The 288,358-nt window shown below is 37.1% G+C and overlaps 1 long non-coding RNA gene across 5 annotated transcripts; it reads left to right on the top strand.

Annotated features, from left to right (window-relative positions):
* Nucleotides 1-82,870: 82,870 nt before the first annotated feature.
* On the top strand, nucleotides 82,871-202,264 carry LOC147355132 (uncharacterized). 5 transcript variants are annotated; one of them, XR_015144260.1, is made up of 13 exons: nucleotides 82,871-82,976; nucleotides 136,892-136,982; nucleotides 153,513-153,669; nucleotides 168,761-168,846; nucleotides 173,789-173,937; nucleotides 174,357-174,460; nucleotides 178,389-178,640; nucleotides 183,487-183,543; nucleotides 190,014-190,119; nucleotides 193,972-194,079; nucleotides 195,178-198,039; nucleotides 198,151-198,262; nucleotides 202,203-202,264. It is a non-coding gene; the product is annotated as an uncharacterized LOC147355132 (long non-coding RNA). The 5 variants fall into 5 exon arrangements; XR_015144259.1 differs by having other exon boundaries at nucleotides 195,178-198,262; XR_015144263.1 differs by lacking the exon at nucleotides 153,513-153,669 and having other exon boundaries at nucleotides 195,178-198,262.
* The last annotated feature ends 86,094 nt before the right edge of the window (nucleotides 202,265-288,358 follow it).

The following is a 288,358-nucleotide window of genomic DNA, read 5'->3' as shown; positions in this document are numbered from 1 at the left end:
GCTATTGCTAAGTCACTTCAGTCGTGTCCGACTCTGTGTGACCCCATAGACGGCAGCCCACCAGGCTTCCCCGTCCCTGGGATTCTCCAGGCAAGAACACTGGAGTGGTTGCCATTTTCTTCTCCAATGCATGAAAGTGAAAAGTGAACGTGAAGTCGCTCAGTCGTGTCCGACCCTCAGCGACCCCATGGACTGCAGCCTACCAGGCTCCTCCATCCATGGGATTATCCAGGCAAGAGTACTGGAGTGGGGTGCCATTGCCTTCTCCTCTTGACAAGTTACAAACTTGGAAAAAGTCTACTACCCATTTCTTATTACTTATGAATCACTGGGTACCGTAGAGTGTGACCTTGAATTTTAGCTCAACTACAAGTTATTGTTAAAATGTTATATAATATTATGTATTTTTACATAGAGTAATTATGCTTCATTTGGCAATAAAGAGTTCATGGTCTGAGCCACCTTCAGCTCCTGGTCTTGTTTTTGCTGACTGTATAGAGCTTCTCCATCTTTGGCTGCAAAGAATATAATCAATCTGATTTCAGTGTTGACCATCTGGTGATGTCCATGTATAGAGTCTTCTCTTGTGTTGTTGGAAGAGGGTGTTTGTTATGACCAGTGCATTTTCTTGGCAAAACTCTATTAGTCTTTGCCTTGCTTCATTCCATATTCCAAGGCCAAATTTGCCTGTTACTCCAGGTGTTTCTTGACTTCCTACTTTTGCATGACTGTGCTGACTGTGGCTCAGACCATGAACTCTTATTGCCAAATTCAGACTTAAATTGAAGAAAGTAGGGAAAAAGTAGGGAAAACCACTAAACCATTCAGGTATGACCTAAATCAAATCCCTTATGATTATACAGTGGAAGTGAGAAATAGATTTAAGGGCCTAGATCTGATAGATAGAGTGCCTGATGAACTATGGAATGAGGTTCGTGATATTGTACAGGAGACAGGGATCAAGACCATCCCCATGGAAAAGAAATGCAAAAAAGCAAAATGGCTGTCTGGGGAGGCCTTACAAATAGCTGTGAAAAGAAGAGAAGCGAAAAGCAAAGGAGAAAAGGAAAGATATAAACATCTGAATGCAGAGTTCCAAAGACTAGCAAGAAGAGATAAGAAAACCTTCCTCAGCGATCAATGCAAAGAAATAGAGGAAAACAACAGAATGGGAAAGACTAGGGATCTCTTCAAGAAAATTAGAGATACCAAAGGAACATTTCATGCAAAGATGGGCTCGATAAAGGACAAAAATGGTATGAACCTAACAGAAGCAGAAGATATTAAGAAGAGATGGCAAGAATACACAACTGTACAAAAAAGATCTTCACGACCCAGATAATCACGATGGTGTGATCACTGACCTAGAGCCAGACATCCTGGGATGTGAAGTCAAGTGGGCCTTAGAAAGCATCACTACGAACAAAGCTAGTGGAGGTGTTAGAATTCCAGTTGAGCTATTCAAATCCTGAAAGATGATGCTGTGAAAGTGCTGCACTCAATATGCCAGCAAATTTGGAAAACTCAGCAGTGGCCACAGGACTGGAAAATGTCAGTTTTCATTCTAATACCAAAGAAAGGCAATGCAAAGAATGCTCAGACTACTGCACAACTGCACTCATCTCACACGCTAGTAAAGTTATGCTCAAAATTCTCCATGCCAGGCTTCAGCAGTATGTGAACCACGAACTTCCTGATGTTCAAGCTGGTTTTAGAAAAGGCAGAGGAACCAGAGATCAAATTGCCAACATCCGCTGGACCATAGAAAAAGCAAGAGAGTTCCAGAAAAACATCTAGTTCTGCTTTATTGACTATGCCAAAGCCTTTGACTATGTGGACCACAATAAACTGTGGAAAATTCTGAAAGAGATGGAAATACCAGACCACCTGATCTGCCTCTTGAGAAATTTGTATGCAGATCAGAAAGCAACAGTTAGAACTGGACATGGAACAACCGACAGGTTCCAAATAGGAAAAGGAGTTCATCAAGGCTGTATATTGTCACCTTGTTGGTGTATATTGTCACCCATGGTGTATATTGTCACCATGCAGAGTACATCATGAGAAACACTGGACTGGAAGAAACACAAGCTGGAATCAAGATTGCTGGGAGAAATATCAATAACCTCAGATATGCAGATGACACCACCCTTATGGCAGGAAGTGAAGAGGAACTCAAAAGCCTCTTGATGAAAGTGAAAGTGGAGAGTGAAAAAGTTGGCTTAAAGCTCAACATTCAGAAAACGAAGATCATGGCATCTGGTCCCACCACTTCATGGGAAATAGATGGGGTAACAGTGGAAACAGTGTCAGACTTTATTTTCTGGGCTCCAAAATCACTGCAGATGGTGACTGCAGCCATGAAATTAAAAGAAGCTTACTCCTTGGAAGGAAAGTTATGACCAACCTAGAGAGCATATTCAAAAGCAGAGACATTACTTTGCCAGCAAAGGTCCGTCTAGTCAAGGCTATGGTTTTTCCTGTGGTCATGTATGGATGTGAGAGTTGGACTGTGAAGAAGGCTGAGCGCCAAATAATTGATGCTTTTGAACTGTGGTGTTGGAGAAGACTGTTGAGAGTCCCTTGGACTGCAAGGAGATCCAACCAGTCCATTCTGAAGGAGATCAGCCCTGGGATTTCTTTGGAAGGAATGATGCTAAAGCTGAAACTCCAGTACTTTGGCCACCTCATGTGAAGAGTTGACTCATTAGAAAAGACTCTGATGCTGGGAGGGATTGGGGGCAGGAGGAGAAGGGGACAACAGAGGATGAGATGGCTGGATGGCATCACTGACTCAATGGACATGAGTCTGAGTGAACTCCGGGAGTTGGTGATGGACAGGGTGGCCTGGCGTGCTGCGATTCATGGGGTCGCAAAGAGTCGGATACGACTGAGCGACTGATCTGATCTGATCTGAATTATGGTTCATAATGTTTATCATCCAAAACTGGGACTAGGGCAGAAAAGAAGGTACAATAAGCATGACACTGGTTCTGTCTTGGACACAGTGCTATCCTATTGTTACTTGAGCAAAACTGGATGAAAAATACTCTCCATAGTTTGTTTTTTGTAACTTCTATTAGCTAATATTGTATGCTCTGCTCAGTAGCTCTGTCGTGTCCAACTCTTTGTGACCCCATGGTCTGTAGCCCGCCAGGTTCCTCATCCACAGAATTTTCCAGGGAAGAATACTGGAGTGGCTTGCCATTTCCTACTGCAGGGGATCACCCCAACCCGTGGGTCAAATCCATGTGTCCTGTGTCTCCTAATTAAACTAGGTACTATGGCCCCAAAATATAAGAGCCTCTGACAGGTTATTGAGGTTTATATGCAATCCTGGGCTAAGAAGAAGAGAGTAGGACTTTGGGACATTGTAAGGAAGGAAGACAGTTCACAGGGAGATGGGGACAGCAAAATGTTTGGTAAATAAATAATTATCATGTCATGCAGAGACCATGGGACACCAAGAGAAAGGTGGACAAACAGGCCTTGCCAGGTTCACTCCAGTTCACTACTACACTTCGCTCATATTTTTCACAGTTATCTCTGATAATAGCTCTTTTCCTGCCTCAGGCCCTCTATATAAATCTTTTAGGCACTTAAGAGAGAGATAAAAAAAAAAAACTTCCTGGGTTTGCTCTTTCTTCAGTCCAAAATAATCCTTATGTCAAAAGAGACATATTTTGGGGTGGTAAATTGCTCCGCTACACTGTCTTTTCCTTCCTTTTATTTATTTATTTATTTTTTATTTATTTATTTTTTTAATTTTATTTTTAAACTTTACAACATTGTATTAAGTGGATGCTGGTGATAGGGCTGTTCAGGCTGAACAAACAGGTAGTTGCAGTGCAAGTGAAACAGTTCACAATGATCATGTAAGTGGTCAAGTCGCCAAGGAGAGTTTGTTAGTGTGATCTTACCACACTGCCCTGTGGAATGTTCTTTTCTAACATCACCTTCACAGAGCTCTAGTTTATAATATGTGCTGTGTACCTATCCACTTTACCTCCATGATGTTTGGGTTATAAAGACCATCACTGGTTTCAGAATGTGGGCTGTCATTCTACAAACACCATATTCATAACCATTTTGTCTGACCACTTAGTAGCATCTGATTTATATCTTTAAACTTCCCACTTCTCTGGCCATTTTTCCTTGACTTGCAAACATGCTCAAGATTTCTCTATCTTGAAAAGATATTCAAATTGCTCTTCTTTATTTTTCTATATTCTAGTGTCGTACTTTGGGAGAGTACCGCTTGTTCATTGTCTCCACTACTTCACTTTTCTCTCACTCTTCAACAATTTACTAACTGGGTGCAGATCTCACTATCTTAGTCCAGTTCAGAATCCCCAGTTTTCATCCTACTCAGCATTTACTGAACAGTTATGGTGGTTGTTTGGCTCATTACCTGCCTGAGAAAGAAAGACTCTTCTCATCTCATCCTTGGATTATGTAAATTTGAATTTGCCTTTCTCCTCTAATCTACACTCTCCTACCTCATTTTACTGACTCTGTATTATAGCAGGCAAGTAGCTAGATATGAGCAGAGAAGGGGGTCATGGACCAAGTGGCAAGAAACCACACATCTTGTAAATAGCAGGGGTCCTTGGGCAGACAGACAAAAGCAGGAACCTCCAGACTGACAAGAACTCACACATTTTGGGGTGGTGAATATCCTAGAGGCAGACAAAGAAAGGTGGGAAAAGATGGGGCTCTCTGGCATCTGACTGTCAACTTTTGCTCATTATACTCTTATTACAATAAAATTAGCCTTGCAGAAAAGAAGTTCCCATCATGTACTGACTCCTTGACACTTCCAAATAAGACTAAATATGGATAAAGAAGATTAAAAATGAGGCAAGAAAGCCTTCTTCAATGAACAATGCTTAGTAATACAAGAAAACAACAAAAGGAGAGAGACTAGAGATCTCTTCAGGAAAACTGAAAACAGCAAGGGATCATTCCGTCCAAAGATGGGCACAATAAAGGGTAAAAGTGGTAGAGACCTAGTAGACACTGAAGAGATCAATAAGAGATGGAAAGAATACACAGAAGAACTGTATAAAAAAAGATCTTAATGAGCTGATTTACTGCATTGGTGTGGTAAGTCACCCAGAGTCAGACATTCTGGAATATGAAGTCAAGTGGGCCTTAAGCACTGCAGTTAATAAAGCTAGTGGATGTGATGAAATTCCAGCAGAACTATTCAAATCCCTAAAGGATAATGACATCAAGGTTTTGCACTTAGTACGTCAGCAAATCTGGAAGATCCAGCAGTGGCCACAGTGGATGAGGAAAAGGTCAATCCTCATCCCAGTTCCCAAGAAGAGTAGTCCTAAAGAACGTGCTAACCATCAGACATTTGCATTCATCTCCCATGCTAGTAAGGTCATGCTTAAAATCTTGAATTCTAGGCTTCATCATTATGCCAAACAAGAACTTCCAAATGTTCAAGTCAGATTTAGAAAAGGAAGAGGAACTAAAGATCAAATTGTCAATATTTGCTGGATTATAGAGAAAGCAAGGGGATTTTAGAAAAACATTTATCTGTATCATTGACTATACTAAAGCCTTTGACTGTGGATCATGACAAACTGTGGAAAGCTCTTAGAGAGATGGGAATACCAGATAATTTTACCTGTGTCTTGAGAAACCTGTATGCGGGTCAAGAAGTAACAGTTAGAACCCTGTATGAAACAACTGATTGTTTCATGATCGAGAAAGGAGTGCAACAGGGCTGTCTGCTGTCACCCTGTTTGTTTAACCTATATGCTGAGCACACCATGAGAAATGCCGGTTGGATGAGTTACAAGCTGGAATCAAGATAGGCTGAAGTAACATCAACAACCTCAGACAGAAGGATGATACCACTCTAATGGCAGAAAGCAAGAAGGAACTCAAGACCTCTTGATGAGGGTGAAGGAAGAGAGTGAAAGAGCTGGCTTAAAACTGAATATTAAAAAAATTAAAATCATGGCATCTGGCCTCATTACTTCATGGCAAATAGAAGGGAAATAGGTGGAAGTGGTGACAGATTTCCTCTTCTTGGTCTCCAAAATCAAAGTGGACTGTGACTGCAGCCATGAAATCAGAAGATGATTGCTTCTTGGCAGGAAAGTGATGACAAACCTAGACAGTGTGTTGAAAAGCAGAGACATTACTCTGTCAACAAAGGTCCATATAGTCCAGGATATCATCTTCCCGGTGGTCACATATGATTGTGAGAACTGGACCATAAAGAAGGAAGAACACCAAAGAATTGATGCCTTCAAACTGTGGTGCTGGAGAAGACTCCTGAAAGTCCCTTGGACAGTAAAGAGATCAAGTCAGTAAATCTTAAGGGAGATCAACTCTGAATATTCACTGGAAGGCTTAAACTGAAGCTCAAGTATTTTGGTCATCTGATGTGAACAGATGACTCATTGGAAAAGTCTCTGATGCTGGGAAAGATTAAGGGCAGAAGGAGAAGAGAGTGTCAGAGGATGAGATGGCTGGATGGCATCATTGATGTAATGAACATGAACTTGGGCAAACTCTGAGAGATGGTGAAAGACAGGGAGACCTGGCGTGCTGCAGTCCATGGGGTTGCAAAGAGTTGGACAAGACTGAGTGACTTCACTTTCTTTTCACTTTCATGCGTTGGAGAAGGAAATGGCAACCCACTCCAGTGTTCTTGCCTGGAGAATCCCAGGGATGGCAGAGCCTGGTGGGCTGCCATCTATGGGGTCGCACAGAGTCGGACACGACTGAAGTGACTTAGCGGAGTGATTGAACAGCAACAACAATAATGGGCAAATCCCTTCTCTTCTGGGGGAGGTAGAGATAGGATGAAAATCAGGGAATACGACCTGCAACCTCTTCTTCTCCAGTGAATATTCTGCCCATTCATTTTAACCCCATTTAACCAGCTTGTAAAAGAAACTTAGGGCAACAACTCACCCGAGATTGGCTGCTGTCCAGCCATGGGATTTTCCAGGCAAGAGTATTAGAGTGGGTTGCCATTGCCTTCTCCACTTGAGAGTATATTATCATTTAAATAAATCCTTCCTTTGCTTTCTTGACCTCCCTGTCTCATCTCTGAAGTCTCTGAATTCTTTCTGCTACCAGAGAAGAATGTACTCTCCAGTATCATTAACATCTACCATTATTAGACATTCAGATCTTGCCATTCTCCTCTATCGTTTTTCTTAGTGAGGTCAGCCACATCAGTGATAACTACCATATTTATTTAAATCAATCTGGCTGTGTATTTTTGGTCCCATTCTCTCCAATGAGATACAAACTACTGAAAGTCACTACCTTGATATTTGGTACCTCCTATTTGGCTCTTTTAAACTTTGTACTCTGAGTTTTATATTCACATAGGGCATCATTGTTTACTTAACCATTTAGTCTCTCAAATTCAGTCCTTGTTAATTCTTCCTGTTATTCACTGTATCTCATATTGTTTTGACTACCAAATTACTCATTCATTAATTTACCATCCATTCATGCAACTGTTTATTGAGTATTTTTTTTAAATGAGTGATACAATGGCAAATAAGAAAAAGTTTCTGGATTCATGGAGCTTTCATTCTAGTGGGGAGAAGGCAGACAATAAACTAATAAATGAGTATATAAAAGCTTATTTTGGATAATGAAATCTACTGCAAAGAAACTGAGACAAGTAAATATGTTAGGGAGTGGCTGAAATGATGACTTAGATGATTAGGGAACATTTCATTAATTAGATGACTTTGAAGCTAAGATTCAAATGATTCGAAGGAGGCTGACATGAGGATCAAAATTGAAGAGTATTCCAGGGACAGCATACAAAGTACAAAGTCCTTCATTTGGGACCAGATGCCACATTGTAGAAGTAGGAGAGAGAGCATGTGACTAAAGCCTAGGGGTAGAGTGTCAAAGAGGTGTGGGACGTGAACAGGGTTGAAGTCTCATAACATCTTTTTGTTCTTAATTAGAAGGACTGTAGACAAAGAAGTGTCATGAGCTCATTTACACTTGGAAAAGATGACTTTGGGTTCTTCCATAGGGACTGGACTCAGTTCAGTTCAGTTCCATCACTCAGTCATGTCCCACTCCTGCAACCCCATGGACTGCAGCACGCCAGTCTTGCCTGTCCATCACCAACTCCCAGGGCTTACTCAAACTCATGTCCATCGAATTGGTGATGCATAAGAGCCAGGAGGCATTGAAACAGCCCAATTGAAAGCTGCGGGTGACTTGGCTTAAAGTGCTTACCAGTAGAGATGATTTGGTGGATATATTTTTGGAGTTAGTGTTCATAGGCTTTAATGATAGATAAGGAAGAACACACAATGGGCTCAGCAATAGTGGCTTCACTGAGATGAGGGAGACTAGGGAAGCAAAGGATGTGGGTATTAATTGAGTTCAAATTTTAGATGATTATTAGGTATGAAAATGTTGATGCCAAGTAGGCAATTGATGAAATCTGAGGCTTAATAGAATGTTCAGGCATAAGAAAGAGGAAAGTATGGTATCATGGAAGCCAAGAGAAGAGTGTTGTATGAGTCCAATGCTGTCAAGTAAACTAGGTGGGAACAGATCACTCATTATTGTATCAGCTTCTTTCCTGTTTCAACTGACTGATGGCTATAGATGCCTACTTGGAGTGGGTAAATGTAGTGTAAGTATTTGACATTAAGCTTTTGAATCCTGAGACATCCATTTCAAAGATATCTTTCTCAAAGATATTGTCAACTGCATGACACTACTACTAATAAAATAACTAGATAAGAAACCAGGCTGTCCCACCCACGAACTCCCCTTTTATAAAGCCCTGCATTACCTAGATAACTGACTGTTTGAATGACCCCACTTTTTCCTTTCTTTGCCCTAACCCTAATTCCTGTTCTTATGTTTTAAACTCACCAATAAAGAGTGAGTGAGGTCTTCCCTGGTAGCTCAGCAGTGAAGAATCCACCTGCAATGCAGGAGATGTGGGTTCAATCCCTGGTTTGGGAAGATCTCCTGGAGGGGAAATGGCAACCCACTTCAGTATTCTTGCCTGAGAAATCCCGTGAACAGAGAAGCTGGCAGGCTACAGTCCGTGGGATGTTCTCAAAGAGTCGGACACGACTCAGCTACTAAAACAGCAACACAACAATAAAGAATGAACTAATGAGACCCTAGTCATCCCACTCTCAGACTTCATTAAAGAGAGAAGCCACATCCCCACTCTCTTTCTCTACCCATGACCCCACTGTGTGGCTCCACTGTGTCATATACCCTTCAAGGCTTGTGAATAATATACCTGCTTCCCCCCAACCAAAGTTCTCTGATGGTTGTGCTTAGATGTGTTTTGTAATCATAAGAACCACAAGGGCTTAGCTCTAGATGGGGAAATGTCTGTGGAGGCTGGTCACAGTAATAGAGGCTTAGGTGAATACTTGCCAGCATTTCCAGCCTATAACATCTTCATCATCAATAAACTGGGACTGAGACAAAATAGTAAAGAAAAACAATAGGTAGAAGATGGAAACTACAGATTTTATACCAAAATGGCCTTGAATATTATTTCCTCTTTCTGCTCATCATTACCATTTCCTTTGTCTTTCTTCATGTGCTGCTGTTTATCAATTGAATCTTTGCAATAATCTCTGGCCTACTTTTTCCCTATTAAGTTTATGTCTCCCCTTTATAGAATGGCCAGAATCATCTTAAAGTGTGGCAACTATCAGTTGTCCAGTGGAGATTTGATAATTTTCTATGACTATAAAAAGATAAAACTTTCTGTTTGCCTACATTTCATATATTTGAAATTGGAGGTTAACTATTTTTTACAGAAATTCTGTTACTCTCAAGTATTATGCTGGACAGTTGGTCTAGACTAATATTCATTTAACAGGCAGTAATTTGTCTTGACTAAGATATTTTCATATAAACTGCTTTTTATCAATTAAATTTGTTCAATTTGCATTTTTATTGTAGCTGGGATATTGCTTTATTGTATCCCCAATTCACAGAAAAGGATCAATAGCTTAAAGTCACTTAAAAGTCACTCACTAAAGCTTGGAGGTAGTAATAAAATAGAATCATAAATACTATGACACAGTAAAGTCATGATAGAATCATTGACTAGGACTTGCATTAAAATATTGAATGTGAATTTGTTTTTTCTTAGAACAAAACTTCTGAGCATGTAATGATTTCATAAATGAAGCTGCAGAAGAAAATTGCAAATAGGAATTTCAAAGACAATCATCTTAAATTAGATTTGTTAAACTGTGGTAACCATCTATACTGAGTGGCAATGCCTAAATTGTTTTGAAATTCTGGCAAATGGTTGCATGGAGGCTTTGTAGTCCATATGCCAATTAGAAACAAAGCATAGTGACCTCTATGGAAAGCAACTGAATTTAATGCATATGGGGTGAAAATAATTATTTTCTGTGTGAAATTAATTATTTCAAATAGGAGAAAAGAAAGCAAAACCCAACTCTCAAAGTTTAGCATTTCAAATTTTAGTATATATGTATATATAGTGGTGTTGGAGAAGACTCTTGAGAGTCCCTTGGACTGCAAGGAGATCCAACCAGTCCATTCTGAAGGAGAACAGCCCTGGGATTTCTTTGGAAGGAATGATGCTAAAGCTGAAACTCCAGTACTTTGGCCACCTCATGCGAAGAGTTGACTCATTGGAAAAGACTCATGCTGGGAGGGATTGGGGGCAGGAGGAGAAGGGGACGACAGATGAGATGGCTGGATGGCATCACTGACTCGATGGACGTGAGTCTCAGTGAACTCTGGGAGTTAGTGATGGACAGGGAGGCCTGGTGTGCTGCGATTCATGGGGTCGCAAAGAGTCAGACACGACTGAGCGACTGATCTGATCTGATCTGTGTGTGTGTGTGTGTGTATGCATGCATGCTAAATCACTTCAGTCGTGCCCAACTCTGCAACCTTATGGACTGGAGCCCACCAAGCTTCTCTGTCCATGAGATTCTCCAGACAAGAATACTGGAGTGGGAGAATGCCCTCCTCCAGGGGATCTTTCTGACTGAGGGATCCGATCTGCATCTCCTGTAACTCCTACATTGTAGGCAGATTCTCTACCAGCTGGTAGAGATTCCTGGGTTGGGAAGATCCTCTGGAAGAGGGCATGGCAACCCACTCCAGTATTCTTGCCTGGGAGAATCACCATGGACAGAGGAGCTTGGTGGACTATAGCCTATGGGGTCACAAAGAGTCGGACATGACTGAGACACTAAGCACAGCACAGCACATAAATGAATTATGGAGAAGGAAATGGCAACCCACTCCAGTATTCTTGCTTGGAAAAATCCCATGGACAGAGGAGCCTGGCGGGCTATAGTCCATGGGATTGCAAAGAGTCAGACACAACTGAACACTTGTCAGCAGCATATATAAATCATGCCATTTTTAAAGAATTTCACAAATCAGTAAATAATAGATATGATTTTGTGAGGAAAAGCAGAACAGATTACAGAAAAAAATATACTTATCAATTGACATGGTGTGTATTTGCATAATATCTCATGTATACATGTGGAGGAATTGTCACCATCCAACATACATCCCACCGTCATGCTTTTTACCTGTGGAAAGAATGCTGATGTGTAAAGTGCATTTGATTGCTACATAAGAGAAGGACGTGTTCAACATGTTTTCTTTTTGTATCATGTTGAAAAATCATGATATAGGAGAAGAGGCTTCTCATTTAATTAAAGGCTATTTGGTGAACTGAATGGAGGTAGCTATATTGCAGTGCCAATATGCAGTGCCAATCTGTATTCTCTAGATATTAATGACTCTAAAGAAATCCCTGCTGATCTTAATCCACTGTTGAATAAAACATAGAAAACTGAAGGTATGATCAAATTATAGTCGTGGTGTCTGTATGTTTTTAGTGTGCTCTCTGTGAACCAGTGAAGTTGCTCAGTCGTGTCCGACTCTTTGCCATCCCATGGACTGTAGCCTACCAGGCTTCTTCATCCATGGAATTTTCCAGACAAGAGTACTGGAGTGGGTTTCCATTTCCTTCTCCAGGGGATGTTCCCAACACAGGGATAGAACCCAGGTCTCCTGCAATGCAGGCAGACGCTTTACTGTCTGAGCCACCAGGGAAGCCCTCTGAAAAAATAGCTCTCTGAAAAAATAGCTAACAAGTCATGACCTTGCTTTTCTATCCTGCTAAACCCAGACTATAGAAAGATATAATGATTTTAAAATGACATCAGAAAACAAAAAACACTTATTCATGACACTAAAAATGCTGTTAAAGACCATTCTTGAGATTTAAAGTATCTTTCTCAGTGATTTATTTTAATGATAAATTTAGTATGTCTGGAGAAGCCAGAATCCATCACTTTATGACCAACATGTCTATTTTAAAAATTAAGGATACAAATGTAAAAATTTCTTAGGAAAAATATGATGCATATGGCTAGTTTACCAACTGTTTATTTCTTCAGAGCACTATTTTCTTCACTTACGGATAAACTGCATTAATGATTTCTATTTTAACATATATATATATTATGCACCCAAAGAATAATTTTGGTACTTATTGCCCCAATCTAAGTTGCATCACTCAAACTTTAAGATTTGACTGTGATATTTTTTAACTTAAAAATGGGCTGCTGAAGTAGTCTTAGTTTGGAAATAGTCCATATATTCTATCCAGATATCTGGTAGTCAGTTGACAGAATCACCAAAAGCTAACTGCTATTCCCAGTGAAGGACCTTTATTTAACAGAAGGAAACATTAGAGGGGAATTCATTTCCACTAATAAAGGTAACTATTAGCCTGAACCAAATGAAATTAATGATAATGAAATGTTTTAGAATGACCAAAAAAATGGAAATTTTATATGGCTCAAACTAATAGATAATATGAAAACCCTTCAGCTTCAAAACATTTAGAAATACAATAAAATACTTTAAAATATATACTTTTATTAACAAGGGAATAAGAAACATTCTCAAGAAACTTTAAAGTAAAAGAAAGCAGGTGATAGTCATGAAAAGTAGGAGCTGATGCTATGATTTTTATGGGAGTATTTGTTCATGCAGATCACCAATGTGTGTGGTTTTCCATGGCTTTGATTAAGAGAATTAGCTGACACTGTGCTATCAGAGAGGCCAAGGACATCTAAAGCCAATAAATTAATTCTCTCGTGCTGAAAGAGGCAAATGTGAATGCTTTCTGGAGCAAAGCACTCACAGTCCAAGTTGCACAGGGTTCTCAGAGAAAAAAGACTCTTGTGAAAAGGAAGTCACAGACCCTAATAACATAAAATAGCCATGAGATATAAGAATCAGACAACCAAGAGCAAAATTAGGCATAGAATTATCAGTTAATGAAAGTATAGGATTTAAATATAATTACGTTTAAATGTCTTGAAATATGGAGTTGAAAACAAAGCAAGAAACAGGCTTCTGTAAAAATAATCACAGCAATATATAAAATAGATCAAAAGAACATATAGAAATGAAACATAATCATGGGAAAAAAAGCATTTGAATAGTTAAATGGAAGATTAGCTATAGCTGATGGAAAAGGGGCTAACTGCAAATGAGACGATAAATTACTCTGAAGAAAACAGGGGTAGTTAAAGAAATAAAATGAAAGTAATCTTAGGAAGCATGGAAGATCAAAAGAGACAGACCAACATGTTTCTAATTAACAAGAAAGAGGGAATACAAAAAGTAGAAAAAAGATAAATGAAGACATAACACCTGCAAATTTTCTGGAGTTGAAGAAAATCTTGGTATCTCATGTTTATGAATCATGGTGAATCCTAACCAGGATGAACTTTCAAAAATCCACTTATAGATGCACCTTAAAGAAATATGAGTAGACAAAAAAAGTATATAATCACACTTTTTAAAAAAAGCAATCACATTAAATATTACTTACAAAGATTAATTTAATGCATTCACCAACACAATAGAAATAGATGACAGTGAAATGAATTAAACTCCTAAGAGAATATAATTATAAACTTAAAATTTTATATCTAAACATTAGCTGAATTTTATATTCAGCTAAACCTATTAAGGAAATGGTAGTTAAATAAAAATCATCCATTATGAATGCAAATAAATGCTTACCAAAATATATACTAAATATTGTACTATGAAAAGAATGAAACCAAGACCAGAAATAAGGAATAAGATATAAATAGAAATGGTGAGCAAAGTAACAGGAAATAGTGGGCTAAATAATCAAATATTGTTTGGGTAAAATAATAATAATGATGATGATGAAAAATTTGGTCTAGATTCAGAAGGGTCTTAGATCTTATCTCTCCATGGCACTTTAACCTGTCATAAGGGGTATGATGCCTAAGATAATAATCAACATTATAGATGTCTTGGTTTAGGATGCCAAAAAAGCAAAGAGACAGCAAGGATTTGAGCTTGGCTAGTTGGCTAGGAGGTAATTCCAGAAAACAAAAGTAGAGAAGTAGCAGATTTAGATAGGAGACAACAAAAGGCGCATTAACATCTAAGAGACCACTATGGGCAACTGAAGTTAATTTTCCTGAGGAACTACAAAAAGTGGTGTATCTGAGATTCTTTCCACCTAAAGAATAAGGAAAAGGAGGTGTTAATACACCAACTCCTGTCAAGTCACTGGTGGAGAACTGATGGACATGGGGACATTAATTCCCCAGAACTACTTTCATGAGCACGAGCAGAACAAATTCCACCAGACAGAGAAAGCCCTCAACAAAGAAAGGCAGGTATTGGAATTTGGAAGTGTTCTAGGCAGGCACCAAAACAGTAAGGGCTGGTGGATATGAGTGAAGTCGTTAAGAAAAGTGCAACGTGAAGGAATAGTTTTTTGGTTTAAAGTTTATACCAGAGTCCTTTCTTTTTTCTATTTTCTGCCATACAACTAACAGATTACATGGTCTTAGAATCTAAGCTCTTTTTTTAAGGAGATCAGTCCTGGGTGTTCATTCAAAGTACTGATGTTGAAGCTGAAACTCCAATACTTTGGCCACCTGATGCGAAGAGCTGACTCATTTGAAAAGACCCTGATGATCGGAGCCATTGGGGGCAGGAGGAGAAGGGGACAGCAGAAGATGAGATGGTTGGATGGCATCAGCAACTTGATGGACATGGGTTTGTGTGGACTCGGGAGTTGGTGATAGACAGGGAGGCCTGGAGTGCTGCAGTTTATGGGGTCGCAAAGAGTCAGACACAACTGAGCGACTGAACCGAACAGTGAGGGTTACATTTTCATTTTGGATTTTCTGAAAGCAAAAAATAACAAATCATCTTTTACTTAAATAAGAGAAGACTAATACATTTTTCTAAAGGATACTTTTACCACATCTGCTAAAGGTCAGGTTGAGATGAAGCCCCTCTCTCCCTCCTGCCATTTCCTACAGTCAGCCTGAATCTAATACCTAACTGCCAGGATGTGGTTGAAGTAGGCAATGGCACCCAACTCCAGTACTTTTGCCTAGAAAATCCCATGGATGGAGGAGCCTGGTAGGCTGCAGTCCATGGGGTCGCTAGAGTCAGACACGATTGAGCGACTTCACTTTCACTTTTCACTTTCAGGCATTGGTGAAGGAAATGGCAACCCACTCCAGTGTTCTTGCCTGGAGAATCCCAGGGATGGGAAGCCTGGTGGGCTGCCGCCTACAGGGTCGCACAGAGTTGGACACGACTGAAGCAATGCAGCAGCAGCCAGGATGTGGTCAACAAAGAGAACTCAGAAATTAGTGCTCTTTTAGTGAGGTGACGTACAGAGATATTCACAACTCTGGGAATGACAAACAACTAATTTCATATCAGCTTCAGAATTGGGAAGAAGCTATTGGGTTGGCCAAAAACTTCATTCAAGTTTTCCATAAAATGTTATGAGAAACCCAAATAAACCTTTTGGCCAACCCAATACACACAATGAATCTTTGCCATTCATTTGCCATTTAGTGATAAGAAGCAAGGTAGTCTGGTGAAGTCAGCTACAGAGGACTTCAGTCAACAAGGAAAATCTGGGGTTAGACACCAGTTTGGATCCTTCTTGAGCATCACAATCAGGGATTGGGGAATAACTGAAAAGGATATTTTTATTCCAGGAAACACCATGTTAGATTATCAATGAATCATGTTACTTTTTTTCTCCCAAGATATCCCTTCATTGTATGAGGCTAAGATTCAAGAACATTTCCCTCTTTTTCAAAGTTCACTTCTAACACTTCAAAGATATGCCATTCTGTAGGTTCAACATGTCAGTTGCTAAGTGTGTGTGTGTGTGTTGCAGTCTTTCAATTGCAAGTGATAAAGACACACTCAAGAAACCAGAAAAATCTATAATCTCATGTAATTGTGGGTAGTGGGTAGACTGTCCAGGGAATAAATCTTACTTAGGCGCCACTGAGTTCTGGGCTTCAAACAATGTTATGAGGATGCTTCTTTCACTTTCCTGAGTTGGATTCATTCTCAAGCAGTCTCCTCCCATGTTATGTCAAAGATACCAGGTTGATAGTAGCTCTAGGCTTCCGTAATCCTCACACCGCCACTTCTATTGAAAAGAATCTCTTACTCAGTTGTTCAAGCAGAAGTCCAGGGCTCTGATGTCTTAGCATGCCTGCGACTCTTAACATCAATGTGCCTAGGGAGACAGGACTGTTTGATAATGTAAGACTACCTCATCTGCTTAAATTTGTATTGGTGATGAAAGGGTTTCCCACAAGAAAGAATTGTTCAGTTAGCTGAAAGGTGAAAGGAAAGCATAATGGGAGGCCAATAATTCTATGTTGCTTAGAAGATTAAGGGTATGCATGTGAAGGTAAATATTTGAGAGTGGAATTTTGGACTAATATAGGAAGACATGTCTTCATCAGAGTTTAATATGAGCAAACAAAAAGCATACCCAATGTTTTTAGCAGAGTATCCTTTTGTATACTTAGTTGAGAAGTTCTCCTTCCAGTAAATTTTGCTTATAATCAAACCACTTTTATTTCTCCTGAAATTAATTGAAACAGAAATGTACTTTATTGTTATGACACCAATAGGTAATTTCTATAATGCATGTTATTGATTGAGTTTTCTAAATCTGTTTTTTACAACTTGAAGCTGATTACAAAGGTGAGTCTGACAACAATGGGAATAAAATTCTTTAAAAGCAATCTCATGTGGTCACACACATTATTTTGTTGTAATGGGATTCTGTTAATATCAATATATTTCTGTAAATCGCCTTCTGAATTCGCATGATCAAAAGAAAATAGAAGGTAAATATAATCCCCCAGTAGTTAATTAGCACATAAAAAACTATATTTGAAAACAGAAGGAGAGAAAGAGACGTGCTATTTTCTTACCATTTCAATTCCTTTGGGTTCTATAAACTTGTTGGGTATTATACACATAACAAGATTACCTTCAATTCATATACCTCTGATTTATTTTTCTATACAATAGATGAATGAAAACATTGTTTTAGACACATAGGCATACATATATAATGGTATACAGTTAACTTATATTTGTATATACACACATGCACACTTGCCCATGCATGTGCTGAACGCTGTCACACATTCACAGCCCAGGAGAGCTGGGAGGTTAAAGGTCTGGCCAGTGAGCGTTGGAACACAGTGCTGTGAATGCTTTCAGCCAAATAGCACTTTTCTAGACACTGGGCAGAGAGTGTTCTCTGATGCATCGTTTTCCCACAGCAGCTCTCTGCCATTTATTTTGTTCTCTGAAAAACATTTCTGACCCAAAATGAAAAGACATTAGGAAATAAAATAAGATGTAAATTTGATAGTGCAAATCTGTCCAAAGATACACAGAAAATGTTTGGGGTGTAAGGTAACTTGAAAGAGACAGTGTAGTCTACTGAGGATGAAGTGCACTGGTCAGTTAGTGTTTGATGGCCGTCAGTTGGCATTAGAAAGCCAAGTATCTATAATCATCATTATAGACTAGTGACTAAACACTTATTTACATAAGAGATGAAGAAATATCAGAGATATGTTGTAATTTAAAGGTATCTGAAGAAAATAAGAGATTTTTAGTACCTAGAAGATAGCTACCACAAGAAAACCAGTAATTATATATATATATATATATATATAGCAAGGAGTTGGACACGACTGAGTGTCTTAGTCTTAGTCACTCAGTCGTGTCCAACTCCTTGTGACCCTATAGACTGTAGCCTAACAGGCTCCTCTGTCCATAGAATTCTCCAGGCAAAAATGCTGGAGAAGGTAGCCATTTCCTTCTCCAGGGGATCTTCCAACCCAGGGATTGAACCTGTACTTTCTGCATTGCAGGCAGATTCTTTACTGTTTGAGCCACTGGGGAGGTTATGTGTGTGTGTATGTGTATGTATATATATATATATATATATATATATATATAATTGAATCAAGTATTTCCAGGAATGCATTGTCTTACTCTGTCACTTGAAACCACATTGTTCTTATTTAGAGGGAATTCAGAGATTCATAAGTAAAGGATAAGGAAAATTAAGGAAAAATGATTTCCAAATGTCAGTATATAATCACAAATCAGAGTACTTTTATGACTAGTAAGTAGATATAAAATATTATTGGTAATGACTTACATTATCAGCATATGTTTTATAATTTATGAAATGTCTTTTGCCATTACTAAGTATATAAATGTTTCTGTGAGCCATTTGATATTTTCAAAACATAAAAGCAGACTTCTTTTCACTGAAAAGCTACTTGTGAATACCTTGTTAAAGTGACCATTTGCCTTATTTTTCTTTAATACATTCTTTATATAAGCTTTGCTGAAAGCAAAATGACCTTTTTTTATAATAGTATTAATTACAGTCACATTCTGTCTTGGTTTAATGCGGCTACAGAAATTCCTTTTATTTGCAACAAAAGAGTAAAGAAATGAAACCAGGGACTCTGTAGTCTGCATTTCTTTTACCTCCTTCCAATTTTTATGAAAATAAAGTAGCACTTTAATCACAACTTTATTATTTATCCTTAATCAAATGCAACTGTAATTTCTAATTATTCATCTTAATAATGAAATTATATTGGGAGAGTTTCTGTCATATATATAGACTGCTCTCAAACTATCTAATATAATTATTAATGAAAAAAGAGCCATAATGAAATGTAACTTCACAAATATTTTGAGTTCACGTTTATATGAGGGGGATGCTGTGGATCATTGGCATTAATTGATGATGACCTGAGATCAAAGGCAGAGCCCTATGGAACTCCAGCTTTCAAGGTAGCATAATAAGTCTGAAATGTCAAATGAAATCTTCCAAAAATGAAATTTAAGCTACAATAATGGCCCATCAAAACTGTCAAGCTGGCTATCCAAGTGATATGTATATGATTGATGATTTCTAAAGCTCTAGGAAAGTGAAATAATTCTTAGACAAAAGGCCAAAAGCAAATCCTTAAGTCCAATTACAAAAAAGTAAATTTACCAAAGCTGTCAGCAATACACAGTCGCTGACCTTACCAGGAGACAAAAAGATGAAAACAAAAGAAAGATCAGTGAATAAAACCACTAAATAACCATTTTAATCAAGAAACTATAATTCACCTGTTATCTTACATACACCTGTGTATAAAGCTCTAAATCTCAGAATCTAGTGTAGAACATACCACTGTTGAAAGCATAAAAGCTCAAAGGTACAGATTTGGCATCCAGCAGAGAATGACAAGTTGTAAGAGCACAGAAAGCTGCGGTGATGGCAAATCCCTGATTATATAAAAGTAATTAGTGTATTTCTGGTCAGAACAATCCTGTCTCTATAGCAGTTTGTTGGAATTAATAATAATAAGACTTAAAAAAAATCCTTAACGTATGTCTCCAACTCTACTGCAAGCATTAAAAATAGAGCTGTGAAATCTTCATGAAGCCTGTGAGTTGAGCATTCACTGCTTCACTGCTGAGAGAGGAGGCAAAAGACAAGCTTGTGGAGGATATTTAATTAAAGTCAGAAAGACTTTTAATATAGAAAAATTAGTTCAGTGAAAAATCTCTTTTCTTTTCCACTAAATCAGAAGTAGTTTAAACACTGAAATGAAAACTGGAAAAAGAGGGGAAAAATAATTCCTTAATTGGTCTAGCCTTTTCCATTGCGCTTCTGGAATTCTGACCCTTTAATATTTTCTGTGTGTTGGATACCAGGCTGTATACATTGACTATGCCAAAGTGTATATGGCCTGGGGTCTGTCACCAAAATACTTAAAGGGATAGACAGGTGTGTTAATCAGCACATATGATAAAATGGGATACAACTTAATATGTTAAAAAGGACAACAGAAGCTTTAAAACCTGCCTTTCCTTGTATTGTAGATATAGTCAAGGGAACTTTCAAAGAGGAAATGTTATCTGAGCGTTTTCATGATAGTTTGAAACTTATCAGAGAATCTATAAAATGTACTTAAACAGGAAGAAAATTTGAAGGGCATTGACATGCATAGATAATTAGAAATGACAAATTTGAAGCTTATTTTCTATTATGTTTCCACAAATTGCATATTTCACACAATTGGTAGTCAGCTGTACGTAATGAACAAGTATAACAAGCAAATGGATTAATAACTCTTGAAGAAACAGTGATTATATTTAAAATTAAGTCAGTCTTGACCACAAGGCCAACAATATGCATGAGGTAGGTTACTAAGAGGGCACCAGACTTCCTTCCATAGTTATTTAATAATTACTAAGCAGGATGTGTTAAATGAGAAGGTCATAGACTCTGGCTTATTAATACAACTGGGGTAGTTGATTTCTTCTAAGTATTCTCCACATACTCATACGGGGCCAAAACCTTGAGTGGAAATCCTAAGAAGAAGGTTTTCTGCCAGAGGAGATTCTGGAAGTTAATGATGACCTATGAGATGTCACTACATGGTTTTAATGGGATGGCATGAAATTGAATTCATAGGAGGAGTGCTTCTGTAAGAACAGAAAAAATATGCAAAAATTCTAAGGCACTGGGAAATGTTAAATTAGATTCTTGACCATTATTCTTCAGTCCTGTTGTGGAAAAGGATCTTAAAAGCTTAAAATGTTTTATTTTTCTGGTTCATTGAGTACCTTTACTTTTTGTTTTGTTAAAATATTTTTCTGGTACCCTGTAGAAGCTTAATTTAATCAATGATTCTATTTTATAGTTGAACTACTATATTGTCCATATGTTGTTTGGTCTTTATTTAAAACTTAAAAGCAAAAATATATATGAGAGGCTTTCTCTGTTAAAGATACATTTCACATTTGCATCTCTTGCTCTTCTAATATAACAGATATAAACTTTCCGTGGCACTTTTTAGTTTTCACTAAGAGGAAATAAATTGGATTTGAATTCATATGAAAAAAAAAATACTTGATTTTCAGGCAGAAAATTTGGTTGAATACTCTTTTAGCTTGGGGTCCCCCCAAAGCAGACATTGAAGCAAAGAGTTGTTTTTATTTGCAAACATCAACCAGGAAATGGAAGTGAGGCTTAGAGAAGAGGTAAAACCAGGATAGAAGAAAGGCCGAACAAAGATGGGATGGGTTACTAAGATTCTAATAGATTCCCTTGGCACCATGTGAGAAGTCTTATGAAACGTGTCTAGGAAGTTTTCACTCAGGTCCCAGAATGTGGAAATGTTTATTGATTGGTCCTTATCGCTCACAGTTCAATGGTAGTGCCATAAATTTCTGGATGGGGCACATTGCGAGAGCAAAGTAGATTCCTATGGATTCCCCACACCATGGCTCAGAGAAGCCCAGGAGGGACAAGTAATGTAGATGGTTTAGGCCTGAGTCAAGGCTGGTAGCTGGAATAGGGGAAGGGCCAAGAACTGGGAACAAGAAGTGCCTAAAGTAGAGGTGGTGTGCTCTTGAACATAGAAAGAAAATGGTCTAGAAAAATTAAATGGGCAAATTTACAAGTATTGCAAAATATACTTTGTAGAGAAATATAGAAGATAAGTATGGAAAAGTTCTAAACTGTTCTCGTTTTCAATTAATTCCAATGACCACATTTTCATCACCCTGTCCTTAGGGAGGAAGCCCAGATTCTTTCATCTTTCTTTATACTTTTAAAACTCATTGAATTTATTCAAGCATGATTGTGTTAATATAGGTTGTATTCATATTAGGTCTTCCCAGGTGGGGCTAGTGGTAAAAAAAAAAAAAAAACAGCCTGCCAATGCAGGAAACATAAGAGATGCAGGTTCAATCCCCGGGTCAGTAAGATCCCTTGGAGGAGAAAATGGCAACTCACTCCAGTATTCTTGCTTGGAGAATCCCATGGACAGAGGGGTCTGGCAGACTACAGTCCTTGGGGTGGCAAAAGAGTCAGACATGACTGAAGTGATTTATCACGCACTCACACACGTACTCATATTAACTTCATTTGGAAATTAAAACAGAAATTGTAAAGTGGATTGAGTACATTTAAAACTGAAAACAATAAACATGTTTCAAGATAATCATGATAATAATTTTATGAAAAATTTTTGGGAAATGTTTGTATTTCCCAAAACAAGACATAGTGAAAAGACTCTCACTGTTACATGGTCTCTTCAATGTCTGGATTTATAGAAGACAATTGGTTTCTCATATCTCCTTTACATTCAGTCAGATGAAGTATCATATGCTATGGATCCTCTAGAAAATACCATTTTCACTCCTGGGAGTGAAAATGAAAAAAGGTGAATGACATCTTAATATTATTGCGAAAATTGTCCTTGTAGATTACATGGTTTAATTTTAGAGACTCCCAGAGGATATGGATGCTACTTTGAGAACCACTGACCTATGCATATATGTACAGCCCAATCTACCTCATTTCTTAGTTAGTCTTATGGCACCATCACACTGAATATTACCATTGCCCCCAAACTGCCTCTAGACTCCTAACTTTCCACTCACCATTCCCTCCCCACCCTCATCTTTCTTTACCATATTGGTGCTTGTCTAAATCCTTTCAGTTTGCCTCAGGAAACATTCCATAAAACTTCTCTTTGGCAAGCATCATTTTCTTCTGGCTCGTGACTTATTTTTGTTTTGCCTCCCTCACTACTTTACTTTAAAGGCTCCATGCCCTCTAACTGACGCTGTGTGTACGTGTGTGCTCAGTCACTCAGACACGTCCGGCTCTTTGCAACCCTATGGACTGTCAGCCAGATTCTTCTGTCCATGGGATTCTCCAGCCAAGAATACTGGTGTGGGTTGCCATTTCCTCCTGAAGGGCATCTTCCTGAACCAAGGATCAAACCTGCATCTACTGCATTGGCGGTCAGATTCTTTACCTCTGCACCACCTGGGGAGCCCCTAACTTCCCAGATTGGTCAATAAATAATACCTGTTGAAAATAATGATATTTATTTTTACTGTGTCATTTGCCTGTCTTAGAGCATGTGAAGCAACAAATCTCTCATCTATGCATTTCATTACTGATGGCTTTACTATTATAGACTGAGGCTTCAAACCTGAAAGAGAAGACTTACATGTGTGAGCAACTTTATCAGATCAGTCAAATGATGTAGCTGGCTAGCAGAGCTCTTTTTTTCCTTTAGTTCAGTTCAGTCGCTCAGTCGTGTCCGACTCTTTGCGACCCCATGAATCGCAGCACACCAGGCCTCCCTGTCCATCACCAACTCCCAGAGTTCACCCAGACTCACATCCATCGAGTCGGTGATGCCATCCAGCCATCTCATTCTCTGTTGTCCCCTTCTCCTCCTGCCCCCAATCCCTGCCAGCATCAAAGTCTTTTCCCATGAGTCAACTCTTCACATGAGGTGGCCAAAGTACTGGAGTTTCAGCTTTAGCATCATTCCTTCCAAAGAAATCCCAGGGCTGATCTCCTTCAGAATGGACTGGTTGGATCTCCTTGCAGTCCAAGGGACTCTCAACAGTCTTCTCCAACACCACAGTTCACAAGCATCAATTCTTCGGCTCTCAGCCTTCTTCACAGTCCAACTCTCACATCCATACATGACCACAGGAAAAACCATAGCCTTGACTAGACAGACCTTTGTTGGCAAAGTAATGTCTCTGCTTTTCAATATGCTATCTAGGTTGGTCATAACTTTCCTTCCAAGGAGTAAGCGTCTTTTAGTTTCATGGCTGCAGTCACCATCTGCAGTGATTTTGGAGCCCAGAAAAATAAAGTCTGACACTGTTTCCACTGTTTCCCCATCTATTTCCCATGAAGTGATGTGACCAGATGCCATGATCTTCATTTTCTGAATGTTGAGCCCTTCCAATTATTGTTTATACTACTTAGAATAGACAGTTTTGTTTGACAGGGGTTAAGTGAAGACTGGAGAAGACAGTTTATTCAATGCAAAGACAATACTTGTAGTTTGTAATTAGTAACTAAGTATCTCTCACCAGCTTTCAGGGATGGCTGATCTTGGGTTTTTGCAGGATACTGAAATATTATTGAACTTGCGAGTAAAAAGATTAATTTCACACTATTGTCCTGCTGACACACAGCATGGCTCAGACTCTGATGAACTCTGTCAGGTAGCTGGTCCCTGGTTGGCATAGACCAGAAACTACCAGGAAGCAGAGATACTCAGTTTTTCCTTATTCTGTGAATATCTGAACGTAGCTGAAGTTAAAAGGAAGATAACCAAAATCACTGCAGATGGTGACTGCAGCCATGAAATTAAAAGACACTTCCTCCTTTGAAGGGAAGTTATGACCAACCTAGATAGCATATTCAAAAGCAGAGACATTACTCTGCCAACAAAGGTCCATCTAGTCAAGGCTATGGTTTTTCCAGTGGTCATGTATGGATGTGAGAGCTGGATTGTGAAGAAGGCTGAGCACCGAAGAATTGATGCCTTTGAACTGTGGTGTTGGAGAAGACTCTTGAGAGTCCCTTGGACTGCAAGGAGATCCAACCAGTCCACCCTAAAGTAGATCAGTCCTGGTTGTTCATTGGGAGGACTGATGCTGAAATTCCAATACTTTGGCCACCTCATGCAAAGAGTTGACTCATTGGAAAAGACCCTGATGCTGGAAAAGATTGAGGGCAGGAGGAGAAGGGGACGACAGAGGATGAGATGGCTGGATGGCATCACTGACTCTATGAAAATGAGTTTGAGTGAACTCCGGGAGTTGGTGATGGACAGGGAGGCCTGGCGTGCTGTGATTCATGGGGTCACAAAGAGTCAGACACGACTGAGCGACTGAACTGAAGTGAACTCTCCTGCTGCTAAGTCGCTCAGTCATGTCTCTGTGACACCCCAGAGACAGCCCACCAGGCTCCACTGTCCCTGGGATTCTCCAGGCAAGAACACTGGAGTGGGTTGCCATTGCCTTCTCCAATGCATGAAAGTGAAAAGTGAAAGGGAAGTCACTCAGCCATGTCCTACTCTTAGCGACCCCATGGACTGCAGCTCACCAGACTTCTCCATCCATGGGATTTTCCAGGCAAGAGTAACTGAACTCTATTGCCCCATAATTCAAAGATTGCCTAATCATGGCCATCTTAATGCTTATACCTATACTATTTTCTTCTCATACACAGGTCCTACAACCACACACACACACACACGCGACCCTGGTAGCTCAGCTGGTAAAGAATCTGCCTGCATTACAGGAAACCTGGGTTTGATTCTTGTGTTACAAAGATCCTCTGGAGGAGGGCATGGCAACCCACTCCAGTATTCTTGCCTAGAGAATCTCCATGGACAAAGGAGCCTGGGAGGCTACAGTCCATGGGATCAAAGAGTCAGACATGACTGAATGATTAAGCACAAACCAGCTTATATATATATATATATATATATCAGTCAGATCAGTTCAGTTGCTCAGTTGTGTCTGACTCCTTGCAACCCCATGGACTGCAGCATGCCAGGCTTCCCTTTCCATCACCACTCCCAGAGCTCGCTCAAACTCATGTCCATTGAGTTTGTGATGCCATCCAAACATCTCTGTTGTCCCCTTCTCCTCCTGTCTTCAGTCTTTCCCAGCAAAGTGGGCAAGGTATTGGAGCTTCAGCATTGGTCCTTCCAATGAATATTCAGGACTGATTTCCTTTAGGGTTGACTGGCTTGATCTCCTTGCAGTCGAAGGAACTCTCTAGAGTCTTCTCCAACACCACAGCCTATAAACATCAATTCTTCATTGCTCAGCTTTCTTTATGGTCCAACTCTTACTGCATGAGTACTGGAAAAACCATGACTTTGACTATATATATATATATATATATATATATATTCATAATAACATAGAAGAAGAAGTACATATGTATATATTCTCCCTATCTGACTGTGAAAGGACAGTTTTAAAACAGAAATGTTCTTTAACCAAGAACTAGCCAAACTGAAAAGTTTAGCATAGTTGAATGCAATGAGCTTGTAAGTGCCCACGTTTTTCACAAGTGATCCTCACTGCCTGTACATTAATCCTTCTTACAGTCACTTTACAGAGAAGGTGCACTTCAGTGAATCTGGATACTAATTAATTTCAAAGCTGTAATGCACAGCAAAAGGATATATCATTAAAATAACAGGATTAGTTAGATTAAATGACAGTTCAATAGGAAAGGAAGTTTTAAATTCCATTTGTAGATTAATCTGTAGAGTAAAGCCTTACTGACTTCAGGTACATGCAGAGTGACAGATAAGATATCTCAGTGTTTTGGTTAATATGTTTTTGTGTAGTTCTAAGCATATGCTGCTATACCTTGGACGTTTGGATCCTCTCAAGTTATTTAATGAAATTCATTCACTTAAAATATTAATAGATTCACCAAGAAGGATTGTTTTATTCATTATAAAATACTTCTGATGCAAATATTATGGGAAAGTAGGACTTTGGGGGAAGTAGACAGAAATAAAATCTGAGAGAAATAAAAGTGCTGTTTTATTATTGTCTCTTATTTTCAATGAATTAACAAATATTTACTGACCCCACTCTGTGACCACCCCTTTTTTCTTTGCTTTTGTTTTAAACTTACTGTCTCTAGTATGTCATCTCCCACAATTCAAGTATCTTAATAAAACTATTGTTCCATTTATTCACTATTTTTTGCTATCTCTCACTTTCTTCAATCCTTTCAATCCTTTTTTTAAACTACAATTTAAATTGATAGTAGATAACGTCAAGAGACCCTTAAAGCTTTGCAGTAATCACTTTGCATTTCCCAAGTCACTTCCCATCCCAACTCTCTTAAATAAGTAGTTCAGTCTTCTTTCTCCTCAGTTCTTTCAATACTTTCTCCCTTATCTTTAACCTCAAATTTTACTTTGTAATCACTGAGAAAAAGGAAGCTGCCAGAATAGAACTTTTATATCTTTTACCAAGATAGTTACACACCTGCCATACCTATGCTCATATTCTCTCCCTTTCTTTAGATACCCCAGATGAACAATCTGTGCCCCTGCTGCTGCTGCTGCTACTAAGTCGCCTCAGTCGTGTCCGACTCTGTGCAACCCCATAGACGGCAGCCCACCGGGCTCCCCCGTCCCTGGGATTCTCCAGGCAAGAACACTGGAGTGGGTTGCCATTTCTGCACTAGATATCAGCTTCCTTGTCTTCTGAGTTACAATTAATCTCTTCCCTCTTTGCAGCCTCAGATTTCTTTCTCTATTGAACGATTATTATTAGCATACAAACATGCTGCTATTCCTTCTACCTGAAAAGAACCCTTGCTTGGTTAGACTTTTATCTCTAGCTAATACCCTGTTTATTTTCTCCAATTAACAGTAAAGCTCCTCAACAGAATTTCCTAATCTTTCCTCACTCAGTGATAACTCTTGCTCTATGTATGTATTCTTGTGAACCCATTTAAACCCAATTCTCAACATGCAGAACTGCTGAGCACAATGGAACTTTAAAAGGCATATTTGTGGGCATTAAATCTCATTGTAAATTTTATAAAAAATGTTAACAAATTGCTTTGTTTATAGTTGAGGCTGACTTTCAAAATTCCAGAAATTGCTTGACTGCTCAAGCTTGGTTAGTTTCTAATGGCTGTTAAGCCAATCAGTAGACAATACATAGAGATATCTATGTATCTATGAAATAGATATCTATTTCATTTTCCTACAGTAGGATATACATATGTCTGTCATGTTAAGTCAGGTAAAGAATGCATGGAGACTAAATGGAAAACTATTTAATGAAGTTTTTGTTTCCATTGAAAACTAAGTTAAGAGATTCTGCCAATGTTTTATTTAAAAATGAAAATGGTGAGTGTACCTAAACTGTTACAGATTACTCACTTGAGTCTCCTATGTTCATCTGGTAACAAATCTAAACTATTCTCTGTCATAAGAAAGGATGAACAACATCTGAAAAGTTGCATTCATTCATGAGTATATATTTATTACTTATTAGGTGCTGACTGTACAGAGATGGCATGATATGATCCCAAATATATATTGTTTATGTTGGTTCAGCTTGCAATGTGTCATGTTATTTGAGGGTTAAACTCTAAAACTTTGTGAAGTTACAGAACTAATCAAATGTAAAAATAAAGTAGTATGTTTAGCCAGGGCTTTGTAATAAAGAGACTAGATTAGAAGAGTTGTTTCAGTAGATATGTATTCTTCTGAATTCTCTCATTACTTGCACTGAATAGATTATTTTTTTTCTCTTTTGCTGAGCTTCATCTAACAGCTGCACACGTTTCCTCCGGCTTCTCTCTTTTAATCAAAAAATTTTATTTTATTCATTTTAGTTTACTCAAACCCTGTCTGAATAAAGAATTAAGGGATCGCTGTATCCCACTCCCCCTCCTCCCCTTTTTGGACAAAAGAGACATTACACATGAGCAGAGAGACTTCATGTGGGTCAAAAGTCAAGGGATAATGCCAGGCCATAACGAGTCTTGCTCCTCCCAGGAGCCTTCACTTCAAATCCGTCTGGGTGAGACATGTGTGCACATCCAGTTTCCCAGAGTAGATCAGGTATAAAAAAAACAAACCAGGTAATCGGCTAAGGGTAGACAAAGACCTGGAGGAAGTGACCTATATAAATGACTTAACTGCCTCTTTATTGTGCTTCTCCCCCTAGGGGAACGCCCACACCCTTTCTCTCCAGGTGTGCAGCCCTCTGCCGGGCATGCATCTTAACTAAACAAATCATTTCTCTGCAAGCTCTCCTACTTGCTGTTGTGCTATGTTTCTAAAAATAAACTTTGTACCTGCATTTACAGTTTTTTGCCTCCAGGATAAATGCATTTTTACTGGGGGCAAAGATCCAGGGGAAAAAATAGTTTTTAGCCTCTAGCCCTTGCTTGTCTGGTGGTTAGGAGTCCTGATTTTCATCCAGGCAACCAAGGTTCAGTTCCTAGGGAGGGACTTAAGATCTTGTTTTGCGCCACTGCGTACTGCTGCCTCACTGAGGTCAGAAGAAGCAAAAGAGAGAAATTAAAGGAGACTCTTGGTCAATTTTAGAAAGTGAATAATTGCACTCTTAAAAAGAGGAGGGATGTTTGACATTTGTTCTGACCAGTGATTTCATATAGTCACAGCAACCAGGAAGAAACATCCACAGAAGATTTTAAAAGGATATAAAAGGTAGAAAGTTATGTAATTTCAACATTACTAAACATATTCCTGTATACGAGTTAGTCAAACAATGATGGAACAGAAATCATTTGATTACAATAGTATGTTCATATCTTTAGCTTACTTACATATTACATAGTAATAAAAATCTATAATGTCTTATTTTCTTATTGAGAAAAGACATCCGTTCATTTTCTCACATTTTCCAAGCTGATTTTGTGCCCTATGGGCAGTTCTATCACAATTCTGGTAGTTTTAATTCGTTTTTGAGGAAGACGGAATTATTTTACGACAGTGGGTGGGCTCATCTATAGGCTACTCCCTTTCCCTATTTTGCTCTGCTTATGGTGACATTGAACTACTCTGGCCTTTTTTCCTATTATGTTATAATAGACAGCCATTCATACAACCAGTAAGCCTAGCTGCTTCTGGTGGTTTGCCTGACATAGTGACTAGCTCAGATAGTTCATCAACACTACTGTACCAGAACCAACGCTAATTCCAACACCGTATCCTTCTATCCAAATTGGGAAAGGAGTACTTCAAGTTTGTATATTGTCACCTTACATATTTAACTTATATGCAGAGTACATCATGCAAAATACTGGGCTGGATGAAGCACAGGCTGGAATCAAGATTGCTGGGGGAAATATCAATAACCTCAGATATGCAGATGACACCACCCTTATGTCAGAAAGTGAAGAGGAACTGATTAGCCTCTTGATGAAAGTGAAAGAAGAGAGTGAAAAAGCTGGCTTAAAACTCAACATTCAAAAAACAAAGATCATGGCATCCAGTCCCATCATTTCATGGCAAATAGATGGGGAAACAATGGAAAGAGTGACAGACTATTTTTTTGGGCTCCCAAATCACTGCAGATGGTGACTGCAGCCATGAAATCAAAAGATGCTTGCTCCTTGGAAAAAAAGCTATGACAGACCTAGACAGCATATTAAAATGTAGAGACATTACTTTACCAACAAAGGTACATCTAGTCAAAGCTATGGTTTTTCCAGTAGTTATGTATGCATGTGAGAGTTGGGCCATAAATAAAGCTGAGTGCCGAAGAATCAATGATTTTGAGCTGTGGTGTTGGAGAAGACTCTTGAGAGTCCCTTGGACTGCAAGGAGATAAAGCCAGTCAATTCTAAAGGAAATCAGTAATGAATATACATTGAAAGGACTGATGCTGAAGCTGAAGCTCCAATACTTTGTCCACCTGATGTGAAGAACTGACTGATTAGAAAAGATCCTGATGCTGGGAAAGATTGAAGGCAGGAGGAGAAGGGGACGACAGAGGATGAGATGGTTGGATGGTGTCACCAACTCATTGGACATGAGTTTGAGCAAGCTCTGGGAGTTGGTGATAGACAGGGAAGCCTGGCATGCTGCAGTCCATGGGGTCAAAAAGACTAGGACACGACTGAGTGACTGAACTGAACTGACCCTTCTGTCAAGTCTAGTGCTGTGTTTGTTAAGTTGCTGCTTGTGCTGTGTCAAGGGATTCTTCCAGCTGTCCACCACATTCCAGTGACCTGAGAAACAGGGTCTCCATAGCATAGCTTTTCTATTCTCCTTACTATTGCTCTTCTGTGAGTGAGAAAGGGCTGACATTGAAAATAATTATTTGCCCAAAACAAGTTCTTAGTTGCTGCTCTTAGTCAAAACTATTCTTTAGTCACTCTTTACTAGAAGTTTTATGGTAACTCATCTCACTACTAAAATGAAGTTTTTCCTTGAATTATCTTTTCTTCTATAATTGTCCTGGGTTTATAATCCCAGTTTGTGGCATGTATCCACTACCTGTATTTATCCCTTTCAGTCTTCCAATGTCCAGGGCATATCTGGAAATTGTATATTTAAAGCAAGAAGTAAAATGCCATCACAGGCTAGATAGAGAAAAGATAGTATGTTGAATTTGGATACAAAGAAATCTGTATTACAGCTCTGTAGTTTACTAGCTGCATATAACTGAGCAATTTTAAACCCTCTTGATGTTCAGTCGCTCAATCGTGTCCAAATCTATGTGACCCCATGGACTGCAGCACACCAGGCTTTCCTAAATTTCACTGTCTCCTGGCGTTTGCTCAAACTCATGTACATTGAGTTGATGATGCCATACAAATATCTTATCATCTGACACCCCCTTCTCCTCTTGCCCTCAATCTTTTCCAGAATCAGAGTCTTTTCTAGTAAGTTGGCTCTTTGTGTTAGGTGGCCAGAGTATTGGAGCCTTGGCTACTCCATCAGTCCTTTTCAATGAATATTCAGGGTTAATTTCTTTTAGGATTGACAGGTTTGATCTCCTTGCAGTCCAAGGGATTCTCTCTCTTCTCCAGCACCACAGTTTAAAAACATCAGTTATTTGATGCTCAGATTTCTTTATGGTCCAACTCTCACATCCATACATGACTACTGTGGAAACCATATCTTTGACTATATGGACTTTTGTCAGTAAAGTGATGTCTCTGACTTTTAATATGCTGTCTAGGTTTAGTATAGCTTTTCTTCCAAGGAGCAAATATTTTTTAATTTCATGACAATAGTCACCATTCACAGTCATTTTGGAGCCCAAGAAAATAAAGGCTGTCACTTTCTCCTAATTTTCCCTATTCATTTGCCATGAAGTGATGGAGCCGTATTCCATGATCTTACTTTTTTGAATGTTGTGTTTAAAGCGAGATTTTCACTCTCTGCTTTCACCTTTATCAAGAAACTCTTTACTTCCTCTTTGCTTTCTGCCATTAGGGTAATGTCATCTGCCTATCTGAGGTTATTGGTATTTCTGCCGGCAATCTTGATTCCAGATTGAGTTTCATTGCACAGTTTTCATATGATGTCCTCTGCATGTAAGTTAAATAAGCAGGGTGACAATATACAGCCTTGACATACTCCTTTCCAAATTTGGAACCAGTCCATTGTTCCATGTCTGGTTCTAACTGATGCTTCTTGACCTGCATACAGTTTTCTCAGGAGGCAGGAGAGGTGGTCTGTTATTCCCATCACTTAAAGAATTTTCCTCAGTTTGTTGTGATCCACACCGTCAAAGGATTTGGCATAGTCAATGAAAAAGATGTAGATGTTTTTCTGGAATTCTCTTGCTTTTTCGATGATCCAACAGATGTTGGCAATTTGATCTCTGGTTCCTCTGCTTTTTCTAAATCCACCTTGAACATCTGGAAGTTCTAGGTTCACATACCAGTGAAGCCTAGCTTTGAGGATTTTGAGCATGTCCTTGCTAGCATGTGAAATGAATGCAATTGAGTGGTAGTTTGCACATTCCTTGTCATTGCCTTTCTTTGGGATTGTAATGAAAATTGACCTTTCTCAGTCCTGTGACCACTGCTGAATTTTCCAAATTTGCTAGCATGTTGAGTACAGCACTTTAACTGCATCATCTTTTAGGATTTGAAATAGCTCAGCTGGAATTATACAATCTCCACCAACTTTGTTCATAGAAATGCTTCCTAAGGCCCACTTGACTTCACACTCCAGGGTGTCTGGCTCTAGGTGAGTGATCACACCGTTGCGGTTATCTGGATCTTTAAGATTCTTTTTGTACACTTCTTTTGTGTATTCTTACCACATTTTCTTAATATCTTCTGCTTCTATTAGGTCCATACCATTTCTGTCCTTTATTGTGCCCATCTTTGCATGAAATGTTCCCTTGGTATCTCTAATTTTCTTGACGATATCTCTAGTCTTTCCCATTCTACTGTTTTTCTCTATTTCTTTGCACTGATCACTGAGGAATACTTTCTTATCTCTCCTTGGTATTCTTTGGAACTCTTTATTTAATGGGTATATCTTTCCTTTTCTCATTTACCTTTTGTTTCTCTTCTTTTCTCAGCTATTTTAAGGCCTCCTCAGACAACCATTTTGCCTTTTTGCATTTCTTTTTCTTGGCAGTGGTTTTGGTCACTGCCTCCTGTACAGTGTCATGAACCTCCGCCCACAGTTCTTCAGGCATTCTGTCTGTCACATCTAATCCCTTGAATCTATTTGTCACTTCTGCTGTATAATCATAAGGGATTTGATTTAGGTCATACCTGATGGCCTACTGATTTTCCCTACTCTCTTCTATTTAAGTCTGAATTTTGAAACAAGGAGTTCATGATCTGAGCCACAGTCAGCTCCTGGTCTTATTTTTGCTGACTGTATACAGCTTCTCCATCTTTGGCTGCAACGAATATAATGAATCTGATGTCAGTATTGACCATCTGGAGATAGCCATGTGTAGAGTTGTCTCTTGTTGTGTTGGACAAGGGTGTTTGCTATGACCCATGGATCTTCTCAGCAAAATTCTGTTGGCCTTTGCCCTGCTTCATTTTGTACTCCAAGCCCAAACTTCCTTGACTCCAGGTTTCTCTTGACTTTGCTGCATTTCAGTCCCCTATGATGACAAGGTTATCTTTTCAGTGTTAGTTGTAGAAGATCTTGTAGGTTTTTATAGAACCATTCAATACTTCATCTTTGGCATTAGTGGTTGGGGCATAGACTTGTATTAATGTGATATTGAATGGTTTGCCTTGGAAATGAACCAAAATCATTCTGTCATTTTTAAGATCACACCCAAATTGAATTGCAGAATCTTTTGTTGACTGTGAGAGCTACTCCATTTCTTCCAAGAGATTCTTGCCCACAGAAGTAGATATAATGGTCATGTGAATTAAATTTGCCCATTCTGGTCCATTTTAGTTCACTGATTCCTAAATTGTTGATGTTCATTCTTGCCATCTCCTGTTTGAACACTTCCAATTTACATTGATTCATGTACCTAACATTCCAGGTTCCTATTTAATATTTTTCTTTACAGAATCAGACTTTATTTTCACCACTTACACATCCACAACTGGGCATCATTTCTGATTTGGCTCAGCCTCTTCATTCTTTCTGGAGCTATTTCTCTGCTGCCCTCCAGTAGCATATTGGACACCTACTGACCTGAGGAGTTTCTTCTCTAAGTGTCATATCTTTTTGCATTTTCTTAGTGTTCATGGGGTCTCAAGGCAAGATTACTGAAGTGGTTTGCTATTCCCTTCTCCAGTGGACCACATTTTGTCAGAACTCTCCACCATGACCCAAATCCTGTATGGTGTCCCAATTCAGTATCTGTAGTGTATTCCCAAAAGTGTATATTGAGATTGAGTGGATATACAATATCCAATATCAAAGTGGATATTGATATTGGGATTTTATAGGACTACTATAAGGATTACATAAAGATAATAGAGCCAACATTTGGCAAATGCTGTAATTGTTAAAATTTTTCATTGTCCAATAATAAAAGTAAAATTAATTAATGTTTATTAAATCATTATTACATATTTTAAAAGTATTTCATTCATACTTGGTTCCTTAATCTTCCTCCGTTCAACCTGACTTCATTCAACTCTGTCTTAACAGATGTTTGATTTGCTTTCTTCTTCCTTTGATTCAGATAAGTAAATTACCCATTCTGGTGTTAGTAATATGAACCTGAACCAGCAGCACAATATTTGCAAACTTTATGCTAAAGCTTGTTAGCCTTTTCTGTTTTCATGCAAGAAAGTTTCCCAAGATTATAAATATGATGTTAATTGTTTTTATAGCACATTTTCTGTGACTAAAAGTAATGCACACTATTGCAGAAATTTAAAAAATCATGTAAATACACAAACATAAACCCATTCACAAACCAACTAGACAGAGGCAATCAGTTAAGAGTTTGGCATATACACATCTATTTTTTTTTAAGTATATGTTTAATTAAAATGTGAGCCTACTATAGTTACTGTTTTGTACCAACCTAAAAAAAAATTGCTAATAAAGGGTGATATATCACTTTAGGAGAAAACTCCCACAGCATCATTTTAATGAATACATGATTTTCATAAAATGGATTTAGTGTAATTTATTTAACAACACATATTTCAAGATTGTCTATTATCCAGTTTTGTTATAATAAACAATACTACAGTGAACATCATATACATAAATCTTTATGCCCATCCTTAATCATTTCTTTAGGATAAATTGCTGGAGACAAAATTGCTGTGTCAAAGTATATGCATGTTTCACTTATTTCTTGTGACTTAGTTTTAAATTACAAAGTAATAAATGCACTTTGGAAAAAAATCAATCACTAGTGAAACACGAAAAAAATGATTAGTAGACATGTTCTAAATAAGTATCCCACTTTAGAGATAAATACTATTATTACACAGTTAATTTTTAAAATTTTTTCCCACAATTTGTTCTCAATATTTAAGCATATTTACGTACACACATTTATATTTGCTAATATAAGGGGCTCATTTTACAGATGTTCTTTTTTATCCTTACTTTTTTACTTAATGTACTTGAGAAATACTGGCAGAAAAAATAATTTTCCTCTTTTATCTTAAACTGTTGCCTAGTATTTCATAACATAGTATTCAACAGTATATCCTAAACGGGTATATACTTTATTTAACCAATCCTCTCTTAATAAACCTGGAGTTTATTATGTTTGCCCTTGTATTCAGTGATATAATGGACATACCTCTAAAATTGTCTCTGTAAAATTTGGAAGTATATTTATAGGATGGATTTCTAAAATTTGAAAGTATATTTATAGGATGGTTTTCTAAAAATAAGTGAAACATAAAATAATGTGTATAATTCAAAATTTGGTAGTGTAGTTAAGTATTTTGAGCATGTAACTATTACAATCAGTATTCTTATTTTCTTGAAATATTTCTGAGATATAATGTAAATAAAAACTGCATTTGAAGTAAAAACTATCTTTTCAGAATATTAGATAGTTTTAGTGTTCTTTTTATGTAACTAACACACTATATTTGAAGACTTAGATAAATAATTATAAAATTTAATGGTAAACAGATATAGTCACTTCCAGTTTAAAATAATTGAAAAAATAGCAATTTTTTAAAGGATATGTTCAAATTTACAAATGAAGCTGTGTTATTTAATGATTTAATGCTACAGCATCACACCTTTTTACCCACTACCACTTTCTTTTACATTTATTTTACATAAACTACCATGGACATCAGTCAACTATCTTGTTAATTTTATTCATCCATTTAACAAATATTTAATAAGTATTTGCTTTATGCAAAATCCCAATCTAGTTGTTGGGGCTGTAACAACAGACCAAAACCCCAATACCTGATTATTCATGGTGTTTACATTCTAACAGGGAGAAAACAAATTGAACAAATACAGTATAGATTGTGAAAGGTAGAAGACAAATTGAACAAATACAGTATAGATTGTGAAAGGTAGTCACATATTAAATGAAAAACTGTGTAAAGTCTTTGTAAAGTCTGTGTAGTCTGTGTAAAGTATCCTCTAAATTGAACATTTAAAAATCAAACAACCTAGTTAGAAAATGGACAGATATAAACATTTCATTGAAGAGGACAAATATTTCAAATTGACACAAGAAAAGACCTTAAAACATCAGTAGCTATTAGGGAAATGCAGTTTAAAACCACAGTGAGATATGCTTATATATATGGGATTGCCCAGGCAAGAATACTGGGGTGGGTTGCTGTTTCCTTCTTCAGGAAATCTTCCAGACTCAGGGATCAAACCCACCTCTCCTGCATTGGCAGGTGGTTTACCACTGAGCCACCTGGGAAGCCCACATACATATTAGACTGGCTTAAAAAATGATGATAGCATCAAATAGTGGTGAGGATGTGGAGAAACTGAACGATCATTCAACATTACTGGTGAGACTATATGATGGAAGAGTCCCTCTGAAAGCCAGCCAGGAAGCTTCTTTAAAAACTAACTATGTATCTTCCATGTTACCCAGCAGTTTTCCTCCTGGGCGTTTATCCCAGATAAATTTAAACTTACGGTCCTACAAAAACTTCTGCAGAAATGCTTATAGTCCTTTTATTCATAATAGCCAAAACTGGAAACAATGCAAATGTCTTCCAATACTTGAATAGACTGTGATACATCCATACTTGGAATATTTCTCAGCAAGAAACATATGAGAACATTGATTAAATATAATAATTTCAATGAGTCTTGAAATTTTGCTGAGTGAAATAAAACCAGTCCCCAAAGGTTGCATTCAGGATGATTACCTAACACTTGGGAATGAAAAAATCATAAAAATGGAGAACAGATTAGTGGATGCCAGGAAATAAGAAGACAGGAAGGGGAGATGATTGGTGACAGGAATGTGGGTGTGACTATAAAAGGGAACCATCAGAGAGCCTTGTGGTGACACAAATGCTCTGTATCTTGACTGTTTCAATGTCAATATCCCAATTATAATATTATACTATAGTTTTGCAAGATGTTACCTTTGGGAGGAAATACATAAAGGTAAAAAGGAACTCTTAGCGTTCTTCCTTACAAGTGGATGGGAATTCATAATTATCTAAAAATTTTATTATAAGTTTGACTTTTATAAAAACAAAACTCATAGCATTAATGTCCTATATAATATCACTTTCAGTTCAGTTCAGTCGCTCAGTCGTGTCCGACTCTTTGCGACCCCATGAATCACAGCACACCAGGCCTCCCTGTCCATCACCAACTCTCGGAGTTCACTCAAACTCATGTCCACTGAGTCGGTGATGCCATCCAGCCATCTCACCCTCTGTCGTCCCCTTCTCCTCCTGCCCCCAATCCCTCCCAGCATCAGAGTCTTTTTCAATGAGTCAACTGTTCACATGAGGTGGCCAAAGTACTGGAGTTTCAGCTTTAGCCTCAGTTCTTCCAATGAACACCCAGGACTGATTTCCTTTAGAATGGACTGGTTGGATCTCCTTGCAGTCTAAGGGACTCTCAAGAGTCTTCTCCACCACCACAGTTCAAAAGCATCAATTCTTTAAACAATATCACTTTAAAATGCACTCAATTTTCATGAGTGTAAAAATATCAGTGTTTGCAAATTTTATAGATTTAGTCTCTTTTTCAGCATATCCTTTATTAATGAATATTCAAATCTGGCACCACTATTTCTGTTTATTTGAACTCACTCATTCAATTACTATATATTACTTCACATTCTCATCCCTTCCAATAACATAGACTCATTTTATCATGCAGGATTTTTATTCCTCATTTTCATTTTTAAAAATGAAATTATATTAAAATACGCTTCTGGAATATATTTTCTTAAATGTCTTATCCAGTATAAACTACAAAATAATAACAGTGACAATCAATGGGTTAGTTACTAACATTATTTTGTCCATGAATTGTAGAATAAGGAATGTAGAACATATTAAATGTACCTGAAGCATTATTTCAATATAGAAAGAAAATTTAAAAACTTTGAACCAATGACCTTTTTGAATGTTTAATGGGATACTCATGAACACTTCAAGTGACTTTTGATAGCCTGTCAAACAGCTAAAGTAATTAATTTCCTTATGAGACAATCATATTGGTCATAAAAATCTGAAATATGTATTTAAGAAATCATAGACATATACTAATTCAAGCCTATTATGTAAGAACAACAAAAATAATGGTTATACTAGTATCAGTTATATTTCACCATGAAACATATAATTTTGTCTAAAAAGAAGTTTGCCTATGATTTTCAAAGGAAGAGCCACATGAACTTTGGCAAACATTATTTTGCAAATGCCACTCTTAAGAACAGTACCACTAGCAGTAACCTGACATTTATAACTATTCTAAATAATGCAACAAAAGCATTTTCAAGGTTCATGTGTATCTTTTCATATGCAGACTTTGCAGTTCTCTTCAATAATTTAGCTTGTTTGGACACATCTTACTGAATCATGTTTTTTGAACTGAAAATATACATTATCTTGTGAGACAAGCATTTGCAAAAAGTTATACTCTTGATTCTCTTCTTTACCTGACCCATTTTTTTTTTTTTTTGGTTTTCTTTGACCTCTTCTACTATTGATCAGGTGTTAGATCCTTGAGAGTTAAACATTTGTGGACCACATTCATCTGCTTTGGTTTATTTACTTTGATTTATTTATTTTGGTTAAATTGAGATATATGCTATTTATAGATACCTGTAAACTTTATCTGGTAAATTGGCTGAGAATCTGAGGTCCTAAAATGTGAATACTTTTATTTCAGACTATTTCCCTAACTAGTCTCTTTCTTAGCACTTTGATTCTGACTCCTGTATTCCTGACTCACTTGACTGTGAATCACAATATCTCATCCTCTTCCCTTTACTTTTCTACTTGGCATATAATTCCTACAGTGGCCTGACAATATTGAGTGCTTGTTCTGAATATTATTATTATAACTGTTGGTACAACCACTACCATTAGAACCAGTAATCCATATGCTCCTTCTTGTATGAGAGGAAGAAAAAAAAAAAAAAAACTACCTGGAGAAGGGAGTGGCTACCCACTCCAATATTCTTGCCTGGAGAATTCCATGGACAGAGGAGCCTGGTGGGCTGCAGTCCATGGGATCACAAAAGAGCTGGACATGACCGAACGACTTACACTTTTACTTTCAAAGAAATGAAGAATATGATTGAACATATTGTTTTATGATAGGAAGAGTTTAGTCATTCCAAAAGTTGTTATGTTGATATTTTATGACCCAAAAGATTGAAATGTTCCTTTATCAGATATTGTTAGTCATTTGTCTCAATTTTGGGGGCATTTTTATTGTCCCAACTCAATACTCCTGGTAGGTGTTTTTCTTAGGCTGTGGCAGTTCAAATAATTAGAAGTTAATGTTGGTCATCATCAAAGGAAATTCCTTTGATTTGGAAAGGCATTAGTTTAGTAGATAGTATCTCTCATACAATGTGAAAAATGCGAAAAAAAAATAATTTTACCTAAAGTCAGATGAATGGAAGAATTTCATCTGTCATCTGCTGCTTACAAAAATAGTTTTTGGAAAGAACAGTAGCATTCAGATTCACAGTTAGAAAAGGATAGTGGCTATTTGTAATAAATAACATGTTAATGCTCATACAAAAATCACAAATATTCTAAATATTCAAATATACACTAAAATGTATATTTTAGTGTAATTCAAATGAACTTTGATTACTGGATATACATGTTTTTTCTACTGTGAACTTTCTTCCTTTGTTTCTTATTGAAAGTGGTTCCAATTAAAAACGAAATTGCAAATTCAACTTCCAAAATATTACCATAAGCAGATTCTGTTGCAGCATATTCATACCTACATAGAATTTTATTCTATTTACAGAGCTTACTGAATAAACATTTGTTGAATAACTATTGAATTTGAATTGCCATACAAAATGCAGCTCTGTGTACAATGCCATAAGGTAAAGATAATTGTTATGCAATCTGCTTTCCTTTTCTGCCACCATACGAAGCAGCATTCATGCTCTACAGTTTTATTGACATATATTTTTGTCCCCATGTTCTCAAAGTTAGAATTTAAGCAAACTATTCAAAAAATAAAATTTTGGAAAACATATTTTGCTTGAGATGGAACAAGATGACTGCAATTCTATAAAGCTATTTCAGTGGTTTTAATTATTCACCAAATGGAACGTTTGACTACCAAAGTTACTGAAGGCTACAGCATCTTCATAGTATTTGCCTCCAAGCTGCACATTAATGTACAAAAAGAAGTCATGGATAACTAGCAACATGACTACCAGGGTGTGAAATGTCAAATTTAATTTCACAATTGACTCAACAATCTTTGCATTTCTAGGGAATGAGAGTGAAAGAGCTAAGCAATAGAGAAATATGTCTGGAGGTAAACTGTTTCATGTTTGCAAAACATGTATACTTCCCTATGCAATTCAAACATAGAAGGAAAATTTTAAATACTGAGAAAGCATGTTTGTGCAGTTTTATACCAAATTTTAGAGTATTGTGCATCTGAATTTAAGAATTATTTTCATGTTCTCTCCAGGTAAGGTAATTCATTAAAATATGACATCACTAATTATAATATGTAAATCTTCTAAAACTGAAGTCAGTGTTGAAACAATATAACATACATATTTGAGTAGCTTAGAATAGATGTCAGAAGCAACTGAGCAACTCAAGCAACAGTAACAGATAAAAAAAACTATGTAGCAAGAAGGAAGAGGTCATTATTATAATTTCTAAAATGACTATGTCATTGAGCAATATAATAGAAATTACACCTTAAGGAGTTTTCGAAATAAACTATGGACTGTTTTTATATCTCTTCATTGAATCACTCAATTCAAGATGCCAACTAATTTAATAAACTTATATCACTGCAAAGCTAAAATAATACAGTCATGTAGTTTTTTAAACTAGTATAAATTTTGCTCCCTGGATCAGTGTTTTTCAGACATTGTTATATAAAAAGTTATGTGGAAAGCTTGTTTAGATACAAATACCTGGACCCTGTCCTAAGGATACCCTGTTGATTTAGCAAGGACTGAAAATAATGCTCCAGAAAATTCTGAGGACATTGACCCAAATGGGAATCTTTTATGCTATTGATCCAGTATACTATATTTTATATCTAAGATGCCATCAACTATAAGATGATTTTTTGCAACACTTCTAAGAAAGGAAAAAAAAATAATGCCAATTATACAATCTTATTGATTGTAAGATGCATTTTAATTTTAGAGAAGTTAAAATGTATTCATCCTGGATTGCTGTGATACCATATCACCAATATCTACCAAGCTTTTTACATCTTCTGGATAAAAGTTGATTCAAAATTAAAAATTCTAATAAATCTCTGATTCAACCAACAAAACTTTATTTATATCTGACACACTATGTCAAGAATTTTGGTTGGCATTTGTTCCTGTTATTTTTTACTACATTTAAAAAAATCTCCAAACTCAGGATGTTTAAATAATAATCTATTATTATTTTACTTGGTTCTAAGAATTCTTTCAGGGCTTAGCTGGGCAATTCCTATTTGGGACACCTCACATAGTTACAGTCAAATACTGATTGGTTCTCCAGTCAAAATAATGAATGCTCAACTGAATTGGGCTTCTAAGACTGCTTATTCACAAGACTGGTGGTTCATGGTTTAAAAGTTGGCTGGAATTGCAACTTGAGTGTCTTCATTGGCCTCTTCATGTGGCTTGGGCTTTATTGCATTGGTCTAGTTTTCCAAGAAGAAGCACTCCAAGAATGAGTGTTCCAAAAGGCTAAGCCTAAACTGCAAGACTTCTGATCCAACTTCTGCTCATTTTGACCACAGAATCACCTTCTCTGCATTCAGATAGTCAAGAGTGAGTCATAGTCAGTTTACAGTCAATGACAGGTGACTATATGAGTGTCACTAATGGGAGGGATGGTTCATTTGGGGCACTGTCCTTGGAGACTAGCTACACAGAGCTTCACATATAATCTACCTTAATCTTCATTACAAATTATGGAAAATACTTGTTAGCCAAATAAAGCTGTTTCTTTAGATAGCTCAGAAATTTACCCTTTTTAAAAACAGCAAGCCCTTCATATAGTCTGTTGCCTCAATTGCTGGAAAATTACTTCTTTAAAAGCTTCCTCATTCTGGTGTCAACTTCTTAAAGGAAAACATTAACTTTTCCAAGCCCACGAGGTCAGATCTTGAATGTATAAAAGTCATACTGGGCTCCCCATAATTCTTCCAACCTTGTTCCACACACTCTCATTCCTTCCTTAATGCATTCTTCCCTGCAGCCTTCTCATACAGCTAGGACCAAAGGGTGGTGGGGGCGGGAAGCCAAGAGTTATATTTTAAATGAAATTTTAGCATGTTTGGTTGGAAAACCATAAAAAAAAATCTAAACAGCATGTTAACCAATTATTGCTGAGTTACTATGTTCCAATAATGTGCTAAGTGCTTTATGTTTCCTACCTGATTGAACTTCTACAATGAATCAAAGAGGCAGACATTATTATCCTCATTTTCATGAAGAAATTGAAGTTAGGAGAGACAAGAAACACTCCCCAAACTAAAAATGTGTTTGAGAATTAGATTGTGTCTTCATGGAAATTTATATACATCTATGTTATAATGGATATTTGAGTTTTGGCTGAGTTGATGTGTTCTTTCTCTCAGGAATTTTTCCACATTTCCAATTGCTTCCTAAGGCAAGTCTTGACCTATGATAATATATTGTCATTGCCAGATTAGAGGAGGAGACTTGCCTTCCCATTGCTGCTGTGGTAGAGAAAACATAGGCAGCTTCTATCAATGTCGTATCAGGTTGTCTACATAATCTTAAAAAGGAGAGGGTAGAATTTAGCTTTGTTTTGTGCTGTTTAAGGAGAGATTTTGATATGCTAATATTCTATTTTTACTCATTCTGACATGTGTATAATGTTGCCATCTTAGAAGCAACATTACATGTCAATATAATAGGAGTTATGGTGAGATCTAAGAGCTGATTCCAAGAGTTGATTCTGATAATACTATCTAGAAAATCAAAGGCTAAACAGTAAATTACTGCTACAAGTTCTTTCCTCTATTTTTCTTGAGTTGCCCTACATTTGCTTGCTTCTCATGGCAGTTTTTGCAGCTTTTATAGGTTTAAGAATAGTGACATTGAATTTTGGATAGAATACTCTGCAGAGAGCTGGGTGTGTTTAAGAAGAGTTGGCCTTCTTAAGAAATTTACTGGGAAAAGCTCAGTTCCTTTCTGGACAGTGTCTGTTTGTTTTCCAATTTAAGCCGAACATCTTTATACATTGGTCAATACAAGTCAATCAAGTGATCAGTTATGACTCTCTCTCTCTCTCTGTGGTAACTTGTAAGCCCTTATAACATCCCTGGTACTTTGGCAGTCCTAAGGGAAAAAATATTCAGTCTTAATCTAAAAAAATTCTGCCTGAGATTTGGAACTGACTTAGAATTAGGAGATATTTGCCTCCAAGTCCTCATTCGGCAAATACTGTTTCTAGCACAACCACCGTGTGTGAACAGTGATCACCTCTGCTATCAGAAGCTCTTTCTGTCTATGGGAAACCCAGACAAGTGAACTAGCAAAAGGAGGAGGGTAAGTACAATGTAACATGGAAAGTTGAAAGAATTACAGGGAAACAAAACAGGGGTACTTCCCCTTGTGTTTGAAGTCTGGAAAAGCTTTCCCAGAGGAAGTTACTTCTAAAGCACAAACCTGTAGGAAAATTAAGAATTTATCCAGGTGAAAAAGCCTTCACAGGGAAAGAGTGTCCTGGCCAGAGGAACCAATTTATGCAAAGACATACCAGTGAGTGAGAGAGAGTATGGAAGGCCCAAGGAACTGAGAGATGGTCAGCCTGGCTGTAACATGCAGAATGCGCACCGAAGTCATGTGGAATTAGTGCTAGAGATGTCAGCAAGGGACACAGTCTGTGTTTTTGCTAAATATTTTGAACTTTTTCATGAAACAAGGAGTGCCAGTGAATTTTTTTTTTAACCGAGGAAAGAACAAAAGGATCTTTTCAGTGAATAAATAAATGAATATCTCAGAAGGTACCTTTGAGAGGAGAATGGTAGATGGGGAGGAGGATAATGACTGAAGGAGCAGTGGCCTTGGAAAAAGTTTCTGACCACCTAACTGATAACCCAAGGAACTGCTTAAGGTCAGAGTTTTTCCTTCAGTTGCTAATTTAACAGAAATTTATCATATGCTCATAAGATCTCAAATTCTTTTTAGGTCATTATGGGCTATAACAGTGCCAGACAACATTAGGAGCCAGACAGCATCTTTGCCATTATGAAGTTTGTGTACAGAAATGAAATATGGATCAGGTATTATTTATGATGTAAAAGTGAAACAGAATCAGGAGATAGAGAGTGAGGGGATGTGTTCTTATTTTATATACAGGTACATATTTCATCCATCTCTTGTCTTTGGATGCTTTGTATCTGAGGGGAAAAAAAAGTTGTACTGTTGTTTCCAGTCATTCAATATTCATGTAGTGCCTCCGTGTATTAGGTGCCCCGTGAGACCCCACAGCAGTGTCGTGCAGTCTTAGAGGCAGAAATGATCAATCAAGCAGTATTTTGTAGACCATGTTAAAGGTTAAAGGTTTGGATGTTTTTCTTATGGACAATGGATAAATATAGTGTATTATTTAAGAGTTCTATGTGATTAGACCTGTATTTTCAAAAGATCATTCTAGTTGCAGAAAGAAGAATGAATTAACAGATTGGGAAGCAAATAGGTTATCATCACCTAAAGGGAAAAGAGAAAAGATGATAGTCACCTTGCTTAGCTATTAGTTATGAAGGATAAATTTCTTTCCAGTCAAAGAAAAGTAAAAGTTTTTTTTTTGTTGTTTTTTTTTTTTTACTATGAATGAAAGGTTTTCTTCTCACAAGTAGAAAAAAAAATGCTTGGGCTAAAATAGAATCTAGTGTTTTAAAAATTTGTTATCACCTAATCCTTTGAATTCCTGACATGTGTTTTTAGATCCATAAATAAATCTCTTATGAATACTTTTTCCTTTTAAATACTGAGCTTATTATTTTGTGATGGCTAAGATGTGAATGTGTGAACCAAGTGAATTTACAAAAGAAATTCTAAGAAGTACTTACCTGCTGATTGACGACCTTTTGTGACTAAGAAAGTAATATCTTTATCTACGTACTTGATTGGCAGAAAATACTCATTTTATTATGAAAACACATCAGACACACTTCTGTTTCTACTGCTAAACACCTTTCTCATTAACATTTTATACAAGTGGAATGTTAAAGTATTTGTTTGTATAATATGTAAGGAAGGATCTTAATACAGCTTTGGCCATACTAAAAATGCCTTATGTGCCATGTTGTTCAGATGGCATGTTTATGAATAAGTTTTCAAAGCTCCATATGCACAAATATGAAATATGAAGTCTTCCTCCAAATATTCAGAATACAACTCATTCTACATTTGTTAGTTTATCATGCTAACATTTATCTGCATCTCCATATCCCAAGATTTGCAAATGAGATAATTCTGTTGCAGTATGCTGCCAAGTATAAACAGCTGGCTCTCTTTGGCAAGCAGAGTATCATCAGAACATTTAATGCAACCCTTCCTCTAGGATTCCTTTTATCATCAGAATTCAGGGAGGCGTATTTGCTTGGTATGTATCAAATGCACTATTCTCTAAAGTCTTACAACCTATGGATTCTCTTGGTAATTACAAATAATAAGAGATACGGGAAGGACAAGATATTAATATTAAGCATTGTAAGTGAACTCTTATGAACCTATAAGACAGATATTTCAGGGGGAAAGTTTGAAATTTTAAATAGGTGGTTTAGTGTAGTGATATTATAAGTTATCTCCAAATGAAATGAAATTCATTCACTGGAGTTTGGAGGCACCATAGTGTATCCAAATACAGAGTAGGGTGAGAAAAAGTTTTACTATCAATACGACAGCATATGAATGAAATAACCAAATATTTCCCTCTGGATCACATCAACCCATATATAAAGCATATTTCTGCCATTCTTTCACAAGTGGAAATAATATTCATTGACATACAGTCATTTAGTTACAAGTAACAACACAACAAATAAGTAATCAAGACCAGTTTGAGAAGGAAATTATGTGAACATAAGTAAGAACAAGAAGAGTAATTAGTGTTAAAATGTAGCTAGTGCAACTGAGGAAATGTATTTAAGTTTTAGCTGAAATAAAATATCAACAGCCAATCTTACAATGCTACCGTCATTTGTGTAGAATTTACAAAAATACTTTCTGTTTACAAAAATATTTTGTATTTTGACCAAATTAACCTTGAAGAAGGATAACCTTCAATTGTTGTCTTTACATTTCTCAAACTATAGAAGATTTGAATAACACAATTAATATGCTTGATCAACAGACATGTGTAGAGTACTAGCTAACATCTAGATAATACTCATTTTATTCAAAAAAAAACAAAGTTCATCAAGCATAGGCTTGAAATTGTATTTAATTTAAATTAACGGAAACATTTAAATAGAAACATGTGGCTATTGGCTATCACATTTGACATCCATGTCTAGGCCATGAGAAGACTCTTTCTCTCTGTAATCATAAGACATAGGATAGTAATTCAGAGCTGGTCCTACATCCACTCTAGCTCATAGTTCACAGGAAGGGGCTGACACCCGCATGAAACAGTAGGTCTGGAGTTCACTGTCTGTTTTCTCAGGATGGGTGATGAATTGTCTTGGAAGACTCCAGAGAACCACTGCTGCTGCTGCTGCTAAGTCGCTTCAGTCGTGTCCGACTGCATGTGACCCCAGAGACCGAAGCCCACCAGGCTCCTCCATCCCTGAGATTCTCCAGGCAAGAACACTGGAGCAGGTTGCCATTTCCTTCTCCAATGCATGAAAGTGAAAAGTGAAAGTGAAGTCCCTCAGTTGTGTCCGACTCTTCGCGACCCCATGGACTGCAGCCCACCAGGCTCCTCTGCCCATGGGATTTCCCAGGCAGGAGTACTGGAGTGGGGTGTCATTGCCTTCTCTGCCAGAGAACCACTAGTCATTCTAAACGCTCATTCCTAAGTAATAATAACTTGATGAGGAGAATATTTTAGCTACCTAAGTGAACAATAATCATAATCTTAACTGAAAATCAAATATTTCATAGGGAAAATAAGTTTAGAGGAAAGAAACTTACTCCTGATGTTATAAATATTATTTTTTGATGTTTCAAAAGGTTTATTTTTATAATGACAATTATAAATCATTTATCTCACTACAAAGATACTAGTATTTTGAGCCTCCTTACAATTATTTTAATCCTAAAGGGTAGAACTATATAGCAAATTAATATTTATTCATTATTTTATTAGTTAAGAAGGGAAAACCACTAGGCAATTCAGGTATGACCTAAATCAAACCCTTTATGATTATGCAGTGGAGGTGATGAATAGATTCAAGGGATTGGATCTGGTGACAAAGTGCCTGAAGTACAGACAGAGTTTCATAACATTGTACAGGAGGTGGTGACTTCAAAATGACATAAATGGAAATTACCTGCCTGAAATATATATGTTAAGAAAACAGCACAAGTTAAGAAACAGTAAAAACAAGAAAAGCTGTACAGGGGAAATAAGATTCCCTTACAAAGCGTAATTGTTGAAGTGTATTCGAGAGTTTTATAAAAAATAAAACTAATTAAGATAAAATCAAATATTTACTAGTTTACTATATACTTGACACTATGTCATGCAAATGAATTATATACTTTAATCAATCTACAAAATAGGTATTATCATTATTTTTATTTTTCCAGTGAGAATGCTGGGACCTAGACCTATATGCAGGTCAGGAAGCAACAGTTGGAACTGGATATGAAACAACAGACTGGTTCCAAATAGGAAAAGGAGTACATCAAGGCTGGATATTGTCACCCTGCTTATTTAACTTATATGCAGAGTACATCATGAGAAACGCTGGGCTGGAAGAAGCACAAGTTGGAATCAAGATTGCCGGGAGAAATATCAATAACCTCAGATATGCAGATGACACCACCCTTATGGCAGAAAGTGAAGAGGAACTCAAAAGCCTCTAGATGAAAGTGAAAGAGGAGAGTGAAAAACTTGGCTTAAAGCTCAACATTCAGAAAACGAAGATCATGGCATCTGGTCCCATCACTTCATGGGAAATAGATGGGGAAACAGTGGAAACAGTGTCAGACTTTATTTTTTTGGGCTCCAAAATCACTGCAGATGGTGATTGCAGCCATGAATTTAAAAGACACTTACTCCGTGGAAGGAAAGTTATGACCAACCTAGATAGCATATTCAGAAGCAGAGACATTACTTTGCCAATAAAAGTCCATCTAGTCAAGGCTATGGTCTTTCCTGTGGTCAGGTATGGATGTGAGAGTTGGACTGTGAAGAAAGCTGAGCGCCAAAGAATTGATGCTTTTTTTTTTTTTAATTTTATTTTATTTTTAAACTTTACGTAATTGTATTAGTTTTGCCAAACATCAAAATGAATCCATCACAGGTATACATGTGCTCCCCCTCCTGAACCCTCCTCCCTCCTCCCTCCCCATACCATCCCTCCAGGTCGTCCCAGTGCACCAGCCCCAAGCATCCAGTATCGTGCATTGATGCTTTTGAACTGTGGTGTTGCAGAAGACTCTTGAGAGTACCTTGGACTGCAAGGAGATCCAACCAGTCCATTCTGAAGGAGATCAGTCCTGGGTGTTCATTGGAAGGACTGAGGCTAAAGCTGAAAATCCAATAGTTTGGCCACCTCATGCGAAGAGTTGACTCATTAGAAAAGACTCTGATGCTGGGAGGGATTGGGGGCAGGAGGAGAAGGGGACGACAGAGGATGAGATGGCTGGATGGCATCACTGACTCGATGGACGTGAGTTTGAGTGAACTCTGGAAGTTGGTGATGGACAGGGAGGCCTGACGTGCTGTGATTCATGGGGTCGCAAAGAGTCGGACACGACTGAGCGACTGAGCTGAACTGAACTGAGATATATGAACGAAAGCTCCTGAACTTATTTCCCCTGTACAGGGGACTCTCTGCAATTGTACTACTAGAAAATCTGAGGGATACAAGGAAGAATTTGGGCTGCTGCTGTCGGTTAAGTCTCCAGCCCCCAGAGAGCTGGAGGGCACCATGTGTTCATTTGCCAAGTTGGCCAGGTGCATGACTGCATCTCCGAAATCAATGTAGAACTACTTCCAGAGGAATTGAAAAAATGTTTCCTCTATTCCTTTTGACAAGAAGTCATTACCAGTAGCCTTTGGGGGAGATTTGCAGGAGCTTCATGAAAAGTACAAGGCCTTTATTTACTTTTGATACTCCAAGCCTAGGTCTGAGGGAACAGATAATAAGACCTTTTGCTCATGAAGTATGTCTCACTGTGACTCACAGCCAATTTTAAAAATATAGAGCGGAGCACAGAACATTGTCTGTTTTGTACATATTCTTATTTTTAAAAATCTATTTGGGATTTTTGTTTTGCTGGTGACATTGGCCGTAGTATAATACTGCCAGTGCAGTGTTTTCTTTTTTACTTAATACTGTTATAGCGAGGGTTTGCTGCTGGTTATTTCATGATTAGGAGAATATAACATTAGAATGAGTTTTAGCATTATATATTTGAAACAGGGTTAAGAAGAATGAGGAGTTGTCTTTTTTCCTACCTGTGAACGTTTACACATTGTTTTACAGCTTTCTGACAGAAGGGAGCAAATGATACTGTTACTGGTATGGTGAAAATGGCTCTAGATTTTGATTCAGTTTACAGGGCTTCTGGTTTCAGTCTTCAGTTTGAGTCTGTTACCTGCTAGATGATTCATTTTTGATTAATTACTTAATCTATTTGAGTATTTCTCTGAAAATAGGGATACTAAACTGTCTTTGTGATAAAGATGAAATGAAACACGGAATTTGACAGTAAATTCTAAAAACATAGAAATTTGAGATGATTATTTTATGATTTAGAGATATGAAAGTAGTTTTAAGTTTCATAAAGAAATGCTTACACTTGGTGTTTTTGTTTTAAAAACTTTTTCTTTAGTCTTTCTCATCATTGAGCATGTGAACACGCTTATGTTAACTTCTGTAATCCTGAAAACATTTACTGCTGATGTATTGAGCGGGATAGTCTATTTAACATTATGCTGATTTATTTCAACAGTGAAAGGATCACAAAATGCATTTTTTTAATTCAACTAAACTCTGCTTTCCCCGATTATTATGTAAAAGTATAGAATATCATTGGGCTTCCCTGGTGGCTCAGGCAGTAAAGAATCTGCCTGCAATGTGGAAGACCCAGATTTGATCCCTGGGGCAGGAAGATCTCCTGGAGAAGGAAATGGCTACCCACTCCAGTATTCTTGCTTGGAAAATCCCATGGACAGAGAAGCCTGGCAGGCTACAGTCCATAGGGTGCCAAGAGCTGGACAAGACAGAGTGACTAACACTTTCACTTTCATTCATAGGATATCATTAGTGATTTTATCTATGACCTTAATCTAAAAGATTAGCAAGGGATCAGGTTACCAGCAAGGGTTTTTCCTGATGGCTCAAGAGGTAAAGAATCTGCCTGCAATACAGGAGACTCAGGAGATCCCAGGTTGGAGAAGATTCCCTAGAAGAGAAAATGGCAACCCACTCCAGTATTCTAGCAATCATGGCTGGATATAGTTCATATGGTCGCAAAGAGTCAGACACTCTTGACCATGCATACACACATGTTTTACTGACATCTTTAGGTTTACATCAGTGTTTGTTTCATTTATTCTTATTGGTTTAATGCACATGCAAAATTCAGAGACTAATTAGATCAATGTCACAAAGATGTTCAACAAGTACCTTTAGCTTTACAGATAGAAATGTAGAGATTCTCAAAAGGCTATAAAGGAGCTTGAACACCTTGTCTCCTTCTGTGTACCACCATCAATCATAAATCTGAAAGTGGTTTGACTTAATATTAATAGTAGGGAGCATTATAGAAGATGGAGGTAGCACAGGTATGATACTAAGTTCCACCCCCAGCCCTTTCCTTCAAGAACTTGGAAATAAGGAAACACAGGAAAAGAGCAAAGGCAGAATTCATGTTGGAAATAGCCTAGACTGAATGGATTAATCAAAGAGGGAAAGGTTCCAAAATAAATTCTGAGTGAGAGAGAGAGAGAGTGAAACTCTAAATGAGTTAGTGAGTCCTTCTGTCCACTTGTATATCCTTGCATTAGAGTTAGAAGCACTACTATCTTCCAGAGTTAATGCAATTAGCATCCCGAATTATGTAACTAACTCTCCTTATACTGATTCTCTTCTTTTTAAGATCATCCTCAAGAGGAGATTCTGTCTTGAAAGACATATGTGCTAATCTAGCAGGGGAGGTCAGCTGGTATCCTAGCTTATAACTTTTGGCACTTGTGAGTATAAAAAAAATTCTTTGGAGGTACCTTCAACTTTAGGCCACCAGGGAGATCTAGTTTCAGCAAAACTCAAGACCAACATCAGGACATGTTGAAACTGCTGAGTCAATGTCATTCTGTGTGATCTCTTGAAAAGGAGTCATTTGACCTTCTTCAGACTATCTTAACTTGTTCATATGGTTTGAAAAAACATCCACATAAGTCATATGATATTTTCATACAAATCCAATGTATGTGTGTAACAACTACTATCTTAGATTGCTAAGGTTCTCCTTTCACTCACATTTATGCTACATTTTTTAAGGGCAACTTTCAACATTTATTTTGCCCTCCCTGTTCTCAATTACCTAATTTTGGCTCTCTCCTTCTCCGGGATGTGGGTATGTTATCTTTCAGTGCCCTCTATTTAACCAGTAAATTTGTATTGTATGAGCATTACTTCCATGCTATCCTATCAATTATGCTCAAGGACTTTGGTATTGATGATCTGATTTAACTTGAATATGCATTACAACACAGGGGAGGGGGGATTCTGTGGAGGAGAACACTACTAAAATATTCAGAAGGTGTGCTCATCTTTTATAGGAGGGCAGAGCACACACTGCAGACCATTAATTGAGTTTGGGGTTTGCTGATTTTTCTTTTCTATAACCTTTAGTCAATTTCTCAAGTCATGTTTTTAGTTATTCATATTTTGATCAGTCCATTGCTGGATTATGTGTTATATTTCTGATACATAGGTAGCAGAATCTAAGAAAAGACTGTATTCTTGGAATTCCAATGGAAACCTGCAGGTTAGTTTGGGATTTGCCTGGTATATAAGTTGCTGAGGTAATCTGGTTATATATAATTAATTCATCTATTCCTTCTATATTTAGAAAACTTAAATCTATATATTTTAATGTATGGAAAGTTGACATAATTGCATATTATGTGAATAACTCAATGTTGAAATTTTAGTTTTCAGACATCACTTCTTTTGTGGATTTTGCACTTCTTAGGTCAGGGACCTTATCATTGTCTCCTTCACATTGAGCTTGGTGCCTCAAAGATAAATCAACACATATTTACTGAACTGAATTGATAACTATTTTGACTATAGCTCTTTTTTTTCAATTCTCAAAATCAACTTGATCAATTCAGATTCATCATTTAATTTTAAAATGTATATTCTGTCCCCAACCTTCCTAATTTGATGAAGAAAGGACACCTTTGCTATTAAAAAAATTCCCACTTGACTGGCCAAGGTGGATGTATAAACAAGTTCAGCATGGGGCATTAGTGAAGACACCAGGAAAGATGCCAGTGTAGCAGTTGAACAGATGACAGTGGGTAGACAAAAACTAGACTACATTGTTTTCTTGGTTGGAGGGCAGTTACAGGCAGGAAAAGGTCCAAACGGGAGGTGATGGTGAAGCTTGAATTAGCAAGCTGATGTGTTTGCTTGTTGAACTAGGTGGTAGACACTATGAGAAGGGTTAGCAATGTTTAGGGCACAGTCTGTCGATAACAATGTGGAAAATGGTAAATAACAATACTTCATACAAAGGGGATATCATGAAGAAAAGCAGCTTGCTGCTGCTGCTGCTGCTGCTGCTGTTAAGTCGCTTCAGTCGTGTCTGACTCTGTGCGACCCCATAGACGGGCAGCCCATCAGGCTCCACCGTCCCTGGGATTCTCCAGGCAAGAACACTGGAGTGGATTGCCATTTCCTTCTCCAATGCATGAAAGTGAAAAGTGAAAGGGAAGTTGCTCAGTCATGTCCGACTCTTAGCGACCCCATGGACTACAGCCCACCAGGCTCCTCCGTCCATGGGATTCTCCAGGCAAGAGTACTGGAGTGAGGTGCCATTGCCTTCTCCAGAAAAGCAGTTTGGTGGTTCCAAACTGTAATTACTGTGTTCAGACTGGAGCTCAGGGCATGAGGTCAGCCTCACAAGAGACTTAGTAAGTACTGAGAGGGAGGCATAGACCAGAACATGAAGGGCCTCACATTCTATGGAAAACAAAATTAATTTTGCTGTTTTGTCTGAAAAATCTCCATGTCATATTCAACTTTTCCTTTTATGTCTTCTACTGATTTAAATTTAACCTGTTTTAACATGCTTTGTAATGTCTCCTTTTTCTGCCTTATCTTTCTTGTCACTATTAATACTAGTCTGGTCATTAATACTAGTCTGGTCATTCAATCATTGTGTCATTCAACCACTAACTTTTATGTGCCAAATGTTATCCTAGGCTATAGATAAACAGTTCTGAACAAGGCAGACAAAACACCTTTATCAAGCTTGTAGATAATTAATGAACAATCTGCCTGTTAAATTTACCTGAAAATGTCAAGAAGCAATAAAACCTATGAAAGTAAAATGTAGTAAAGGGATGTCACACTGTGGAGTATACCTTGCTAGTTATGGTGGTTGGATAGTCATTGTTAAGTGGATGATGTTTCAGTTGAGACTTGGATGAATTCATCAGCCAGCCATGGAAGGGCTGGGAAAAAGGAGTTTCAGGAAGAGTGAATGACAAGAGCAAGTTGTACTGGTGAGGATGAATGTGGCTGATTTGGACCTGAGCATGGACCTGCTCATGCTCAGGTGCATGGACCTGAGCATCTCCCACAAGTATTTAAGATCAAATACATTCTCTATTTTGTAATGATCATAGCAGCTCTGCTTCCTTCTTCAAATCTGGATAGCTACAGGAGTAAGTGACTGGAGCACAGTAAGTGAGGAAGAAAGGGCTTTGTGTTTTTGTTTGTCACACTCACCCTGTGATTAAAAAAAAAAAAAGAAACAACTTTTCTTTAGATAGGCTTCTAGTGTTTATTTAGAATACACACTGAACACTTGAAGAATTTGAGATGAAAGTTTGGATAAAATACAAATTTTATATTTAGCCCCACCATTTATATAATTCAATCAATTACTGTGTGTCATAGAATATACTGTGATATCTTCCTGACTTAAAAGGCATTTGTTCAGCTTGAACGTACTTGAAATACAGTTACCCATTGTTAACACTGCATTGTGCAATATGGAATAGAGTGGATTGGATTTCTTAAGGGATCTCTAGAAATGAAATATTTTTATTTACATTGAAATAAAGTTTCATTCATTACTAGCGGCCACCTGGGAAGTCCATTCATTACTCGGAGAAATAGATAAAGTTTAATAGAAATATCTCGGCCCTTAGAGGATGCCTGTTTCTGTTATCTTTAGATATGTTCTTTGATTAATTGAAGAAAGGCATGACATTTCACCTACATATTGTTTTTTCACTTTGGGATATAACCATACTTCTATAAACACAGTCATAATTTGGACTGGCAGCTGTAAATATTTTTAAAATTCATCTTTGAAAATGGCATTTGTCATGGTTAGAACTAGTTCCTTCTTAAGATTCAGTAAAACTTTTTGCAATGATACAGTATTTCTTAAGAGCTTTAGCTTATCAAACATTGTTAAAATGTAAATAAAATAAATAAAATGGAATTTAGATCCACAGGGTGCTTCTAATAGCTTTTCTTCCTTGACATGGAGCTAATATGAACTGCATCTAACCAGTTGATTTTTTAAAATTGCAGAAACTGACAGTTATTTTCCAGTGCTGCTTGCCACTGCTTTATCTCATTTTAATTCCAAAGTCAATGGACAATACCAATACCTATGGATTACATGTTAAAAGGATTTATGAATTATGGATGAACTGGGACAGTTATTGGTATTTAAAGGCACCAATATTTCATGTTGAATATTAATAGGAGTGAAAGACCAGAAGAATATAGTTATAAAAATATTTCAAAACAGACTAGCTTCTTTAAGCCTTGGGATATAAGAATAAATGTCAAAAAAAATTATAGTTAACTCATTTAGTGACAATTTCTACAATGATGAGAAGAGATGAGAACTTAGCATCAAAGGTTTTTTATTATTATTCAATTAGGGCAAATCTAATGTGGACATTAAATAAATAGTTTTAAAATTGTCCTATATTGTGACATGCCTTTTGTCTGATTGTTTAGTTTTATATAATTAGTAAAATGAAACTATGTTACCATATGATATGAAGTAAAATGTAATTAAAGTTTTTATTTTAAGAATTCAGGTTGCTCTTAAGAAAAGAGAAAAATATTTTTATTCAACACATGAAATGACATCATAAATCATTACTTTTACTATATAGGTTGGTTCAGTTGGTGCATAATAAAGACGGTTGGGCCTCTGCCTCTTGGGCTTAGGGTCTTATTTCCCAAACTGTCATTATCCCTCAAATAACTTTATTTATTCTCTTGAACTACAAGAAACTCAGTCAAGCTCACCAACCCACAAAACTAATAAACCGAAATATTAATATCCATGGATTACTGTGTAATGAGAAATAAAAGAAACACCAAGAAGACTAGCATGTGTGCTGATTGAAAAAAACATTGCATTGCCAGTAGGAGTGTTATTTATTATTTATTCATCAAGTGTGTATTGATGTCTGATTTATACCAGACATTTTACTAGACACTTGGATGAAAAGTCAAATAGGGTATAATCTCCACCATCAAGGAGCTTATTGACTAAGCTTTCCCTTCTCCAGAGGATCTTCCTGACCCAGGGATCGAACCCAGGTCTCCGGCATTGCAGGCAGATTCTTTATTGTCTGAGCCACCAGGGACGCCCCAGTTAGAATGACAGCCAAGTAAATACAGCAATAATAAGCAGTTGTGAAGAGACGATTCCAAATCCAAATAGCCATCTGGAAGGGCTTCTTCGAGGTGTGAAACTAGGTGAAGTAGAAGTAAGTAGAAGTTTGTTAGAGGAAGGAAATAATTAGTTCGTTTGACACTCTGTTTTCTGGTGCTGTGGTGTGGCATGGTACTAAATCAGGATGACATCTTGACTTAGCACCATGGCTATGAGGTGAGATCGCTTTGCCTGCTCCTTCTAACCATGAGCTTGTCTCTCCTTTGGATCCTATTCATCATCATACCACTCAGTTCTCATACCACATATTTTTTATTCACTCATTTTAGAAATTCTTTGAGCACCTACTGTGTGCCAGACAGTGTACTAAACACCGAGCATTAAGCAGTAAGCAAAATAAAATCACTGGCCATCACAGAGCTTAGAATCTAATTTAAAAAAAAAAAAAAATACCCTCCCCTGACCATGTACGCTGTCAATTACTTTTCCATTTCTCTATCAAACTTACTGATATTTCCACAACCATTTCTATTACCTCATCTCTCTTTTTTTTTCTCATCTAAATCTTTCCACTTCATTCCCAACACAGCTCTTGATGATGTCATAACAGCCTCCTCGTGTCAGAGGCAATAGCCACATCCCATTCCCATGTTATTTAAACACTCAACAGGATTAGATACTGTTGCCTATTCTTTTCCCTTTAATACTTTTTTTCTTTTTTTTTTATCTCTTCTTTCCTTCCCTCCCCAGCTTCAAGGACAGGTTCTCCTTTCATCTCACTGGTTCCTCCTCTTTCTCTCTTGCTCCTCTTGCCCAGACAGGCCTCCAAATGTTGTAATAATTCAGGCTCAGCCCTGGATTCACCTTTCTGTCTCTTCCCTTCGATTTTCTGTCTGAGTTTGATTCTCACATTTTTTTAAGTGATTGACTTAGGAAAATATTTTAAGATAGAAAATATCAGGGTTAATTTTACATTAAAAATTATTTAGCAAATCTCCTAAATTGTTTCCTTAGTGTATATTTGTCATCAGATGTCATAAGGGTAGTTGAATGATCTTACTCATGAAAATAGGGATATGATGTCCAGGTGCTTGGGGATATTTACTTAGTTCTAGGAACTCTTTACACTGGAACATGTGGAAAATAAATTGATAATTTTTTTTTTGCTTGGATTCCTTTCTTCTGTACTATATATATTATATACCTTTATGTTGAAAGGAGACTGAAAGTAATTACTTTATAACTTTTCTTGGTCTACCTTTATTCCATTCATGGCATACATTGTTTCTGAGGCATTTTGGTCTTTGTGAGGTGGACAGAGAAAATGTCATAGTTCCATTAAAACCTTTCAAGTTTCTTTTATTATTGAGTGATGATACATAATAATGCTAATCTGATTTTAAAGTATTATTTTCTAGTCCTGTTAAGAGATCTTGAGGTTATTTGGGGAATGTTCATCATCCTATGGCTTTCCTCATGGCTCCGACAATAGAATCTGCCTGCGTTGTGGGAGACCTGGGTTCTATCCCTGGGCCAGAAAGATCCCCTGGAGAAGGAAATATGAACCCACTCCAGTATTCTTGCCTGGAAAATCCCACTGACAGAGGAGCCTGGCAGGCTACAGTCCATGGGGTCGCAAAGAGTCAGACACGACTGAGCGACTTCACTCACTCACTCATCGTCCTGTGAATAACTGATTATTTAAACTCCATGCTCTTACAGCATGATATTTATTTTGAATCATCCTTAGCAATGTCAATGTACCAATTCAGGGTATAAGGTAACTTTTCCTGATTCTAGACAAAAATCTCCCATAAATAGTGCTATCTTTGTTATAGGATGGAATAAAAACAGCAATGATTTCTAAACATGATTACATTGTTCTAAGTGTTCTACTGTATGAATTCACGTAACCCTCACAAGAACTCTATAGTGAAGTTAAACAACTTGATTGGGTCACAGAACTAACAAGACCGAGTCTATCTCCAGAGCCTATGGTCTTAACCACCAAACTACACTGGCATATAAAAGTTTATGCCATTAGGACTGAACATACTGTTGTGATCTTTTACTAGCATCATACCCTGATGAGGATAAATATGTTTCTGAGGCAGGGAGGCCTGACAGGAGGAAAGCACTACAGAGGGGCCCATCCCTTGCTCTCCCACCTATTCTGAAACCCTTCCCAGCCCCCTGCATCCAGTCACTTCCAGTGCTGGGGCATTTCCAACTGTTACAGTTTGGATGCTCAAAAAAGATAGGCAGTGTTGTATTTAGCTATACAAGAGCAAAATATAAAATATAGGCATCTTTGGGTGAATATTATTAATATTTATAGCTAAAATTGGACATTTTAGCTCCTCCTAAATAAGTACACATCAATGAGGATTTTATTCATGAAATATTTGGATGACTATTTTAACTCTACTGTTAAATTTTCATTATGTAAAGGGGCATAAAAAGAGGCACTGAAAGTAGAAACAATTAACTTGAGTCAATTACTTGGCATTCTCAAATTTGAACAGTATGCTGTTTGAAAAATAAATTAGCTAAGTGCAATTTTTGCTATATATCACCACATCTACGATCAGGAGTCAAACGATATTTTTTTCCTTGTTTTTGAAGATGACAAAGATTTCTTCCCAAATAAGATTCTAGAAGTGTCCTTCTCTTGTATCTCCATCCTTTCTGGTTCTATTCCAGCATGTCTTTGTCTATTTCATCTGTCTTGTATTCTCTATTTGAGGTTTTATTACAATTTCATAAAGTACATGTTAGAATCTGTCATGGATCTTACTTCTTTATTTATATGCCTTTCTGTAGGGCTTGCATGTTTATTTTGCTAGCAAGCATAGTGAGAGGAAAACAATACTGAGCAGGAAACAAGAAAATCATTTTATGTTGAGCTCAAATTTAAGTCTTTGGAGCCCTAGTTCAAAATTGTGCAATAATATTTGCTGTTGCTGCTAGTTTGGGGTTTTGAGGGGGAGATAAGGAGAAGGATCAAAGAATGTGAGTAAAGGAAAGTAAATAAGAGGAAAGCCGAATGCCGCGGTTAAAGAAGGGTTTTGTTTGATTTTTCTATATAAAAAGAGAAAGCTTATAAGGGAAGGCTTGAGGAAGGGTAACTGTGGCAAAACTTCAGTCCCAGTAAGAGAGGACTTTGGAGCTTAAGTTCATATGAATTCTGTTACAAGGTGAGATGAAATGGAGCAAGGTAGGGTCTCCCACCAGAGAGAAGGGAGAACTGTGGAATGAAGAGAAACAGAGTTCAATATTGCAAACATAAATCTCAGGTGGAGTGATATGCTAGCCTCTGAGGTGGGAAGGAGATGGTGGGTGAGCCGAACAGTGAGAGCCAACAAAGAAATGATGGTCAAGAGAAGAACCTTTTTTTCTACTCCATCCGATATTAGTTCTGAAATACTAAACTTTTTCTTTGTAGTAAGGTAATATCTTACATTATGAACAAATGATGGATTCCACATAAAACAACTAAGCAAATAAACCTAAGAGTATCTATATTTAGTAGTGAGAGAGAGTAAAGGAGAACAATGGCAGGGAGCCATAAACGTTGGCTAGCTCACCAGTGGCCTAAGGCAACACTCAAGAGATCTAGGGGAGGAAAGATAACACAGCTAATGTTGATGGACTGCTTTTGTGCATTCAGCTTTGTATTAAGTGATTTCATTTATTTGTTTTTTGTTTTTTTTTTTGTCCTGAGACTCTCTCTGTGAACCTTGCTGTCTTATTCTGATTTTGTAGATATATTAATAACTTATTTAAGATCATATTATTTTTTAAAGATGGAAATGGAATGCTTACTTTACACTGGCTGATTTCAAAGCCAATATTCTTTCTACCTGCTATTGCTTGCAGTATTCTTAAATCAGAACACCCATACTGACTCTGAGAATGATTCCACTCTTTGAGATTAACATTTGCCAAACTTTGTATATCATACAGCATCACGGGTTAAAGAGAATTGATCATTCACTTCCATTGTACTTATCTATTTTGTAAAAAGTATGCATGTGTATGAGCCTATAACAATATAATGTCCCTTATGAAACATACACAAAATTTTAGAAGTATGAATGAAAGCTAAATGTAATTAAAACTGCTAATAGTTCCAGCAAGTATCCCAAACAGTTGTCTAGTTCAGCCACCAGAGTAAACAGACGGTATTGTGGAGAGCGCTGTTGAATATCACCATTACTATCTTCTGTAAAGCATGCGTTGGGTTATATGAATACAGCAATATCTCAGTATTTAAGGCTCTTCAGCAGGTTTCAATAATCCATGATGGTGGCCAGCATATCTTCTGGTTTGATAAAAGTCACAATTTACTGGAGGACATGGCAATAAACGTCCCACATGGCAGGTAGGACATACTTACCTAATGCCTTAATGAGAGGAGATGCCATGTGCAACATGTTTTTTTCTAAAAAGTCCTAATAGATCTACATGCCCTGCTGAAGTGGGATTCAATGCAAGATACAATGCAGAGGTTACTTGTTATTCCTGAAACTCCTAAAGACCTTACCTGCTCATCGTATGATAACACTTTCCTCCTCCTTATCCCACAAAGATTATTTGTTTTGGGTAATGTATTCCTACATATATGAATTAACTGGCTCCTTTCTCTGTCTCTGCTTTTCTTTTTTTAAAGTGTCAGGAGGGGTAGAAGGTGAAATCAAGTCCAACAGGCCAGTGGACCAGAGACGTGATATGAAGAGACCGCAGCTGTAATTACAGGTCACCGTGTGGAGCCTTCTAAGAGGATGTCCTCACTGTGAAGCCTTCTGTTTTGTCAATACTTTTACATCAATACTTGGCAGTCGGTTCTGCTGCTGTAGGGTTTCAGCATATAAAACAGACAAAGTCACTAATATCAAATTGGAGCTACTTTGCATTTGCAGTTGACAAATCCTATTTTAGAAATATGCATGAGTCCGAGGATTAGATCAAGCTTTTAACATTTACATTTTTTTCCAGCGGGGAAGTCTCTGATCCTCTCCTAATTTACCTGTTGTTGATTTCCTGAATCTTTTTAAATCCCTTGCAACTGAGGCTGGTCTCTCCATCAGAGAAGCAATTAACCAAATCCCTGACTAGAGTGTATGAGGCATCTGTTATAAAAGTATAAAAGGTTAACTTAAATCCCAACACACAAAGGAGATGTCAGACCAGAACAAATCAGCATGGAGAATTACCTGGAGGGGATACAAGGTTAAGGTGGAGCATATGTACAGTTGAGAGGATGTTTATGACTAGCAGAATTTGTTTTTCCGACTGCAAAGACTGGAAGGTTAGAAATGGCATGTCTATTATTAATCAACATAATTTATATTCAGCAGCTTTCATCTGAAAAAAGAAAATGTTCCTTATTTTTACCTATGCAGCTTCAAATCCAGACAAAGAGTTGTAGAGGTGTCAACTTTCATCTCACACAAGTGCTTTAGGTATTTTCTTTTTTTAAAAAACAAGAGAGCAGTTTTTAGAAGTTCATGCATGCATTGCGTGAGTTAGGTGAATTAGTAAGCACATAACAATGAACTAACTTGTTTTTACATATAGATAGGCCTCTTTCAACCATTTATTGTAGGATGGAATAATGTAATTTATTAAAATATTATAATTATTGAACCAATAATTATAAAGTAAATGGCCTGGGATATTACATTTTTATATGGACTTATGCAGCATGATAAAGATGGTCATACATTCTTTGATACTCTTTCCATTGAGAGGAGGGTTATAGGTCCCCTCCACTTGCAACTTGGTATGTTCTGTGAGTCCCTTATCAGTAAAATATGGCAGGAGTGATGCTGTGACAAATTCTGAACCAGAACCTTAAGAGAATGGTAGTTTCCATTTCCTGTCTTTCAGAATCCTCACGTTATGAGCCCAACCTATGGTGCAAGTCCAGCTATCTTGGAAAGACTATGTGATGCACAGACTTGAGACTACTGGGAGAGAAGAAAAGGGAAAGAGAGAGGGAAGGCAGGGAGGGAGAGAGGGGGAAAGAGAGGAGAGGAGAGGAGAGGCTTAGTATAATTCATTCTTTCAGCCTTGCCAAGATCCAAAAAAATGTGAGTGAAGCTGTCTTGGGCCATCGATCTGTCCTAGCCATCAACTAGATACTACCAAATGGCCCTTGTTGACATCACATGGAGCCAAATATTTGCCAAGTAAGACTCTGTATCAGTTGGTACCCCACAAAAGTATAAAGATTATTAAAAGGTGGTTGCTCTAAATTGCTGATCTTAAGGGTATTTTGTTAAAATATCAGATAGTTGAACTGGTAGGTATGAGAAATTTCATTGCTTTTATAATTAATCCTTAAGAATTAGGATATTTTCAAGATTAGTAAATCTAAAAAGTAAATATGATACTTGTGGAAATGGAAATTATAAAACAGTATGTCAGAGTCATACGTTCTACTGAGGTTGTCCTTACCTTGATGTAATGGCATAGCTAAAGGCCCTGAGCGAAGAGAAATACACTATTTTTGTTTCTTTACCATCCTGATAGATGAGTTAAATATGTTTTCTTTAAAGTTGCACATTCTAGACCATCATTCTAAATCTTTGGATCTTGCAAACATATAATGTTACACCAAATGCAAATGCACTTGGTTATAAATATGGCTGTCAGCTAAGATTCACTGTACTTGCATATTTAAAACTAGTTACATGAACAGTTAGATCCATGAATCATTACAAATCTATACAGTTTCTAGGGATGAAGAAGGATAGCTTCTCCCCAACCTCCATCTTCTCTTCCTCCTCTTTCTGCTTCTCTTTTCCTTTCTATATATCTTGATCTCTCACCTCCTAATTTCATTGAATTAGTTCTATGGTGGGTCATTTTACTATCCTCCTAAGGAATATTTCACACAGATATGAGGTATAGTTCTTTTTATTATTATTCCTTAAATTTGAAATTACCTCTGAAAAGCATTTTATGGCTTGCAGCCTCTAATGAAAGTTTGGCGCGATAAAGACTACACGAGCTAGGCTGCTCTCCCAGTGCATTTCCATTCCTCTCCAGGCACCTCCATTCCAGAAAACTCAAAATTTCCCTTTGTTTTGCCAAAAAACTGTTTTCTCTATCCTTTAATTTTTTGTAAGTATATTTTTTTCTATGTAAAGATTTACTAATTGGCTTTGTTAATTTTGAAGCAATATTCCAAAATTTATCCCCAGCAGGCACAGAGGAACCGACAGAAGTGAGCTTTTATTTTCCTCATTTTCCTACCCTGTGTTTAACTTTGGATAAAGGGAAACAGGGGAAAGGACATTTTTCAGATACTACATGGCTCCAGGATTAGAGTAATGGGTTAGAGGATTAGGAAACCAGATTCAAGTGAATCCAGTATTTTATCTAGCATAAAGCTTTACTAATGATTTCAAAGACAGGACAATCAAGAGGTTTAGATGATGAAAACAGATTAGTGTGATTTCCTAGGTCCTTTTTTTTTTCACATCAGACATGCATCTTTGGCCCAAAATAATATAGGAGATCTCCAAGTGAAACTTTGTGAGTTATCACCTCACACAGCAGGAAAATTATTTAAATTACAAGCATTTTCACTTTATATCCCATACCCCAGAGAGCTGTTATAGCTTAAGTGACATTCTCTAAGGAAGTCAGGTCTCATAACTCTATAGATCTTGCATATATTTACTAATAAGAACCGTCAACCAGCAACCTTTTGCTAATGGCTTTCTACATAAGAGGACCATTCCTTCTGGAAAATATAATTTGCCTGTTTCCATAGAGGTTCAGTTGACAAGATTAAACAAAGTAACCTACTTTTTCTTTCCTTTTCTGAGAAAAAGAAAGTGACTCTGGTAAACTGAGTGACCTGGCCATAGGCTAGATGCTGTAACGCTTTTCCCTCTCTGTCTCTTTCTCTCTCTCTCACACACACAAACACACAAATACACCTTCTCTTCTACTGTCCACTTCAATGTCCACGTGTACCTTACTTTTCTTCCTGTGACTCTTTTTAGCATCTATTATCTCATTGTTTACTCAAAACAACCATATTCTCTCTCTCTCTCTCTCTCTCTCTCTCTCTCTCTATATATATATATATATATATATATAAAATTAACTGCTTATACTTTAACAATGAAAATATATTTGTGATTTGAAGGATTTCATTATATATCCCCAAACTGACAGCTACTTAATAAGCAATCACTGAATACCTTAAGTGTACAAGGCATTATTCAGAATGTTGAAGACTTAAACATGGCTGGAATCCCACTGGGATGTACCAATACTCCTGTATAAATTTTTCAGATATTATAATGTTTGTATATGGTTTCCCCTTATCCCTTTTCACTTGCTCTCCAAGCCTCGTCTCGAATCTGCATCTACTGTGATCAGGCTACTAAAGTTTTATACCTGGCTCAGGTGGCTCCCATGATCCTGCTTCAACACTAAAACTAGATTCTCTCCATGTAGAAACCAGTTAACCTTTCTTGTGCAAGTATTGCCTCCTCCCAGCCACCTATATTATTAGTGGGTAGCCCAATTTATAGGGTTAATCAATACCATGCTTAAAATCCTCATGATGAGTATTACTGAGCCACCATTGTGGACTTGCCTTCCAGGTCACCATGGTTCTGGCCACTCCCCTGGCCAGAATTACATAGACCATAACTCTATTGGTGCTTGATCATCTAGTTCCTAATATTGTACTGCCTCGCATTGGCTAAGGGCTTTCCATTTCCCTTTCCCCAACTGCATTACCTTTACATAGCTGCTTGTGGGAACTGTATCCTCTGCATGTCTTAGATCCTGAATTTCAGAGAAAAACATTGGGGAAAGGGAGACAGGCAACAATGGGAATAGCTCAGATTCTGGTATGGTGCTCTTAGCTGTACGCTAAGCATTGCTGACACTTCTGAGACAGGGCATATTCAAAACATATTTTAACTAATCTGAGTATTAGATTTACTACCATCACCCCCTATTTTAGATGAGGAAACTAAGGCATTGAGATGTTATCTAAAGCTTAAGTCACAGAGTAGAGATTCGACCACAGGAAACTGTGATACAAAACCTATACTCCTAACGATAGAAATATGCCACCCCTCCACAATGGACCTCCTCTCATCTGATCTAACAAAATGGGTTTCCCTGAATAAAATTTGACATTTCAATGAACTGTTTTTCAGACTTGTTTCATGAAAAATGTTACATTATTCTCACATCTTCATTTCTCTGCATTATAGAAATAAACAACCATCTTTTCAGTAGCTTCCAGTAGAGAGAGGAGTATATTTCTGCACCTCATGAACGTTAGACTTTGCCCTGTGACTTGCTTTTGCCCAGGAAATGAGTGGATGTGGCAGCATTCTGGTTCTGATAGAGGCCTTAAAAGACATCAGGCATTTCTGCTTTGTACACTCCTGTGATTTTGTCATTGCAGTGAGTAAATTTCCTGGGTAACTGCTATTTCCAGAGTGATAGTGGATACATGTAGAAGATCTGAACCCAAATTTCAGCTTGGAGTTCAGTTTCAAAAAAAATTATTGACAGTTCAGTTCAGTTCAGTCATTCAGTCGTGTCTGACTCTTTGAAACCCCATGAATTGCAGCACACCAGGCCTCCCTGTCCATCATCAACTCCCAGAGTTCACTCAAACTCATGTCCATCAAGTGGTGATGCCATCCAGCCATCTTATCCTCTGTTGTCCTCTTCTCCTCCTGCCCCCAATCGCTCCCAGTATCAGAGTTTTTTCCAATGAGTCAACTCTTCGCATGAGGTGGCCAAAGTATTGGAGTTTCAGCTTTAGCATAAGTCCTTCCAAATAACACCCAGGAATGATTTCCTTTACAATGGACTAGTTGGATCTCCTTGCAATCCAAGGGACTCTCAAGAGTCTTCTCCAACACCACAGTTCAAAAGCATCGAATCTTCTGCACTCAGCTTTCTTCACAGTCCAACTCTCACATCCATACATGACCACTGGAAAAACTGCAGCCTTGACTAGATGGACCTTTGTTGGCAAAGTAATGTCTCTGCTTTTGAATATGCTATCTAGGTTGGTCATAACTTTCCTTCCAAGGAGTAGGCATCTTTTAATTTCATGGCTGCAGTCACCATCTGTAGTGATTTTGGAGACCCCCAAAATAAAGTCTGACACTGTTTCCACTGTTTCCCCGTCTATTTCCCATGAAGTGAAGGGGCCAGATGCCATGATCTTAGTTTTCTGAATGTTGAGCTTTAAGCCAACTTTTTCACTCTCCTCTTCCACTTTCATCAAGAGGCTTTTTAGTTCCTCTTCACTTTCTGCCATAAGGGGGTGTCATCTGCATATCTGAGGTTATTGATAATTCTCCCGGCAATCTTGATTCCAGCCTGTGCTTCTTCCAGCCCCGCGTTTCTCATGATGTACTCTGCATATAAGTTAAATAAGCAGGGTGACAATATACAATCTTGATGTATATACTCCTTTTCCTATTTGGAACCAGTCTGTTGTAGCATGTCCAGTTCTGACTCTTACTTCCTGACTTGTATACAGGTTTCTCAAGAGGCAGGTCAGGTGGTCTGGTATTCCCATCTCTTTCAGAATTTTCCACAGTTTATTGTGATCCACACAGTCAAAGGCTTTGGCCTAGTCAATAATGCAGAAATAGATGTTTTTCTGGAACTCTCTTCCTTTTTCCATGATCCAGCACATATTGGTAATTTGATCTCTGGTTCCTCTGCCTTTTCTAAAACCAGCTTGAACATCTGGAAGTTCATGGTTCACGTATTGCTGAAGCCTAGCTTGGAGAATTTTGAGCATTACTTGACTAGCGTGTAAGATGAGTGCAGTTGTGTGGTAGCTTGAGCATTTTTTGGCATTGCCTTTCTTTGGGATTGGAATGAAAACTGACCTATTCTAGCCCTGTGGCCACTGCAGAGTTTCCCAAATTTGCTGGCATATTGAGTGCAGCACTTTCACAGCATCATCTTCCAGGATTTGAAATAGCTTAACCTGAATTTCATCAGCTCCACCAGCTTTGTTCGTAGTGATGCTTTCTAAGGCCCACTTGACTTCACATTCCAGGATGTATGGCTCTAGGTAAATGATTATCTGGGTCATGAAGATCTTTTTTGTACAGTTCTTCTGTGTATTCTTGCCACCTCTTCTTAATATCTTCTGCTTCTGTTAGGTCCATATCATTTCTGTCCTTTATTGAGCCCATCTTTGCATGAAATATTCCCTTGGTATCTCTAATTTTCTTGAAGAGATCTCTAGTCTTTCCCATTCTGTTGTTTTCCTCTATTTCTTTGCATTGATCACTGAAGAAGGCTTTCTTACCTCTTCTTGCTATTCTTTGGAACTCTGCATTCAGATGCTTGTATCTTTCCTTTTCTCTTTTGCTTTTCACTTCTCTTCTTTTCTCAGCTATTTGTAAGGCCTCCTCAGACAGCCATTTTGCTTTTTTGCATTCCTTTCCATGGGGATGGTCTTGATCCCTGTCTGCTGTATAATGTCATGAACCTCTGTCCATTGTTCATCAGGCACTCTATCAGATCTAGTCCCTTAAATCTATTTCTCACTTCCACTGTATAATCATAAGAGGTTTGATTTAGGTCATACCTGAATGGTCTAGTGGTTTTCCCTATTTTCTTCAATTTCAGTCTGAATTTGACAATAAGGAGTTCATAATCTGAGCCACAGTCAGCTCCCAGTCTTGTTTTTACTGACTGTATAGAGCTTCTCCATCTTGGTGCAAAGAATATAATCAATCTGATTTAGGTGTTGACCATCTGGTGATGTCCATGTGTAGAGTCTTCTCTTGTGTTGTTGGAAGAGAGTGTTTGCTATGACCAGTGTGTTCTCTTGGCAAAACTTTATTAGCCTTTGCCCTGCTTCATTCCGTATTCCAAGGCCAAATTTGCCTGTTACTCCAGGTGTTTCTTGACTTCCTACTTTTGCATTTCAGTCCCCTATAATGAAAAGGACATCTTTTGTGGGTGTTAGTTCTAAAAGGTCTTGGAGTTCTTCATAGAACCGTTTGACTTCAGCTTCCTCAGCGTTACTGGTTGGGGCATAGACTTGGATTACTATGATATTGAATGGTTTGCCTTGGAAACAAACAGAGATCATTCTGTCATTTTTGAGATTGCATCCAAGTACTACATTCCAGACTCTTTTGTTGACCATGATGGCTATTCCATTTCTTCTAAGGGATTCCTGCCCACAGCAGTAGATATAACGGTCATCTGAGTTAAATTCACCCATTCCAGTCCATTTTAATTTGCTGGTTCTTAGAATGTCGACGTTCACTCTTGCCATCTCCTGTTTGACCAATTTCAATTTGCCTTGATTCATGGATTTAACATTCCAGGTTCCTATGCACTATTGCTCTTTACAGCATTGGACCTTGCTTCTATCACCCATCACATCCACAACTAGGTATTGTTTTTGCTTTGGCTCCATCCCTTCATTCTTTCTGGAGTTATTTCTCACTGATCTCCAGTAGCATATTGGGCACCTACCAACCTGGGGAGTTCCTCTTTCAGTATCCTATCATTTTGCCTTTTCATACCATTCATGGGGTTCTGAAGGCAAGAATACTGAAGTGGTTTGCCATTCCCTTCTCCAGTGGGCCACATTCTGTCAGACCTCTCCACCATGACCCGCCCATCTTGGGTGGCCCCACACAGCATGGCTTAGTTTCATTGAGTTAGACAAGACCTTGGTCCATGTGACCAGGTTGGCTAGTTTTCTGTGAGTATAGTTTCAGTGTGTCTGCCCTCTGATGTCCTCTCACAACACCTACCACCTTACTTGGGTTTCTCTTACCTTGGACGTTGGGTATCTCTTCATGGCTGCTCCAGCAAAGTGCCACCGCTGCTCCTTACCTTGGATGAGGGGTATCTCCTCACAGCCGCCCCTTCTGATCTTGAACGTGAAGTAGCTCCTCTTGGCCCTCCTGCACCCGCTCAGCCATTGCTCCTTGGACGTTTATGTATAACTAAAACAGGGTTACCCAGAAGAATTCACTCCAGGTCAGCCCAAATCATAGTGGATCTGCAGACCCAGAAATAAAAGAGTATATGCTTTCTTTTGTGAGATATTGGGTTTTAGAGTCCATGGTTTTGTAGTATTATTGCAACAATACCTGAGAAATATTTTCAGTAAGATATATTCAATATATTAAAATGTAAGGAGGTGGTCCTAAGATGGTGGAGGAATAGGACGGAAGGACCACTTTATCCATCACAAATTCATCAGAAGAACATTTAAACGCTGAGTAAATTCCACAAAACCACTTCTGAATGCCAACAGAGGACATCAGGCACCCAGAAAAGCAGCCCATTGTCTTCGAAAAGAGATGTTTTATCAATGGTGCTGTATAGAAGGAGAAGTCTTGAGACTACTTTAAAAATAAGACTGATAAGGTGTCCATATGTGCGTGGATTTATCTCTGGGCTTTCTATTTTTGTTGTTGTTGTTGTTGTTGTTTTTAATTTTATTTTATTTTTAAACTTTACATAATTGTATTAGTTTTGCCAAATATCAAATTTTGTTCCATTGATCTATATTTCTGTCTTTGTTCCAGTACCATACTGTCTTGATGACTGTGGCTTTGTAGTAGAGCCTGAAGTCAGGCAGGTTGGTCCTTCCAGTTCCATTCTTCTTTCTCAAGATAGCTTTGGCTATTCAAGGTTTTTTGTATTTCCATACAAATTGTGAAATTAATTGTTCTAGCTCTGTGAAGAATACCATTGGTAGCTTGATAGGGATTGTATTGAATCTATAAATTGCTTTGGGTAGTATACTCATTTTCACTATATTGATTCTTCCAATCCATGAACATGGTCTATTTCTCCATCTATTAGTGTCCTCTTTGATTTCTTTCACCAGTGTTTTATAGTTTCCTATATATAGGTCTTAAGTTTCTTTAGGTAGATATATTCCTAAGTATTTTATTCTTCCCATTGCAATGGTGAATGGAATTGTTTCCTGAATTTCTAGTTCTGTTTTCTCATTATTAATGTATAGGAATGCAAGAGATTTCTGTGTGTTGATTTTATATCCTGCAACTTTACTATAATCATTGATTAGTTCTAGTAATTTTCTGGTGGAGTCTTTAGGGTTTTCTATGTAGAGGATCATGTCATCTGCAAACAGAGAGAGTTTTACTTCTTCTTTTCCAATTTGGATTCCTTTTATTTTTTTTCTGCTCTGATTGCTGTGGCCAAAACTTCCAGAACTATGTTGAATAGTAATGGTGAAAGTGGGCACCCTTGTCTTGTTCCTGACTTTAAAGGAAATGTTTTCAGTTTTTCACCATTGAGGATAATGTTTGCTGTGGGTTTGTCATATATAGCTTTTATTATGTTGAGGTATGTTCCTTCTATTCCTGCTTTCTGGAGAGTTTTTATCATAAATGGATGTTGAATTTTGTCAAAGGCTTTCTCTGCATCTGTTGAGATAATCATATCACCTTATCTTTGACAAAGGAGGCAAGAATATACAATGGAGAAAAGACAATCTCTTTAACAAGTGGTGCTGGGAAAACTGGTCAACCACTTGTAAAAGAATGAAACTAGAGCACTTTCTAACACCATACACGAAAACAAACTCAAAATGGATTAAAGATCTAAACCTAAGACCAGAAACTATAAAACTCCTAGAGGAGAACATAGGCAAAACACTCTCTGACATACAGCAGGATCCTCTATGACCCACCTCCCAGAATATTGGAAATAAAGGCAAAAATAAACAAATGGGACCTAATTAAAATTAAAAGCTTCTGCGCAAAAAAGAAACTATACACAAGGTGAAAAGAGAGCCGTCAGAATGGGAGAAAATAATTGCAAATGAAGCAACTGACAAACAACTAATCTCAAAAATATACAAGCAACTCCTACAGCTCAACTCCAGAAAAATAAACGACCCAATCAAAAAATGGGCCAAAGAACTAAATAGACATTTCTCCAAAGAAGACATACAGATGGCTAACAAACACATGAAAAGATGCTCAACATCACTCATTATCAGAGAAATGCAAATCAAAGCCACTATGAGGTACCATTTCACACCAGTCAGAATGGCTGTGATCCAAAAGTCTACAAGCAATAAATGCTGGAGAGGGTATGGAGAAAAGGGAACCCTCTTACACTGTTGGTGGGAATGAAAACTAGTACAGCCACTATGGAGAACAGTGTGGAGATTCCTTTAAAAACTGGAAATAGAACTGCCCTATAATCCATCAATCCCACTGCTGGGCATACACACTGAGGAAACCAGAATTGAAAGAGACACGTGTACTCCAATGTTCATCGCAGCACTGTTTATAATAGCCAGGACATGGAAACAACCTAGATGTCCATCAGCAGATGAATGGATAAGAAAGCAGTGGTACATATACACAATGGAGTATTATTCAGCCATTAAAAAGAATACATTTGAATCAGTTCTAATGAGGTGGATGAAACTGGAGCCTATTATACAGAGTGAAGTAAGCCAGAAAGAAAAACACCAATACAGTATACTAATGCATATATATGGAATTTATAAAGATGGTAATGATAACCCTGTATGTGAGACAGCAAAAGAGACACTGATGTATAGAACAGTCTTTTGGACTCTGTGGGAGAGGGAGAGGGTGGGATGATTTGGGAGAATGGCATTGAAATGTGTTTAATATCATATATGAAATGAGTCACCAGTCCAGGTTTGATGCACGATACTGGATGCTTGGGGCTGGTGCACTGGGACGACCCAGAGGGATGGTATGGGGAGGGAGGAGGGAGGAGGGTTCAGGATGGGGAACACATGTAAACCTGTGGTGGATTCATTTCGATATATGGCAAAACCAATACAATATTGTAAAGTTAAAAAATAAAATTAAATTAAAAAATAAAAAATAGAAAAATAGTAAAAATAAGACTGAAAACCAGAAGCAGGAGGCTCAAGTCCAAATCCTGAGAACATCAGAGAACTCTTGACTCCTCAGAACATTAATTGATAGGAGCTCATCAAACGCCTCCATACCTACACTGAAACCAAGCACCACCCAAGGGCCAACAAGTTCAAGAGCAAGACACACCACACAAATTCTCCAGCAACACAGGAACACAGCCCTGAGCTTCAATGTACAGGCTGCCCAAAGTTACTCCAAAATCACTGACATCTGGTAACTCATTACTGGACACTTCATTGCACTCCAGAGAGAAGAAATCCTGCTCCACCCACCAGAACACGGACACAAGCTTCCCTAAACAAGAAACCTTGACAAGCCACCAATACAACCCTACCCACAGCGAGGAAACTCCACAATAAAGAGAACTCCACAAACCGCCAGAATATAGAAAGGCCACCCCAAATGCAGCAATATAAACAAGATGAAGAGACAGAGGAATACCAAGCAGGTAAAGGAACCGGATAAATGCCCACCAAACCAAACAAAAGAGGAAAAGATAGGGAATCTACCTGATAAAGAATTCCAAATAATGATAGTGAAAATGATCCAAAATCTTGAAATAAAATCTTGAATCACAGATAAATAGCCTGGAGGCAAGGACTGAGAAGATGCAAGAAAGGTTTAACAAAGACCTGGAAGAAATAAAAAAGAGTCAATATATAATGAATAATGCAATAAATGAGATCAAAAACACTCTGGAGGCAACAAATAGTAGAACAACAGAGGCAGAAGATAGGATTAGTGAATTAGAAGATAGAATGGTAGAAATATATGAATCAGAGAGGAAAAAAGAAAAATGAATTAAAAGAAGGACAATCTCAGAGACCTCCAGGACAATATTAAATGCTCCAACATTCAAATCATAGGAGTCCCAGAAGAAGAAGACAAAAATAAAGACCATGAGAAAATACTTGAAGAGATAATAGTTGAAAACGTCCCTAAAATGGGGAAGGAAATAATCACCCAAGTCCAAGAAACCCAGAGAGTCCCAAACAGGATAAACCCAAGGTGAAACTCCTCAAGACACATATTAATCAAATTAACAAAGATCAAACACAAAGAACAAATATTAAAAGCAGCAAGGGAAAAGCAACAAATAACACACAAGGGAATTCCCATAAGGATAACAGCTGATCTTTCAAAAGAAACTCTTCAGGCCAGGAGGGAATGCCAAGACATACTTAAAGTGATGAAAGAAAATAACCTATAGCCCAGATTACTGTACCCAGCAAGGATCTCATTCAAATATGAAGGAGAAATCAAAAGCTTTACAGACAAGCAAAAGCTGAGAGCATTCAGCACCACCAAACCAGCTCTCCAACAAATGCTAAAGGATCTTCTCTAGACAGGAAACACAAAAAGGGTGTATAAACTCGAACCCAAAACAATGAAGTAAATGACAATGGGATCATACTTATCAATAATTACCTTAAACATAAATGGGTTGAATGCCCCAACCAAAAGACAAAGACTGGCTGAATGGATACAAAAACAAGACCCCTATATATGTTGTCTACAAGAGACCCACCTCAAAATGGGGGACACATACAGACTGAAAGTGAAGGGCTGGAAAAAGATTTTCCATGCAAATAGAGACCAAAAGAAAGCAGGAATAGCAATACTCATATCAGATAAAATAGACTTTAAAACAAAGGCTGTGAAAAGAAACAAAGAAGGACACTACATAATGATCAAAGGATCAATCCAAGAAGATATGACAATTATAAATATATATGCACCCAACATAGGAGCACCGCAGTATGTAAGACAAATGCTAACAAGTATGAAAGGGGAAATTAACAATAACACAATAATAGTGGGAGACTTTAATACCCCACTCACACCTATGGATAGATCAACTAAACAGAAAATTAACAAGGAAACACAAACTTTAAATGATACAATAGACCAGTTAGACCTAATTGATATCTATAGGACATTTCACCCCAAAACAATGAATTTCAGCTTTTTCTCAAGCTCACACAGAAACTTCTTCAAGATAGATCATATCCTGGGCCAAAAATCCAGCCTTGGTAAATTAAAAAAAAAATTGAAATCATTCCAAGCATCTTTTCTGACCACAATGCAGTAAGATTAGATTTCAATTACAGGAGAAAACCTATTAAAAATTCCAACATATGGAGGCTAAACAACACGCTGCTGAATAATCAACAAATCACAGAAGAAATCAAAAAAGAAACTAAAATATGCATAGAAACGAATGAAAATGAAAACACAACAACCCAAAACCTGTGGGACACTGTAAAAGCAGTGTTAAGGGGAAGGTTCATAGCAATACAGGCATACATCAAAAAATAAGAAAAAAGTCAAATAAATAACCTAACTCTACATCTAAAGCAACTAGAAAAGGAAGAAGTGAAGAACTCCAGGGTTAGTAGAAGAAAAGAAATCTTAAAAATTAGGGCAGAAATAAATGCAAAAGAAACAAAAGAGACCATAGCAAAAATCAACAAAGCCAAAAGCTAGTTCTTTGAAAGGATAAATAAAATTGACAAACCATTAGCCAGACTCATCAAAAAACAAAGGGAGAAAAATCAAATCAATAAAATTGGAAATGAAAATGAAGAGATCACAACAGACAACACAGAAATACAAAGGATAATAAGATACTACTATCAGCAATTATATGCCAATAAAATGGACAACGAGGAAGAAATGGACAAATTCTTAGAAAAGTACAACTTTCCAAAACTGAACCAGGAAGAAATAGAAAAATCTTAACAGACCCACCACAAGTACAAAAATTGAAACTGTAATCAGAAATTTTCCAGCAAAAAATAAGCCCAGGTCCAGATGGCTTCACAGCTGAATTCTACCAAAAATTTAAAGAGCTAACACCTATCCTACTCAAACTCTTCCAGAAAATTGCAGAGGAAGGTAAACTTCCAAACTCATTCTATGAGGACACCATCACCCTAATACCAAAACCAGACAAAGATGCCACAAAAAAGAAAACTACAGGCCAATATCACTGATGAACATAGATGCAAAAGTCCTTAACAAAATTTTAGCAATCAGAATCCAACAACACATTAGAAAGATCATACACCATGACCAAGTGGGCTTTATCTCAGGGATGCAAGGATTCTTCAGTATCCAAAAATCAATCAATGTAATTCACCACATTAACAAATTGAAAAATAAAAGCCATATGATTATCTCAATAGAAGCAGAGAAAGCCTTTGACAAAATTCAACATCCATTTATGATAAAAACTCTCCAGAAAGCAGGAATAGAAGGAACATACCTCAACATAATAAAAGCTATATATGGCAAACCCACAGCAAACATTATCCTCAATGGTGAAAAACTGAAAGCATTTCCCCTAAAGTCAGGAACAAGACAAGGGCGCCCACTTTCACCACTACTATTCAATATAGTTCTGGAAGTTTTGGCCACAGAAATCAGAGCAGAAAAAAAAGGAATCCAAATTGGAAAAGAAGAAGTAAAACTTTCTCTGTTTGCAAATGACATGATCCTTTACATAGAAAACCCTAAAGACTCCACCAGAAAATTACTAAAACTAATCAATGATTATAGTAAAGTTGCAGGATATAAAACCAACACACAGAAATCTCTTGCATTCCTATACACTAATAATGAGAAAATAGAAAGAAAAATTAAAGAAACAATTCCATTCATCATTGCAATGAAAAGAATAAAATACTTAGGAATATATCTACCTAAAGAAACTAAAGACCTATATATGGAAAACTATAAAACACTGGTGAAAGAAATCAAAGAGGACACTAATAGATGGAGAAATAGACCATGTTCATGGATAGGAAGAATCAGTATAGTGAAAATGAGTATACTACCCAAAGGAATCTACAGATTCAAGGCAATCCCTATCAAGCTACCAACGGTATTCTTCACAGAGATAGAACAATTAATTTCACAATTTGTATGGAAATACAAAAAACCTCGAATAGCCAACGCTATCTTGAGAAAGAAGCATGGAACTGGAGGAATCAACCTGCCTGACTTCAGGCTCTACTACAAAGCCACAGTCATCAAGACAGTATGGTACTGGAACAAAGACAGAAATATAGACCAATGGAACAAAATAGAAAGCCCAGAGATAAACCCACGCACCTATGGACACCTTATCTTTGACAAAGGAGGCAAGAATATACAATGGAGAAAAGACAATCTCTTTAACAATTGGTGCTGGGAAAACTGGTCAACCACTTGTAAAAGAATTAAACTAGAACACTTTCTAACACCATACACAAAAACAAACTCAAAATGGATTAAAGATCTAAATGTAAGATATGAAACTATAAAACTCTTAGAGGAGAACATAGGCAAAACACTCTTCGACATACGTCACAGCAGGATCCTCTATGACCCACCTCCCAGAATATTGGAAATAAAGGCAAAAATAAACAAATGGGACCTAATTAAAATTAAAAGCTTCTGCACAACAAAAGAAACTATAAGCAAGGTGAAAAGACAGCCTTCAGAATGGGAGAAAATAATAGCAAATGAAGCAACTGACAGACAAGTAATCTCAAAAATATACAAGCAACCCCTGCAGCTCAATTTCAGAAAAATAAATGACCCAATCAAAAAAAGGGCCAAAGAACTAAGCAGACATTTCTCCAAAGAAGACATACAGATGACTAACAAACACATGAAAAGATGCTCAACATCACTCATTATCAGAGAAATGCAAATCAAAACCACAGTGAGGTACCATTTCACACCAGTCAGAATGGCTGCGATCCAAAAGTCTACAAGCAATAAATGCTGGAGAGGGTGTGGAGAAAAGGGAACCCTCTTACACTGTTGGTGGGAATGAAAACTAGTACAGCCACTATGGAGAACAGTGTGGAGATTCCTTAAAAAACTGGAAATAGAACTGCCTTATGATCCAGCAATCCCACTGCTGGGCATACACACTGAGGAAACCAGAAGGGAAAGAGACACGTGTACCCCAATGTTCATCGCAGCACTGTTTATAATAGCCAGGACATGGAAGCAACCTAGATGTCCATCAGCAGATGAATGGATAAGAAAGCAGTGGTACATTTACACAATGGAGTATTACTCAGCCATTAAAAAGAATACATTTGAATCAGTTCTAATGAGGTGGATGAAACTGGAACCAATTATACAGAGTGAAGTAAGCCAGAAAGAAAAACACCAATACAGTATACTAACGCATATATATGGAATTTAGAAAGATGGTAACGATAACCCTGTATGCGAGACAGCAAAAGAGACACAGATGTATAGAACAGTCTTTTGGACTCTGTGGGAGAAGGAGAGGATGGGATGATTTGGGAGAATGGCATTGAAACATGTATAATATCATATAAGAAACAAATCACCAGTCTAGGTTCAATGCAGGATACAGGATGCCTGGGGCTGGTGCACTGGGATGACCCAGAGGGATGGTTTGGGGAGGGAGGTGGGAGGGGGTTCAAGATTGGGAACATGTGTACACCCATGGCAGATTAATGTTGATGTATGGCAAAACCAATACAATATTGTAAAATAATTAGCCTCCAATTAAAATAAATAAATTTAAATTAAAAAAATAATAAAATGTAAGATATTATTCAAAAACTATAAAACCCCCAAATATAGTTGTTATTTTACACACACAGATGCACAAACACACACATACAATGAAAACAAGAGTTTGGAATTATGCTGATATTAAGAGAAATTTATAAGTCACTAATGTATATAAGCCACTAATCTATATAATGTGTAGAATATAAACCTCGCAATTTAATAAGGAAATGTTAGCAAATTTCATGTTTTTCCTTTATGTCAAATCATGACTGGCAGTCATTTCAAGCAAATGCAGTGCTAACACTTTTTAAAAATCAGCAAATGTTTTTGATATCATTAGAATAATTTAACAAAAAACCAGCACTATAACATACATCACTTTGACAGTGTTTGGTAATATAGTTTAATTTTATTTAGAAAATGAGTATGGTTTAAGGTTTTGGTTTTTATTAAAAAGTATCTTACCATACTGGTTGTTAAATATTTTGAATGTTGTTCTTAAATATAAACATAAATGGCAAAATGGCTTTATCCTTAGGATAGTTCACCAGATTATTAGGAAGATAACATTAAATTAAATAAGGCATGGCATCTGGCCCCATCACTTCATGGCAAATAGATGGGAAAACAGTGGAAACAGTGTCAGACTTTATTTTTTGGGGTGGAGGGGGGCTCCAAAATCACTGCAGATGGTGACTGCAGCCATGAAATTTAAAGACACTTGCTCCTTGGAAGAAAAGTTATGACCAACCTAGACAGCATATTGAAAAGCAGAGACATTACTTTGCCAACAAAAGCCCATCTAGTCAAAGCTATGGTATTTCCAGTAGTCATGTATAGATGTGAAATTTGGACTATAAAGACAACTGAGTGCTGAAGCATTTATGCTTTTGAACTGTGGTGCTGGAGAAGACTCTAGAGAGCCCCTTGGACTGTAAGGAGATACAATCAGTCCATCCTAAAGGAAATCAGTCCTGAATATTCATTGGAACGACTGATGCTGAAGCTGAAACTCCAATACTTTGGCCACTTAATGCGAAGAACTGACTCATTTGAAAAGACCCTGATGCTGGTGAAAGGTTTATGCTGAACCACAAAAGACACCAGGATTCTTGGCCTCTGAGGGAGAAGAATTCAATCCGGGGCCAGAGACAAGGCTTGATTGCTCAGAGCTTTTCTGTAATAGAATTTTATTAAGTATAAAAGGGATAGAGAAAGCTTCTGACATAGACATCAGAAGGGGGCAGAAAGAGTACCCCCTGCTAGTATTAACAATGCAATTATATACTTTTAGATGAACTGAACCGAAATTACTTATTACAGTGAATCAAAAGAATGTCTGGAGGTTGTAAGGACCTTACTAGACTCACCCCCATAATTTACATTTTAAGATTACAGGATTATCCAGAAGGTTTTTTCCAGAAACTTTCCTCAAGCAGGATACATTATTGTTGTATAATCCTAAGGAATGTAGAGGAAAAAAAAGTTTGTACTTTCCTCCTCCTTGAGAATTCCAGACCCCTCTCCCCTTGGGGATGCCCAGACTTCTTATCAACCTGCCAAGGAATTGACTCTCTCACTGGGAAAGAATGAAGGCGGGAGAAGGGGATGAGAGGATGAGATGGTTGGATGGCATCACTGACTCTATGGACATGAGTTTGAGTAAGCTCCAGGGAGTTGGTGATGGACAGGGAAGCCTGGCGTGCCGTAGTCCATGGGATTGCAAAGAGTCAGACATAACTGAGTGACTGAACTAAAGAATGATCATAGCAAGCAAAGACACTATGAAACTAACTTGTGACATGTACCCAGAATCTGTCTCAGTCTACAAAACCTGTTTTATCTCAACAATTTTACCCCATTGAAGTTAGGATGCCTTTTTTGTACTGAGTGGAGGTTTGTGGACATATAACAGTAACTTTCCTAATGGCTTATCTCAGTCCTGTTTTCATGTTTTCCTGTCTGGTTGGCAAGAGTAAATGGAGTTTTTGTGGCATTGGAAGCTTATAAAATTTGGGAACTCTTCTTAAGAAAAAGGACATACTTTTAATGTAAAAGTAGTATTGAAAATGAATATCATTTTAAAATAAAATAAGTTACAGAAAATTAGTGCAGCTTTTGAGCTTCTGATCTCTTTGGCAATCTGCCATAAATACTCCGAATTTGTCATAGCATTCTGCCATTCTTGCCATCCTAGAACACCTGCAAACTGCATTCTCCCCACTCTCAGGGACTATGATGTGGTGGGGAAAGGACTGCTGCTACTGCTAAGTCGCTTCAGTCGTGTCCAACTCTGTGCGACCCCAGAGACTGCAGCCCACCAGCCTTCTCCATCCCTGGGATTCTCCAGGCAAGAACACTGGAGTGGGTTGCCATTTCCTTCTCCAATGCAGGAAAGTGAAAAGTGAAAGTGAAGTCACTCAGTCGTGTCCGACTCTAGCGACCCCATGGACTGCAGCCTACTAGGCTCCTCCATCTGTGGGATTTTCTAGGCAAAAGTACTGGAGTGGAGTGCCATTGCCTAGGTTCATGTAAATCTCCCTCTGCTGACTTTTGACATTGTGCACTTAATTTCCATACACTCTTTCTGTCAAAGTTTTTTTCCCCCATCTGTATTGTTTTCATTCTGCAAATTTCCATTGAATTTATTAAATGTCTTAAGTGAAATAGTGAAAGTGTACATCACTTACTCAGGTCCAACTCTTTGCGACCCCATGGACTATAGTCTGCCAGGCTCCTCTGGCCATGGAATTCTCCAGACAAGAATACTGGGGGATTTTCCCAACCCACATATTGAACATGGATCTCCTGCAATGCAGGCAGATTCTTTACATCTGAGCCATTAGGGAAGCTCAATATCCAATACTGTATTTACAGGTACTTCTGACATGCGTCTGCTCGCAAGCAGGTTATGATTTATGGTAAGCTTCCATATCAATTAAAGATCATAATATAACAAATGCTATAGTAGTAATATGCTATGGATATTAGATTAAGGACACAAAGGAAACAGTAGACAGTTATGTCTAGGGAAATAGAAAGATTCTGTGGAGGTGATGGAGCTTCTACTGAATTGTAAAAGATAGGGAAGTTTTTGATTGGCAAAGAAGAGTGGGACAGGTATTTGAGGCAGAGCCATGGCTCAGATATAAAGAAGTGATGAAAACCACAGAAGTCCAACACAGTAGCTGATAAAAATATTTACCTGATAAAAATATTTACCTAGGGTGACCAGGATGAAGTATATGAGAGGGTATGAATACATTAAATCTCATAATGACACTCTGTAGTGCCACTCTAAGGAGTTTGCACCTACTGCATAGGAAGTACAAAAATACTAATGTATTATAAGCAGAAGCTTGGCATAATTACAATTTTGGCAGCAATTGAGAAGGAGAGTTTGTGATATGAAGTTTGAGAAAAGAAGTGGAAAGACAATTAAAACACTGTTTTGTAGTTGAACTGATCATAGTCAGTTTTGATGCTCCTACTTGACTTATGACAAAGGAACCTTTAAAGGAATGGAGAATAATTTACTAGGAGATATGGCTCTTTGAATGCAGTATCAAATGGCTTTAAAACTATTCCTTGATTCTAAGTGAAACAAAGTCATCTTTATATTATCTTTTGATTAATGTTCAAAAGTGATAGAAAAGTACTCACCGACAAAACCCAGGCATGAAAAGTTATTCATTGTAATGTTTTTCATGGAAGAACATTGTTAAAATTTTATGAAACAGATCATACGCCAATGTCAGTGAGATTTAAATGATTGTGAAAACATGGTCAAATTGAAATGACACGTTACCCTTCAGTTGCCCAATGTATAGTGAGTTGGTTTTCATACTTTACATCAAGGAATCAGATAGGTAAAAGAGATAGAATGTCAATAAGAGAAAGGCTGATGGGAAAAGATCAAGGGGAGGAAGGATCATGGGTGAGTGGAAGCTCAGTGGTGGTATCCAGGACAATTACATGATAGGGAGTCAATGTTAGAATGCTCGAGAAAGCAAAATTTCCACCATTTAAAAGTGGGAGATTTCCATCATTTAAAAGGTGGGTCAAATATCAGTAAGCCTTTTCACGTTCAGTGATGAACTATGAAGGGCATATCATGCATTGTTTTCCATACTTTTAAAATACATATTTAGTGCAATCTGTTATCTCTTGTCTGTGTTAGCCAGGCAGTTTGTTATCTCTAGACCTCTTTAAATGATGGCAGAAGCCAAAGGACCCAAGTCCTGAAGCAATGTTTAATCCCCTGATAGTTATTAGACTAAGGTCTAAAACCAAGCAAGATAAATCCACTTCCATCCTCTTTGATTTCTGGTTTATCACAAATCACAGCTCCAAATATTTATTTCAAGATTATATACAGGCTCTGCACAATGCATCTCTGATGATGAAATTTGCACACATGCTTTTGCTTGATCTTAGTGCTTTCCTTTGGAAAGGTTTCTAACTTTTAATCACTGGTTCTGCCTACATTCTGCTCCAGCCCTGTTAGACTGACCAGCTGGGTCTGCCATCCAGGTAAGCTCAACAGACATAAAGCCCAAATAGAGAGAGATTTAGATAGGGTGAGGAGACAGGAGAAGAGCAGAGACATTTTTAGAAAGAAAGAATAAACTAAATGGTTTTTGCATTCAATGTAACGTGCACTTGAGTGGAGGATACTAGACAATGTAAGGAGAAGGCAATGGCACCCCACTCCAGTACTCTTGCCTGGAAAATCCCATGGGCAGAGGAGCCTGCTAGGCTGCAGTCCATGGGGTCACCAAGAGTCGGACACGACTGAGTGACTTCACTTTCACTTTTCACTTTCCTGCATTGGAGAAGGAAATGGCAACCCACTCCAGTGATCTTGCCTGGAGAATCCCAGGGAGGGGGGAGCCTGGTGGGCTGCTGTCTATGGGGTCGCACAGAGTCGGACACGACTGAAGTGACTTAGCAGTAGCAGTAGACAATGTAAAAGTGGCAAAGACTGAAAATATTGAGTCTTTCTTTCTAACACAGTATATAGATGTTTTGGTAGGAAAGGCCATTTTTGGATCACAGAGGCACAAAACATGTTTTGTTAAGTGTGGGAACAAGTGAGAAGGTTGGATGCGGAGGGATATAGTTAAGTTCTATCCTAGCAGTATGGTTGCAAGTAGAATATACTCTTTAGTTTAAAGGAATATGTGAGTTCTGTGTCCACTGTCTCTCATACGAGCTGTTAGAGCATGTTGTGTTGTCATGAAAAAAGAAAAAGTACATTTTGAGGCCTGCAGCTTATTCTGTTACTTTTGAGTAAGCCACTTAACAGTTCTGAAGCTCAGATTTTTTTATCTGAAAAGATGAAATTTTAATATTTATTAGGATAAAATGTGATGAGATAATGTGTGTTAGCATGTAGGAGAGTTGAATAAATAAACAAGTAGGTATTGTTTTCCCATCAAAATACTTTATTGCAACTAACTGGTGTATTCATTCTTCACATCAGGGTAAAGTTTTGTCACTATTAAGAGAGATAAAATTTATGACGTCTCTTTTAAGCCATCAACTAAGTTTATATTATACCAAATCTGACTCCATTTAGGCATGGACATAAATATAAGTTGTATAACTGACTGTACAAGGTTCATAATAGTAAAACTGTATCTGAAATGCCATATACATTGGGTTGATCATTTCATCCTTTCCCACTTTACTCAACTAAGGTGTGTGGTACCTATATTTGTTGCATGATATTTTGGAGGTCATACTTAATATTTTTTCTATTTGTGGTATACAATTCTTAATCTTTATCTTATTCTTGTGAAAATATTTCCAACTGAATTTTAGAAAGCTCTTTGTTTTACTTATACAATTACTTATGTAGCCATTATAAAGTAGTCTTTCCTAGATAAAGCACTAGATTAGTTACCTTAAATTTGGATAGTTACCTTAAAATCAGTATAGAACAGCCTGTTAACAGTGACTAACTGTGTAAGATAAGATTGTGGATAATATTTTCACTTTCTATGTGTGTATGTAAATTCTGTTTATATAAACAATTTCTAACAGAAAACAATATAATATTCAGTATACAAAATAAGATTTGGTTGATTGAATAAAAATAAAATATAGAGATCGGCCCTGGGATTTCTTTGGAAGGAATGATGCTAAAGCTGAAACTCCAGTACTTTGGCCACCTCATGCGAAGAGTTGACTCATTGGAAAAGACTCTAATGCTGGGAAGGCTTGGGGGCAGGAGGAGAAGGGGATGAAAGAGGATGAAATGGCTGGATGGCATCAGTGACTCGATGGATGTGAGTCTGAGTGAACTGTGGGAGTTGGTGATGGACAGGGAGGCCTGGCGTGCTGCAATTCATGGGGTCGCAAAGAGTTGGACATGACTGAGCAACTGAACTGAACTGAACAGAACTGAATTATCCTTATTTGGCAGTCTTGCCTATGGCAAAGGAAAGAGGTAGCAATTGAAATATTATTTTCTGGTACACTGATATTTGCCTAGAAAATGTCTATTGTGTTTGACTCAGCTCTACAAAAAGAAGGGAAGGATTTGTTGAGATACTTACTCCAAAGGATTAAGTGGAAAATATATGTTGTTTATTATGCATAACATGAGTTAACACTAACTGAACATTGATCATACTAGGGATTTTACATTTATTACCTTATTTTATTTTCAAAAAGTTTCATAGGACAGATATTCTTCAACATCCCCATTTTACAGCTAAGGCTTAAAGAGCTTGAGCTTAGTAGGTTCTCTCATCATGTGTATCCAGGATCTAGAGGTCAAGACAGAGGAGAATTCTACTGATCTGGCTTCAGGTATAAATAAATAAAACAAATCTAACTTCACTCATCAACTTTTTCCTGCACCTGACTCTTAAATTTGTTTCTGAATTATTTCACAACATAGGGCATTTTAACTTCAAAAATATAACTTATATCATATCAACCTCCAGCTTAAGTCTCCAGTGATATTCAACTGAAATCAGAATAAAACCTAAATTTCTTAACATGACCTATGACAAGACTATGCAACATCTATTTCCTTTGTTGTTGTTGTTCAATCACTAACTCATGTCTGACTCTTGGTGACCCCAAGGACTGTGGCACGCCAGGTCTCCCTGTCCCTCACTATCTCCTGGAGTTTGCCCAAGCTCATGTCCGTTACATTGGTGATGTCTCATCCTCTGCTGCCATCTTCTTTTACCTCTCTAACCTTGGCATGAACTATTCTTATTCTTGCCAAAATGGCCTTGTTTTAAATTTACACAACTCACTTCTGTTTCAGGATCTTTACAGTTAAAATTCTTTGTCTTTTTACCCTGCACCTTCATAGTAACTGTTTTTCACCATTCAATTCTTTGTTGTATTAGTGTCTCTACAAAGAAGGTATAGACTCTCATTCCTTACAGTCTTAACCAAAGTAATCTTTCCTCCATCCACCTTAATGCACTTTTCCCATATATTGTTAAATTTTTCTTTATAGTACCTGCTGCTGTTGCTAAATCGCTTCCTATCACAATTTAAAAGTATTTTATGTATTTGTTCACATTTATCATTTGTCTTTTCCAGCTTTACTAAGCTCAGGGTTTTAGCTGTTTTATTATTGACTCATCAGTAGTAGAACTACTACTGCCTACACAGTGAAAGTGAAAGTGAGTCGCTCAGTTGTGTCTGACTCTTTGCGACCCCATGGACTGTAGCCTACCAGGCTCCTCCATCCATGGAATTTTCCAGGCAAGGGTATTAGAGTGGGTTGCCATTTCCTTCTCCAGGGCATCTTCCTGACCCAGGGCTTGAACCTGGGTGTCCCATATTGCAGAAAACCCATAACATATTAAATGAATAGATAGAATTTGATGTGACATTAAATAAATATATTCAGAAATATTTTAATATTTAGACTCATATATTTTAATATTTAGACTCACATTTTAATACTTAGATTCATATTGCAAAAGAATTAAAAGACTCACCTAGTTTAGAGAACTTTCTGAGGTTAAATACTTCCTATCACATGTTCATTAAGTTCATGTTTAAATACTTCCAGAAGTAGGAAACACACTAATTCCCAGTGTAACCATGCAATGTAAATCATCATCTTGGTTTGGTTCTGGTTGCTACAAAATTCTAAGATTGCCTAAGATTGAGTTGAAAAGTATGGGCCTTTTAATCTTATATCTATGCATAAGACCACCCACTGAAACCATGGAAGTGTTAAAAACTCCATTATTTGATAATTACTAAAATATATTAATACATTGTGAGTCTTATCTTCTGCAGAATAAGTACATTTCACTTCTTTTTAAAAGAGGACATTCTTTCATTATTTTTTATATTCCTTTCTGGACCTCTCCCATTTTGACTGTATGTCCTCTACATTGCAGGGCATAGAATATGTGTTAAATGTAAGTGATTGTCCTCTATCTTGCTGGTAAATGTTTAACAACTATATCTCCAAGTATAGTTCTGACTTGAATGTTGGGTGATATGCTAGTTTACTTTAATGAGTTAGATGAAAGTGAAACAACAAAGACCAAAGTCTTTGTTCTTTCATCAATGACATGAGGGATTTCTCTGCTGAATTGGATAATGGTTTCAAAATATTGTAAGTATATTCCTCAAATTTCTGAGTTATTCAGAATGTAATAGCTACAGACACAGACACACTTTTAAGTTTAATCATAATGCAGCAGCTAGCGACAGGAGCAAACTTTTCAGTTCAATCTTCTTTATGAACATTTTCTTTACTCTCTTAACTTCATACAATCCACAAAACGAACACACGTAAAAGGAGGCAATGATTATGTAGCATTTTCTGATTCAGTTCAGTTCGGTTCAGTCACTCAGTCGTGTCCAACTCTTTGCAACCCCATGAATCACAGCACACCAGGCCTCCCTGTCCATCACTAACTCCAAGAGTTCACTCAGACTCATGTCCATCGAGTCAGTGATGCCATCCAGCCATCTCATCCTCTGTCTTCCCCTTCTCCTCCTGCCCCAATCCCTCCCAGCATCAGAGTCTTTTCCAGTGAGTCAACTCTTCGCATGAGGTGGCCAAAGTACTGGAGTTTCAGCTTTAGCATCATTCCTTCCAAAGAAATCCCAGGGCTGATCTCCTTCAGAATGGACTGGTTGGATCTCCTTGCAGTCCAAGGGACTCTCAAAAGTCTTCTCCAACAACACAGTTCAAAAGCATCAATTCTTCAGTGCTCAGCTTTCTTCACAGTCCAACTCTCACATCCATACATGACCACAGGAAAAACCATAGCCTTGACTAGACGAACCTTTGTTGGCAAAGTAATGTCTCTGCTTTTGAATATGCTATCTAGATTGGTCATAACTTTCCTTCCAAGGAGTAAGCGTCTTTTAGTTTCATGGCTGCAGTCACCATCTGCAGTGATTTTGGAGCCCAAAAAAATAAAGTCTGACACTGTTTCCACTGTTTCCCCATCTATTTCCCATGAAGTGAAGGGACCAGATGCCATGATCTTCATTTTCTGAATGTTGAGCTTTAAGCCAACTTTTTCACTCTCCACTTTCACTTTCATCAAGAGGCTTTTGAGTTCCTCTTCACTTTCTGCCATAAGGGTGGTGTCATCTGCATATCTGAGGTTATTGATATTTCTCCCGGCAATCTTGATTCCAGCTTGTGTTTCTTCCAGTCCAGCGTTTCTCATGATGTACTCTGCATAGAAGCTAAATAAGCAGGGTGACAATATACAGCCTTGACGAACTCCTTTTCCTATTTGGAACCAGTCTGTTGTTCCATGTCCAGTTCTAACTGTTGCTTCCTGGCCTGCATACAAATTTCTCAAGAGGCAGATTCAGGTATGACCTAAATCAAATCCCTTATGATTATACAGTAGAAGTAGGAAATAGATTTAAGGAACTATATCTGATAGACAGAGTACCTGATGAACTATGTACGGAGGTTCATGACATTGTACAGGAGACAGGGATCAAGACCATCCCCAAGAAAAATAAATGCAAAAAAGGCTGTTTGAGGAAGCCTTAAAAATAGCTGTGAAAAGAAGAGAAACAAAAAGCAAAGGAGAAAAGGAAAGATATCCATTTGAATGCACAGTTAAAAAGAATAGCAAGGAGACATAAGAAAGCCTTCCTCAATGACCAGTGCAAAGAAATATAGAAAAACAATAGAATGGGAAAGACTAGAGATCTTTTCAAGAAAATTAGAATTACCAAGGGAACATTTTATGCAAAGATGGGCTCAATAAAGGACAGAAACGATATGGACCTAACAGAAGCAGAAGATATTAAGAAGAGGTGGCAAGAATACATAGAAGAACTGTGCAAAAAAGATCTTCACGACTCAGATAATCAAGATGGTATGATCACTCACCTAGAGCCAGACATCCTGGAATGTGAAGTCAAGTGGGCATTAGGAAGCATCACTACGAACCAAGCTAGTAGAGGTGATGGAATTCCAGTTGAGCTATTCAAATCCTGAAAGATGATGCTGTGAAAGTGCTGCACTCAATATGCCAGCAAATTTGGAAAACTCAGCAGTGGCCACAGGACTGCAAAAGATCAGTTTTGAATGCAATCCCAAAGAAGGGCAATGCCAAAGAATGCTCAAACTACAACACAATTGCACTCATCTCACATGCTAGTAAAGTAATGCTCAAAATTCTCCAAGCCCAGGCTTCTGCAATATGTGAACCGTGAACTTCCAGATGTTCAAGCTGGTTTTAGAAAAGGCAGAGGAACCAGAGATCAAATTGCCATTATCTGTTGTGTCATCGAAAAGCAAGAGAGTTTCAGAAAAACATCTATATGCTTTATTGACTATGCCAAAGCGTTTGACTGCGTGGATCACAATAAACTGTGGAAAATTCTGAAAGAGATGGGTATACCAGACCACCTGACATGCCTCTTGAGAAATCTATATGCAGGTCAGGAAGCAACAGTTAGAACTGGACATGGAACAGACTGGTTTCAAATAAAAAAGGAGTACCTCAAGGCTGTATATTGTCACCTTTCTTATTTAACTTATATGCAGAGTACATCATGAGAAATGCTGGGCTGAACGAAGCACAAGATGGAATCAAGATTTCTGGAATAAATATAAATAACCTCAGATATGCAGATGACACCACCCTTATGGCAGAAAGTGAAGAAGAACTAAAGAGCCTCTTGGTGAAAGTGAAAGAGGAAAGTGAAAAAGTTGGCTTAAAGCTCAACATTCAGAAAACGAAGATCATGGCATCCGGTTTCATCACTTCATGGCAAATAGATGAGGAAACAGTTGAAACAGTGGCTGACTTTATTTTCTTGGGCTCCAAAATCACTGCAGATGATGACTGCAGCCATGAAATTAAAAGACACTTACTCCTTAAAAGGAAAGTTATGACCAACCTAGACAGCATGTTAAAAAGCAGAGATATTACTTTGCCAACAAAGGTCCATCTAGTCAAGGCTATGGTTTCCAGTAGTCTTGTATGGATGTGAGAGTTGGACTATAAAGAAAGCTGAGTGCCGAAGAATTGATGCTTTTGAACTGTGGTGTTGGAGAAGACTCTTGAGAGTTCCTTGGACTGCAAGGAGATCCAATCCATTCATCCTAAGGGAGATCAGTCCTGAGTGTTCATTGGAAGGACTGTTGTTGAAGCTGAAACTCCCAATACTTTGGGCACCTTATGTGAAGAGCTGACTCATTTGAAAAGACCCTGATGTTGGGAAAGATTGAAGGCAGGAGGATAAGGGGATGACAGAGAATGAGATGGTTGGATGGTATTCACCGACTCAATGGACATGAGTTTGGTAGACTCTGAGAGTTGGTGATAGACAAGGAGGCCTGGCATGCTGTGGTCAATGGGGTTGCAAAGAGTCTGACGTGCCTGAGCAACTGAATTGAACTGAAGTGAACTGAAGAATTCTTCCTTATTATTTCATTGTGGTTTTTTTTTTTTTTTGGATTAACATTTTCCTGAGAAACTATGCACCTAATTTTGAGACATTAATATTGAATGCTGCAGAAGACTTAAGATACATGGTTTTTATCCATGGGTCAGGAAGATCCCCTGGGGGAGGAAGTGGCTACCCACTCCAATATTCTTGCCTGGGAAATCCCATGGACAGAGGAGCCGGGCAGGCTACAGTCCATAGAGTTGCAGAGTCAAACACCACTGAAGCAGCTTAGCCTAGCCCAGATATGGGCTCATTTTTATCTTACATTAACTCTATAGGTAGGAACTGCTATTATTTCCATTTCCCAGATGGAAAATTTAGAAACAGAGGTTAATAAGTAGCCACTAAATCAGATGACCAGTAGTAAGGAGCATAGCCAGAATGTGAACATTTTTAATCTTGTAACCACCATGCTTTCAAACAGAACTGTGTGGAGGGAAGACTGGAAATAAAAATTCAGCTACATGGCAATGCTAATATGGCTATTAAGCATGAGAGAATCATAAAAGAATTAATTGGAAAATATTTAGATATTCCCATTTGGTATAGGCAATTTGAAACATAATGATATTTTGTGTAGCTTCTTTGACCTCCCCTTGCCTCCCATTTTGGAGCTCACAGTGTCTTCAACACTTTGCAATCAAAATGTTTTTTCTTTCCTTTAGTGAAGAAAGTGTGAATAAGGAGTGCGGTATCTCAGACCATATCACACTCAAGATAAGGTGAAATTCCTTCAGGTCTTGGATCACTGAATCACAGTTTGACTGTGTCAACAATTATAACTCATATCTTTACATAGCACTTTACTTAGCGTTACAAAGCCATTATTATACTTCATATCATTTTGATTTTAATTCTTCTATTAACCCTATTCTTCTATTTACAATGCTTATAAGGTAGATATTATTAATCTTGTTTAAGAAGTGAATATATTTATCCTCATTCAGATTAAGGACTATCAATCTGAAAATCAGTTGCAAAGATGAAATAATAATTAGTTTCTTGAGTTCATATTGTCTTTTCCAAGGGCTTTTGAAACATTAGAATTGAGAGTTCTGTTTGAATCATGTTGTATCCACCATGGCTTACTGTAATTTAAACATGCAAAAGAGTATTGTTGTTGTTGTACAGTCACTAAGTTCTGTCCGACTGTTTATGACCTCATGGACTGTAGCACGCCAGCACTCCCTATCCCTCACTATCTCCAAGACTTTGCCAAAGTTCATGTCCATTGAATCGGTGATGCTATCCAACCATTTCATCCTCTGCCACCCTCTTCTCCTTTGGCCTTCAGTCCAGCATCAGGATCTTTTCCAGTGAGTCTGCTTTTCATACCAGGTGGCCAAATATTGGAGCTTCAGCTTCAGCATCAGTCCTTCCAGTGAATATTCAGAGTTGATTTCCTTTAGGATTGACTGATTCTCCTTTCAGTCCAAGGGATTCTTAAGAGTCTTCTCCAACACCACAATGTGAAAGCATCAATTCTTTGGCACTCAGCCTTCTTTATGGTCCAAATCTCATACCTGTACATGACTACTGGAAAGACCGTAGCTTTGACAATGTGGACCTTTGTCAGCAAAGTGATGTCTTTGCTTTTTAATATGCTGTCTAGGTCATCATAGCTTTCCTTCCAAGAGTGAGCATCTTATAATTTCATGGCTGCAGTCACAATCCTCAGTGAGTTTGAAGTCCAAGAAGAGAAAATCTGTCACTTCCTCCCCCATACCCCTTCTATTTGCCATGAAGTAATGGGACTTGATGCCAGGATCTTAGTTTTTTTGAATGTTGAACTTTAAGCCAGCTTTTTCACTCTCCTCTTTGACACTCATCAAGCAGATGGTGACTGTAGCCAGGAAATTAAAAGACGCTTACTCCTTGGAAGGAAAGTTATGACCAACTTAGATAGCATATTGAAAAGCAGAGACATTACTTTGCCAACAAAGGTCTGTCTAGTCAAGGCTATGGTTTTTCCAGAGGTCGTGTATGGATGTGAGAGTTGGACTGTGAAGAAAGCTGAGCACTGAAGAATTGATGCTTTTGAACTGTGGTGCTGGAGAAGACTCTTGCGAGTCCCTTGGACTGCAAGGAGATCCAACCAGTCCATCCTAAAGGAGACCAGTCCTGGGTGTTCATTGGAAGGACTGATGCTGAGGCTGAAACTCCAATACTTTAGCCACCTCATGCAAAGAGTTGACTCATTGGTAAAGACTCTGATGCTGGGAGGGATTAGGGGCAGGAGGAAAAGGGGACAACAGAGGATGAGATGGCTGGATGGCATCACCGATTCGATGGACGTGAGTTTGAGTTCACTCCGGGAGTTGTTGATGGACAGGGAGGCCTGGCGTGCTGCGGTTCATGGGGTCACAAAGAGTCAGACATGACTGAGCAACTGAACTGAACTGAACTGAACTTGACCCTCATCAAGAGGCCCTTTAGTTCCTCTTTGCTTTCTGCTATTAGAGTGTTATCATCTGTATATCTGAGGTTTTTCTCTCAGCGATCTTAATTCCAGCTTGTATGGGTACCGCCATGCTAACACATAATTTCAGATAGTTTAAGGAGACACTGATTGAATTTGTGGTTGATTTTTCCATGCTTATGAAAAAAAACAAAAACAAAAAAACAGGGCTATCTAAACTTGATCTTCAATCAATATCCTTCAATACCCACAGGATTGTCACTTAGGAAGAAATGCCCAAGTGTTGGAGAGTCTTGGCATGTTTAATTCCAAACTCCATGAAGTGCTTGACCTTAGTATGTGGCCAGCACCATGGATAAGCATTGAACTTATTTTTCCCTTTTTTAAACTTAAGCCAATGGATCACACAAATTTTCCCAGCAATGCATTATATCCTTACTCATGGCATTTTCATGGTCATAAGAGGTTCAGATTTAAACATTCAGATTTTTAAGCTCACTTACTGTGGTCTCAGACAGTGATAAATTTTAAGCCTACTTTCCCTTTGATAAACACTCAAGCCTTTCTAACAAACAGTACCCCTCCCCCTCTGATCCTGGAGATGAAGACCCATCACTAACCCTCCCACTGAAAATCACTGACCTGGAGTACTTATGGGCTTCTTAAGCTCACAACACATTCTTCTCTCTTGATATCAGGCCATGGAGGGAAAAGGCAGGGAAGACAACCTAAAGGGGAAAAAAAAAGAGGAAATTGAAGTAATCAGCCCACTGAGCCACCTACAGGCATCCCCACAGTGCATATTCTCCCAAGTGGCAGGTGGCCACACTCTCCCTGCACACCTGTTACATGGAAAGAAATGATTCAAAGGAGAACTTAAAACTTTTGAAGCAGGATCCAAAAATAAAAGATGTAAAGAGAAAGCAGGCTATATGTGCATGTATGTGTAATTTTTTTTAAGCACATTTAATCCTCAGAGTTAACATCCAAAATCTGCACAGCTTTATTCCTTGGTTCATCGATGATAGCTTGTTTTCCTCAGGGTGTGAGAAGACTGGAGGAAGAAAGATGTGAGATTATCAGTGGGGAGAACAAAGGCACTCTAAGACCTTGTTTTCTTTGCTTTTAATTTTAAAATGCTACCTTTTTAAATGGTTAAAGAATACTAGTTATAAACATCTAGTGCTCTCCTGCTTACATCTTTCCGTAGGGCACATTCTCTTCTTCATTTCCCTCACTTGTTCTCTGGTCTGCAGTTTTGAGCAGCAATTCACCACAGAGATCCCTGGGTTAAGTAGTGAGGGAAATCATCCCAGCCTAAGCATGTTAAGTTCGGATGAGGGCACAGAATTCTAGAAGAAATTGAAACTTACAATTGTGCTTAATTGGCTTTAACCCTTCAACATATTGTGTAGAAATACATTGGGTAGTAATACATACTGTTGCACTGTGCAGATGTTAAAATGGAAAATCCTTTAAATGCAAACAGCACTTGTCACTCCATAAACTATTCAAATTGTCAGAGATGTATCAGCCAACCCTAACTACCCTCTGCAGGCAATCTGGAACCAGCCTGCTGTTTAATAACCAACATTTAACAAGAAATAACATGTAGATGTGGTGTGTAGTTTAAAACATTGTGTTAAGCGTCATTAAAACTCAGTCTCCTAAGAGCCTTATTAAAGCAGCCCTTTCCCCACCATAATAAAACATTTCTCTGTGACTGTTTCGATCTAGATGCTAACAATACAAACAAAATGCCTCTTAATTTAGCATCCCACTAGAGGGCCATTGTGATTGTAGAACTGTAAAAGCAGGAAGGAAAAAATAAAAAATAAAAAACCAGCCCTAAACTACCTTTCCTAGATCCATCCAATCAGTGAAACTAAAGCACTAGGAGTCTGATTTTAGCATTTTATTTGTACATTTTTTTTGTTTTTATTCTTCCATACTCCACGTGTCGTTATTATTTGCGGCTGTGCTTTTGTTCAGCACTGAGAGGAAAGGTTGCTGGTGACTTAGAAATGAGCCATGCATCTGCTAAGTCACTTCAGTTGTGTCCGACTCTGTGCAACCCCATAGACGGCAGCCACCAGGCTCCCCCATCCCTGGGATTCTCTAGGCAAGAACGCTGGAGTGGGTTGCCATTTCCTTCTCCAAGGCATAAAAGTGAAAAGTGAAAGTGAAGTCGCTCAGTCGTGTCCAACCCTCAGCGACCCCATGGACTGCAGCCTACCAGGCTCCTCCATCCATGGGATTTTCCAGGCAGGAGTACTGGAGTGGGGTGCCATCACCTTCTTCGGAGCCATGCCTCACAGGGTCAGAAATCTACAGTTGTCGAATGAGCTGATGAAGTTCTCAAGACAATGCATACATGAAACCTGTAAGACTTCATGAGCTCTTGATGGCACTATTTATTTGAAAAGAAAATGAAATTTCCTTACCCTACAGTTAGTGTGAAGTCCTCCTATCTTATTATTAAAAGAGAAAACACATGCATATTTGTGTCAATTAATAGAGATAATAATTCAAATCTTCTGTGACAGAAATAGAGATTTGTTTCCAATCTTCCTCCTTTGAAAACGTGTATGCCAAATTTTTCTGTACAATTTTCTGTACAATTTTCTCTGCTGCTTCATAGACAGTTACAGAGCTAACAAATTGACAAATCACAATAATATTTTGATAGACAATGCTTGCAAATTAGATTTAATAAGATTTTATTCTATTACTTGGTTTACTGAATAAATTTTCTTACCTGCAATATTTAAAGTGATTCCAGTGGAAGTATATAGGATTGTAAGTGGCCAGTTGATTAAAAATGACCTTTGCTTTCTTTTGAAATGACTACCAAGGAAGGAGATATTGTTTTATCTCACTTTTAGGTAATCTTATCTACAAGACAGAGAAGATGCCGGGCACACTGCTTTTATTTTCACTCATGCTGTTTATCCAAATGCTGGAGGAAGTTTTGGATAAATAGGTATTTGTACCCCAGATTCTTTAAATTTCCCTAGAACATAAAATAGCGTTCCAAAGTTTGAAAAATGTCAAACATATCAGGGCCACATATCAATTTTATCTCAATAAAGCTGGGATAAAAATAGTGAAAAATGAAATTATTGAATAAATAAGATAAGTTACAAATTCCTTTTAGTAGCAGCTTCTCTGACTATAAAGAGCAAAGTTCAATCTTTCCTCATGAAAGGATGACTCCAATATACATGCAGTGCTGTTATACACTCTTCCTAAAAACTCAGGAGAAGACCTATAAAATAAAGATTGGTGAGCCAAATATTTCTTTATACCAGTTCAATTTGAAAGTACATGCCAATGATGAAAAATGAGATGGGAGATTGTATTATTTACTTGTAAGAGTGACATGTCAACATTTTCCCCATGTCCACTTAAAGAGAAGGTTGCATTTTTACTCTTTATCTTATCTCTGAATAGGCAATACTGTGAATTCACTACCTTTTCATTATACTAAAATTCATTCAGGGCCCTGTGAAATCTGCCAGGTTATTCCCAGGAGGCCTTCTGGAGACAGAGCCATTAGCGAAGTGTACAGTATAATTAAAGTGTAGACTGTGAAATGCATTCACACCAGTATGATATGAGATATTACCTGCACCCAACCGTGGTTGTCTTTTGAATCTCACCATGTTGTGTTCCTCTGTGGCATTTTTCTTGTGTACCACTTCCTCTTCAGTGACTACGTGTTTTAGCAATTTAGAGAAATTATACAGTATTCTATCTCAATAGAAAGCATACCGTCTGAAGTTAGCCCATAAAGAAAGGTCTATGAAATTCACAGATTTAATATAAATGAGATCATTATGTTTTAACTCTAATAAATAAAATTTCACATAGAGATTATGATAATTTCCAAGAAATGGAGAAATTCACAATACAAATCGCTATGCATTACTGTGCAATAAAAAAAGACATCCATACTAAAATGTAATTTTCTATTTATTCAAAATTGATTTTTTGCATGCCTACTCACAGGCTATATCAGGCACTGTGATCCAAAACTGCAAAGATGCAGACTTTGCCCTCCAATTATTTGCATAGCGGGTGGACTGAACAACAAATAAATCACCAAAGAGGGGGAGAAAGGCAAAGGGCAGTGAGACCACTAGACAAGCACCTTTGTTTAACCAGAAAAATGCTTTTCACTTATTGAGACTTGAAGACTATGAAGACGTATTGCAGGCAAAAGAGGCAACATGAATAAGAAATACACAATTGCAGAGCATTGAAGGAGCTTGGAATGTTTGGGTAAATAATGAGATCTAAATCATATAGGGAAGTACATGCTGTGCACAGGGATATAAAACTCACGCTTCACAGGAATGGGGAGCAAGTGAAGAATTTTGAGCAAATGAGGAATATGGTGGAGCTAATTGTGTGACTCATCTCTGTGATGGCAGTATAAATGGGGATGTTGAATAGGGGTGAGATTGAGGGGTGGGACTCTGGTGGCCCAGTTGCTGCTGCTGCTGCTAAATCGCTTCAGTCGTGTCCAACTCTGTGCAACCCCATAGACGGCAGCCCCCCAGGCTCCACCATCCCTGGGATTCTCCAGGCAATAACATTGGAGTGGGTTGCCATTTCCTTCTCCAGTGAATGAAAGTGAAAAGGTGGCCCCGTAGGGAGATGACAAATGTCCACTCCAGTGCACCTGAAGTCTAATGATGGTAAGAGGATGGATAAGAGAGATATTTAGGGAACAGGATTGATTGGACTTAATAACTAATTGAATATGAAATGGAGGACATGAAAAAATAATAAAAGGATAAAGTCTGGCTTGAACCTCATGTTTGTTTCGGTTGTTATCAATATCCTGAAGGCCATCTAATACATTTCCCCAGCCCATTCTTCTGAGTCCTCCACTTTCATTTTTGTTTACTTTAACTGCATTGTGACCAATTGCTTTCTTGCTCCAGAGATGCTCCCTTTTATTCTACTTTAACCTCAACACATGGCACCATCATATATTTACCTATTAGCTCAAGCTGTAAAACTTGCTTGTCAAGCTCATATTTCATTCTTCTTTATTCCAATAAACTACCTCAGCCCATTGATTTTCCTTATAAATATTTCTTAAATCTCTCCACTATTTTTCATCCCCACTGCCAGAATTCTCACTTCCACATTCTGCTACATACCTAAGCTACCAAATATCCTCTCTATTTCTCTATATCCTGTCTATGAAATAGCTTTTAAGTCGTTTCACAACCTCACCTTCCTTCTCACTTGCCTTCCAATTGACACTTGCTCACCACTTCACACTGAAGCCAAATGATCTATAACTAGACATTTATGAAACATTCATGTTGTCTATCCAGCTTCGGTCTCTGCCAACACCTCAAGTCAAATCTCACATCATTTACTACCTCCTCCATACATACGATTTCTATGACTCAACTCTCCTGGCCTCTCTTTCTTGCTTCAGCAAACTCATATATTTTTTTCTCTCTTTTTGGAATGTTCCTTCTCTTCTCTCACACCCTAACAAGAGTAAGTCTCACTCATGTGTCCCAAATCTGCTTAGGGATCACTTCCTCCAGTGTAGATTAAGAGCCTAATAATACATTTACATAATGCTCTAACTCATTGTGTTGTATCACTGAATACATACTCTTCATAAGGAATAATGTATGGAACTGGAGTGTATTAAATAATATTTCAGAGTTGTGATGGTGATAGGTGAAGTGGTAGTCAAATGGACAGAAGGCAAATTAGCAGTTAAGAGGTGAAGAATCTATGGGGTTTGTTTGTTAGATGGGTCAGATACAAGCAGATTAAAAGCCTTCATGATAACACCAAGTGTTGGAGAGGTGAATAATATGGTAAAGTCAGTAATGAACATGTAGGAGTTTGATAGAGTGGCCTAGATGATTGTAAGGACATTAAAGTAGGAATAAATTTTGATAAACAGCAATGGACTACTATTAGAATAATGATATGGTCTTAGACTTTGTGGAATTTATTTAATATGGGAAAGAGGGTTCACATTAATGTGGGAAATAAACTAAGGAGCTAGCTGTATGGTCCAGTGTGGGAGTGAAAATGGTAGAGACGAGAAATATGAAGGATGGTTTATACTTGGCAAATGGCAATGTATGACAGTAGAAGAAATAGAATTTTTCATTTCAAAGTTCCTGAACAGAATTTAGATTAAAATTATTCTGATGAAAAACTGACACAGCCTTCATATTGTTGGGGAAGTAATATTTATATCCTGCTGTTGAATCTCAATTGCACTGGAAGGATGAAAGTTAAACAGGTCTCTATGTCTAAAAAGTAGAGAGTAAGACAGGTGGTGTTAAATATCACTTGGAGTAGGAGTTGGAAAACTGTAGTTTGTGGGCTGAATCTGGTTCTATGACTGTTATCATACAGACTCTGAACTAAGAAGAAGTTTGCATTTTTATATGGTTGAAAAATATCAGAAGAATACACTTATATTGATGGCTTTATAATGTGCCATGCAGTGGTCCAAATCTTTACATGTATAGCTTATTTAATTTTCACAAGAACCCTTTGAAGTAGATATTATAACTCATTCTTAGATAAGGAAATCGAACCTTTAAGAGTTTAAGTAAGTATTCAAACATAACGCAGCCAGTGAGTAGTTTGGCTGGGATTGAAACTCAGAGACTCACCCAGAAGCTGCATTTTAACCTGCTTTCCCATTTATAAAGTTATTCAACATCATAACGGCAGTCTGAGAGTATGAACAGGAGAAATGCAGGAAACACATTCTTGTGTAGCCTTGGGGTGAAGTTTCAGAGAAGCAAAGGAAGACTAAAGAATAAAACCATGTTTCTACATGAAGACAGAGAATTAACTTTGAATCCTAATTAACCAAAATGTTTCCCCTACCCAAGAATGAATTCCATTCTTCTCATTAGTAAAATTTCAATTAGTCTTATGAGTTTCCTCAATTGAAAATTTGCAAAAGTTTGTTTTTGTCTCTTTTTTAAAAGTATCATTACATAATATCCTTGATTTTGTCTCTTGGCTCACAAAGCCTAACACATTTACTATCTAACACTTTACAGAAAAAATATAACAACTTTTGACTTAGAGAACAATCTACAAGTTACTCAACACCAAATGAAAAACAGCACAAACTTGGAGTACATAAGGCTACATCTATCATCAATATCTACAAAGATCAATTGAATATTTTTGCATCATATCCTGCTCAGACTTCTCTAACCAGTCTCTGTTCCATTTTTCTGTCCCTTCTAGTTTCTCATTAACTAGAAGAACCAAATCAGAGTGTTACCCAGTGAAGGCAGTTTGCTCTCTCCATAGGGGTTTTGCCAATGGGAAGTACATCTGCTTTTGCTGTTTGAGGTTTCTTTGTTAGCTGGCCCCTCTCCCACAGCCAATATCAATTGTCCCCTGTGTATACATTCACTTCATTTCTGCCAAATTTTACCAGATGTTAGTTGTGCTGCTTGAGAAAGGAAGATGGACAAAATCCAAAATCTCAGCTCAGCTATCTCCTGCCAATGCTCACCTTAATTCCTAGGGAATGTATATACAGCATATTCCCTGTATGAAGCAGCTCACATTGACAATTCCAGCTTTGATCAAATTTTTTCCCCAGTCTGTACACGCTGTTATATTTGCATGTAACAAGGAGGCCTAACATAATATCCATTTTGTTTCCAAAACCAGAATTGTACTAGTCTTAATTCAATATTTATTTTTTACATATCTGTATATCTAAGAGAAACTAAGTAATGTTACTAATATAAACTGCAAGCACCATCAAATTTAGATTAATTCGTAGTGCTAAAAGCTAGAATCCCAAGGAGCCTATGGACTTCAGAGGCCCAGGCAAGGAACACAGCCAGAGGCAGTTCCCTGGAGAGAACCAGGAGACTGGATTTCCTGAGATAGCTCTTCTTTATTCCCCAAATCAATCTCCAGAGATCTTTACTGACTGACCCCATAGGCAGAGGGCCAGGTGAAAAGAGGGTGGGAAAGGGTGAGGTATAAATTACATTTGAAGGGACCAAGAGAAGGTATTCCTCATTGTTTCCCTTTCCTTATGCAGTCAGTACATACCCACTTGTGTATATGTGCCTATCGTTGCACTAGACCTGGATATATTTCACGAAATAAAGTTCATTCATAGTCTAGTCCACGGGTCATTTTGGTGAGTAGTACAGGGTCAGGAAAGACCGCTTTACATCAAGGGATGCTAGTAACAAAGGGTACAAAATGTATGTAGATTAAATCAACAGTTAAGAATCACAAATGAAGCATTGTTCTCTGTTTTTATTTTCACAGCAGATGGTTGAATGAAAACCTCTGATAAACTCAGAATACTGATTTAATAATGGAATATTATCAGCAAAGCTCATTTAGAATATGTAACTAGATTTCATCCTTGATTATATGTGCAAATACCTTCTAGGAAAACAACAGCTTAATTTTGATTCAGTAGACATTTCAAGACTTTGAGCCTTATGATATCTAAATTTTTGTATTGTATGATAGTCTAATAAAACAATGTGCATTTATTGTTGCATATTGCAACATTATCCACTCTCAAGTTGTTTCTAGGAAAATACTACCTTTGGAGAGAAGGAAAATTCCGAGAAAATAAACCTGTTACACCGTAGTATAACTCAAGAGAAAGTATTAATTATCGATCTTTGTTGTGAATTAAAGTTGAGGTAATAAATTTGATAACCCAAATACTACCACTAAAGTATCCACATTAATAAAAATAACAATAACATTGACATGTTATAAGGAACCTCCTCAGAGAAGAAAATATTGTGCAGCTGTTACAGTAGGTTGCAGATTCTTAGGGAAATAAATTTAAGTTGAAATTAATTTCAATTTGCCATTTGTCTCAGAGATGATTCTTTAGACCTGAGGTCAGCAATAAATAAAACAGACATTTATTTCCTTGTTTTAGAGACTTTACTATCTCCCTAATATTATGTAGTCTCTCCATAAGGAGATAAAACAAGAGATCCATATCCTCCTTGTGGTTAACAAAACATTCCCATAACATTTTCTATTAATTAATTTGAAGCTAAATCTCTCTCTTAAATGTATTTTTAAAAAATCTTAAAAAGCAGGTACATTGTCTATCAGTGTAACATGTTATATTGACTTGTTTTTGTTTTGCTTTGAGTCAGTTTTCTAGTTTATACTACTCTTTATTCATGTTAATTGTGCCATCTGGCATATAAAGTATTTTTCCTCGTTATGTTTGGATCCCAATTTTGATGACAATAGACTCAATATAGAAACCTATAGTGAATAGGTGGAGACATCCCTGCAGGCTGAGAGCAATTAATTAAGCAGCATCAGCTCCAAATTTATCTAACTACATGGCTTGTGCCTCATAGCTCAGTCAGTAAAGAATCTGCCTGCAATGCAAGAGACCTGGGTTTGATTCCTGGGTTGGGAAGATCCCCTGGAGAAGGGAATAGCAACTTACTCCAGTATTCTGGCCTGGAGAATCCCATGGACTCTATAGTCCCTGAGGTCGCAAAGAGTCGGAGGCAACTAAGCAACTTTCATTTTCACTTTCAGTAGGCGCTAGGGGTAAAGAACTCACCTGAGAGAGAAAGAATTAGAATTTGGTTTATCTGTCTCAGGATTTGTGATGTGCTTTCTAAGGTGCCTATAGGAAAAATAAACTGTAGTATAGAAAAGATGTACATTAAAACATTTATTTGAGGGAGGTTAGAGTAAAAACAACTTTCTATCCATGATTAGGAGTTTCAGTTTTGTTTGAAAGGTAGTTGTGAATCAGTGAAGGAGTCAAAGTGAATGAACTGATTGCAATATGTAAATTAGTAATGAAAGTAGTTGCCTGTAGTTCAACAAGTTTAGCTATATATAGTTCAATCATAGCGTTTAGGAGAGAAACCAAATGTACAATGGCAAGAATCAAAAGAAATACAGAGACCCAAGAAATATCTGAGGGAGGAAAGAAGATGAGTCACCATGTTAAGCCTTAAATAATGGAAGACGTTTTAGACAAGGAAAGAGGTTTGCAATTGGGAATTAAAAAATAACTTCTGTATAGAAATATTGGGTTTTAGGGACTTCCCTTGTGGTATAGTGGCTAAAACTCTGTATTCCCAATGCAGGGAGCTTGGGTTCAATCCCTGGTCAGGGAACTAGATCTCACATTCTGCCACTAAGAGTTTGCGTGTTGCAACTGAAGACCTTGCAATGCCACAGCAAAGATCAAAGATCCCCTGTGCTGCCGTTAAGACTCGGCATGGCCAAATAAATAAATAAATATTTTCTAAGTTGTCTACCTTTTATAGAAAGCAATATTGGGTTTTGTATTTTGATGTGCAAGTATAGGTCAAGTATCCATCAGTAGAAATATTCAGAAAATCTGGATATTACTGGCTGTCCAGCAGATGGACCAGATGCTGCAAATTTTGTTTTCCATCTGCGTGACTTTTTCAGCTTTATTGTTAACATTGCCTCCTTTCAAGAGTTCCTGGTGTGTGTGAGTGTGTCTGTGTGTGTACATGCACACATATGCTATTACTGCCGTCTTGCTGCTCTTTGTCTGTTTCATGGTGCTGAGCATCAGCACGGAAAACAGGCAACAGCAGGTTGAGTGCTAAATGTAAAGTGTAAAAATAGAAGTAGCAGACTCAATGATGTGGCGAGAACCATAAGACTAAGGGATTAAGAGAAAAGAGCAACTGCTCTTTTCCAGTATTTACTTTAAAAGATATAATGGAGTAAGATATAACCATTTGCAACATAATTAAGAATTAAAAAAAAAATAACCACCAATTGTAGAAAGTTAGTTAGGCCTTAGTAACCATGTCATGACACCTTGTCCCACTCACATGTCCTCATAGGATAATGAGAGCTAAGCTTAAAAAGAAGCAGGTTCAGATTGGGGATGGAAACATTCTCAGACAAATTACAACAACCTCAAGGAGGACAGAGAAGCAGAAAGAGAAGAAAAAAAAAATGACTTAAAAGATTTCAGATGCTGACAAAAATAATGTCTGAAATGTCTTTAGGTGAAATTATTATTCAACTGCCAATTCTTGCTACTCAAGTTTTAGCATAAATATAATTTATTTTGTAAGTCAGACTAAAGAAACACATAATAGGAAGCAAAATTTTTAGAAGTAAAAGGAATAAGGAGAAGCTCAAAATCTGAAAAATCTTGAGATTCCATAGTCTGTAAAAATATATTGTCAATTCAGGGGAACTATTTTAAGCTTAATAGGAAGAGAATAGAAACATTAACTCTAGAGAAAAAAGTTGTGCCCCTATATTGAAAGCCTCAAAAAAAACATAATTATCCGAGTTCTGTTTTTCTTTGTTCTAGTGCTTTTTTATTTATCCTAATTCCATATCGAAGCAAGCCATGACAGTTAGGAAAACTTATTTTCTTCTGTTTTCAATTCTGGACATTTTGTGATAATTGTTTCTCCTGTAAAAAGTCCTCTGTTCTCTTATCCAGAGCCGATTTTTTAGCTTGCTTGGGTATTTTTTAGACATTGACTTGTGTTTCCTTTAGTGCATTTTATGTTCACTTTGATATTCTTTAGTTGATTAATAATAATCTTGTGAAATGATTTTGTAAGTGAAAACTGGGCAGTCTCCGAGTGAGTCAGCTTCCAGATGACTAATGGGAAATACAGGTTTGTTTTTTTTTTTTTTTGAAATACAGGGTTTTATTTCTTTTAACATCTGCACACAAGCATGCTAAGTTGCTTCAGTAGGGTCCAACTCTTTCGCGACTCCATGGACTGTAACCCGCCAGGCTTCTCCATCCAAGGGATTCTTCAGGCAAGAATACTGGAGTGGGTTGCCATGCCCTCCTCCAGGGGATCTTTCCAACCCAGGGATCGAACCTGGGTCTCCTGCTTGGTAGGCAGATTCCTTACCACTAGTGCCACCTGCTGCTGCTGTTGCTGCCAAGTCGCTTCAGTTGTGTCCCACTCTGTGCGACCCCATAGACAGCAACTAACCGGACTCTATCCCTGGGATTCTCCAGGCAAGAACACTGGAGTGGGTTGCCATTTCCTTCTCCAATGCATGAAAGTGAAAAGTGAAAGTGAAGTCACTCAGTTGAGTTTGACTCTTAGCGACCCCATGGACTGCAGCCTACCAGCCTAGGAAGCCCTTTTAATGTCTGTCCCTCCATTATTTACCAGCCATAGGCCCTTTTTCTTGGAAATGTCCCTGAGACCTCTCCCCAGGTCTCATTTTAGACCCCCTCAGCCCCACCCTAACTTCTCTGCCCTCTGTTTACTTTTAGAGAACCCCTTCTTTTCTCCTGTCTAGTTTCCTTCAGAGAAATCTCCCTTTCGTTTCTTCTCAAACTCAGCTGTGGTCTGATGCTTTCATCATAGTCTTGAAGGCTCATCAAACCCAGATCTGAATCAGTAGCAATTGAAAATGACTTCAATGCTCCTTGAGAGTTTCAAAATCAAACTTTGGGAAGAAAGGAAATCATTCTTGTTTCACTCTCCCATTATGACAAATAAAGAAAATAAAGCAGCACACTTTGAATATTCAGACAATCTAAACATTCTAACACTGAAACACAGCCAATACAAAATGTTGACTAAGTGATTAAGTGAATTAGCTGAAAGCTTATCCCTTGTCACTTTCCACCAAAGGGTAGAAAACCTTTCTTGCAACTTAACATGGGCCTGTGACACAGTTCTATTTCCAAAGGGAGGAAAGTCATCTGGTGGCGATGGTTGTGGGTAAGGGTTTAAGGGATGTCTTTTTTTTTTTTTTTTGGTAAAATGATCAAATGAGGGTGAGTGTGGATGTGATACCTGGAGATGCAGCGTTCTTTCTGTGACCACAAGGCAATTGGCTGTATACTGAGGATGGTGAAGCAAAAGATGAAGGTTTTTGGTCACAGATGGCAAATTAAAGCAGCTGAACTACAACCAGCAACTGCCTGCATTCTAACATGTCTTATTGTGTAAGAGAAATTTGTTTGATTCATTATTCCTCCACCGGGCTCAAATGAAACTATGTTCCGCCTATAGCTAAAAACAGTCCCGCAAATTAGCTTCTTTACCACCATAGAACTTGTGATTTCCCTTCTTCCCACACTCTTAATTAAGTGTTCAGACTATTGGCAGAAACTGTTTTTATAAATCATCATAGCTCTCTGTTTTTATTTCCTTTTCCACTTTGACCCATTTTGTATAGTCTCCTAAAGTTTTTCTTCTCATTCAAAGCTTATTGACAACTTTGAAATTATCCTAATCTTGAAGAAGTTCATATATATTACAAGTATTATAGTTTGAGTTTAGGTTGTTTATTTTAGATGTAGCATGGCTGAAAGTATCCATAATATACACGGTTTCATATTTTTTTTAATTTAATTTTATTTATTTTTTAAAATTTTATTTTATTTTTAAAGTTTATTATATTGTATTGGTTTTGCCAAATATCTAAATGAATCCACCACAGGTATACATGTGTTCCCCATCAATTTTAATTTATTTTTAAACTTTACAATATTGTATTGGTTTTGCCAAATATTGAAATTAATCCACCACAGGTATACATGTGTTCCCCATCCTGAACCCCCCTCCCTCCTCCCTCCCCATACCATCCCTCTGGATCGTCCCAGTGCACCAGCCCCAGTTCATGCAAATATGGTTTTTCCATCTTTAAAATTGCATTTAATATTGGTTTGATGAGGAAAATAAGTATATCACTAAAGCATAATTCCTGCCTTTATTTAGGTCATATATACAAAGGTGAAAACTTTAAGCTTTAGGTATATAACATTTAAATTATTTATTTAGTAATTTCAAAATAATTAAACTATATTTTTTAAAATCCTAATATTTCACAAAGCCATAGATTTCACTGTGACAAATGCAATCACTAGAAGGTTTGAGCTGGCTACCTGGGCTAGAAGAAGGAACATTGGCTTTAGAATTCAGCAAAATTGGGCTTAGGTTCTCTGCCACACTCTGTCTCTGTCACCTTGGGTGAGTCACTTTACCTTCATAAACCTCAGTTCAATTCAGTTCAGCTCAGTCACTCAGTTGTGTCTGACTCTTTGTGACCCCATGGACCGTAGCACGCCAGGCTTCCCTGTCCATCACCAACTCCCGGAGCTTGTTCAAACTCATGTCCATTGCGTCAGTGATGTCATCCAACCATCTCATCCTCTGTCATCCCCTTCTCCTCCTGCCTTCAGTGTTTCCATAGCCTTAATTATAAATGGTAATAATAACAGGTACTTAGTACTGTGATGTTTTTCTTCATTTCTTTTAAAATAAAGCATATGTAATCCAGTAAACCTTTTCTCTAATGATACTGTTTTCCTCTAATAGCTAGACATTAATTCCCTCATGGAATGAACTTCTGTGAATTAGCTAGGTTTATTTTTCAAATCAACTTTCTTTCATCTCAGAATAATTAAGTTTTTTCTTTTGCATCTCCTGAACTGCAAACAGATTCTTTACCTGCTGAGCCATTTGTGGAACCGTATACGTAAGGTGTGATGGGCTCATTAATAAGATTCACTGGGCAGAGTAAGAAAACTGAGCCCAGGAAAGATGGTGTGGCAACAATTCTGGGACCTGTGGCATGGCCCCTGCTCAGCTCTGACTTTAGCTATAATTCTGGTAGATGGTTTTCTGTAAGCTTAGATTTACCTGCCACTGACGAAGCAAAAACTGATCATGTGTCTTTCCATCTCTGATTTGGAGAACTCTTCGGTACCACAAGAGTCTTACTAATCTACTCTGCCATCTTTTAAGTGAACAAGGCTGGAGGACATTATTTTGTATACTTCTCAGAAGGTTTCAGAAGATCAAGCCAACCTGTCTCATAGTAGGTTTTTCTTTCTCCCATGTCCAGTCTACCTCCTCCTTTTCTCCTGCTTCATGTGATCATCTATCAAGTAAACTCTGTGCACCCAAACTCTTATCTCTGACTCTGCTTCTGGGGACCCCATACCCAGAACAGTTGTATTCTGTGAAAGGCTGCTCTGTTTAAATGGTCCCATGGACAATGTCCCAAAGACACATTAAACCTAGGTGTGGTGCAAACAATTTGGGTATAAGAAGGACATCTAATTTTGCAGTAAGGTTCAGACAGGAAGAAAAGAGGATGACACCATTTTTGTTCTGGGTAATCATACCATTCAAGGTGGGATCCCAGCTGACAACTGACAAAACAAGATCATTTGTAAGAACAAGGTGTGGTGGGGCCAGACGGGCCAGGGCCAACACAGGGCACCTGACCCACTCATCAGAGGACTAAATGTGCTGGATGGAGAGCCTGAGTAAGAAACCCACATGCGACACTGGTTCAACATGTCAATGTAAAGTGAGAAACACTAAAACTTAGAAGCTACATAGGAGTCCCAGACTTGTTCACTGAACATGAAATTTTAGGCCTGTGCAATAAGATGATTCCAAACATTCCATGCTAGTTGCCCAGATTGCCTTTTGTTCCTGTTTTCCAAATGAAAGACATTTGTCACTTCATCTCCCTGTTAGAGGAAAATAAGCTCTAATAAAAATAGGTCAGTATTTTTCTACTTCTTTATGTTAATATAGTGGAAGTACTTGGAGGTTAGGGAGATGAAAGAAGCAGGATCACTCCCCATCTCCTTCTGTCCTTGGAACCTCTGAATAATTTCTATGAGACATGAGGGGATACGTGGAATACAGTGAGTTTTTATAGAGAAAGGACCCAGGTCTGATTTGACTTTGTATCCTCCGCAGTGTCTTCTTGGTAAAAAGTTTGAAACGTAACTTCCACAATGAGCATGTTAAATAGGTAATTCATAAAACATGCTTATACTTCCCAGTTTCTGAAGCAGTAAGAGTGGAGCAAATAGAGAACAGGTAGTACCTTTACAATATAGATAACAACATCCAACCAGTAACTAGATAAACAATTACCATAGACATGACTTAACTTTTTGTTCTTCTGGAAAAAGAAGTTGTTATATGGCATAGCTTGGGCTGTTATGTTAGGTGCCATGTGAAAATTTTGCCATAGTTCTTGACTGGGGTCCTGTAAGTCATAGGATCTGTGTTCAAACTCAGCTGCATGCTGACCATATAAACCTGGACAAGTCACCTCATCTTACTGTTTCCCTTTCTGCTAAAGGACTGGTTAGCTTGAAATAGTCTCCAAGGCCCCTTCAAGTTTCAACAATTTTATTCAGGTTCACAAACAGCCCAAATGTTCATAAAATATTCTGGAATTGACAGCACATGAGTAATCAGACTTTAAGTGAACAAACAGAGTCATTTTTGAATATTTACACTAAACATTTAACAGTCATTTTATTCTTTTCAAAAAGTATATTTATTTTTGGTTAGGCATTGAGGTGTAGATTTTAGTGTTGTTGGCATGAATACTCTGGCCATTTTTATAAAAGAATGATACTCTTGGGAGATTAAAAATTCTTAAATGCAAAAAAGCCTGGGAAATGTAAACTATATTTTATTGAACCAATTGATTTTGCAAATGCATTTATATTCACATTCACAAAAGATTTCATTAGAAATTCTTAGCATATTTTTACTACATGATTAAAACCTTTGTAATGTTTGAAGACATCTCTTCTAGAACAAATGCAATAGAAACAATGTAGACATCAAATAAGATAAGACTTGTGAAAACAATTTTTTTAAATAAAGTGCTATATACATATAAAGGATTATTACAATTAGGTATAATAAAGTTACTGAAATTGTGTAAATTGTTTCTAGATAATTTTAAAAAGTCAAAATGGCCAATTTTATGTCATGCTTTTACTTTTATCCTTGTTACATATTTTGGTTGACTCAAGTTAGCACTTTATGCTTCACAGCTGCTGACTGAAGCTAAGGAATAGCAAAACTGGCCAATTTTTCTGTTATAAGCATTTGCGGGCTTCCTAGGCCCCTTTTTGGTGATGTGTCGGCCTCTTATGCAGGATAATGAAATCCCTGTGCTAACAAGACTACAATGGATAAAAGTGGAGATTGAGCTTCAATTCTGAGAAAAACGCCATGAGAATTCAGAAGAGTTACACTGGAGAACAAAGGGAGAGCACTGTCAAATTGCAGTCACTTAGTTGGATCATACTCACCAGTGGCAGAGTTTCAGTCCTCTGAAGAGAAGACCCCCTAAGCAATATCAGAACAGGGTCGGGGTGTTGAGTCAGGTGGAAACACGCAATCCACACATTTGCTACGTTGCCCAGGATGCCTGTAGACCTTCCATAGCAACCTCCTGTTGTCTTCAGGCACACATGTAAAGGAACTCTCAGTCACCTCTACGTGTCTCCTTTGGGAAGACTCATTCTTGAGAGTGCCAAGAAGAAAAGTCAGCAAACTGGCACTGAGTAGATTTTAGATTTTTATTTTGTGAAAAAGCCTATCAGGTGTACAACTAATTGTTTCTCAGGATGAGTATGTAAGTTAAGTTCAATGCTCAGTGAATAAATGAATTTACCAGTCTAACCTGCCCTGCCTCTTGAGAAACCTGTATGCAGGTCAGGAAGCAACAGTTAGAACTGGACATGGAACAACAGACTGGTTCCAAATGGGAAAAGGAGTACGTCAAGGCTGTATATTGTCACCCTGCTTATTTAACTTATATGCAGAGTACATCATGAGAAACGCTGGGCTGGAAGAAGCACAAGCTGGAATCAAGATTGCCGGGAGAAATATCAATAACCTCAGATAGGCAGATGACACCGCCCTTATGGCAGAAAGTGAAGAAGTACTAAAGAGCCTTCTGATGAAAGTGAAAGAGGAGAGTGAAAAGGTTGGCTTAAAGCTCAACATTCAGAAAACGAAGATCATGGCATCTGGTCCCATCATTTCATGGGAAATAGATGGAGAAACAGTGGAAACAGTGGCTGACTTTATTTTTCTGGGCTCCAAATTCACTGCAGATGGTGATTGCAGCCATTAAATTAAAAGACATTTACTCCTTGGAAGGAAAGTTATGACCAACATAGATAGCATATTGAAAGGCAGAGACATTACTTAGCCAACAAAGGTCCGTCTAGTCAAGGCTATGGTTTTTCCAGTGGTCATGTATGGATGTGAGAGTTGGACTGTGAAGAAAGCTGAGGGCCGAAGAATTGATGCTCTTGAACTGTGGTGTTGGAGAAGACTCTTGAGAGTCCCTTGGACTGCAAGGACATCCAACCAGTCTATCCTAATGGAAATCAGTCCTGGGTGTTCATTGGAAGGCCTGATGTTGAAGCTGAAACTCCAATACTTTGACCACCTGATGCGAAGAGCTGACTCATTTGAAAAGACCATGATGCTGAAAGGGATTGGGATCAGGAGGAGAAGGGGACGACAGAGGATGAGATAGTTGGATGGCATCAGCAACTCAATGGACATGGGTTTGGGTGGACTGCGAGAGTTGGTGATGGACACGGAGGCCTGGCGTGCTGCAGTTCATGGGGTCGCAAAGACTCAGACACACAACTGAGAGACTGAATTGAACTGAACTGAACCAGTCTAATAAATGTTGAGTGCTACAAAAGTATATAACTTATGGAGGATAAATAAAATTAGAAAATGAAATTAGAAAAAAGAATGTTCTATTGGTGAGCTATATTATTCCAAAAGTTATTTTAGATTCCTCTTCTAGTTGTTTGTATAAAAGCATATTTTACTTCACTTTTCAAAGAATCAAACTGTTTGTTCTCACCCTTTTTGCCCATCATTCCAAGCTTGGTTGAAACTCTTTGGAGATGTGAGAGACAGTAGCCTTTAAACTCTCTGGATGGCTGAGGGGTTAGAATCTAGGGGATGGGAAAGGTAAGGTGTATTTGATAAACTGCATTATCTTTTCTGTGATTCTGTTGGGATAGTTATGTGCCCTGGGTTAGCCTGCTCCCTAGTCACAGAGGGTGGAATTAGATACATTTTGTTTGTGTTAGTTGCTCAGTCATGTCCAACCCTTTATGACCCCATGAGCTATAGCTTCTAGGCTCCTCTGCCCATGGAATTCTCCAGGCAAGAATACTGGAGTGCGTTGTCATTTCCTTCTCCATATATTCATTTAGGCAATAGGAAAAATCAGAACTAGAAAACGAATTCACCACAACTCCATTGATTGCTTGGCTCACTGAACAATGTGGCTTCTGAGGTGGTTCTGAGTCTGTCCAAGTATCTTGCAGATATTTCAGACATCTGCCAAACGAAGCTATAAAGGTGGTTTATGGGGACATAACCTTATAGTTTCTGAACTTTCATATTTTAAAAACCAGAAGATTTTTAAATTCTATAATAAACATCTGCCAAATAAAAGCTTGCTGCTGCTGCTGCTAAGTCCCTTCAGTTCAGTTCAGTTCAGTTCAGTCGCTCAGTCGTGTCCGACTCTTTGAGACCCCATGAATCGCAGCACGCCAGGCCTCCCTGTCCATCACCAACTCCTGGAGTTCACCTAGACTCACGTCCATCGAGTCGTGTCCAACTCTGTGCGACCCCATAGACGGCAGCCCATCAGGCTCCGCCATCCCTGGGATTCTCCAGGCAAGAACACTGAAGTATTTTTAATAATATCATGTATGAAATGAGTTGCCAGTCCAGGTTCAGTGCACGATAATGGATGCTTGGGGCTGGTGCACTGGGACAACCCAGAGGGATGGTATGGGGAGGGAGGAGGGAGGAGGGTTCAGGATGGGGAACACATGTATACCTGTGGCGGATTCATTTCGATATTTGGCAAAACTAATACAGTATTGTAAAGTTTAAAAATAAAATTAAATTAAAAAAAAAAAAGAACACTCGAGTGGGTTGCCATTTCCTTCTCCAATGCATGAAAGTGAAAAGGGAAAGTGAAGTCGCTCAGTCAGGTCTGACTCTTAGTGACCCCATGGACTGCAGCCCACCAGGCTCCTCCATCCATGTGATTTTCCAGGCAAGAGTACTGGAGTTGGGTGCCATTGCCTTCTCCCAATAAAAGCTTAACAAGCCCCTAAAAAAACAAATCTCACAGCAAAGAAAGAAAATGGATGAGTAAGATATACCTTGTACATGACTTGAAAGTTTATAGTCTGATTGGCATTGAGATCGTTGACTGATTCCCTGTGGCCAATGAGTATTTTTTGGTAGGTCTGTATTGGGAGTCAGTGGTCATCTTTATTTGGATACTAGAGGCTTGTATTAGAGAAATTTATAATAGAATGCTTACCCTAAGACTGGACTTGATATTTGAAATTCTTTCCAAATTAAAAAAAAAAAAGTGGAAATGACTGTTATTTCTCTTCTCTGTAACAATCAACCTTGACAATTTTAGAGGACTAAATGCTGCTTAGAGACACTCTATTTTCTGCTGGTCAATGCCATGACTCCAGAAAATATTTGAAAACAGAGATCTTAGTTCATTGCAGCTTTTTTCCAATTTTCCCACACAGTTCTCCTTCTTTGATTCATTAAAGCCAATTAGGCATATTGCACTGGCAGAGATTAATACTGCTAAATGTCAATGATGTGTCTGCTTTGAAAAAACTATTGAGCTGAAGAGTAAATAGCAATACAATAAAAATGCCCTGACATCTTCCTTGCAAGAAAGCAAAGAGCTGTAAGATGGCAGGAAGAATAAAGAAGAGGATAATAATGGTTGATCACTAAATTGATTTCAGTAGTTTATGTTCCCAGAAAATCAGCTGAACATACATACAGAAAACAAAGCAAACCAAGAGAAAATGATAGAAGATCATACCTGGGGGGTACAGCCGTTGACATAAGAGGCACTGTTTGTGATGCTCTCAAAAATGTGTTAAAAATGAAATAATGACCTTTCCTCTTCTGCATGGCTCAAAATGTCATTAATTAGCAGCATTCTTGAAAATTCTTGTTGTCCTCCAGGCATATGGACTGTACTGTTCAATCTCCAAAATCTAGTTTCTGTAAGAAATCTCTCAGTATGCCCAAAACATTGCATATAACAAAAATACTTTTCTTAGCTGGAAACCAAGGTGACTGGCTAGGTCAGCAACAAGTCAACTATGGCCAGGGCACCAAATCTGGGCTGCCACCTGTTTGGGTAAGGCCCTACTGCTGATATATATATACACATACATACATATATTTTACATTTTTGATGGCTGAAAAAAAGTAAAATTGAAATAATACTCCAGATCTGTGAAAATTATATGAAACTCAACTTCCAATGTCTGCAAAGAAAGTTTTATTGGAATAAAACCACACCCATTAATTTCTGTTTCTGTATTATCTGCAGCTGCTTTTGTGATAAACCTACACTGGCAGAGTGTAATAGTTGCCACAGGCACCATGTGGGCAGCAAAGCTAAAATATTCACTATCAGGCCCTTTACGGAAAAAAGTTTGTGGACACCTGAGAAAAAAAATTACTGCCTTTTTGTTTTAAAAAAAAAAAAAAAAGAATAAGTTTGAGGCTTGAAGTTTAATGTGGAATTTTTTTCTTTCTGTATTTGTCAATTTTCAAATAGAAGGAGCGGACATGAAGTTTGTGGGGGGATATGAGGAAAGAAAATTGCGAAAAGTTGAATTTTCTTTTAAAAACTGGAAATTACTCTGTACAATAATATTCAGTGTTCTCCAGAGAAATAGAACCAATATGAGATCTAGCAATCGATCTATCAATCTATCTACTGAGAAAAAGGAGGTTTAAAAATTGATTCACATAATCATGGGGGCCCAGTATGTACACAATTTTCAGGCCAGGCTAGCTAGCTAGAAATTCCAGCAAGAGTTGATATTGCCATTTTCAGAATAAGGACATTCTGAAGGCAGAATGCCTTTATTTTTCTTCTGAGAGGATTTCAGTCTTTTCTCTTAAGATTTTCAAGGGATTGAATGAGGCCCACCCACAATATGGAGAATGATCTGCTTTACTTTATGTCTACTGACATGAATGTTAATCACATCTAAAAAATACTTTCACAGCAACATCCACACTGGTGGATATTGTTTATTCAAACCACTGAATATGAATTTATTCCAACCACTGAATATGAATTTATTCAAACCAGTGAGAGCCAAGGCCTAGCAGAGTTGACATAAACTACCACACTCTAGAATGATGCTGATGAGGTCAGTATAGGTACTTATCAGAGACACTTGTGAATAGTTTTTCTGTTTAAGCAGACGAAAATTGAATTGCCGTGTCCAATTTTCAAGCTGGAAAAACAGAAACAAGTTCTTTATGTAGGAATAAGGAAATTTGGAAATTACTTTTAATTTATCATTTAGATCAACAACTAATCCACAGTTCCATAGACATTAGAGCAAAATAAGAGCTTGGAAAGCTTTATCCTTCATTTTTCAGGACCATACACATACACATGTTTCAAGACTATGTTCCTGTGTGACCTTTGTCATTTCACAAATATGCAATGACAATAGATGTGAGAGTTGTCCTGTGTGTATTAGCTTATAGGAGCTGCCAAGATAGACGGACTTAAACAAGAGAATTTATCTGATTGCAGTTCCACAGTTTGGAAGTCCAAGATAAAAGTGTCCACAGGATTGGTTTCTTCTGAGATCTTTCTCCTTGGTTTACAGATGGTGGACTCCTCACTGTTTCTGCACATGGTAGTCCCTGGGTCCATATGTTGTCTGTGATCTAAGCTGAGGCTGAAAATTCATTAATTAGCAGCCTTCTTGAAAAGTCTTGTTGCCTTCCAGGTGTATGAAATGTATTGTTAAGGACACTAGTCATATTGGATTAGGGCCTGTTTGTATGAACTCATTTTGAAGTGAAAGTGTTAGCAGCTCAGTCATGTCTTACTCTTTGCGACCCTGTGGACTGTAGCCCATCAGGCTCCACTCTCTGTGGGATTCTCCAGGCAAGAATACTGGAGTGGGTTGCCATTTCCTTCTACAGGAGATCTTCCTGACCCAGGGATCAAACCTGAGTGTCCTGCATTGCAGGCAGATTCTTTACCATCTGAGCCACCAGGGAAGCTTCTATTTTTAAAGGCTGTATTTCCAAATACAGTAATATTCTGAGGTACTTGGTAGAACTTCACATATGAATTGGGAGGCAAGAGTACAGTTCAGGCCATCAGTTCAGTTCAGTTCACTTCAGTCGCTCAGTCGTGTCTGACTCTTTGCGACCCCATGAATTGCAGCACACCAGGCCTCCCTGTCCATCACCAACTCCCAGAGTTCACTCAAACTCATGTCCATTGAGTCGGTGGTGCCATCCAGCCATCTCATCCTCTGTCGTCCCCTTCTCCTCCTGCCCCCAGTCCCTCCCAGCATCAGAGTCTTTTCCAATGAGTCAACTCTTCGCATGAGGTGGCCAAAGTACTGGAGTTTCAGCTTTAGCATCATTCCTTCCAATGAACACCCAGGACTGATCTCCTTTAGGATGGACTGGTTGGATTTCCTCAAAGTCCAAGGGACTCTCAAGAGTCTTCTCCAACAACACAGTTCAAAACCATCAATTCCTTGGCACTCAGCCTTCTTCACACTCCAACTCTCACATCCATACACGACCACTGGAAAAACCATAGTCTTGACTAGACGGACCTTTGTTGGCAAAGTAATGTCTCTGCTTTTGAATATGCTATCTAGGTTGGTCATAACTTTCCTTCCAAGGAGTAAGCATCTTTTAATTTCATGGCTGCAATCACCATCTGCAGTGATTTTGAAGCCTAAAAAAATAAAGTCTGCCACTGTTTCCACTGTTTCCCCATCTATTTCCCATGAAGTGATGGGACCAGATGCCATGATCTTCATTTTCTGAATGTTGAGCTTTAAACCAACTTTTTCACTCTCCTCTTTCACAGCTAGCAAATATTCAATGACTGAATACTTTCTAGCCTCAAATGAAGATCAGTAGAATTGATCTATTGTCAAACTTAAAGCATTTTCTATTAATAAAATGATATTTTAAAGTATATACATGCACAAATGTGAATAAACCATAAGTGTACAGCTTGATTAATTATTAAAAGCAAACATCTTGGACAGAAAGATTATTCTGAAATTCAGCATCTCCTTTGTGTCCCCTTTCAGACACTATGCTCACTCCTCCCCAGAGTTAACCCTTATCCTGTTTTGTTTCTGAATTTTATATAAACATGATGTATTACTTCACTCACTCAACATTATGTTTAGATTTATCCTTTGTGTGTGTGTGACAGCTCATTTTTATTACTGTAGGATATTTGTTTTAGAAATATACCACAATTTATCTATCCTGTTTCCAGTTATCTGCTGCTATGAATCATGCTGCTATGAATAATTGTATAAATCCCTTTAAAACACCTAAACTGAAGCTAAGTATGTCAAAAATTGCTTTTTGTTAAAGAAAACAATAAGGAGAAACACCTTTGTCATATGATTTATCTTCAAAAATACATTTTTAATTTATTCATCCTTTTTAAAAATTTTTTTTGTTTGTCTTGGTTTGGTTTTGACACATATGCCTAGGTGTGTTTAGAGGAACTAATAAATCCATTGATAAGCACGTTAAAAACATCTCTAAAGGATTTGGGGTATGGTGGAGTAGGGTGGTGATTTTCAAAGTATAGTTCCCGGATCAGCAGCTCCCCATCAGTATCAAATGGGAGTCTATTAGGAATGCAGATTCTCAGATTGTTGAATCATAACTCCACGGGTGAGACACAGAAATCTGTAATTTCTGCAAACCCTGCAGGTGACTCTGATGCTTGTCTGAAGTCTGAGAACCACTCTGATAGAAGATGAGAAGACAGGAAATGAAGATATAATGCCTACATTTCTTTTCTAGAAGCCAGGAGTGTCAGTGGTAGCACCACTTAAATCATCATGGGGTGAACAGAGGCTTGTCAGAGGAAGGCATTCATTGTCAACCTTTAGTAAAGACAGAAACCTTTGTTTAGGTGACCTTAGCATTTTTTTTTTTTTTTATCATAAGTAGTAACAACATTCCCTGGAGATGGAAATACCAACCCACTCCAATATTCTTGTTTGGTAAATCCCCTGGACAGAGGAGCCTGGTGGGCTACAGTCCATGGGGTCGCAAGAGTCGGACATGACTTAGTGACTAAACCACCCCCACCAGTGGTGACATTTACTTACTGGCTTTTAATTTCTTTCAAACTTGTCTCAAAACCTGTCATCACATATTAGGAAAAGGTCAACTATATTATAGAATATATTATACAGCTAGGCAGCAGGGGAGCAGCTGCTGGTTCGGTGCTTTTACAGTCATATTTTTGGTAATACTGTGACTTCTCCAACTCCAAACTCTCTTTTCTGGATCTATGTGATATATGCCCATTTTGCCTTCTTGCCTATCTAGAAATAAAACAAATGATCAAACTCCTTAGCAAGGCTTTATAGCATGATGGATAGTAGGACAGACTCTGAAGAAGATATACCTGGCTTTACATCCCAGGTTTTTTGCTTCCTATCTATGTGACTGTGATCAGATTGCTTAACCCCACTGCTGCTGCTAAGTCACTTCAGTCATGTCTGACTCTGTGCGACCCCATAGATGGCAGCTCACCAGGCTCCCCCGTCCCTGGGATTCTCCAGGCAAGAACACTGGAGTGGGTTGCCATTTCCTTCTCCAGTGCATGAAAGTGAGAAGTGAAAGTGAAGTCGCTCAGTCGTGTCCGACTCTTCTCGACCCCACGGACTGCAGCCCACCAGATTCCTCCATCCATGGGATTTTCCAGGCAAGAGTACTGGAGTTGGGTGCCATTGCCTTCTCTGCTTAACCCCACTATGTATCTTTTTTTCTCCTTTATAAAGCAAGGATGCTAATAATACCTAATTTGTTGTGTTAGAATAAAAATTAAAGAAATTAATACCCAGAAAACACTTAGATATGTGTTTTACACATAACAAGAGTTTAATAATTGCTAGATTTTAGATATTTCTTGATGGTATTCACAGTCCCATTTCTTTATTATCAGTATTTTTTCCCATTATAGCAGCATCTCGTTGTGACAATGATCCATTAAAAATTATTATTATTGGATTATAGTTGATTTACATTATTGTGTTAGTTTTGTTGTACAGCAAAGTGAGTTACTTAACATACACATACATCCACTTTTTTTTTAGATTATTTTCCCATACAGGAGATTACAGACTATTGAAAAGATTTTCCTGTGTTAGTTAACAGGTTTTATTAATTATCTGTTTTATATATATTAGTGTGTCAATGTCAAACCTAATCCCCAAGTTTATCCCTCTCCCACCCCTTCCCTACTTGTAACCATGTGTTTGTATTCTACATCTGTGACTCAGCTTCTGTTTTATAAATAGGTTTATTTGTACCATTTCTTTAAAGTCCACATTTAAGAGATATCATATGATATCTGTCTGACTTATTTGACTCAGTATAACAATCTCTAGGTCCTTCCATGTCACTGCGAATGGCATTAGTACATTCTTATGGAATGAGGCTAAAGCTGAAACTCCAGTACTTTGGCCACCTCGTGCGAAGAGCTGACTCATTGGAAAAGACTCTGATGCTGGGAGGGATTGGGGGCAGGAGGAGAAGGGGACGACAGAGGATGAGATGGCTGGATGAAATCACCGACTCAATGGACGTGAGTGTGAGTGATCTCCAGGAGTTGGTGATGGACAGGGAGGCCTGGCGTGCTGTGATTCATGGGGTCGCAAAGAGTCAGACACGCCTGAGCAACTGATCTCAACTGAACTGATGGCTGATTGATATTCCATTGTGTTTATGTACTACATCTTCTTTGCCCATTCATCTGTCAGTGGTCATTTATATTGCCTCCATGTTCTAGCTATTGTAAATAGCATGGCAATGAACTTGGATAGGGTGCATGTATCCTTTCGAATTATGGTTTTCTCTGGGTATATACGCAGGAGTGGGATTGCCAAATCATATGGTAGCTCCATTTTTAATTTTTAAAAGCATCTCCAGACTGTTATCCATTGTGGCTGTGACAATTTACTTTCCCACCAGCAGTGTAGGAGGGTTCCCTTTTCTCCACACCCTGTCCAGCATTTACTGTCTGTAGATATTTTTTGATGAGGGTCATTCTCATTAGGGTGAGGTGATGCCACATTGTAGTTTTGAGATAACGATCTACTTAAAATAAATAAGTGTGTTGCTTTTTTGATTATCCCAGATGTCAATAAATAAACTTGTAATTCATTATCTTATTATGATACAACTGTCCCTTTGTAGCCAGAGGGGATTGGTTCTAGGACCCTGGGGATACCAAATTCCAAGGCTATTCAGGTTCCAGATATAAGATGATATAGTATTTGCATATAACCTATGCATATCTTCCTCTATGCTTTAAATGATGTCCAGGTTACTTATGATACCTAATAATTGGAAATACTATGTTAGTAGTTGTCACGGTGCCAACTTCAAGTTTTGCTTTTAGGAAATCTATGGAATTTTTTTTTTTTTTTTTTGCTATTTCCTTTCCAAGATTGATTGATTCTGTGCATACAGAATCTATGGACTACAATCATACTAACTCTTATATGTATTATATACACACATATAATACATTGTTCCAAGACTCAAAATACAAATAGATACTCCCATTATTAAGTGCTGTAAGTTTTGGAACTTTGTCAATGTGAACCTCCCTACAACATGTTATAGGGTCTATTGAAAGGTGTGTAAAGTTCATATGCAAACACATAGAAATCAATGCATTTAAAGATTCTAGACTTTGTAGACTGAAGTTCTAGTAAAAGCTGAAAAATGAGTTGAGGTGATTTCACTCTGGATTGCCTGAGATTTACAGTTCATGTTTTTTCCCTACTTTTCAGATACCAGGGCCTTTTTGAGACCTAGGTTAGTTCAAGAAGCTTTATTTCTCTCCTATCTCCTTCCTGTTATAGGAAGAAATAAAGAAACAGAGGTTCACATCAGGATTGGAGAGCCTCTTAGATTGCAAATGTGCCCATCGGACTGCCTACATCCACACCTCTACCCAGCACTGGAGCTCCACGCATCTCTAAGCATGCAGTGCTTCTTGATAAGTGATGGAAAGCCTTTCCTGGTAGAATATGACCCTAAAAATGAAGCCAGATGCCTATGCTAGGCAGGATGTGAGAAAAAGCGGAAAAGGGGAGGCTAGTAAAGGGGTTCACACATTTGGAAATACAGATCTTATAGTTCACTCCTATGACTCTCAAGAGTCAACTTTACTATCTTCTTTTATTCCTCTAGTTCCTGAATCTCCCTTCAAATCAAAGGATATCTAGACAACTTTCTAACAAAAGGAGTTAAGACAACTACCTTAAGTCCACTTCTCTCTAGAGGGCATCTGCCTTTCCAAAAATATTTGAGCTGGGTTAAAACCCCAATAGAACTTTGTCCAAGTGCAATGTTTATACTAATGCATTGATTTGGTGCCTGTTGATTTTTCTTTTATTTTTAGATACTGTAATGGAATGTCCTTCAAATCTGTTCTGTTCTATCTAAAGTCTAGGTCAGGTTCTATCCAAACTTTACATAGGAGAGTCCTAATTTACTACCTGAAAATCTGTCTACAGAGGGCACTTCAAAGTGCTGCCAAACTTGTTTACAAAGATGTCAAATACAATATAAAATCCTTAGTTTGGTTGTCAAAGTTACCTCACTCCATTCTTTCTGGTTTGCTGTTTCTTTTTTTAATGTATGAGTCATGCTAAATTTTTCCAACAATCAGGCACTATTTTCTTAACCCACCTTGCACTCTTACACCTCCACCAATCTCATTGTGCCATTTCCTTAGATTGAGATGCTCCTTCTCTGTCTCCACTTCCATCTGTCCTTTATGACTAGTTAACCAGTGGTCTCTTACTTGAGGTCATTTTTTTTTTTTTTTTAATTGTCAGAAGTCCTTTCTTCCCAGGAGTGCAAATTGTACCTCTACAATTGATGATGTCAAGTCAGCCTCCTCACCTGACAGCAAGCTAGAAAACTGGAAGGCACAATGATTCCAAAGAGACTAGAAGCACAGACTTGGGACCCATAAGAGTTATGGTCCACATTGTGCTTTGACACTAACAAGTTGTGTGACCTAAAGTAAGTTGACTTAAAAGTTCAATATTCCTGTTTATACAGGGGCATAGCACAATAGCTTCTAGACAGGATCATTCAACTGGCAATCATATATATATATATATATATATATATATATATATATATATTTTTTTTTTTTTTTTTTTTTACAGATCACCCTGAAGAAATCCACCATGGGTGCCATACACTTAAAATACTATAGGCCAATTTCTTCGGGGATGGGGGGTAGTGATCAAAAGGAAGGGAAAGAGGTAACCTTTAAATGAATGTGCTCCTGCCTCCTGAGAAATTTGTATGTAGGTCAAGAAGCAACAGTTAACACTGTACATGGAACAACAAACTGGTTCCAAATCGGGAAAGGGGTACGTCAAGGCTATTTATTGTCACTCTGCTTATTTAACTTATATGCAGAGTACATCATGCAATATGCCGGGCTGGATGAAGCAAAGCTGGAATCAAGATTGCTGGGAGAAATATCAGTAACGTCAGATATGCAGATGACACCACCCTTACAGCAGAAAGTGAAGAAGAACAAAAGAGCCCCTTGATGAAAGTGAAAGAGGAGAGTGAAAAAGTTGGCTTAAAATTCAACCTTCAGAAAACCAAGATCACGGCATCCAGTCCCATCACTTCATGGCAAATAGATGGGGAAACAGTGGAAACAGTGAGAGCCTATTTTCTTGAGCTCTAAAATCACTGCAGATGGTGACTGCAGCCGTAAAATTAAAAGATTCTTTCTCCTTGAAAGAAAAACTATGATCAAACTAGACAGCATATTAAAAATCAGAGACATTACTTTGCCAACAAAGGCCAGTCTAGTCAAAGATATTGTTTTTCCAGTAGTCATGTATGGATGTGAAAATTAGACTATAAAGAAAGCTGAGTGCCGAAGAATGGATGCTTTTGAATTGTAGTGTTGGAGAAGACTCTTGAGATTCCCTTGGACAGCAAGGAGATCCAACCAGTTAATCCTAAAGGCAATCAGTCCTGAATATTCACTGGAAGGCCTGATGCTGAAGCTGAAACTCCAATACTTTGGCCACCTGATGTGAAGAACTGACTGGAAAAGACCCTGATGCTGTGAAAGATTGAAGGCAGGAGGAGAAGGGGATGATATGGATGGTATCACCAACTCAATGGATATGAGTTTGAGCAAGCTCCGGGCACTGATGATGGACAGGGAAGCCTGGCATGCTGCAGTCTATGGGGTTGCAAAGCATAGGACAGGACTGAGCGACTGAACTGAACTGAACAAAGGATGAGAGGTTAAAGACCCCTTATCAGGAACTGGTTGTGATAGACACCTTTTTGCCTGGCTTCGCTTGTTCTTGAGTGGGGAGGTTGTCAGGAACTATATTATTTATTATCAAAACCCTGACATATTTGAGAGTAAAAGGTATACTGTTACTAGTGACACTGGTACACCTAGCTTAAACAAAAATGGCCCAAACAAATCTTCCCTGTGCATGCTAGGAGGCTAAAGTTGGATTTCTCAGCATCTGAAAAGTAATCATGTATTTTGTAGCAGGCCGCTCCCTTATTGGGAACTCTGCCTTTTAGAACACCACTTCCAGTGTAAACACTAAACAAAGCAAGCATCTCAGAGCAAGGCAGCTTCTTGCTGGTCCCCTCCCCTCAAGGCTCTTATATCAGAATGGAGGAACTGGGAGGGGTATTACTTCTCACGGATTTATTTGCTCTAAAGACCAAGTCAGAGAATATGAAGCCTGATTTCTGTTAATGTGATTTAGTAATACAAGTTTAGGAATACAGAGGAAAATGTTTCACTGCCCAAGATCACACTGATTGGAATGCCTATTCGTATTTTATTATTTTCCAATATTTTAAGTTGTAATAGCCTAGGCAGGCCCAGAGGGTAAAGTGTCTCCCTGCAACGTGGGATACCTGGGTTCAATTCCTGGATTGGGAAGATCCCCTGGAGAAGGAAATGGGAACCCACTCCAGTACTCTTTGCTGGAAAATCCCATGGACAGAGAAGTCTGGTAGGCTACAGTCCATGGGATCGCAAAGAGTCAGACACGACTGAGTGACTTCAGTTTCACTTTCACTTTAAAAATGAAGATTCAGTTCGGTTCAGTTCAGTCACTCAGTCGTGTCCGACTCTTTGCGAACCCATGAATCACAGCACTCAGGCCTCCCTGTCAATCACCAACTCCCGGAGTTCACCTAGACTCCTGTCCATCGAGTCAGTGATGCCATCCAGCCATCTCATCCTCTGTCGTCCCCTTCTCCTCCTGCCCTCAATCCCTCCCAGCATCAGAGTCTTTTCCAAAGAGTCAACTCTTTGCATAAGGTGGCCAAAGTACTGGAGTTTCAGCTTTAGCATCATTCCCTCCAAAGAAATCCCAGAGCTGATCTCCTTCAGAATGGACTGGTTGGATCTCCTTGCAGTCCAAGGGACTCTCAACAGTCTTCTCCAACACCACAGTTAAAAAGCATCAATTCTTCGGCACTCAGCTTTCTTCATTGTCCAACTCTCACATCCATACATGACCACTGGAAAAACCATAGCCTTGACTAGATGGACCTTTGTTGGCAAAGTAATGTCTCTGCTTTTGAATATGCTATCTAGGTTGGTCATAACTTTCCTTCCAAGGAGTAAGCGTCTTTTAATTTCATGGCTGCAGTCACAATCTGTGGTGATTTTGGAGCCCAGAAAAATAAAGTCTGACACTGTTTCCACTGTTTCCCCATCTGTTTCCCGATGAAGTGATGGGACCAGATGCCATGATCTTTGTTTTCTGAATGTTGAGCTTTAAGCCAACTTTTTCACTCTCCACTTGCACTTTCATCAAGAGGCTTTTGAGTTCCTCTTCACTTTCTGCCATAAGGGTGGTGTCATCTGCATATCTGAGGTTATTGATATTTCTCCTGGCAATCTTGATTCCAGCTTGTGTTTCTTCCAGCCCAGTGTTCCTCATGACATACTCTGCATATAAGTTAAATTAACAGGGTGACAATATACAGCCTTGATGAACTCCTTTTCCTATTTGGAACCAGTCTATGGTTCCATGTCCAGTTCTAACTATTGCTTCCTGACCTGCATACAAATTCTCAAGAGGCAGATCAGGTGGTCTGGTATTCCCATCTCTTTCAGAATTTTACACAGTTTATTGTGATCCACACAGTCAAAGGCTTTGGCATAGTCAATAAAGCAGAAATAGATGTTTTTCTGGAACTCTCTTGCTTTTTCCATGATCCAGCGGATGTTGGAAATTTGATCTCTGGTTCCTCTGCCTATTCTAAAACCAGCTTGAGCATCAGGAAGTTCACGGTTCACATATTGCTGAAGCCTGGCTTGGAGAATTTTGAGCATTACTTTACTAGCGTGTGAGATGAGTGTAATTGTGCGGTAGTTTGAGCATTCTTTGGCATTGTCTTTCTTTGGGATTGGAATGAAAACTGACCTTTTCCAGTCCTGTGGCCATTGCTGAGTTTTCCAAATTTGCTGGCATATTGAGTGCAGCACTTTCACAGCATCATCTTTCAGGATTTGAAATAGCTCAATAGGAATTCCATCACCTCCACTAGCTTTGTTCGTAGTGATGCTTTCTTTTTTTTTTTTTTAATTTTATTTTATTTTTAAACTTTACATAATTGTATTAGTTTTGCCAAATATCAAAATGAATCCACCACAGGCATACATGTGTTCCCCATCCTGAACCCTCCTCCCTCCTCCCTCCCCACACCATCCCTCTGGGTTGTCCCAGTGCACCAGCCCCAAGCATCCAGTATCGCGCATCAAACCTGGACTGGCAACTCATTTCTTACATGATATTCTACATGTTTCAATGTCACTCTCCCAAATCTTCCCACCCTCTCCCTCTCCCACAGAGTCCATAAGACTGTTCTATACATCAGTGTCTCTTTTGCTGTCTCGTACACCAGGTTATTGTTACCATCTTTCTAAATTCCATATATATGCGTTAGTATACTGTATTTCTGTTTTTCCTTCTGGCTTACTTCACTCTGTATAATAGGCTCCAGTTTCATCCACCTCATTAGAACTGATTCAAATGTATTCTTTTTAATGGCTGAGTAATACTCCATTGTGTATATGTACCACAGCTTTCTTATCCATTCATCTGCTGATGGACATCTAGGTTGCTTCCATGTCCTGGCTATTATAAACAGTGCTGCGATGAACATTGGGGTACATGTGTCTCTTTCGCTTCTGGTTTCCTCAGTGTGTATGCCCAGCAGTGGGATTGCTGGATCATAAGGCAGTTCTATTTCCAGTTTTTTAAGGAATCTCCACACTGTTCTCCATAGTGGCTGTACTAGTTTGCATTCCCACCAACAGTGTAAGAGGGTTCCCTTTTCTCCACACCCTCTCCAGCACTTATTATTTGTAGACTTTTGGATCGCAGCCATTCTGACTGGTGTGAAATGGTACCTCATAGTGGTTTTGATTTGCATTTCTCTGATAATGAGTGATGTTGAGCATCTTTTCATGTGTTTGTTAGCCATCTGTATGTCTTCTTTGGAGAAATGTCTATTTAGTTCTTTGGCCCATTTTTTGATTGGGTCATTTATTTTTCTGGAGTTGAGCTGTAGGAGTTGCTTGTATATTTTTGAGATTAGTTGTTTGTCGGTTGCTTCATTTGCTATTATTTTCTCCCATTCTGAAGGCTGTCTTTTCACCTTGCTAATAGTTTCCTTTGATGTGCAGAAGCTTTTAAGGTTAATTAGGTCCCATTTGTTTATTTTTGCTTTTATTTCCAATATTCTGGGAGGTGGGTCATAGAGGATCCTGCTGTGATGTATGTCAGAGAGTGTTTTGCCTATGTTCTCCTCTAGGAGTTTTATAGTTTCATATCTTACGTTTAGATCTTTAATCCATTTTGAGTTTATTTTTGTGTATGGTGTTAGAAAGTGGTCTAGTTTCATTCTTTTACAAGTGGTTGACCAGATTTCCCAGCACCACTTGTTAAAGAGATTGTCTTTAATCCATTGTATATTTTTGCCTCCTTTGTCAAAGATAAGGTGTCCATATGTGCGTGGATTTATCTCTGGGCTTTCTATTTTATTCCATTGATCTATATATCTGTCTTTGTGCCAGTACCATACTGTCTTGATAACTGTGGCTTTGTAGTAGAGCCTGAAGTCAGGTAGGTTGATTCCTCCAGTTCCATTCTTCTTTCTCAAGATCGCTTTGGCTATTCGAGGTTTTTTGTTTTTCCATACAAATTGTGAAATTATTTGTTCCAGCTCTGTGAAGAATACTGTTGGTAGCTTGATAGGGATTGCGTTGAATCTATAAATTGCTTTGGGTAGTATACTCATTTTCACTATATTGATTCTTCCAATCCATGAACATGGTATATTTCTCCATCTATTAGTGTCCTCTTTGATTTCTTTCACCAGTGTTTTATAGTTTTCTATATATAGGTCTTTAGTTTCTTTAGGTAGATATATTCCTAAGTATTTTATTCTTTCCATTGCAATGGTGAATGGAATTGTTTCCTTAATTTCTCTCTCTGTTTTCTCATTATTAGTGTATAGGAATGCAAGGGATTTCTGTGTGTTGATTTTATATCCTGCAACTTTACTATAGTCATTGATTAGTTCTAGTAATTTTCTGGTGGAATCTTTAGGGTTTTCTATGTAGAGGATCATGTCATCTGCAAATAGTGAGAGTTTTACTTCTTCTTTTCCAATTTGGATTCCTTTTATTTCTTTTTCTGCTCTGATTGCTGTGGCCAGAACTTCCAAAACTATGTTGAATAGTAATGGTGAAAGTGGGCACCCTTGTCTTGTTCCTGACTTTAGAGGAAATGCTTTCAATTTTTCACCATTGAGGATAATGTTTGCTGTGGGTTTGTCATATATAGCTTTTATTATGTTGAGGTATGTTCCTTCTATTCCTGCTTTCTGGAGAGTTTTTATCATAAATGGATGTTGAATTTTGTCAAAGGCTTTCTCTGCATCTATTGAGATAATCATATGGTTTTTATTTTTCAATTTGTTAATGTGGTGTATTACATTGATTGATTTGCGGATATTGAAGAATCCTTGCATCCCTGGGATAAAGCCCACTTGATCATGGTGTATGATCTTTTTAATGTGTTGTTGGATTCTGATTGCTAGAATTTTGTTAAGGATTTTTGCATCTATGTTCATCAGTGATATTGGCCTGTAGTTTTCTTTTTTTGTGGCATCTTTGTCAGGTTTTGGTATTAGGGTGATGGTGGTCCCATAGAATGAGTTTGGAAGTTTACCTTCCTCTGCAATTTTTTGGAAGAGTTTGAGCAGGATAGGTGTCAGCTCTTCTCTAAATTTTTGGTAGAATTCAGCTGTGAAGCCGTCTGGACCAGGGCTTTTGTTTGCTGGAAGATTTTTGATTACAGTTTCAATTTCCATGCTTGTGATGGGTCTGTTAAGATTTTCTATTTCTTCCTGGTCTAGTTTTGGAAAGTTATACTTTTCTAAGAATTTGTCCATTTCTTCCACATTGTCCATTTTATTGGCATATAATTGTTGATAGTAGTCTCTTATGATCCTATGCAGTAAGATTAGATCTCAATTACAGGAGAAAAACTATTAAAAATTCCAACATATGGAGGCTGAACAACACGCTGCTGAATAACCAACAAATCACAGAAGAAATCAAAAAGGAAATCAAAATTTGCATAGAAACGAATGAAAATGAAAACACAACAACCCAAAACCTGTGGGACACGGTAAAAGCAGTCCTAAGGGGAAAGTTCATAGCAATACAGGCACACCTCAAGAAACAAGAAAAAAGTCAAATAAATAACCTAACTCTACACCTAAAGCAACTAGAAAAGGAAGAAATGAAGAACCCCAGGGTTAGTAGAAGGAAAGAAATCTTAAAAATTAGAGCAGAAATAAATGCAAAAGAAACAAAAGAGACCATAGCAAAAATCAACAAAACCAAAAGCTGGTTCTTTGAAAGGATAAATAAAATTGACAAACCATTAGCCAGACTCATCAAGAAACAAAGGGAGAAAAATCAAATCAACAAAATTAGAAACGAAAATGGAGAGATCACAACAGACAACACAGAAATACAAAGGATCATAAGAGACTACTATCAGCAATTATATGCCAATAAAATGGACAACGTGGAAGAAATGGACAAATTCTTAGAAAAGTACAACTTTCCAAAACTAGACCAGGAAGAAATAGAAAATCTTAACAGACCCATCACAAGCATGGAAATTGAAACTGTAATCAAAAATCTTCCAGCAAACAAAAGCCCCGGTCCAGACGGCTTCACAGCTGAATTCTACCAAAAATTTAGAGAAGAGCTGACACCTATCCTGCTCAAACTCTTCGTAGTGATGCTTTCTAAGGCCCACTTGACTTCACATTCCAGGATGTCTGGCTCTAGGTCAGTGATCACACCATCGTGATTATCTGGATCGTGAAGATCTTTTTTGTACAGTTCTTCTGTGTATTCTTGCCATCTCTTCTTAATATCTTCTTCTTCTGTTAGGCCCATACCATTTCTGTCCTTTATCAAGCCCATCTTTGCATGAAATATTCCCTTGGTATCTCTAATTTTCTTGAAGAGATCTCTAGTCTTTCCCATTCTGTTGTTTTCCTCTATTTCTTTGCATTGATCGCTGAGGAAGGCTTTCTTATCTCTTCTTGCTCTTCTTTGGAACTCTGCATTCAGATGCTTATATCTTTCCTTGTCTCATTTGCTTTTTGCTTCTCTTCTTTTCACAGCTATTTGTAAGGCTTCCCCACACAGCCATTTTGCTTTTTTGCATTTCTTTTCCATGGGGATGGTCTTGATCCCTGTCTCCTGTACAATGTCACGAACCTCATTCCATAGTTCATCAGGCACTCTATCTATCAGATCTAGGCCCTTAAACCTGTTTCTCACTTCCACTGTATAATCATAAGGGATTTGATTTAGGTCATACCTGAATGGTCTAGTGGTTTTCCCTACTTTCTTCCATTTAAGTCTGAATTTGGCAATAAGGAGTTCATGATCTGAGCCACAGTCAGCTCCTGGCCTTGTTTTTGCTGACTGTATAGAGCTTCTCCATCTTTGGCTGCAAAGAATATAATCAGTCTGATTACGGTGTTGACCATCTGGTGATGTCCATGTAGAGAGTCTTCTCTTGTGTTGTTGGAAGAGGGTGTCTGTTATGACCAGTGCATTTTCTTGGCAAAACTCTATTAGTCTTTGCCCTGCTTCATTCTGTATTCCAAGGCCAAATTTGCCTGTTACTCCAGGTGTTTCTTGATTTCCTACTTTTGCATTCCAGTCCCCTATAATGAAAAGGACATTTTTTTGGGTGTTAGTTCTAAAAGGTCTTGTAGGTCTTCATGGAACCGTTCAACTTCAGCTTCTTCAGTGTTACTGGATAATTACCCCAATCTCAAAAAGAGAGGATTGAGAGTATAAATTTCAATAGATATGTATTATTAAAGTATAGATTTTATACATATGTCATTGATTAGCGGTTTTTATCCTTTAGCAAATATCCTGCTGATAACTGTTCATACATGTGGTGATAGAAGGTCTAAATGTTGAAGAGGTCCAAGTATTGTTCCTGAGCATGCTTTGAAACCTCCAAGTAAATCCTCTCCTTCAATAATGTCTTCCAGTTCTATGATTTATACAGCATCTATAAACTAAGATTTCAAAATGTTCATTTCTAGGTACTACCTCAAAGAACTACTCTCTTGCTATCTCTACATGAATATAGACTATATTGTCCTGTCTCTGCCTTTCTGAGACTATTTTGTGCACTTAGTCAATACATTCAAGATACACTGTCTCCATCTCTTACTTGAGCATGATGAACTCTTCCCTGCCTCTTGACTTTGCTTCTTTTATTGCTGTTGCCCAACAATTTCTACTTGGAGTCTTTTCAGGCCTCAGTGATTCTTAACTTTTATATCTGGGCTCAGGGATCAACTCTTCAGGGGAAATCTTCACTGATCACTTTATCTTTCCCAAGTTTCCATTATATATCTATCACAATCTGTCTTCTACCTTGAGAATGTGATCATAAATGGATCACATCTATAGTCATTACTATCTCCTCAACACATCGCTCAGTGTCTAGCTCATAGAAGGAGCTCAATAAATATCTGTTGAAATATTAAATGAATATATTGGATTGATTAAAGTAACATAAATAAAAGAATGATTACTCCCTCTCCATAGACCACATGAGAGTATTTATGGGGTGTGAAGCAAAAGGAATGTGATTTGCACACTGCTCACTTAGTATCAGAAAAGAAAACTAGACCCTGATAACATGGCTTTGTATTCTGTGATATCTTGAAAGAGGCAAATAGTATAAGCATTTCTTGCATCTTTGGGAAAAAAGTACACCACAGGCAAGTGAACAACATCTTAAAATTCAAGCAAGCAAGTGTTGTGTACAAACTTTAAAAAGTGGTGTAATTTGAATAAACAAATCACTAAATCTGCAGATAGATAGCAAAGCAATATTTCCTGAACAATTAAGGAAATGGATACAGGATAAGACTTACTTGCCTAAGCAGGTTTTTAATGCATATAAATTTAGTCTGTTTTGAAAGAAGACGCTTTTTTAGAAGACATTTATTATAGTTCAAAATGCATATCTAAGTCTTTTATTTTCATCAATTTTCCCACAGCCACCTATTTTTACAAATGACAATTCTGTTTCTCGTGATATTGTCCTAAGTCATATAAATCTCATAGTTGGGAGACACTATGTATGTATCTATTATGTCTGTGTAACCAAAATATTCTGCTTTGCATTTTAGGATATACATAATTATCCCTGATCAGTTCCTAGAATGAAATGATCAAAGTGTTCATCTAGAAGTAAAAGTAGATTTAATCTCAAAATCTGTCTTGTCTCTCCCATTGGGTCTTACCATTTGCCACTGAAAGATGAAAGGATCGCCCAACTCACTTAAATGTGTTTTGAACTCAAAGCATCTACTGTTGCCTGGGTCTATTTCTGTTCACTGGCTTTCTCTGGTGGCCCAGTTGTAAAGAATTTGCCTGCCAATGCAAGAGATGTGGGTTTGATCCCTAAATTGGGACGATCTCTTGGGGAAGGAAATGGCAACTCACTCTAGTATTCTTTTTTTTTTTTTAATTTTATTTTATTTTTAAACTTTACATAATTGTATTAGTTTTGCCAAATATCAAAATCAATCTGCCACAGGTATACATGTGTTCCCCATCCTGAACCTCCTCACTCCTCCCTCCCCATACCATCCCTCTGGGTTGTCCCAGTGCACTAGCCCTAAGCATCCAGTATCGTGCATCGAACCTGGACTGGCATCTCATTTCATACATGATATTTTACATGTTTCAATGCCATTCTCCCAAATCTTCCCACCTTCTCCCTCTCCCACAGAGTCCATAAGACTGTTCTATACATCAGTGTCTCTTTTGCTGTCTCGTACACAGGGTTATTGTTACCATCTTTCTAAATTCCATATATATGTGTTAGTATACTGTATTTCTGTTTTTCCTTCTGGCTTACTTCACTCTGTATAATAGGCTCCAGTTTCATCTACCTCATTAGAACTGATTCAAATGTATTCTTTTTAATGGCTGAGTAATACTCCACTGTGTATATGTACCACTGCTTTCTTATCCATTCATCTGCTGATGGACATCTAGGTTGCTTCCATGTCCTGGCTATTATAAACAGTGCTGCAATGAACATTGGGGTACACATGTCTCTTTCCCTTCTGGTTTCCTCAGTGTGTATGCTTAGCAGTGGGATTGCTGGATCATAAGGCAGTTCTATTTCCAGTTTTTCAAGGAATCTCCACACTGTCCTCCATAGTGGCTGTACTAGTTTGTATTCCCACCAACAGTGTAAGAGGGTTCCCTTTTCTCCACACCCTCTCCAGCATTTATTACTTGTAGACTTTTGGATTGCAGCCATTCTGACTGGTGCGAAATGGTACCTCATAGTGGTTTTGATTTGCATTTCTCTGATAATGAGTGATGTTGAGCATCTTTTCATGTGTTTGTTAGCCATCTGTATGTCTTCTTTGGAGAAATGTCTATTTAGTTCTTTGGCCCATTTTTTGATTGGGTCGTTTATTTTTCTGGAGTTGAGCTGTAGGAGTTGCTTGTATATTTTTGAGATTAGTTGTTTGTCAGTTGCTTCATTTGCTATTATTTTCTCCCATTCTGAAGGCTGTCTTTTCACCTTGCTAATAGTTTCCTTTGATGTGCAGAAGCTTTTAAGGTTAATTAGGTCCCATTTGTTACTCTAATATTCTTGACTGGGAAATACCATGGACAGAGGAGCCTGGTGGGCTATAGCCCATGGGATCACAAAAGAGTCACACATGATTTAGTGGCTAAACAACAACAACAGCTACAAATTTCTGTTCACTGCCTATAGCAATGTCAGCCTGGCTTCTGGTCCAAACTGAGTACTGCATGTATGAAACATACAATGTATAATGGCATTTTTGCCAAAGTAGCAGCCCCAGGTGTTAAGACAGTATATTGCTCTAGTGGTCATGAACCTTAGAAAACAATCAGACTTCTCTCCACTCATGTTAGGTTTAATAAAGGGGATTTTAGTCCAAGATATTTAGGTTAAAATAATTTCTATTTTCTTATTTAGTAATGTCTGCATCCCTCCAGGATGGCCAAAAAAGGGTGTGTATGGAATCAACACAGGTGGTAGAGATTCAGATTTCAATAGAACAGTGCCGTCAGCAACATGCTGCATATATGGTGGGAGTGGGTCAAGATTTTTGTTAGTAGTTGAGTTTCTCTGGAGGGAAAAGCATACTTGGCAAATGGGTGAATTTTGGTTCCAGGGGTGATTCATCTTAAATTGGATTTGTCTATTAAGACACAAACGGAGAAGGCAATGGCACCCCACTCCAGTACTCTTGCCTGGAAAATCCCATGGACGGAGGAGCCTGGCAGGCTACAGTACATGGGGTCACTAAGAGTAGGACATGACTGAGCGACTTCACTTTCACTTTTCACTTTCATGCATTGGAGAAGGAAATGGCAACCCACTCCAGTGTTCTTGCCTGGAGAATCCCGGAGACAGGGAAGCCTGGTGGGCTGCCGTCTATGGGGTTGCACAGAGTTGGACATGACTGAAGTGACTTAACAGCAGTATTGACACAAAACCCTTTTAATAGAGTGTGATGCTGTAATTTGAATTTATCACTTTCAAATTATAAATTTGGGACCTAAAATGACTACCTTAATAAGCCCCCAATCTAAAGGTCATAATGCTTAGTGACTGGTTCTTTAACCTACAACTTTGGCCATTTCCTAGTATACAGGCTAATGTCAAGTGGAATGGGATGCATGATCACCAATTTCCCTTTTCTTTTGTTTCAGGTCTAGAACAAGCAAAATATATCTCTTCATTTTTTTAATTTTTCTGGCTTTTCCCTAATCTGGGCCTTATGTATGGCAATCTTTTTCCATGCTAAATGACCCTCTGTTCCTTCATTCTGGAAGGAAAGGCTGGGTATATCACAGCTTCTTCTCTTTCAAGAGAACTGATGCAAATCAGTCCACATCCCTGCCACCAGGTCTATATACTGAGAGGTGAAATAACTTTATCAAACATTAGATGCTAACAGATAAGTAGATAATGAAATATTATGCTTCATCCTTATTCCAAGAAAATAGAACCTGTCCTCTTGGATTTGACAAGCTAACAGATCTTCTAAAAAAGTTGTTTTTGAAGACAAAGATATGTTTCTGCTAATTAAAATGCATAATAAAATGTAACAACTATAAATGTTTACATGCCTAATTTAAAAAAAATTCTCAAAATACTTGAATCAGAGGGAAATATAGACAGTTCCACAAAAGTGGTAAAAGATTTAACAAACCTTTTACAATGCTCAGAGAACACAAGGCAGCCTGGTATGAGTATAAAGAAAGACAAATACATCAGTGGAATAGGACAGAAAGCCTGGAAAAAGACCCACATAAAAATGGTACACTGATTTTTGGCACAAGTGTTAAGGCGATTCAGTAGGTAAATTTAAAAGCCATTCCAACTGTACATACTCCTGGGGGGAAGGAAATGTTAACATATCTTACATCATAACCAAAAAATTAACTTGAAAGGAATATAGACATGAAAATTAAAGCAAGCAATAAAACTTGCAGAATAAACCATAGAAGAAACCATTTTCCTTGGAATAGGCAATGGCTTCTCAGATAGGACACAAAAAAACAAAGGGTAAAGGAAACTCATCCGTTGTACTTAATCAAAATTTAACTCTTTTACTCCTTGAATGCCAACATTAAGAAAACTGAAAGGGAAGCTACATGAAAATACTCCCAAAATATATTATTCCTCAAATGCATTTCCCAGACATATATCTGCAAAGAATTTATTTCCAGAATACATTAATAACTCTTACAGTTCTGTAATAGACAAAAAGTCTATAGAATGACCCAAAAGACTTGAGTAGACATTCAAGACAGAAGATACACAAATAACCAACAAACATATGAAAAAATTTTAATATCATTTGTCCTCAGGGAAATGAAAATTAAAAGCACAAGAAGAAACTACAAGCACACAAACTGGTCAAAATTAAAGAGAATGGGAAAAAAAAAAAGAAGTATTGACTAAGATTTAGAGCAACCAGAGAAATGCCTGGCTGGATGAAGCACAAGCTGGAATCAAGATTGCAGGAGAAATAGGAGTAACTCAGATATGCAGACCTTATGGCACCCTTATGGCAGAAAGTGAAGAGGAATTAAAGAGCCTCTTGATGAAAATGAAAGAGGAGGGTGAAAAAGTAGGGCTTAAAATGCAACATTCAGAAAACTAAGATCATGATATCCAGTCCCATCACTCCATGGCAAATTGATGGGGAAACAGTGGAAACAGTGACAGACTTTATTTTGGGGGCACTCCAAAATCACTGCAGATGGTTGACTGCAGCCATGAAATTAAAATATTCTTGCTCCTTGGAAGAAAAGCTATGACCAACCTAGATAGCATATTAAAAAGCAGAGACATTACTTTGCCAACAAAGGTCTGTGTACTCAAAACTATGGTTTTTCCAGTAGTCATGTATGGATGTGAGAGTTGGTCATAAAGAAAGCTGAGCGCCAAGAATTGATGCTTTTGAACGGTGGTGTGGGAGAAGATGCTTGAGAGTCTCTTGGATAGAAAGGACATCCAATCAGTCAATCCTAAAGGAAATTAGTCCTGAATATTCATTGGAAGGACTGATGTTGAAGCTGAAACTCCAATACTTTGGCCACCTGATGTGAAGAACTGACTCATTTGCAAAGACCCTGATGCTGGGAAAGATTGAAGGCAGTAGGAGGAGGGGATGACAGAGGATGAGATAGTTGGATGGCATCACCGACTTGATGAGTTTGAGCAAGCTCCGGGAGTTGGTGATGGACAGGGAAGCCTGGCGTGCTGCAGTCCATGGAGTTGAAAAGAATCAGACACGACTGAGTGACTGAACAACAGGCAAGAATACTGGAGTGGGTTGTCATGCCCTCCTTTAGGGGATCTTCCCAATCCAGGGATTGAACCAGGGTCTCCCACATTGCATGCAGTTTCTTTACCAGCTGAGCTACCAGGAAAGCCCGTAGGACTTTTACTTCATGACAATATGTGAAATTAACATTATCCCAGGCTGTTTAATATATTTTCATTTTCATCATTGTGTGCCTATCTATAAACCATCCAAAATTTCATGATGAAGTGTGAAAACAAACTAATTTAAGTGATTATTACCATTTCGCCCTCTACTCTCTATTCTTATCATCCCAAAGCATGTACATTTTATGCTAATAGGGTCTCCCCATGTCCCCTTGCTCCTTATTTTACAAAGCATTCTTTTACATAGTATAGTTCTGTATTATAGTCTAGTTAAATATAATTAGTTTATATCTTTCTAGAGATAATAGATCTTTGAACTTGTAGGAAGTAATTTATGTGGTTGTTGGTTGTGTATCTATTTTTAGACCTGCCCTTTAAAGTATAATGTTGTGGTTGGTTTTCTTTCAAGCTCCCATTTGTGTTATGATTTAAAAATGTGAAAGGTGATAATTTGATTTTAGTCATTGGAACTAGGGCTTAATTATAAAGCAATTCTTCTTTCTCTTTCAGAGAAAAAATGAAGCAATATAGTTTTCATGCAGCTAAAGACAAAAGAGCACAAACAATGTGGGGCCTATTACCCCCAGGAACACATTTGTAGGTATGTGTTGAATTTTCCACCAGACATTTACAATACATATTATTGCAAAAGTTTGTGTTTTTATATCTTGGTTTTATTTATATGTACATTTGCACGTGTTTAAATTTATCTGTGTTTTCCACAAAGGACTGAGTTGCATTTTTTGTTGACTATTAACAATTTAAGGGTTTGAAGAGTTTTACTAAGGATTTTTTTTTCTTTATCCTTGCAATTTTTTTTTAAACAAGACATCTGAGAAAGGATATTTTTCTGATTATCTGATTTGATAAAGGTATGTAAGCTTAAAATTTTGGAAAACAAACAAACAAACCAGACCTTGAGTTTGTGTTAACTCCTCTTTCCTCATTGCTTCCTTTTAATTCTTAAAATCAATCTCCACAGCCTCAGTTATGATTTTGACTTTCTTTTTACTGGACTGTTTTCTCCTTGACCAAACTTGTATCCAGTCTTGCTTCTAGCTTTGTGTTGGGAGGCACCCAAGTGGAGGGAAAAGAAGGATTTTTGACTCGCAAATATTACCTGGCTGCATTAGTGTCTAGTTATGAGCATAGGTGAGCTATTTCAACTATGCTGATGCATGTGCATCATCATGTGGACTAACTATAGTTATATTGCTGTGTAGTTCTGAAGCCTGTTACAGGTAAAGAACCTGGAGAATAAGTACTGGTTCCTTGCGTTTGATGCTATATTCTCCTCAGCTACCCTGACCCAAACTTCTAACCCTTATCGCTGCATTTATCCATTGTCAGTGATTCCAAAGGGCACCCTTTCTGATTTGGGGCTGACCTTTAGATATAAAAATGCTCTCAGTTCTTAAATTGTAATTAGCTTGCTATTCTGCATTTACCTGTGCAAATTATTTTATTATTCACATATGAAGTTGACTCTAGTGAAGGTCACAGTCCTAATCTTGTTCTTTTGCTACCTTTTTTTAAAATTCAGATGCAGTAATCAAGTATTCTGTCTTGAATTTCTAACATTTAATTGATGTGCTAGAATCTTTATTAACTTTCTATTTGTTCAAGTGATAGAAAATGAAGTTAGAAACTGAGAGACTAGTATTGATAATATTGACTGAGTAGTTCTTCAGAGAACACCATGTATATTCTACATACTACATTAATTCCTGAATTATTGATTGAGATTTTAAGTTTAATAATTATCATTAATATGCTATAAAGGATAATATTTAGGAATAAATATAATAGAGCCTGAAAATAAAATTAGTTCAGCTTTATGTGTCAGTATTTTCTAAAAATTATCATATTTGATTTAATAGCATGTGTTATTATTGTTCAGTATATTCAATAATTTGCCATAAGCTCCTAGTTTCACTGTAAATGTTTAATAGGCAAATGAGGCTTTAGCTACAAACTCAAACAAAAAGTTCTGAAACATTTATTTGACCATATATCCCCACCCATGACATGATATTCCCTATTCCATTATTGCTGTAGCCAATATCTTAAAAAATCTTGAAGTTTAAATTTAGGGACTGCATGAACTGCTAAATTTATGAGACCTGATTTTCATGAAAAGCATCTAAGAAAATACAAAGTAATATATACTTTTAAAATTAACGATAATGAGGAAATGTGGCAAATTTCACCAATCCTGGTCCACCTCATAGAGATACACTTACTTGCCTGTTTTATTTGGGGAGAAAGGAAAGCATGAAAAGGAAAGGAGTCCAGATGAATACTTTTGCTGTAATTAGTGGTGATGCATGTAGTGAACTGCTAAGTATCCATGACTAATCGAGATGGACAGGGCTGTCCCTTGCTAATCACAGAAGATATTGGCCTGTCCACAGGAGAAAAGAGTGATTATATCAAAAAGAACAGTCAGCTATTACCAGGGCAAACTCTGTCAGGACTGTCTGTGAATGATAAGAGAAAACGACAGAGATGAAATTAAAAGCAGTATTAACTATCCTTAAGTAAGGAGGCATTTTTATGTGCTCATGCATCGCACTGAAAGACACTTTTTTAACAAGACGTATTTTTTAAAGGAACCAATTACTTTATTAGGTCTTGAAATTCTTTGTCATAAAATTAATCATAGTCATTGTGTATTATACTAATGTAAAACACTTAAAATATATACTTATTTTATAATTCCTACATAATCTTTGCATGCTAGTTATAGTCCAGTACCAAATCAAGTGCAGAACAAATGATGAAGCCAAATGAAGCAGGTAGGTTGGATATTTGTGGTATGGTAATACAGTTTGTTTTTGGTCTGCTATTATTTATGTAAACAGACAATTAAGTCTTAGTTTAAATTCATAAATTATTCCTTACTGCCAAGCTAAGAATTAGCTTTTAAGATTTGTTGTTGTTACTGAGGCTTCTGTTTGGATGCGTCTCTGAATTTATCAAATACTTTTTTTCAGGAATCAGTAGTTGAAAACTTTTTTTAGTTGGTTCTCATGGGATCATCTCCATTCTCCCATTATTGGAGTCTGAAAATTTCCTCTTTTTCCGTATCATTGCTTAAATCTAACTAATCAAAGAATAACCACAATTTCATAAAAGTTCAGTTGTTTATAAAGTAATATATTTTCAAATTTCAGAGTTCTAATAAATGAATATATTAGAGAAAAATTATATTTCAATGAGCAAAGCACTCAAAAGAATTTTGGAGAAAAAATTTTATATTCCTTTCTATAGAATGCACACCCAAAAACTGCAGTAGAACAGCAAACATAGAGTCAATGTAATATTGGTAATAAAAATATATATGTACCAGACATCATTGCAAATACTTTTATATGTATTAATTAACTGAACCATCAAGTCACTCTAGAGTAGGCTTTGTTTTTATCCTTTTTATACACACTTGGGAACTGAGACACAGCTATAAGATCACAGTAGAACAGGAGTTTAAATCTATATAGTCTGACTCCATAGTCAGTAAGCTTCATTACCGTAATATTTTCCCTCTCAGGGCAAAGCAGTTATGAATTTCTGTGAGCAGAATTTTGACATAATAGGGTAGGATGGGTTTGATTTAGATAGCTATGGAATAAATACAAGGAATGAACACAGTCTTAGATGTTTTTTCCTCCAGTGCTTGTTGTAACTCAGCTCCAAAGAGAGGACTCTAGAGACCAGACGTAGATTTTTGGTTGCTTGATACAACTTCAGTCTTATTAAGCTATGAATATAAATTGTATATATTTAATAGAAAATTTTGTATATATTAATATACAAATTTAATCTCAATAATATAAATTGAGATCTTCCACTAGCTCCCACAAACATTCCTTTGAATGTTTTCTTAACTGGCTTGCTGCAATTGTTCAATTCAAAGCCACTGTCAATTTAGAACCATTTCTAGCCATTGATGGGGCTTAACTGAAATACTAGGAACTCACAGAATCCAAGACACAAGCAAGTTTCGGAAATGAGAAAGCATAATAGTGCTAATCAGTCAACGACACACATTCGAATAGTCTGTCAATGAGTTGCTGGCTTGCAGGAGGTTGTCCGTGACTGTGACCAAATCATTTTGGAAGAAGTGGAACAAGAATGAGTTATAGAAACTTTCCTGAGATTGAACACTGAAAACTTGAGCTTATGAAAATTTATTTTTGTCCAATTTTTTCCATCCCCAAGGGATATTTTTTCCTCCACCTCAAGAACCACCAACCTATCCTCTTTTAAGTGTCCAGAGCACAGACTTGCTGTTACAGGTACTGTACACCTTGCTCTATAGGTGACCAGTGTCTTCTGACAGTGTATTTATCTTGCCTTTCATAAGACATGAGACAGTGACCACAGTCTTCCTCAAGAGTATTCTTCTATATGCAACATTGCATTGCATCTAAAAGTCCCAAATACCACATCCTTCAGGTGAGGTCCTGCTCATCCTGGCATTTGTTCTACTGGCTGAAAATATAACAAGACTATCCAATATGACTGGTTTCTCCTCCCACAGAGTGAATTGGGCAGAACTGCACTTAAAAATATCCCTGGCAGAGCTCTAGGCTGTGGGCTCCTGGAGTTGCTGCTTGTAGTTTTTTTTTTTTTTTTTTTTTTTCATTTCTAAGTAAATGTGATACATATTTTCATCTATCTGAACAAAGCATTGCTTATACGTTTGTTTAAATGGTGCTATTCTTCCAAAAATGGAATCCTTCCCACTCTCCTAGTTGGAGCTGTAGGCATCTTAGGTGCCCAATGAGACCTTCTTATTGCTCTTAGAGGTGCCTTCATATGTATGTAGCCTGTTCTATAGTCTTCACCAAGCTTTACACCCTTAGGTTATATTCAGGTTTTCCTTGACTCTGGGTTGCATTTCACTAGACCTTTGAATGGTTGTCCTTATTACTGACCTGATTCTATAAGCTGCTGCTGCTGCTGCTGCTAAGTCGCGTCAGTCATGTCCGACTCTGTGCGACCCCATAGATGGCAGCCCACCAGGCTCCCCCGTCCCTGGGATTCTCAAGGCAAGAACACTGGAGTGGGTTGCCATTTCCTTCTCCAATGCATGTAAGTGAAGTCGCTCAGTCGTGTTGACTCTTAGCAGCCCCATGGACTGCAGCCTACCCGGCTCCTCCGTCCATGGGATTCTCCAGGCAAGAGTACTGGAGTGGGTTGCCATTGCCTTCTATTCTATAAGCTAGATGGTCTCTTTTCTTCCTGAGGCATATTTGTAAGAACTTTTTATGTAGTAATTAACCTAGTATTTTTTAACATCCAAAGAAGTAACTACTATAAATATCAGTGTTTTACAGATAAGAGAAATGAAATATAGAAAGGTTGAATAACTTTACACGTAGTCACCAACTGGTGGCAAAATCAGATTTCAAATCCAGGTAATTTGGGTTTAAAGTCTGTACATTCAACTACCATGTTATGCTACTATGAAAATTGAAGGCAGATTTATCGCTGAGGGTCAAGAAACTGAGGTAGTTCCCTTCTAATTGTCTCAATAACCTCTATGATTCCAATATAGCAGAAGGTTCAGTAGGACTGAAAACCATGAAACAAATGTGAGGGGAATGGCAAAGGTTTGTTCAGAGACTCACCATTGATGTGATTTTCTCATCTATCAGCACTCAGATAACCACAAGCTCTATTAGGGGAAACAAGGGGAGTAAGGATGTCAGTGGAGGGTGGTTCAGATGAACAGATATCCAGAGTGAGCATAAAAGAAAACTTTGAGATGACTATCGGAATAGAATCATTTTGGCATCACCATGTGCCATGCAGGATCGCAGTTCCCAGACCAAGGATTGAACCCATACCCACTGCATTGGAAGTGTGGAGTCTTAATCACTAGATCACCAGGGAAGACCCACTTCTCAGGTGGTACAGTTTGTAAAGAATCCACCTGCCAATGCAGGAGATGCAAGGGATAAGGATTTGATCCCTGCTTTAGGAGTATTCCCTGGAGTAGGACATGGAAACCCACTCTAGTATTCTTGCCTGGAAAGTTCCATGGACAGAGGAACCTGGTGGGCTACAGTCCACAGGTTGCAAAGATTTGGACATGACTGAACATACACAACCAACAACAACATGTGGAATAGAATATCACAGAGTGAGACTGTTTTTTCTCTATGTGCAAGATGACATTTGGTTCATATTTAGTTAGAGTGATGTATGTAAATCCTGGAAAATTCAAAGCTACTGAGAGTATAGTCTGAGTTTTCTGATCTAGCATTCTGTGGATAGGGGAAAATGTCAAGAATTTTATACCTGGTTTGAATCTTGGAGGAGATTTGTTCTATGGAAGGAAATGTAATTTATGGTGTAGATATCAGATTTGGGAAGCCAGGGTTTTACCTCCAGGTTCTAGCCAGAATATGGGACCAGAACAGTTAGTTGATAGGGGTTCTTTTGATCAGTTGGTCAAGTTTCCACTATGATAATATGCTCTTCTTCCAGAGAGATGCTTCCAGACCTTTCACTTGAAATGACTTATCGACTAATATTTCTCTGGATTTAGTTGTAGTCTGCTATCCTTATCTGATAAAATGGATTATATCTGAATTGAAATAGATGTGAAAATTGTACAGTGCTTCCTACGATAAGATTTTAAATACAGTAAACATTGGTAAAATCAATCTAATATAATGCTTCTATTTTTACATTGCTTGTAAATTCTTCTGCCAAAATCAAGGACTGAAAGAGGAGTTTTGTCCTCTTTGAATTTTACCCCGCTCCAAATAAATATATAATTAATAAAATTTTTAAAAAATAAAAAAAAAATAGATTCTATCCCCACACTTTCATTACTTCAACAGCATTCTTCTTTACTAATTTTATAACTTAAAACCTCTCTGAATTTACCATAAGGAGTCACTGGGTATAAGCTATATTAAAATAGTTATGCAAAACACAAAGTCTAAGTTCCCAGGTTCACTTCAGCTGCTTTACTACCAACAGACTCATGTTTTGATATCGATAAGAATTTTGGTTTCCTACTTCTCTCTCCTAAATGTATCTCAAAACCTTCTGTTGCTCCCCATCTCCTTCACCCTATTTGTTCAGGTCACTTCTGTTCCTTGTCTGAAATGCTGAGATAGCTTCCTAACTGGTCTCCCTACTTTTCTTCTTATCTACCTTCCCTGTCTTTCCTCATATTGCATATAATGTCATCTTTCTGATGCAGAAATACAGTATCTCTGTTTAAAATCTTTCTGTTCTTCACTATTTGGCTTAGTGAAAAAGCCCACAAACTTTTAAAAATCTCTCTAGTCTTCTATCTTAATACCAGTGTCCTTGTTTCTAGGATTTTGATTAGAAAACTGTCCTGCTGTTCATCTCTAGCCTGAGTCCTGCCACCTGGCTGATTCCTGATTCCTCCTTCAATTTCAGTTTGAATGTCTCTTCCTATAAGAAGACTGGTTCCCTTTTGACTACTATAAGTATTCCTCCTTTATGCTCCAAAGAACTGGGTACTTATTTCTTTGCTATTTAAACTGTTCAAAAGATTTTGAAAAGTGAAAGTTGCTTAGTCGTGTCTGACTCTTTGCAATCCAGTTCATGGAATCCTCCAAGCCAGAATATTAGAGTGGGTAGCCTTTCCTTTCTCCAGAGTATCTTCCCAGCCCAGGGATTGAACCCAGGTCTCCCGCATTGCAGGCAGATTCTTTACCAACTGAGCTATCAGGGAAGCCCCAAAGATTGCAAAGTCACCTTCTTCTTTCAATGGAATATAAGCTCCTTGAGATAAGTGACATCTTGTTTGTGATTGTATCTCATGTTGAGCTTAATGGTTGGCACAGCGTAGTTGATTATGTGTTTTTAGTAAATTGAAAGTCATCTGACATTATTCTACAGCAATCTTTCTCAGTTCTCCTCAATAAAAAGGACACACAGGATCAATTTTGGATGGTTTTCTAGATATGAACCCTGGGTTTATCCTGAAATAACCCAGAGAATGTCTGATATATTAAGCTGATTACTGTGTCTCCCTCAATCAGAAAATTTCCTGATCCAGCTCTTCAGGGACATTCTGCCTATCTTAAATGTCTACAGTGTGATTCTCACTTACTCAGAAATTTTCCTGAAGCGGCTATCCAGAGATAATCAGCCTGTCTTTAAACTGTCTTTCTCCTGTGTTTAGCTCCCCTTATCCTTGGGGTTCACCTTCTCACTCATCTTGCTTCCTCTTGCTCAATACCCACATCCACATGGAATGAAACTTTTTCTCTAAATAATGTTTGTATAAAAATATGGGCTCAGAAATTCCATCTATAAATCCATTAGTGTGGGTGAGTGTGCTCAGCTGTGTCCAACTCTTTGCGACCCACTGGACTGTAGCCTGTCAGACTGCACTGTCCGTGGGATTTCCCAGGCCAGAATACTGGAGTGGGTTGCCATTTTCTTCTCCACGGGATCTTCCAGACCTAGATATCGAATCCCTGAATCCTGCATTGGCAAGCGGATTCTTTACCACTGAGCCACCTGGGAAGCCCAATAAATCCACTTGGGTAACATAAATACAAACAAATGTAAAGTAAAAGAGTTTATGCAAATACATATATATATATTATTTGGGGTAAGATATGTGATCTCAGGATTGACAGTTATAGAAAAAGGTCCTGTGCGATTAGGCAATAAGAACTTCAGGCAGATTGCAGAAAGTCTGTAGCTGCCATTTCAGAATACCTTCAAATGTAACAGGTCACCCAAAGTGTCAATGCATTTTTTACCAAAGGTAAGTTAAATTCAAAGGAGAGACTGCAAAATCTCAAATATATGAATTGTGTTTTTATTTTAAACACGGATTCAACAAGACTTTTAAAGATAAATTTATGTAGACTTTACATACTGATTCATAGACAGGTCTTATGCTGATACAATTGTAAGGGAGACAGGTAAGAGGTAAGGTTATAGGTAGATTTTGTTTTCTTCTGCAGCATTGGCAGCTTTTTTTTTTTTTTTTTTTAATTGCCATCAAGACAGCCCTTGGGTAAGTGACATTTCAAGAAACCACCAGAAGACAGATAACAGCATCTGATTACTTTAGGGTTAATTGTTAGCAACACGGTTGTACTAGTGACATTGTTTATAGTGTTCAATTAAATGCCGATTTAATGACACTCCACATTTAAACAGCACTGCTGAGCTTTTATGTAGTTCCAGCCCAGAGGATTGACCAGCTGTCCACTCTTGATGACCCACCACATGCCTTTCCTTCTATGTTTCAAGGATGCAGGTAATTGCTAGTCCTGACAGAGACTAAACAAGCTATTGTCTTGCTGTATCCATAATGCCTTTCCTAATAGGAAATGAATTGGCAATCTTTACAGTGCCAGGTATCCAACAGAAACCGGGTTTGGATATTAATATGGTAGCAATTTTGTTACATGAAGCTCTTGCTGGATATTTCACTCGGCATTTGCAGCTTTTTATTATACCTTGAATTTTGAGAGGAATGATGGGTGCATTACCACCAATTAAACAGGTGCAAGGTTATCCTTTCCACTCAACCAATTCACTTGGGTTTTTGGAAATATGGTTTGCAAACCTGAAAAGTATTCCCATTCCAGGAGTGCAAGAGAACAAAATGACCAAGGGCTAATTTTCAGCAGCAATAAGACTGCTAGCCCCTGATCATTTGCATCTAAAGAAACCAATTTGAACCAAAGGGCTGCTACTGAAATGTGTCATTTACTAATAGACTTCTATAAATATGTGATATCTTGCTCCTTCAGATATTCTCAGCTGAAAAGAAATAAAGTTTGAAGATATTGACTCCATTTTCCTACTTACTCCTCTTAAAGAATACAGTGGACAAATCCTTACTATATGACAAGCTTGTTGTATTTCCTGATGATATAGATGTGCAAGTGGTAGTCTCCATCTCAGAGGACTTCACACTCTAGTGGGAATAACAGAGAAATCAACAGAAAAGCATAAGGTAGAGTGCACATAACTGTGATGAAAGTGGTACATATTGCACTGGGCAATATAAAAGAGAGAGAAATTTTTTTTAAAACAAAGAAAAAAGTTAAAAAAACTGCATACAGGAAAAAAATGGGTCGAATCACCAATCTGAGGCGATTTCAGCTCTTGGTTTATATAATCAACTTATACAACGTAGTCTTGAATACACCAGAAATAACCCTCAAGAACAATTTCTGTGAAAGTATAATATCAAATTGAGTAATGTGAAGGTTAAATATTCTACTTGAACTTCTTAATACAGCATGCAGAAACATCTGACATAAAGCAATAGTAAACATTCTGTATAATTAATCAGTAACTAATATTAATTGAAGGTGATCAAATATTTTATTAAATATATATTATCATTATTAAGAATTTATACCTATATTTATATCTAGAGAAGCAGAGATAGAGAAGGAGAGAGTCACATATCAGTTCAGTCGCTCAGTCGTGTCCAACTCTTTGTGACCCCATGGACTGCAGCACGCCAGAATTCCCTGAGCATCACCATATCAGATATTAGTATTTAGGAGATCTATCAAAGAATCCTGTTTTATATTCTATTTTATGGCAAACTGCATTTAAGAAATTATAGCTTAACTAAATTATGAGACAAATTATATTTCAACACACTGGTTTACCATGGATATACCTTTGTTTTCTATCACTTCTGGCTATTCAAGTGAGAATTTAATTAAACATTTCTTACTTGAACAAATTATCTGATGAAATGAGATCAGTGATGGCTAGTGACTGGAGGGTACTGTCTAGGGTGATTGATGATTCTGAGAATGCAATGCTGAGTCTTATTTTACATTGCATTCTGACCCTTAAGTAACATCTGATCTTAGAGAAAGCTAGTCCAAATCAGAATATTGAATCAAAATTTGGGGTTTAGAGTATAGTGATCTAATTATCTTTCCTTTAGGATTTAAGATAAAGTATTAGAATTAATAATATTGATTTATTTGTGAAACATTGCCATTATAATTCCTTGTGAGATTTCTTCCTTGTTTAATTTAGTTCAATTTTAACTTCCTATTCCTTCTTTTGATCCACCTAATGAGATCAATTTAGTTCTTTGAATTTGCATGTATCCTTAAAGAATACTAAGTATTTTTGATGTTATTATTCTTGCCTTTTTTGGGTCAAATACCCACATTATGTAAGTAATATTAATATTATGCTGTTTTTTATCTTCATACTTGTTTCATTCAACACTCATTTTTAGATGTATTCATTTGAATGTAGGTATTTGTGGTTCATTTATTCTAACCAATCCATAGGCCCCATTATTTATAGCCAGGAATGTGGTTTTTGTGTCTTGAGTATTTTCATACTTAATTGTACTAACTATTGCTATACCACCCTTCAGAAAGTTTGTGATGATTTGCACTCCCATCCTAAGTGTGTGGTGAACTCCATCATCCCTATATGTATATATTATAAAAAGAACAGTGTGTGTCAAAAAAGAGATAGGCATGTACTGCAGATATTTCAGGCTCTAAGAGCTGGCATCTTACTCCCTGCAAACCTACGTACTATGTACTTCTTCTTCTGCCTGTGTACTAAACCTAGATTCATACAAGTCCTCCCCCCACCACCAAATTAAGAAAGCATTAAAGAAAGAAACAATGAAAAAGAAAACAAGGTAAATGAAAATCTGTAGTAGAGTGGAAAAGATGTTACCATACATAGAAGCAACTCATTGCCAATTATTTGGCAATAGAAATGATTTTTTAAACATTTTATATGCAAGCATACTCATACAGGAGAATTGATAAAGGGAGCAGAAATATTCGGAGCTGATGGACACTACTGTAATGATCTGACCGTGGCTCTTTCTCCCCATTCCTTAGGTTTTCTCACCTGTGCATGAGACAAAGTAAATGAATTTCTCTCTAGACCACATAAACAAATCTCTCTCTCTCTCTCACTTGATTGCTTCCTCCTTCTTCATCCTTATTCATCCCTCAATCTCTTTTTTCTCTATTTTTCCCCCTCCTGTCCTTCAGAGAAGCTATATTAAAAGGATCTAAGATGACTCCACACTGACCTTACAGCCTGGTTCATGGGAAACAATCCCACATTCTTCACCCCCATAGACTCTGCCTCCTCACCATGGTTCTTCCTTGTGTCCTGTTTCAAGGCAGGAAGCCCGCCCCCTTGGCCTTATATTTCTCAGGTAAAAGTCAGAAATCAGACCACTGCATCCTCAAATAGGCAGGACATATTTGAAGTTCTCCACATGGAAGTGAATGAAGCACCCTGCATTCTTCTCTCTTATGGGCTAGTGGGGGTTAGGACTCATGAACAAATCAGCTACTCACTACAAGCAAAAAAATTACCTTTCTGATTTATCAACATATCAGTGTTGGTAAATGGTTTTATACATTACATGTCCTGTTTCCGACCATCTTCTTTGAAATATATTTATCCTAAACTAGAAATTCACTTGAAATCTCTTTTGACATTATAGTACTTTATTCAAAACATACAAAAAAAATGAAGAAATAAACACTTTTTAGAAGCCTAGATATTTTCAGTATAGCATCTTTTAGTCTTTGTGTGGTAAGCAAACAAGATTCATTATTTGTAGTAGTTATTCCTGTATTTATAGCATGGTACACCAAGTTGTCTGTTTGAAAGGGGAGTGAAGGTTTAGGTTTGTAATGTCTTTAGTTATTTTTCCTACAGTTCAGTTCAGTTCAGTCACTCAGTCATGTCCGACTCTTTGTGACCCCATGGATGCAGCACTCCAGGCTTCACTGTCCATCACCAACACCAGGAGCTTGCTCAAACCCATGTCCATTGAGTCAGTGATGCCATCCAACCATCTCATCCTCTGTTGTCCCCTGCTCCTCCAGTCTTCCATCTTTCCCAGCATCAGGGTCTTTTCCAATGAAAAGAACTGGTCTTTTCCAGTTCTTTGCATCAGGTAGCCAAAGTATTGGAGTTTCAGCTTCAGCATCAGTCCTTCCAATGAACATTCAAGACTGATTTCCTTGAGGATTGACTGGTTTGATCTCCTTGAAGTCCAAGGGACTCTGAAGAGTCTTCTCCATCACCAAAGTTCAAAGTATCAATTCTTCAGGCTCAGTTTTTTATCATCCAACTCTTACACCCATACATGACAACTGGAAAAACCATAGCTTTGACTAGATGGACTTTTTGTCAGTAAATAATGTCTTTGCTTTTTAATATGCTGTCTAGGTTGGTCATAGGTTTTCTTCCAAGGAGCCAAGTGTCTTTTAATTTCATGGCTGCAATCACCATCTGCAGTGATTTTGCAGCCCCCCAAAAATAAAGTCTGTCACTGTTTCCATTTTTTCCCCATCTATTTGCCATGAAATGATGGAACCAGAAGCCATGATCTTCGTTTTTGGAATGTTGAGTTTTAAGCCAGCTTTTTCACTCTCCTCTTTCACTTTAATCAAGAGACTCTTTAGTTGTTCTTCGCTTTCTGCCATAAGGATGGTGTCATTTGCGTATCTGAGGTTATTGCTATTTCTCCCCGCAATCTTGAATCCAGCTTGTACTTCATCCAGCCCGATATTTTGCATGATGTACTCTGTATATAAGTTAAATAAGCAGGGTGACAATATATTTTTCCTTAACCAATGCTAATCCTAGTTATATAGATGTTATGAGACTGCTGCTGCTGCTGCTAAGTCACTTCAGTTGTGTCCAACTCTGTGCGACCCTATGGACAGCAGCCCACCAGGCCCCTCTGTCCACAGGATTCTCTAGGCAAGAATACTGGAGTGGGTTGCCATTTCCTTCTCCAATTATGAGACTAGTGCCTTTCATATTCCATGATACATGCCATTGGCATTTAGCCTTAATCTGAAACAAAAGAGCAAAAATGCCTCAGAGAGAAATAGTGGTCTTTTAACTGGTAAGAGGCAAGTAAGATTCAACTATTTCATCCAGTTTTGTTTGTATTTTCCTGTTGGAATAAAGTTTACCATTTTTGCTTACTATAAAATGTAAGTGTATCTTAAGAACAGATGGATCAAACATTTTGAATGGCACAATTACCATATATATATATGTATACACACACACATACACACTTAAAACCCCTTTTTAGAAATACCACAGCAGAAGTGTCAAGAAGATAAAGGAATATACACTGACAAATAACAACCTAGAAAAGTAAAAAGTAAGGGGTAAGACAAGAAGACTGGGTTATAGGTAACATGAGAAGATAATTTTTACTCCTCAAAATGTATTAGGATCTACTACTTCCCCATGACAGAAACTAAATAATGTTACTTTGCACATTATCTGTTTACTTATTTTCCTTTTGTAGGTAAACATTGAATTTTTAGTTTCATGAATATAAATTAGAAATGGTCTAAAATTTTTAAAAAAGAATATATTTTTCCCAGAAAGAAAAGCTGTACTTTTTTTTAAAACACTGTAAATTTTTATAAAACTGATTCTTTTATTCCATTGCATTCTATACAGTATGTTAAGCATAGAATAGATGAACCTTCCATTTTTAAATATCAGTGATTTATTTTTGTTATACTTAGAAAACCTGACAGTTTAACTATGGTGGAAATCTCTGCTTTCAAATGAATCTCTTAGCAATAAAATTTAAAAAAGAGTTCAGATTCAGGGCTTGGATAGATAAGGCAAAAAATACTGCAGTTTTAGAATTTACTACCTGTGTATAAAGGTGCTTTATTCTAACTCTAATGTTGAGCTTTAATATACTTAAAAACCTTCTCGTTGCATTAGGTCCCTGCTATCTGTACAGTGCTAATGAGTTTTACTTTGCCCAAGTCATGTTTTATAGTGTGCTAAAAGTTGTTTTGAGTTTTGTGTGTGTGTGTGTGTGTGTGTGTGTGTGTGTTTTAAGCCTTGGTGTCTGCTGTGCTGTTTGAGAAATAAAAATTTTTAACAAAATCAAGAAAGTCAAATTTGGGACCTACTTATATGGCTATTTCACATTATGTTTGTTGAAAATGCAAACTAACTCTTCCATTTTCTAAATTTCATATTAGTCCTTGGATGCACCTAATATAATCCATAGACACAAAAGTGATACACTTGCTGGTTTATTTGAGGCATTTCCCTCAATTAATGCTATGCAGAATCATAATAATCCAACTTAATGAGTTTTGTATTGGCATTTGGATTAGTATAACTAATAAATCCTAGTCTGCTTACTTTCCAAGTTCATTACTTAGCCTTCTTTAATTCACTGGCCTTATATATACAAATGCAGGGCTATTTGAAATATAAGGATAAAGGATTGCAACCCTAAAGTTCAACTATGAAATTTAGATCTACAGAATATTAATTTAGGAGTACTATAGGAAAGTCATTCATTTTACAGATTAAAAAAATGGACATGATGTAGACAGAACAAACAGGTGACTGGAGTTAGGATAACTAGTTGTGAATGTGCTCAGTTGCTCAGTCATGTCCAACTGTTTGTAACCCCATGGGCTATAGCCCTCCAAGCTCCTCTGTCCCTGGGATTCTCCAGGCAAGAATACTGGACAATTTCAGAGTAGGTTATCATTCCCTTCTCCAGGGGATCCTCCCGACCCAGAGATCGAACTTGGTCTCCTGCATTTCAGACAGATTCTTTACTGTCTGAGCCACCGAATGAAGATCACTGAAGTACAGACATCCCACCCACCACTAATCCAGGGCTCTGCCAATAATGCTGAATCCAAGCATGAAGTGATAAGAGAGAAATATGCTTCCCAATCTTCCATCATCTGAAATTTACTTAAAACAAGCATGAACTAATAAGTTATACTGCCTTAGGCACGTTACTTTCATTCTTATTCATAAAACACTTCACACATAGTAAATGCTTGATAAATATTTGTTGAAATAAATTAAATTAATTCAGGGATAAATAAAGTGTAACACATCTTTCCAAAGCTTCACTGTGTTAATGTCAATTCATGAGCTTCACCTGCTCTGAAGTTCTACCTACCCCATGGAAGTTATCTGCTTTTTACCTAAAAACTGAATTCTGAAATGCACCAAAGCGAGTAGTCTCCCATGTGCTCAGAAAATGTCATCTTGTCTTGTTTTGCTCTGAATCAAAGAGCCCTATTTGTATCTCTGCTGTCTGCACCTGTCATTTGAATATTGCCCCACAGGGCAGTGATATCCTATAACAGTGGCCGCCTTGCCTTGTTGTTGTTTAGTCACTCAGCCAAATCCAACTCTTTGCGACTCCATGGACTGTAGCCTGCCAGGCTCCTCTGCCCATGAATTCTCCAGGCAAGAGTACTGAAGTGGGGAGCCATTCTCTTTTCCAAGGCCTCTGCCTGACCCAAGGATCAAACCTGGGTCTCCTGCATTGCAGGCAGATTCTTTACCATCTGAGCCAGCAGGGAAGCCCCTACCTTGCCCAACAAGATGCTGAAGATGTTCTGTGATTGGGGACAGAGATGGGGAGAATGACTGTCTCTCCATATTCTGTGATTCTTCCTGAATCCTAAACAACACTGCTGGGCCACACCAGGTCGTAAATGGAATAGCTAATATTTAAAGTTAGCCTGGCTGCTGTCTCTGAGCTACTCCCTGAAACCGTGTGAAGTGTGACGATGATGTTCCAGCCTCTACATCTTCTTCCACTTTCTGAGGATAATGCACAAACATGCCTTTCTTCTGTCTTCAGCGAAACAAATATTATTTGCACATAAATTTCTTGAATAGGTTGTTTATAGGGGAATAGATAAGGGAAGAGTTTCATCTAGCTTCACTTTCTAGAAGTGTCCCATCTGTGCTCCAACTTCCAACCTAATTCATTGCAATAAAGTAGCAAGATTTGTCATTCTCTGATACATATTTCATACTTTCCCTTTGTGTTTTTATATTTATTGATTGATCTAAGACATACAGTCTTGTTTTGAAAAGCTACACAGAACCATTCAGCTGTTCATCATTCTATATAGCACATTTCTTTTGTGACGATGCTGCATTGTAAACAACTCTAAAATTCTCAGTGACTTAGAGCACAATTTCTTGTTCCTGGGCTTACAGGTCAGCTGTGGCACTGCGGGGCTCAGATGGGGTTAGCTGGGCTTGGATCCAGGCTGTACCTGTGCCCAGGTATACTCAGTGTTTCTTCTCATTGCAGGACTAGTGGCTCAACTTGGTTTATTTCTCATGGCAAGTGACAAAGCTACAACAGCAAGAGAAACTATTCAAGTGTAATCAGCGCCTCTTCTTGCATTGAATTTATTAACATTCCATTACCTGAAGCAAATCACATGACTCAACCCAAAGTTAGCAGGGTAAGGATGGATATTCTCCCTACTCTACTGTTAGGCTCTGTAGAGTTACATATAGTAGATTTAAGTATAATCCTATTTTGGGGAGTGCGGGAGGTGAAAAAAACAGAACAATCTATTTTGCTACAGTTGGAAATAATGATAACAGTGATGGCACTGATAAAATGATGATAGTAGAAGGAAGTTGTCTTTCCCCCTCGTTTCTGACATTAAGCTATATTCACCCTGAGATTTTTATCCTTAATGGTAATAGCCTAACAAGTTGGTCTCATTGGAATGTTTTATTTTTCTTCCCATGAGCAATTGAAGAACATTTTTTGGTGGGGAGGGGGAAGTTTTTCCCAAACATAGAGGGAAATGCACAGGAGCTGATACACCACTGTTAAAGAGACACAGGGCTCTGAGATGTGCTTTGAAGATGTGACTTTGAAGTTAACATCTTGTCTAGCTACCATGGTCTTATGCTTAAGTATTAAGGAAAGAGGACTGTGTACATTTAGAAAATCCTTTAAAAAAAATTAGAGGCTGCAGTACTTTGTTGCTTAGATAATAAAGAGTATTTCACACCCTGGATGAAGATTCCTTCCTCCCACTTTGCAGGCACTCCCCAAAACCCAGCAGTCTGAGGATGAAACAGAAACATTCAACATGTGAACTAGAAGCAGGAGAGGGCAAATAAGCAGTAGTAGGACATCTCCAGTTTTGAAGTGTGGTGATATAATGGGACGCAGATCAAGAGAGCAGGAAAAATGGGAGACCTCTTTTGAGTGAGAATGAACTAGTTTTAGTACATGCGCAGACAAGAGGTGAGAAGAAAATTCAGGGGGAACTTTTACTGCTACTGCAGGCTGTTTTCATCCAAGCTAGTTGTTTGAAGGCCTCAGAGCTTATGTGGTTTTTGCTATTATTGAACACCGTTATGATCCATATACTACTGTTTTATCTTCAGTGAGGTGGTAAAATAGTGAATTCTGAGAGTTCCGTTGTTCATGAAAGGAATATGGTTTCCCAACTCATAGTTCCCTTTGCTTAGGCTAAGATAACAAAACCAAAATTGGATCTATCTTAAGGAAACAAGAATGAATGATAGCTTATCAGATCAATAAAAAATGTCAACATCTGGTTAAGACTATGCCCAATGGACAAAAATTTGCGTAGCACTTCTAAGATTTTATATTCCATAATATGCTACATAAGAGCTAGAATTTATTTATTGCTATCAAGTTAGAGGAAGCTAAAAGTTATCTCATCAGTACCATAGAATTGTATTCCAATACTTTTCATCACCTGAGGGACATTCCACAGGCTGTGAAATTCTCAATAAAATTGTAAACCTCATTGAATTCTCTCACACTGAGCTGAATATCAATAGAACTACAATTTTATTGGCAAGTGCTGGCCAGCAAAAATGGGAATTGCATTGATTTACATTATCATAGCTTAATATCCTTTAACAGACAGTGTCCCCTAGGTTCATTCCACAGATAACTTTCTTTAAACTTACTCTTTCTCTGGGACTTTCTTAGGAATCTCATCTATTCCCACACTTTAAGCGTCAATAAATCCTGAAATTGTATCTCTAGACTTGCATTACAGTCTCCTTGACAATCTACCTTGGATATCCTACAAGGAACTGAAACGTGGCAAAAAGCAAACCCATTCATTCCTTTCCTCAGTATTTCTCAAAACATTCTGTTTCTCTTGATGTTTTCATTTCTGTAAATAGGTTTGGTGTATTAAACTTGTAGCTATTATCCTTCTCCTGCTTTCTCTATATTTCATCAATGCAAATTCTACATCTACAATTCATCAATATTTTATCCCCACATTTCCATCTGTAGTCCATTTCCTCTACGGTAGAGCCTCCTAACTCTTAAATCTTTGGAAAAATCCTTACAAATGTGATTCCCAAGCTCACTCCTCTTGCCTTCTTAATTCACCTATTAATCTCTCTGCTTATGAATCTCGCTGATGTGTACCCCTCTGCTATTCCAAATTTTATGTTGGGGGTCCACTTCAAATGTCATTAACTCCATTATGATTTTTTCCAGTGTCATAACCATATATAGTTTCTCAGTCATGTGAAGTTTCTTGTAAATTTTACCCCTAAAATATTGTCGCTCATGGTTAATCCTTTTTAAAATGTGATCAGTTTTGTGTTTCCCCATTTTCTCCCACCAGGCACAGAATCATATGTCTTCTGATGCTGAAAATGAAGAGTTACTTATCTTTCTATCCAAGGCTATCATTTGCACATAAAAGATGAACAGTAAATGCTGACTAAATTTAATCAGCTGCTCAACTCAGGCCCTGTGAATTCATGTTTATTTTTTAGAAAAAAAAGTATCACATTTTTCTTCTAGTGGTTATACAATTGAAGAATTACCTAGAGTCACATCCATACCCAAGAACACAAATACTCACAAATAACTATTGATATTATTTTGGTTTGATTTATTGGAAAGCATTCTTTTTTTTTTTTTTTTTTACCCTATACCTAGGAAGATTTTAAAGTCCTCTGTTAGGATAAAGCATGTGTTTAAAATATTGGAGGCTGTTCTTACTCAAGAGCTAGAATAGTGGACCAGAATTGTCTGCCATGGACAGACTGTAAGGGCCTTACATTGAGGAGATGCCTTTTCAAATGAATTTACTTGAATGGCTACTGATATTGAAAATGGTGTATTTTAGGTAAAATTAAATGAGGCCTTCCAGTGTGTATTCAAATTCAGTAAAACCTTAATTTTCAGGAAAAATATAGAGAGATAAATAATTTATATGGCCAATGATTCTTAAGTATCTCTCACATTTGCTGTTTTCTGTTTCTCTTTATTATGCAGTCTAGACTGATTTGCACTCTTTCTCTCTTGATAGCTAATGTTGAACATGTGCTAAATCTTGCAAGAATATCTGCTATGAAAATAAAAATAAGTGTGGTTCATTTGAGATGATATCTTATATTTTCTTGGCTATCTATGGATTGCATGATTCTAGTAGTACAAGCTCTCCCTCGGCTTCCGTTTCCCGAATTGACGTTAAATAAACCCTGAAGCTTTGGTGCTGAAATAGACAATTCAGCAATTAAAGAGACAGAAAATGGAAAGAGTATATTTACTTTAACACTGCCTCCGTTATTCTAAACCCCCTAACAACAGTAATAAAATATTTTAGCAAGAGTTTCCAGATACAATAGGAATTTAATTTTCTTTTCAGAAAGAGGAACTTGTTCATAGCTCACTAGAGAAGACTGGATTTATAAGTTATTCAGTTCTTCTAATTGTGATAAAATTGAGGCACAAAGTAATTTATTTTCTCTTTCAATGTAGTACATACAATGTGGAAGATAAAGCTAAATAACTGAAGGAAAAATTAGCATGTATGAGATACATATTGCTACTTTGGAAATTGTAAAGTCTCTGTGGTTTCAGCAGTGCAGGTCAGAATCTGCACCTTCACACATGGTCCCTGGTGAATAGGCAGTGTGTGGCCAGGTAGGCTGGGTAGCAGGAAGTAACTTTATCCATGTTACATTCACACCAACAGTGAGGCAAAGCACCCCACTCACGTGCAGGACGTGATTTTTCAGGGGATCATCCTACATCTTTGCTTTACTGACTGTGTAAGCCTTTTATTGCTGCTTATTGCAGGGGATTTAGAAGGTATGGGCTGTTCATGTGTGTTCACTTGCTCAGTTGTGTCCGACTCTTTGCAACCCCATGGTCTGCAGCCCACCAGGCTCCTCTGTCCATGGGATTTTGTAGGCCAGAATACAAGAGTGGGTTGTCATTTCCTTCTCTAGGGGATCTTCCTGACCCGTGGATCGAATCTGTGTCTACTGCATTGGCAGGCACATTCTTTACCACAGAGCCACCAGGAAAGCCCCAAGGTATGGGTCACATCATCCTTAAAGAATTGTTTTTGCCCATTGTTGTTTACTTTCAGTTACAAAACTGCAGCAGATATTTGGGAAACATTTCCCATAGAGCCATTTCCACTGACACCAAGTTTAATATGAGTTGTGTTGCTACTCATGTGGAGTTTGTATTTTTAAAAATACTTTTTTTCTTATAATGAAAGTAATTCATGGATATAGAACCCAGGGAATATTTTGCAAATGCACAGAAGGAGTTATTTCTAATCCTATTGCACTATTTTTTTTAAAAATTCATTTTACTATGTATATAATCATATATCAATATGTATGGTTTCAATCTTGCAGTTCAGTATGTGTGTGTATGTGTGTGTGTGAGTGTGTGGGTTTCTATGGTGGCTCAGACAGTTAAGAATCTGCCTGCAATGTAGGAGACTCAGGTTTGATCCCTGGGTTGGGAATATCTCTTAGAGAAGGGAATGGCTACCCACTCCAGTATTCTTGCCTGGAGAATTCCATGAACAGAGGAGCCTGGCTGGCTACAGTCCCTGGATTCACAAAAAGTTGGATATGACTGAACACCTAACAAACACACATATATATGTATATACATACAGGTGTATATGCATTTATCGAAATCTTGCATTTTTCAGGTTACATTCTCATTGGAAATTTTCCCATGTCATTAATTGTGAAAAAGCATTACATTAATGGCTGCTTAACAGTCCAATGTTAGACACACTTTAATTCATCTATCCATTCTCTATTATGAATAAAAGATTTTTTTTTCTGTTTATAATATCATAGATTCAGTTGTGAGGAATTAACTTCTAAGGAAAGTTAGCTTTTAGTTCATTTCAGTCACTCATTAGAGTCCGACTCTTTGTGACCCCATGGACTGCAGTACGAGAGGCTTCACTGTCCATCACCAACGCCTGGAGCTTGCTCAAACTCATGTCCATTGAGTCAGTGACGCCATCCAACCATCTCATCCTCTGCTGTGCCCTTCTCCTCCTGCCTTCATCTTTCCTAGCATCAGGGTCTTTTCCAATGAAAATAATTGGTCTTTTCCAGTTCTTCACATCAGGTAGCCCAAGTATTGGAGTTTTAGCTTCAGCATCAGTCCTTTCAGTGAATATTCAGGACTGATCTCCTTTAGGATTGACTGGTTGAATCTCCCTGCAGTCCAAGGGACTCTCAAGAGTCTTCTCCAAAACCACAGTTCAAAAGCATCAATTCTTCAGTGTTCAGCTTTCTTTATAGTCCAACTCTCACACCCATATATGACTACTGGAAAAACCATAGTTTACACAGACCTTTGTTGGCAAAGTAATGTCTCTGTTTTTTACTATATTGCCTAGGTTGGTCATACCTTTTCTTCCAAGGAGCAAGCATCTTTTAATTTTGTGGCTGCGGTCACCATGTGCAGTGATTTTGGAGCCCCCCAAAATAAAGTCTGTCACTGTTTCCACTGTTTCCCCATCTATCTTCCATGAAGTGATGGGACCTGATGCCACGATCTTAGTGAATGTTGAGTTTTAAGCCAACTTTTTTCACTCTCCTCTTTAACTTTCATCAAGATGCTCTTTAGTTCTTCTTTGCATTCTGCCATAAGGGTTGTCTTCTACATATCTGAGATTATTGATATTTCTCCCAGAAATCTTGATTCTAGCTTGTGCTTCATCCAGCCTGGCATTTCTCATGATGTACTCTGCATGTAAGTTAAATAAGCAGGGTGGCAATATACAGCCCTGAGGTACTCCTTTCACGATTTGGAACAGGTCTGTTGTTCCATGTCCAGCTCTAACTTGTGCTTATTGACCTGCATACAGATTTCTCAGGAGGCAGGTAATGTGGTCTGGTATTCCCTTCTCTTGAAGAATATTCCACATTTGTTGTGGTCCACACAGTCAAAGGCTTTGGCATAGTCAATAAACCAGAAGTAGATGTTTTTCTGGAACTCTTTCGCTTTTTCCATGATCCAGTGGATGTTGGCAATTTGATCTCTGGTTCCTCTGCCTTTTCTAAAACCAGCTTGAACATCAGGAAGTTCACAGTTCACATATTGCTGAAGCTTGGCGTGGAGAATTTTGAGCATTACTTTACTAGCGTGTGAGATGAGTGCAATTGTGCGGTAGTTTGAGCATTCTTTGGCATTGCCTTTCTTTGGGATTGGAACGAAAACTGACCTTTTCCAGTCCTGTGGCCACTGCTGAGTTTTCCAATTTTGCTGATGGGAGAGACTAACAGGCTGTCTTCTTTCAAAGTTTACCATGTTCCACCTAGTTTTTAGGTTTCACAGCAAAGACAGTCCTTGTTTTATGCAAAATATACTAAAGGATTCTTTATTTTACTTACAAATGAGTTTGCTTCCTTCTTTTGAAACCACAGATTCTTTTCTGTGTTTTCTCAGTCTTCATTGACTGTGTTTTTCTGACTCTGTTTAGTATTTTTTATCTAAAACGTCTTCCCTGTAAGCCTCTATAATGCTGTAATATCTAGTTTGACATATTATATCTTTGACCAGGTTTTGTTTTCTCCCCTTGCACTTGGAGGGGCACTCAGGATGTAGGACTCGGTCTTCTCTATGACCTTTCTCACTTGAGGAAGTCATTCATTCTGAAGACTGCAATAACCAATGTCATGTGACTGGAATCTATTTTTGTTTACACGTATCTTTTATTTACTATTGGGAAAGACTCTTGACGTTTACCCAATAGAAAGACTCTTGAAGCATCAGAACACACTAAATGATGTTCCCCTTACTGCAAATACTTAATGCTATGCTATTATCACTGCTACTACTTTTAATAGCAATGCTCATTCGCCACTCACTATATAGGCCAAGAATTGTGCAAAGAACTTTCTTTATTTTCATCTAAATTAAACTTCTCAAAAAGCCTGTGACCCCATGGACTATAGCCTGCCAGATTCCTCTGTCCATGGAATTCTTCAGGCAAGAATACTGGCGTGGGTAGCCATTCTCTTCTCCAGGGGATCTTCCCATCCCAGGTGTTGAACCTGGGTCTCCTGCATTGCAGGCAGATTCTTTTTCTCTGAGCCACCAGAGAAGCCCTGACACAATTGTCCAAAGCACTTTCTTTATATTCATCAACATTAAACTTCACAAAATTTCTGTGAGATGGGTACTTTTATTCTTCTTTCACAAATAACATGAGTTTTCAGTGTGTCAAGTATTTTGCAAAGGTCTACATGACCCTAAAGAGCAGATATAACTATCGCACTATTCAGTCTCATCGTAAACCGTTAATCATAAATGTACACAGAACATTACCATCTTTCACATAACTTCTTTGTAAGTTGGTTGTTTTTTCTTAATAACTAATTCAAACTCCAAAATGGAGCTTAGCCATGGAGTTCAACAGTAGTCCTGAGAGAAAGCAATTCAGAATTTGAACCTGAAATGTGAGATAATAGACAGCCCCCTTGTGAAACCTGTATAGCTCCTTAATCCCTTACCTGAGTGCATCCTTTTCCAACTTGCATGATTTTGTTCTCCCATTCTACTCTTCCTTGCCCTCCTCGGCTGGCGGATCCTGAATACTGGATGTGGGCTGGGCATAAAGGATTTGTTGATGAGTAAGCAACACAACCCCTGATCTGCAGGCTTGTAGAGCTGGGGGCTCAGCACTGTTGGTAATATAAATCCATTTCAGGAAATGGAAGTACTGTGCACTTATCCACCCAGCAGGGGGCGCTATGGGCACTCTATACCAGGTCAGTTAGTGTTGCAGTTACTGTCAATAAACATATGCACTCTGATTGATTTCTAGTATATTAGCCAAAAAATAATTATTGCATTTTAAACTAAAAAGTGTATTATGACTGTCATTAACCTTGTCAAATTGCTAAATTTGAAAAATTCTAGTACAATTTTCACTTAAAAATCATGTTATTTCCTTCCCCACATTCTTTCTCTTCATTGCTGCTTATTGAACTGAATATTAACTTTTAAATTCTGCATTTTTGTTTCATAGCATACCCTCATTTGCATTTCTAAAATCAGATATTCCTTTCATATAACACAGTACCGTAATTAAAATATTAAAAGATGCTTTTTGAATGAAGAGAATTTCATTGCCATAAAAAATGCTCAGTGATGCAGAATGTTTCTTTTTTATATTTCAATGGCAGTTTCTCTTTAAATTATTTTCTATGGTGTTAACCCTCTCAGCCTTTAGGGTGGATTAAAACTGTGGAAGAGGAATAGGCAATAAAAAGAATCCAGGCAAAAAAGAAAGCATTGACTTTACGGTAAAATTTTTGAGAAAAAAAAAAAAATGTACTTATTTTGTAATTAGCTCCCACCAAGGTGTCTTATTTTCTGATTGTTTCACTTGGCCTCCCTGTGCAGAGGAGAGCTAATCACATTTTTGATCCACAGCTCATTGTTTGTCTGAGTTTGTGGAAATATAGTCTCTTGTTTTTTTGACTTTCCTCCCTTCCCTGATCCCTACTCACCCCACTTATGCTTGCTGAGAAGTTTGACACCTTTAAATTTTTCTTTTGAGTGTCTTATATGTTTATATTTATTTTAAATTAACTGGTCCCTTATCCTGTTTCTTACTGTCTTTATTCAACACTATAATTTGGAGGTCTGGATAATATTACAGGATGTATCTCTAGTTTGCTAGACACTTTTTAGCAACAGTCAGTTCAGTGTCCTTGTCATTTCTTTAGGGATAGACATCTGAGTTAGCCTCAGATTCCTTGACCCACCTGCAATACCATCATAAATATCCTAGCAGAACCACGTGTGGACTTGGAGTTTAAGCCCCAGGTCATAGAATGTGTCGTGGTCCAGGGGCAGGTTGGAAAAGACTTTCCAGACATGAGACTAAATGAGAGGCAATAAAGTCTATTAGAGTGGGAGACGCTGTTAGAACAGCAGGCCAGCTCAAGGGAGAACCGACATTGAACAGGGGTCCTTAGTCCACTTTTATACCCAGGGTACAAGGAGTGGGATAGGGGCCTTGCGAGTCATTTGCTGATTGGATGAGGCACGTATACTGGGTGGAGGGAAGAGTAAAGCAAATACCTTCTCCCGGTGGGGTAGGAGGGGAGACAGGTTTTACTGCTCAGGAGGACCTGAAATCTATTAATAGTTACAACATGGGGGAGGGAAGGACAATAAGGGTCTGGTTTTTCTGTTTCTGCATTCCAAGACCCTCCTTGATTTTATGTGTATTTTTGTCTTTGGGTCACCATAGAATGTACACACTTTAATTATTTTTAGAACTTTCCATGTGGCATTATAGAGTGGCAGCAGCAGTTTAGTTCAGAAATCTTATTTTTCCCAAGAAAATCTCATTTTCTTATACTTCTTCAGAGGCATGTACTCTCATTCCTCTGTTTAAATTTTGTTATTCTAAGTGATAATTCATCAATTTATTTCACAGTTCCAAGCACAGTTCAAAGAAGATGAAACCCAATCCCCCTAAAACTGAGGCAGTATTTTTAAGAATAAGGACTAGAAAAATTTAGAACTAATAAAACACATGCATGCATAGATTTAAAAAGCCCTGGAAAAGAAGTTTTGTTCACAAGATTGTGTTATGAGAAAGTAAGTTCTAGGATGTTTGCTGTAAGAAATAAACAACAAAACGGCAAGGGTATTACTAAAGAACTCTTTCTGTCTTAGTATCATTGTATTCCTAGCAAGTAGTAAAATATTGTGCACACAGTAGGGTTAATAAATATTTATTCCATATATGAGTAATAATCATAAAAGTGTATATCCTCCTTTTGCAATTAACATAAAAGCCTAAGTATTTCCCCATGTTACAGTATTTACTTTTAAGCATGTTTATGTGTTTCACCATCTGTTCATTGCATAAAAATCAATGTCAAGTTTGTTGGACGCTTTGACTTATGTTTATCACCACCATAAACCAAGGTTCTTAGTAGTGCAATCTCCCTCATCAATTCCTTCTATATCCTGCTTCCTCTTCACTTCTGTAAACTAAAACTGAAAAAAGCCCAGAGCAGAGTCCTAATTCAGAAACTAATGAGCGTGCAAAGTTAATGAGAAAAATCCTAAAACTTCCTCTTTATTCCTGCTGGCTTATTTTTTAATGTAATGACATCACAGTAAGCACAAAGGATCTTATTCCTTCTTTTGAAAAAATATGGTCTTTATTATTCAAGTTAGATTTAAAATTTACTTGCTGACTCTAATCTCTATAGTTTACATAAAAGTATTGAAGAGGACATGAAGAAATACTTCATCTTTAAATTTTTTATTTTAATATCTGGTGATTTATTCATTCATAATATGATCTAGCTACAGTATTATGCAAGGTACTGAGGCCCAATTGAGTGGTATGAGCATCCATTTAAGCCAACATTTATTACAAACTTCAAGAGCAGGGTTATCAACAAACATGTAAAGTATGTAACAATGGGGAATTTTTATTTTCTCTATGAGGGTTTTTGTTTTAGGGAATAATTTCAGGAAAGCTTCTGTAACAAGTAGGTGTGGTCTAAGACTTGGATAACATTTTGCCTGATGGGTAAGGGAAGACATCATGTTTTAAAAATGATTTTTATAGTTAAAGTATATAGCAGGGACAATATCTGGACTTTTCAGAAATCAATACAAAATATTCAAGTGTGAAAGGAAAATCAAAATGGAGTCGATATTGCTAAGAGAGAGCTCTCTGAAATGGAGCCAGAGGCCACTGAGGAAGTGGGATTGATGTTAGTTTCAGTTCAGATGCAAACTGAGCTGTTGGCCACTTACTATCTTAACACAGGCATTCAGAACGTCTGTACAATGTTCCTGAAACATTGAAACTCAAGATACTTATTGGACCTTGCTCTAAATAACTCATGACAGCCTATCCCCTAGGACAGATATTTCCTTTTCTCATCAAAGCCAGTCATAATTCTTGAAAGACAATTTTAACAATCTTGTGACTTTTGTCTTTATAAGCCCCTTCAAAACTCTTGTCTTCCCCAGAACACTCTTTGTGATTTACCTGAATCTGTCTCTTGAATTGCAATACCTAAGACCCCAAATAAAGCTCTTTGTTCTTTGCAGCCTCAAAACTGACTATTGTTTGACACAAGCAAGTTAATTTTGCATTATGTAGTAAGGGGAAAATTTGAATTGACAATTAAAAAATCTGTATTTTTAATATACAGAAATGTCCACACTAAGTTATAAAAATGAAAAACTGTCAAGTGTGCAAATCTGTATAAGTATTGCCTCTTGACTTACTTTTAAAAAGCTGTTTGAAAGCTTAATAAATTGCCAAGCAACAATTAATTACATATCATAAAGGGACTTAAAGCTTGGATTGTCATCATTGTCTGTGAAAACATGAATACATGTAAAATATATTGCTTTGTACTGGAATGATATCCCTGTCAGTTGAGATAGCTTTTTTTTTTTTTTAATGCAAATATTGTTACCTGAGTATATCTGAAATTTCTTTTTAGAATCATTTTCAAAGTGGGGGCCAATCAAAGTGCAGGGTCCAAGATCAAAATAAGCATTGGCTTCTTCAAAACTCTTAGTTCAAAGCAAGTGAATAAATGCTATCTCCTCAATGTCATTATTGGAGAAGGAAATGACAACCCACTCCAGTATTCTTGCCTGGAAAATCCCATGAACTTCAGTCCTTGGGGTCACAAAGAGTCAGACATGACTGAGCAACTTCACTTTTACTTTCAACATCATTATAGGGAAGCAAAATTTAACCTTGGCCCTCTTATACTTGCCCTGAAGAGTAAGAGGCCTTTATTAAAAGAGAGAAAAGTAGGAGACTATATTGTTTTATATGCTGAAGAAAACAGAAGCGTATGCTTGTACTATAAAAAGTAATTAAAGGTACACAATGATACACTTTAAACCTTTGTCCACACCTCTGTCTTAGCTCTTATCACACTAAACTGTGATGATATGCTTACATTTTGATTTATTTTCTGTATTGTACACCTCTAAAAGAAGGGACAATATCTTTCTCATTAGCACCTGCAACAAATATCTGCCTCCTTAATAAGTGTAAAAAGAACTGGAAAAAAAGAGAAAGTACCTTTGATAACAGGGTGTTTTTGAATAACTATGACATGAGAACTTTACCTAGAAATTAAGTTTGTTTTAATTGAAACCTAAAAGGATCTGTAAATGGACTAATCAAATGTCATTTACTCTGGGGTGTTTTTCCATACATTTAAACAATTATATATATTTTACCTACAGTATAAAAATAACTCTAAGTGATAATATCACATTAAAGATATAATTCTTACTTCAGCCTTTAGTTTCTTTTCAAAATGCAGACATGTTTCATTAATATGAAAGAATCTATAAATTGAAATTATTTATTTACATTAGTTTAAGTGAATTACAAAAAACTAAATAAAACATCAATTTGCATATGAAATGCATTCTCTTTTTCACATTGCTTATAAATAGCTTAAAATAACTGAGTTACTGGTATTTCATATGGACTAAAACCACTTTATAGGTTTGCTGTGTAAAAAGTTGCTAAATATTCATGACAATATCAACATTTAATAAGATAAGTTATAGCAGCAAATAAGGCAAACATATTACACATGGATTCTGATTGAAAACTAGTCTATAGACTTCTTATAAGGTTTAAAACTGATATTTCACAGAACATTGTCTCATGAGATGTCCCTCGGAAGTAAAAAGCTAAACCAGACTAGAACTCAGTGATAAGAAGATTAAGCCCCGTGTTGTCATAACTTATTTATGACCTGTCTAATCTGTGAATAACGAAGAGTTGATGTTATAGAATCACAATGGTGTGGAAGTTTTAGCATTGAACTTCTCACCTTACTTTCTTTCTTGAAAAGTAGACTCTAAACTAGTCTGAGTTATTTGGTCTGAGAATATCATTTCAAATCACAAGTATTTTGTCAGGTATATATTTAAAATATCAAGTCATCAATAATTAAATTCTGTTTATATTCAGTAACTGTGTGTCACAAAAATGAAAATAATTTATTTGATTTCCAATGAGAAAAAAAATTATAGCTTCCATTTTATAAATAAATCCATACAAATTTAGAAGGAGAGTCAGATGTCAGCTTACTGCCAGATGTACACGTTTGCCTATATCTTCATTGATATTGACATACTTTGCATCTACATCTGCACGTTGACACCTGCCTTAATATTACATCTATCTGTAACTCACTAGAGTTTCCTTGGGTCTCATGAATCTATAGCCATTTTTGCAGCAATAAGCAAAATTTAATTGGCTCCAGAATTCATCCACATAATGTAGGAATGCAGCCTTCTGCAAAAATACCTGTTATTTCTGGGATTTTACATGTTGTCTCAGAGGCAAGTACAGTCTCATGTTCTCCTTGGACTCCTCTCACTGGTTGTTCTCTGACTAGCAGGTTGGAGGCTGCGTTCTTCCAACTTCTAGTTGAGAGCAAGTTCCTTGTGCTCCCAGTTGAGCTGTAAAGCATCAATTAAGGAAAAAAAAAAATACTGTTATCTAAGAAAATAACCATCATTACACGCAACACTAAGTTTTCAGAGTATAGAAATACTTCCATTATATTACATATGATCACTAATTAACATGATACTCAAGCCTGCAGTATTCAAGATAAGTTCTAAATTCAGAAATTCAAGAGAGATGAAACACCATGATACAAAACAGATCATAGAACCATTGAAATAATGGCTCATGTTGGTAAAATAAAATCCTTTTCTATCCTCTCCAAAATGAAAAGATCTTTCACAGAGTTGGATCTTGTGAAGCTCTTAGATAAAAATGAAACCGTGTTTGTAAAATTTGTAGTCTGAGGTTATTGGGGACTCTGAGGAGCAGGGGAGAGAATGTGGGCATATGGGGTTGAGCAAAAGACCTTAGATGGTAAACAAGAACTTATTAAGTACCTGCTGTGATGCATTAGTTGGAAAATTAGCTCTATTGGTTGTGGCGTAATGCTAATGAGCCCAAGGATGAGTGTTCCCTGTCGACTTCAGGGTCAGTTAGGTGTGCTTTTCAGTGACCTCTAATTACAAGGCCTGGCAAGACATTTACATGTGCTGCTGGGGCTGAGGGTACAGAGCAATCTCGGGAATTTTGTATGCCCATCCCTTTCAATGAATGCCTCCTCTCAAGCCATGTGCATTCTACTGGCTATCATAGCAACATTAGAACATATATAGTCATGAACAAACAAAATTACTTTTCTTAATAATTGTTTTATTTATATTTTCCTTTGATGTTAGCGTTGGAGAATGTTATGGTGTGATTTCAAGAAAACATTCTTGGTATTATCCATCAGAAGTCATACAAATGTTCATATACTTGAAGAATCTCATCTGAAAATTTAGGTTGGAAAATAATTTGATAGCTAAAAAAGTTATATACATATACATAGGAATTTGTTGTAGAGCTGTTTGTGTCAGGCAAAATTGAATACAAGCTAAATGAAATGTTAAATCATAGAAGAATGACTTTCTCAGTTTTAAAACATTACTGTATAGACTGTTATGCATGAATGAAATAAAATATAATTATGGCAATTGAAGGAGAATATAGGGAAAAGTTATGAGGGAATGTTAGAAGAAAAAAACAGCATGAAATGGTAAGTACATTATGAACAGTTTTTGAATACTGAAATATGAATAAAACTATTTGAATACATAAAAACAAATTTAATAAATAGCAAGACCTTGGTTGAGAAGGAGAACAGTTGTGTTCAAGTAGTGGCAGGCAGAATATTCCGTGGATTAGTGTTAGAATAAGTAGATTCTATGGGCTTTCCCCTTGGCTCAGTGCTTAAGATTCCACTTCTAATCAGGAGGCTTGGGTTTGATCCCTGGGTCAGGAAGATGCCCTAGAGAAGGAAATGGCAACCTACTCCAGTATTCTTGCCTGGAGAATCCCATGGACAGAGAAGTCTGGAGGGCTACAGTCCAATGGGTCTCAAAGAGTCAGACATAACTGAGTGGTTAAGTACACATGTAGGTTCTGCAGTCACACAGGTATGGTTTTAAATTTAGATATATGACCATGTCTAAATTACTTCAGTATTCTATATGTCAACTTAAAGAAAAATTTTATGTTTTATGTTTTATTCTGGGTCTTACTGAGGAATATAGCCTGGGAGCCAGCCACTCAGGAGCTGTGAGTAAACTTATCTGATAGGGTAGAGGAGAGCCAGTTTATAAATGATTTCTTTTTCTTTTTTTTTATCTAGGAAATACATGCAGTCAAGCATGTGCTCTGACTCTGCGACTCTATGGACTATAGCCCACCAGACTCCTCTATCCAGCGTACATCTTGGTAAAACACTACTGCTAATCACAAAGAATAGATACCCCAATTTAATGATTTTAGTGTTTTTCTATGTCTGGGAAAATGTGGGAATCTGGGGTCACTGAAATTCTTCCTGAGGCATGCATCTAACTATCTAAGAGTCTGATTGCCCAAAGCAAAGAGTGCTTCATTCTGTTTTTCATCCTGAATTCCTTTGAGTGTCCTGTGGGCAACTACAGTGGATTATGATTCAAATCCTGTAGAATTGGCTTGTTTTGAGGACCTTAATTTTTCTGTATCCACACGTACCTTAGTCTGTTCTTCCTCAATTCTGAGATAATAAAGTCTGTTAATTCTAAGTATTCTTTTAGTAAAGATTATTGTTACTGTATGTGGTAATTCTAGCCACATAAAGATGTTTGACTGTTGAATGAGGTTAGTTATGCAAAGGCCTTGATCATAGGCTGGTACTCAGTATATATAGTTGTTGTTATTAGAGCAATAATGATAGTACATAATTAATATCACCCTTAGTGATTTTGTGCTTTTTCAGTTTTCAGTCTTTAACTTTAATAATGACAGCATAGATATTTAAGTGCTTATCCTTTGTCAGGCAGGGGTCCAACGTGGACGCTGCAGAATTAAGCATATCTAAGTTTGAGACAAGCTCTATTCGCTCACTAATTTTGCGGTATTGGGAATGTTACCCATCCTCTCTGTCAGTCACCTCATCTGTAAACAACCCACTGAGGGCTTTGTTTCACAGATTTATGAAAGATGGTATTTGTTAAGGACTTGGGAATTATTCAGTAAATGGCAACTGTCTTACACCTTATAACAGCTTACACCTTACAACAATTCCATGATATGTAGGAAACTGAGATTTAGAGAGTCAAGAAGCTACCCCAGCCACACTGCAAATAAAGAGTTGAGTCAGGTTTTAATTTCTATTTGTCTGACCTCAAAGGCTCTATTCATGATTGGTATAGTATACTGTGGATGATTTTATGACTGTCCACTGCTAGACTCGCATCCATTTGAAGTGTAGGGGAGCACAATTTGCCTACACAAAATGAGTCTCCTTAGCATGAGGATTAACTTAGGATGATTATTTTTAACAAACAGAAGACTTAGGAAGTTTTTCTTGTTACTTTCCCATAACTGCCTAAAGAATTTAGATACATGATCAGTTCTCAGAATAGAGCTATCACCAGAGACATCTGCAAAGAGCGTGGGCTGGGTGTGATGGGGAAGACTCAGAGGAGCCCAGAAGTCAGAGTCCACTGTGTCCCACCATCCCTGAATGGCTTAACAAATATACGTTACCAAACATTTGCTTTTCCATCTCCATGTAAGTTGCCTTCTTTCCCTCTGAAGTCCCAAACCACTCTGGCCAGCATTCTCTGTTGTCTTTAGCTGAAGATGTACTCAAGGTCAGGATTTTGGCTTTCTTGGCATGTAACTAGGTTTTCCTGGGTCTCTCTTATATGTACATGTCGCTGAACTTTTGTTTGATTTTCTCTTCTTAATTTTTCTCATGTCAGCTTAATTCCTAGACCAGGTAGAAGAATACAGAAAGGTAGGTGAAGATATTTTCCCTCCCTTACAGAAGAAAAAAATAATCAAAAATGGAGAGTTGAACTCATAACACTCTTGCATCTTAGGCTATGGGGAGCGAACATGCCCTGGATTTTCACAACTGCCATCCTTTCTTCTTTCTCTGTAGGGTCTGGGTCCCAGGCTATAGAGTCACATATTGCCCTAGCTCTGCCACAGCATAGCTGCTGCAGTAATCCATCACCCTCATCATCCTGTCTGTTATTCACTCTCCTTACTTCTCTGCGTTTATATTCATAAGGCTGCATTTGGGTAAGATGATCTAAGACTTCTGAGATTTCTGCTCAGCTTGATACTGAATGACTTAACTGCTCAACTGTCCAGGGGAGAGGACTACTCAGACCCCTGGTTCCATATTTTCAGTGGAACCCTTCACTTTTCTGAGTAGGTTTAAAGTCTCCTGAAAGTGTTAGTCTCTTAGTCGTCTCTGACTCTTTTGCAACCCCATGGACTATAGCCCACCAGGCTTCTCTGTCCATGGGATTCTCCAGGCAAGAATACTGGGGTGGGTTGTCATTTACTCCTCCAGGGGATCTTCCCGATATGGGGATCAAACTCACGTCTCCTGCAGAAGATCCTGCATTGGCAGGCCGTTTTTTTTAACCACTGAGCCACTTGGGAAGCCCTAAGTCTCCTGAGGGTCTGGGAATTAGGAAAACGAGATGCTTAAAGACTCCCACCACTACTACTCACTGAGAATCATGGTCAAAAGGAGAGACAATTTCACTCCCTGCCTCTGCAAGATGACTTTGTTTAAAAAAAAAAAATATATATATATTATATATATATATATATATATAATATATAGCAGCCGTTTGTCTTGTAGCATAAAAAGACACAAGACATTTATATCAACATGTTGTTAGTATCTTACCTTGTTTCAATAAATGTTAAGCAGGAGTATATTTATTCAGATATTTTCTCCTCTCATATATTTTAAATCCACAGTCAAATGTTTCCCTTTATATTCAGCCTCCCATACCTTTTCCATTTGGAATCCCGTCAATCAGTTTTACAGCTGAAGGCAGTGTCGTACTGACAGAAGGTGAATGCTACACAAGCTGGTTTCCAATTTAATTTGCTACTTGCTGCTCTAAAGTTTGTAGAAATTGTTTTCTTTTAAAACTGGGAGTAAAAATCTCATAAAAATTAGTCTTATTTAATAATAATATAGGGACCCAGGATGCCAGAGGTGGGTAGTGCTTAGATCCTGACATCTTAGCCCAAGAAGAAAGTTTTCTTACTTGGGAATGTGAGTGTGTCCTTGATGTTTGCAAACCTATTCTTGGAATTTTCTTTCTTCTCATGATTTCATGAACTAAAATGTAATAATTTCTCCTTTTCCCTTTCACCATGAAAATTTGTTTCCTTTCTTTCTTGCTTATAATTTTTTTCCTCTTCCTTAATTATTTGGTTACTAGTTCGATTTCTAGATTATATCCCCTCCACTATAAAGCCTATAATGCCCAGACTTTCATTCTTATCTCTGAATTCTCCCTGGGGCTGGGGGGCGGGGTAGTGTCAAATCTCCAAATATCAACTATAAATATATTATTTAAGTACCTTATTGTCATGTGACACTTAACATTCTCAGAACAAAATTCATTGATTCCCCTCCATATCAACCTTCTTGTGTTTTCATGTCATCATAACTCTATCCATGGACACAAAATCTCCATATCTTCTAGATTTATATTTATTTTTCCTCATCAAATTCAATGTATTAGTGATTCCCTCTCTTTCTTTACAACGTATTTGAAATTTCTCTCCTTCTAGAATATCTGGAGAAATCCACCTATAGTAACAACACTGACATATTAATATAGCACAAACTTACATTTAAATAGTATGATAGCCACCTTCCAAGATGCCCCTCAATGATCTCCACCTCCTGACAGGGCCATGTTGATTTCAGTTTGTGCTTCATGCGTCCCAGCATTTCTCATGATGTACTCTGCATATAAGTTAAATAAGCAGGGTGACAATATACAGCCTTGATGTCCTCCTTTTCCTATTTGGAACCAGTCTGTTGTTTCACATCCAGTTCTAACTGTTGCTTCCTGACCTGATATAGATTTCTCAAGAGGCAGGTCAGGTGGTCTGGTATTCCCATCTCTTTCTGAATTTTTCCACAGTTTATTGTGATCCATACAGTCAAAGGCTTTGGCATAGTCAATAAAGCAGAAATGCATGTTTTTCTAGAACTCTCTTGCTTTTTCCATGATCCAGCAGATGTTGGCAATTTGATCTCTGGTTCCTTTGCCTTTTCTAAAACCAGCTTGAACATCTGAAAGTTCACAGTTCATGTCAATTAACTCAGTATCAACCACCCCCTGAGAAAGGCACAGATTCATCAAAACAGAAAGAAGTCCAAATCCCAGGAGGCAGATGATATGAGGAAAATTTTTACCTTGTATCTAATGAGTTGCTGTATGATGAGAATTATAATTTTGACCTGAGGCATATCTGACCAGTAAAGCAAAGGTTCCTTCAGCTTTTACATTTAACAATGTCCATCAGTTGCTCTGAAACATTGTGGGGCAGGGGGTGGGGGGGTGGATTTTACATAGAACTTATTTATAACCACCAAATTGTACCACTGCAATTTTCTATTGGGGAACTGCAAAATATTGAGGATATTCAGTTCCAGATTTGTCAAGAGTGTGGAGAAACTATTGTAGGCAACATGGCAGAAGGGTCACTGTATAAAAGTGGCCAATTATGTTCTGCATTCTAAGTTTTTGAAGGATTTTGTATTTGAGTGTTTTCTGAGCTAGGATTTATATGCATTGTTAGTAAGAAGTGAAGTTTCAACTCTTTGGTAAAAATTAAAATATCAGTAGCTGGATTAAAGGAAATGACAGGAGAAGGGCAGAGTTGTCAGTGTATAGGACCTGCAGATACAAATGCAGGTTTTCAATGCAGGTTGACTATTTGGATGTTTTAGAAGGTATTTTATTTATATATTTAGTGCTCTTTCTTATAGAAATGTGCAAAAATAGCCTCATGGTTAGTTCATCACCTAATTATAGAAGGCATAATTAATTCTGAGTTTGTTAGCATTTACTGCAACAGGTTTTAAACCTAAACAGAAATACTGTTATTCTCTGATTTTTATTTGGAATTCTATATAAACCTGGAAGACACTATGCACTGTAGTGTGTTATATACAGTTAAATGTTATATTTCTAAAAAAATAAAAATTGTCCTAACACTAAAATATTTAACTGGAATGATTGACAAGATTTTATTCACAAGATTTCATTCTCCATGCTAAAGAACTGGTGAAAAAATTTGTCTAAATTGTTTTATTCTTCTTACTAAAAAATACATCTCTTTTCCCCAAAAAAAGGGATTCTATTGTCTTCTGGCATTTCCCTTATTCTTCGAGATAATACTTGGTATAACAACATCTCAAAATAAATATTCTGAAATTCCAGGAGAATCAAAAGTTGTTTGCAAGTAAATAATCTCCGATTTCAAAACTATTTCAGCTCTACTGTAAGTATTCCAAATTTGTCAAAAAAAAAAAAAACCACTAATCTGCATGTGAAATTCTTGGCTTTCTTAAAAGTTAGCACATTGTAGAGAATGTCTTTTGTTGTGTTCAGTAATAATTTTAATAATAATTACTAACTTTGGTGATTTTAAATATTCTCTGTCAAAAATTAAAAGAAAGAGGTAAATGATGAAAGATTTACATTTTCTATTTTCATTTTTTTATATTTTCCATTTCTTAGGAAAAATGGAATAAGTCCATTTCTAATAAGTTGTGACTAAATAAAAGAGATGTACCTTTTTTCCAGCAAGGCCCATAAGCTGATTTGTCAGAAATTAACTGTGTATGTTCTAAATGTGTTGGCTGAAACTTAGCCTGGCTTTTTCAAATTGTAATATTGATTATTTCCTCTGGGATACAGGTAGAGCTAATTAGAAATTAATCAAAATGATTAACTTCTGCATTCCTTCAGCCAATGAATCACTTTAAAAGATGTCAATGAAAATCCCCAGGAGACCATTTTAGGTAAGATTTTTGTTTAAATTTTAAAATGTATAGAAAGCTAAAGAGTAGCATTTTACATATCTAAAATAGCGCCCTAGTTTGGGTACAACTGCACTGGTAATATTCATTTTGTGTAAGAGACATTAACAAGTTAAACTTACTACTAGAAATAAAATGTATGCTTCTATCAGAGTATATGGGGGCATATGTCTCTTTGGAGATTATTTGGAGACATAAACATAGGTAAAATCATCACAAGTTATTTTTCATGTTTCAAATATATGTTATTTCAGGTGAGAAGTTATTAGACACATATCTGAAACCTGTGGTTCTCAAAGTTTTGTCCTTGTATTAACTGTATGCTGCTGCTGTTAAGTCACTTCAGTTGTGTCCAACTCTGTGCATCCCCATAGACGGCAGCCCACCAGGCTCCCCCATCCCTGGGATTCTCCAGGCAAGAACACTGGAGTGGGTTGCCATTTCCTTCTCCAATGCATGAAAGGGAAAAGTGAAAAGTGAAAGTGAAGTCACTCAGTCGTATCCGCTCTTAGTGACCCCATGGACTGCAGCCTACCAGGCTCCTCTGTCCATGGGATTTTCCAGGCAAGAGTACTGGAGTACTGGAGTGGGGTGCCATTGCCTTCTCCGGTATTAACTGTATAACTTGTTACAAAAGCAAATTTACAAAGCCCCACCCCAGATCTACTAATTAGACTAAAACTCCCTGGATCTGCCACAGTAATCTGGACTTTAACCAGCTCTCCAAGTCATTCAGATCTGTGTTTAAGGTAAAGAAACAGGGTTCTAATAAGCCAATACTGCTGTGAGAGATCCACTGTTAAATGTGGAGTTCTCATACTTCTCCAATCTTAAATACTGAGGAATCTATCAATAAAACTTAAATTCTATAAGACTTCCAAAGCAAAGCCTGAAACAGCTTTTAAGCCTGAGTGAATTAAACCCAAATCTTGAATTTCATATCAGTCACAAGAAGCAAGCTATAGGGGGACTCTTCAGAGAACTGGAAAAACCATGAAGGATATAATTTTGTCTCAATAAACTCTGGTGATTAGTTCTTTGAATTGTTCATATGTAGATTTGTTATAGGAGAAGGCAATGGCACCCCACTCCAGCACTCTTGCCTGGAAAATCCCATGGATGGAGGAGCCTGGTGGGCTGCAGTCCATGGGGTCGCTAAGAGTCGGATACAACTGAGCGACTTCACTTTCACTTTTTCACTTTCATGCACTGGAGAAGGAATTGGCAACCCACTCCAGTGTTCTTGCCTGGAGAATCCCAGGGGCAGGAAAGCCTGGTGGGCTGACGTCTATGGGGTCACACAGAGTCAGACACGACTTAGCAGCAGCAGCAGCAATGTTATAATAGCTTCCAATTCTAGAGCAAAATGGAGCATTAGCTGTTTTAGAATTTCTCACACATCTATGAAATACATATCATTAACACTAGTGCAAGGAAATTTCCTTCACTGAATCTTGTGAATAACAGTTACAGGCTAAGGAATTCCTAATGTCTAAATGAAATTTGGCTGCAAAGAATATAATTAGTCTGATTTTGATATTGACCATCTGGTGATGTCCATGTGTACAGTCTTCTCCTCTGTTGTTGGAAGAGGGTGTTTGCTATGACCTGTGCATTCTTTTGGCAAAACTGTTAGCCTTTGCCCTGCTTCATTTTGTACTCCAAGGCCAAATTTGCCTGTTACTTCAGGTATCTCTTGACTTCCTACTTTTGCATTACAGTCCCCTATAATGAAAGGGAAATCTTGTTTGGGTGTTAGTTCTAGAAGGTCTTGTAGGTCTTCATAGAATCATTCAACTTCAGCTTCTTCAGCATTACTGGTTGGGGCATAAATTTGGATTACTGTGATATTGAATGGTTTGCCTTGGAACAAACAGATCATTTTGTTTTTTTGAGACTGCACCCAAGTACTGTATTTTGGACTCTTTTGTTGACTATGAGGGCTACTCCATTTTCTCTAAGGGATTCTTGCCCACAGTAGCAGATATAATGGTCATCTGAGTTAAATTCACCCATTTCAGTCCATTTTAGTTCACTGGGTCCTAAAATGGTGATGTTCACTCTTGGCATCTCCTGTTGGACCGCTTCCAATTTATCTAGATTCATGAACCTAACATTCCAGGTTCCTAAGCAATATGGTTCTTTACAGCATCAGACTTTACTTCTATTGCCAGTTACATCCACAACTGGGTATTGTTTTCCCTTTGGCTCTGTCTCTTCACTTTTTCTGTTGTTATTTCTCCACTCTTCTCTGCTGGCATATTGGGCACCTACCAACCTGGGGAGTTCATCTTTCAGTGTCATTCAAAAAACTAAGCTCATGGCATCCAGTTCTATCACTTCATGGCAAATAGACAGGGAAACAGTGGCTGACTTTATTTTGGGGGGCTTCAAAATCACCAAAAATCATGGTGACTGCAGCCATGAAATTAAAACACACTTGCTCCTTGGAAGAAAAGCTATGAGAAAACTAAATAACATATTAAAAAACAGAGACATAACTTTGCCTACAAAGGTCCATCTTGTCAAAGCTATGGTTTTTCCTGCTGCTGCTGCTAAGTCACTTCAGTTGTGTCCGACTCTGTGCGACCCCATAGAGGGCAGCCCACCAGGCTCCCCCATCCCTGGGATTCTCCAGGCAAGAACACTGGAGTGGGTTGCCATTGCCTTCTCCTGTGGTTTTTCCAGTAGTCATCTATTTCTGCTTTATTGACTATGCCAAAGCCTTTGACTATGTGGATCACAATAAACTGTGGGAAATTCTGAAAGAGATGGGGTACCAGACCACCTGACCTGCCTCTTGAGAAATCTGTATGCAGGTCAGGAAGCAACAGTTAGAACTGGACATGGAACAACAGACTGGTTCCAAACAGGAAAAGGAGTACCTCAAGGCTGTGTATTGTCACCCTGCTTATTTAACTTCTATGCAGAGCTTATTTAACTTCATGAGAAACACTGAGCTGGAAGAAGCACAAGCTGGAATCAAGATTGCCGGGAAAAATATCAATAACCTCAGATATGCAGATGACACCACCCTTATGGCAGAGAGTGGAGAAGAACCAAAGAGCCTCTTGATGAAAGTGAAAGTGGAGAGTGAAAAAGTTGGCTTAAAGCTCAACATTCAGAAAACAAAGATCATGGCATCAGGTCCCATCACTGCATGGCAAATAGATGGAGAAACAGTGGAAACAGTGCAGACTATATTTTTTGTGCTCCTAAAGCACTGCAGGTTGTGACTGCTGCCATAAATTAAAAAATGCTTGCTCCTTGGGAGAAAAGTTATAGCCAACCTAGACAGTATATTTAGAATCGGAGACATTACTTTGCCAACAAAGGTCCATCTAGTCAAAACTTTGGTTTTTCCAGTAGTCACATATGGATGTGAGAGCTGGACTATAAACAAAGCTGAGCACCGAAGAATTGATGCTTTTGAACTGTGGTATTGGAGAAGACTATTGAGAGTCCCTTGGACTGCAAGGAGATACAACTAGTCCATTCTAAAGGAGATCAGTCCTGGGTGTTCACTGGAAGGAATAATGCTGAAGCTGAAAGTCCAATACTTTGGCCACATGATGGGAAGAACTGACTCATTGAAAAAGACCCTGATGCTGGGAAAGGTTGAGGGCAGGAGGAGAAGGGGATGACAGAGGATGAGATTGTTGGTGGCATAGCTGACTCAATGGACATGAGTTTGAGTATGCTCCGGGAGTTGGTGATGGACAGGTAAACCTGGCATGCTGCAGGGTTGCAAAGAGTTGTACACGACTGAGTGACTGATCTGAACTGAACTGAATTAAGGTAGAATGTTTGTAGCCAACTCTCTAAAACCTGAGGTTTTTTTTAGATGAAAAATCTTTAAATGCAAACTATTTTAAACTACATAATTAAATGTTTTTTTTTTTTTTTAAAGTATGAACATCAAGCACTTGTCAAATAAAAAATTTTAACCTGTGACTTTACCTAAAGAAATCATGAATTAGCATACTACAAGATAGGAGCCTGGTGGTAAGCATTTGCTCCTGAAAGCAACAGTGCATAATCAAGACTGCATTCAGAGTGGCCTGAGGGATTTAAATCCACGCATGGACCTGGAATGCAGGCTAGAGCTCCCAGAGAAAAAGTTTCAAGATATGAAGTGCAGGACATTTTGTCTCCATTCATGGTAAGGCATTTTCACTTTAAAACAAATAATGGGTAATACATGATACCTCAGTAAATTGAGAAAATAAAGGATCTCTGACATGCTGCTGTTTTACGTGTTTGACTTTTCTGAGGTTTGCCTGGGATGACTCTTCCAACTACTGTTTTGGTTTCTTCAGCTCATTCTCCTATTATTTAACCCATTCTGCTTAGTGTTCCAGGCATCTTTAGTATGTCTGATGATTGCCCTTCCCCAACTTTCAGCATTTTGGGAGGTTTGTTCTCTTTTGCTGTTTCTCTTTCTCACGTTATCATCATTTCAGTGACCCTTTGCATGTGAGCAGAAGCAGAGACATGTTTAGTTTTTAACTAAAACTGGAATTAATGTGACTGATCCAGCATCACCATTTTGACCTAAAAACCTTACTTTCATTTCTTTGGAGGAAGAAAGTTTTCTTCCGGTATAAGTTTGAGTATTGCTTCTGTTCTAATTGATTAGGTCATGTCTAGTTTATTTCTAGTTTGTTCATCTTCTGTACATATACTCTACATCTGATTTATTTTAATCCTTTATTTTTTTGGTTCAAAGATGAGTGTTTAGGTTTTTCTCAAATTTTTCTTCATTCCTTTTGTCCACAAAGTCAGTGGGGTCTACACCTGACCATGTCATCATAACTTTGGCTGTTTCTGGTCTCCTGTAATCTGTCTCCTTTCTCAACCAGCATTCTTTCCACTCTAACCTATTGTTAATATGTTGTGCCTACAAGTGCTAGAAATTCCATGATCTGTTAACATTTAAATTGGTAGTTCCGTCTAATATTCTTCAGATTCCTATGGCAAACAATTTTCAGAAGTATGTCCATATTCAGGGCAATACTTCTTAGCTTCATACATTTCTTCAGGCCAGAATTGTTTTAAACTGTGTATTAGACCAATCTAAAAGTGTGGGAATTATGGCTTTCTGTATACTTATATGCATAGGTAAACATTACTGAGACTAGAATATGCCACTTGAAGAAATAGTTTGTCATGACTGCAATTTAAAACCAGTGTATATCAAGCACTTAGACTTGTGCAAAAGAAAGGCATGTAATTTTCAGTCCTCTTTGTGCCAATAGCCCAGTGTATACTGTTTCACTCCAGACATTGCTATTATTTGGCTCCAAGTCTTCTCAGACTATAATGCTTGATTTAGGCTCCTATTTTGATTCTTGCAAGTTTTTTGGACTTCTTGACTGATCTTATGTCTTCACATGGAGACTGTATGCTGTAAAGAACTTAGAGTCAAATGGCCCCTTAGTTTTTCTGCTTCTGGTTGCCTGAGATATGTCTATGCTCTGATTTGACAGAGCCTAAACGAGAAGACTCTTAAGAGTCCCTTGGACTACAAGGAGATCCAACCAGTCCATTCTGAAGGAGATCAGCCCTGGGTGTTCTTTGGAAGTAATGATGCTAACGCTGAAACTCCAGTACTTTGGCCACCTCATGTGAAGAGTTGACTCATTGGAAAAGACTCTGATGCTGGGAGGGATTGGGGGCAGGAGGAGAAGGGGACGACAGAGGATGAGATGGCTGGATGGCATCACTGACTCGATGGATGTGAGTCTGAGTGAACTCCAGGAGTTGGTGATGGACAGGGAGGCCTGGCGTGCTGCGATTCATGGGGTCGCAAAGAGTCGGACACGACCGAGCAACTGAACTGAACTGAAACCCTTATAAGTGCTGGCACCATAAATACTGTTTCATCCCATGTAGCTTGTATTGGAGCACCCAGAAATATAGTCAACACATTCAAACTATTTGAAGTGGTCTCTATGTTTGACTGGATATGTTTTAAAATAATAAGCATGGCAGTATTCATTTATTTTGTCTTCATTGATTCTATGAGTAAAATGTTTTTCAGTCCAAATGATGATATTCTCATTTGGTTCTATTTTGCTTGTTGAAGGGAATAAGTTTGTTTTCTTAAACCAACTTTTGGTTGGGTTATACCAAGTTCAGTTTAAATCAGTCGCTCAGTCATGTCCGACTCTTTGTGACCCCATGAACAGCAGCACACCAGGCTTCTCTTTCCATCACCAACTCCTGAAGCTTGCTGAAACTCATGGTCCTTGAGTCAGTGATACCATCCAACCATCTTATCTTCTGTCGTCTCCTTCTCCTCCCACCTTCAATCTTTCCCAGCATCAGGTGGCCAAATTATTGGAGCTTCAGCTTCTGCATTAGTCCTTCCAATGAATATTCAGGACTGATTTCCTTTAGGATTCACTGCTTGAATCTCCTTGCTGTCCAAGGGACTCTCAAGAGTCTTTTCCAACACCACAGTTCAAAAGAATCAATTCTTCAGTGCTCAGCTTTCTTTATGGTCCAACTTTCAATCCATACATGACTACTGGAAAAACCATGGCTTTGACTAGACAGAACTTTGTCAGAAAGTAATGTCTCTGCTTTTTAATATGCTGTCTAGGTTGGTCATAGCTTTTCTTCCAAGGAGCAAACGTCTTTTAATTTCATGGCTGCAGTCACCATCTGCAGTGATTTTGGAGCACAAGAAAATAGTTTCTCACTGTTTTCATTGTTTCCCCATCTATTTGCCATGACGTGATGGGACTGGATGCCATGACCTTAGTTTTTTGAAAGTTGAGTTTTAAGCCTACTTTTTCACTCTCCTCTTTCATTTTCATCAAGAGGTTCTTTATTTCCACTTTGCTTTCTGCCATAAGGGTGGTGCCACCTGCATATATGAGTTTATTGATGCTTCTCCTGGCAATCTTGATTCCAACCTGTGCTTTATCCAGCCCAGCATTTCACATGATGTATTCTGCATATAAGTTAAATAAGCAGGGTGATAATATACAGCCTTGATGCACTCCTTTCCTGATTTGGAACCAGTCTGTTGTCCCATGTCCAGCTCTAACTCGTGCTTATCGACCTGCATACAGATTTCTCAGGAGGCAGGTAATGTGGTCTGTTATTCCAATCTGTTTAAGAATTTCCCAAAATTTGTTGTGATCTACACAGTCAAAGACTTTAGCATAGTCAATAAAGCAGAAGTAGATAATGAAATTCCTTAATTCTCCTCTCTACCCAGATCACTCTATCTGTGCTGGGATCACAGTTCACTACTGCTGTATCAAGAAAGGATTTGATTATGGTGATTTAAGGAAAATCTGTCTAAATACAGGTGTCCATAAGCTTGAGAAATAATTGAAATTTTAAGTTATGTCATAGTCTTTATGTTTCTTATTAGTTACAGACTGCTTCAGTTACCTACCATTGCTATAATACTCCATAACCAGCAACTGTAGAAGTTCAGTGGCATATATAGCAATAAGCATCCACTGCCCACATCTTGGATGTGGTCAGATTAAAAGACTGCTGATTTTGGCTGAGCTCATTCACAGGTAGCAGAAGAACTAGGCTGACCTTGGCTTGACTTGCTTGTATATCTCATACATTTGCAGGTCAGCTGGCTCATTTCGGTGTTTATGAGATTGACTCTCATCTTCCAGGAACAATGGGTTAGCCTAGACTTACTTTTTTTTTTTTTTAATGGCAATGGCAGATGGCAAAGGAAACCATCTCAAAAGTTTAAGCTCATTTCATCTGTTCGTACTGCAGCTGCTAAAATAATCTTGGGCAGAGGAAATAACATGGTCCTTCAAGAGCTGAGTGAGAGGGCACTGAACAGTTATAAGGCAAAATCCCTGGGTAGAAGGAGGGTGAAGAATTACGGCCATTCACGCAGCTAGCTACCACAGTCACTGTACACATGGGAGGAAAACATTTAACGGAATAGACATTGCAAGTCCAAATCGTAGAAAAATATTCAGAAAAAGTTATGATTGTAATATCCCTTGGAAATCTTCTCCCAAGCATGAAGTCAAAACTGCTGAGTACAATTGGTATAGAAGTATACCAAAGGGAAAACGTCCACTTTCACTAATTCCTTACTATTAGGAAATGAAAATTATCTATGTTTTTGTGCTAGTCCTCTTTTCAGGGAAAAGTATGTGTAGTTTGTTATTTCTTTTAAAAGTAATAATAGTCCCAGACTATTAATCTGTGCAAGGTTTTCTGGGGGGATGACAAAAATGTTTTGAAATCAGATAGTGGTAATGGCTACATGACTCTGTGAATATACTAACAACCATTGAATTCTGTACATTTAAAGGATCAATTTTAAAATAGGTGAACTAATCTTAATAAAGTTGCTATTTAAAATACTTAAGATCTGAAGAATCTTCAATAGTGCATGTATAAATAAGACATATATATATATATATAAAATATTTTAAACTTTTGTGCTTAAATTTATGAACAGTAAAGGAAAAAATTTTAGTAGCTGTTTTTTCCATACAAAATTTTGGGAGGTTTTCTTAAAAATGATTTTGGTATAGTTCTGAATTACAATAAGTGTGAATTAAACTTTAAAATAAAGCTGAATTAATATTGTAAATCAAAGTGTCAAAAAACAGGAGCATTTTTTAAAAAAGATTTCATTGTTACGAGAAGTAAAACAGGTATAAGTTTATGATTTGTAAAGTATCAAATATACTGTTAAAAATGTGTCTGTTATCTGGGCTTTTTCCCTCCCTGAGTTCCATTTACCATGAATCTTTAAGAGCATAATCACATTTTTAAATAAAACAAAATACATGAACTCTATAAAGTACATATTAATACAAAGTTCAGGGGCTGAGAGAAGAGTAGAAACATACTGATGAATAAGACAAAGTTTCCACCTTAAAAATCAAAGAATTTTAATACCTTGATTTTAATTAAAAATCAAAGAATTTTAATACCTCGATTTTAATTAAAATGTTTCCAGAATTCAATTTTGTTATTTTCCTGTGTTCTTTTCACAGTGAGTCATTTAAACAGAAAAGATGCTATTTAGGGATTTTTTGACACTACAGCATAAAGTAAGTATCTGCATTCTTAAAATGTAAGGCTGATATTACATCATTGATTAAAAAAAATGTTAATGTGACATTCTCTAAGGAACCTTGTCAACTACATGAGAGAAAGTGCTTGAGAAAGCTTTATTCCTTAAAGTTATGATTCCATGTTATGAGTCTTCTATTAACAAAAGTGTCTAAACTAAATATGCCAAATCAAATAAGGCTTTACATGTACAAGAATTATTATTTTTAAAGTGTTATGAATGTAAATTAACCTATTTAATTTTAGTTTATTAGTAAATAATAAACTAATTTATTCTCTTTCTTTTTCTCAGATTTTTTTTTCTTTTTAGCAGAAATAAAGGTCCAAATGTGCTAGGTTACACCAGATCAAAACTGCCATTTTGTAGCCACAACTAGTCAGATACTGAAATTTTATGTGATTTACTATTATACAGAGTCAAGTAAGCCAGAAAGAAAAACACCAACACAGTATACTAATGCATATATATGGAATTTAGAAAGATGGTAATGATAACCCTGTATGCGAGACAGCAAAAGACACACATATGTATCGAACAGTCTTTTGGACTCTGTGGGAGAGGGAGAGGGTGGGATGATTTGGGAGAATGGCATTTAAACATGTATAATATCATATAAGAAACGAATCACCAGTCCAAGTTCGATGCAGGATACAGGATACTCAGGGCTGTTGCACTGGGATGACCCAGAGGGATGGTACAGGAAGGGAGGTGGGAGGAGGGTTCAGGATGGGGAACACGTGTACACCCGTGGCAGATTCATGTTGATGTATGGCAAAACCAATATAATATTGTAAAGTAAAAAATAGATAAAATAATAATAAATAAAATTAATATTCTTGAAGCTAAAAAATAATAATAATAAACAAATGAAAGTACTGATACACTCTATTTTGAGATACACAAAGACATGCTTTGTGTCATTTCCTCACAAAACTGTATCCTATCTTTTATAATAAGATGATATTAAGTAAAACCCCAAATTGGTTAGCATTAAAGTTCATCATGGTTTAATCCCTCAAGATGACTGGTTTCTAAATATAGAAGCAGCATTGTGATTTTATTGCTAACAATAATATAGTTTTTTAAAAGAATATTTATAATAATCAAAGCCTGTGCCATTCTAAATAGCTTATACTAGATTACTATCTAATCCACCCTCAGACTCTATCTCAAAATTAATCTAAACCTGAAAAGAGGACAGGGAAACAGAGGACAGAATATTGTGTTTAATATGAAGATTTATCTTGAAAATAATATTTTAGTGAGAATCATTAAAAACTGCTGAGTGTGTCACTGAAGTTTATAAAGCTTTGGAATAGACCATTACCATATAAGCTGGCTTGAGACATGGGATATCCACCTATTAGTACAATTATTTAAATTTCTTTCCTCAGTTTTTTATTTATATAAGATCATACATAATGTCATTGCTTTAGCTTCAATGTAGAGCTCATCAGATTAAATATGTAATATTCAAAAGCACTATTTGTAAAATTTTAAAATTTAATACATTTTAAGAACTATTCAAAATTTATGTAAAACTGTATTAATTTTATTTAATTTTATTTTTTAAAGCTTTTGATTTTGTATTGGGATATAGCCAAAAAACAATGCTGTTATAGTTTCAGGGGAACAGTGATAGGATTCAGCCACATATATACACATATCCATTCTTGGACTACAAGGAAATCAAACCAGTTGATCCTAAAGAAATCAACCCTGAATATTCACAGCTGAAGCTGAAGCTGAAGCTGAAGCTCCAATACCTTCGCCACCTAATGGGAAGAGCTGACTCATTGGAAAAGACCCTGATGCTCGGAAAGATTGAGGGCAGGAGGAGAAGGGGACGACAGAGCATGAGATGATTGAATGGCATCACTGACTCAATGGACATGAGTTTGAACAAACCCTGGGACATAGTGAAGGACAAGCAAGCCTGGCATGCTACAGTTCATGGGGTTGCAAACAACTTACTGACTAAACAACGAAAACAATTCTCCCTCAAACTCCTCTCCCATCCAGGCTGCTACATAACATTGAGAAGAGTCCCATATGCTATAATGTAGGTCCTTGCTGGTTATCCATTTTAAACATAGCAGTGTGTGCATGTCCACCCCAAATTTATTTATTTATTACATTTTATTTTTGTTTTAATTGGAGGCTAATTACTTTACAATATTGTGGTGGTTTTTGCCATACATTGACATGAATCAGCCATGGGTGTACATGTGTTTCCCTTGCTAACCCTCCCTCCCACCTCCCCCCCATCCCATCCCTCAGGGTCATCCCAGTGCACCAGCCCTGAGCACCCTGCCTCATGCATTGAACCTGGACTGGTGATCTATTTCATACATGATAATATACATGTTTCAATCCCAAATTTTAAAATTGCATTAATTTTAAATTGCAATCACTTAAAAATTTAACAAGAAATAATCCACATCTCTATAGTAATTTAAAGAGTATTTTGGCTTAACAAGGGAAAAGAAAATGGTTCTATTTTAAAAATATTGGTATAACATAGTAGATTTATTGTATTGGCCAAAAAGTTTGTTTAGAGTTTTCTGTAGCAGCTTATGGAAAAACTCAAATGAATATTTTGGCTAACCCCATATAATAATCCTGCCATCAAGAAATCCTCCCTTCCAGATTTTACATATAGCCTTGTATTTTCCCATCTTCCAGAAAGACAGCTCATTGAATTGTCCATTTTCAAATTTATGTATAATCTGAAACACTACCATAGACTGAAATATCTCTTTTTAATTAACTAATTTTATTGTCCCATTTACATTGAAAGTATGCTTATGCCATACATTATCCTCTAAGAACTATAATCAGTGTATTAAATGTAAAGTCATATATTGTATCAGTTGTATATATTATATTGTATATATTGTATAACAAAGTCTTCCTCAGTAATCACTGCAAAGAAATAGATGAAAACAATAGAATGGGAAAGACTAGAGATCTCTTCAAGAAAATTAGAGATACCAAGGAAGCATTTCATGCAAAAATGGGCACAATAAAGGACAGAAATGGTGTGGATCTAACAGAAGCAAAACTAATACAATTATGTAAAGTTTAAAAATAAAATAAAATTTAAAAAAAAAAAGAGGAGGAAAGAATACACAGAACAACTGAACAAAAAAGATCTTCATGACCTAGTTAACCATGATGGTATGATCACTCACCTAAAGCCAGACATCCTAAAGTGTGAAGTCAAGTGGGCCTTAGGAAGCACCACTATGAACAAAGCTAGTGGAGGTGATAGAATTCCAGTTGAGCTATTTCAAATCCTAAAAGATGATGCTGTGAAAGTGCTGCACTCAATATGTCAACAAATTTGGAAAACACAGCAGTGTCTACAGGACTGGAAAAGACCAGTTTTCATTCCAGTCCCAAAGAAAGGCAATGGCAAAGAATGCTCCAGCTACCACACAATTGCACTTATCTCACATACTAGCAAAGTAATGCTCAAAATACTCCAAGCCAGGCTTCAACACTATGTGAACTGTGAACTTACAGATGTTCATGCTGGATTTAGAAAAGGCAGAGGAACCAGAGATCAAATTGCCAACATCTTTTGGATCACCGAAAAAGCAAGAGAGTTCCAGAAAAACATCTACTTCTGCTTTATTGATTATAACAAAGTCTTTGACCTTGTAGATCACAATAAATTGTGGAAAATTCTTAAAGAGATGGGAATACCAGACCACCTTACCTGCCTCCTAAGAAATCTGTATGCAGGTCAAGAACCAACAGGTAGAACTGGACATGGAATAACAGATTGGTTCCAAATCAGGAAAGGAGTACATTAAGTCTCTATATTGTCACCCTGCTAATTTAAATTATATGCTGAGTACATCAAGTGCAATTCCAGGCTGGATGAAGCACAAGCTGGAATCAAGATTGCTGGGAGAAATATCAATAACCTCAGATATGCAGATGACACCACCCATATGGCAGAAAGTGAAGAAGAGCTAAAGAGCATCTTGATTAACGTGAAAGAGGAGAGTGAAAAATTGGCTTACAACTTATTATGGAAAAAACTAAGATCACAGCATTTGGCCCCATCACTTCATTATTCTCATATAAAATCTCCATATTCATAAGGCTTAACATAAAAATAGAGGCTTCTGAGATGCCCATTTTTATAGTCAGAGGCAGGAGGAAATATTCTACTCCAGATTAGCACCCAAGTAGCTTTTAATTAAGCCTGGTAGGCTGCAGTCCATGGGGTCGCTGACGGTTGGACACGACTGAGAGACTTCACTTTCACTTTTCACTTTCATGCATTGGAGAAGGAAATGGCAACCCACTCCAGCTGTTCTTGCCTGGAGAATCCCAGGGATGGCGGAGCCTAGTAGGCTGCCGTCTGTGGGGTCGCAAAGAGTCGGACACGACTGAAGCGACTTAGCAGCAGCAACAACAGCAGCTTTCAATTAGAAAAACAGAAACAAAATAAAAATTTTATATATTTCATTCCACCTCATATAGTTGTTCATTAAGCATGCTTCTTTTTTCTCTGTAAGAGTACTCTCTTCATAGCAGAAAAGACATTGAGTTACTTACTTTTCACAAAAACCAAGATGTTGATCAGGTGGTCAAAATATGTTCATTTCATTTAATTTCAGAATTTACAAGTAAGAGTCACTGAAAACAACAGCTTATGTAATCAGAATTTTAGTACTTCACCATCAAATATAAATAGATGAAAAAGAACTAATTTTTTTCTTATAGAAATCTTAGGGACAACATTTTAAAGGATTGTATGCATAAAAATTTAAAGGAATGTATGCAACATTCCCTGGTAGCTCAGAGGTTAAAGCATCTGCCTGCAGTGTGGGAGACCTTGGTTTGATCCCTGGGTTGGGAAGATCTCCTGGAGAAGGAAATGGCAGTCCACTCCAGTATTCTTGCCTGGAGAATCCCATGGATGGAGGAGCTTGGTGGGCTACAGTCCACAGGGTCGCAAAGAATTGGACACGACTGAGCAACTTCACTTTCACTTTCACTTTACATGCATAAAAATAGAATCCTCTAATGAAAACCATTAAAAGAATAAATAAAACTGTGTAATGTCTGCTATATAACTATATATTAAAACACAGTTGATGAAAATTTCAGTTTATAAAACAAAAGACATGGGAATGTGCCTTAATAAGGAAAAATATGTCAAAGTTAGAGGACAAATCTGGAAGTAGAAATATCTAATAATAGGAGTTCCAGAAAAATGTAACAGAAAATATGGAAGTGAAAATCATATTTAACTAGTATGCAATTGTCCTATAGCTTAATAATAGTTTCCAGAATTTTCTAAAGATTCCCCATAAAAATAATTGGAAAAAGAATAGATGCTTTTGAACTGTGGTGTTGGAGAAGACTCTTGAGAGTCCCTTGGACTGCAAGGAGATCCAACCAGTGAATCCTAAAGGAAATCAGTCCTGAATATTCATTGGAAGGACTGACGATGTATATGTGCATCAACATCTATACCAAAACCAGTCACCTAAAATTTCATAGTAGTGGAAATAAAGTGAAGATTATGAATTCTTAGGGGGAAAAAAGAAAACAGGCCCCCTATCAGGGATCATGAGAGAATCAAGAAAGAAAACAGAGGGAGAGGGTGGGAAGATTTGGGAGAATGGCATTGAAACATGTAAAATATCATGTATGAAACGAGATGCCAGTCCAGGTTCAATGCACGATACTGGACGCTTGGGGCTAGTGCACTGGGACGACCCAGAGGGATGGTATGGGGAGGGAGGAGGGAGGAGGGTTCAGGATGGGGAACACATGTATACCTGTGGTGGATTCATTTTGATATTCGGCAAAACTAATACAATTATGTAAAGTTTAAAAATTAAATAAAATTAAAAAAAAAAAAAAAAGAAAAACAGGTTCCCTGGAAAGAGAGCTTTCCCAGAAAATAGAAAGGAATTTCCAAGTTGATGGGCAAGAGAAGTCCCAAGGTAACCACCAAGCCATAAATGCAGAAGTCCAATGGTTCAGATTAAGGCTGGAGGACAAACGACTTCAGGCAAAAGTGAAAATGAATGGGAACATATTTGGGTTATTTGAGAAGATATTTAGAGATTATCTGAGGATGATCTTTTGATGGTCACACTGAGAGATAACCAAATGAAAAAATTAGCTCCAGGGCAATAAAGACTCGAGGAAAATATGAAGCATAATGTTAATAGATTACCTGGAATATTCTACATGGCTTAGCTATGAGTATTAATTTACATAGTCACAATACACATATTGACTACTGACTTAACCATTAAACAGTAAAAGTCAGATTTATGTAATTCTGTTGGAAGAAAGTTTGTGTGTGTATGTGTTCACATAGGCATATGATTGTGCATGTGTTTCTGTTTATGTGCTTTAGAAAGAGGTCAGAAGAAAGTTCAATCCTTCTCTTCCATTTTCCATTTTCAGAGGTCTAAAGATACTGATTATTGAACAATCAATCAAGAACAGAACACTTATGCGATTCAGAAAACAAAGGCAAAAAACAGAAGGAATGGGCACAATGTTGAATGCGGTATGAAAACTGAAATTTACAATCTAAGAAGAATAGAAGAAGAGTGTTGTCTTAGTGCAAGATTTGTAAAACTGTCAAACGTTTTCAACAATAAATAGTATAAATTTGTTAAAAATGAAAACTAAAGAAACAATAGATCACACCTGCAAACAAAAGGCAAACTTATAGTTGCTGCTGCTAAGTCGCGTCAGTCGTGTCCGACTCTGTGCGACCCCATAGACAGCAGCCCACCAGGCTCCCCCGTCCCTGGGATTCTCCAGGCAAGAACACTGGAGTGGGTTTCCATTTCCTTCTCCAATGCGTGAAAGTGAAAAGTGAAAGTGAAATCTCTCAGTCGTATCTGACCCTCAGCGACCCCATGGACTGCAGCCTACCAGGCTCCTCCATCCATGGGATTTTCTAGGCAAGAGTACTGGAGTGGGGTGCCATCGCCTTCTCCGAAACTTACAGTTAGTAGTCTCCAAATGAAGAAAGTGAATGAATGGTCATGGAAACAGTTTTGTTTTTCATTCTTCGATTATTTTATACTTATGGAAAATTGTGCCATGTATATGTAAATAGCCTCTTCAAAAATTATTAATATGATATGTAGAGGAAAAAAAGACCAAGGACTGCCATAATATATATAACCACCCTCCTCCAAAATATATACATCGTTTTAATGAAATGATACTTGAAATATAGGCACAAAATGGACAGTAAGTACGTATAGGACACCCTGAAGAAAACGTCATATGATGAAATTCTCACCTTCCACCCTAATGGTTTTTAATTACGAAATATACATTTTTACGGTAGAGAATAGATGTTGAAAATACTGGACACTTGCATATCTTTCACATTTTCTATTCAAAAAAAACAAAGGGTTTTCCATATTAGTGATTGTGTAACTGATTGTTCTGAAAGATTAACATTTTCAGATTTTGATATTTTGTACAAGAAAGGCATTTTGTTTTTATAGTATTTGTATTCCACCGAGGGAGTTAGTAGATAGAACATGTGTCTATCCCAGAATAGCAACCACCTAGTAAATAGGTCCAGATGTTTAGGATAACAGCTTTCCACCTGCATGTATTTAGGACTCCTTTGCCTTCTCCCTCTCCACCTCCTACCAAGTTCCCTTCTGTCATATCTTATTTAATGTAGCAGATGTGGGTTAACTAGAGATACACAACAGCTTTTTAAAAATTGAACAATTACAGATTTTATCAGCATGGCAATAAAAAGTTATCTTTTACACTCTCGAAAACCACTGGGTGTTAGAAAACATTTAAATAAGTTTATATTTCTTACGTTAGGATTTACTGATTTTTTTCAAAGAATAGTTTTATATGAACTTTTTTATAGTTTACAAAGAACTTTGAGGAGAGGGGAACAGATTTTTGTAAAATGCACAGTCCAAGCCAAATGTAATGGCTGCATTTGAAGTGAAATAGAGTTAGAGGGATGGGAAGTTTGTTGAATGACATAAAGATAGCTGTATGTAATGTAATGTAAGGAGTGTGTCTTTAGAGAAACCTCTCCTGTCCAGATAAAAGGAACTTCAGTAATATCTTGAGAGTACCCAAGGCTGGATCTATGCTTATACAGATGCAATAACCATGGCTGTGTATAAGAAACTCCCTTCCATGCCTGATGCTGGTTCCTGTGACGAGCTACTGAGGGAGAGAAAAATGATTACACTATATGTCCAATTGATTCTGCCTCTCTTGTGGAGTGTGTCAAATAAATTGCATTTTTCCTGAGCCCATTTAGATGGAGTATTATCCTGCTGTGTTCCTTTGGATCCTGTACAGATTTCTGATTGCTGAATTGTAACACTAATCATAATAATTATCTATGTAATAAGTTCACAATATGAATTGTTACAGATGGTCACATTTTCTATCACAGAGTAATCAAGCTTATTTGTACAATCTACTTGCTCCTAGATAAAACAAAAGGCAACACGTAAGTTTCTGTATGTTCATCACACATTATAAGTGGCAATTTAGGTCTAGTACATCAGAGAAAATGAGAGATGATAAGAGAGAGTGCTAAAGAACTTTTCAATAAAGCATATTTGGATTTTGCTATTAGTTTTACAGATATTATCATTATATATCCAATTAAATACTAAAGATTTGTTGTTTTTTCTTCACTGCGACCAATTTCATTTTTCCTATCTAGAATCTGAAATTCATTTTGACAAAAGAGGACATGCAAATGAATTATAATTCAAATACAATACTATAAGTTATTGAAATAGAACTTAGAGCAAATTTGGTGGCACAGAGCAAATTTATGACCTTCCAAAAACTGGTCTTCTAGAATTGACTGCAGTTGGAGCGGTTTACCCTCTCTGTCATTTTAACAGTCGCCATGTGGACCTTTAGTTAATGAGCCAAATCTGGTTACCATTTACAGGTAATGACAGAACTGATGTAGATACTTTGCTGAAGAGATATTTTAGTTTTGTCTTGTTGCTGATTCTGAAATATGGCCCATTTTTCTTACCAATGTTTTTTACTACTATGCCCAAAAAATTCATTACAGCAAATGGAAAATTACTTTTCCTGTGACTTTTATTTAATATTTCATCAGAGTCAAAGGAAACTTTTGCAATATGAGGGTAAGTGCACAGCTCATACTTGAAAAGACTAGCAACCTCTGTTGAGTGTTTTAGGGTGCCTAACTTGTACCTATTCATGACCAAATAGAAGCACATATTCATGTATGTATCTATTCATCTATAAAGGTGATGACATCCCATTTCTCTGCTCTGAGGTAATTTCTGATTTTATTAATAGTTCAGTTTTTAACCAGTAAGATTTTATACTTGTCCATCCTGAAATAAAAACCAAATATGACTTATGCTTAGGAAACTTTATACCCTAGTTACAATTATATACTGAACTATTTGCATCATATCCTCAGTACTGACATAGTTGTTAGAATTATCAATTGTAAAATTAGTTAATAACTCTTTAATTGCACAAATGACTTACACATTTTAAGCTGAATGTCATAAATCCATTTGAATAGACACAAAACCATTGTGATACCTGAGAAGTGAAGGGTTCACATATACTTCAGAAAATAAAACATGCAGAATGCACCTTTAGGCCTATCTGATAGTTTAATTTTTTCACATTAATATGTATATGACACATTTCCTAAAATGAATGCTATCTTCTAACTCGCTTTTTTTGAGCTAAAATTCTCATTTGTATTTTCTGAAAATTTGATTTCTTCTTTATTATAAAGAACAAGCTTTACACTTCCTAACTTTCTAATTTGAAAACTAAAGAAATGAAAATTCTGTTCTGGGACAGCTAGAAGATATTGACTAATTCATTTAAACTCCAATAGAAAATAACAAAGTAATGGACATCACGTTCCTTTGGATGTCTGGCAGATAATTAGCTGAATGATTTCAAAACATTCAAATATAAATAAATAATTCACAGTTAATTTTATTTGCTTTAGATATTAAAGGATGCATAATGCAGTAAAAGTCATATAAATATGCCACGGGGATTTCCGTAACTATTTGCTTTCTCTTTGCCTCTCAAGGATGTGCCTTCTTTCAGGAATGTTACATAAATGATTTTTAGATTAATGTACCTATATTTTTTTGTTATTTTTCAAGAGTAAAAGTTAAAATAGCTAACATTTATTTTGTGGTTATTCAGCAGTGTATTGTGGTAAATGTTCTATAGGGATTATTTTCATTTAATTTTCATAACTTCAAGAAGATTTACAAGTATCATTCCAATTTTCAGTTCAGAAAACTAAAGTTTAGTTCCATTACTTGATTTACCCTAGGTGCATCATGCAGCTGGACCTAAGCACTTCTCTTTCTTATTCCAGAGTCAGACATCTTGCTGCTGCTGCTGTTCAGTCGCTAAGCTGTGTTTGACTCTTTGTGACTCCATGGACTGTAGCTCACCAGACTCCTCCGTCCATGGGATTTCCCAGGCAAGAATACTCGACTGGGTTGCTATTTCCTTCTCTAAGGGATCTTCCCCACCCTGGGATTCAATCCATGTCTCCTGCTTGGCAGGTTGATTCTTTACCCCTGAGCCACCTGGGAAGCCCCAGAGATCTTAAAGATGGTTATTTAAAAAATAAAGAAGTATTCAGGGATGTAAAGGGTATAGATGTACAAAATCATCTGTAAATACATTTTCTTACAAAATATGGATCACAGGTTCTAGGTATCAAATCATAATTTTCTCAAGTTAAAATATTTAGTGACCTATAAATATTGAATGAATGCTTGTCAAAAATTTATTAGCTCATTAATGATTGAACTAGTAAAAGGGTAAAGCTGTTTCAAAGAGAATTTGAGGAAACAGATATATACAGACATTTAGAAGATTAGAACCAGTTAATCACCATCAGAGCAATAAAAAAAAAATTGAAGACTATTTCTAATAGACATTATTTTCACTTTTACCAGACAATAACAAGTTAATGCATATCTTCCAGAGTCTAAAGACAGACAAAAGTGCATTCTTCTAGATGGTGGAAAGATCCTTGAATGAGTTTGATAAATGATGTTCCTGGATTCTCTCGGCCTTATTCATATAAATTTTCAATAATTTTTCTTTACACAATTATTAACCCTAATTCCAGACATCGTGCTTGTGGCTCTGATGTAATTCACACTCTGAAGCTCCCTTATCACTCAATCTTTTCATTTAAGCCCTCCTTCCTCCTTGATAGTGTACAATTTGTCTATACAGGATGAATGGGGATTTTCTTTTCTGAGGGCCCTTTTAATCTGAGATTTCTTTTGTAAAAAAAAAAAAAAATCTGTGAAACTGATATCCATTTCTACCTCAAAAAAACTATTATTTTTATCTTTATTTCTTCTGTTTTTGAAAAAAAATCTTATTTTCCAGATAGCAGGACTTTTTCCCTAACATTCCTATGTCTCAGTTTATGTTTTAGTCTTTTGTGTTTCTTTCTTGTTATTTCTTTTTCTGAGAATTTTTTTTATTATTATTCATTTATTTGGCTGTGTTGGGTCTTAGTTATGGAACACTGGTTCTTTTTTTTTTTTTTTTTTAGTTGCAGCATGTGGGATCTAGTTCCCAGTCCAGAGATTGAGCCTGGCCTCCCAGCACTGGGAGCTTGGAGTCTTAACCATTGGACCACGAGGGAAGTGCCCTTCTGAGTAATTTTCTTAATCTGACCTTCCAGTTTGCTAGTATATCTCCTCACCTGTATGTATTTGTTTCCAAATTCCATCTAATTCTAATATTATATATACATTTATACATAAATGATAATATATATTTTAATTAATAATAATATATTTATGTTTCTGTTTATGTTTTCTTATTCCTGTTCCATCTTAACAATGTCTTCTCTTTTATCTTTTAGTTTATTATTTGACTAATATTAATCTTGATATGTGTTAGTCGCTCAGTCATGTCCAACTCTTTGTGACCCCATAGACTGTAGCCTGCCCGGCTCCTCTGTGCATGGGATTCTCCAAGCAAGAATACTGGAGTGGGTTGCTATTTCCTTCTCTAGGGGATCTTGCCAACCCAGGGATCGAACCCTAATCTCCCACATTGCAGGCAGATTCTTTACTCTCTAATCTTAATAAATAAGTTCTAATATGTCTGTTTCTAACACAATCATATTTATTCAGAGGTAGGTTTGTTTCTCAAGTGTCTTGCTTTTATCTGTGAGTTCATTTTCCTTTAGGGATAGAAGCCCCTCTGTCTTTCCATGTTTATGAAGGAAAATTAGACTTTCATATCAATGTGCTTAAGAGATTTGGAGGCAGGAGGACAGATGAGTCTCAGTGGAAAATCTCAGTGACTAAATAAACCATTAGTCATGACCTACTCTATTACACAAAGCCTTAGATAAATGGCTTCACCTTTTACCTTCCCAGAAAAATCAGCATTAGGACAGACAATCCCCACAATAGATTATATTTAACAACACAGGACATTTGAAAACAGTGTGGAAAAGTGGCTGTCCACATTTTTTCTTCATCTGTTTTTGTCAGCTCTCTTTTGTCAGGGTTTCTGTGCTGTTCTGATTTTATTCTTGAAGACACCTGTATTGGAGTTCTGAGAAGTCACAGGAGCCAGTGCTCTTTGTCCCCAGATGATTTTACGGGAGAACTTGAAGAACTGCCATGGACCCTCCTACTGCCTGCTCTCACGTTTGCCTCTTACCCCGTTAAAAGCACCACTCACACAGAGCAGTGCAAACTTCTGTCACCATGAGATTTTCTTATATAACATTTCTAGTTTGATTTGATTTTAAAGTCATATAAAATTTCAGATATTACGTCAAACATTATAATGGCACACTGAGCTTGTATATAATAACCATCTCTCAGTCCACCGAATTTCTCCTGACCAGCTGTATCCCATACATTGAACTTAATAGGTCCTCTGTTGGTATGGAACACAATTGTGTTGTGTGGCAACAAAGTGGATATTAAGGACAGAAAGGTTAAGGCAAAGTCAACTGTCTTCCACCGAAAGAAGAATCTTCAGTACTATGACATTTCTGCCAAAAGTAACTACAACTTTGAAAAGCCCTTCCTCTGGCTTGCTAGAAAAATGATTGGAGACCCTAACTTGGAGTTTGTTGCCATGCCTGCTCTTGCCCCGCCAGAGGTGGTCATGGACCCAGCCTTGGCAGCACAGTATGAGCACGATTTAGAGGTTGCTCAGACAACTGCTCTCCCGGATGAAGATGATGACCTGTGAGAAAGTGAGGCTGGGGCCCAGCATCAGAAGTCTAGTTTTATAGGCAACTGTCCTGTGATGTCAGTGGTGCAGCGTGTTTGCCACTTTATTATATAGCTAAGCAGAACATGTGCTTAATTTTTGGATGCTGAAGGAGATGGATGGGCTTTGGAGTGAATGTGGCAGTTAAAAAAAAAAAGAAAACCTTCATTTTTTGGACCTGCATATTTAGGTGTTTTGGAACACAGTTGTTTCCTCCTTGAGTTTCAAATATAAGACTGCTATAGTCACATGACAATATTGAGAGGTGGAATCTTGTTTGTTACTGTCATTCCCATTCCTTTTCATTTAGAATCAGAATAAAGTTGTATTTCAAATATCTAAAAAAAAAAAATTTCAGATAATGCTTTTTTAATCCATGATTATGGCAGAAAGTGAAGAGGAACTAAAAAGCCTCTTGATGAAAGTGAAAGAGGAAAGTTGGCTTAAAGCTCAGCATTCAGAAAATGAAGATCATGGCATCTGGTCCCAACACTTCATGGGAAATAGATGGGGAAACTGTGAAAACAGTGTCAGACTTTATTTTGGGGGGCCCCAAAATCACTGCAGATGGTGATTGCAGCCATGAAATTGAAAGACGCTTACTCCTTGGAAGGAAAGTTATGACCAACCTAGATAGCTTATTCAAAAGCAGAGACGTTACTTTGCCAACAAAGGTCTGTCTACTCAAGGCTATGGTTTTTTCAGTGGTCATGTACAGATGTGAGAGTTGGACTGTGAAGAAAGCTGAGGGCCGAAGAATTGATGCTTTTGAACTGTGATGTTGGAGAAGACTCTTGAAAGTCCCTTGAACTGCAAGGAGATCCAACCAGTCCATTCTGAAAGAGATAAGCCCTGGTATTTCTTTGGAGGGAATGATGCTAAAGCTGAAACTCCAGTACTTTGGCCACCTCATGCAAAGAGTTGACTCATTGGAAAAGACTCTGATGCTGGGAGGGATTGGGGGCAGGAGGAGAAGGGGACAACAGAGGATGAGATGGCTGGATGGCATCACCGACTTGATGGATGTGGGTTTGGGTGAACTCCGGGAGTTGGTGATGGACAGGGAGGCCTGGTGTGCTGCGATTCATGGGGTCACAAAGAGTCGGACACGACTGAGTGACTGAAATGCACTGAACTGAACACAAATTTAATAGGAAGCAAGCAATATAAGGTGAAAAACGCTGCAGTTCAAATATAAATATTTCATTGCCAAATTTCTATAAACTGAAATAATAGTTCTATTAATGGAAATGTTTCATATTCTGTATACATGTCTCTGCAGTCTTTTAAATGTGCTTCCTGGAGGAAAAAGAAAACCTAAATATCTTTCAACAATGCTGCTCTTTATAGTGGCTATAACTGAATTATTACCTGGAAATGCTCTATTTTGCAAGGTAAGGAAATGCAGCAAGAATCTTTAACATTTATATAGATGTAGTTGAAAAGTGGCATAAAAATCTAAGCCTTTCATCTCTTCTTGAGTGATTCCTTATTCAAAATGAGCTGGAGTTCTGAGAGCAGAATACCATGCTTTCTTGGGCCTCCATTCAAGGGAATCTTTGGTTCACTGTGTTTCATAATAAATCTTGGGAGAACCAGTTGTGACAAAACTTCTGACAGTGTGGCCTACCTAAATAGTGCATAGAGCGTGGCTTTCAGTTCTGCAATGCTATATACTCTCCATCCATTGATCTATTTTAGGCAAAAAATATGTAAAACAATAGGTTAATGATATGTCCCCTGATTGATTTTACCTATAGTTAAGCTATTACAAGCAACTTTAGGTTGAAATTTTTTTCTGTTTGTGATGGTTATGAACAACTGAGTTACTTCGCTATTGTTACATGGGACTCAGCGCTCAGATTCTGTGTATTAATTATTTTACAAGGTATATATGAGGCTAGCCTAAAAGTTTGAATTTTTTTTCATGTTTAAGTTTTAAAATACAGCATGTGCTTATCTGGCAAACTGATAAAAGTACTCATGACATTTTCCCTTGAAAAATAATACTTTAAAGTTAAATTTTATTTTAGTTTAGTTTTGAATTTGAATGATAAAGGATATAACTTTCAGTATTTTTTGCGTGGCTTTAATAGTCACTTGATATTAATTTACTTTTAATGAATATAAAATTTAATTTTAAACATTTACTGAGCTAACAAATCACTTCTTTTAAAGATGCCTTGTGCTAGGATTGGAGGCAAAGAAAAATTTTAATTTGAAGAGAAACTCCACATCTTAGAATGTGACAGAAAAAGAAATCAGTAACATGATTCTGTAGAAATAAATTGGGGAAATAAATTCCATTTGATGCTGAATACTACAGACTGGAAAGAATAGATTTGCTATTTATAGAATCAGAGTCACTGTATATCAGGATGCTACACTCTAGAGCTACTGGTTCATTGGTACGTGAATGCTTGATCTATTTACAATAGTTCTGGGTGTTTTCTTATATGAACTCTGGCAAAGGCAAAAAGGGATGGGGATGAAAATGGTTTAATGCACAAGTGCTTCAGCTACCACTGTATTGATACGTTTGTGTTTCAGGTTATACTACATGTCCTTAACACAAATCTCATTTTTTATATAGTGTAATAACAACACTACTCTTACACAGTGATTGGTATTATAAAATGTGCTGTGAGATAAATGCTGTTAGTATGAAAATCCCATTAGCAAGTCCCTATGTACTATACATGCAGGGCAGATTTATTAATATACACTCTGTAGTCACTTTCCTGAAAATAGTTTTACCAGCTATGAAATACTATGCAATAATGCCATTAATAAATGTATCTAATTGCAGTATATAAAAGTTAAACTTTGAAGAGCTTAAAACGGCTTCTGTGAATGGTGAGATTATTTCAAGTAGATGTACTGGGCAATGGATATACTGTGTTACCCCTTTTTTATACTGCCACATGTCAAGTAATAGATCATTAAAGTCTGCAGTCAGACAGTTAGGCTAATGAGAAAATGCTGGTTCTTTTACAAAAAGTGGTCAGTAGATGGCAATGTGACTATTTTATAAGGCATTTTTATTCCATATGGAGCTAAAAACTTGAGATCATTCACGTTTTCTACCTAAATTACTGTAATTTTTCCCCCCCAAAAGGGTTCCAAGAGCCATTTCAAACTATTCTTTAAATAATTGATAGTTACAAATGAAAAACCAAGCCTAGAATTTCCAAAGTGATCAAAGTTGCTTTAATTTTCTATTGGTCATGGCTGAATAAAAATAATGTTACAAACTACATCATCAATAACCAGGAATTGCAGAACCTCCATTTCAAAATAAAGCACTTTTAGCAAATCCATATTGTACCCTCGCTTAGGCACTGTGAGTGACTGGCTATGGCCTGCTGGTATATTATTTATCACAAGAATCTGAAGAAAAAGATTACATTGAACATTTTTATTTCATTTTTTTCCATCTTCTTTTTTTTTAAATCCTTTCAGCTCTCTTGTCATCCAAATAAATCATGTTTGTTTTTCTGTTATGTTTAGTGATATTTTATAGAAATACTCACAAGCCTATATATTACATATATGCCTATGCAATAACATACAATATTAAATATACCTGAAAAGTCAAAGCATGGGAGGCAGTCTGCATATAGGAGACCATGGCATCTGAGTTCATTATAGCTTATAAAAACCAAAACAAGAATAGTATATTCTGGAGAGAAATTCTCAGAATTGAGTTTTGGCAACTATGGAAATTCTACAAAAAAGAAAAATATTTTTAAATTCTTGGACAATTGTATTAGAAGATACAAAGATAGTATTCAGCTCTACAGAATTATTTTAATCATATTGTGCCTTAAACTTGTGATTCCATATTAGGATTACGAGGGGTAAAGAAAAAGATATATTATCACGAGTGGGATTTTATGAATGTGCAGTGTGCTGTGGTGGGGAATCACTGGTCAGTTAAAAACATGATTGGTAGTCATGGTGTAACCTGAGTTACTGTTTTATCAATAAAGTGAATGGAAGTAACTTTTCAATATCAAATATTTCTTTAGATCTCACTAGTGATTGAAGGTTTACTCTGACTTTGATCCCAATTTGATCAGCAAGGCCCACTAAAATGGGAAAATTCCAATCCTGGAAATTCTATTCAGTACAGGATCCCTGAGCCCTAAATATCATTGACCCAAAGGAACAAGTACAAATCAGTTCACATCTCAGAAATTAGAATTTTCAAAGCTTGGCTCCTTTTTTTACATAACTCCTTAAAATAGGTTTTCTTGAATATGACAATGGAAAATCCATAAACTACAAATGATTCTTTTTTTTTTTTCAAATGATTCTTGAATTTGTAATTAGGTATATAATTTAAGAGTAAGTTTGCCAGTAACAAAAAGCAGGGGTAATACAGAGAATAAAACATATTTTTCTTCCATCAGTTAACATAAAGAAAAACCAAGAATATGAGAATTGTGAGTTTACATTTAATCCAAGGTATTACTGAGGACTATAACCTGGGTGTTATTTACTTAGCTATCGAGTTAGCTCAGAGGAAGTGCTCTGAAGAGGCAGGAGACAGGCCTATTCATATATAAATTTTGAAAGTTGGGAAACACATGTATGAAAAGTTAAAGTGTTAGTCGCTCATTAATGTCCATCTCTTTGTGACTCCATAGACTGTAGCCCGGGCTTCCCAGGTTCCCAGTGATAAAGAACCCACCAGTGCAGGAGATGCTGGAGACGTGGGTTTGATTCCTGCGGGGAAGGTCCCCTGGAAGAGGGCTTGGCAACCCACGCCAGTATTCTTGCTTGGAGAATCCCATGGGCGGAGGAGACTGGCAGCTATAGTTCATGGGGTCGCAAAGAGTCAGACACAACTGAAATGACTTAGCATGCATGCATGCAGACTGCAGCCCACTAGATTCCTCTGTCCATGGAATTCTCCAGGCAAAAATACTGGAGTGGGTAGCCATTCGTTTCTCCAGGGTATCTTCCTGACCCAGGGATCAAACCCAGGTGTCCTGCATTGCAGACAGATTCTTTACCATCTGAGCCACCAGGGAACCCCTAAATACATGCATACATCTTGCTAATCACGAAGAACAGATATCTCAAGTTAATGATTTTAGTGTTTGCATAAGTATGGGAAGATGCAAGAATCTGGTGTCATTAATTTCACCATGAGATATATGTCTATGTAAGGGCCTATGTATCCAAAGCACTGGGTACCTCATCCTGTTTTTCATCCAGAATTCCTCTCAGGTTACACTGTTGGTGGGCCACTGAAGAGGGGTGTGACTTAACCTTTGAAGAGTGGTGAGTGATGCCCTTTTGTTCTTTGTTCACATTCCCTTCTAGGTTCTTGGTAAAGACCCCCCTCACCACCACCAACTCACCTATAATAAAAGACAGATTAACAGGAGAAGAAGGGGACGACAGAGGATGAGATGGCTGGATGGCATCACTGACTCGATGGACGTGAGTTTGAGTGAACTCCGGGAGTTGGTGATGGACAGGGAGGCCTGGCGTGCTGCGATTCATGGGGTCGCAAAGAGTCGGAAACGACTGAGCGACTGGACTGAACTGAACTGAACAGGAGAAAGACAAACAGAATTTTAACAACTTGTATACTTTCCATATAAACATAAGTATCTCTTACAAAAGGGTAACCTCTACTCAGTTTTCCAAGCTTTTCCTATGTCTGCTCTTTCTTAAAAATAGTCAGCCTAAAAAAGTTCTTATGCCAAAGAGGCATACTTTAGGCGGGGGAGGGTGTGAAATTCTGCTCACTCTCAATAGCATCCCTTGTAGAAATATGCAATTATTTACATATATTAAATAATTAAAGGGCTTCCTTGGTGGCTCAATGGTAAAGAATCTGCCAAATTAGAGATAGTACACTGGCTTTGACAAATTAAAATGATAAATTTTATAATTCTAATACTTTATAATTTTTTATAATTTGAATAAAATCAGTCCTTCTCTCTTATGATTAATGTTCGATGAAGCTTAGTAGTTTGTATTGTAGGACAACAAATGAAAAGTATGAGGCTTAATTATCCCTGTCAAAAATGGGGGAAGAGATTTTTCATCCCCTTCTTGAAGCATTTACCTTAGAAAACTTGCAACTGTAGTACTTTCTTGTCTCTCTGAATATATGTAAGCCCTTTTGAAAACTAAATAGGCGTTCTGTGTCTTGGTCTTTTGTCCGCTTTTTGGACCAGGAAAGTTTTTGTCAAGAACCTGGAAGCCATCTCTTTGAAATGTTAGCATTCAGGGAGAGAGTGCCCCTATCTCTCACTTTCTATGAGAGAATAGGAACCTAAATTCAAGGTTGTCTCCTGATTCCAAAACCACCTTTTGTAATAAAATTGTGAAGTTTGTTCTTCAATCAGATAAAACTGGCCTTCCCTGGTGGCTCAGATGGTAAAGAATTTGCCTATAATGCAGGACGCTGGGGATCCCTGGATCTGGAAGATCACCTGGAAAAGGGAATGGTAATACACTCCAGTATTCTTGCCATGGGAAATTCCATGTACAGAGGAGCCTGATGGAGTCTCAAAGAGTTGGACACTTTTACTTTTTCTCAGAAAAAACCAGCTAACACAGATGGTAGATACAATTATCAGGTAAAGTTAGTATGAATAATATGTGACAACGTATGCTGTCAATTCCTTTTACTTGAGGACTAGTTATTGTTTATCTGAAATACTTTGATATATCTTGTCACATCCACTTGGCTGTATGAAACAGTGAGATTTTTTTTTTTGCCTTTGCAATCACTTAGCTGATTGCCTGAGATGGTCATTACATTCTGCTGTAATGCTTATTTAGTAATAGAAAAGTTTTCTCTCTCTACAAACTTTGTGGAGAGGATTTCTAGGTTGCGTGAAGATTTTGTTTTTAATTATACTTCCCCTATGGTATTTAACCAGAATTCAAATTTGATTTTCTTGCTTCACATTTTTTTCCTGCCATTGCAACTCAACCTTAACTATTGCTCTGGGCAAGAATCAGATTCCTATATTAGTTACCAATTCCTATTGATATAGCTGCAATTTATCTTCATGATCTTTCATTATTCATTGAAGATAATTGTGTGCCTTATAGCATGCCACTTGATTCGAATAAAGCAGTCAAGCAAAACATAAAGAGGAAAACTATCAGAGGAATTCTTTTACTTTTTAAAGTAAGAAAGCAAATCCTTTAGACGAGTTTCCAGTTTTTGAAAAATCCATGAAGTAGTATGTGAATTGTTTTAGGCAATAAAAATAGCTTTGTTTGGCAATATTTGTGGTTAAACCAAGGTTAAAAGTAAGTGTACAATGAATAAAATACTAATGAGAATTCTATCATTTGATTTGTGAATGAAATATTTTTCATTAAAAATGATTTATGCATATTTCCCATTAAAATAGCATCTTTTTTCAAGGAAAAAATGAGAAGACAGACAGTGGAACTTCCTGTGGAAGTTATCACATTAAACTAATAAATCATGGTGAAACCTATGTATTTTAAAGTATCTTTCCTTAAAATAACCTTGGAGCTGCTCTTCAGTCAATACTTGCATTTGATATTTCTTCATGTGCTATCATTGAGGAGGAAACAGATAGAACAGGCTCCATCTTGAAAGCAGGACTCCATCTTGGGCCAGACTGTGGACTTGGAGCTATATGCCCAGTATCTATGGAAATGACATACAAACTGGAAAACCAGGCCCGCCGGACTGAAGAACCCCAGGGCTCATACTTAGACTCTCCATTGCCTGAAAGAATACCCTAATTATCTGTGTAACCAAAGTGAAGTCGCTCAGTCGTGTCCGACTCTTTGCAACACCATGGACTGTAGCCTACCAGGCTTTTCCGTCCACGGGGTTCTCCAGGCAAGAGTACTGGAATGGGTTGCCATTTCCTTCTCCAAATAGAATCATAAATTCTGTTATGCTTATTGCGGTATGACCAGAGGCCTATTGATAATTGTCCACTGTTAACTACCTAGGCTTAAGGCATATGAATCATGGGTTAACTTTGATTGTATCTTTCTCTTCCTTTGTTCAGACTCGTTTCAGGGAATTTGGGGAGGTGGGTTTGGGCACTTACACTTAGGGTATATAAAGTTTTCACAAAAACTGGTTGGAATCCTTGGCTAAGAGGAGACTCTGCCTTGGGCCTGCCGGTGTAATAAACTGCACTCCATTATCTGCATTGTCCTTCTGAATGAGTTTGTTTCCTGGAACGTGTGGCTACAGCATCATCAGAGATATATGTGAGTGAGAAAACCTGTTTTGTGAAGTGATACTATAGTAATTATTTTTAAATCCAGTGTCTGGATAGAAGGTCATATATCTTCAGTTTTGCAAGGTTTTCTTAGAAACCAATTAGAATACAAAATTACACTTTCCTTCTATAAATGGCAATGTTTCTACCTTTTAAAAACAGATTTTTCTTATTGTAGTAAATAGAATAATAGCCATAAAACATCCATAGTGCTCTAAGTTTTATAATTCTTGCTGTTTTTGTAACAAAATTGCCTGTAGAGACATAAAGTGAAACCCATCGACTCACCTTCAGAGCTTTAATGGAGTTTGGAAATCAATCTTAAAGCACAGACTTGATTTTTCAAGAAAAGGGAGTTGAGAGAATAGCATATGTAATCTGAGTATTCTTAATATCTGAACTCTATGCTTTCCAGGCCTTCTAGATGATTAGGTCTTGAAGGTTAGCTTGGACGTTATTTGAAATACAATTTTCCTTGGACTGGCAATAATACCATAGACTGGCCTAAGACCTCAAAGTCATAAGTTATTATCACTCTGTCTTCAGAAAAGATGTCATTTTATAAAAATCTCTAAGGTTAAAGGAAGACATTCAACTTGCATTAAATATCTTTTACCTCCCTTGTTCGCAGAGAGGTCCACAGCAAATTTTCTATTCTCATTTCGCCTGGAAAATTCCATGATGAATTGACTGTGAAACATTACTTTTAGGAAAACTATATGTAAACACTAGTTTATACCCAGTATACTTTTCATATGTAATCAAGCTTCATTGACGACATTAGTGTTCTATATATTGTACTAGCTCTGTTTGACTCTTAAAATCATACTGTACCAAGTTTCTACTACTGAAAATAAAAGCTTCTTCATTTCTTAATATGCTTACTCTGACTTATACATACTCAAAGTTTTAGATGTAGCTTTAATATCATACTGAGGTATAAAAATTTGAAGAATAAATGGAATCACAGTCCTATAGAGTTGGGAGGGTCCTGAGAAACTTAGTTGATTTTTTTCCTTCAGTGAGAAGTACAATTAGTGTGTAGCACCCTTGAGTCTAAGGAAACTGTTCATATAGCCAAATCTGTTACATAAGAAAATTTTATTCACTTATTCTCTCTTACATGGAGTGGAAGTTACTGAAAGCTTCTTTGATAAAGTTAGAGATGGTTAATAAATTACAGCTCTCAACTTGTGACTTTCCTATTTGAGTAAGTAAATTCTTTTATTTTTCTATGATTTTAGTTATGGACGATAAATACACTTTATTTCTCAAGACATATATTAATTTTGAAATAAGATCTTGATTTCTAATCATATTCAGATAGGTATAATTGCATTTTTAGGGAAGTCATAGAAATTTTTAAAATTTCCTTTTTTGACTTAAAATATTTTTATATTAATAAAAAAGGATAAACTTAATGCATGCCTCTCTAATTTTTTTAACTTCAGTTTTTGGTTTTGTTTTTAGTAAACTAAGTATACTCTACTGTTTAGATATTTATTTTGAAAGTCTCTAAGACATTTTTGGGAACAAAATATTTTTTATTTACTAAGAACTGCAGCTACATATTTTATAAGTAGTACTTTTAAATGCATAATTGTTATGATTGCAGATATACAATAATTATTCCCACTCCAGACTCCTAACAATTTTTTTTTTTTTTTGTAACAGCTTCAACTAAAGTTTATGTTCTGATCTTATGGAAGCCAACTTGATTTTGTATGTTATCAACATGCTATAAATAATGAAATAATTATTTACTTAGGGTTACCTAACTTACTTTCATACCAGTCATAACGAAATAAAAAAAGAAACTGGATTGATCAAACTGAAACATGATTACTATTTTTATGTGTCATGAACTCCATAGTGGAAATTCTTTATACCCCATGGCGTTGGGTCCTGAGTTTGTTATAATTCCCCCAGGGCTCCATTGGGAAGGATTTTAAGCAGTTTTAAAAAACTGTTTTATTATTCTCTTTTTCTAAAGATAATTGGTGGTTAGTAGGAATGACTAGATACCTGTAATGTCCAAAGCTTAGGAGTAATAAAACATGACTGTACACTTTTCTAAGATTGGCTATGAAAGGTCGTTGGGTACAGGTATTTGCCTTGGGAGAAAGTAACTGATTAACAGTGCACACCAGGAAGTAGCAGCAAACAAGGAAGTACTGGAAGGGAACATTTTAAGTAAGAGAGGAATACATCATGGTCCTGGAAACTATATACTGTTTTATCTCTGAAATGGGCATAGATTTAAAAATATATGCAAAAGTATGAACACAATAACATTATTGAATTTATATCTGAATCAGATATGTATTTCATATGTAATGTTTACATTATGATTTCGTTATTACTATTTCATTTTACATTACTCATCTTAAAGATCATTCTATGTATATTATTGAATATTTTATATAGCTTCCATTCTGATCTGTTAATGCATTTATATGGGCAAATAAAAACCATTTCTACCAACTCTAACAAATTTTCACTGTAAAATTTGAAGAAAATTAGCTAAAGTTTTGCTCAGAAGTAATATCATTAATGATATTGTTTTGCTAAATATATTGTGGCTGTACAATACTATAAATCCACAATCCATTATCCATCATGCTTCAGTCCAGAAGTATGAAAATCAAAAATATTTTGGAACTAATTTTTAACAGATTATTTCCCAAATGGATACCACTGTTTATAGTGTTTATCTCTCTTCATTTCACAGCATATATATTAAGGTGTGATTACTGTGTGGAGTGCCAACCCCTCTGTGAGAATTACACAATATATGCATCAAATTAACCTTACAAAACCGGGTGAATTTTAAATTATGAAGCACATCTAGCCCCAAGAGTTTTAGATAAATAATTGGAACTTGTGTTATTTAAACCAAGGTGAGACTTTGAACCCTTCAAATATGAAGTTGCATATCTTAATGAATTTGTAAACTATCAAATTGTTATTGAAGGTCATATGGAGAAATAAGATGTTAAAGCTGGAAGTAGTTAGAAATCACGTTCTCATTCTCAGCAAAAGAAACTGCTGGTCTTGGAAGTATCAATAAATTATTTTGTTCAAAATCATGCATCCAATAAGCCAACAATGAAAGGACTGAATGCAACTCTCCATGCTACTAGTATCTCCTGTAAATGAAAAATGAAAAGTAAAGGTGGGAAACTTGGTATGGTAGTGAAAGGTTGTTGCTGAACCATGAAAGATGCCAGGATTCTTGGCCTCCAGAGAAGAATTCAATCCAGGGCCAGAGACAAGGCTTGATTGCTCAGAGCTTTTGTATAATAAAGTTTTAATAAAGTATAAAAGAGATAGAGAAAGCTTCTGACATAGACATCAGAAGGAGGCAGAAAGAGTGCCCCCTTGCTAGTGTTAGCAATGCAGTTATATACTTTTTTATTACTTATTACAGTGAATCAAAAGACTCTCTGGAGGTTGTAAAGCCCTTACTAGATCCACTCCCATAATTTACATTTTAAGACAATAGAATTAGCCAGATGGTTTTTTCCAAAAACTGTCCTCAAGCAGGATACATTATTGTTATATAATCCTAAGGAATGTAGAGGGGGAAAAAATGTTTGTCCTTTTCTCCTCCTTGAGAATCCAGACCCTTCTCTCCTTGGGGACCCCTGGACTTCTTATCAACCTGCCTAGGAATTGACTCAGTAGCAGCAGGTGAAATTGTGGTGAGATCCTGCAATTTAATTGGGGAAATGGTGCTGGAGCAGTTGGATATCCATATGGAAAAAATGGTTTTTGACCCCTGCCTCACATCAAAAACAAAAATCAATTCAAGATGAATCGTGGCCCTGAGTGAAAAAAAATCAATAAAGCCATAAGAAGAAAACATAGGAGACTGTCTTTCTAACTTTATTATAGACACAGATTTCTTAAGTAGAATAAAAAAAAAAGCACTAACCATATAAGGAAGACAAAGGATAATCTGGACCTTAAAAAACCCACCAAATTTCTTTTTATAAAGTGACACAATAGAGAGAGGGAATTACAAAACACAGGTTAAAAAAAAAAAAAAAGTCTGACAAATACATCAGGAATATATAAGGAACTACTACCGATCAATAAGAGAGATAAACCATCATATTAAAACACACACAGTTGAATTCACTTCACAAGAAAAGTTATCCGCCCCCCAAAAATGAAAAAGACCTCCAAATATTAATCACCAGAAACCTGCAAATTAAACCAAAATGAGATAGTACTACATACACTCATATTGGGAAATTTAACAAGACAAACAATATCAAGTTTTGTCAAGCTTGTGGAGAAACTGGAACATTGCCTCACTCCGGACTCACTCTGGCAGTGTAAATAGGTACAATCACTTTGGAATACTGGAAATATTTGCTAACTCTAGCTATACATGGGTAAATTTCACAGATTTTATAGTGAGTGGGGGGAAAAAAAAAAAAAAGGCCTAAAGGGGACCTACTGAATGATTTGAGTTATATGAAGTTCAAGACTTGGTGAGAATAATCAGTTAGAATAGTGGTTGCCCGGTTGTGGAATCCAGAGTCACAAAACACACCTCACAGTGTGGAGTACAGTTTATTATGCTAGCAGGTCCAAGGCGGATCGGTCCCCAACAAGGACCTTGATGTTTCTGAGAGACTTAGTTTTATACCCCTCGCTAAGTGACCGGTTGCATGTTAGCAACCTCTTTGATGTATATGATTGAGTTTTACAACAAGCAGGTGCTAGGAAACAAACAATTAAGTTTAAAGGGGAGAACAATGACTCTACATAATGGGAGGGATGTCTCCATGGTTAATCTAACAGGGACAGCCTGACCTCAACTACAATCTCCATTTGCCATCTATCAAGTGTCCAGGAGACCTGATTTTCCTTAGCATCAGTTTCCTTATTCTTGGGGGAGTTCAGGCCCAGTTCACATCCTGTCTTTAAGATGGATGACAGGCTTCAAGATGGAGTCTCTCTTGCTTTTCTCATAGTGGCCCCAACAGCCCTGGAAAACACATAGATTGGGAAGGCACCCAAGGGAAACTTAGGAGGTAATGAAAATGTTCTATATTTTGATTTGTGATTAAGTGGGTATGTATATGTTCAAACCTCTCCCGGAGCTGCAACTTTAAATGAATAACATAAAATACTATGTTTATAATGTACCTAAATAAATAGGTGGAAAAAAATGCAGTGGAAACTAAGTTCATTTCAATTTGAAGTTCTAGAATATAATTCAAAGAGGAAATGGTACTTGAACTAAGCATTCATTAGATAAATGATCATTATACTTCTATTCACCAGTCATTTATTAGGTATTAAGAACACCTAGAAGATAACACAGTTGACACCCTCAAGGAGCTTAGACCGGCAGTCATAGATGGTGAATAGATTGCCTGTGTATAAAAGGGAAGATTATTCCAGGCTAGACAAATGGGCTATAATAGGGAAGTGTGGGAGTGCATGAATTATTTATATTTTTAATTTCTTACTATATAAGAAATGAAAAATAGTTCAGTTTTATGGAGTACAATTGCATTGAATAATATGATAATCCCAAATCCAAGTTTCTCTACCTTGTGTAGAAATAAATTCATTGTCTTTCTTTGTCTTTGTCTTTTTTCATTTTTCCTTCCTTCCTTTTTTATATTCCCTTTCTTCCTTTTACTTGTTTCTTTTTTCCAATAAACCTACATTGAATAAACCCAAATCACATGAATTATACACTTTGATGGACTCATTATATTAATATTATAATCATCTATCATTTGTATCACTAGAAAGAAGTTTAACAGGATTCTAAATTCCTAAGTAATCAACCTACCACAAATTGCCACATTGGGTTTCAAAGAGTGATATGCAAAAGATATTTGGAGATAATAATTCAAGTTACATTATTTTTTTCACCCTTAACTCCAATGCAAAGCTCTTATCCCCACTGTATCAATGTGAGATGGACAGTAGTAGGCTATGATGATTCTTTTTAACAGTATGACTTGAGTCTTTGGTCTCTTTCCTCCAAGCCCATACTCTAATTATGATCTCATGGAAAAATTAATTTTTTTTTCCATTGAGGTCTAGGACAAGATTGGCACACACTCATTTAACCCCAGGCCTTCTCAGAACTGCAAAAGCCTTCATATCACAAAACATCACAGCAAAATAGTTGCTAGAAACACTTTGAAGATGGAGATATTTGGATTCTAAGGCCAATTCTGCTACCTGCTTGACCTTGAGAATGCTGTTTACCCTCCTGATCTTCAGTTTCTTCTTTGGAAACCATTGTTGCATTTATGGCAACCAGTGTTTAAAGAGTTCTATAGACACTCATTTAATGCACAAAACAATGGGGGAAAAGGGTGGTTATTTTTTACTTCATTTTACAAATGAAAACCCAAAGAAAAGTCAGCTTAACTATTAGTACCTTGCCAAGGTCCATAATTTGTGACAAAGAGACCATTTTGAAACCTAGTCTGGGTCCAGAGTCCACATTTTTTATGACTACTATGGAACCCTCTTACACTGTTGGTGGGAATGCAAACTAGTACAGCCACTATGGAGAACAGTGTGGAGATTCCTTAAAAAACTGGAAATAGAACTGCCTTATGATCCAGCAATCCCACTGCTGGGCATACACACTGAGGAAACCAGAAGGGAAAGAGACACGTGTACCCCAGTGTTCATCGCAGCACTGTTTATAATAGCCAGGACATGGAAGCAACCTAGATGTCCATCAGCAGATGAATAGATAAGACAGCTGTGGTACATATACACAATGGAGTATTACTCAGCCATTAAAAAGAATACATTTGAATCAGTTCTAATGAGATGGATGAAACTGGAACCTATTATACAGAGTGAAGTAAGCCAGAAAGAAAAACACCAATACAGTATACTAATGCATATATATGGAATTTAGAAAGATGGTAACAATAACCCTGTGTACGAGACAGCAAAAGAGACACTGATGTATAGATCAGTCCTATGGACTCTGTGGGAGAGGGAGAGGGTGGGGAGATTTGGAAGAATAGCATTGAAACATGTATAATATCATGTATGAAACAACAAAAAAAAAGATAACTGGTATTGAAAATAACAATAGTACTTTCTCCTAGACTTATTTCAAAGATACACTCAACACATGTAAACTTCTCAGTTCTTAGCCTATAGTAAATATTCAATTTAGGGTGGTAATCATTCTCAAATGCAAAAATAGTAATACTATCATTTTCTAATGAGGGTTAAATAAAATGATGAATATAAAGAACTCAGAAATTAATAAATAATGATCAATAATAATTATTATTATTATTTTACCAGTTATAAAGGGGGCTTCCCAGGTGGCTCTAGTGGTAAAGGATTTGCCTGCCAATGCAAGAGACATAAGAGATATGGGTTTGATCCCCAGGTGGGGAAGATCCCCTGGAGGAAGGTATGGCAACCCATTCAGTATTCTTGCCTGGAGAATCCCATAGACACAGGAGCCTAGCAGGCTACTAGGCCTAGTGGGGCCATAGGGTTGCAAAGAGTCAGACACTACTGAAGTGATTTAGCACCTACACACAGCCATAAAGGGCAGTCTTGAAACAAAGTTCACAAGAGGGAAACCAGACAGGTGTCACTTCCACTTCCTGGGCAGTATGGGAGCAAGGCTTACTTCCCTTGCTTGTAGCAGTGGCAGTCAAAAGGAAAAAACAAAAAACACAGGGAATCCAAATTGAGCTCATTATATGAATTGAGAAGGAATTACTCTTTCACTTCCACCTGACGCATCTATCCCCCATAACTATGACCTCATAATGCTCTTGATCCATATCATTATTATTATACTTGGAGGGGTGAGAAGGTCGGCAGTAAGCACCCTTTAGTTGTTGAAGTGTTTCACCTAATGGGAGAAAGAAATTATTTTTGCAGTTTCACATGGAGAAGACACTGGGAGAATGCTTTATGCTACCAGCAAATCCAGTCATTCAAGCCCCAAGTATGTCTTTTACTTACAATTCCAGTGTTAAAGTAACTTTCTAGGTCCAAGAGAGAGGTGTTCCTGCCCAGGGTCCATGTCAGCAAATGGAAACCTGCATACCTTTCTGTGCCTGCAAATACTCTACTCGAACACAGTGAAAGGATTTCAATCTAAAATGATAGGAAATGGAGAATCTGAGGCATGTGCTCTCAGAAAAAGGAACCTTAAGAACTGAGATTAATTTTATGTAAATTCCTGATTTACAGACTACAGAAACTTAGCTCCTGAACCATGAACATCTGCCAAGAATCTCTACCCATCCTCAGGCCAATAAACTAACTTTCTGGACTATGGCTGGACTCTTCCCTGGCCTGCACCCCTTGCTCCTAAACGCAGCCCACGCCAACCTTCAATGGAGGTTCCCGGTAGCTCAGGGGTAAAGAATCCGCCCGCCAATGTAAGAAACTCAAAAGAGGACAGCTGGATCCCTGGGTTGGGAAGATCCCCTGGAATAGAAAATGGGAACCCACTCTAGTATTCTCGCCTGGAAAATCCCAGGGGCAGAGGAATGTGGCGCGCTATGGTCCTTGGGATTGCAAGGAGTCTGACAGGAAACACAGCCCTCAATGGATTTTCCCAAAGGTTAGTACAGCAGGTTTTGCCGATTGCAGATCCACTATCACACGGAATGAATTTCTACTTCTCAAATCGTATTTTGTAAAAAAAAAAAAAAAAAAAAAGTATGCTTTGGAACAGGCCCTCACTAAATGATCACTAAATGAATAAATAAATAGGTCGCCCAAGTTTATTACTGAAACTAAAGACTGAAGAAGTAGAGTTTTTTTTTTTTTTTTTAATTGCCCTATGAATTTGAGAATGTGGTCAGTCACTTCAGTCATTTAGGATTCTTTGCAACCCCATGGACTGTAGCCTGCCAGTCTTCTCTGTCCCTGGGATTCTCCATGCAAGAATACTGGAGTGGGTTGTCATGCCCTCCTCCTGGTGATCTTCTCGACCCAGGGATCCAGCGGGCATTTCCTGCACTTCCTGCACTGCAGGCAGATTCTTTACCCACTGAGCCAACTGGGAAGCCCCCAAATTTGAGAATAAATAGATCCAAAAGTGAAAATTTTCTTCTTCACTGTAAGTACTTAGATAACATATGCAAACCGATGGATACAATGTCTACATTCTAGTCCCTTTCCCTTTTTATAAAAAATGAATTTCCACGCCACAAGCCACGTGGCCGCGGCTGCGGCCGCAGCGGGTGCTGGGAATCCCGCCGCCAGGTGTTCAGCATGCGCAGTCACGGCTGGCCGGAACTTCGTCCGCGGCTTGTGGAGCGAAGGGCTTGGGGAGGAGTTTGAGGAGAACCTGCGTCAATTGTGATGAGAATCCTAGTGGATGGACAGTGACCCCTTCCTTTTTAAAAATGTCTCACTTGGCAGAGTACTGTGACACCAAGAGGAATTTAATGAAATCTCATTATGTCTGGGGGGGAAAAAAGTACTTTCTTTCAGTGAAGAAACAGCACGTCAGAGGAGTGTGGAGAAGCCCTGAGTGTCTCAAACCAGCCAAAAACTCAGGTGGCCCTAGGCAGGGAGGATGACGTTCACCTACGATGGGTAAGAAACTCCATTTGTCTCTCATGTTCCTTTCTACTTGGTGCTGAAACTAGACTTATTATATGATACCTCTTCTGGAAGTAAAATCTTAAGTATTTTAACAGAGTTCATCTGCTACTACCAACCCTTATTTTTTGCTGTTTTAATTGCAAGGTGCGTCTGACACATCTAATCCAAAGAGCTCATTAAATACCAGCAGTAAAAGCTTTAACGTCAATCATGCAGAAACTATTTGGATATGACGAATTATGTTTTATTATTATATAAATTTATTAAAAGCACAATTTCATGGCCAAGGAATTTAAATCAGATGAACCAATTTATACTTACGTAAACAAATATCATAAGAACTACATAAAAAATTAAACATCACCAGAATCAAAGTTACATCTCTTGCACATGGAATTAAAAGTTTTTATATTATTTTTTTCTACCAAATGTTTGTCACTGTTCATAGATATAAATTAGTTAATCCTTGTGATTTAAAACTCAATTAAACTTTAGGATATTTTCTTGTTTAAAATTTAATATAAAGTGATAAAAATAAAGATATATGCAAAGAAAAATTAGTTATAATATGAACATTTTAATGAATTTTCTTTGCTCTCATATAAAAATATAGACTTAAATATATCCAAATTTCAACACTTGGCCTCCTTCATTGATTTCATCAGTTATATTTGTGGCCCAGTAATCCAATCTTGTGGAAAAGGCAATGGCACCCCACTCCAGTACTCTTGCCTGGAAAATCCCATGGATGGAGGAGCCTGGAAGGTCACAGTCCATGGAGTTGCTAAGAGTCAGACAAGACTCAGCGACTTCACTTTGACTTTTCACTTTCATACATTGGAGAAGGAAATGGCAACCCACTCCAGTGTTCTTGCCTGGAAAGTCCCAGGGCGGGAGGAGCCTGGCGGGCTGCCTCTCTGGGGTCGCACAGAGTCCGACACGACTGAAGCGACTTAGCAGCAGCAGCAATCCAATCTTGAGTCACTTTTCTAATTTATGTATGTAATTTAAGTTTAAAATTTGCCTAGTGGCTATTTCAATACTTGTCACTTCATGAATTGTAAGGTAATATATTTACATGAAAAGAAAGATGATAAGTCAGTGGTATGAATCATTATATTAAGGTCGTAATTATGAGCCATTAACTTACATTCTTTTGAAAAGCTTTCAGAATCCCTAATACAGTTCAGACTTATTTTGTAGATGGAACTCTTCTGTTCCTGGAGTTGCCTTTTACAGACTTGATTGTAAATTTCTGTTCCATACAATGCCATACTACCTTTTTAAATAGAAAAGCACACGATAATAAGTCTATTATTATTTATTATGTTTTTAACTTTATTTGGCTGTCTCATTCTTAGTTGTGGCATGTGGCACCCTGAATTGGAAGCATAGAGTCTTAGCTACTGGACCACCAGGGAAGTCCCCAAATATATTATTATTAATGATTTAGGTTGGCTTAATTTGGAGGTTATTCCTTAGAGTTCAATTACATGAGTTGAGAAGTTATTTTAACTCTGTGTTTACAGAGTTATATTGAAATACAACATTACCTTCCCCCACCAAGGGAGTAAATTTTTAATAAATAGGTATCAGGACCAGATTTTGGTTCCTGTCTTAAGAAAATGTATGTTGGATTTTAGTTTGAGATTTAGGATAATTTTAAACAAAATAATATCAAACGTTGAACTATGACTTGAAACTGTCCACATCAGTACCAGCTCTTATGTATGAAACACTATAAAGTCTATCTTCTCTTTCTAATTTATTTGACTTGCTATATTCTAGTGATATGGAAATGCCACACAGTATCCAAAATCAGGGAATAGTTTAGGTGCTGATATCATTATTTTCTCAGAATCATTACCTGTTATGATCCTCTGTTTTCTAGTTCAGTTCAGTCGCTCAGTCATGTCCAACTCTTTGCGACCCCATGGATTGCAGCATGCTAGGCTTACCTGTCCATCACCAACTCCTGGAGCTGACTCAGACTAATGTCCATCAAGTCAGTGATGCCATCCAACCATCTCATCCTTTGTCATCCCCCTCTCCTCCTGCCTTCGGTCCTTCCCATCATCAGGGTCTTTTCCAGTGAGTCAGTTCTTTGCATCACGTGGCCAAAGTATTGGAGCTTCAGCTTCAGCATCAGTCCTTCCATTGAATGTTCAGGACTTATTTCCATTTTGAATGGACTGGTTTGATCTCCTTGCCCTCCAAGGGACTTTCAAGAGTCTTCACCAACACCACAGTTCAAAAGCATCAATTCTTTGGCGCTCAGCTTTTTTTATAGTCCAACTCTCACATCCATACATGACTACTGGAAAAACCACAGCTTTGACTAGACAGACCTGACAGACAGGCAAAGTAATGTCTCTGCTTTTTAATATGCTCTCTAGGTTGTCACAGCTTTTCTTCCAAGGTGCAAGCATCTCTTAATTTCATGGCTACAGTCACCATCTGCAGTGATTTTGGAGCCCCCCAAAATAAAGTCTCTCACTGTTTCCATTTTTTCCCCATCTATTTGCCATGAAGTGATGAGACCAGACGCCATGATCTTAGTTTTCTGAATGTTGAGCTTTAAGCCAACATTTTCACTCTCCTTTCACTTTCATCAAGAGGTTCTTTAGTTTTCTTCTTCACTTTCTGCCATTAGGGTGGTGTCATCTGCATATTTGAGGTTATTGCTATTTCTCCCAGCAATCTTGATTCCAGCTTGTGCTTCATCTAGCCTGGCATTTCACATGATGTACTCTGCCTGTAAGTTAAATAAGGAAGGTGATAATATACAACCTTCACATACTCCTTTCCCAATTTAGAACCTGTCTATTGTTCCATGTCCAGTTCTAACTGTTGCTTCTTGACCTGCATACAGATTTCTCAGGAGGAAGGTCAAGTGGTCTGCTATTCCCATTTCTTTAAGAATTTTTCACAGTTCATTGTAATCCACACAGTCAAACCTTTGATGTAATCAATAAAGCAGAAGTAGATGTTTTTCTGGAACTCTTTTGCCTTTTTGATGATCCAACTTTTTCTGCTTTCTATATCACATTCAAACAGGTAAAATAATGTAAAATAAAAATTAAGCCTAACAAAAAAAAAAAAAAACGTTTCTCATAGGAATACAAGTGACTATGGTATCAGCACTGTGGAATGCATGTTGCTATTTATTTTCTTTAAATACTTACCTCTGCAACTGGACTCCTAGTTCAGTAGAGAAACAAAAATTCAGGTAGCTTTATTTCCCCGAGATATAGCTGTCATTTGGTTTGCATACTGTATTCTGCACAGTAGAAGTAAAGCTTTCATGATAATTGTTCCATTATACTATGTATTGGTTTCTTGATCTCTCACAAAATTGGCATTGAAGATTGATGAAAAATTGGTGGTAACAGTTTATCAAGAAGTGTTGTGGATTGCTTTACTGAACTCTATCACTCACCTTTTGTTTATTTGCAAGTCATCGGGATTGATTTTAAGATATATGCCATTTTTGCTTTATTTGAGTGTGAATAGAGCTTTATTTGAAACATATATTATTAATTTGAAAAGTCGGTTGTATTAGAAAGTGGAGATAGAATCAAGCAAGTTGGTAGGTATTACTAGGGAAAACAAACAAAAAACACCAAGATGGCATGCCCTAAAATTCTGCATTATTACAAATGCTAAAGTTTTGTTATCAGTCAAGTTCCCAGTAGGGAGTGGATTGCATTGTCAAGTTGGGCATTTGAAGAAGGTTTAATAAAATGATTGAGAAAGATGTAGCAAGTTATAGCAGAATTTAAGGGGATTATGTTGTAACATGAAAAGTAAGGCAAAGGTGAAATTATAGGATGATCTTGTCAAGGAGGAATAGCACCTTGACAAGGTCTGTGATCATCATCTGTTGAAGTACGAAGTTGGGCAGGGAAAAAGCTGTGGGGATGAGTGCTACAATCTTCTTCCTCTCTCTAAACTCCTGAAGTGTTCTTGGCTGGGTCTAACTGGTAGCCAGAGAAGAAGATTTGTTAAACAAGCAGGGTTTGAAAGGTTAGGACAGCAGAGAGGCACAGGGAAACATAAGCTGTACACAGTAATTCATGATGGAATGATAAAAATTGTTTGTTTCTTTTAAACCAACTCTTGTAGCCCCCAAGGCAAATATAATATGTCTTGATTTATAAGACAACTCAAAATATATTATTCTGTTACTCCCTTTAACTTCCTGTGCTATAGAAATAGAAGCCAGGTAATACTGACTTAATTTTATAAATGATTAAATAGCCTAGCAGAAATTGTGTAGCTGTAGGCATTAGAACTTGGATTCAAACTCACCTTCTACTTTTAAATCTAATATTATTTCCATTAACTTCAATTTATTAAAAATATTTAATAAGATTAGTTATTTTTTCACCATTAAAAAGTAAGTCTTTTTTTTTTTTTTTTTTTGCATACTTAAGCATCCACCCCCAGTTAACTGAGTATTTGGTACATGAAGTCAAGTAACTGTTTTGGTTACCAACTACTGGAACATAAGTGACTATTAATCAATTAAGCTAATGGCTTACACTCAGTTTTAATAATGTTAAACTAAAAGACAAAAACAGTCTTGAATTCAAAATGGGCTCCTTCATCTTGTATAATACTAGAGAATGTATTTCTGAAATACAGTCTAACATAGTCATAACTATTGTTACATTTTGGGGGGGACTTATTTAATTGTATGTTTGTTCAGGCTTTGTGTTAATAATAGCAAAGTGATCTAGTATGAAGTAAGGCAGAATCCTTCCCTGGATTGCTTTAAAAAATTAATGGCAGGGAGATAATTTACCATTTTGGGCTGTCCTTGGTTATAGCTACATTTTATACTCATCAATACACCATAAATGTTCTGATTATGCAATCTCATAGTATGATGACTCTGTGACATGGTGGACAGAGAACTTGATTACTGTAAGAGCTGGTTCCAGTCTCAACTCTGTTACTAAACGTTATGAGAGAGAGTTAGCTTCTCAATCTATAAAGCATACTTTTTAAAAAATTCTAGAGTGGTTTTTCATCATCTAAAAATTATCTTCCACCTCAAGTTTTCATTTATTTTAAAATTGTTTCCTTGAATACAAAGTATTGAATTCATATAAACACGGGAAGTGCTTCCTTTGTATTGTTTAAAAACAAGTAAACCAAATATTGGTTCTAATCCCTGTAATGAAAATTTATGTCCAATAGTAATTATTCCCTTGTTTTATGTTAATTAAATGTACACTTTCATTGGTAGCAGTAGTAGAAAGAACTGCTAATTTAGTTTCTTTCCTCTTTTTAATTAGCATATTTACATAAAAGAGAAACTATATAGTGGCACAATAAAGGCATAATATTTCAGTTTGGTGTAAGTAAATATATGCAACTCCATATATCTTGTTCACTGAGGATAAATATACTATATTAGGTTTCAGGTTCATCAAAAAGCAAAGTAATGTTGAAAGGTTAGTTCATATGCTTTTATTACGTTAGTTTTAGTAAGGGATGAAAAGAGCATTAATAATTTAAGAATGTATTTCTTATGAAACTAAGCACTTTTAAATTGAATTACTCTAGTGGAACACTGACTAAAAACTTGTCCTCTAAACACTTCTTAGTATCTAACACATCTTAGTGTTAACACATTTTGCAAAAATATTTAATGATTTTGTTAATATGTAAAATTTGGTTGCATGTAAATATCAAAAAGTATTGAATTTAGCTTGCAGGGTTATTTGTAATTATTTCTAGCTGGGTCACTCTTTAGCTAGTTATTATACAGGTGGATATTATGGAGGTTGGTAAGTATTTCAAGTCAAAAAGAAAAGCTAGTGGAGTTTTATTACACCTTCAGCCTATGGGACGTCCTCTCTGGGAAGGTATAGTGCTGTCCTAAATGTCTACACTCATCATTTTTCATTTGGTTAGTTTTCTTTAGAGAAAAATCTCATCTTAAATCTCAAATTATGTTTCCTAAGCCATGTGTAGTAAACTCTTGCCCAGGTGTCCCAAATGCGTGACAGAAGACTGTCTCTTCTGCATCTGCATTCAGCTGCTCTTTTCACGGCCCCTGTAGCACACATGTCTTAAAATCAGGCTTTCTCCCGTGGCATTCCTTCTGGGTAGAGCACGTTCCTCCCCTCTACTCACCCTTTAAACAGTTTAATATAATTTTCTTTCCAAAGTTTTCTTGCAACATTCTGGCCCCATCTGTACCTTCCATTTTCTAGACGCCCTCCAATCCAGGTGATAATTATTAAATGATTGTCATCTTTGTGTTGGAGTCAGTCATCCTTAAAGATAAGTTTCAGGAGGGCATGGATTTTGTTAAGTTTGCTGTCGTTTAGATTGTTACTTGATACTGATTACATTTTTTAAATGAATAAGTGTCTCTTTTCCTTGAGGCTAAGCTCCGTTCTCTGTAGAGGGATTTTCTTTTACATACTAGAGTTGTTAGACTTGGAGGCTTCAGGCAAATATTAGGTGGTTTAACTCTCTGACCAGAGATTTCCTGAGGATATTTATGATTATGAAATACATGAAATAGTTGTAAACCTGTATCTTGCTCCTAGAGGGGAAAAATAAAAAAAGAGAAAACAAAAACAAAAACGTGATGATTATGTGTCCAGAAACACCACAAACTACATTGCTCTTCCAAGGAGACAGTTGTCTTATTCCTAATTATCTTTTTGAAATTCACCAAAGTGAAAATGAGTACTTAATAGAACCACATAATACTTTGAGTTTACAGATGGAATACTTGGTACAGCATATATTCTTTTTTTCTCATAGATTTCACACTCTTGCAAAAACCTAGGGACAAGTGCTAAGTCATTTGATTTATTTAACTCTGAATTTCTTTGCTTTAGGATTATAAATCAGACTCTTATTGTCACTTTAATGCAAAAAGTGTTCTTTTGTGTTCATAATGTAGATCAAGATGTGATTTAAGTCGAATCTTGTCAAGGTAACTCCTTTTTAAACCATGAGAAGAGACTTGGCTGTAGCCCAAAACTAATGGGAGTCATATTTTATAATAAAAAGCAATATGTTAGTAATAGAGGCTTTGCTGCTTCTTGCAGTCTCCACAAGCACAAATTCTTGTCAGTTTTCACAGCTAATGCATTTTTTGTCAAGTCATAAGCACTTTTAAAAAGCCTCTTAATATTGTGGAAGACAGAAATTCTAATTTTCTGAAGGAAGCAGTGAAAATAGAGATCTTAGCCTGGAGGAATAAGATATAAGATGCCTGACTATCAAAGGAATCCCATTTTGAAAAGAGACCCATCAGAGAGTAGAGTAGTGTGAATATAGAATTGAACAAACTTTCAAATTGAACATAAAGGGGTGTCATATTGCCAGTACTTTTCCTCTTCCTCACGTTTTATAAAGGGATCCTTCAACTGAGCAAATGGCAGAGATGACAAGAAGTAATTTATATTGTTCACATCTACTATTTAATGACTCCTGGGAGAGAAATGAAAGCTAATTTCACTTGTGTTTGCATGTACTACAGACACTTGTCACACATGGCTTGTAGCTCTTGTAAGGCCACTTGTCTCTAATGTAGAGTTGGATAGTGATGTGAAATTATAGCAAAAGTTTCAGGAAAGCTAGTTACTTACACTTTTAACTTCTGTGACTGCCAGTGTGAGAAAACCAAAGATGTGTGAAATAAACACCAGTGTGAGCAATTAAGTCCAATGGGGGAAGTTCATTTTTAAAAATACTGATTACATTAAGAAGTTATCCTCCTAGAATAGCAAGCGATTTTATTTATTAAACTTACAAATTTAATGAAAAGGAAAGGCTAAATCCATTTACAATTGTACCTTAAGGAAACTCACTTTATTCTTCAGTTTTTATGTAGTATGTGACATGTCCAAAGCCCTTATTTGCCTCTGAACTTTACAGGTTTTCAGAGTTTCAACATTTCAAGGACATTCATATAGCTTCTCTTTAATATTTAGTTTTGAATTATGCAAATCCACTTTGTTCACATTGTTATTCCTGTCTTCATGTGGTCCTCCTTCATGAGGTTGGCACAGATGGAGGTGAATAGTGTTCTTTGATGTCAGTGTGGCTTTCTTTAAGAAGTATCATCAGTAGATTAGTACATGTGATCTTTTTCCTTTGCTCTTCTGTGTTCTAGCATAAATTTATTATGTCACAGATGTCTTTCTCTTTTATTTTCTCCTTGAATTGTGTGATGATAATATTCTTTATTTACATGACCAAATTTCAAATAGAAATTAAGCTGCTTTGCATATTGTAATAAAATCGTCTCACTTTCTTCTTCACAGATTGGTTTGTAATCTATTCACCAGGTGAAAACCCTGAAATTAAAAAAAGTAAATGGTAAAATCAGGATATTAATATAGGTCTTATAACTGTAGTGGGCTTTTCCCCCTCACAAAGTTAGTCCAAATTATTTTAAAGACAAAAGTACCAAATTTTCTTAGGATTATGAGCTTAGTAAGTAAAGTAGCTCTAAGTATTAATAAGAGTAATAAAGGTAAGTCTTAAAGTTAATTCCTAACAAAATGCACATGTATGCCTTGTTACTTTATTTTTTAAGAAATGTTGTTCCCAATAAAACATTTCAATAGAACCTGAAACTTGACCTTCGCTTTTCCCTTAGTTTTTCTTGAACACAACTAGAGATTATATGCAAAAGAAAAAAAAATGTTTTAGATAAAGAACCTTCTTTAGAAACAGTTTCATTCACTAACAGTCTGTTACTGGGATACATAATATCATTTTAATAGTCCTAGATTATTATATTTAATGTCTGAGTTAGGTCATTTCTGTTGGATTTAATTGCTTATATTACCTTGCAATTTAAAATTATTTAATTGTTCTATTCTTTAATTCTTCAGACTGTTTTAAATTGACAGTTTTTGTGCTTGATATCAGTACCTATTATTAAAATTCATTAATTTTTTAGAAAAGAAGGTTGCTCTTTTTGATCCATATGGTAAGAATGGAGAATTGTGTAAATCACTCCATTAAGATCATTTAGTAAAATGAGAGAATATCATTCACTGAAATTTTTGTGTCTTAAACTATTTTAACATGTATTTGTTGTCTGTTAATCTTCTCCCTATGTAATCTCATCTACTTCTGAAGGATTCAGCTACCAGAGGGAGGCTGAGAACTGTTGAACTTCCATTTTCAATCTAGAAACTGTCCTTAGCTACAAATTATATAACCCCTGCCCCACTAGATCTTCCTACTTAGATGTCTTGCTGCTGCTGCTGCTGCTGCTAAGTCCCTTCAGTCGTGTCCGACATCGTGCGACCCCATAGACAGCAGCCCACCAGGCACCCCCGTCCCTGGGATTCTCCAGGCAAGAATACTGCAGTGGGTTGCCATTTCCTTCTCCAATGCATGAAAGTGGAAAGTGAAAGTGAAGTTGTTCAGTTGTGTCTGACTCTTAGCGACCCCATGGATTGCAGCCTACCAGGCTCCTCCGTCCATGGGATTTTCCAGGCAACAGTACTGGAGTGGGGTGCCATTGCCTTCTCCCACTTAGATGCCTTAAAGACTACTAAAACTAGTAAGACTCAAGACCCTTCTCTATACTCTTGAACTAGCCTCTCCCTCTGTTTTCAATCTCGTTCAAAGGTAACACATTCTCTCCAGTTGAAGACAGTAATTTGGGGATTATTCTTGACTCCTCCCTCCTCCTTCAGTTTATCACCAGATTGTATTGATCATACCCTTCTCCATCCTGTCACCTTCTCCTGATTACCACTGCTCTCACTGTAGACCAGAGAACCACTTCGTTTTATTATTGAGACTAGAGATAGTCTTGGCCATCCTTCCTAATTCCTGATGCCATTAACAAAATGTTCCAAATACTTAAGATGGATGACAGGTATTATTAAAATATTGTCTCTGTCCACCTCTTAGAATTCGTCTCTCATTCCTGTCTACTTCCACATCTTTGTGTACTTCAGATCAATCAGACTTACTTCAGTTGTTTCTATATGTGCCTTCTCTTTTCACACCTACTCACCACAACAGGAAATTGCTTCTTCCAGAAGCTCTTCACCTTTGCTACTACATCTTCACATACATACGTTTACACCATCCTTTCTGTATTATCTGAGATGTCACTTCCTTTGTTCATCTCCCCAAAGAAGATTAGGTACCTCAGTATATGATCTATTTGTACTTTCTTTTTTATTTATTTATGTATTTTTATTTTATTTTATTTTTAAACTTTACAATATTGTATTGGTTTTGCCAAATATCGAATCCACCACAGGTATACATGTGTTCCCCATCCTGAACCCTCCTCCCTCCTCCCTCCCCATACCATCCCTCTGGGTCATCCCAGTGCACCAGCCCCAAGCATCCAGTATTGTGCATCGAACCTGGACTGGCAACTCGTTTCATATATGATATTATACGTATTTCAATGCCATTCTCCCAAATCATCCCACCCTCTCCCTCTCCCACAGAGTCCAAAAGACTGTTCTATACATCAGTGTCTCTTTTGCTGTCTCGTATACAGGATTACTGTTACCATCTTTCTAAATTCCATATATATGTGTTAGTATACTATATTGGTGTTTTTCTTTCTGGCTTACTTCACTCTGTATAATAGGCTCCAGTTTCATCCACCTCATTAGAACTGATTCAAATGTATTCTTTGTAATGGCTGAGTAATACTCCATTGTGTATATGTACCGTAGCTTTCTTATCCATTCATCTGCTGATGGACATCTAGGTTGCTTCCATGTCCTGGCTATTATAAACAGTGCTGCGATGAACATCTTTGTACCTTCTTTTATGGCACTCATAAAAATTGTAATCATGTATTTATTACCTATTGTTCCCCCTAGAATTTAAATTTACTTAGGGCATGAAAATGAAGTCGCTCAGTCGTGTCCAACTCTTTGCGACCCTGTGGACTGTAGCCCACCAGGCTCCTCTGTCCATGGGATTCTCCAGGCAAAAATACTGGAGTGGGTTGCCATTTCTTTCTCCAGGGGATCTTCCTGACCCAGGGATTGAACCCGGGTCTCCCACATTGCAGGCAGACACTTTACCCTCTGAATCACCGGGGAATCCTTGGTCTATTACTTAGGGCATAGACCATTTTATTTCCTCTGCTGAATTCCTTGTATCTATCATAGAACACTAACTGACAAAAAATGAATGCAGTGAGGGTATGAGTATTTATTGAGTAAGTCAATATCATTTGATTCTTGATTAATTCCCCATATTCATTTCTGAAACCATCCTGCCATCAACTTTGTGGAAAAATATGTAGTTACACATTTATATCCAAGTCCTACTATGCAAAATAAAATTGTCAAGACAAAACAATTCCTTTATCTTGGGTCAATTATTAGATTTCTTTCAATCCTGCCTTTCAGTCAGTGATAAATTTGGCTTTTAAGAACTGGCAGTCTTCTAAAAAGCACAATTTATTTCCTTATAGTAAACTTATCCTTTAAGTTTATTTGTTGAATATTATTATAATTAATGAATTATTTGTTGAATATTATTATAATTAATGAAATTGGCAGAGTATGTCAGTCTAAAACCTAATATCTGTTGAATATTATTATAATTAATGAAATTGGCAGATTATGTCAGTCTAAAACCTAAAGATTTAAGAAACCAAATCACAAAGTTTAAACCTCATAAATTGAAGTCCCACCTAAATAGCCTACACTGATTCCCCTTATTTTTTAATGACAGCAGATATATTAGTAAGACTCTTTATTATTTAGAACAAATAATGTTCTAATTATTAGAACTATTATTAGAACTGATTACATTTGAAAGATTTAATCACATTCCTAGGGGATTTTGGCATTATACATTAAATAAAAATATACGTTTTCATATTACAGAACTACGATTTGTCATTTTCTGTGGTTTTGTCAAATATACCCTGAATTCTAATCTTCATTATGTCACAAAGCTACATTCCACTACTCATTGTAAATTATGTTGAGATATTTAGTTGCCACATAATGTGTAGAAAGGAGAGCATCATTAACCATTTCTTTTCAAAATGAGTGTGACTTTGTTGATGTCTACATGCTACCGTCATAAACTGTGGAGCACATACAATAGACTTTAATTTATAACCTTGACTTTGATAAAGCAGATGGCCCTGGGAGGGAGAAAATTCTTTAGCGACTTAAGTTTTATGCAGTGCTAATTTTAAAAAGTCTTAGTGACTAGGAAACTCTCAAAGTATGATAGATTTCCTTAGATGATGAGCATTTTAAAATTATTAAAATTTCAAATTAGAAATTCATCAGTATGACAAAGCTTAATACCTTTCCTCTGGATCCATTCTCATACTCTCCTCCTTTCACACTTATTTATGTAGGGTCCTTGATAGTCCAGCTGGAGGGTACCCTTCTCAGCTGTTCTGTCTGTTTTCATGTGACTAAGTTCTCACTAATGTAGAATAAGCAGCAGTTAAATAGACAAATCCAATGCCAATTTATTTTTTAAATTTTATTTTTAATTGTGAGGAAATTGCCTTACAATGTTCTATTGGTTTTCCATACCAATTTCTTAAGAGAATAGTGCTTCCTCTCTATTTCTTCTCTTTCTCTTTTCTTAGGATTGATAGAGTTAGCCAGTTTCAAACTTGTAGATAGGACACTAGGGTAGCAAAGTGAAAAGTCAGAAGAAACTTGGGTCCACAGAACATCTGTGAAGAAGATGACCTACCTAAACTGGAACTGAAATGCAAAGAGAGATAACATTTGAAGAGAAATCTTATTTTATATCATTTCTCATAACCAGTTTTTGATTGACCAAATAGCACAATTAAAATATAATCTATATAGATACAGTGGGGAGGGAAGGATTGGGAGTTTGGGATTAGCAGATGCAAGCTAGTATATATAGGATGAATAAACAACAAGGCCGTACTCTATAGCACAGGGAACTATATTCAATATCCTGTGATAAATCGTAATGGAAAGGAATATGAAAAAGAATACAAGTATATGTGTAACTGAGTCACTTGCTGTACAGCAGAAATTAATGCAACATTGTAAATCAACCATGCTTCAATACAATTAAAAAAAAAACAAAAATGCATATGGATACATATGTATGCATACCCGTGTATATATGCATATATCCATTTTAAAATCTGCTGGCCCATAGGTTAGATAATGTGTTCTGTGGTAAATTAAATGTAGAAATCCTTGCAATTGTAAAAATATAACAGGCAAGGGATTTTCACAGGAAGTAACTTGAATCTTTTTCAAACTAATTCGTTTTTATTTCCTTTTTTTAATGAAAAATGGTTGAATATAGACTCCTCTGTTGTAGGAAACAGAAATTGATTAAAAACTACTAACTCTAAGAGTTTGATAACTGTTCTCTTTTTGCATAGTGTTGTGCAGCTCTCAAATAGATGATGCTTTTCTCTAAATGCCTAGGCTTGATGAAGTTATCGTTAATCTTCTAGATTCTGATACAGTTTTATATAAAAGCTTGAGGAGGATATATATACCTAAGAATGACTTGATAACATTAACCTGAATTTTAGCTCTAACTCCTAATCTTTAAATAGCATAACTAAGTCATTTAAGTAATACAATGACTTGTTTCTTTTAAAAATATTTTTGAAACTTTCTGTGGTTGATATATGTTAACATCTGCATATTAGTTATGTTCATTCATGACATTCATAGGGATAGTTATTTAGTTAAACTCTCTTTGTCCCAAATGCTATATAGTATCTTTGACTTCCTCCCTTTTAATTATGTCAATTATTAAGATATAATTTAAGAGTCTGTGGGTGAACCACTCATTAGTTATTCCCAGAGCAGCAAAAAGTCATACACAAGAATAGATGCTACATTAAGGGTCTTGCTAACTTGGGATTCTCCTTAAGATGCCTTATGTTTACAACTTTAAAAGGTAAAATATAAATTTTGATTTCATAGAAGCCAGTGTAAGCATGGTGGTCTAAATGCGGCTGTTCAGATAAGTATCATTACCAGAAAGCCTGAAAGCCCACAAGATGGGCTGGTGACAACTTGAAATTCACATATTTTCCAAATTAGGTGCTGTGTTTGAAAACTTGGCCAAGTGAGATTGACATAAGCTTCATAGGGAACAGTGAGAAAAGCAGAAGGCAGATCAAATTTGAGCCTGCCAACCTTTGACAGGCTTGCTTTAACTTTCTCTGCCTGAAGTTCTTTGTCTTATATTATCTTTTACCTGAAATTGTGACACAAAGGTTATGACAAGCATGTGAAAATCACTAGTGACTTATTAATGTTGGCTATGACTTGAGCATCACAGAACAGCACAGGGTGGCTCCCGTGATCGCCTTTCTTTCTTTCCATATATTGCAGCCAGTCTCTTGAGCTGTCCAGAAGTGTCATATTCCTTCAGGAAATAAGATCAGTGCATTAATATGCTCCTCTGCTTCGAAGCTCATAGTTACTTGTCACATTAATGTTTTGCTTAAATCAACTTTCCCTGAAATATAAGAATGCAAATTACTCAATTCTTGACATTCCTTTGCAGACTCTTTTTCCAACATCCAATTTACACATATATTAAAGAAATGGACACTTTTAACAAACAGGAGTTTTCATTTATTTATATTCATCCAAATAGAATTGAAAAGACAATATTGAAACAGGCTTTTTAATGAAGGATCTAATAGTTAATAGCCTCTTTACAATACTAAATTTTAAATCTTAAAAAAACTCTATATAATTCAATTTGGGGACATGATTGCCTTTATTCTTTTACCCGTAGTTATTTTGTTTTAATAAGACTGTCATTTTTATTGGCTTAAATTTAAGTATAGATATGTAACCACTGTCCTTGTAGAGCTGTAGCTTATTTTGTTTTCCTTTCTCCAGAAATTGAGAACAAGTTATTGTCAATAACAATAATAATGCAAACTTTTGGGAGCAAGTCTGTCACTGCTTAATGATAGTTTTGAATTTAGAAGATAAATGAGGGGAATTTTGGAGAACAACTTAACATTCCTAGGGCAAAACAATTCTTATTTGCCTTTGAAGAAAGTAGAAGACATCTAATAAAATAGCATCTTTATTTTTTCCATTTTTAGTTTTTTACTGTTCTTTCAAAGCTATATCATTTACCTAATAAAAGTATATGTACATTTTGATTCTTACTGTCTTTTCTGAAATATAATTTTTGTCCAATATTGCTGGGGTTTTTTATATCTGTATTCTTATTATGCATTTTGATTGAAGTAATTGTGAGTAGATTAGGAGAGTGACTCATTTACCCAAGTCTTATGTTTTACTAAAGTTATAATAAGACAAACTGATCATGTAATGTTTCAATATATAGATACTAATAAAAGTCTCAGCATGTGTTCTCCATCGTGTCCGACTTTGTGCGACCCCATGGACTGTAGCCCTGCCAGGCTCCTCTGTCCATGGAATTTTTCCAGGCAAGAATACTGGAGTGGGTTGCCATTTCCTCCTCCAGGGGATTTTCATGACCCCAGGATGAACCTGCATCTCGAGTCTCCTGCATAAGCAGGCAGATTCTTTACCACTAGCGCCACCTGGGAAGCCCACTAAAAAAAAAAAAAAAAAAAAAAAGTAGTAATATTTAAATTTATTGCTGTTTTGGAGTAGGCAATGGCAAGCCACTCTAGTATTCTTGTCTGGAGAATCCCATGGACAGATGAGCCTGGAGGGCTACAGTCCATGGGGTCGCAAAGAGTCAGACACGACTGAAGGGACTTACCATGCATGCATTGCTGTTTTACCATACAGAAGACATTTGAGGAAACTCCAAGAGATAGTTAAGGACAGGGAAGCCCGTCATGCTGCAGTCCACATGGTTGCAAAGAGTTGGACATGATTGAACAATAGAATTTATAATCATGTATATACCCATGGGGCACCCATGTGACTCATAAGCATTTTTAAAGATTTTTAAAAATTATTTATTTGTTTACTTTGGGCTGTGCTGGGTCTTTGTTGCTGCAAGCAGGTTTTCTCTAGTGATAAATGGGGGCTACTCTCTCCTTGTGAAGCACAGGCTCTAGGTGTGTGGGCTTCAGCAGTTTTAGTACAAGGGCTCAGGAGTTGAGACCTGAGGGCTCTAGAGCGCAGGCTCAGTAATTGTGGCACATGTGCTTAGTAGTTCTGCAGCACGTGGGATCTTCCCAAACCAGGTATTGAACCCACTTCTCCTGCATTGGTAGGTGGACTCTTAACCACTGGATGACCAGGGAAGTCCTGACTCATAAGCATTTGAAGACTTTCACTCTCCTTAAAGTCTGCAATATCCTAAAAGTCTGGTAACTACTTATTCCATGCCTAGAAAATAAAATGGATTGACTTCCATGGTCAGTGTGCATTAACACTGACTTCTTCTGTGAAGTTTTATATTCTGACTGAAAATAGCTGTGTCTTCTAAAGAATGGTGTATCTTAAGTATATTAAGTTCATACAACCAAGGATCTCTTGAAATACTGATTAGGGGATCAAGTAGCACTTCCACGGACTTTGTATCCTGTGAACTTCTTAGTAATCACACAGAGTAGGGGGACACACATGCATAAAATCTTGGTATAATATAAGGAAACCAGGGCTCTGGCAGATCAGGTCATTCAGTTCCAAAGTCTAGGTCTCTTGACTCACTGTTTCTGTACACATACATTTTTATTTGAAGCCTTAAACAACCACCACAGCCTTTTGTGCTTGTTGTATCTGAGAAATGACCTTGCTCAAATTTTTAATTTTACAGAGGGACTAACTCATAACCATAAAAATAATGTGGTGTGCTCAAAGTTTAGAGCTTTTCATCTTACTGTGCCACCAACTATCTTTATGATCTTTTGCAAGTCACTTCAGTTCTCCAAGTTTCGGGTTTATAATACAAGCAGGGGTTAGTTACGGACTTTGTGTTCTCTTGCACAGTCCTAGGGCATAATGCAGTATGCTTGTTTCCAGGTCTACCATGGCAGAGCCGAAGCAAGAGCAGATCTCATGGCTCGATTCCTCTTGTTCTTATGACTCATGTTTTTCCTTTGAATTTGCATCACTGAGATAGGCTGGCTCATCCTAATTCTAGGTGAACACAAAAATTATGTGCAGATATGTCCATGTTTGGGCTTCACTGGTGGCTCAGTGGTAAAGAATTTGCCTGCAGTGCAGGAGACGTGGGTTTGCTGGATTGGAAAAATCGCCTGGAGGAGGAAATAGCAACCTACTCCAGTATTCTTGCCTGGGAAATCCCATGGACAGAGGAGCCTGGTAGGCTACAGTCCACAGGGTCACAAAGAGCTGGACACGACTTACTGGCTAAATAACAATATTGTCTCCATGTACACTGATTCCTGGTAAGAGAAGGGACAGTGCTGTGAAATCCACTGGGATTCTAAGTCTAAGGCTTTAACACTTCATAATAGAGAACCTCAGATTAATATATTATCCACATACTGAAATGTTAGCAGATTATTTAGTGTAGCCCTAATGGTAATATTTAATTAAAACAGAATTGTGGAAGAATAATCAGCATTTAACTGTTGCTAAAATATGAGCTTTACTTTGAATATGAATTGAGTTCCTTTGTCCTCTATATAAAACTGCTCCACTGAAAGAACATTCACCTTTCATTTGGCCATTTGTTGTGGTTTATCTGTAGCACACCCACATATGGAAGATCATTCTCTCCTTTTATGTTCTTTAAGTCGCTGTCATGTGCCAATATTCTGCTGGCTAGAAACCAAAGAGTATGTATGATGCACAGAGTTTCTTAGTTGACTAAGGTTCTGGAGACAAATCTGGATTGAGTGACCTTGAACTTTGTTTATCTGATTGTGAGGTTTATGTGAACACAACATGTATGTTGTGTTCACATAACACATGTGTTATGTGTTCCCATACACATGTGTGCACACACACACAGGCTCTTAACCCTGTTCACAGTACCTAGTAAATGCTCGGTAAATGTGAACTATAGTGTTGTGAATAATCTGGTATAAGGACTAGATTATCTCTGTGGATGCTTTCATAACTGAGAAATATTTTGTTGTTGTTCAGTCACTCAGTCGTGTCCGACTCTTTGCGATGCCATGGACTTCAACACGCCGGGCTTCCCTGTCCTTCACCATCTCCCAGAGCTTGCTAAAACTCCTGTGCGTTGAGTTGGTGATGCCATCCAACCATCTCATCCTCTGTCGTCCCCTTTTCCTCCTGCCTTCAATCTTTCCCAGCATCAGGGTCTTTTCAAATGAGTTGACTCTTTGCACCAGGTGCCCAAAGTATAGGAGCTTCAGCTTCAGCATCAGTCCTTCCAGTGAATGTTCAGGACTGATTTCCTTTAGGATGGACTGGTTGGATCTCCTTGAAGTCCAAGATACTCTCAAGAGTCTTCTCCAACACCACAGTTCAAAAGCATCAATTCTTTGGTGTTCAGCCTTATTATATATTGTTTATAAATAATAAACAGTGTTATAACTTGAAATATTTTGTAATTAACACAGAGCAAGCTATTTTCAAATGAAATATAAAGCTGAAAATCATCTTTGGGAAATTAAACACATTAAAAAAGAGTGTGTGTATACACTAGATAGCAAGCATACTAGAAATCAGAGTGGCACTTTTAGAGTAACTATTTCACAGTTCATTCATATTTTTCAATAAGAAGTTACTATTAAAATATATACAACAAAATTCCCCTGCACCTCTGATTTCCAACTATTTCAGCATCAAGATCTGCCTTTCTTAGTGGACCTGACCCTCAGTGTATCTGTCAAAGTGTTTGCTATGCAATGTGTATGCATCCATATCCTGGATAGATATAAGATTTCCACTGATATGGAAATATCAAAAAATCTTATTATATTCAAGCATTTCTGTGACTTCTTAGAACTATTTATTAGAAACCTTGTACTGAAGTGCACACTCTGTTGTGTCTGACTCTTTGCAACCCTGTGTTGCAACTGTAATCTGCCAGGCTTCTCTTTCCATGGAATTATCCAGGGGAAAATACGGGAGTAGGTTGTCACTTCTTTCTCCAGGGGATCTACCCAACCCAGGGATTGAGCCTGCAGAGCCTGCATCTCCTACAGAAGAATCTGCGGGCAGATTCTTTACCACTGAACCACCTGGGAAGCCCTTATAACTTCTTACCTGTGTATATCACTTTGAAGTATATAAAAATGTTTACATGCATTACCCATACAGTTCCACCAACAGCACAGAGTAAAATCTTATACTTTTAAAATTTGGTGTAACTAGCATTCATTAAGAGACATAAAGTGATCCTGTCTGGTTTTGCTAGTAAATGCAAGAATGAAGCCTAATACTGTGACTTTTTTCTCACATATTTTATCTATTTCTTACTGCCTCCTAAAAGGATCTAGAATGTAAATGGGATGCCCAAGAGCCACTTGGAAGCTGAGAATGTTTATTAGACAAAAACAGGGCCTTTGATTTATGACTCAGTTCTTTGCTGATTCTTTATTGGAATTTTCAATGATTCCTATTCTCTTGTCAGATGACATATACCGTGAGAACTCTCAGTCCACTTAGCCAGATGGTACAGCCAGGAGACAGAGGGAAGACCCAAGGACTGATTAAGTGTGGAGCTAGAGGCAGGCATATGATTAGAATGCAAAGCCTCCATTCTCCTCCCGTTTCTGATGCTGGGTTACTCTCTCCAAATGTTTTTACATAGTTGCCAAAAAATCTGCATAGAAATAATATTCATTTGTGCTTGCAGCATTCATTAGTTACCCTGAATTTTCTCTGAATATCAAATACATGCCCAAGTGAGATGAGATATAAAAGCAGCAGGCAGTGCAATCCAATTACCCAAGGAATAGTGCCAGTCCTTAGCACAGCAACTGAATGGCTGAATCTCAAGGTCTCTATACATCTATTTCTGATTGCTTATACTTTGGAGTTTGGTCATCAGCTTTAAAGAACCTAATGAATTGCTTGAAATAACACTTGGGTTTTTTTAAATTGTATATGCATTTGTACTTTGAACATAGATCTCATTCACCCTACTCCAAATGTCTCTATTGTGACAGCCCTTCCTTGACTTGTCCTGTGAGCCCCTGTACATGGCCTCATATTTAATCATTCACACATTCCTTCTTATACTCCCGTATCCTGCTTCCTCCACTCTGTAATTCTAGTCAACTTAACATTTATTCTTTAAGTGACAGCATGCCTCAACATAGTTTTCATTGTTTACTGATTCATTTATTCAACTGAGCTACAGGGTGTCAGTGAACTGACTGCAAGATGACACATGTAGTACTGGCAGGCAGGGCATGGAGAAAATCAAGGGAATGTGGGCAGGCGTTAGATGGTTCAGCTGAGGAGATCTGTGTTCCCCAATCAATATTCTTTGCTTTAAAATGGCTCCTGGATTTATACACAGTGATACTATCCAGAGCCGTATATTTCCATCTCTGCTTATAATTGCAGTTTTGATTTTTCATTTGGATTATAAACCTGTCCCAGCTGGGTTTTCTTGTGTGGCTTCATTCTCGATGGCAGAAGTGGGATTGATTTAATATTATAACCATATTGCAGCTTAAGTATTTTTGCATTCTACCCTAGGGCAGGTGGCTTCATTTACATTTTAAAAATAAGGAATTAGAGGTTATTGATTATAAATCACTATGCAGTGCAGTCTAATTTCTTTTGATTGTACACACTGCAAATTTTAGCCTTGCCTCAACAAGTAGTCTGGGTTTACTAAGAAGATAACCATTTATAATTATTGTCTTTCTTCTTCATTTCTAACAATACTTCTCTTCACTCAGTAACTCTCTTCTGGGCACCTTCTAAGTGCCTAGCTCCATGCTGGCTTGCTGAGTAAATGCTGGTGTTGTAGATGCCTTGTGGACAGTAACAACCTAGTTTATAGCTTGATAGTAGTTAGTGCCATTTTCCAAATAGTCCAGTTCTTCCAGGAGTGTGTCAGAATTTCACTTGCTATCTCCCTTGTCTTTGCCTGGTGTGTGAGACCAGTTCTGTCCAATAGGTTGTAAAGATAAACGTCACCTCAGGTTGAGTTTTTGTCATTGTGATACTAGGCAGTATCTTTTTTTCCATGCTACTGAATGTAGCAATGATCTAAGTAGGGTAGGGCTATTCCATTAGCCTGGTTCTTAGAGTGACGACAGTGTGGAAAAGAGACCACAGTTTATACATGATGGGAATTTGGTGTGAGAAGAGATGATATTTTGTTTTTTAAGCTACTGAGGTATGGAGGACATTTGTTACAGTCGTATTACTTCACTTATCTTGATGACATAGAAAACTTTCAAATGAAATTGTAAACTTTATTCCAAAGGTTCATTATGATGACTAGATGACTGTCTGTCTCTCTCTGTAAAACATAGATGGTGATGGCACCCCACTCCAGTACTCTTGCCTGGAAAATCCCATGGATGGAGGAGCCTGGTGGGCTGCAGTCCATGGAGTCGCGAAGAGTCGGACACGACTGAGCGACTTCACTTTCATTCACTTTCATGCACTGGAGAAGGAAATGGCAACCCACTCCAGTGTTCTTGCCTGGAGAATCCCTGGGACGGGGGAGCCTAGTGGGCTGCCGTCTATGGGGTCGCACAGAGTTGGACACGACTGAAGCGACTTAGCAGCAGCAGCAGCAGCAATATTTATAGCAACTATATCTATCTATCTGATTGTGTATACTTTGTGCACTTATCTTTATCACTTAAAACTATTTCAAGATTAATTCCAAGATTATTGATTTAGGCAAGGAATATTATAATTTGCTCCCAGTCTTCCAAAACTAGCACCATTTTCCAAATAATTCATAAGATAAACTTTTATAAATAAGCAAATATAATTGATTTTCTAAAGATATCCAAAACATAAAATTATGAGGGAAGCCCCAGAAAAAGGATAGGCTATGGGAAAATATTTGGGATAAAATGACTAGCAAGTAATGAAGTAGACAATGTAAACTCACTTTCTATTTTTATTAAGAAGGCAGAGAAAACTATTTTTCTTAAAATTTGTTATATATAAAGTATAGTTGATTTACAATATTGTGCTAATTTCTTCTCTATAGCAAAGTGATTGCATTTACTTGTATACACATTCTTTTTAATATTCTTTTCCATATGGTTTATCACAGAATATTGAATATAATTCCCTGTGCTATAGAATAGGACCTTGTTGTTTATCCATTCTGTACATACTAGTTTGCATCTGCTAATACCAAATTCCCAATGCATTCTCCTCCTCTCCGGGCCCCTTTGTCAAACACAGATCTGTCCTCTATGTCCCTAAGTCTACAGAGAAAACATTTTTCTGCATCTCACTCTCAGTCTTTCTTAAAAACTTGTAAATAATAGAAATAAACAGTTGCTGAAAACTCAAACTTTCTCTTCAGTGGGTCAAAGTTTGAGATATTATAAGAAGACCAAAGCAAGGAGGTTGGATTATTTAATTAGAAGGCAAGGGTGAATAGATTAATCTTTGAAATACATCTAAAATATTTATGAGTGAGTGTTAGTTGCTCAGTTGTATCCAACTCTTTGTGACCCCATGGACTCTAGCCCACCAGGCTCCCCTGTCCATGGAATTCTCCAGGCAAGAATACTGGAGTGGGTTTCCATTCCTCTCTCCAGTGATCTTCCTGACCCAGAGATCGAACCCAGGTCTCCTACGTTGCAGGCAGATTCTTTGCCCTCTGCTCCACCAGGGTTTATACTGGTGCTTGAATTCTGTTCAGCTTCTAAGTCACAGTAGACCTGGAATATAATATCTAGACCCATCTAGACGTTTTGAAGTTGGAGGCTTCTTTTCATTACTGAGGAAAGTACTAATTGCAAAAATGAGAATGCGTTCTTCTTGCAACTACTGTGAAAAAAAGTAATGAAAATATTCATGAATGAAGAGACTTGTGCTCATGTCTGTCAGGACCCTGCTGGGTATTGTATATGTACTATTTCATGTAAGTCTCAAAGTTATCCTCAAAATTGATACTATTCCTTACATTGTTTGACATTCCTCAACTAATAAATAGAGGCCCACGATTTCTTGTCATTTCTGTGCGACTACAAAAGCTATCCTCTTTCCACTAGGAAGGCCCAAATAATAATGGTTAGTTTTCAAAATACCATATCTGTCTTTTAACTACAGAAAAGTGAATTTGTCATTGAATGCAAACTTCCAGGTTTTTTTTTTTTTTTAATTTAGGAATATTAGAAATTTATAGAAGTTTGCTGTCTTCATAATACTTATACTTTGTAATTAAAATATCTGATAAAGTTGCTTAGCTAATATCAGTAAAAGTCTCCAAAGGGAGATTTTAAATCACAGGATAGACAAGTGGTAATGTGCACTGTGCTCCCTGTCAGCCCAGCTGTAAATGATTATGCACTACTCCTAAACTCCATAAATTCAGAAAGGAAACTCATTGAGAGTCCCCTCTTCACAAAACACTCGGCCCTCTTTTGCATAAAAGCAGGAGACTCTGGGGAACCTTACACATTAATACCCATATCTGTAAAGGGAATAAAAGTGATTTGGCTAGCAGCATACAAAATTGGGGACATCTGGAAGATTCATATTTCTGCCCTATCCACTGAAAAGCGTCCAAATCATTTTCCTTCATGCTGTGAATGAGAGTAACTGTAGTGGAGGCTATTCCTGTAGCTGTCACTAAATAACTTGTCTCCTGGTGAAACCAAGGGATGGGACAGCATGTCATACCTCAGAATGAAATTAAAATAAAATGGAATAAAATATAAATAAAAGAAAAGGACCCTTTTATCTATTGTGAAATGTGAAGTAGTTGAGTTTTATCCCCAAATGGCTTTTAAGTCAACCTGCTGAATTCTAAATTATTAGTACCAGAAATAGTATTTGGCTTAAGTTTTCAATACCCTGACTTAATCCCTGGCAGATTTTTCTGTATTCGTGCTATAGAACTGTGTCTGCTCGAAACAGAAAGTGACAGGTGAATGGGACCTGTCCCCTCTCCTCTTTTTCTGGCCTGAATAGTGTTGGCATTAACTAAGTAAAGCAAATTACAGTAGTAAAACAGAAAGTAGCCACTTTTTTGGTTCAAGCTATTTTCTTAGTTTCTTTCAGCTTCTCTTTCGTGGTAATAATACCTAAAGGAAACATTTAAATAAAAATACATTTATTTGAATATTTAAATCAAGAGGTTTTCCATTTTAATGAAACAAAATTTCCAGAGATGAGGTATTCTAGTCACTTGCCACAGTGTTTTTGTAATGTCACTAATTCCCCTTCACTGTAATGGGATTTTGTGTCATTGACATTCTCATGAGATTTTTATAATATAAATCCACAGACATCATGTTACAATGTCAAATGAAATAAGCTGGCGAGTGTATGGAGATGTATGTCAATGATGCAAATATTTCTAACCTGTAGAAGTAGCAATATGTCAAGATGATGGCAAATAATACCAGGGGATTTCTGGGGATACTATTTTCTGGAGCAAAAACAGTGCAAAAAAGAATGTCAGTATAGTTCTACTGAGACAATGATCTGATTATCGAGGCTATAATAAAAGAAAGATTGCTAGTGTTTGTGCTCATCCAAATTATTTTTTTCTATATTTGGGGAATTGATATTTTTATATGCCCCATTGCATATAGAACTTAAGATCTTCTTATATCTTGAAAGGAAAATTTCTGGTTTCATAACACAGTTCAAATCGAGAGGAAAGAGACTGTCCTGATTTTAATGTCAAGAAGGTTACATTCTTTTACTCTGTGCCTTGTCTGAGTTTGAATATCAATGAAACAATCATTAATATTCTTAACTTTGGTAAAATCTGAGTTTGACGTGGTCAAATGTGTTCATAAAACTTTCAAAATACGATTTTAAATATGAAGCATGACCTTAATCAGATAAATGGAGGAAAATGGGAGGGGTGTGTCATCCATGATTTGTTTAATTCCTTAAGTGTATTCAAGATGTTACAAGGAGAGTGATTTGACCTTACTTGGTAAAAGTAATTTATTATAAATAGATATTTTTGGTTTAATTTATTTAGGTAACTGAACATGGATAGAAACCAAAATAAAATATTGAAATTCATCATTTTGAATTAGGTGAGCTATTCAGTTATTACTGCTGGAGCACCAGACATAAGGAGTGATTTCCGACAGCCATGCTGTTATTACAGTGATAATGAAGTAGCTGAGAGAGCCTGTTCTGAAACACCACTTGAAGAAACAATCAAAATAATGTCATAGCCCCTCAGGAGGAAAAGGAGCTTATATACATACAAACACGTGCTTAGTGTACTTTCAAGAATGTTTTATCTTCTTTTATCATAATCTTGTGATAGAGATAAGCACAAGGATTGTTCTATTTTTGCATAAGGAACTAGACATAAGCCATGGTCATTGTAGTTCTTTCTTATAATGAATTAAGTAGCATCATGTAAAATTTGAATGAGTAAATGTTCACTTATTTCAGGGTAGTTTGAATATGCACCTAAAATGAAACTGTTTTTTTTTTTTTTAATATTATTTCTTAATACTACATTTCTACAGACAGCAACTTGGGATTAATTCTAGTTTTTAAATGTCCCAGTTTAGTTTCTTTTTCATAAAATTCAGTTTTAAGTATGTTCATACTAACATTATGACTTACTATAAAGTTACAGTAATCAAGACTGCAATACTGGCCAAAGAATGGACAAATAGATCAGTGGAACACAATACAAAGTCCTGAAAGAAACTCGTATAAATATAGTCAGTTGATCGTTGATAAAGGAGCAAAGGCAATGCAGTGATAGTCTTTTAAAAAAATGGTGCAGGAACGATTGGCCATTCACCTGCAAAAAATAAACACACACACAGATTTTAAACCCTTCAAAAAATTAACTCAAAATGAGTCATAGACATAAATGTCAAATGCACAACTATAAACCCTTGAAAGATAGCATAAGATAAAGCCAAGATGACCTTGTGTATGTCAGTGACTTTTTATATATAACTAAAAGACACAATCCATGAAAAAAAATTAAGTTGGACTTCATTAAAACAAATAAACAAAAACTTTTGTTCTGTAAATAATCATATCAAGAGAATAAGAAGGAAAGTTATAGACTGGGAGAAAATATTTGCAAAAGACACATCTATTATTCCAAGTACATAAAGAGCTCTTAAAACTCAACAATAGTAAACAACCTGATTAAAAAATGGGCAAGAGATCATTAAAGACATACAGATAACAAATACACACATTAAAAAGTATTTCAAATCACATATCAGCAGGGAAATGGAAATTAAAATAGCAGTGAGATAGCACTACACACCTATCAAAATTGCAAAAACCCGAAACACTGACAATACATAATGCTGGCAAGGATATGGAATAATAGGAACTCTTGTTCATTGCTGGTGAGAATAAAAAATGGTATGGCTATTTTGAAGGACATTTTGATAGTTTCTTATAACACTAAACATAGTCTTACTATATGATCCAGCAGTGATAGCCATGTGTCAGTGTAAGTTCATCAGTTGTAGCAAATGTACCAAAGGAATGTTAATAATGGGAGGTTATGCATAATTGAAGGCAAGAGGCAAATAGGACATCTCTATACCTTCTGTTCAGTTTTGCTCTGCACCTAAAACTCTTCTAAAAAGGACTGTCCATTATTTAAAATGTATGTGTGTATAGTATATATAATACATATAAGTGTATATATATATTATATATAGATAGATAAGTCTATACAGGTTTACAGCAAGGCACTTATATAAGTACTTATATACTTATATATGTGTATATATAAGTATATATATGTGTATATATAAGTATATATATATGTATATATATACACACTTTCCAAAGAGGAAAAGGAGTATGTCAAGGCTGTATACTGTCACTTTGCTTATTTAACTTATATGCAGAGTGCATCATGAGAAACGCTGGGCTAGATGAAGCGCAAGCTGGAATCAAGATTGCCGGGAGAAATATCAATAACCTCAGATATGCAGATGACACCACCCTTATGTCAGAAAATGAAGTAGAACTAAAGAGCCTTTTGATGAAAGTGAAAGAGGAGAGTGAAAAAGTTGGCTTAAAGCTCAACATTCAGAAAACTAAGATCATGGCATCCAGTCCCATCATTTCATGGCAAATAGATGGTGAAACAGTGGAAACAGTGGCAGACTCTATGTTTTGGGGCTATAAAATCATTGCAGATGGTGATTGTAGCCATAAAATTAAAAAAAGCTTGGAAGGAAAGTTATGACCAACCTAGACAGCATATTAAAAAGCAGAGACATTATTTTGCCAACAATGGTCCATCTAGTCAAGGCTATGGTTTTTCCAGTAGTCATGTATGGATGTGAGAGTTGGGCTATAAAGAAAGCTGAGTGCTGAAGAATTGATGCTTTTGAACTGTGGTATTGGACAAGACTCTTGAGAGTCCCTTGGACTGCAGGGAGATCCAACCAGGCCATCCTAAAGGAGATCAGTCCTGGGTGTTCATTGGAAGGACTGATGTTGAAGCTGAAACTCCAATACTTTGGCTACCTGATGAGAAGAGCTGACTCATTTGAAAAGACCCTGGTGTTGGGAAAGATTGAAGGTGGGAGGAGAAGGGGATGACAGAGGATAAGATGGTTGGATGGCATCACCAACTCAATGAATGTGTGTTTGAGTAAACTCCGAGAGTTGGTGATGGACAGGAAGGCCTGGCATGCTGCAGTCCATGGGGTCGCAAAGAGTTGGACATGACTAAGCAACTGAACTGAATTGACTTATACACACACACACACACACACACACATCAGGTAATTGCCTTGCTATAAACCTGTATAGATTTATTCTCATTTAGCACTTGCTATGTTCCAGATAAATTTATTTATCACAATAATATTCTTTAAAAAGAGCTTATAAACCTTATTTTGTAGATATGAAACTTAAGACTTGGAGATAAGAGTAGATTGCTAAAGTTAAGTGGGTATAATTGAGAATGTTCATGGTGTGAGTCATTTGTGTTTGGGTCCTAACTTGTGCCCTTCAAAGAGACTACTTACTTCATCTGTTTATCCAACCATCCATCCAGTAAACACAATTTTTAGTGAGGAAAATATTTAGTCAACCTGCCCTTATTAATTGTGCTCAGTTCAGAGAATGAACAATTGCTGAACTTCCTGTCTTCTTTCTGCTGCTGCTAAGTCACTTCAGTCGTGTCCGACTCTGTGCGACCCCATAGACGGCAGCCCACCAGGCTCCCCCATCCCTGGGGTTCTCTAGGCAAGAATACTGGAGTGGGTTGCCATTTGCTTCTCCAGTGCATGAAAGTGGTCAAAGTGAAGTTGCTCAGTTGTGTCTGACTCTTAGCAACCCCATGGACTGCAGCCTACCAGGCTCCTCTGTCCATGGGATTTTCCAGGCAAGAGTACTGGAGTGGGGTGCCATTCTACCACTCAGTAAACCATACCAGCTGAGATATTTAAAATCCTAAAGTATGATGCTGTTAAAGTACTACAGTCAATATGCCAGCAAATTTGGAAAACTCAGCCTTGGCCACAGGACTTGAAAAATCAGTTTTCATTCCAATCCCAAAGAAAGGAAAGGAAAGCCAAAGAATGCTCAAACTACCGCACAGTTGCACTCATCTCATGTGCTAGCAAGCTTATGCTCAAAATTCATCAAGCTAGGCTTCAGCAGTACATGAACCAAGAACTTCCAGATGTATGACATGGGTTTTGAAGAGGCAGAGGTACCAGAGATCAAATTAACAAATTCCATTGTATCATGGAGAAAACAAGAGAGTTCCAGAAAAAAACATTTACTTCTGGTTCACTGACTATGCTAAAACCTTTGACTATGTGGGTCATAAAAACCTGGAAAGTTCTTAAAGAGATGGGAATACCAGACCATCTTACCTGTCTTCTGAGAAACCTGTATGCAGATCAAGAAGCAACAGTGAGAACTGGACATGGAACAACTGACTGGTTCAAAATTGGGAGAGGAATATGCTAAAGCTGTATATTGTCACCTTGCTTATTTAAGTTATATGCAGAGCACATCATGCAAAATGCTAGGCTGGATGAATCACAAGGTGGAATCAGGATTGGTGGCAGAAGTATCAACACTTTCAGATAAGCTCTATGATATCACTTTAAAGATGGCAGAAAGTGAAGAGGAACTAAGGGTCCTCTTGATGAGACTGAAAGAGGAGAGTGAAAAAGCTGGCTTGCAACTCAGCATTAAAAAAAAACTAAGATCGTGGCATCTAGTCACATCACTTCATGGCAAATCAAAGGAAGCAGTGACAGATCTTTTCTTTGGCTCCCAAATCACAGCAGACGGTGAGTGCAGCCATGAAATTATAAGACACTGCTCCTCCTTGAAAGGAAAGCTATAACAAACCTAGTTCAGTTCACTCAGTTGTGTCCGACTCTTTGCGACCCCATGAATTGCAGCACGCCAGGCCTCCCTGTCCATCACCAACTCCTGGAGTTCACTCAGACTCACATCCATTGAGTCAGTGATGCCATCCAGCCCCTGTCGTCCCCTTCTCCTCCTGCCCCCAATCCCTCCCAGCATCAGGGTCTTTTCCAATGAGTCAACTCTTCACATGAGGTGGCCAAAGTACTGCAGTTTCCTAGGCAGCATATTAAAAAGCAGAGACATCTCTTTGCCAAGAAAGGTCCATATAGTCAAAGCAGTGGTTTTTCCGGTACTCATGTACAGATGTGAAAGTTGGTCCATAAAGAAGACTGAGCACCAAAGAATTGATGCTTTCGAATTCTGGTGCTGGAGAAGAATCTTGAATGTCGCTTGGACTGCAAGGAGATCAAAAGAGTCAGTTCTAAAGGAAATCAACTCTGAATATTTACTGGAAGGACTCTTGGTGAAAATGAAGCTCCAGTAGGTCAAGAGCAGACTCATTGGAAAACACCCTGCTGGGAAAGATTGAAGGCAAAAAGAGAAGGGAGTGGAAGAAGATGAGATGGTTAGATAGCATCACCGACTAAACTGACATGAATTTGAGCAAACTGGGAGACACTGGAGGACAGAGAAACCTGGTGTGCTACATTCCGTGGGACTGTGAAGAGTCAGACACAACTGAATAACAACAAAACTATGCCATATATATTAGGCTGGGATTAAGAATAATAGGACTAGTTATGTCTTGTGTGGAATTTTTATATTCAACAGTTAATGCATATATGCATTATCTAAATACAGATGGGTTTTTAGGGCTAGCATACAATATCATTTCTTAATCTACCTCATGTTTTTCCTCAAGTTTTTGTTGTCTTGAATAGGAGGGCAGCCTGGACATGATACATTTATAAATGGAATTGTTTTCTAATAAAAATATTTAAATATGTAAACTCTATTTTATCTGCACTGGACCTTAATGTAGGATCAGTTGGTTCCTTGTTTAGAATGTAAGTGTAATCACCTTCATTTCCAACATGTGCTATTACATGGCAAATCGTTCTTTTAAACTAAAGCAGTGAGTCATTTTAAGAGAAACAATGGTTCATATATATAATTTTGCTCTATGTTAATCTACTTTTGTTATCCATAAATTCAAGTTAAAGGAGTAATACTCAAAGTAAATGGATGATTTTAAGGTTTATGTGGAAATATCTTTGTGGAATAGTAGATGCGGCAACTGCTATCATTTTATGGGATGGTTTTTTTAATAGGATTTTATGAGAGCTTATCGGGACTAAAAGTGTATATGTGTGCAGAGTGTATATAGATAGGAATACTGTTTGCAGATAATTGAGTAAAATTTTACAGTCATGTTTTCTTTACATTAAGTCAAGGCAGAACTAAAGGCAGTGCCTTGTGATTCCATTAAAATTTTGACTTAGAATTTACCTGTTAGGAGCTTTACTCAGGACTTTAAATGCCAAACTTTATCTATCTATCTATCTATCTATATATATAACGATAAAATATATTACTTGCTGATACTAATGGTGTTTTTTGATAATCAATATTACTTTATAGCTGCTGCAAAGTGTTATACATGTCATTTTGTGATATGACACATTTTGTTTTTTTATGAATCTGTCTTACTTTTTTGAGGGAAATCAGTAACTATCTCCTCACCCATATATTTCTCATGAGTCCTAGTGCTTATCTAAAATTAAAATTTTTATAACACTTATTTTCAGAAAGTCCTAGAAATCAATACTCCCCCCCCCCATTTTTTTTTCATTTCCTGATATCTAAGCAGCATTCTCCCCTTTCCAGAAAGCTTCCTGCTGTTGTTTCCAGCTCTTTACTAGACTGGGCTTCAGACACCACTTCTCCAACTTGCATTTACAAAGGAAATGCATTTTGTGTTAGCCTGTTCCAGGAACAGGGTCCACTACAAGGCCAAATGTAGGCCCATATCCAGAAGTTATTAATAATTTAACAAAGGCAGCAACAGAAAATTAAGCCAAGGGCAGAGCCCTTCTAAACATGGGGCGGTATGTACCACACATGTTCTGGATTCATGAAACTGACCATGACCTGTTCTCTTGGTTGTTATGCCCTAAAATCCCCTCCTCTTTTATATTCCCTAACCTGACTATGTCTTTCTTTTCCACATTCTGAGTCCAATTTTTCCTCTCTGTGTAGGGCTTCCCAGGTGGCGCTTAGCCCGAGACTTGAGCTTCAGAGAATCTGACATGCCCTCTTTCTGTTTTCTGAGACAGAAAGCCAAACAAGAGCAAATATTTGGGAATTAAAAAATATATATATATATATATATATCAAATCACACAGAACATTTTTGGCATTAATTCTTATTTGATGGTTGTAGTAGTATAAGAGTTCTGCTGTGAAATACTTCACTATGACTTAGCTTTGTGACTTCAGTTCAGTTCAGTTGCTCACTTGTGTCCGACTCTTTGCTACCCCATGAATCACAGCACGCCAGGCCTCCCTGTCCATCACCAACTCCCGCAGTTCACTCAGACTCACATCCATCGAGTCGGTAATGCCATCCAGCCATCTCATCCTCTGTCGTGCCCTTCTCCTCCTGCCCCCAATCCCTTCAGCCTCAGAGTCTTTTCCAATGAGTCAGATCTTTGCATCAGGTAGCCAAAGTATTGGAGTTTCAGCTTTAGCATCAGTCCTTCCAAAGAACACCCAGGACTGATCTCCTTTAGAATGGACTGGTTGGAACTCCTGGGACTCTCAAGAGTCCTCTCCAACACCACAGTTCAAAAGCATCAATTCTTCGGCACTCAGCCTTCTTCACAGTCCAACTCTCACATCCATACATGACCACTGGAAAAACCATAGCCTTGACTAGATGGACCTTTGTTGGCAAAGTAATGTCTCTGCTTTTTAATATGCTGTCTAGGTTGGTCATAACTTTCCTTCCAAGGAGTAAGCATCTTTTAATTTCATGGCTGCAGTCACCATCTGCAGTGATTTTGGAGCTCAAAAAATAAAGTCTGCCATGAAGTGACGGGACCAGATGCCATGATCTTAGTTTTCTGAATGTTGAGCTTTAAGCCAACTTCTTCACTCTCCTCTTTCACTTTCATCAAGGCTCTTTAGTACTTCTTCACTTTCTGCCATAAGGGTGGTGTCATCTGCGTATCTGAGGTTATAGATATTTCTCCCGGCAATCTTGATTCCAGCTTGTGCTTCTTCCAGCCCAGCGTTTCTCATGATGTACTCTGCATATAAGTTAAATAATCAGGGTGTCAAAATACAGCCTTGATGTACTCCTTTTCCTATTTGGAACCAGTCTGTTGTTCCATGTCCAGTTCTAACTGTTGCTTCCTGACCTGCATATAGGTTTCTCAAGAGGCAGGTCAGGTGGTCTGGTATTCCCATCTCTTTCAGAATTTTCCACAGTTTATTGCGATCCAAATAGTCAAAGGCTTTGGCATAGTCAACAAAGCAAAAATAGATGTTTTTCTGGAACTCTCTTGCTTTTTTGATGATCCAATGGATGTTGGCAATTTGATCTCTGATTCCTCTGCCTTTTCTAAAACCAGCTTGAACATCTGGAAGTTCATGGTTCATGTATTGCTGAAGCCTGGATTGGAGAATTTTGAGCATTACTTTACTAGCGAGTGAGATCAGTGCAATTGTGCAGTAGTTTGAGCATTCTTTGGCATTGCCTTTCGGGATTGGAATGAAAACAGACCTTTTCCAGTCCTGTGGCCACTGCTGAATTTTCCAAATTTGCTGGCATATTGAGTGCAGCACTTTCACAGCATCATCTTTCAGGATTTGAAATAGCTCAACTGGAATTCCATAACCTGCACTAGCTTTGTTCATAGTGATGCTTTCTAAGGCCCACTTGACTTCACATTCCAGGATGTCTGGCTCTAGGTCAGTGATCACACCATTTGATTGTCTTGGTCATGAAGATCTTTTTTGTACAGTTCTTCTGTGTATTCTTGCCACCTCTTCTTAATATCTTCTGCTTTGGTTAGGTCCATACCATTTTTGTCCTTTATCGAGCCAATCTTTGCATGAAATGTTCCCTTGATATCTCTAATATTCTTGAAGAGATCTCTAGTCTTTTCCATTCTGTTGTTTTCCTCTATTTCTTTGCATTGATCACTGAGGAATGCTCTTATCTCTCCTTCCTATTCTTTGGAACTCTGCATTCAGATGCTTTCCCCTTTGCTTTTTGCTTCTCTTCTTTTCACAGCTCTTTGTAAGGCCTGTTCAGACAGCCATTTTGCCTTTTTGCATTTCTTTTCTTGGGGGTTGTCTTAATTCCTGTCTCCTGTACAATGTCATGAATATCAAGACAATATCATTAATAATGTAGGATATCATGATGTGTGGCATTTATAGAAATTTATTTGTGTAAAAGTTTATTAAATGTAAAAATGTATTTAATAAGTAAGCATACTGCATTTGATAGATCAGTATAGACATCAGACTTTTTTTTCTGGCTCCTGCTACTTCTTCATTATATCATTAACATAACTGTTCCTTAACTCCTTTTTTGTAACACTACTTTATCATAGAATGTAAAAATTTAATGAGAAAGCAAAATCTTAGTTTTTTAAAAAAATATGCTTTTAAGCATTTATTCAATCAATAAGCATTTTAAAGTCCACCAAGAGGTGGCCATCTTAATCATATTTTAACTCTTTGCCAATCCTGTTTATGGTAGCCTTTATCTTCATTACCTCCACCATAGTTTGGCTCTAGGTAAATAACAGGGAGGTAGCAAAGCTCCAGCCATCAACAGAAAATTGGATTAAAGATTTTTTGAGCATGGCTCCACCCATCAGAACAAGACCCAGTTTACCCCTCTTCAGTCTCTCCCATCAGGAAGCTTCCATAAGCCTCTTATCCTTCTCTATCAGCAGACTGATGGAAAACAAAAATCACAGAAAACTAACCAATCTAATCACATGGACCACACTTTGTCTAACCCAGTGAAGCTATGAGCCATGCTGTGAAGGACCACCCAAGACAGATGGGTCATGGTGGAGAGTTCTGACAAAATGGTGATCCACTGGAGAAGGGAATGGCAAACCACTTCAATATTCTTTCCTTGACAACCCTATGAACAGTATGAAAAGGCAATAAGATAGGACACTGAGAGATGAACTCCCCAGATCGGTAGGTGCTCAATATGCTACTGGTGATCAGTGGAGAAATAACTCCAGTAAGAATGAAGAGATGGAGCCAAAGCAAAAGCAACACCCAGTTGTGGATATGACTGGTGATGGAAGCAAGGCCTGATGCTGTAAAGAGCAATATTGCATAGGAACCTTAAATGTTAGGCCCATGAATCAAGGCAAATTGGAAGTGGTCAAACAGGATAAGGCAAGATCAACATTTCAGGAATCCGCGAACTAAAATGGAATGGAATGAGTGACTTTGATGCAGATGACCATTACATCTACTATTGTGGGCAAGAATCCCTTAGAAGAATTGGAGTAGCCATCATAGTCAACAAAAGAGTCCAAAATGCAGTACTTGGGTGCAATCTCAAAAATGACAGAATGATCTCTGTTTGTTTCCAAGGCAGACCTTTCGGTATCACAGTAATCCAAGTCTGTTCCCCAACCAGTAATGCTGAAGAAGCTGAAATTGAACAGTTCTATGAAGACCTACAAGACCTTCTAGAATTAACCCAAAAAAGGTGTCCTTTACATCATAGGGAAATGGATTGCAAAAGTAGGAAGTCAGGAGATACCTGGAATAACTGTTAAATTTAGCCTTGGAGCACAGAATGGAGCAGGGAAAAGGCTAATGGAGTTTTGCCAAGACAATGCACTGGTCATAGCAAACATCCTCTTCCAACAACACAAGAGAAGACTCTACATGTGGACATCACCAGATGGTCAATACTGAAATCAGATTCCATTAAAGATGGAGAGGCTCTATACAGTCAGCTAAAACAAGACTGGGATCTGACAGTGGCTCAGTTCATGAACTCCTTATTGCCAAAATCAGACTTAAATTGAAGCAAGTAGGGAAAACCACTAGACCCTTCAGGTATGAACTAAATCAAACACTTATGTTTATACAGTGGAAGTGAGAAATAGATTTAAGGGACTAGATCAGATAGACAGAGTACCTGATGAACTATGGACAGAGGTTGGTAACATTATACAGGAGATAGAGATTCAGATCATCCCCAAGAAAAATAAGTGCACAAAATAAAAATGGTGTTTGTGGAGGGCTTACAAATAGCTGTGAACACAAGAGAAGTGAAAAGCAAAGGAGAAAGGAAAGCTATACCCATTGGAATGCAGAGTTCCAAAGAATAGCAAGGAGTGATAAGAAAGCCTTCCCCAGTGATCAGTGCAAAGAAATAGAGAAAAACAATGGAATGGAAAGGCTAGAGATCTCTTCAAGAAAATTAGAGATACCAAGGGAATATTTTATGCAAAGATGGGCTCAATAAAGGACAGAAATGGTATGGACCTAAAAGAAGCAGAAGATATTAAGAAGAGGTGGCAAGAATACACAGAAGAACTGTACAGAAAAGATCTTCACGACCCAGATAATCACAATGATGTGATCACTCACATAGAGCCAGACATCCTGGAATGTGAAGTCAAGTGGGCCTTAGGAAGCCTCACTATTCAAATCTAAGGAAGGTGATGGAATTCCAGTTGAATTATTTCAAATCCTAAAAGATGATGTTGTGAAAATGCTGCACTAATATGGCAACAAATTTGGGAAACTCAGCATTGGCCACAGGACTGGAAAAGGTCAATTTTCATTCCAATCCCAAAGAAAGGCAATGCCAAAGAATGCTCAAGCTACCACACAATTGCACTCATCTCACACACTAATAAAGTAATGCTCAAAATTCTCCAAGCCAGGCTTCAGCAATACATGAACCGTGAACTTCCAGATATTCAAGCTGGTTTTAGGAAATCAGAGTAACCAGAGATCAAATTGCCAACATCCGCTGGATCATGGAAAAAGCAAGAGAGTTCCAGAAAAACATCTATTTCTGCTTTATTGACTATGCCAAAGCCTTTGACTGTGTTGATCACAATAAACTGAAAAATTCTGAAAGAGATGGGAATACCAGACCACCTGACCTGCCTCTTGAGAAACCTATATGCAGGTCAGGAAGCAGCAGTTAGAACTGGACATGGAACAACAGACTGGTTCCAAATAGGAAAAGAGTATATCAAGGCTGTATATTGTCACCCTGCTTATTTAATTTATATGCAGAGTACATCATGAGAAACGCTGGGCTAGAAGTACAAGCTGGAATCAAGATTGCCGGGAGAAATATCAATAACCTCAGATATTCAGATGACATCACCCTTATGGCAGAAAGTGAAGAGGAAATAAAAATCCTCTTGATGAAAGTATAAGAGGAGAGTGAAGAAGTTGGCTTAAGACTGTTCTACACTTCAGTGTCTCTTTTGCTGTTTCGTACACAGGGTTATTGTTACCATGTTTCGGGAGAATGGCATTGAAACATGTATAATATCATGTATGAAACGAGTTGCCAGTCCAGGTTCGATGCATGATACTGGATGCTTGGGGCTGGTGCACTGGGACAACCCAGAGGGATGGTATGGGGAGGAAGGAGGGAGGAGGGTTCAGGATGGGGAACACATGTATACCTGTGGCGGATTCATTTCGATATTTGGCAAAACTAATGCAATATTGTAAAGTTTAAAAAAAAAAAAACTAAACTAAAAATAAAATAAGTCTGTTTTTCAGAAGAGTTGATAAAGAAGATGTGGTTCATATATACAAAGGAATACTACTCAGCCGTATACAGAACAAAATAATGCCATTTGCAGCAACGTGGATGTAACTAGAGATTATCATACTAAGTTAAGTCAGAAAGAAAAATACTATATGATATTACTCATACGTGGAATAAAAATACGGCACAAGTGAATTTACCTATGAAACAGAAACTGATTCATAGAAAGACTTGTGGTTGCCAAGGCAGAGGGGAGAGGGAGAGGAATGGACTGGAGTTTGGGGTTGGTAGATGGAAACTGTTACATTAAAATGGATAAACAACAAAGTCTTAATATGTAGCACAGAAAACTATTTTCAATATCCTGTGATAAACTATAATGGGAAAGAATATAAAAAAGAATGTATAGATGTGTTTGTGTCATTTTGCTCTGTAACAGAGATTGGCATAACTCTGTAAATCAACTATACTTCAATAAAAATAAAAATAAACTGTCAAAAAAAAAAAAAAACACAAAGAAGTTGGCTTAAAGCTCAACATTCAGAAAACTGAGATCATGGCATTTGGTCCCATCACTTTGTAGCAGATATATAGGGAAACAGTGGAAGCAGTGTCAGACTTTACTTTTTTGGGCTCCCAAATCACTGCATATGGTGACTGCAGCCATGAAATTAGAAGACACTTAGTCCATGGAAGGAAAGTTATGAACAACCTAGATAGCATATTGAAAAGCAGAGACATTACTTTGCCAACAAAGGTCCGTCTAGTCAAGGCTATGGTTTTTCCAGTAGTCATGTATGGATGTGAGAGTTGGACTGTGAAGAAAGCTGAGCGCTGAAGAATTGATGCTTTTGAACTGTGGTGCTGGAGAAGACTATTGAGAGTCCCTTGGAGTGCAATGAAATCCAGCCAGTCCATCCTAAAAGAAATGAGTCCTGAATATTCATTGGAGGGAGTGATGTTGAAGCTGAAACTCCAATACTTTGGCCACCTGATGTGAAGAACTGACTCATTTGAAAAAACCCTGGTGTTGGAAAAGATTGAAGGCGGGAGAAGAAGGGGATGACCGAAGATGAGATGGTTGAATGGCATCACTGAATCAATGAACATGTGTTTGAGTAAACTCCGATAGTGGGTGATGGACAAGAAGGCCTGGCGGGCTGTAGTCCATGGGGTTGCAAAGCGCTGGATATGACTGAGTGACTAAACTGAACTGAACTGTACCATATTATATTGCTAAATTCTTACAGTTTAGTTGACCTGCAATGTTGTATTAGTTTCAGGCATATAGCAAATTATTCATTTATACATGCATATATATATATATATATATATATTCACATTTATATATATATGTGTTTTCTTTCCCATAGTCTTTTCTATTGTACTTTTTACAGGTTTTTGAACATAGTTCCCTGTGTCATATAGTAGGACCTTTTTATTTATTAATTTTATGTATAGTAGTGTTTATCTGTTAATACTTCTAATTTATCCCTCCCCTACCCTCTTTCTCCTTTGGTTGCTGTAAGTTTGTTTCCTATGTGTTCTAGTCTGTTTCTGTATCATAAATAAGTTCATTTGTGTTGTATTTTAGATTGTAATGTAAGTATTACCATGTGGTATTTGTTTTTCTCTTTCTGCATTTACTGCACTTGGTGTAATAATCTCGGTCCAACCAAGTTGCTGCAAATGGCATAATTTCATTCTTTGTTTTTATGGGTTATTTGTGTTCTATTGTATATATGTACCACATCATCTTTCTCCTAAATGTTTAGGTTGCTTTTGTATCTTGGCTATTGTAGATAGTGCTGCTGTGAACATAAGGGTACATGTATCTTTTTAAATTGACTTCTCTAATGTTCTATCCCAGGAGTGAGATTACTGGACTTAAAAGTTTCTAACAAGTAATATAAAACTTCTTACTGTATATTATAATTTATAATTGTCCCTTGCAAATTGTGCTTATTATAACTTCTATTGGTTTTGTTTTCATGACTTCTTGTGATTTTTAGTTATTTAAGAGTAACTGATGTGCTTTCTACATAGAATAATATGATATATTAAATTATATGCTACTTTTTATCTAAATAATTTTGATAGAATTTTGCATGTGGGTTTTAGACTGAATTATTTTTACAATTGCTTTAATTCTTCATTTGCTATTCTATTGTGTAAGAATAAATATACTTCAAAATTGGAGGTACTCTTGAACTTCCATATGATCAATATTTATATTTTGTGAAAAATAATATATTTGATGGTGTGGATCACAATAAACTGTGAAAAATTCTGAAAGAGATGGGAATACCAGACCACCTGACCTGCCTCTTGAGAAACCTATATGCAGGTCAGGAAGCAACAGTTAGAACTGGACATGGAACAACAGACTAGTTCCAAATAGGAAAAGGAGTACATCAAGGCTGTATATTGTCACCCTGCTTATTTAACTTCTATGCAGAGTACATTATAAGAAACGCTGGGCTGGAAGAAGCACAAGCTGGAATCAAGATTGCCAGGAGAAATATCAATAACCTCAGATATGCAGATGACACCACCCTTATGGCAGAAAGTGAAGAAGTACTAAAGAGCCTTCTGATGAAAGTGAAAGAGGAGATTGAAGAAGTTGGCTTAAAACTCAACATTCAGAAAACTAAGATCATGGCATCTGGTCCCATCAATTAATAGGAAATATGGGGAAACAGTGGAAACAGTGTCAGACTTTATTTTTGGGGGCTTCAAAATCACTGCAGATGGTGATTGCAGCCATTAAATTAAAAGACCCTTACTCCGTGGAAGGAAAGTTATGACCAACCTAGATAGCATATTGAAAAGCAGAGACATTACTTTGCCAACAAAGGTCCATCTAGTTAAGGCTATGGTTTTTCCAGTAGTCATGTATGGATGTGAGAGTTGGACTGTGAAGAAGGCTGAGTGCCGAAGAATTGATGCTTTTGAACTGTGGTGTTGGAGAAGACTCTTGAGAGTCCCTTGGACTACAAGGAGTTCCAACCAGTCTATTCTAAAGGAGATCAGTCCTGGGTGTTCTTTGGAAGGACTGATGCTAAAGCTGAAACTCCAGTACTTTGGCCACCTCATGCGAAGAGTTGACTCATTGGAAAAGAATCTGATGCTGGGAGGGATTGGGGGCAGGAGGAGAAGGTGATGACAGAGGATGAGATGGCTGGATGGCATCACTGACTCGATGGATTTGAGTTTGAGTGAACTCCAGGAGTTGGTGATGGACAGGGAGGCCTGGCATGCTGCAATTCATGGGGTTGCAAAGAGTCGGACACGACTTAGCAACTGAAGTTCACTGAATACATTTGAAACAATTCATTAATAATACATGAACACATTAATATAGTACAACTCACATATAAAGAATGATAAATTTAAATAAATATCCAAGTGAATAGATAACAAGAGTATGTTAATTACTGCAGATAGCAAGAGTAAGTTAATTATGGCATCTGAATTTAATTTTAAACTTCCCAAAGTGAAATCTATCTAGAAACCCTTGATCATGGAATAAAGAAATTTTAATGTTATTTTTTATTTTATTTTTTGTGGGGTATGCATAGAACAGGTTTGAAACCCAATGAGCATATATGTATAAACCCAGCTGTGAATTTTTTTTACTAAAAATGTTTACCTACATTTAGTTTGATTGACACATTATATTTGAGTACTTTATTAAAGTCCATAAACTGTCATAACTATCTTATTAGTAGTCCAACTAAGAATCAAGCTTATATTATTGGAAGATTTTATAATCTTTTATGTCTGATCAAATGATATCACTGTAAATGCATTTGGTGGTATTTAAATTATCTGAATGAAATGTGCATTCATAAGAAATGTCATACTCTCATAGGTTTAAGATATTTTAATTTTTTTGATGTGAACACCATTTTTTAGTGAGAACAGCTTTTTGGTCAACAGCATTTTATCTTATGTAAAACTTGTTATAAATAATAAACTTTATAGTTAATTTAAGCAACTTTGATGATTCAAAAAACTGTGTAAAGTTCTTTAATGGCAATTATTACCTGCTTTAAACATTTTAATAAAGCAGTGTTCTTATCCTTAAAGGAAAATACAGGATGTGAGATGTTGCTAAGAGAAATTTGTGTCTCCAGCATACAATTTACATTTAAAGATTGAATAAAGATGGGTTTCACAGTCATAATTTGTTGAATAAGTTTGTAAATAACATTAGGAAAAATTCAGTTACATATAAAAATTATTTCTTCATATTAGCTGTTCCTGTATTTATATTTTGAGTGATGCAGTTGAGAGGTGGTGAAAAATATCTTGGTGATCAGGATAAAATAGGGACAGTGAACTTTAATCACTTTATTTATTTTTTTGAAATGTGCTTAATGGAAAGAATGAATAACTGCCTTTCTTCAAAATTAAATTCTATTGCCTTGAGTGAAAGATTTGAGTATTAGCATAACATTCTATTTATGTGAGTTATGCTGTAGTTTTTGTCATTTTTTACATTACAGTTCAGGAAATGCTACTGATTTATTGTTGCATTTTTAAAGGGCAATGCTGTGGTGAAACCAGAGACTGAAGGAAGATAAAAATCGTATTTGTCAAAAACTCAGCCTTGACATGGTTTATGATCACTGACTCTTGGCCCTGTTTATAGGGCTGTATTTAAAAGTAAGCTAATCTAGCGAGATCAAATATGATTGATGTTTTCTATTTATTATTTTCCAATATTTCAATTTTTGTCTTTAAGATGGTTATAAGACACAAGATACATGAAGTTATATGGAAGTTAAAGAATGCATAGTGCTTTCCATTTTTATTATGCTTGTTTGAAGAGAACTATTTTTTGAATATTCAACTTGGGTCCTATCAGCATCTGCTATAATCAGAGTAATTTTTTAAAATACCAGATGAATTATGAATATCCTCTTCACCTGTGCCAGCAAGATGTTAAATGGTTGTATGAGGATTTGAATGCTATGGTCTAGTATAATGGTAATTATCACCAATGTGAAAAACATTTCTGCTTATAAATTATAAGAACTTGAGACCTTGAAACTTTTATAAGATTACTTCTCAGTTGAACTGTAGGAAGCAGAATCTAACTGACAGCTTATTTGGCCAGATACCTGGAAACATAGGGAGCGAACTTATAGGTTACTGTTCAAAAGCTTTAGCGTATGAATATGTTTATAGTTTGCATTAAAATTAATTACTTAATTCAGTTTCTTTGACTCATAGAAAGTAAGAATAATAGCTATATTTTCTTTAGTTTTTAAAGAAGTTATTTATTAGTCATTTTTTATAAGAATAATACATTATTTTGATGGGTCTACAAATAAATTATACTACTTTGATATTCCATACATCACAATGTAGGCAGAGCAGGAAGATATAGTAAGTGACTTGCTTATTTCAATCATTAGATGAGGAAGCAGAAGAACCCTCCATTAAAGAGTAATGCAAACATCCATTAATGGTAATCTTAGAGATTAATGTGGATGAAACTGTCTAAACTACTATATCCAGGTAGGCTGATGGGATACTTACTAGCTTTGTCATTCCAAAGGGATTTTATTTCATCATTTGGATTAAGAATGAAATTAAGCCAAGATAAACTTTTATATATATCTGAGATACTTTACTGCACAAAAAAAATGATTTTGTATTTATTATGGGTTAATTCAAATGGTTAGTGTTTCTTGACTTCAAAACACAATGTAACTAAGAATAAAAATCTTTGATTAGTAAAACTCAAGCTGTACTGCAACTGACCTGAATAATAGAGTGGGCTAGAAGGAAGGAAGTTTATTTGTTTGAGACACCCCAAGTGATAACTATGAAACACAGAGGGGGAAAGACAGTTTCATTGAGAATAAAATATTCATGTTGATAACTTACATAAGACAAAAGATGGAGTGTTTTCTGCAGGGAAATTACTTTCTTTGATGAGCTCCATTTATGCATGATGGAGTTTTAAATTTTTGAAAACCCCCTTGGTTATTTTTTCTTCCTTTCAATTCTTGTGGTTTTAATTTCAGACATAAACAGATGTAAAATTTTCTTGCTAAAAGCTTCTTACTCTGTTTAAAGTCAAATTTATGACAGGAAAACAAACAAAAAGAAAACCAGAATGCCTTCATAGAATGACAGTGATTAGGAAATCAATATTTAAGGCATCAGTTTCATGACTTGCACGGTGAACAGTGACTCCATTCGTTTTGAAACTATTCTGTGATAAAATATATCTTCATTTACTTTGCTCATTTTTAACATTGTTTGAAGCATATTCTTGAGGGATGCTGAGTATTATATCTGCTAACTAGCAGCTTGAGTTTGGAAGCAATTTTGTTTGAGTGAAATCCACTATATAATGACTTTGAGTGGTCTGCAAGCTGCATGTTAAATCTCAAATATTTACTTCTTGAGGATGGAAGGCTATTGGTTTTACTTGGTAATTTTATGTGGAAGCTATTTTAGAAGTTGCACTGGCAAGTAGGGAGGTGAATCTTACATACTGCTGATCACACGAATCAAAAGAGAAGGGGAAATAGAATATTGTCATTGAGTTCCAATGGTAGAACATGAAATTAGATGGGAAAATATTGGTGTTAGTGTGCAAACATATCTGTATATCACAGAGTCACCATGTAGTGTGATTTCTTTGAAGGAGGTTGCCAATATCAGCCTCACAAAGGACTGGAATAAAAGTGGGCAGAAGAATGACTGTTGATAAATTGATTTACATCAGCAAAACATTCACAGAGCCTGATTACATGCAATTGCCTGATGCATTAAGAACAAATCTTTAGGCAAATGTCTTTAGCAACAAAACCATAAACAAAGCCCTGTGAAATTACCAATTATGGTAAATAGATACCTGCACTGGCAGAATGCCTGCAATTAGGAAGAAGGGACTCCGAACTGCTACCTACATCATACATCAAGATAGTTTGCAAATCTGTCTCAGTGACCCAATTTTGCATTCCGTGACAGCAGGAATCTAGCTCGTAGACTCAGGCCTACATTTTCACACCTTATAGTCTGGCAAAATCGAGTGATTAAAACATGTTTTTGGAAATTCAGAAAATGCTGAACAAATAAATGACTACACACACATTTTTAGTATAGAGAGAGTAACTTGGAAATTTATAATACCATATGTAAAATAGATAGCCAATGGGAATTTGCTGTATGACTCAGGGAACTCAGACAGGGCCTCTGTGACAATCCAGAAGGATGGGATGGGAAGGAGATGGAAGGGAGGTTTGGGAGGGAGGGGCCATGGGTGTACCTGTGGCTGATTCTTATTGATGTAATTTATGTATATTATATGTATTATTTATATTAAATTATGTATATATAGTTATTTATATGTATATAAATAATTTCACTTGTATTTTTGAATTCTCACCTAGAGTTACATAACTGAAAAGTATGTGGATTCATAGAAGAATGATTTTGAGAAATTAAAGATATTGGAATGTCTGTTCCTCTAAATATGAGATAGTGGTTTTGCCAAACTAATGTGCATTTGACAAGTACTTATTGATTTTTAGTTCCCAGAGACTCAGAAACAACTGTGACTCATTTACACCTTTGAGAAGCATGCAATTAGCTGAGGTAGACAGAAAAATGTATCAGATTTTCATAGCCTAAAATGATAACTGTAAGTTAAGTAGAAGTTGTTATGCAAGTGTGCTTTGCTTAATCTAAGAAGTAAGAGGAAGGTTTTGAACTTGGTGATATGGAATTGAATTCTGAAGAGTAAATGAGTGGAAGGCTGTGATGGGGTGTGGGAATATAAGGTGAACAAGGTGGGGGAGTGGATATGAAAAAACCATGAAACGTGAACCTTTCAGATAAGAGGATATGGAACTGATCATATGTTAAGCCACAAAGCAAGCCTCAAAAAATTTAAGATTCAGACCATATCAAGCATCCTTTCTGACCACAAAAGTGTGAAACTAGTGTGAGACTCTTTTTAATTACGTGAAGAAAACAGGAAAAATCACAGATGTAGTACTGAACAACCAATGAGTGAACAAAGAAATCAAAGGAGAAATAAAAAAGACCTTGAGAAAAATGAAAGTAGAAAGACAACTTACCAAAATCTATTGGATTCAGCAAAAGCAGTTAAAGAGGGCAGTTCACAGTGATTGGAGGCATACATCTAAAAACAAGAGAAGTCTCAAAGAAGTGTAACTCCACACATAGAGGAACTTGGAGAAAAAGGAACAAAGTTCAAAGTTAGTAGAAGAAAGAAAAAAAAGATGAGAGTGGAAATAAAATAGAGAATAAAAAGACAGTTGAAAAGACCAATGAAAGTTAGAGCTGATTCTTTGGAAAGATAAATTAACAAACCTTTAACTATATTCAATAAGGGTAAAAGAGCATTCAAGTAAGTAAAAATCAGAATTGAAAGAGAATTCACAACCATTATCAAAGAAATACAAGAGATAATAAGATACTACTATGAATCCTGGGTTGGGAAGATCCTCTGGAGAAGGGAAAGGCTACCCATTCCAGTATTCTGGCCTAGAGAATTCCATGGACATCCATGGGGTCAACTGAGTGACTTTCACCTTCTCATGAATCATTATACACAAACAAATTGGACTAGAAATAGATAAATTTCTAGTAAAATATGGTGTTCTAAGACTGAATCATGAAGAAATAGGAAATCAGAAAAGACTGATAATTAGGAAATGAAATCAATAGTCAAAAAATTCCCAGCAAACAAAAGTCCAAGACCAAACGGCTCTACTGGTATATTCTATAAAATATTCAAAGATTTAATACTATCCTTCTCAAACTCTTCCTAAAAACCAAAGAGGAAATTCTTCCAAACTCCTTTTATGAGACTAGTATTACCGTGATACCAAAACTAGACAATTACACCACACAGAAAAATAAAATTCAGACGTGAATCCCTACTAAACATAGGTGCAAAAGTCCTCAATAAAATATTAGCAAATCAAATTCAACAATATATCAAAAGGATCATGTTGCTGCTAGGTTGCTTCAATCATGTCTGACTCTCTGTGACCCATGGACTATATGTAGCCTCCCAGGCTCCTCTTCCCAATGGATTCTCCTGGCAAGAATACTGTAGTGGCTTGCCATGTCCTTTTCCAGAGGATCTTCCTGATCCAGGGATTGAACCCATGTCTCCTACAGCTCCTGCATTGCAGGCAAAGTCTTTACTGCTGAGTTATGAGGGAAGCCCTAAGAGTATCATACACCATAATTAAGTGGGATTTATCTGGGGATATGAGTGGTTCAGCATCCACAAGTTAGTACGATATGCCACATTAACAAATGAAGGTTGAAAATTATATCCTCTCAACAGATAAAGCATTTGACAAAATTGAACATCTATTTATGATAAAAACTCAGTTAAGTGGACATAAAGGTAACCTGGGCTTCCCTGGTGTCTCAGATGGTAAAGAATCCACCTGCAATATGGGAGACCTACATTAATTAATTAATCCCTGGGTTAAGAAGACCCCCTGAGAGTAGGGCATGGCAACTTACTCCGGTATTCTTCCCTGAAAAATCCCTATGGACAGAGGAGCTTGGTGGGCTACACAGTCCATGGGGTCGCAAAGACTCAGACATGACTGAGCAACTAAGCACAGCACACAGAGGTAACATAACCTCAACGTAATAAAGACCATACATGACAAACCCAATAGCAAACGTCACACTCAACAGTGAAAACTGAAAGCTTTTCAAGATCAGGAACCAGACCAGGATTCCTACCATTGCCAGTTTTAGTCAATATAATATTGGAAGTGCTAGCCAGAACAGTCAGGGGAGACAAAGAAATATAAAGCATGCAAATTGGAAATAAAGAAATAAAATGTTACCATTTGCAGACAACTTTATTTTATATAGAAAATCCTAAAAAAAATCCACCCCCCCAAAAAAAAAAAAACTAAGACTAATAAACACAAGTTTCAGTTTATAAAATCAATATACAAAAAATGAGTTTGGAGGAATTTCCTCTTTGGTTTTTAGGGAGAGTTTGAGAAGGATAGCATTAAGTCTTTGAATATTTTATAGAATCTACCAGTAGAGTCGTTTGGTCCTGGACTTTTGTTTTCTGGGAATTTTTTGACTATTGATTTGATTTCCTAATGACAACAAATTATCACAAAAAGAATTAAGAAAACAATCCTATTTTACAATTACATCGAAAAGAATAAAATACCTGGGAATAAAGTTAGCCAAGCAGATGAAAGTCTTGTGTACTGAAAACTACACAACATTGATAAAATAAATTAAAGATGACACAAATAAATGGAAAAATATTGTGCTCATGGATCTGAGTAATTAACATTGTTAAAAATGTCCACGTTACCCAAAGCAATCTAGAGATTCTATGCAATCTCTATAAAAATTCCAATGGCATTTGTTTTTACAGAAATAGATAAAGCAATCCTAAAAATTTTTTGAGCCACTAAAGAGTCTGAAAAGTCAAAGTTATCTAAAGAAAGAACAAAACTGAAGGCAGCACACTCCTTAATTTCACACTATATGACAAAGCTGTAATAATCTAAAGAGTATGGCAGTGACATAAAAACAGGCACAGTGATCAATGGAATGAAATAGAGAACACAAATAAACCCATGCATATATGGTTAATTAAAGGATGTGAAGGAATCAAGAATATACAGTGGAAAAGGACAATATCTTTAAACATAATTTTGGGAAAACTGGACAGACACATGCAAAAGAATGGAATTAGATTGTTATCTTACACTATGAGCAAAACTTGACTCAAAGACTTGAATGTAGGAAACCATAAAACTCCTAGAAGAAAACATAGGGATGATCTCATTGATTGGTTATGGTGATGATATTTTGGAACTGATTCTGTACATCTGAAACTGATGTAATGTTACATGACAGTTATACCTGACTAAAAGCAAAAGATAATAGAACCTACAAATAGTTGCATATTGTTTCCACAAAGCAGCTGGGTAGGTAGAGAGAGCCCTAGATTGTATCTTTGCTCTGCCCAACCACTGTTTTGTGTTCTTTGCAAGCACTTAACTTCTAAGTTTCATTTCTTTATCAATAAAACATATTTAATAATACATTGCCTACTAGGGATAGTGCGAGATTTTTTTTTTTTCATGGTACATACAGAATTTGTTGTTCAGTTGCTAAGTTGTGTCTGACTCTTTGTGACCTCATGGTTCCTCTGTCCAAGGGATTTCCCAGGCAAGAATACTGGAGTGGGCTTCCAATTTCTTCTCCAGGGGATCTTCCCAGCCCAGGGCTGGAACCCACATCTGCATTGGCAGGCAGATTCTTTACTACTGAGCCACCAGGGAAGCCCATATATAGAATAGGGATTGAATAAATAGAATTTAAAGAGATTATAATTATCAACAATGACCTTAACTAAAGGTTCCTAATCTTGACTGCATATTGGAATACTTTTAGAAACTTCCAAAAAGCATTTTATTTATTTTATTTTATTTTTAAACTTTACATAATTGTATTAGTTTGGCCAAATATCAAAATGAATCCATCACAGGTATACATGTGCTCCCCATCCTGAACCCTCCTCCCTCCTCCCTCCCCATACCATCCCTCTGGGTCGTCCCAGTGCACTAGCCCCAAGCATCCAGTATCGTGCATTGAACCTGGACTGGCTCTAATGAGGTGGATGAAACTGGAGCCTATTATACAGAGTGAAGTAAGCCAGAAGGAAAAACATCAATACAGTATATTAACGCATATATATGGAATTTAGAAAGATGATAACAATAACCCTGTGTACGAGACAGCAAAAGAGACACTGATGTATGGAACAGAAAGCATTTTAAAAATGCTGATGTTTGTATCTTATCCTTGAAGATTCTGACTTAACTGGGTGTGGTATAGTCTGGATATGAAACTTAAAGGAGAATACAAGGAAGTCTGAGAAAGAGTAAGTATCAGTAACAAAAGAGGAAATAATTGGGCAAGTGTAGTCTTCTGCAGAGGGGGCTTTATTAGTCTCCCAGTGCACTGATGAATGGGTTTCCTTCACACCATAGAACAGAAAAGCTTCTGCTGCTAAGTGTATTTGAGAGGTATTTCCAAATTTCATCTGTTCCAGAGTAGATGACTTTAGGGAAGCTAACCAGCAGAGGCACAGTTTCTGCTTTTTAGACATTTCTTCTATGCATCAATTCTCTGCTTTATACTGTGGTAGACTAGGTGATAATTTTTATTCCTTGTAATGGTATAGAAGAAGTGTGGAAGAGATGATGAAGATATCTAACATTAAGAGTGAAGTTTCTTAGAATTCACTGAAGTACTTCCATCTAGTCTATCTAATTAGCAGGCATCCCCAAAAGAGACTGAGGCCCTCCTTTGAAGATGTGAAATACAGCAAAAACATTCTTGCCTAAGCCTTTAACCATATGTTTGATGACTGGCAATGACATTTTTAACTATGTTAGGAAAAATAGAAATAGGCTGAATTACAGAAGAAGGAATTGTAAATACTTACTAGAGAAAGTGCAAGCTCAGGTTGAATCTTAAAACAATTTACTCCTTTTTTCCCCTGCTTATCACAAATAAGCCCTGCTATTCTAGCCTGGTTACCACAAAAGAGACTGCATGGCAGAATTATGTTCTCTAATATTGAACATCAAAGAAAAACCAAAAAGAAGCAAAATTGTTTTAATAGATTCAGATCCCTAAGCTCTACATATTATATTTTTTACATGAAGAATAACTGTGATGATATTTTGATTCTGTAAATATAATACATTATATTATAGTTTTGTGACTACTATCTGGAACCTCCAGATAAATGAACTCTTTTACCCATATATTGTTTTTCCAATGAAAATACTTCAGGCTAATTGGAAAATAATTAACTGCATTTATTTTCTCCCCATTGATATTACAGAAATATTTCCCTGTGAAACATATAATTGCTGAAATATTTCCCACTTAAAATCATTCTAGTTACTTTGTACCATTCTTAGGATAGAAGTACTTGAAATCTCATCATTATTTAAAGAGATTTTATTAAAGATCTTTAATTCAGTGTATACTAAGCAATACCTGTAAGGTATTTTAGGAATGAAAATTAAAGGCCAAACTATACTTTGAACATATAAAAATAATCACTCATAAAATGTATCCATTTTTGCTCTTCATCACATAAAATTCACATACTTGCAAACTTGCCTATGAATGCTGTTTTTATTTCTGTACTCAGCATTTATACAAGATCTCATTACTGTCTGACAGTTGCTTCAGCTTCTCAAGTGGACTGTTCTTGTGGGTGTTTCATGTAAACCAACTATTTCATGTAAACAAATTCAGTGATCACTTTTCAGTCCCCATCTTATTTGACTCTCATCAGCATTTGATACAGTTAAGAGTCCTTTTTTAAGATGTCCTCTTTGTTGATGTCCACCATAAAAGAACACCTGTAGTTGAACAGATTGGGCATTTGCATGTTGGTGTAGGAGAGAGGCAGTATACTATGAGGAACTGTGTGTGTGGCTCCGTTGTGTCTGGCTCTTTGTAACCCCATGGACTGTAGCCTATCAGACTCCTCTATCCATGGAATTTTCCAGACAAGAATTCTGGAGTGGGTTGCCATTTCCTTCTCCAATGAGAAACTGAGGGGCATCTTAATAAGAGTGTGATGAGAAGTTCTTATTATACATTGTGGGTTTGTGTTAGGTGATTTGGAGGAAGGTTCAAGGAAATGAAGTCTGTTCTAGACTGATTGCTTTCAGGGAGCAATGGGGTTTTATGGCTGTGAACGTTAATAATACCTTTTATTTTGTAGGTAGAATAGAGTGAATCTAAAGCTATAATTCATGAAGTAGTAGTTGTCATTAGTTGGGAACTGGGAATTTTAGAAATAGTTGTAGTTTTCATAGAGTTCTTACATTTGTCTGTGTTCAGAAACAGTCAAAGAATCTTCCTGATTTTATCTCACTCCACCGTGGTTATATAGTGACCTTGTTCTATGAAACTGTCCATATTCAACAGAAAAACGTCATAGCCTAGGTCTCTCCTAGCTGATGTTTGTTAGGATTGCCTTTTTCTTTCCAAAGATCATGGTAACATATTTTCTGGTTTCCTTCTACCACTTTACGTGTTCCCTTTCAGTCTTCCTCACAGTATCTTCTACTATATAATGTTTCATTCCTAGAGTTTCCAAGGTGTTATATCCAAAACATCTTTTATGTTATCCATTATTTTCTATGCAGTTTCACTCTTTTTTATGATTTTAATTATTATCTGATTTTTTCAGACTGAACCAGTTAGCACCTAAAAGATGGATTGGAAAACTACAGCCTATAGGTCCAATGTAACCAAAGTCTGTTTTTGCCCAGATATAAGAGGATTTTTTTATTGGTTTAAGTAGTTAGAACAGATTCAAAAATGAATAATATTTCATGATGCATGAAAATTATATACAATTCAAATTACAGTGTATAAACAAAAAACAATAAAGAACATTGCTGACTGCCCAGTTCTACAAGGATTAAGTCATCAGTCACTGCAGCAGTCCACCCACAGGGCAACTTGAGAGGAACTCAGGATGAAAAACAGGATAAGGCTCTCTGTACTCTGGGTAAGCAGGTTCTTAGACAGATGTATATTTCAGGAAGAATTTTAATGAACCCACATTCTTGCATCTTGCCATACTTGAAAAAGCACTAAAGTCATTAACTTGAGATACCTGTTCCTTGTGAATAGCAGTAATCTTTTACCAAGGGTACTGTATGTGCGACTGTATGTATTTCCTAGCCATCATATATAAACTGGCTTCTTACCAATCTCTTCAGAGCAGTTTTCTCACAGCTACTGAGCAGCTGTCTCCTGAGTTACATTCCTTTCTTTTGATCAAATATAGGGTTTTTTTTTTTTAATAAATTTTATTTTATTTTAATTATTTTTGCCACACTGTGTGGCATGTGAGATCTTAGTTCCTCAACCAGGGATTGAACCAGGCCTCCTGCATTGGAAGTGCAGAGTCTTAACCACTGGACTGCCAGGTCCCTATAATCCTTTCTTTTTTTTTTTTTTTTTATGCTTGATACTTTTTTAAATTCACATATGGCAGCTATTTAAAATTATGGATAAAAAGAAAATTATTTAAAGTGTTTCTGATTAAGCTGAAACAATATTATTGAGGGGAAGAGAGAATCTACCATAGGCAAGCACAGTATTAATGATAACAGTGGGACACACTATCTTATAATATCTTTCTAAAAACTGCTTAAAAATAAAAAAGCTTTAACTTTTTGTTTCTTTAACTTCATAGTTCTCAAAGGACACCACAAGTAAATGTTAGTAAGTAATTCAGATTACTTTCCCAGCATCGTCTCCTACCTGCCTTTTGCACTAATTCCAGGCCCAATCACTTACTTTCCCACCACTAATTTGACCACTCTTTAAATATCTAGTTGTGAGTACTCTGGATAAGAAATACAAACTATTAGGTGAAACCATATGAAACTATTATTTTAGAAGTTAAAAATGTCCAAATATCTGTATATCATATGTTACAGTTTAACGATCATGGAAGAGAAGGCTAGTTCAGTTCAGTTCAGTCGCTCAGTCGTGTCCGACTCTTCGCGACCCCATGAATCGCAGCACGCCAGGCGTCCCTGTCCATCATCAACTCCTGGAGTTCACTCAGACTCACGTCCATCGCTATAATCCTTTCTTAAGAAGATCCCTGAATAAAACTTAAACTTACAACTCTCAGGTTGTACATTTTTCTGTAAGTCAATTGGTGTCCAGAGATAAATGTTTATTGAAATCCAGACATGTTCATTTGTTGTTTTCTCTGTCTACTTTCTTGTTATAAGAACAGTGTTGAACAGTTGCAGTAGAGAAAGCCAAAATTATTTACCAGCTGTGCGACTGAGCATGCACACATGTCCCTTTATAGAAATGGTTTGCCAAGCCCTGCTCTAAAATCATGCATTTACCTAAAATGTAAGAATTTTTCAGTTGAATATTTTAGTCATCTTTAAATATTTAAAAATGAAATTTTTGTCACCTCCAATCCATACTGATGCCTGTGGAGTCGGTATATGGGTCTTAATATATGGAGCCACTGTCTACACAGTTACTGAAGCCAGAGACCAGACATCATCCTTACCTCCCTTCTAGCTTGTATTTCTAGTCCTTCTGAAAATCCACTGTTTCTACTTCCTGATATGTCACAGACAGGTTTTTCTGCTATCATTCTATATCATTCTCTCACCACCTTGTGACTGGTCTATGCAAGCAACCTTCTTATTGGTTTCCCACTTACGTCACTCTAACTCTCTAAACCATTATATTTTCTCTCATTATGCATAGTCTGCTTTTTTTTTTTTTAAATCATATTGATTACCATAATTTTAAGTGAATATTTGGGTTTAAATTCTATATTTATTTACTTATTTCTTGTTTATCCAAATAAGCTCTAAGAAAGTGAATTCATGCCTTTTTGTTCAATAGTGGATATAAACACTTTGAACAGTGATTGGCATGGAGTCAAAGGTCAATAAGTATTTTTTTAACCAGCGACCAACTTGCTTAAAGACCATGTGGATAGAAGTACAGTTACCCACCCTCCACCCCCTACATGGGATTCCCTGGTGGCTCAGTGGTAAAAAATTTACCTGCTAATGCAGGAAACTCAGATTCAATCCCTAGGTCAGGAAGATCCCCTTGAGAAGGGAATGGCAACCCACTACAGTATTCTTGCCTGGGAAATCCCATGGACAGAGGAGCCTGGTGGTCTATAATCGGGTTGCGAAGAGTTGGGCATAACTTAGTGACTAAACAGCAAAAACACCCCTACATGCACATGATCGGTTTCTAAGGAACAAAAAATGTAGTCTTACCTATTTAATTGAGGAGTATATACATGTTCATCAGTTAAGTATGCATCACTTTAAATTTTATCCACATCTGTAGGAGAGGTTGTTTGCTCTGGGAAGGACGAGTTAATGCTGATTTTATCTTGATTTTTAAGAATTTAAACTTGGTCAGCTTGTGTTGTTCGTGGTAGTGCTGATGGTGATCTTTTTCCTTGCAAAAATGAAACAAGCAGTTCACTTACATCATTCTTATGACTCGAGCCATCTCAGAGTACACTAATCATTTACTTGATGATTTGTTGTCAAGCAGCAGAGGCCTTTCTTTTACACAGGAAAGAACTATCCAGTTATTTTTATGTGGATTTTAAAGAGGAACTTGTCTTCCAAAATATACCAAAATAAGAATGTAGACTAACTGTAGATAAGCACCATTTTTGTGTATTCAGAAATTGGGAGAAACTGCAGAATTCATAAATTTAGGTTTTAGGTAGAACAAACATAATGAAAATGGCCATAGGATATGACGTGAAGAAGACCACTTGAGAACAGTTTTGTGAAGTTATCGGGAAAGAGGCCAGACTGCAGGACTTTACGGATAAATTACCTGATAAGAAAAAAGGCGGTGAGTTGGCAGTAAAAGGGAAAACAGAAATGGGATGGTAGACAGATGGAGAATCAAATACAGCAGGAAACAAGAGGGAATGGTCTCTGTGTTTGAAGGCAGAAGAAAAGAAATCACTACTGTGGAAAAAATTCAATTTGGCAGAGAGTGAGGAAAACATAAGAACCGTACACTAAGAACCTTAAGTGTCTTCCCAAGTTTTGCATAATAATTTGTATTTAAAAAATGTTTTAACATAATTTACATCATATGACCCTCACAAAAACTGTGTACGTCTGAGTAAATGGAGACAGGTGGTTCTATTCCCATTTCCCAGATTAGGAAACAGAAGTTCAGTTCCTAGGGTCATGCAGTGGGTAAGGAACATAAGGGAGAGCAGAAGTGTCCTTACACCTACAGTTTTATACTTTCCACCACAGCATGCTGACAGTGTGATGCTAATCTTTAAACAGGAGATCAAAATCTGCTCTGAGAAAAAGGAAGTATTTAAGGCAGTGATCCAAAAGAAGTTGTTGCTTTCCCCACCCACTCAAACTATTAGGACATTTAAGTGAGTTTCAGTAAGCCAGGAGTGTGGAAAGAGATGATTCATGAAGAAGTGTGTGTAGCATTCATTTATTTTTCACATTATTGGACATACACCATGTACCAAGTGTTGGAGATATAATGGTGAATAGAAATTGTCAGAGTCCCAGTCTTAATGAAGTTTATTTGCTACTGGAAAGAATCAACTTTTGATCAAGTAACAGAATTAAATATTTGAGTAGAAAGTCAAATATAAAATGGTGTCGAGATTGCTATGAAAGATTGTTACATTGGGCCTCATTGAGCCCACAGGGATAGATGTTTGCTTAATGAGAGGATAACAATTGATCTAAACTTTAAAGAAGGAATAGGATTGAAAAATCTGAGGGAGAGGGGTACTGGAACCTTTTAGGAAGGCTTTTACATAGAAAGAAGTGAAAGGTTCTGGTATGACCAGAAAAGTTGTATCTTGCTAATGTTTGTTTGGCCTGAATTATAACCACCATATAGAACTCTGTCTTTATTCTAAATAGTTATGTAATGATGTGTGCGTGCTTGCTAAGACACTTCAGTCGTGTCCTACTGTTTGCGACGCTGTGGACTGTAGCCTGCCAGGCTCCTCTGTCCATAGGATTCTCCAGGCAAGAATACTGGGGTTGGTTGCTATGCCCTCCTCCAGGGGATCTTCCCAAGCCAGGGATTGAACTTGAGTCTCTTACGTCTCCTGCATTGGCAGGCAGTCTTTTACCACTAGCACTACCTGGGAAGCCCAAAGAAAGAAAGTGATATTGAACCATATAGTTCTGATTCAATAGTTTTTTCAAGTAATAACTTAAAAATAGAGAAAAATGACTTGTAAAATATTAATTTCTGGTAGAATATATATATGTATGTATATTTATGTGTTTAAAATAGTAGCCTACATGTAATGGTATACAATAATATTCTTGCAAAGGTCTCAAATAGTGTCTTGAACATGATAAACAGTTATGAAATAGTGATTAGCTAATTCTTTCAACCTATATTTATTGAAAGCCGGGTAAGTATACTATGTATAAACACCACGCTGAATTGTATTGTGAGCAACTTATCCTCCCTTTGACCGAGGAATAGTCAGGGCATGTTGTAAAGGAATTCTTCTTGCCATGAAAAATCCATTACTGTATGTGTTTGATGTACTTATAATCTCTAGATTTATGGTTTTATTTGCCTTAGCCTTAGGTAGAGCAGGACAAAGCCATTCTTGCAGAGCTATGGTGATGAAAATGTTCCTTATCTGTTCTGTTCCAGTGGCAGTCATTAGCTACATGTGGCTATTGAGCACTTGGAATGTGGCTAATGCAACTGAGAATTAAATCTTAATTTATTTAATTTTAATAAATTATAATTTAAAAAGCTACGTGCAGCTAGCAGCAACTGTACTGAAGTAACACTTCAGAGGGATTCAATAAAAGACTTTGAGTTTCCACTGCAATACTTTTGATACATTTGACATGAACTTGATATTTCTTGTATCTGGTGGCCTGGATATAATTGAAAGAGATGTTTTCTTTGTATGAGGGAGAACTTATCTTAAGGTAACAGTGTAGGTGTGAACAGAAGCTCATTTTCCCAACTCACTTGGGGAATAACAACTGAACTTGTTTATATCAAAAAAATCTGCCAAAACATGTAGATAGAACTGCACAGGTGATTTCTTTCAGTGACCCAAAAGATTCAAAGTAAACAATTTTCTTTATGTTTACCATTTGAGTGACAGCCACATAGGAAGAGACAGAAACTATAAAATTAAACAAAATAAAACTAATTGTATAAAGAAAACCACTAAAAAATCTAGTAATCATATATAGGGAGCAGAGTAAGGAATTGATTTGTGGTCAGTCAACTCATTTCTCTCCATTATGTCCAATATTAATAGTTTCTAAGAGACATCCTTTCTGTCTAAAATATTTTTATTTGAATATGAATGCCCACAATTAAATATGTTTATTCAAAAGCTAGAAAAAGAGTGTATATAGTGAAAAATATATTTATCTTCCCTGTTTGTTTGATAGCTGTCTAGTACTACTGCTTAGAGACTTTGCTTGTGTTTGTGCTCAGTCGTGTCTGACTGTTTTAAACCCTTGGACTGTAGCCTGCCAGGCTCCCCTGTCCATGGAATTTTTCAGGCAAGCTTACTGGAGTGGGTTGCCATTTCCTTCTCCAGGGATCTTCCCAGCCCAGGGATCTAATACACATTTTCCTGCATTGATGAGATGATTCTTTACCCACTGAGCAACCCTATCAATTTTCTTTTTCTTCAAGATTTTAGATATTCAATTTACACCTAAAGCATATTTACTGAGTGTGTGTTATATGCTAGGCATTGTTGTAAGTGCTAGCTTCAGTTCAGTCGCTCAGTTGTGTCCAAGTCTTTGCGACCCCATGGACTGCGCACACCAACCTCCCTGTCCATCACCAACTCCTGGAATTTACTCAGACTCATGTCCATTGAGTTGCTGATGCCATCCAACCATTTCATCCTATGTTGTCCCCTTCTCCTCCTGCCTTCAATCTTTGCCAGCATCAGGGTCTTTTCAGTTGAGTCAGTTCTTCACTTCAGGTGGCCAAAGTACTGGAATTTCAGCTTCAGCATCAGTCCTTCAAATAAATTCAGGACTGATTTCTTTTAGGATGGACTGGTTGGATCTCATTGCAGTCCAAGTGAATCTCCAGAGTCTTCTTCAATACACAGTTCAAAAGTATCTGGAAAAACCATAGCCTTGACTAGATGGACCTTTGTTGGCAAAGTAATGTCCCTGCTTTTTAATATGCTGTCTAGGTTGGTCATAACTTTTCTTCTAAGGAGCAAGCATCTTTTAATCTCATGGCTGCAGTCACCATCTGCAGTGATTTTGGAGCCCCCCAAAATAAAGTCTGTCACTGTTTCCCTGTTTGCCATGAAGTGATGGGACTGAATGCCATGATCTTAGTTTTCTGAATGTTGAGTTTTAAGCCAACTTTTTCACTCTGCTCTTTCACTTTCATCAAGAGGCTCTTTAGTTCTTCGCTTTCTGGCGTAGGTGTGGTGTCATCTGCATATCTGAGGTTATTGATATTTCTCCCGGCAATCTTGATTCCAGCTTGTGCTTCTTCCAGCCCAGCGTTTCTCATGATGTACTCTGCATGTAAGTTAAATAAGCAGAGTGACAATATACAGCCTTGACGTACTCCTTTTTCTATTTAGAATCAGTCTGTTGTTCATGTCCAGTTCTAATTGTTGCTTCTTGACCTGCATACAGATTTCTCATCAGGAAGGTAAGGTGGTGTATTATTACCATCTCTTTCAGAATTTTCCACAGTTTATTGTTATCCACACAGTCAAAGGCTTTGGCATAGTCCATGCCAAAGCAAAAGTAGATATTTTTCTGGAACTCTGTTGCTTCTTTGATGATCCAACAGATGTTGGAAATTTGATCTCTGGTTCCTATGCCTTTAAATCAAGGTTGAACATCTGGAAGTTCACAGTTCACATACTGTTGAAGCCTGGCTTGGAGAATTTTGAGCATTATTTTGCTGCTGTGTGAGATGAGTGCAATTGTGCAGTAGTTTGAGCATTCTTTGGGATTGGAATGAAAACTGACCTTTTCTAGTCCTGTGGCCAATGCTGAGTTTTCCAAATTTGCTGGCATATCGAGTGCAGCACTTTCACAGAATCATCTTTTAGGATTTGAAATAGCTCAACTGGAATTTCATCACCTCCATTAGCTTTGTTCATAGTGATGCTTTCTAAGGCCCACTTGACTTCACATTCCAGGATGTCTGGCTTAAGGTGAGTGATCATACCTTTTTGATTACTTGGTTCATGAAGATCTTTTTTGTACAGTTCTTCTGTGTATTATTGCCACCTCTTCTTAATATCTTCTGCTTCTATTAGGTCCATACCATTTCTGTCCTTTATTGTGCCCATCTTTGCATGAAATGTTCCCTTGGTATCTCTAATTTTCTTGAAGGGATCTCTAGTCTTGCCCATTCTATTGTTTTCCTCTATTTCTTTGCACTGATCACTGAGGAAGGCTTTCTTATCTCTCTTTGCTATTCTTTGGAACTCTGCATTTAATGGGTATATCTTTCCTTTTCTCTTTTGCCTTTCACTTCTTTTTTTCTCAGCTATTCTAAGGCCTCCTCAGACAACCATTATGCCTTTTTGCATTTGATTTTCTTGGGGATGGTCTTGATCACTGCCTCCTGTACGGTGTCACGAACCTCTGTCCATAGTCCTTCAGGCACTCTTGTCTATCAGATCTAATCCTTTGAGTCTATTTGTGACTTCCACTGTATAATCATAAGGGATTTGATTTAGGTGATCTCTGAATGGTCTAGTGGTTTTCCCTACTTTCTTTAATTTAAGTCTGAATTTGGCAATAAGGAGTTCATGATCTGAGCCACAGTCAGCTCCTGGTCTTGTTTATGCTGACTGTATAGAGCTTCTCCATCTTTTGCTGCAAAGAATGTAATCAGTCTGATTTTGATGTTGGCCATTTGGTGATGCCTATATGTAGAGTCTTCTCTCGTGTTGTTTGAAGAGGGTGTTTGCTACGACTGGTGTGTTCTCTTGGGAAAACTCTTTTAGCCTTTGCCCTGCTTCATTCTGTACTCCAAGGCCAAATTTGCAGGTATTTCTTGATTTTATACTTTTGCATTCCAATCTGCTATTAATGAAAAAGACATCATTTTTTGGGTGTTAATTCTAGAAGGTCTTGTAGGTCTTCATAGAACTGTTCAACTTCAGTTTCTTCAGCATTACTGGTCGGGGCATAGACTTGGATTACTGTGATATTGAATGATTTGCCTTGGAAACGAACAGAGATCATTCTGTCATTTTTGAGATTGCATCCAAGTAATGCATTTTGGACTCTTTTGTTGCCTATGATGGCTACTCCATTTCTTCTAAGGGATTCTTGCCCACAGTAGTAGATATAATGGCCATCTGAGTTAAATTCACTCATTCCAGTCCATTTTAGTTGGTTGATTCCTAAAATGTTGGGTTTTCACTCTTGCCCTGTCTTGTTTGACCACTTTCAATTTGCCTTGATTCATGCACCTAACATCCTAGGGTCCAATGTTTATTAAAGTGGAAAGAGAAAAAAAAAGTTATAAATTTCTCAAAGAAGGAAAAACACATGCTATGTTAAATAGTGATAAGTACTACCGATTTTTAAAAATAATTTTAAAAGAGACAAAAATGCTGAAGGAAGTAAGGGAATAAGGATTGTCTCAGTTGGGGAAGGAGTTTACATTTTAAATAAGATGAACACAAAAGGGCTCTCAGAGTTTTATTTTCATCAAATACTTGAAATAAGAGAGGAAGACTTGTTTAGGCAGAGGACTGAACCTGGAAAGATCTTAAGGTAAGAGCTTGTCCAGCACCTTCCATGAAAGAGTCTTTATAATATGGTTGGAGCTGAGATCACAAAGCAGAGATTTTTTTTAGGTCAAGTAATTAATACACCAACCTACTGATAGTAATAGTATTCTATGTTGTATGTACTTATTTTTCCATCAAGCATTTTATGTCTCTAGGTTTGGTAAATAGGGCCCTGATTTCTCTCTAGTACCTATCATCTCTATTAACTACACATTAACTTCAAATAAAATAATTGCATATTAGGGTCTGATTATTTCTCTTATGGAGCATATTATGTAATACCTACAGAAAACAGCTAAGCTAGTTTCTGCTTCAATATTCTTTTCAAAGGCCAAGTTCGTTTTGTAATTAAGATTCTATGCTATCAATATATAGGATTGTTTTGCATTGAATATAGTTTCAAAAAAAAACCCCACAGTTTTAATTTATTTGATTACAATACCATTGAAAGTGTTAGTTGCTCAGTCATGTCTGACTCTTTGCAACCCCATGGACTGTAGCCTGCCAAGCTCCTCTGTCCATGGAATTCTCCAGGCAGTAATGCTGGAGTGGGTTTCCATGCCCTCCTCCAGGGGATCTTCCTGACCTAGGGATCAAACCTGAGTCTCCCACATTGTAGGTGGATTCCTTACCATCTGAGCCATATTGCCTGCTATTTTTTTTTTTTTTATAGGGAAAAAAAAGGCTTATGAAAGAGAACTACTCACTAATTTGGTTTGTCAATGGGGGCATCAAAGACTAAGACAGGTAAAATGATTTTCCCAGGACTCACCTAAGTAATGATAGTTACAGCTAACATTATCATGTCCATAATATGTGATAGCCACTGTGCTAAATATTTTACAAGCACTATGTGATTATAACTTTCCTAACAACTTTGAGAAAGTGAAAGTGAAAGTCACTCAGTTGTGTCTGACTCTTTGTGACCCCATGGACTATACAGTTCATGTAATTCTCCAGGCCAGAATATTGGAGTGGTTAACCTATCCCTTCTCCAGTGGATCTTCCTGACCCAGGAATCGAACCAGGGTCTCCTGCATTGCAGATGGATTGTTTACTAACTGAGCTATCAGTGAAGTCCCAGATTTTGAGAGGCAGTCATTATCACTGTTTTACTAATGAGGAAATTTAGGGAAATAAATAACTGCTGCAAACTCACAGATAGGTAAATGGTACAGTTAGGCTCCTATCTAGATGATTACATCTCAGAAAGAACTTTCATTGATAATTATTTGATACGCTGCTAGAGCAACAGGGCCAGGAATTCCCTGTTAAAAACATGAAAGTCATAGGGGTATCCTGGGAAGAGAGCAAGCTTCCACTGTTATCAGATGTTGGACTGAATTTTGCTGCCATATAGGAGCTGAATATTTTGGAGCAAGCTACATAACTTTCCATATGATTCCAGCTGTGAAAACTTGAGGAAACAAATTACAACTCCATATCTGCTTATTGGAACCTTGACTTTACTCAGTATGGGCAAAAGTTAGAAGCCATCAAACTTCCTAATTTAATTTGTAAGTATATTCTTACAGAGTAAATAAAAGAAGCTCTTCAGGGAAGAATGCCTTTATATGCCTAACAAGAACATAGATTATTATATTAAAAATACTACTCATAATTTAAAATGAAAAGGCATTCCCCCTGACCAGCAAAGGCTCATCTTTGCCGGCAAGCAGCTGGAAGATGGCCACACTCTTTCTGATTACAACATCCAGAAAGAGTCCACCCTGTACCTGGTCCTTCATCTGAGGGGTGGCTGTTAATTCTTCAGTCTTCTATTCATAATGCCCAATGATGGCATCGTTCTGCACTCTAGCCATTTACCCCAATTTAAGTTTAGAAATTACCAGTTTCAGTAATAGCTGAACCTGTTCAAAATGTTAATAAAAGTTTTGTTGCATGGTAAACAAAAAGAAAATATGAAGTATCTACTTAAAGATTTTAAAAGTATACTGAAATTAATAAGGTGTTCATTAATTTGTTTCATCTGTTTACTCTTCACTTCTTTCTCTTTACCTACATTTGAAATTTTAGTTATGTTCAATGAAAGTTTGTATTATCAGTATGGATCATTATGTATCTATTGTATAAATGACATCTTAAAAGTAACTATTTTGTTTGCACATGTGGAGCTATAAACTCCAGGTCAGGTTCATAATAGTCACTCAGTATTTATACTACATATAATTTGATGTTTTTTCAAATTTAAAATAAATTTACTTTTATAGGTAAAATACCTATTAATCTGAAGTCAGAACTGATTTTTATTGTACTTACCAAGGAGCAAAGTTCTAGTAACCTTATGCTATATTTTGCCAAACATCTTTTTTAACCCATTCTTTTATATATCAAAATGATATGATTTATCCACTGTGAGTAGCAAAACTTCAAGTTATTTTTACATTTTTAGTAATAAATTTACAATAAGCATCCAGCTTTCTACACTGAGACCCCTGGTGATCAATTGAATGCAGTTACTGGATCACCAGCTGAGATTACAAGGTGTAATCTGTGACTAGGGATGAGAGATTACTCTGTGTAAATTTAATTTACCCTTATGGGGATCAAAAGCTAATTAATACTCTTTTCTTTCCAGCTGAGCTAAAAGCCTGAAGCAATTAGTATTTGAAAAAAATATTTTCTTTCATTATTTTTTCTCTTTGTTATCTGTGTTGGTTCCGTATGAAGTATTGATAGGCTGTACTTTAAAATAGACATGTCATGGACTATATTGTAGATTTTATTGTTGCTGTTGTTTTGGATTACTATTCTGTAACAATTTTTATGCCTGAAGAGCTTTTACAGCAATTTAAACAACAGTAGAAAAGTAGTATCCAGGTGTTCATTTCATCTGCTTTCCAGATGAAGTGACCAATCACTTTCAAGAGATTTTGATTATTCCTCTATTATTCCTGAAAGGAAGAAGAAGTGAGAAAACATTTTTAGTCATTAACACAGGAGAGTTTGCTACTTTTCAGTGGTAAATACACTCTGTACTAGCTGATTTAGCCTGAAGGCAGTTCATTAATTACACAGATTTGTTGGAAATAGGGCCACTGGCAGTGTTTAGTATGACTAGTGAATGAATAAGCTCAGTTTTTTATTTATACAATGTCTTCGTCTAAGACATTACCTTATTCTTATCAATTCTTATATGCAAATTTGTGTGATTATATAACTTCATTTATATCCAAAAGAAAATTTTTTCTTTTATATTTTTTTATATTAGAAAGAAAATATTCAGGAACAGAAAGAGATGATGAGTATTAGTGGAAAACAACCAAAGATTTTTAGATTTGTATTTTGTTTTAAAACTCTGATATAATTTGAAATTATGATATATTACTAAGTCTCTTCATAATAATAGCCTGTTGACAAATGATGCTGTGAATGATATAATCTGTAATACTACAAACCATAGATTAGGGAGAAGATTGTATACGTTAGAAACATTCCTTCGTTAACATCCCTCCTTGGTAGTACATCTAGTGCTTAGCAGGGTGTACTAACTCTTCTGGTCCACTAATGCCTCTGTGAGGACTTTCAAGTCATAGTGAAAAATACAATGGAAAAAATAACAGGTTTTATGTGTAAATGTCTCTGTAATTCCTTAGTATACACTAGTAAAACTGAGACTGAAAAAGAGGTTAGCTCATAGTTAAGACTATTAGAAATCAAAACTTTTCAGCTGCTTTTGATATCCATTTTCTTCTACGGTGGAGAATTATAGAACATGTAGGAAAATAACATATGGGCTTTTGTCATCAATTTCTGTTTCAGTGAGAATTTACTTCTTTTCCTGCTTTACTGAATTACAACTGACAAAAAATATTATTTAAAATGTGTAACATGATTTTATATACTTATTACATATTGTGGAAGGATTCCTCCACATCAACAGAGTTAATATTAACACTACCACACTTCACATACTTTTTCTAAAAATAAGGTAGAACTAAAATGAGAACTGTTTAAATTCTACTCTCCAAATTTTAGTTAAACAATACAGTGTTATCAACTGTAGTCACTGTGTTATATATTAGATCCTCGGACTTCATTTATCTTACAGATGAAAGTTTGTACCCTTTTAACAATCTCTTCTTATTTTCTCCACCTGCTAGCTGCTGGCAACCAGCTTTCTTTTCTGTTTTGATGTTTGACTTTTTTTGAAAGATTCCACAAATAAGTGATAGCATTCAGAATTTATCTTTCTGTGGTTGGCTTATACTGCTTAGCATAATGCCCTCTGGTTTCATCTATGTTGTTATAAATTACAAGACTTCCTTCTTTTTTAAGGTCGAAAAATATTGTGTGGTATATATAGGTACCTCTCTTCACTTTATTGTGGTTTGCAGATACTGCAGTTTTTTACAAACTAAAGGTTTGTTGAGCAAGACTCTTGGTGTCATTTTTCCAACAGCATTTGCTCACTTCATATCTCTGTGTCATGTTTTGGTAATTCTTACAGTGTTTCAAACTTTTTTATTATTGTTGTATTTTATGGTGATCTGTGATCAGTAACCTTAAATGTTACTAATTATAATTCTTTAGGGGCACCAGAAACCCTGCCCATGTAAGATGGCAACTTGGATACATTCGTGCATGTTCTGACTGCTCATTCAGTAACCCAATAGTCATTTCCATGTCTCTCTCTGACTCCTTAGATCTTCCTCCTCTCTGATACACCACAGTTGATAGGTACTTAGGTTATTTCCATGCCTCAGTTATTGTGAATAATGCCTCTATGAACACAAGAGTACAGAGATCTCTTTGAGATAATTCCTTTTATGTGTATGTATATATACACAACTTAAATACGACCATATATAATTATCTCAAAGAGATTGCTGTGTGTGTGTATGTATAGCATTACTGAATCGTAATGGTAATTCTATTGGTAATTTCTTAAACAACCTCCATACAGCCATGTAAATGATGGCTGTATCATTTACAATCTCAACAGCATCTGTTATCTCATCTTTTTGATAGTAGACATCTTGACAAATAATGAGATAACTCATTGTGGTTTGATTTACATTTCTCTGATGATTAGTGGTATTGACCACCTTTTCATGTACTTGTCGATCTTTGGAAAAATATTTAGATACATTGCTCAGTTTTTAAAAACATTGTTTTTCTGGTGTTAAGTTGTTTGGGTTCCTTGTATTTTGGATAATAATCTCTTACTGGACACGTGATTTAGAAATACTTTCTCCCTACTTTGCTGTTGATGGTTTCCTTTGCTTTATAGAAGCTTTTTAGTTTGATATAGTCTCACTTGCTTATTTTTGCTGTTATTATCTTTGCTTTCAGTGTCAAGTTTAAAAAGTTATTGCCAAGACCATCGTCAAGGACCTTACACATCTATGTTTCTTCTAGGAGTTTCACAGCTTCAAGTTTTCTGTTAAAGTCATTTAATCCATTTTTAGTTGATTTTGCTGTATGGTGTTAGATAAGGGTTCATTTTTATTTTGCATTTAGCTATTTAATGTCACCAACACCATTCATTGTAGAGGCTATCCTTTATTTTCTTGGGCTCCAAAATCACTGCAGATGGTGGCTACAGCCATCAGATTAAAAGACACTTGCTCCTTGAAAGAAAAGCTATGACCAATCTAGACAGCATATAAAAAAGCAGAGACATTACTTTGCTGACAAAGGTCTGTCTAGTCAAAGCTATGGTTTTCCCATAGTTGTTATGGATGCTGAGCACTGAAAAGTTGATGGTTTGGAACTGTGGTGCTGGAGAAGATGCTTGAGAGTCCCTTGGACTACAAGGAGATCCAACCAGTCCATCCTAAAGGAAATCAGTCCTGAATATTCATTGGAAGGACTGATGCTGAAGCTGAAACTCCAATACTATGGTCACCTGATACAAAGAACTGACTCATTGGAAAAGACCTTGATGCTGGGCAAGATTGAAGGCAGGAGGAGACGGGGACGACAGAAAATGAGATGGTTGGATGACATCACTGACTCGATGGACATGAGTTTGGGCAAGTTAATTTAGTTTGTGATGGACAGGGAGGCCTGGCATGCTGCAGTCCATGGGGTCATGAAGAGTTGGACACGACTAAGTAATTGAACTGAACTGAAGCTTTCCCCACTGCATATTCTTGGCTCCTCTATTGAAAATTAATTACCCATATTTATGTGGATTTATATCTGGGCTCTCTGTTCTGTCCCCTGATTTGTTTGACAGTTTTATGCCAATACCATATGGTTTTGATTACTGTAGCTTTGTAATATAGTTTGAAATAAGGAAGTGTGATACCTCCAGCTTTTATCTTCTTTTTCAAGATTGGCTATTTGGGGTCTTTTGTGATTCCATACAAATTTTAGGATTTTTTTCTATTTCTGTAAGAAGTACCAGTGAAATTTTGATAGGACTCACATTGAATCTGTAGATTTCTTTGGATAGTATGGACATTTGAACAATATTAATTTTTAAACCTATGAATCTAAGTCATAAAGAAATTAAGTAGCATGTACACAGCCACACAGCAGTTAGTTAGCAGAGTGGGAATCTGTTCCTGGCCACTAGGGTGCAAGATCCCTTTGTCTTAAACCATTCTTCAGTCATTTCTTATAAATGGAAAACAAGAGAAAGATGAATGAAGAAAGACTTAAGAAAGTCAGAAGAGCTGAAAGTGAGATTATAGAGCAGAAGATAAACTTTCTTACAGTGGGAGTCTCTGACTAAGGGAAAAATTTCTGACCATATAGTTGAAACAGGTGTAAATGGCCTTACGTTGTGAGAACTTGAGACAGTTAGTTAAACTGGGGACAGACCCATCAACAGATACATGAATAAAGAAGCTGTGATACATATATTCAGTGGAATACTATTCAGCCATAAAAAGTTCTAATGAGGTAGATGAACCTAGAGCCTATTATACAGAGGAAAGTAAGTCAGAAAGATAAATAAAAATATCGTATACTGATGCATATATATGTAGTTTAAAAAGATGGTACTGGTGAATTTATTTTCAGGGAAACAAAGGAGAAAGAGGCACAGAGGACAGACCTATGGACATGAGAGGAGGGGAGAAGGGAGAGGTTGAAGTGTATGGAGAGAGTAACGTGGAAATTTACAATACCATATGTAAAATAGCCAGTGAGAATTTGCCATATGATTCATGGAACTCAAACGGGCTCTGTGACAATCTAGAAGGGTGGGATGGGGAGGGCTAAGGGAGGGAGGTTTGGGAGGAAGGGGACTTGGGTGTACCTATGGCTGATTCTTATTGATATATACAGAAAACCATAAAATTCTGTAAAGCAACTATCCTTCTATTAAAAAAAAATACAGCAAAATAAATTGGAGACAAACTAGTGATACCATGAACATGCTCTGCTCCTAAAGAAAAGTTGCTAAGACCTAAACTAGTTTTAATTCTGTGAGGAATCAACCTTTAGAGAAAACTGACTACCCCCTGTGTTTCTCTAAGTTAACTGTAATACAGTTCTCTCTATTTAAGACAATCCTTACTCCTCCTCTGATTTCCTTTTTTCAAATGTCCAGGGAGGCATACAATTATCCCATCTCTTCCTATTGTGACCCATGTTTTCAATATATGGTTTGAGAATAGTTTGAGAACATCACTGATGTCAGCTCTATCCTAATTATAGTCTAAGATGAAATTAAATTCTTGGCAATTGGAAAAGCTATGATTTAGACACAGTCCTGTGGCACAATTTAGAGAAATTTTATAGATAAGTTTATTGAAACTAGACATTGATCTCAATGCTTTACAGATAACATCTCATTTTCTTCTCACAATAAGCTAATTTATAAGGTAAATAGCACTAAATACCCAGTTTTGAGATGAGAAAATGGATATTATAGAAGATTTTTATTTTGCCAAAGTTACACAACTAGTTCTTGGTGGCATATATTATAAGCTATGCTTATTTACTTTTTTAAAAATAAAGTGTATTCACCAAAATGTAAGCTTCTTACTTTTCTTGAGAAACTTGTCTGTAGAGTTATTTTAACACAAGCATTATGTACTGAGACTTTGAATGTTTTAAATAAAATTATCTAGCATATGTTTGTTTTTACAGGAAGGAATCAGAAGTTAGCTGTGATCCACATAAAGATAAATAAAACAAAATTTTAATTTGATTGTTTGGAATAATTTTCTCATTATTCCCTTTGAATGAAGTAAAATGTGTTTATAATATAGAGAACAAAATATTTTTTTAAAGCTGGAAATATTTTATATTGATTTATCTAAAATAGTTAATTTTACTTCACCACTTATTAAGCTAGTCTTCAGATAGAATAAAAGATATGAAGTGAAAAATTTCTCGATACCTACACAGAGTAAGTACATAATAAAACTTGAAAATTGATCAAATTGTAATATATGGTAAATTAGAGTAAACCTTGTGTGTCAGATTACCCAAGGGATTCTAGAAATCAGTTATTATTTTTATTTAGTGCACAAGGCAAAGCCTTATATATTACAAAATCATTATCAGATCAGATCAGTCGCTCAGTCGTGTCCAACTCTTTGCGACCCCATGAATTGCAGCACGCCAGGCCTCCCTGTCCATCACCAACTCCCGGAGTTCACTGAGACTCACGTCCATTGAGTCAGTGATGCCATCCAGCCATCTCATCCTCTGTTGTTCCCTTCTCCTCTTGCCCCCAATCCCTCCCAGCATCAGAGTCTTTTCAAATGAGTCAACTCTTCACATGAGGTGGCCAAAGTACTGGAGTTTCAGCTTTAGCATCATTCCTTCCAAAGAAATCCCAGGGCTGATCTCCTTAAGTATGGACTGGATGGATCTCCTTGCAGTCAAAGGGACTCTCAAGCGTCTTCTCCAACACCACAGTTCAAAGCATCAATTCTTCAGTGCTCAGCCTTTTTCATAGTCCAACTCTCACATCCATACATGACCACAGGAAAAACCATAGCCTTGACTAGATGAACCTTTGTTGGCAAAGTAATGTCTCTGCTTTTGAATATGCTATCTAGGTTGGTCATAACTTTCCTTCCAAAGAGTAAGCGTCTTTTAATTTCATGGCTGCAGTCACCATCTGTAGTGATTTTGGAGCCCAGAAAAATAAAGTCTGACACTGTTTCCACTGTTTCCCCATCTATTTCACATGAAGTGGTGGGACCAGATGCCATGATCTTCATTTTCTGAACGTTGAGCTTTAAGCCAACTTTTTCAGTCTCCACTTTCACTTTCATCAAGAGGCTTTTGAGTTCCTCTTCACTTTCTGCCATAAGGGTGGTGTCATCTGCATATCTGAGGTTATTGATATTTCTCCTGGCAATCTTGATTCCAGCTTGTGTTTCTTCCAGTCCAGCATTTCTCATGATGTACTCTGCATATAAGTTAAATAAACAGGGTGACAATATACAGCCTTGACAAACTCCTTTTCCTATTTGGAACCAGTCTGTTGTTCCATGTCCAGTTCTAACTGTTGCTTCCTGACCTGCATACAAATTTCTGTGCTAATCGTTATATGTGTGTGAGCTCAGTTGCTCAGTTGTGTCCAACTCTTTGTGACCTCATGGACTGTAGCCCACCAGGGTCTTCTTTTCATGGGATTTCCCAGGCCAGAATGCTGGAGCAGGTTGCCGTTTCTTCTTCCAGAAGATCTTCCTGTGACCCAGAAATCGAACCTGCATCTCCTGCATTGGCAGGTAGATTCTTTACCACTGCACAACCATTAGAGCTACAGAGATGAAAATGATAAAGGAATCTCAGAATACAGCAGGATATACCAGCCAGCAGATCATATCTAAAATATGTATGGAATTAACAGGGATGATCTTGAAGGCAATGCCTATATCTCTAATGTGGTGAAGGACATAAAAAGCCTCCTAGAAGAGTTTCTGCCTTAGCAAATTACTACTCGACCTGAAAACTGAGCTGGTTTTGAGATAAAATGGGGATTTGGCAAGGTCGTATACAATTGAATGTTTCATATATTATATATATATATAATATTTGATTATGTGTGTATGTAGAAAAGTTATGTTGGGGGCTGAAACATTGTGATAGGTGGAGTAATGACCTCTTAGATATCTAGATACTAGATTTTGAAATCAGTGAATGATATCTTATAGAACAAAAGAGATTCTGCAAATGATATTAAAGATCTTGATATAGGGGATATTATTCTGTAAGTCTACCTGTGATCACTAGTGTCCTGATAAAAGGGAGGCAGATTTGACTAGAAAAAAGGGAGGTGATGTAATGATGGAAGCCGGGTTAGAAGGTATATTTTGAAGATGGAGAAGGAGCACAAGCCGTAGAAATCCAGGCCACTTGATGCTGAAAAGGCAATTGTATTTTCCTCTCAAAACTCCAGAAGGAACCAGCCCTGCTGATAATTTGATGTTAGCTTGTGTATCTATCTGATGATTTCAGATTTCTGGCCTCCAGAACTGTAACATAATGAATTTGTGTGTTTGTTTTTTTTGAATACCAATAAGTTCATGGTCATTTGTTAGAGTAGCAGTGTTTCAGCTCTTACCCTGAAAAGCCTCACTTGAATCAGAAATCTGACATTAACCCCAGAGGTTATCCTAGTCTCAGTCATCAGCATTATAAATTTGATTGACATTATCATTCAGATACTCACCTTATATATTTTATGATCTATATACATTAAGGTCACATCTCTTGTTTTTAGTCCAATCTGAAGTCTAATTTGGTGTTAATCTCCATGTTCCAGGAAAGACCATATGGCCTAAGGTGCTTGCTTTTGAAAATTATTAATAATGAATTCATACATAATAATGCAACTGCTTATTTTTAAGATTTTAATGAGTCACATGCTTAGATATGAATTTCAAAAATATAACTTTAGCATCAAATCAGAAAATTATAAGTTGTGAATGAGAAGTGGTAAGACTATCAGTGAGGAAGAGACTAGATTACATATATGAAAGTTTGTCCTGTGTGGGAGCAGTAGGTTAAGACATACTCTGAAGATATTTTGGATCCAGAATCAACAGTCTCTGATTGGATTATTGTGGTGTTGGAGCCAAAGGCAGCTCTGAGATTGATAACTTGGTTATCAATAACTGAGTCATGAGATAACTGAACTAGGAAATATGTGTACAGGAGAAGGTATACAGATTTAAATATATTTAGCTTTAGGTTGGAGAAGGAGATGGCAGCCCACTCCAGTGTTCTTGCCTGGAGAATCCCAGGGACGGGGGAGCCTGGTGGGCTGCCGTCTATGGGGTTGCACAGAGACAGACATGACTGAAGTGACTTAGCAGCAGCAGCAGCAGCAGCTTTAGATTCCTGTTGGACATCTGTGTGGAGATTGATATTTAAAAATGAAAATGCAGTCAAGATGCCACTGTGCCAGTACAGAGTTTGGAGACAAGCCACCTTACATCTTTGGGAATAGCATGCTTCTAAAGAACTTGGAAGGATAGGAAAGAGTTCCAGAATCCAAGGAAACATAAATACTGGAAACTGCCTGTGGAAGAAGAATCAATCAGAGAGACTAAAGAAAGCAAAAAGAAATCTCGGGGAAAAACCATCAAGAAATGGTTATGTTGAATCCCAAAGAAGAATTTTATAGAGATCTGTCCTCTCTTGCATACCAGAAAGAGAGATACAGAGCAAACTCATTGGAAAAGACCCTCATGCTGGAAAAGATTTGAGGGCAGGAAGAGAAGGGGGCAACAGAGGATGAGATAATTGGATGGCATCACCAACTCAATGAGACATGACTTGGAGCAAATTCTGGGAGATAGTGAAAGACAGGGAATCCTGGTCTGCTGCAGTCCACGGGGTAGCAAAGAGGCTGACAGGACTGAGTGACTGAACAACAAAAGTTGCAAAGATGAGATTTCTAATCTCATCCAGAAAGATGAGATTAGAAATCTGTAGCTGTTTTTACCCCAATATTTGAATTAATGGGATTAAAACCTAGGATATAATGGAAATATGTAGAAATATATTTCCCCAAAGGATCTGAACTTGAAGATATCTATAAAATGTTTTATATGTCTGTCCTTTTGTACTTTAGGGCGTTATTCTAAATTTTATGTTCTTATAATGACATAATGGTAAGTACATTAAGCCTGCCCCTCAATTATTATGAAGCTTAAAAATAGCTATATTAACTCTTTAGGATTTAAAAAACAGATTTTCAGTCATTTGTGTTCATAGTCTTCATGCATATTAGTGAGATGGTTTCTGTGTGCTTCTTATCAATAAAATGCTACTATGGTTTCTGGTTAGAGGCTAGGAATCTCTGGAAAATGAAATTAGACGAGATGAGGCACATTTATATATAGTAGAAACAAGGATACCAGTTGATCTATGAAATGTGAAGTTTCTGATGTAATCATGAAGAAAAGACATTTAGAAAGGAAAATGTTATCTACCTCTGAGTGCCCTTTTAGCTTGGTCACGGTGTCAACGTGATCATTACTCCTGAATAGTGAGATTAATCTCTATTTGAATAAAAGTTTATATAAAACTAGAAGGCATTCTAAAATTCATATTTTCCTACTTCATGTTTCATAGATAAAGAAATTACTTGATCAAAAGGCTACAGAAATGACTGTTTTCCCTAAGTTTTATTCACATATAAAGTTTAATTTCACTGGACCCTGCTTTTGAACTAAAGATAGTCATTCTTACCAACCACAAATCACCATGACTTGAACTGCTATAAAATATTAAATCAGTTTAAATTAATCTCCCCTAGGGTATAAAAATAGGATATTTCTTTTCACGTTTTTAGTATATTTATCACACCAAGCCTTATATATCCATGTATAATGGACTCGGACCTTGTTTCCAATATTAAATTACAGAGCTGTGAAGAGTCAAACGTTTCTAACACTGTTTCCTTTCCTCACCAGTGATTTCGGCAGTAGCAGCCTTGGGTTCATATATGTGGATTCTTTTAGAGATTTCACAGATTTTTCCATCAAGGCCAAGTCTCTGGTTATATGACTTCAGTAATTGTCTCCTTCCTTAATCAAATATATACTCTTTGCTGATTTAAGAGTATCAGCGGATCCAATAGGGTGGTGGTGAATGAAGAGCATCTCTCTTTGGCTTCCAGGAAAGTTTTATAAACAATTTTTGGTTTC

The sequence above is a fragment of the Bos grunniens genome, chromosome 17, assembly GCF_055505025.1.
Source record: "Bos grunniens cultivar Pamir isolate PY7600 chromosome 17, Bosgru_T2T1.0, whole genome shotgun sequence".
Taxonomy (NCBI): domain Eukaryota; kingdom Metazoa; phylum Chordata; class Mammalia; order Artiodactyla; family Bovidae; genus Bos; species Bos grunniens.
Note: the sequence above shows the minus strand (reverse complement) of the source record. Positions and strands in the feature narration are given on the sequence as shown.